This window comes from Elephas maximus, chromosome 7, assembly GCF_024166365.1.
Source record: "Elephas maximus indicus isolate mEleMax1 chromosome 7, mEleMax1 primary haplotype, whole genome shotgun sequence".
Lineage (NCBI taxonomy): Eukaryota > Metazoa > Chordata > Mammalia > Proboscidea > Elephantidae > Elephas > Elephas maximus.
Window position 1 is genome coordinate 130,189,608 of NC_064825.1, and position 276,878 is coordinate 130,466,485.

Genomic DNA, 276,878 nt, shown 5'->3' on the forward strand with positions numbered 1-276,878 from the left:
GAGATGTTTCAGTTTGCTTTGGCAGAGCCCTGGACTCCTCTCTGCTGGAGTAATTATGCAAGCTGCTTAACCTTTCCATACTTCAATCGTCTATCCTTAAAACGAGGATAATGCTACCAGCCACTTCAGCTCATCTCCCGAGGATGTTGTGAAACAAAGTAGAGAGTGTCTTTAAAACTCCCTAAGTTTGCATGTGGAAAAACCTCGTGTGGTAATCAATAATAATACCCTGGTTTTCATACAGTGCCTTTACCCTAGAGTTCAAACCTTGATAGAAATAGAAGGTATCATTATTTCAATTGTCTCTCTGGAATGTCTTTCTAAAAGAGTCCAAGGTTGTTTATAGAAGTTCTGTGATTCACTCCATGCCCTGACTCTCTTTCTCCTCTAGCCCCAGGTTCCAAGAATCAGAGGTTAAAAAGTGGGAAACCAAGGCAGGGAGGAAAAGATCGGTGTGACCTCACTCAGTACGCACGTAGTGAAGCCAATAGTGCCGACTCCGATGGGATTTATCATTTCAACGGGGCCCAAGGCACGAGATTGGCTGGGGAGCTGCCCCGCTCGCCATGGGGCTGCTCGCATGGCACAGCTCGGATCCCTCCGGCCGAGCTCCGTCGACGTCCCGAGCCCGGCGGCCCGTCGGGCAGCTGTCGAGCCGCGGGAGCCCGTTCGTGGGCAGGGCCGGCGCGGCTCGGGCGGCCGCTGCCCCGTCGCTGACCCTCGCGCGAAGCTGCGCGCACCGAGAGGAGACATCTTCCCGGCCGGGCCTCCTGCGCCTGCTGCGGCCCGGGGCGGCGGGGTCGGCCCGGAGCCGGGGGCAGCCCGCGCACCCCTCCGTGGGGGGCGCCCCACTCGCCGGGGGCGGGGTCACCTCCCACTCGGGCCGCCGGGGGCACCGGCGCCGCGGAAACCTGAGCGTGGCCGAGGAGCGGGGGCTTCCCTGGCCACCTCCCCGGGCGCCTGCGGGCCGCGGGGGGCGCGCCGGCCGCCGCCGCCGCCCCCGGGCCGTCGCGGAGACCACTCCCGCGCCCGGTGCCTGTGGACGCCCCTGTTACACGCCTGAGCTCCCCGGGGGAGCCGAGCCAGGACAGACATGCTACTCCCGTTTCCTGCCCCTTCGGAGCGGCGAGGAGTGGGTGAGGCGGGGCCGGGCCGCTGCACAGAGGAGCCCCCGGGCCGGGGGCGAACGGGCCCCACGGCGGGGGCGCCAGGGCCTGCCCCGGGACGGCGGGCAGGCGGGCCTCGGCCCACCGGCCGGCGTGCGAGGGGAGGGCGGCCGGCGGGAAGGCGCCTCCGGCCTGCGCCCCCTCAGTCTGGGCAGGCCCGAGCGGGGCGCCCGGGTGCGGCCGGCGCGGCCAGGCGGCCTGACCCCGGGAGACCCCGCTCTGAGGCGGGCAACGGCCGTCCTGGCCCAGGCGGCCCGGCCTTCAGGCTGTGTGACTGTGACGGGCCGAGCCGGGCCGAGAGCGGCTGAGGGGGACGGGGGCGCTGCCCCCACGGCTTGGGGGAGTTTGTTGTGCTTTGTGGGGGGTCGGGGGTCACCACCCTCCCAGGAGAGGTGGGGGAGGGCCGCGGTGCAGCTGGCCAGCGAGGGGCGGGGTCACAGAGGCAAAGTGTGTGTGTGCGTGTGTGTGTGCGCGCGTTCGAGCGAGGCTGTGGGGGGGAGGGCGCGCGGAGGAGGATCCAGGCCCTGCGCGCAGGCGCGAGGAGCGGCCGGGCCCGAGCCCTAGAAGGCCGGCGGGGAGCGGGGGCGGTAGGCCGGCGGGAGGGCGGGCGGGCGGGCTGACGCGAAGGGGGGCGGGGAGCCGCGTCGGCGTCGCGGGGCGCGGGCGATTCGAGGCCGACGCATTCGCGCGTGCGCGCGCCAGCGAAGTGTCCGCGTTAGAGGGGAGTGACGCGTGCGCGTTCACGTGCGCCCGGGAGAGCGGTAAGAAGCCGAGGGAGCCTTGGAGGGGGTGGGGGTGGAGAGGCGAGCCGGAGGAGGGGTGGAGAGGCGGCGCCTGCGCAGTGCGCCGCGGAGGAGCTGTGTGTATGTGAGAGTCTGACGGGTTCAAAATGGCGGCGGCTGCTTCAGCGGCTCCTCCTGTGTGAGGGAAACAACACCCCTCCCCGACAGCGGCGGCGGCGGCGGCGGCGGCTCGCAGAGCACCTTCCCAGCGGCTGGGCCTGTCGCCGCTCTGTCTATCCTGGGCAGGGGGCGCTCCGGGAGGAGGGGCAACGCCAGGGGGCCCATCCCCCGGAATCCCTCCTCTGCGACCGGGGAGTAGCCGGGGGCTCGTCCCGCAGCGCGGAGCCCCGGCTGAGGGGAGACGCGAGGGGAGCCCGGGCCCCCAGCCCGGCGCACCGCGCCGCTCCCGCCCTCTCCGCCCCCCGGGGCCGGGGCCCGCGTTCCGGGGGGCCGGGGCGGCGCGGGGAGCCTCGGGCCGGCCGGTCTCAGCTGATCGGCTGCGGCTCCCGGGCTCCGGAGGCGGCCGGGCGGCTGCTTGCCGAGGGCACGGCGAGGAGGGCGCTCCCCGCGGCCGGGGCTCGGGCTGGGGCTGCTGCCCGCCGGCCCGGGGGAGGTGGGGGCGCCCGGCTCGGCGCCGAGGGGCCGCGCTCCCCGCTCCTGACGCCGCCGATCCCCGGCTCCCGAGCCAGAAGAGGAGGTTTTATTCAGCAACTGTTTCCTCTGTTTTCCGGGTCGCTCTGACCCGCTCTGGATACTGGGTTGATCCTCGGGAAAAACCGAAGACGCCTTTCGGGATTTCATTTCTCCTCTCAGTTCTGGGAATCTTTCACTTCTCACTTGGACGAGAACTCGGCAGCGAACCCCCGGTGAGCCTCCCCCTCCCCCATGTGGAAGTTTGGCCCGAGGTGCTAGCTAAGGACTGAATGTAAAGTTTCTTCTTCCCGGGGGGGACCCCTCGAAGCGCCTTTCCCGGGGGGCCGGCTCCGGCTGCCGATTTTCCTGCCGGCCCGGGCGGGCCTCGCTCCGGGGGTGCAGGCACGGCTTCCCCCCGACTGGGGGCGAGGACTTGCCCCGGGAGGGCTCTGCCGCGAACTGCTCCCAAACTATGTCATCGGCTCCTCTGCTCTCGGAGCAGTTTGGAAAGGATGCTATTAACGTGGCCGTCGTGTAGTTACCGAAAAGGAGGAAAAAAAAAAAAAAAAAAGACAAAAAAACTCCATTACCTAGGGAAGCCATTATCCGTGAGAAATTTTAGCAAGAGGAAAACCCTTTTTTGGTGTTTTTAGATCGACCGTCGCGCCGACCGGTCTTTATTTCACGTTTGGGAAAGATGTATGTTTTGCTCGTACCCGTAGATCGAATCGTGTATTTTATGACTTTATACAAAAGGATCGGGTGGAATTTTGGGCCCTGAGTGGCAACTCTCCTACATGAGCTGCAGAGTTGGACGTGATCTTGGGCTGGGGTGGAGGGAAGGTTTGGGAGTGCGGAGGTCCAGGGAGTCCTGGAAGGCGGGCGACGACTGTGTGTGGCTTCATTGGAGAGCTGTGGGGATTGTTCTGGAGGCTTGCTTTAAACCGGATTTTTTTTTTTTTTTTTTACCTAATTAGTTTGGGCTTTTTCTTTCCCCTTAGTTTCTCCCTACCAGTGAGAACTAATTTGGTTGGGATCCAGACTAGTTCAGTCTTGTGCTCTACCTGGTCAGCTCCCTAGAGATAAAGGTCCTGGGTGGTAGTGGTGGTGGTGGTGGTGGTGGTTCGTTTTTTTTGTAATGCTGCCATGAAGGGGGGAGTCTTGCTCACTGCAATCCTGAGAGGAGAAACAAGTGGTGTTACTCGTCCACAAGGAACTGAAACCAGCATCTCGCTTTGCCTAGGCCTTGGACAGTTGTGATGTGGTGATTAATGTTGATGGTGACATGGAGCCACTTGCACAAGAGCAGAAAGGCCCTAGACTCCTGGAGAGGAACCTAAATTCCCAGAGAGCCTTTAATTTACACTTACCTTAAAGACTCCTTTTAGTGAAAAGATGAGTTTAAGGATGAGTTCTCACCTCTGCTCCTATCATTATTCTTTAGTGTTGCATTCTGGTTCCTAAGGAGGAAGAGGAAGGCAGCCCTGGAGTGGTTTCTTTACAGTAATTTCCACAGAAGAGTGAGAGATGGAACCCGAAGAAGAAAGGATTCGCTACAGCCAGAGATTGGTTAGTATTTTCCTCTCACTTTTTTATTTTCAAATTTGAAGCAGAATAATTATTTTGTTTCCATTTGTGAACATACTGTGATTAAAACTTTTCTGGAGGCTTTACCAGAGGAGGAAGGAAGGTATATAATCTCATTTGGTTTTTAGACCAAGCAATTAGAGCCTTAATATCCATCCTGTTTTGGAAGTGGAGTTGTATGCTGTCTTTAACTTCTTCAGAAACCATTGTAAATCAAAGGATTTTGTGGATTACAACGTGACAGGGACTCCTAATTTTGCAATACTGACATTGTAAATAAAAGCCTTGTAAGTCTGGAGGGTCAGAACTGTTTGAGGAAGGTTAGTTGGATGTAATTTTTTGATTATGTTGTGCCAGGGTTTGTGACTCTGGGGTGGAGGGTAGAAGACTGGACTATTTTATTTTGTAAAGTTAAGTTAACGCTTTGGTAGGTTCGGAGGGTCGTTGTTGGGGGAGGAACGTAGAGGACAGGTAGAATGCTGTAATGTTCTGTATTTTGGGAGGTGTATATGAAATCAATCTTGTTGAAATAAATTTTTACTTAGTAACGATTTGGAGGGAATTAGCTTCTATGCACATACGAATGTTTGTTCGTTCCAGGCCCCGCTTTGCTTTCAAGGTTTCCCTGTTGGAGTTTAAGAATTTGATTTTTGTTTTCCTTAGTCAAAGAGAGCTTTATTAATATTCTTACTATTTATTTCAAAAATTTGAATTTGTGTTTGTAGAGTGGGAAATGAGGAAAGCCACAGAACCGTATGTATTGCATGAAATTTGCTGAACTGAAAGGCCTACCTAGAAGATTACTGAAAGAATTTATGGCGGTTTTATTTGGCTCTGCATTTTAGACTGAGTATGGAGGAAAAAAAGAGTGGTTCTTAATTCTTCTATTTTCTGATGATTCTATTCCTTTTGAGAGAGATACTTATTATTTTTTAATCTTGCTATTAAAATGGTTTGGGCTATATTGGCAAAATATCCAGCAGGCATATATTCTGGCAAGCCTTATTTCAGAGATTGGCATTTTGTCTCTCAATCCACGTGTTGAGATTACATTTCTTTTCTAACTCTTAGAAATAAAGTATATCAGTGACAGAGTTTTTGTATGTTTACAATTTAGTTTTATTTTTGACATTTCTTGAATTAAACTTTTCTTTGGGAACAGAAAGAGAGAGGATGCTGTGACATGCCCTCCGCAGGTTGTCATTGCTAAATGGAATGCATTTTTGTCATGCAAGCTTGTAGAATTGTTAAGTTACTGCATAGATATCTAAGGGTTCTGGGATCCCATCTTTCCAAGGAATTGCCTTTTAGCACGCGAAAGTTTTCACATTTTTTACAAGGTAGAGAGTAAAACCAAAAAAAACCAAACCCATTGGTGTCAAGTCAATTCTGACTCATAGTGGCCCTATAGGAAGGAGTAGAGCTGCCCCACAGGGTTTCCAGGGAGCGCCTGGTGAATTTGAACTGCTGAACCTTTGGTTAGCAGCTGAACTCTAAACCACTAGGCCACCAGGTAGAGAGTAGTGGTAAGGAAACCCGAGGGATCTGTGACTTGTTAAGATTTGTTGTTGCTGTTAATTGACAAAGATGAGTGCTGCCTGTTGCACACATTAAACCTTCATCTAGCGTTATGTTTGTCTTTTGGTTAATGTGCTGTTGTAGAAGTGTTGTGTAGGAGGATACATCATATATTTTGGGGGATCTTTCTTACTTTGGACTTTGGGTTATAATCTTGGAGTTTAAGGTGACTGATACCTGTTTTCCCTACTAAGATTACGTGAAAAAATTCTACCTCGAGTGTAAATCCCTTTCCTAATGTACTTTTGATATAAGAGCATGTTGGTTGCTTACTGGGTGGCAGTCTATTTTGCAGACTTTTAATGTAAGCTCATTTTTGTCCATGTGGTGATTACTCATATTTGAGAATTCTCTGTTGATTAAGTTAGATCTTATTTGAGAAGTTTTAAGACTAGCATAAAGTCTGGATAAGGAACTTCTTAAATGAAAGTACTGTGAAGCTGTTTTCCATTTTTCTTGTCTTCAGAAGTTATACTTTACATTAACTTTAATAGTATTAACTACTTTTTAAATTTCTTTCTAACACTTGTCTGTTTTTAAAGTAGGTTAAAGTATAGAACTTTTTGTTTTGAAGTTATTGGCTGTGGAACATAAAGTTTGGAAGAGAGACAAAACGACAGATTAATTTGGCTTAGTGGTTAAAGTTCACGTGGTCCCATGCAATAAATATTTGTCAGGTTGAATTGAATCACCTACTACATTGCAGTGTGGTGTTATTGACTGTTACTTCCATTTTGTGTTGGGGGACAAAACCTTAATGGTTGTCCCCCTGTGGCATGCCTTCATAAGAGTCCCTTGGGTGAGAAAACAGCGCTAGTATTAAAAATCTGAGGCCAAACTTGTTTTGGAACGAGAATGACTTTTTTATATTCAGGATCCTTTACCTATCTTAAAAAAAAAAAAAAATGTTCTGGTCTTATTAATAAGAACTTTATGTTTGAATAGGTTCTTTTAGTGCTTTATGGTGATGCAGCTATTTCGGGTGTACAGGCTGAATTTGGTAAAGCAAATTTTGATATGTTTAGGTAAACTTTGTGACAAGCCGTTTTTTAAAAATTAGAAATAGAAAAAAAAAAAAAAAGTTGCTTGTCTTTGCCATACGTTATTATTTGCCTATTCATGTGGAAGAGGATTGAACTTTTGAAGGTGGTGTGTATGTGAAGATTGGGATAAAAAATTTTACTTCGTGGAACTACAGTACTTAATTTTGCATTGTTGGAGTTGAACTGAACAGCCAGGAAATGACAAGGGTTGGTAAACAATGTTTGGCTTTTCTTAAACAAGACATAGATTTTTTTTTTTTTTAATGAAAAGATTGGTACCTTTGGGTATGGATTCCTAGAACAGAGCCAGACCTTCGATGCAAGTTTATATACCTAGGAGATGCTCAGGTGGGATGTTTTTGTTGTTAGGTGCCCTCGAGTCAGTTTCGACTTTTAGTGACCGTATGTACAGCAGAATGAAAGAATGAACAGTCCTGCTCTGTCCTCACAATTGTTAAGCTTGAGCCCATTGTCTCCGTCACTGTGTCAGTCCATCTTATTGAGGGTCTTCCGCTTTTTCAAGTGGGATAGAAGCTTCATTTTGGCTATCAGGTGGATTTTTGGTTGTCCTGTGATAAAGATGATTTATTTCTATACATCTAGTAAATTTAGATGGAAGGCTTTATTCAGGAACTTGGATAGGTACTAGAGATGGAACTTTTATCAACATTTAGTTTCAGGAGCCAGAGTGTTACAGTCACTTTATATTTTTATTACTGCCCGTGTATTTCTTATGGGCAATGTCAGCATAATGTCTTAAAAACCCAGCATAATGTCTTAGGGTTTCTTAATCTAAAGTGTCAGGTGCATAGCAATTATATCCGGTGGTAACCTTTTAGATTTTTGAAAGGACACCAATCCCGAGTAATCCTTATTATTGTATAGAATATCAGAGGCAAAATAATGTATATCTAAAGAAGATGTATAAAGTTAAAATTTCCATACCATGCCGTAAGATCATCTTCAGTTTTAACGTTGGACTTTTGTCATTTTCACTGGAAAAGGTGTCTGTCCTTTATCATATTTTATCACATACTGGATTATAATGTCAATCCCCAACCTGTATAGTATATTGCACATGTATGTACACTTAGTATGGAAAAAATTTACTAGCCCCTGGCGGATGCAATTGTAGAAACTGATGAATTAGTCAAATCAGTGTAAAAGAAAGTGGAGACAATGTTTCGGGATGAAAGAAGCTGTGTAACCTGAATTTTTTTTTTTTTCAATCAAAGTCACCTAAACCTGGTGGTGTTACCTGAAGGGGGGGATGTTGATTTACTTGAGAATTCAGTTTGCTTGTCAATCTTGATGATGAGATTAAGAGATTTTCTGAAGGATGTTGCTATACTGTCGGACGTTCAGTTCTGTGAATAAGCCTAACGTATGATGCTCTCTGAAATAGCGAAATCACTTATCTGTTTCAAGGAACTGGTGACACTGAAGCCTTGGTGATAGTCCCACCTTTCTTTAGGTTTCCTTTGAAACTGTCTGCCCAGATTGAGCAGTTACCATGTTATCCCTTTTATAAGCAGCCCCATTTGGAAGGACCTCACTCTCAGGTCTTTCTGCCCGGAAATTAATTAGGCAATGTGGAATCCTGATTTTGAGCCATTTTATTTCTCCTAGCGTGAAAGTATATTGTTAGCAACTAGGAAGAAATTATAGGTGGCTATATTAACTTGTTCACTTTGCTTATTTATAATTACTTCCTTAGACTTGGTCTTCTATGTTGGTGGAGGAGTCCGCTGTTCTGATTGTTGTGGCCTCCTTCCTGATGATGTAGGAAAAACTTGTTGCCTATTTTCGGGCAATTCAAAATGCAGGTAATGAGGGAGCCAATTTTTTATTCTTCTGTGTCGCTCTTCCACAATAAGCTGTATTTTGGGGACTCAGAGTGAGGACTGTATTTAAGCCCGGTCACTTTCTCCTGTTTTATTTTGCTGAACACCAGTCACTACCTTGTGTTTGTTTGTGTGTGTATCTCCTCTAGAATGTAAGCTCCATGATAGTTGGGACAGTTTGCTTTTATGTTGTATACTAGATGCTTGAAGTAGTGCCTGGCACATAGAAAGTGCTCAATAAGTATCAAATACAATAAGTATTTGTTGATAATGTTGAAAGCCCTGACATATACTTCTTATGTCATATATATAAGATTAGGGCCCTAATATTGAGGACAGTTTGGTGTACAGGGATGAGCAGGAAATCTGGATATTGGGTCTTGCAGAGTGGATATAAACCAAAAGGTCTAAGCTATAATGAATCAAAACTTCTGCTCAGCACGCCTGCCCGATGAGTACAATTGCAGTGCTTGGGCTATTAGAACAAATAAATATCTCATTGACTTTTAAAAGCTAAGTCTGAATTTCAGGCTCTCCTACTTCTAATCCCTGTCCTCAGCCCTGTATATCAGGGTTTTGGCTGACCTTTAGACAACCTTCAAACTGTGAAGTTGCAAGTGGTGGTGTTTGTGTTATTCTCAGGGCTTGGTTTTGGCCATTAAGTCAGAGAATTAATAGATTTACTGTATTCTATGCATATGTGGATAACATTGCAAAGAATGGGAATTCCGGAACACTTAATTGTGCTCATGAGGAACCTTTACATAGGTCAAGAGGCAGTTGTTTGGACTGAACAAGGGGATACTGATTGGTTTAAAGTCAGGAAACGTGTGCGTCAGGGTTGTATTCTTTCACCATACCTATTCAATCTGTATGCTGAGCAAATAATCTGAGAAGCTGGACTATGTGAAGAAGAACGGGGCATCAGGGTTGGAGGAAGACTCATTAACAACCTGCGTTATGCAGATGACACAACCTTGCTTGCTGAAAGTGAAGAGGACTTGAAGCACTTACTAATGAAATTAAAGACCACAGCCTTCAGTATGGATTACACCTCAACATAAAGAAAACAAAAATCCTCACAATTGGACCAATGAGCAGCGTCGTGATAAACGGAGAAAAGATCAAAGTTTTCAAGCATTTCATTTTACTTGGATCCACGATCAACGGCCATGGAAGCAGCAGTCGAGAAATCAAAAGACGCGTTGCGTTGGATAAATCTTCTGCAAAGGACCTCTTTAAAGTGTTGAAGAGCAAAGATGTCACCCTGAAGACTAAGGTGCGCCTGACCCAAGCCATGGTATTTTCAGTAGCATCATATGCATGTGAAAGCTGGACAGTGAATATAGAAGACCAGAGAAGAGTTGATGCCTTTGAACTGTGGTGTTGGCGAAGAATATTGAATATACCATGGACTGTCAGAAGAACGAACAAATCATCTTAGAAGTAGTACAGCCAGAATGCTCCTTAGAGGCAAGGTTTGGTGAGACTGCATCTTACACACTTTGGACATGTTGTCAGGAGGGATCAGTTCCTGGAGAAGGACATCATGCTTAGCAGAGTACAGGGTCAGCGGAAAAGAGGAAGACCCTCAACGAGGTAGATTGACACAGTGGTTGCGACAGTGAGCTCAAGCATAACGACAGTTGTAAGGACGGCTCAGGACTGGGCAGTGTTTCGTTTTGTTGTACGTAGGGTCGCTATGAGTTGGAACTGACTCGACGGCACCTAACAACAACAGCAACAACAAATGCGTATATTCTCTATTTTATGTCCTTTTATACTTTTCTGCTTGGGAAATGGGCATCCTTAATCAGGTTTCATTAATCTTCTCTGTGTATCTTTTTTATGGATAGTATTTTATTTTTGCATTGTATTTTCACATCATCAAAGGTTAAAATTTAGTAAACATTTATTATGAACTAGGCTAGGCTCTTCTGTATACATTGCCTTATTTAATTCTCAAAACAACCCTGAGGTAGGTGGTATAGTTTGAAACCTTAAATTTTTTATAATGGAATGGAGGCTCTAGGAGGGGCCGTGACTTGTTCAAAGTCACAAAGGTGGCAGAGTGGAAACCAACCTTGAGCCCAGGTACCCTAACCCCAAATCCCATGTCTCTTCTCTCATGTCGCCCTGTCTCTTGTGTATTTTATACAGAAAACAAATGGTATCTACTACTTTTGTAGCAAGTTGTAGTCTGAGTACTTTCTTTTTTTTTTTTTTTGAGGCTACTTTTAAAATTTCTTCCTTAGCAGATGTCCGCTTAACATCCTAAACGAGATTGTTGTTGTGTGTCTTCGAGTTGATTCCAACTCAATAGCAACCCTATAGCACAGGCTAGAGCTGCTTCATAGGTTTCCCTAGGCTATAATTTTTATGGGAGCAGCTCCGCCAGGTCTTTTCTGCCACAGAGCCACTGGTAGTTCAACCTGCCGGCCTTTCAAGTTAGCAGCTTAACCATTGCGCCACCAGGACTCCTGAGATAGCTACAGATATTTGATAGCTGGTGTTTGGTATGTTTAAAAAAAGTTGGCACGATCTTTTTTTTTGTGAACTTTGAATTTATTACACTTAATATATTAAAACAACAGTATTTGTATGGTTTGTATGTCAGACCTTTTATTTACCCATGTCACTCATATCATTGCTTTCTGTTTTAAATTGTAGATTCTTGGGGGTTTTCTGTGTGAGTACTTGGTAAAAATTTAAAATCTGAAGATAAAAGATAGCAAATTAGGGATCAAACAAGTTGTTTTGGCAAGTTCGGTGGTGAAGGCCTCCTTTAATAGGTAGAGAGGAGCAGGAAGAAGGTGGCCTTCCAGGAGGTAAAGACAGTGTAAGCTTTCTGTGGAGTGGGAATCCTCTAAGGCCTATCCTGAGGACATTGTAGGTTAGCAGAACTAAAGTAGATTTGTTTGGGGAAACACTGTTGATAATGTTGGGAACAGATTTTAAACAACTTCGAAAGCCAGGTATGGACAATACAGAGCCATTAGAACTAGTTTGTTTTGGATAGAACAGTAATTTAATCAAAGTGGTATTTTAAGAGTAGCATTTCTGCAGTTTCAGAAAGGTGTCTGAAGAGTATCGAAGTAAGATTACTTTTGAGGCGATGTTGTTGCTTAGGTGCCATGGAATCTGTTTCCATTCGTACCGACCCTGTGTACAACAGAATGAAACACCGCCCAGCCCTGCGCTGTCCTCACAGTCATTGCTATGCTGGAGCCCCTTGTAGCCACTGTGTCAGCCCGTCTCGTTGAAGGTCTTTTTTGGTTTGAGGCAATAGATACTTGAATTCTAGGGCAGCGCTTCTCAAAGTGTGCTCCCCTTACCAGCAGCATCAGCATTATTTGGAAACATGTTAGAAATGTAAAATCTGGGGCCCTACCCCGAACTTACTAAATCAGAATCTCCGGGGTTAAGGCCTTGCAGTCTGTATCTTAACAAGTCAGGTGATTCTGATAGCATCTAAAAGTTTGAGAGCCGCCACTCTGCAGTATAAAAAAAAAAAATAGGTAGTGGAAATGGAAAGGAAGGGATAAAAACAGGACTCATTGGCAGTGAAGGACTAACAAAACTTGGTTACCGACTGCAGAGTAGGATGTCATGATGGAAAGAATGCTTGATTGGGGATCATGAGCCCTGAGTTCTAGTGTTAACTGACCTGTCATTGAGGGAATTGGACTAAGTGATTTCTGAAGATTTTGGAGGCAAAGACCGAAGAAGGATTAAGGTGGACTCTGGGATTATATCTGGGTTACCAGGAAGATCAGAGGGAGAGATTTTTTTTAAAGGGGGAGGAGAGAACTTGGGTGAATGTTTTGGATAGTTGGAGATGTTAGCAGATTCATTTAAAGCAGGGGTTCTCAACTGGGGGCAGTTTTGCCCTCCAGGGAATATTTGGCAATATCTGGGGACGTTTTAGATTGTCAGACTAGGGGAGTGCTACTGGTATTTAGTGGGTGGAGGCTAGGGATGCTGATGAAACATCCTATAATGTACATGACAGCTCTCTACCACAAAGAATTATCTTGTCCAAAATGTCAGTAGTGCTGAAGTTGAAAAGCCTTGATTTAAAGGGAAATATTCAGTAGATAGATTTCGGTCTGTGTTTCTGTCCTGTTCTACTGTTCATCTTAGAGTTTTAACTCTAACACAGAACATTTGAAAAGCAGTCTCAGATTGTGTTTCCCAGGGCTTTGCCCAAAGTGAGCATAAAGTGGGTTTTTTGTGTTTTGGTTGTTGTTGAATTTTCACAAAACTAACTTCATAGTCATGGCAGTTCTCAGCCCAACTGCAGATTTCTTTATTATTCCTTTTAACATCTCCTAAGATCAAGTTATTTGGGTAACTAAGTGAGAATTCGCTGTCTTGAGATCATGAATTAAGTTATAGTAACTAATTTCCTTTCGATATTCTCTTTGGAGGATGGAAAAGTGAGGAGGTAAAAGCTGTAGTGTTGATTTGAGTAAATATTAAAATATTATATATAGCCAGATACTCTGTGACCATTTCTCAGAGCTACCTCATGAGCTGGACATGGCCCTAAGCATGAATTCAGGTAGCCCCCAAACTTAATCCATCTCTTTACATCCATGGAGTACAGAAGTTAAGAACTCTTGTGTTAGGGCCGTAATCTCTCCAGTCCACTCTTGTCTCTGATAATGACCTCAAGAAAATGCACCTTCTTAAATATATCAATCATTTTATAGTACTTACACGGGGATGCAGTGGCTAACAGCTTGGCTGCTAACTACCAGCTGCTTCTTGGAAAACCTGTGGGGGAGTTCTCTTCTGTCCTGTAGGGTCTCTATGAGTTAGAATTGACTTGATGGCAACAGGTTAGGGTTTTTGTTTGTTTTATGTGGGACAGTGGTGGTTCAGTGGTAGACTTCTCTCCTTCCACAGGGGAGATGCGAGTTGGATTGCTGGCCGGTGCATCTCCTGTACAGCTGCCACCTGTCTGTCAGTGGAGGATTGCATGTTGCCCTGCTGCCGAACAGCCTTCCGTGGACTAAGATGGACTAGGAAAAAGGACTGGCAACCTACTTCTGAAAATCAGCCAATGAAAAATCCTGTGGGCCACATGGCTGATCATGGGGTGACATAGGACTGGCACTGTTTCTTCCTCTTGTGCATGGGTCACCAGGAGTCAGGGGCTGGCTCAATGGCAGCTAACAACAACGTACGTTTTCCAAAGCATTTTTGTGTCTCCTGTGTCTTTTGGTCATCTTAACACAATTCTGAAGGTTGCTAGAACTTGCGGACAGTGTTGCCATGTTGCACAGTTCCATTCACATATGTGAGAGATCCCCCTGGAGTTGTGCAGTGCATAGCCAGTGTGACCGTATATGGTGGGTGGGTAAAGTAAAGGAAACGTCATCTTGCGTATTTAAAACTAGAAAAAAAGCCCAATCTGATGGATAATAATAATAGCACACGTAAATCGAGTACATACTGTGTGCTTGGTATTGCTTCAAGCACTTATATTAACTAATTCTCAACAGCCCTTTAAGGTAGATTATATGATTCCTATTTTCCAGGCTTGAAAACTGAGGCAGTTAGGTAATTTGTACAAAGTTATCTGGCTAAGAAAGGACAGAGCCAGGATTCAAAGTAGGCAGCGTACACACTCATGTGCATTGCAGCATTATTCACAATAACAAAAAAATGGAAACAGCCTAAATGCGTATCAGTAAATGAATGGTTAAATAAATTGTGGTATATACATATAATGGAATACTATGCAGTGATAAAGAATAATGGTAAGTCTGTGAAACAGAACATGGATGAATCTGGAGGACATTATGCTGAGTAAAGTAAGTCAAGCGCAAAAGGATAAATATTGCATGGTACCACTTTTATTATAAAAAGTCAAGAGTAGGCGGCCATCTAAGGTACTCCAGTGGCCCGACCTCGCCTGGGGCAAGAGAGAATGAAGAAAACCAAAGACACAAGGGAAATATTAGTTCCAAAGGTCTAATGGACCACAACTACCGAGGCCTTTACCAGACTGAGTCCAGCACAACTAGATGGTGCCCAGCTACCACCATCAACTGCTCTGACAGGGGTCACAATAGAGGGTCCCGGACAGAGCTGGAGAAAAATGCAGAACAAAATTCTAACTCACAAAAAAAGACCAGACTTACTGGTCTGACAGAGACTGGAGAAACCCCAAGAGTATAGCCCCTGGGCACCTTTTTAACTCAGTACTGAAGTCACTCCTGAGGTTCACCCTTCAGCCAAAAGATTAGAGAGGCCTACAAAACAAAACGAGATTAAATGGACACACCAGCTCAGGAGCAAGGACGAGAAGGCACGAGGGGACAGGAAAGCTGGTAACAGGGAACCCAAGGCTGAGAAAGGGAGAGAGTTGACATGCCATGGGGTTGGCAACCAGTGTCACAAAACAATATGTGTATTGCTTAATGAGAAACTAATTTGCTCTGTAAACCTTCATCTAAGGTACAGTTAAAAAAAAAAAAAAAAAGCTAAGAATAGGTATATACACAGAAAGCAACTTTCTTTCACGATTATCAGGGATAGTAGGGGGAGGGAGAAGGAGTCACTTAGACGCGTGTTAATTTTGTTGATGGGAAGGGCATTCTACAATATGGGGGAAGTCAGCACAATATGACCAAGGTAAATGAACACTGATAGATAGGCAAGAATAAAGGACAACTGCAGTAAATACCAAACAACGCAGGAAGCATCAAAAGAAGAAAAGATGCATAGAGTCACTGTACCAAAAAGAATTGGTCGACGTTCAGCCGTTTCAGGAGGTAGCATATGATCAGGAACCGATGGTACTGAAGGAAGAGGTCCAAGCTGTGCTTAAGGCATTGGCGAAAAGGAAGGCTCAAAGAATTGATGGAATACCAATTGAGATGTTTCAGCAAATGGATGGAGTGCTAGAACTGCTCACTCATCTATGCCAGGAAATTTGGAAGATAGCTACCTGGCCAACCCTGGAAGAGATCCATATTTATGCCTATTTCAAAGAAAAGTGATCCAACTGAATGTGGAAATTATTGAACAATATCATTAATGTCAGATGCAAGTAAAATTTTGCTGAAGATCATTCAAAAGCAGTTGCAGCAGTATATCAACAGGGAACGACCAGAAATTCAAGCCGGATTCAGAAGAGAACGTGGAACTAAAGATATCGTGGCTGATGTCAGATGGATCCTGGCTGAAAGAGAATACCAGAAAGATGTTTATCGTGTTCTATTGACTATGCAAAGGCATAGAAAGGTGGGCGTCAAGGTTGTGACTGCTGCTTCCATGGGCATCGGTGGGGGACCCAAGTAAAATGAAATCCTTGACAACTTCAGTCTTTTCTCCTCTTACCATGATGTTGCTTATTGTCCAGTGGTGAGGATTTTTGTTTTCTTTATATTGAGGTGTAATCCATCCTGAATGCTGTAGTCTTTGATCTTCATCAGTAAGTGCTTCAAGTCCTCTTCACTTTCAGCAAACAAGCCTGGGTCATCTGCATATCGCAGGTTGTTAGAGTCTTCCTCTAGTCCTGACGCACTGTTCTTCTTCGTACAGCCCAACTTCTCGGATTATTTGCTCAGCATACAGATTCAACTAAGTATGGCCAAAGGATACAACCCTGACGCACACCTTTCCTGACTTTAAACCACGCAGTATCCCCTTGTTCTGTTCGAACTACTGCCTCTTGATCTATGTACAGGTTCCGCATGAGCAAAGTTAAGTGTTCTGGAATTCCCATTCTTCGCAATGTTATCCATAGTTTGTTAGGATCCACACAGTCGAATGCCTTTGCGTAGTCAAGAAGACACAAGGGAACATCCTTCTGGTGTCCTGTGCTTTCAGCCGGGATCCATCTGATAATCCTTCATTCAGGAGAATCATTCACTTAGGTTACTTGTTGATGGCTTACTCAATGCCAGGCACTTTACTTGAGCCTTACTTTTTTAGAACTTTCAAATAATGTGGTTTCAGATAGTGCAGGATGCTTGGAAGAAATTAGGAGGGTGATGAGATATTTATAAGGAGGGGATCACTCCTTGAGATTGGGTGCTCAGTGAAAGCCTCCCTGAGAAGACAGTGTTTATACTGAGACCTGAGTGATAGGGAGCCAGTCACATGAAGTTCAAGGCTCAAGGGAACAGGTTTTGTCAAGAGAAAGCTCTAGGAAGAGACATCAGCTAACGCAAAGCCCTGAGTTAGGAATGAGAAGGCATTATGAGGTGCTTAGCCGTGCATCAGACACCAGGCAAGGCTCTTGGTGATAACGATGATGAACAAGATCAGTGAGGTCCATCTGTCATGGAGTTTACAATCTGGTGGAGGAGCCAGTCCTTGAATACTTAAACTGGTGATGTCAACTATCGTTACACAAAGGGCCTCAAAGAAGAATACAGGATGCAATGAGAGTGTATGATAGGGTGAGCTAATCTAGGCTTTGGGAGTGGGAGGAAGCATCAGGGAACACTTTTTCTGAGAAGCCTTTAAAGCTGAAACCTGAGAGAGTAGGAGGTAACCAGGCAGGGGAGGGTCTGAGTTTTTCAGACAGTGATTAGCATATGGAAAGACCCTCAGGTTGGAAGGAATTTGACATATTTGAGGAGCCAGCCAACTACCCACACAAAAAACCAAAAGGCCAGTGTAACTACACAATGAGTGGGAGGGAGAGTTAAAATCTTGATGGGGTAGTCGAGTCAGGCCAAGTAGGGCTTTACCCGGAAAACATGGGAAGCTATTGACTTCAGCAGAAGAGTGATGTGATTGGACTAATAATACCAGTGGCTGCAGTATAGAGAAAGGATTAGGGAGAAGACAAGAATAGATCTGGAGAGACCAGTTAGGAGGCTACTCAGTGGTTTGAGTAGGATATGATGGTGTCATGGCAAGGATTCTGACAGTGGAATAAGAGAAGAGATTTGAGAAATATTCAAGAAATAGAATCGTAGGACTTTGGTTCATTGCATGTGCGGAAGGTGAGCATACAGGAGATACATATAAACGTGTGTGACTCCCAAGTTTTTCTTAAGTGAGTAGGTGTGGTTCAGTCCTTTTCTTGAGATAGGGCTCATTGAAGGACAAGCAGATTTGAGGATTGAGTAGAGGAGATTAAGTTCAGTTTTGGGAAAATTTGGACAGGTTGAATGTGAGGCACCTGTGAGACATCCCAGGAGAACTATTGAGTAGGTAACTGGGTATGATTCTGGACCTTAGGAAGAGCCTATTGGCATACAGCTGGGTCTCAGTAGCATATGTGGTAATTGACATTGGGTGGATATGGGTGGTCTGCAAAGGGGAGTGGGAAGGAGGGGCCGGCGAGGTAGGAGCAAAACCGGGAAAGTGGGACTATGTAGCACTTACTGAAGTCCCTGCGGTGCAGACAGTTAAGGTGCTTGCCCCAGAGGTGCTCTGAGAGAAGGGCTTGGTGATCTATGTCCAAAAAATCAGCCATCGAAAACCATTCGGAACGCAGTTCTGCTCTGACATACATGGGATTACTGTAAGTTGGAATCAGCTTGACAGGAACTGGTTTTACAGTGTATCAAGCACTGTTCTAAGCGTTTGTCTTTTACTCATTTAATGCTCATAACCCTATGAAGAACCCTATGAAGTAGGTGCTTTTATTATCTCTATTTTATAGATGAGGAAAATGAGACAAGAAGTGACTACATAACTTGCCCAAGATCAGGTAGTAACTGGAAAAGTTGGGTATTGAACCCAGGGCTGTCTGCCACCAGTTTGTACAGGCAGTTGCCAGGTTACGAGTGTCTGACTTAGGCACAACCCATAGTTACCAGCCAACCCCCATAAAAACAAAAACAAAAACAAAAAAAAAACCCATAAAGCCTATTATATTAGAAATTTGAGGTACATACAATGGTTCGTAATAAAAAACAGGTGCTACTTTGCTACATGCATCAAAACATTATTATTATTATGGTAGAGATATTTTCGTGCATTGGGAAGTGTTTCTTTTTTTTTTTTATGCATAGAAAGCTATGCCGTATCCTGCATACTAAGACATTTGACTGACTGACATGAGATATGAACTGTACCCAACTGTTCTGAGTTATGTACAAATTAGACTTAAAGACAGATGTAGGAACGGAACTCCTTTGTAATCCAGAGAAGGGTGGTTGTTTTTTTTCTGTTTTAAGATGGGAGAGACCACTGCATTATTTGTTAATGGCATTATCAATTATTACTCCTTTCTCTCTATTATCTCTCGTATTTAATCAGTTGCTAAGACCTGCTAGATTTCTAATATTCATCTCCTCATCGTTCCCATTGTAACTCCTAGTTCTGACCCTTAGTTAGATCTCTTAAAATTGCCTTTTTCTTAGTTTGTCTTTTGTGTTTGTGTGTGTGTGTATGTATGTAGGTATTAACTGTTTGATGTGAAACGAATTTGCTCTGTGAACTTTTTACCTAAAGCACACACACAAAAGAACTACCATATGGCCCAGGAACTGCAATCCCAGGGTATATACCCAGAAGTGAAGGCAGAAATGCAAACAGAAACCTGTATACCAATGTTCGTTGTAGCCCTTTTCACAAAAAGTGAAAATAACCCCAATGTCCATCAATAGATGAACGGGTAAACACAACATGGTCCATACATAAACTGGAGTACTACTCGGCCATAAATAGAAACGAAGTCCTGATGCATGCCACAAAGTGGATGAACCTTGAAAACATGCTGAGTGAAATAATTAGATTGTATTTTCAGGTATCGCTTCATTATGCCTTATGTTGTGCTTCGAAATTCTGATCATATTCCCTTCCTCTGTGACTTTCCCACTCTGTAGAGTCAGGGATAGCGTGGGACGAACACTGGCCTTTGGTTTCTGAGAACTGGCTTTGAATTTTATCGTATAAGTTGTGTAATCTTGGGCAAGTTGCTTAGCCTCAGTGAGTTTTAATTTTTCTTCTGTGGACTAATGAAAATAAAATTCACCTTTTGGAAATAGTTTATAAGTGCTTGGTTGACTTTAATGGTTTTGCCATTGTAGATACAAACTCCTTAGCCTGATATTCAGGCCCTGATTGTCTTCTACAGCCTTATTTCCTGCTCTGACCCTGTGTCCCAGTAAACCAAGCTACTCTTTTTCTCCCCTACACGCCCGTGATAGCCTGTTTCTCTGTCTGTGTCCTGGTTTTCATTCTCTAAAGCCCATTTGTAGTATTGTTTTCCTAATTCCATGTACTGATGGAAACCTCTCTTCTGAATCATAATTTTTCTCCCACCTCTCATGGTATCTAATTGGATACAGGATAGAAAATTTAATCCTGTCTAGATTATGTGCTCTTTGAGGGCAAGGCATGACTCTTTCATGGCACATAGAGGGCACAGTACTGTTCACGTCACTGAGACACTAATATTGCTGGTTGGTTAACTGAATGGACGATTTCACAAAGACAAAGTAGAATGTACTAAAATTAACTTGCTCCGTTCTGTGGTTGAGTGCTGAAAGTAATATAACTATCAGAAAGATAGTCAGAGAGAATGGGAGCCAAGAATTTGCCCCACTTTTTCCGGTCGTTAGAGAAAGGAGGGCCAGCGTATGTCCCGTGAGATGATCTACTTACCCTTGGTCTTGCACTCTGCTCACCAGCCTACTTTCATAATTAGTTTGGCTTCTCCTGGTTCCGTGATGCTGGGCGGTGGGGTCCTGGGGTGACGTGCAGGAGCGTTCTCAGGCACTGCAAGGCAACTGACAGTCCTTTTGTCCTGCAGTTAAGCGCTGGGCTGCCGAGATTCCTCCTTTTTTTTTTTTAAACATAGTTTTTCTAGCTATAACAACAACTTCGAAGAAGATGAGAATGTCCGATTAACAGCAATAGTATGTGCAAAGGGTCTCCAGCTTCTGTGAAGGACATTGGAACATTCCGTGGGGGATGCCCAGGTACCGTTTTTCAGCTCGGCCCCTTTCTCCGAGAAGCGTTTCTCTGACTAGGTCACATCTTCCTGGTTGGTACAGAATACCTCTTAAGCATCGCACTTAGCGAAACTGCATGTTTATATTTACTTGGCGCAGTGCCTGGTCCAGAAACCAGTTGCTGCGAGTCGATTTCAACTCATGGCCAGCCTCTGTGTATCAGAGTAGAACTGTGCTCCATAGGGGTTTCAGTGGCCAATTATTTGGAAGCAGATCACTGCGCCTTTTTCCTAGGTGCTCCTAGGTAGACTCCCACGTCTGACCTTCTGACTAGCAGCAGAACGTGCTAACCGCTGCAGCGCCCAGAGAGTCCTGCCGGTCCGGGGTGCTGTCAGCTGCTGTTGAGTGGCTCTGGCCCATGGCCTCCTTGTGTATAATAGAATGAAACACTGCCTGGTCCTATACGTGGTCCATCAAACCAAAACGCACTGCCATTGAGTCGATTCCGACTCATAGGGTCCCTATAGGACAGAGTAGAACTTCCCCAGAGGATTTCCATAAATTTTATGGAAACAGACCACCACATCTTTCTCCTACAGCCTGGTCTACAGCCTGGTCCGTAGTAAGTGCTTAATGGATTTTTTTTTTTTCTATGTAAGTCCGTATCTAAAATGCTGTCCCTCCCACCCCATTCTGTCTTCTTGGTAAACTCCTGATTATCCTCCACAGTCCCCAAAAGGTGTCCTTCACTTGAGCTTTCCTCAGTTACATTCCTAAGGCACCTACATGTATTTCTGTTGTAGGACTAGTCAAGTTCTATCATATCGTAGTTAACCACAAGTCTCTTTTCACCCAGCTAGAGTAAACTTCTTTAAGGCAAGAATCGTGTCTTATTCAAGTGTGAAGTTGAACAAAAATGTGTTACATACTTACTAAACATATATAAGGAGCCATGGTGGCACAGTGGTTAAAGCGCTTGCTGCTAACAGAAAGTATACTGGTTCACACCCACGAGCCACTCCATGGAAGAAAGATGTGTCAGTCTGCTCCCGTAAAGATCACAGCCTTGGAAACCCTATGGGGCAGTTCTACTCTGTCTTACAGGGTTACTATGAGTGGAATTGACAGCAGTGGATTTGGTTTTGGTTTGAAACGTACATAAAATATATGGAATGTAATAACTGAACCCTAATGATATAAAGAAACTTACATTTGTAATCAGGGAGCCTCGGTTAGCTAAGTCTTAGTTTATTCATCTGCAGAGTCCTTCTCAGTTCTAATAACTTCAGCCAGTTTTCCTCACAGTGTGGTCCCTTGACCAGCATCCTCTGTGAACTTGTTAGAAATCAGGTCTAATCTCAGACTTACAGAACCAGAAACTCTGGGAGTGGGACCCAGCAATCTGTGTTTTAATAAACCCTCCAGGTTTTAGTGGTCTGTCTATTTTTGTGTTTGAGCAAAACAAAAAAACTTGAGTCAGTACCTTAATTTCTTCCTGTGTCAAAAACCAAACCAGACTCACTGCCGTCGAGTCGATTTCGACTCATAGCAACCCTAGAGGACAGAGCAGAACTGCCCCCATAGAGTTTCCAAGGAGCGCCTGGTAGATTCGAACTGCTCACGTTTCGGTTAGCAGCTGTAGCACTTAATGACTATGCCTCCAGGGTTCCCTCTAACTGCATAACTTAAAGTTATTTTTTAAAAACTTTTTCTTCATATGTTTTTTCTACCAATCGAATTTGCTGACATTTTTTCTAAACCAATTCTGATAATAGGCAAAGTATCCTGGAATCAGAGGCATTAGATTCAGAAGTTTTTGGAAACTGCTTCTTAATGCTGCTTGCACAAAGCAAAATTGTGTGTGTGTGTGTGTGTGTGTGTGTGTAGCTACATATATACATATATGTGGTTTTCTCTCCTATCAGTGGAAACGTGTCAATGATGAGCTGTTAAGGGAAGGGAAAGGTAAAGTACAGGTCTTTGTTAGGCAGACTTGAATGAGTGATATGGCACAATAAGAAGTATCAGAAAGTGGAGGTTGCTTTTTGCAGCAGGAGATATACATACTTAATTACCTCCTATACTAGGGATCCAGGCAGTGTTTCGTTCTGTTGTACATAGGGTCGCTATGAGTCGGAGCCGACTCAACAGCACCTAACAACAACATACAGGTAAGTTTTCTTAGCGATAGGTGTTGCCTCAGTGTTTTGTTATCTGAGACATACCGGTGGTTTTTGCAGACTGAAAAGTGCTGATTAGTGTTGATACTTGTCTGCTTCCTGTAGAGGGCGTTGTACACTTCGTTGATGGAAGCCATAATAACAGTTAACGTACAGCAAGTGCTTGTTCTGTGCTTGGCACTCTGCCAAATGCTTTATATGTGATCCACTTCCACCATTGTTGTTTTGATTTAACATCTTGAGTTTAAATTTAATGTTTGTCAAGTAAAGTTAGCTTTACTTTGCGCATAGGTGGTACAAATGGTTAAGCACAAGTACTACCCGAAAGGTTGGCAGTTCGATTCCACCCAGAGGTGCCTCAGAAGATAGGCCTTGCAGTCTGCTTCTGTAAGGTCCCAGCCTTGAAAACCCTATGAAGCAATTGTACTGTGCACACATGGGGTCGCTATGAGTTAGGATTAACTTGACGGCAACTAACAGCAACAAGTAAAGGGAACCATTTGGAAATAGAGGTTCTATAAGAAACATTTAAGATCCAGTGATGCTGCATTTAGGATTTAGCAAACAATATCTTGTTTATTCCATTTACCTCTCATATCTTTAGAAGCCTATTTTCTTTAGCCTTTCCTTATATAGAAGCTGCCGCTGCTTTTTTCTTATTATTTTTGCTTTTCTCCAAACCTTTTCTAGCTATTAATGATTTCTTGGTGGGATTATCAAACTACAAGAATTATTGTAGATTCAGAAGCTTTGTTCCTTTTGATCTTTTGCTTATTCACTTATTCAGCAGTCTTTGTTGGGTGTACCATTGGTGTTTAATGAATTGCTGAGTATACAAAAGTAAATATCTTGTACCCTGTCCTCATAGTTTGATAAGAGAAACCATATAAACAAATAATTATGCTATTGGGTGATAAGTAAAATTTAGTAGGTACAAAGTACACAGGCAAGGAAAAGGAGGGAGTGATTGAGGAGTGAAGAAAGTCTTCAAAGCGGAGACAACTGTTAAGTTAAATATTGGAAGATTAGGGAGTTAGGGAGAAAATTCCCAGCAGAGGGACCAGCATGTCCAGACACAAGTATGAAAACCCCAAGGTCAAAACAGCATTGCCAGCAGCTCCGTGTTATTCTGACATAAGAATTGGAGGGGATCTGAGATGTGAAGAGTCTGAGTCATAATGAGTTGATTAAACTTTTCCAGTAGCTCATGGGGTGACACTGGAGGCACTGTAAACATAAAAAAAAAAAAAAAAACATGGTGGAGACTTAATCATATTCCCATCTCCCTTGGAGGTATTGTGGAAGATAAACTAGCGAAGGAAGACTCAAAGAGACCAGGAAATGAGATAAGAATTTATTGTACTAGTTTAGTTTAGAAAGAGGTGGTAACTGAAGCCATGGCGACAAGAATGGAGGTGAAGGAGAGACTGCGTCAGCAGGCGTTGGGACTCGGTGAACCCTGGGAGATGTCCTTGGAGAGGAGGATGACTCCTGTGTTCCTGACTTGAGTTCCCGGTTGGTGAGCGGTGCCACTAGTTAAGAAAGAATACCATGGTTTTATACAAAGCTAAGAAGATGCTTTTGATTTGTTTATATTAGCCTTTGTGCCTCAAGTAGCGTATTCAATCCTCCAATTATGTATTGAGTCTATCTTTAAGAACCCTGCTGGAGATTCTGGGCACACGTCATGAGGTGGCAACATTGATTTGGATGACTTTTTGGCAGATAGGCTACTTTATTTATCTCTAAGCCTTTTACCTTATGCTTGCCCAAGTCAAAAGTTAATATAGTAAAACCCGTGAGAGCCGGAACTCAACAAGACCGCCTTGTTTTTCCAGGTCTCACGAGTTTTCCGCCTTTGACAGGGTATGGTCTTACCACTTTTTTATTGCGTATTTTGGTAGAAAATATTAGAGCTTTCCTTCTGTGACAGGTTTCCACCTTACGCAGGTTCCAGCTTTGCAGGTTTTGTTGGCGTGTACTGCTGATTCACTTAGCTTTGTGAGCTCTTTCTGTAGTTTCGCCCCCTCTGTTTGGAATGTGGCTCTATATTGTCTTCTCAATCATTTATGAAAATATTAGGAACTGGCCAGAATACAACTTCCTGAGACATCTATTTACTTTTGTCCCTTTTTATTTGTTGCCATTTTTCATATGTGATGCAGAATTTTTTCAGATTCTTTATTTTAAAAATTCTATAGAGAAGCCTTATTAAAGGTTTTTATAATTCTAAGTAAGTTATATCCCTTTATGAAATCCCTGTGGCCAGTATAACAGTAGCACATTCAGGAAAGCCCCTGTTGATTTTTGTGCCCACCCTGGTGGTACAGTGGCTAAGAGCTGCAGCTGCTGACCAGGTCAGCAGTTCGAATCTACCAGGCGCCCCTTGGAAACTATGGGGCAGTTCTGTTCTGTTCTATAGGGTCATTATGAGTCGAAATCAACAGCAACAGGTTTGGTTTGTTTTTTTTAAGTGGGAACTTTGAGAGCTCTCAGTTACCAGCCATGAACCAAGGAACTAAGTAAAAGCGGAGTAGGAGTTTCCAGCACCGCAGTCAAGTGTCAAGTGGGAAGGCATCACACCTCTAGACGTCTCAGTCTTTGCTACATAAGAACAACCTTCTCTCTCATTTTTCATAGATTTGAGAGTTTTCTAATCATCTGGCTATACTCCTTTAACTGGTAAGACACTTAGTTTTAAGACCTATCCCGAAAGCAGAACTATTGGCTGAAATTTCTCAATCTTGTTTTATTAGAACAATCATCTGAGTGATTTATGTATGTCTACCCATGTTAATCCAATTCACTGGCTCCTGTAAAGCTCTGTTGGGAATAGAATGACAAGCTGACACATGTCCATTTGAAGCAAAATCTGTCTGTTCATTTCACAAGCATCTGATAGGTTCGTTGCCACAGGACTTTAAAAGTAGGAGCACTGGCTTTTGTGTGAAATAGTCTGTATTCAGTTTCCTTTGGGAATAATCCTTCTTTATATGCCATTAGATTCTAAAAATAGTTTATTGGCTAGTTATACTTTGGGATTGGTTTGATATTAAAAAGACTCCTATTGAAATTATAGTCAAGTAAAAGAATAATACAGAGGACTTGGGGAAAATTCAAGTAGCGTATTCTCACGGGTAGTTTTATTTACCTTTTTCAATACTGATCAGTCTTTTGGAATGTAATATTAATCACTCTTCTACAGTTTATTAGTGATTTTCCTTTCTCCCAACTTTGATAGAATCCGTATTTTGGGTAGTGAATGAGGAAGAACCTTAAATGATCCCCAGCGATACAAGTTGTATGTGCTGATTGTGAAAAATATAACAAGGTCCAAGAAAATAAGTCACTCATAATCCCAAATTTTAACTTTTTTTTTTATCCCATATTTAACCGTCACTACTATTTTAGCATATTTTCTTCATTTTTTTTTTTTCTATATATGCACTGGGTTTTTTTTTTATGTAGCTGAGGTTATGCTTGATATAATTTTATATCTTGCTTACCAAATCTATCATCAGCATTTTCCATGTCATTAAAAACTCTTCTAGAAGTAATTTTTAATGTTTGTGCTGTGATTTTCTATAGCTTACTTACCCACTTCTCTGTTATTGAGCATCAACGTATATCCACTTTTTGGGGCCATAATAAAAATGCAGTGAGCTCAATTGTGTATTTGTTTTTTTTCTGTGTTTCTGATTAAGGTTATGTACATTAAAAAAAAAAACTTTTCTTATGAAAAAATTTAAACATATACAAAATAAACAGAATAGTGTAATGAACCCGATATACCCATCACCAGCTTCATTTATCAACACGTGGACATCTTTCATCTAGTTCTCCCACTCCCTCTCCGTTATTTTGAGTTAAATCCCACATAGTTTTTATTTCATCCATAAATACTTCAATTATACATCTTAAGTTTTCAGTAAAATTTATTTTTGTAAAGTATAACATATAAGGAAAAGAGCGTAGAACGTAAATTTATAGTTCAGCAAATACCACAAAGCGAATACGAATGTGACCACCACTCAGTTAAGATTTGAGATTGCCAGCAAGCTTCCTCGTGCTCCACCCAATCATAGTTCCTTTTTCCTTCCTAGCGTAGACCTCTAACACTGTAGTTTAGTTTTACCTGATTTTGAACTTTTAAAAAAGTGGAATAATGCAGTGTATATTCTTTTGTGTCTGGTGTCTTTTACTCAGCATCGTGAGATTCATCCATGTTGCTCTGTAGTATAAAGACTTTTTAAAAGCATAACTGCGTTACTATTGTCAAAGTAAAACAGTGAATACCTTCTTAATATCTTTATTGTTCAAATTTTCCCAATTGTTTCCTTTTTTTAAGTGGTTAATCACGAGATGTAGAAGGTCCATCCGCACATCCACACACTGTGTTTGGTTGATGTGTGTATGATGTCTATCTTAATCTGTAGGCCCCCTCTTTTTCTTTTCTTGTGGAAACTATCTTCTTGTCATTCGTTCTGAAGAATTTCCCACTTTCTGGATTTTGCTGATGGCATACTCATGGTATCTTTTTTTTTTTTTTTAACTGAGTTATAGGCAACATACAATAATAACACACAGATCTTACTTGTTCAATTTGGTGAGTTTTGACAATGTAGTCTCCATTCAAAAAAATATTTAGATAGAGAACATTTCCATCCCCACAGAGAGCTCCCTTGGACCCCCTGCAGTTAGTGTCTCCTTCCATCCGCATATCTGACTTATCACCGGGAATAAGTTTGCCTGTTTTATTTGCATGTATTTGAATTACACAGTGTGTGCTCTGCTTTGGTGGTCTTTCACTTAACATTATATTTTGAGGCTTGTCCATGTGTTTCCACAGCTTGTTCCTTTTATTGCTGAATGCGTTCCATGGTGTGTATATACCACAATTTGTTTATCTGTTCTCCTTTTAATGGACATTTGGGTTTTGTTCAGTTTTTGGCTGTTATAAAAAAAAATTGGCTAGTGAAAACCTTATGAATAGCAGCAGAACATCGTCTGGTATAGTATTGGAAGGCACTCAAAATGCTGCTGGGAAAGATCTACCTCCTCAAAGTAGGGTCAACCTTAGTGACATGCATGAAGTAAAGCTTTTGGGACCTTTGTTTGCTGAGGTGGCATGACTCAAAATGAGAAGAAACAGCTGTAAACATCCATTAATAATCGGAATGTGGCATGTATGACGTATGAATTTAAGAAAATTGGAAGTTGTCACAAATGAAATGGAATGTATAAACATCGATATCCTAGGCATTAGTGAACTGAAATTGACTGGCTTTGACCATTTTGAATCGGGCAATCATATGGCCTACTATGCTGGGAACAAAAAATTGAAGAGGAATGGCATCACATTCATTATCAAAAGAACATTTCAAGATCTATCCTGAAGTTTAACACTGTAAGTGATAGAATAATATCTATACACCTACAAGGAAGACCAGTTAATACAACTATTATTAAAAATTTACACACCAACAACTAATGCCAAACATGAAGTAATTCAAGATTTTTACCAACTTAGGTGGTCTAAAATTGATCAAACATGCAATCCAGATGTGTTGATAATTACTGGTGATTGGAATGTGAACGCTGGAAACGAAGAAGGATCGGTAGTTGGAAAATACAGCCTTGGTGATAGAAACAACGCAAGAGATGGTGTTACAGAATTTTGCAAGACCAATAACTTATTTATTAGAAACACTTTTTTTCAACAACGTAAATGGCTACTGTACACATGGACCTCACCAGATGCAATACACAGGAATCAATCAACTACATCTGTGGGAAGAGACAGTGGAAAAGCTCAATATCATCAGTTACGACAAGGCCAGGGGCCGACTACGGAACAGACCGTGAATTGCTCATATGCAAGTTCAAGTTGAAGATGAAGAAAATTAGAACAAAGCCATGCAAGCCAAAATACAATCTTGAGTATACCCCACCTGAATTTAGAGACCATCTCAAGAAAAGATTTGATGCATTGAACACTAATAACTGAAAATCAGACGAGTTGTGGAATGACATCAAGGACACCATACATGAAGAAAGAAAAAGGTCATTAAAAAGACAAGGAAGACCCCCAAATTCTCATAAAAAGACCAGACTTAATGGTCTGACTGAGACTAGAAGGCCCCCAGTGGTCATGGCCCCCAGACCTTCTGTTGGCCCAGGACAGGAACCATTCCCGAAGCCAACTCTTCAGACATGGATTGGACTGGACAATGGGTTGGAGGGGGATGCAAGTGAGGAGTGAGCTTCTTGGCTCAGGTGGACACTTGAGACTATGTTGGCATCTCCTGCCTGGAGGGGAGATGAGCAGGTAGAGGGGGTTAGAAACTGGCGAAATGGACACGAAAAAAGAGAGTGGAGGGAGAGAGCGGGCTGTCTCGTTAGGGGGAGAGTAAGTGGGAGTATGTAGCAAGGTGTATGTCAGTTTTTGTGTGAGAGACTGACTTGATCTGTAAACTTTCACTTAAAGGACAATAAAAATTATAAAAAAAAAGATGGGAAAGATGAAAATGGATGTCAGAAGAGACTCTGAAACTTGCTGTTGAACGTTAAGTAGCTAAAGTGAATGGAAGAATGATGAAGTAAAAGAGCTGAGCAGAAGATTTCAAAGGGTGGCTCGAGAAGACAGAGTAAAGTATTGTAATGACATGTGTAAAGACCTGGAGATAGAAAACGCTCGACATTTCTCAGACTGAAAGAACTGAAGAAAAAATTCAAGCCTCGAGTAGCAATACTGAAGAATTCTATGAGGAAAACAGTGAACGATGCAGGGAGCATCAAAAGAAGGTGGAAAGAATATACAGAGTCACTGTACCAAAAAGAGTTGGTTGGTGCTCGCTTTGGCAGCACATGTACTAAAATTGGAATGATACAGTGAAGATTATAATGGCCTGTGTGTGACGATGACATGCAAATTCATGAAGCATTCCATATTTTTCCAAACGCAAAAAAATGAAACAAGACCCATACCTCAGCTGTAGGGACCATGGTCTCGGGGATCATCTAGCTCAATTGGTATAGCATAGTTCATAAAGAAAATGTTCTACATTCTGTGTCTAGGGTCTTAAAAACCTGTGAGTGGCTGTCTAGGATACTCCATTGGTCCCATCCCTTCGAGAGCAAGGAATAATGAAGAAAACTAAAGACACAAGGGAAAGATGAGTCCAAAGGACTAATGGACCACATCTACCATGGCCTCTACCAGACTGAGCCTGGCTACCACCACTGACTGCTCTGACAGGGATCACAATAGAGGGTCCTGAACAAAGCTGGAGAAAAATGTAGAACAAAATTCTAACTCAAAAAGAAAGACCAGATTTGTTTCCTGACAGAGACTGAGAATATGGCTCCCAGACACCCTTTCAGCTCAGTGATGAGGCCACTCCTAAAGTTTACCCTTCAGCTGAAGATTGAACAGGCCCATGGAACAAAACAAGACTAACGGGGCACACCAGCCCTGGGGCAGGGATGGGAAGGCAGGAGGGAACAGGAAAGCTGGTAATAGGGAACCCAGGGTTGAGAAAGAGTGTTGACATGTTGTGGGGTTGTTAACCAATATCATACAACAATGTGTATACTAACTGGTGAGAAACTAGTTCTGTAAACCTTCATCTGAAGTACAATTAAAAAAAAAAAAAGATCCATACTTCACACCATACACAAAAACTAAAAATGGATCAAAGACTTAAATATAAAACCTAAAATGATAAAGATCATGGAAGAAAAAATAAGGACAACACTAGGAGCCCTAATACATGGCATAAACAAAATACAAACCATAACTAACAATGCACAAACACCAGAAGAGACACTAGATAACTGGGAGCTCTTAAAAATCAAACACTTACGCTTATCCAAAGACCTCACCAAAAGAGTAAAAAAAGTACCTACAGACTGGGAAAAAAATTTTGGCTACGACAAATCAGATCAGGGTCTAATCTCTAAAATACACAAGATACTGCAAAACCTCAACAGCAAAAAGACAACCCAACTAAAAAATGGGCAAAGGATATGAACAGGCACCTCACCAAAGAAGACATTCAGGAGGCTAACATTCTTTATTTACGTGAAGAAATGCTCTCAATCATTAGCCATTGGAGAAATGCAAATCAAAACTACAATGAAATACCATCTCACCCCGACAAGGCTAGCGTGAATATACCAAACACAAAATAATAAGTGTTGGAGAGGCTATGGAGAGACCTATACACTGCTGGAAATGTAAAATGGTATAACCACTTTGGAAATCAATTTGACACTTCCTTAAAAAGCTAGAAATAGAAGTACTATACAATCCAGCAATCCCACTCCTTGGAATATATCCTAGAGAAATAAGAGCCCTCACACGAATAGACATATGCACACCCATGTTCACTGCAGCACTGTTCACAATGGCAAAAAGATGGAAACAACCTAAATGTCCATCAACGGATGAACAGATAAACAAATTATGGTATATTCACACAATGGAATATTAAGTGACGATAAAGAAAAGTGATTAATCCACGAAACATCTCTCGTAACAGCGATGAATCTGGAAGGCATTATACTGAGTGAAACTAGTCAGTCCCAAAAGGAAAAACACTGTGTAAGACCACTATTATAAGAACTCAAGAAAGGGTTTAAACACAGAAGAAAACATTCTTTGATGGTTACGAGGGTGGGGAGGGAGGAGAGGGTTGTTCACTAACTAGATAGTAGAAAAGAATTATCTTAGGTGAAGGGAAGGACAACACACAGTGCAGGAGAAGTCAGCACAACTGGACTAAACCAAAAGCTAAGAAGTTTCCTGAATACAACCAAACACTTGGAGGGGCAGAGTAGCAGGGGTGGAGGTCTGGGGACCATGGTGTCAGGGGATATCTAGGTCAATTGGCATAACAGAGTTTATTAAGAAAGTGTTCTGCTCCCCACTTTGGTGAGTGGCCATCTAAAATGCATCAATTGGTCCCCACCCACCTGGAGCAAAGGAGAATGAGGAACACCAAAGACACAAGGTAAATATGAGCCCGAGACAGAAAGGGCCATATAAACCAGAGACTCCATCAGCCTGAGACTGGAAGAACTAGATGGTGTCTAGCTACCACCAATGACTGCCCTGATGGAGCAGGAGGAAAGTGGGGTGCAGAACTCAAATTTAGTAAAAAGACCAGGCTAAGTGGTCTAGACTGGAGGGACCTTAGAAGACATGGCCCCCGGACTCTGTTAGCCTAAAACTAAAACCATTCCTGAAGCCAACTCTTCAGACCAAGATTAGACTGGACTATAAGACATAAAATGATAACTTGTAAGGAGTGTGCTTCTTAGCTCAAGTAGATACATGAGACTAAATAGGTAGCTGTCTGGAGGTAAGATGAGAAGGCAGAGGGGGACAGGAGCTGCTTGAATGGACACGGGAAATCCGGGATGGAAAGGAGGAGTGTGCTGTTACATAATAGCCAACGCAACTAGGGTCCCATAACAATGTGTGTATAAATTTTTGTATGAGAAACTAACTTGAACTGTAAACTTTCACTTAAAGCACAATGAAAAAAAGGGGCAGTGTTCAGCCATTTTAGGAGGTAGACTATGATTAAGAACTGATGGTACTGAAGGAAGATTTCCTAGCTGCACTGAAGGGAATGGTGAAAAACAAGGCTCCAGGAATTGATGGGATACTAATTGAGATTTTTCAACAAATGGATGCAGCACTGGAGGTACTCACTCATCTATATCAAGAAATTTGGAAGAGAGCTTCCTGGTTAACTGACTGGAAGAGATGCATATTTGTGCCCATTGCAAAGAAAGGCAATCCAACCAAATACAGAAATTATCGAACAATATCACACACAAGTAAAATTGTGCTGCAGATCATTCAAAAGCAGTTGCAGCAGTACCTCGACAGGGAATTGTCAGAAATTCAAGCTGGTTTCAGAAGAGGACGTGGAACCAGGGATAGCATTGCTGATGTCAGATGGGTTTTAGCTGAAAGCAGAGAATACCAGAAAGATGTTTACCTGTGTTTTATTGACTGTGCAAAGGCATTCGACTGTGTGAATCATAACAAATTATGGATAACATTGAGAAGAATGGGAATGAATTCCAGAACACTTCATTGTGTTCATGAAAAACCTGAGCATACGCCGAGAGGCAGTCATTCGAACAGAACAAGGGGATACTATGTGGTTAAAGTCAGGAAAGGTGTGTGTCAGGGTTGTATACTCCCACCATATTAATTCAGTATGTATGCTGAGCAAATAATCCATGAAGTTGGACTATATGAAGAAGAAGGGGGCATCGGGATCGGAGGGAGACTCATTAACAACCTGCAGTACGCAGATGACACAACCTTGCTCAAAGTGAAGAGGACTTGAAGCGCTTACTGATGAAAATCAAAGACTACAGTCTTCGATATGGATTGCATCTCAACATAAAACAGAAATCCTCGCAACTGGACCAATAAGCAACATCATGATAAACAGAGAAAAGATTGAAGTTGTCGAGGATTTTTTTTTTTATATATATATATATAATCAACATCCATGGAAGCAGCAGTCAAATCGAAAGGTGCATTGCATTGGGCAAATCTGCTGCAAAGGACCTCTTTAAAGTGCTGAAAAGCAAAGATGTCGTCTTGAAGACTAAGGTGCACCTGACCCAAGACATGATATTTTCAGTTGCCTTATATGCATGTGAAAGCTGGACAGTGAATAAGGAAGACCGAAGAACTGGCACTTTTGAGTTACTGTGTTGGCAAAGAATGTTGAATATACATACCATGGACTGTCAGAAGAATGAACAAATCAGTCTTGGAAGAAGTACAGCCAGAATGCTTTTTAGAAGCAAGGATGGCAAGACTTCGTCTCACGTACCTTGGACATGTTATAAGAAGGGACCAGTCCCTGGAGGAGGACTGCACGCTTGATAGAGGGTCAGCAAAAAAGCCGAAAACCCTCAGTGAGAGGGAGTGGCACAGTGGCTGCAACAATGGGCTCAAGCATAACAAAGATCATGAGGACGGCGCAGGACCGGGCAGTGTTTCGTTCTGTTGTACGTAGGGTCACCGTGAGTTGGAACCTACTGGACGGCACCTGACAACAACAGAATATTCTGGTACAAGTCTTGATGTGGAGATGTGTTTAGGGTGTAATTGCTGGGTCATACAGTAACGTATCCTTAACTTCAGGAGAGACTGCCACCCTGCGTGAATGGTTATACCATTTTATACCTGCCCCAGTGTTGTGTGATGGCTGCAGTTGCTCCACATCCTTGCCAACATTTCGTCTTTGATTTTAGCTATGTTTGTGCACGGAAAGTCGTGCCTCATCGTGATTTTAATTTACATTTCTCTGATGACTAATGGTGTGAAACATGTTTTCGTGTGTTTATTGGCCATTCTTGTATCTTTGGTTGAAGTGTCTGTTCAAGAGTTGCCCTTTTTTTTTTTTTTTTTTAAATAATTGCTTGGTTCTTCTTTTTATTGTTGGTGTGTAGTTCTTTATATATTCTGGATACAGGCTCTTCGTCAGGCATACGTACTGTAATTACTTTTTCCTAATGTGACTCATCTCTTTGCTTTCTTTTTTTTATGTTTTATTCTTGGTGAAAATATACACAGCAAAACATGTTCCCATTCGACAATTTCTATACATAATGTTCAGTGACATTGATTATATTCTTCACATTTTTCAACATTCTCATTATTCTGTTCTGGTTGTTTCTGGTAGTTGTATCATTGCCATAACTTAGACTCACTGCCCGTGAAACTTCTCATCTATGCTTTAGGGTAACTGTTGTCTATTTGGTCTCATATAGTTTTTTTAAGAGCGCAGTACTCAAGGGTAACATTCTTTACTTTTTAAGCTAAACTGCTCTTTAGTTCAAAGGTGATGTCAGGGGATAGTTTGCTTCAAGGTTTAAAGAGTATCTCAGGGCAATAGTCTTTCAGGCCTTTATTTTCTTATAGGTGTATTTCGATGAGCAGAAACTTTTTAAATCATTGTTTTCTTTTGTGGTTTGTTACATGCTTGTCAAAATTTGATCCTTGGGACATTCCTTTGAGGAAGAATATACAGGCAGTCCTCAGGTTACAGATGAGTTCCATTCCTAAGCCTCTTTAATTCAAATTTGTACATTATTCGAAACAGGTATGGTTTGTATCTAATGTCAGTCAAATGTTTGTCTTAGTATATAGTGTAAAAAACATTCAAGAAACATTTTCAAATACACTAAAACATCTTTAAGATAATAATAATACAGTAGTAATAATAATAATGTTTTGACGCATATCACAGAGTTTTGCCCAGTTATTATTACAACCCATTGTACGTACCTTGAATTTTTAATGTGGTAGTCTTTACGGGGATTGGTGCCTAACTACAAGGTGTTTGTCACTGGGGACTGCTTATGGTAGCAGTTCCATTTTGTTCATTAAGAAACAGGCATTCAAAGAGGTAAAATGATCTGCCCTAAAGCTATACATCTAGTAAGCAGTGTGGCAAAGACTAGAAACCAGGTCTTACTTCAGGTTGAGTTTCTTTTCATTGTACCATAATCGCCCTTTCTAGGAGGTACAGTGGTTCAGCGCTTGTCTGCGGACCAAAAGGTCAGTGGTTTAAACCCACCAGCAGCTCTGTAGGAGAAAGGTGTGGCCGTCTGCTTCGGTAAAGATTACGGCCTTGGAAACCTTACGGGACAGTTCTGCTCAGTCCTGTAGGGTCGCTGTGAGTCGGAATCGACTCAGTGGCAGTGGGTTTGGTTTTTTGGTTTCACCATAACCTCCCTTTCTCATTTCTCGTTACCTGAAAATGATACCTTATTCAGTTACTTTCTCTTTTCCTAAAGTTCATGCCCTCTTTTACCTTCAGACCTTCGCATATACAGTTTCATCTGAATTGAACACTTTCCCTCCTCCTCTTTTATCTCCGTTTATCCTTCAGGCTTCAGCTTAGAATATCGTATCCTCTGGGAAATCTTTCACGTCCTCCTTGCCTTGCTAGATAAGGTGATCATTCTTCGCATTTAGCATGTGATTTTTCTGCTGTCATAGTGGATTATGCCCTGTGGTACTGTCTTTCCACTTACTCCCTCTAGATTCTGAGGGCAGGGACCGTGGCAGTCTTATTTACCCAAGTATTGACAATGTCTGGCACGTGGTAGGTGCTAAAAAAAATATAATGGATTAAATAGAATAGAGTTCTCTCCCTGTCTACTTATGACAGATTTTCTGTACTGTATGCTGAAACCCCACAGTGTATTTAGTTTAGCATTTTTATTTTTCTGTAGCATCATTATGTTCCGTTTGTGGTTTCCGAATTCCTGAAGGAACTGTAACATTTTCAAATGGAGGTTATAAAAATTTATATAAAAAAAATATATATATATATATATATTTTTATGTACTTACCCTACATGCCTACTGGTGAAGAATATTGACGATATCATGGACTGCCAGAAGAACGAACAAATCTGTCTTGGAAGAAGTACAGTCAGAATGCTCCTTAGAGGTGATGATGGTGAGACTTAGTCTCATGTACTTTGGACATGTTATCAGGAGGGATCAGTCCCTGGAGAGAGACATCATGCTTTTGTAAAGTAGGGGCTCAAAGAAAGAAGACCATCAACGAGATGAGCTGACACAGTGGCTACAATGATGGGCTCAAGCATAGCAACGATCGTGAAGATGGCGCATGACCGAGCAGTGTTTTGTTCTTTGTACACAGGGTCGCGATGAGTCTGAACCTACTCGACGGCATGTAACAACAATATATGCCTACCAGAGGTCCCTGGTGCGTAAATAATTCGTGATGGTCTGCTAACCTAAAGTTTGGTGGTTCAGCCTCACCCAACGGCTTTGTGGAAGAAAGGCCTGGTGACCAGCTTTTGTAAAGACCACAGCCAAGAAAACCCTAAAAGCAGTTCTAGTCTGTAACACGTGGGATTGTCATGAGTTGAAATTGATTTGATGGCAGTAGGTTTGGTGTGTATATATGTGGAAACCCTGGTGATGTAGTGGTTAAGAGCTACAGCTGCTAACTGAAAGGTTGGCAGTTCAAATCCACCGAATGCTCCTTGGAAACCCTACGCGACAGTTCTCTTCTGTCCTATAGGGTCATTATGAGTCAGAATCAACTCAGTGGCAGTGGGTTTGGTTTCTTTGGTTTGGTGCATATATATACACACACATTTTTTTTCATACATATGTATATGCATATATGTATACATATATCTATCAAGTATTAAAAATTATTGAGATGAATATTTGATTACCTTGTAGAAAGTTTTCATTTACTTTCTTTTTATCTATTTTACTATTGACAGTGTCTTAAATTTCGAAGTTAAACTATATAATCGCCTGAGAGATACTACATTTGAAAAACTAATTTATTAATTTCACACAATAATTTCCCCCACATGCGTATGTAAGGCAGTCTTCTTTTTTGCATGGTGGCGTGGGACTGTAAAAATGACCTTGCAGTCTGCATCCGTGCAAAGTGGTCTTGATAATTGGTGGGATAATGGTGATGGTTCTGTGAACTCTGAACTTTTTTTATCAAACCGTGAAGTCTTTTATTGTTATAAATATATAAGGAAATGAGGAAATAGTCAAACTAGTATTTATTTAATACATTGTAATTTAAACCATTGGAAACATTGAATATTAAAGTGTTTTATGCTTTTGCAAAAAACTTAGCAAGAATTGTTTGAACAGTGCTGGTGTGCTTGCTGTCATATAACTTACGATATGGAGTGAATATCTTTTGGCTGTCTTTTGGAATGGTCATACTCCATTCTAGGTTTGGATCAGCTTCCGACATTTTATCCTTTGCACTTTCAGTGGCATGAAATCTCTTTGAGAGTTCCTTTAAATTTTTTGCTGATGTCACTTCCTCCGGGACATCTTCATCCCTTTCCACACAATCACTTTCCTCGTTTATGTTGACAAGTTCTTCTCCAAGTTCCTCTGGCTGCATGGAACTCCATTTTTGTTCCATTCGCATTTCACTTGGAGCATTAGCACTTTTTGTTTTGTTGCTGCACTTTGATCTTTGAAAATTAGCCAGCTCCCTCTTTTGGTTATTCATTTTTGTAAAATGGCACATGGGTTTATCGCTGGGAGACTCAGCTACCCCCTTTGGTGTCTGGATTGTCATCTGAACAATGTCCAGTGACCGGTCACAGACAGACTTTGGAAGAAGTGCTGTGACTGGTCACCAATCACGATGTGCATTTTGTTATTTACGTAGTGATTTGTGGACTGAAGAGCTAGTAGCAAAGTGTGTATTTCATGCATTTACAGTTCATACACTTAGATACCAAAATTCAAACTGTTGTTGGGGGACTGGTCTTATTTAACTAGTGGTAACTGAAATTTGTGCATACTGGAACCATGCAAAGCAAGGGACGCCTATACGGAGAATGCAGGATTGAGCGCAAATGCCTTAATTTTTATGTTAGAAGATTCACTCCTTGCAGGAGGATTTATGTCATTGTATTCATTTTTACTGATTGTAGCTATGGTCTACAGGGATGATCAGATGAGACCATGTAGAAGTTCTTTGTTAACCCTGGTAACGTTATAGAGAACAGCAGCCAACCATTGACTGTAACATGCCAGGCAGTATTTTAGATACTTTATGTGTATTAGGTATGCCATTTGATCCTCATAACAACCCTCTGAAGTTGTTGTGGTAGTCTCATTTCACAGATGAGGAAACTAAGGCTTATCTCAGTAGGTAGCAGAGCCAGGGTGCAAACCTAGGTCTGCCTGGCCCTAAAGCTGTACTACTCCATTTTTGATGGTGATTGTTGAGTGTCCTCCCCAAAGCCTTTGATAGTCGCTAAGTTGAAACTAAAATGTGAGAAAGGAGTATTTCAGGTATATTTTTAAGTTTATGGAGCTTTTGGTGATTGGATCTGGTTTAAACATTTTGGCAAAAATACTACAGGTGATGGATACTTATTTTTCATCTCGGGAGACTGTCACGTTGTCTCACTCTTGGTGGTGCTAGGTTTGATCACTTGGTGAAGAGTATGACTGCCACATCTTTCCTGTAAAAATATTCTCCTTTTTTGTATTTAGGAAATAATTTGTAGATACTTTGAGATTTTCCCTACAGCCTTTCACCAATCATCCAGCAATTGCCGTTGCTCTTGTGCACTTTTAAAGATAACTTCCTTATAATAAAATACATGTAAGAAATCATTTACCATTTTAACCATTTTTAAGTGTACAACTCAGTGACATTAATTACATTGCTATGGTGTACTCTGTTTAATGTAAAAGTTTTAGAAATTTTATTTTTTTAATATGTTTTATTGTGTTTAAGGGAAAGTTTACACAGCAAATTAAATCCCCGTTTAACAATTTTTACAGAAATTATTCAGTGATATTGGTTACACTTTTCACAGTGTATCATCATTCTCATTCATTCTGTTCTCCTTGTACCATTTTCAGTGTTCTAGTTTACTTGCCCCCTTACCTTCTCATCTTTGCTTTAGAGTAGTTTTTGACTGGTCTTGTATAGATGATTCTTTTTAAATTGTGTTTTAGATGAACGTTTACAGAGCAAATTAGTTTCTCATTCAACAGTTTATACACAAATTGTTTTGCCACATGTGTCAACAACACTCTCCTCTTTTCCACCCCAGGTTCCCTGTTTAAATGATTTTTTAAAGGAGCTAATAACTCATGCGTGATATTTATTTCATAAGCTAATCTGTTATTTTACTAAAGATGACCACCAGGGATCATAGTTTAAAGAGTATCTCAGAGTGTTAGTCTTGGGGAGTCCTCTAGTCTCAACCGGTCTAGTAAGTCTCGACTTTTTAAGAATTTGAGTTCTGTTCCACATTTTTCTCCTGTTGTATCAGGATTCATCTGTTGTGGCCCTGATCAGAATGATTAGTAGTGGTAGCTGGGAACCATCTAGTTCTTCTGGTCTCTGGGTAGATGAGGCTGTGGTTTGTGTAGACTGTTGGTCTTGTAAACTGCTTTCTTCTCTGAGTCTTTGGTTTCCTTCTTTCTCTCTCATTCAGGACTAGTAGAGACTAATAGTTGTATCTTAAATGGCCACCTAAGAGCTTTTAAGACCCCAGACACTACTCACCACACTGGGATGTAGAGCATATACTTTATGAACTCTAATTGTGCCACTTAACTGAGTTGACCCATGAGACTATGGTCCTGAGCCTTCAAACTCTGAAAACCAATCTTGCAAGGTATTTGGTTCTATCTAAGAAGTACCCGTGACTGTGTCCCCTGTATGGTTTATTATATATACAGATATACATGCATGCACACACATACCTGTGTATATATATATATGTAATGTATCTGTGCTCATACCATACTCATATATGGCTATATATTTATTTGTGTAACCGCACACATTTTTTGATTGTTGTTGATTCTGATGTACTTTTATCTTTAAAATTTATTATCAAGATTTTTAAAATTACACAAATAATGTTTTGGTTTTGTTTAAGCAAATAACGTTTTGTTTTTATTGCAGAAAAAAGAATAGGTAACCCCCCCCCCCAAAAAAAAAGATGTAAAGCTACCATTGAGCTTTTAGCCTTTTATAATAGAGGACTTCACACTTCTTAAATTAATTTAGAACTGTGTACTCTGCTGGAAACCCTGGTGGCGTAGTAGTTAAGAGCTACGGCTGCTAACCAAAAGATAGGCAGTTTGAATTTACCGGGTGTTCCTTGGAAACCCTATGGGGCAGTTCTGTTCTCTCCTGCAGGGTCACAATGAGCCGAAATGGACTCAGTGGCAGCAGGTTTTGTTTTTATGTACTCTGCCGTGCAAGGTTTGTCATGGCATTGTTCTATATTCTAATGAGTACAGAGTAATTACACTGTAATACAGCACGTACACACATTTGGCCTGTTAGACTTTTCTGAGTTTTCTTTTTAAATTGGTATCGGTTAGCAGAACGTAGCACTCAATTGCAGAGACTTTGAAGAGAAGCCAGAATTTGCGATCTCCTTGGTTGGTCTGGATGTAGTGGCAAAGGAAAGAGAAGAGTTATTTCATGGTTATAAGTAGATGGAACTGGGTGGTTCGTGATGCTGGGAATTCAGGAAGCAAGATTAAATAATGGCTTGTCTGGAAATGGGAGATGTCGAACGGTAAGGGATGTACCTCCTCTGTCTGCCATCTTCACCAATTCCAACACCAGCCGTACCTGCCGTGGCACTCTCTAGTCTGCTGAGTTCATTAATTCATTGCAGTGGCCACACAGAAGTCACAGACCATACTCAGTTCTGAAGTTCATGAGGGAAGTAACAGGTTACAGTTGCAGGTTCAGGAACAGTGAGGATATAGTTCTTAATCAGGACAGCGTCATCTCAACTGTGCCCATAGGCACACCCTCTCTCTGGCCTTCAGCCTCTGCTCTGCTCTGGCAAGTGTTACAAAGCTCTTTTAGCTCTGCCATAAGTGCCTGGAGGCACCCCACTCCACCAGTAAGCATCAGTCCCAAGGCACTCACTACTAGCTCCGTCAAGTGCCCAGAGACACCGTACTCTGCCAGCAAACTTGCTGCCCAAAATCACTCAGCTTTCTCACTCCGCAGGCCCGTAACAGGGCTCCCGCCTACTGCCGTTTCCCTGCCGCTGCTTCTCATTCTCTGTCTCCTGGTTCCAGGAGCTTCTCAGCGCAGGGATTTCGGGTCCAAAGGACATGCTCCGTTCCTGGCTTTCTCTCTTGATTGTGTTGAGACCTTTTCTTCCTGCCTCTGGGATGGCTCGTCTTAAGCCTAACAGGATGACAAAACTGACCAGCCCCCTTAGCTGGCCACAGTTACCTTATTTGGGTAGTTCCACACAGTCATTTGGGGGGTAGTTTCAAGACCATGGCGAGAAGGGTCATGTAAGAGCAATCCATTGCACCACAGTGGTAGAACTGGGGATGAAGTTTGGAAAAGGAACTCGAAACACCATGTGTGATTATGAACTTAGGCCACCGAACACAAAATGAGCAGAATCGAAGCAGTGCGTGGAAAATAGCCATTTGCTCTATTTGCCTTTTTTTTTTTGCTGTAGAAGAAAACTCCTTAGTTTAATATTGATAAGATATAAACTAATATGCCATGCTTTCTCCCTCATTTTGTGGCTTTTATCTATTTCTTAACTGGAGAATAAAAGTATTCTATAAAAGTTTAGCAAAGGTACATAGCTTTCTGCTCTCATTTGTGGTCATGTGAATATGTTTGAAACTCCCTCAGAACATGGCTGAGGACTAAGATTAATTTGTAGCAATAGCAATTAAGAGTCCCTGAACCCCACATAGAAGTAGCCAGAGATGCTGTCTACCGTGCAAGCTGAAGCAGAGTTAAGATTTATGAAGGTGTCTGCCATATTAGTCCAGAGTGTGTAATCAACTTAAAAACAAGCGCTGCTGTCGAAGGTTTGGTATAGGAACGTAGAAATAAGCCTTGTTTGTATTTCATTCAGGCATAATCAGATCTCTTGTGCCATCCTGGGATAGGTCAGGTTAAAAGGTGTGCCTTTCACTGGATTTCGAGAGTCAGTGAACCTTGCTAAACCTTACTAAGGTAGGAAGGAAAGAGAATTTCAAGGATCAGGGGCTCTCCCCAGAGGGACCACGCAGACCCTGTACATTAGAGATGCTTGCAGCAAGGTCTCTGTAGCTGATGTCTAGTGGTGGTGTGCACTGACTCGGTGTGTACGCATCGATTGGCTGACTTACGGTCTTTACTGGATCCCTTATAGTTGGTGCAAGTATTTGTCATTATCATTGTCCTTTAAGAAAATTAGGTTTTTGTTTGTAGATAGAACTTAAATCGTAGGTAACAATCATGTTTTGTCCCCCCATTAGAAACATATAAGCCATATCCTTACTGTATAGTTTATCTGAAATTGTCTACTGTACTTTGCCTAGAATTAACCAAAAGAGCAACCTGGAGTAGGCACTGGTGACGGGTGGCTCAGTACTACAAATCTACTTAAACATCTTATATTTTGTATGCATTCAGGACATTATAACCATGTTCAATGTAATAAGCCAATCGGGAGTTACTGCACTGTGTTCATTCTGATTCTTTACTAAGGCTAGAAGATAATAAACAAACAGTAACCCCCGCCTCCCCCCGCCGCCCCGGAGCTGTTCGACAGTGGCAGAAGGTAAAAGTGTTTCCTCTTTACTTCAGAGTGAGTTGAGTATCCCCTCACCCACCCCAGTGCCCCTCAGCAGGGCTGTAATCAATGTGTTAAACTCTCTGGGGCTTTGCTTCAGGATGACTTCGGAGTCCCTTCCAGGCCCCAGCACTTGTTCAACCTAGAACAGAGGACTGCTTGACCACTTAGTCTCCATTTACTCCTTTGGAAGTTGGGTAATAGTCATGATACCTACCTTTTTAGGTTTGTTTGAGGATTTAATGGGGTAATGAATGTAGACTGCTTTGCAGTCAGTCAACTTTCAGGAAACGGCATCTGTTATAATCCTCAAAGCTCAATAATTTATTTTATATAACCAACCATTTTTACAGTTTTAGATTAAAAATTCGACTGATTTTTTTCTAATTATACCAAAAACACATGAATGCGTTATTATAGGAAGGTAAAACATTGCAGATAAAGCTAAAGAGCCCCTTCATCTCTCTCAAGCCCCATTGCTTTCTTAGAGGTGAACATTTTGTCAGTTTTCACATCCTTCCATGTCTTTTTCTTTGCCTTTAAAAATACACACACATGCATATATGTATTTTCTACTTCATGGATTAAGAATTTTAAAAGCTAGTGATTTTTGTAAATATAATTATTAGTTAATTAGAATCTGTATTTTACAGACTCAGTAACCAAAGGATAGGAAAATTTAGCAATTGGTTACCCCCCGAAAAAAAACCCAATGGGTTATGTGGTAACAAATCTGGGGCCAAATGATAGAATTCTGTATAACTCTAAAAACAAAAAAACCAAACCCCTTGCCATCGAGTCAGTGTCCTATAGTGACCCTATAGGACAGAGTAGAATTGCCCTATACAGTTTCTAAGGAGCGCCTGGTGGATTTGAACTGCTGACCTTTTCGTTAGCAGCCATAGCACTTAACCACTGTGCCACCAGGGTTTCTGTATAACCCTAGAAAGGTTTAATCAAAGGGAAAAAAACTAGAAGAAATAATAAATAACTTCAGTCCTTTAGTTCAAAAATACACGTTTGCTTTTCTGGACAGTAAATAGATCAGAACTTAAGAAATTCGCAGTCTCTCAGTTTACCTTATATTCTACAACTAGAGGTCAGTGATAACATTTGTTAATCTGACAGTAAGAAAAGATGTTTTCTTTCTCAGAAACATGAAAATTTGCCACGACCTTTTTGGGATAAGGGAGGGATGGTGGTGTAGTAGGGAAGAATAGTATTTGAAACTACTGTTTACAAATCATTGATCCTCAAGTGTACTTAAATTACTTTTGTGGTTGTTGTTGTTAGGTGCCGTCGAGTTGGTTCCGACTCATAGTGACCCTGTGCACAACAGAATGAAACATTGCCCGGTCCTGCGCCATCCTTACAATCGTTGTTATGCTTCAGCTCATTGTTGCAGCCACTGTGTCAATCCACCTCGTTGAGGGTCTTCCTCTTTTTCGCTGACCCTGTACTCTGCTAAGCATGTTGTCGTTCTCCAGAGACTGATCCCTCCTGACAACATGTCCAAAGTACGTAAGATGCAGTCTCGCCATCCTTGCTTCTAAGGAGCATTCTGGCTGTACTTCTAAGACAGATTTGTTTGGTCTTTTGGCAGTCCATGGTGTATTCAATGTTCTTCGCCAACACCACAATTCAAAGGCATCAACTCTTCTTTGGTCTTCCTTATTCATTGTCCAGCTTTCACATGCATATGATGCGATTGAAAATACCATGGCTTGGGTCAGGCGCACCTTAGTCTTCAGGGTGACATCTTTGCTCTTCAACACTTTGAAGAGGTCCTTTGCAGCAGATTTGCCCAAAGCAGTGTGTCTTTTGATTTCTCGACTGCTGCTTCCATGGCTGCTGATTGTGGATCCAAGTAAAATGAAATCCTTGACAACGTCAGTCTTTTCTCCGTTTATCATGATGTTCCTCGTTGGTCCAGTTGTGAGGATTTTTGTTTTCTTTATGTTGAGGTGTAATCTATATTGAAGGCTGTGGTCTTTGATCTTCATTAGTAGGTGCTTCAGGTCCTCTTCACTTTCAGCAAGCAAGGTTGTGTCATCTGCATAACGCAGGTTGTTAATGAGTCTTCCTCCAATCCTGATGCCCCGTTCTTCTTCATATAGTCCAGCTTCTCGTATTATTTGTTCAGCATACAGATTGAATAGGTATGGTGAAAGGATACAACCGTGACGCACACGTTTCCTGACTTTAAACCAATCAGTATCCCCTCGTTCTGTCCGAACAACTGCCTCTTAATCTATGTAAAGGTTCCTCATGAGCACAATTAAGTGTTCTGGAATTCCCATTCTTCGCAGTGTTATCCATAGTTTGTTATGATCCACACAGTCGAATGCCTTTGCATAGTCAGTAAAACACAGGTAAACATCCTTCTGGGATTCTCTGCTTTCAGCCAGCATCCACCTGACATCAGCAATGATATCCCTGGTTCCACGTCCTCTTCTGAAACCGGCCTGAATTTCTGGCAGTTCCCCGTCAATATACTGCTGCAGCTGTTTTTGAATGATCTTCAGCAGAATTTTGCTTGCGTGTGATATTAATGATATTGTTCTGTAATTTCCACGTTCAGTTGGATCACCTTTCTTGGGAATAGGCATAAATATGGATCTCTTCCAGTCAGTTGGCCAGGAACCTGTCTTCCGTATTTCTTGGCATAGATGAGCGAGCACCTCCAGCACTGCATCTGTTTGTTGAAACATCTCAATTGATACTCCATCAATTCTTGGAGCCTTGTTTTTCGCCAGTGCCTTCAGAGCAGCTTGGATTTCTTCCTTTAGCACCATTGGTTCCTGATCCACATGCCACCTCTTGAAATGGTTGAATATTGACTAATTCTTTTTGGTATAATGACTCTGTATTCCTTCCATCTTCTTTTGATGCTTCCTGCATCATTTAATATTTTCCCCATGGAATCCTTCACTATTGCAACTCGAGGCTTGAATTTTTTCTTCAGTTCTTTCAGCTTGAGAAACGCCGAGCATGTTCTTCCCTTTTGGTTTTCCATCTCTAGCTCTTTGCACATGTCATTATAATACTTCACTTTGTCTTCTCGAGAGGCCCTTTGAAATCTTCAGTTCTTTTACTTCGTCAATTCTTCCTTTTGCTTTAGCTGCTCGACGCTCAAGAGCAAGTTTCAGAGTCTCCTCTGACATCCATCTTGGTCTTTTTTTTCTTTGCTGTCTTTTCAGTGACCTCTTGCTTTCTTCATGGATGATGTCCTTGATGTCATTCCACGACTCGAGTGGTCTTCAGTGAGTAGTGTTCAATGCGTCAAATCTATTCTTCAGATGTTCTCTAAATTCAGGTGGGATATACTCAAGGTCATATTTTGGCTCTCATGGACTTGCTATGATTTTTTTCGATTTCAGCTTGAACTTGCATATGAGCAGTTGATGGTCTGTTCCACAGTCGGCCCCTGGCCTTTTTCTGACTGATGATATTGAGCTTTTCCATCATCTCTTTCCACAAATGTAGTCAATTTGATTTCTGTGTGTTCCATCTGGTGAGGTCCATGTGTATAGTCGCCGTTTATGTTGGTGAAAGAAGGTATTTGCAATGAAGAAGTCATTGGTCTTGCAAAATTCTATCATTCGATCTCCGGCATTGTTTCTGTCACCAAGGCCATATTTTCCAACTACTGATCTTTCTTCTTTGTTTCCAACTTTCGCATTCCAATCACCAGTAATTATCAAGGCATCTTGATTGCATGTTCGATCAATTTCACACTGCAGCAGCTGATAAAAATCTTCTGTTTCTTCATCTTTGGCCCTAGTGGTTGGTGCATAAAGTTGGATAATAGTCATATTAACTGGCCTTCCTTGTAGGCGTATGGATATTATCCTATCGCTGACAGCGTTATACTTCAGGATACGTCTTGAAACGTTCTTTTTGACGATGAATGCAACACCATTCCTCTTCAAGTTGTCATTCCCAGCATAGTAGACTATATGATTGTCTGATTCAAAATGGCCAATACCAGTCCATTTCAGCTCACTAATGCCTAGGATATTGATGTTTATGTGTTCCATTTCATTTTTGACGATTTCCAATTTTCCTAGATTCATACTTCGTACATTCCAGGTTCCAATTATTAATGGATGTTTGCAGCTGTTTCTTCTCGTTTTGAGTTGTGCCACATCAACAAATGAAGGTCCCGAAAGCTTTACTCCATCCACGTCATTAAGGTCGACTCTACTTTGAGGAGGCAGCTCTTCCGCAGTCATCTTTTGAGTGCCTTCCAACCTGAGGGGTCATCTTCCAGCACTATATCAGACAAAGTTCCCCTGCTGTTCGTAAGGTTTTCACTGCCTAATGTTTTTCAGAAGCAGACTGCTGGGTCCTTCTTCATGGTCTGTCTTAGTCTGGAAGCTCAGCTGAAACCTGTCCTCCATGGGTGACCCTGCTGGTATCTGAATACTGGTGGCATAGCTTCCAGCATCACAACAACACACAAAGCCCCACAGTACAACAGACTGACAGACACTTGGGGGAAAACTGGAAGTTAGGTCTTGAATATTAGATTCAGGTAAAACATCTAGGCAAGAATAATCCTAGGTGATTGAGCACCTCAAATTGTTTCAGGTCTGGAAGTACGTAAAGCTAGGTTGTCCCTTTATTAGTGATGGCTAAGATTGGCTAAGGTGGCAACTAGTAGATTGGTCCATTGTAAAGGTACTTTTTTTTCTTTTGCAGTTAGAAAGTAATCTGTGGGTGATACTTGGGCCACATAGCAGGTAAATATTCGAGTATTTGTCAGGCATGTGCTAGGTACTGGGAGACAATGGAGAAGGATTCCTCTCACAGAACTTCCCTGTTTCTTTTTCCCTCCCAAGTGTGAGGACGATACAGTGGGACTGGGTCTGCCCTTGGAGGTAGGAGCATTTGCATTGCAGCTTTATGTTGATTTCAGAAAAAAAGGATCAGTGAAAAAGTATATGCCATTGTAATTTTTCACTGAATTTAGCTCTGCCTCACTGCCCTTTTCTTTATCTGATAATTTCCATGAGGCTTCCTGGGGGTATAATTGGGAGAGAAACTCTTCCTGAAATAAAATTCTGTAGTTTAGTTCTGGTAGAGAGGAAGAGGCAGTGATGTTCTATTTCAGCCACAGCCACCAGTAGAGTTTGTTGCGATGTCTTGGGTGTCCTGAAGTGTGCTCAGGCTGCGGGTGGAACTTCAGCTGTTGGTGAAGACAGGCTCTCCCTTTCACTGTGTGCTGTTTCCATTTGTTGCAATGTGCCAGATGTAGGCCTGCCTTTGCCAGGATACAGAGAGATCCACAACTTGAACCATTGTTTCAGTGCTGCAGTTTTGACCCTAGAAATCCTGTAGGGCCAGATTGAGAGCAGTAATTGTAATGCCAGCAGCAACATTGTTGTTGACCAGTTTGCTGGGAAGGCAGACCCTTCATTTAGGCAGTAGACCTTACCATTAACACCCAGAGTTCTGTTGAGAGGAAAGTAAAGAACCCTTTTATTTCTGGCTGATGGAGTTTGGATAACTTTTCTTGCCTGCCTTTTCCCAGAATTGACTGTGGAAGAGAAAGTAGTAGGAAGGGCTTCAGTGATGGCTGTGGCAATAGCATGCTGTTATGGGTAGCTGAAATACGACTTTCTTAAGCTGTATCCACCTGAAACCTTTAATTGCTTTCATGTCGTAGGGTGTCCACTTTATCTTAAATTCTCAGTTTTGAGTTTATTGATTATAGGTTGTGTGTGTGTCGCCTTTGCTTTGGCAGTAGGGAAATTAATATATCGAAGTACAACGTTTTCCACACTTCTTGACCTGCAGTAGAAAATACATTTTATATTATGACCCAGTATTCTCCTATACATGTATATACATAACTGTAACAAAAGTTTCAGGAAACGATAACTTACCCATACTGTGGTTTCTGATATTTTCCATTCTGTTCTATTGTTTAGCTTAAAAAAAAAGAAAAACAAAAAACCACATACTGAAACCTAAGTTGATTTTATGGCCCATGGTTTACAAAACATTGGTGTGGAACAATGGATCTCAAAAACGTGGCCCAGGGTCGTACTCAGAATCCTTGCATAGAGGTCTGTGACATCAAAACTATTTTCATAATACTAAGATGTTATTTATCCTTTTCTTTATCATCCTTTCCTGAGTGTACAGTAGAGTTTTCTCAACTATAGATGTGTAGTAACATTGCTCTCAGCGCTAATGGAATGTGTGCTTATTTATTCTTGTGTTTTCTAAGGAAGTAAGTTTAGAGTATAAATATGTTCTTTTTTAGAGATTAACTCAGTTCTCAGTACTCATATTGTGTCCCTAATAGCTATCTCCGGTTGTACCTGCTGTAATCTCTATAACCTCATTATGTGCCAGTGAATCATTACTTTGAAATCTCAAAGTTTTCCTTGAGCCTGTGTGGAAACACAATATGAAGTACAGTTTGTTTTGCAGTAATGTACTTAGAAAACCTCTCAGTTTTAATTTCTAATCCATAAATATTGATGGATATAACCCACTTAAACAAAAGTCGTTTGGGGTCTTCAGTAATTTTTAAAAAGGGGTCCTGTGGAGGCAGTGGTGGTTTAGTGGTAGAACCCTTGCCTTCCATGTGGGAGACCTGGGTTTAGTTCCTGGCCAGTGTACCTCAGGTACAGCCTGTACGTGACATGGCCATGAGTTGGGGGGCAACTCAACAACCGTTCATGTAGGGGTTAAGAATATAGACTTTTTATGACACAGTGGCTACAACAATGGGCTCGAACATAACCGTTGTGAGGGCGGGTGGCGCAGGACTGGGCAGTGTTTTATTCTGTTGTACATAGGGTTGCTTTGCATTATCACACGAGAGGATGGAAACTTGGTGAATTTGAATCTCAAATACCAGTAACCAGACCAGACGTACTTTTAACTCCAGTTCCTATGTTCTCTTTATGTGCTTTTGCTAAAGATAATAAACCAGGTCGTACCTGAAGCTAAATTTTTTATTTCATATATAAGAATTTTACCTTGGTAGAAGGTGATTTGGTAATTATTTAGATGTGATATTTACTTAAGTCAGGAGAAATTTAGCAAAAACATGATCGATCATAACTTCTGTTCTTATTTTCTCTGATGGCTAGAATATAACTGACTTATTAAATATTCCTTTTGCTAGTGAACTTTTTTAATGATACAGGTCAGTTTACCAGATAGAGTGAGTGACTGAAAGCTTAGGAGAAAAGAGGTCTTGCCAGGACTGTAGTGCATGGTGGTGGCAGTGGGAAGAGGGGGGAATGTGTGCATTTGTGGGCCCTAATTTAAAATGCCAACTCCTGATCTAATGCCTAATGCAAGGCCTTCTGCTTCTAGAGCTTCTACTGCTAGATGTGAGTTTCATGACCTCCTTTAAATCTTAAGTTTGACAGTTGGCCAAAGAGGTCATATGTTGGTTAAGAGGTTGACTTGCCTGTGAATAAAAACATTAATCACAACTCCGGAAAGAAGGGTCATAGAGGAACGCATCCTAATGGGAAGAATGTAGCGAAGCTGGAAATAGGTGCATTTATGTAATATCTTCTGGTTTCAAGTGATTACTTGCTATCTCTCTGAACTCACCTAAAGACTTAGAAGAAGCAGCATGTGTGACACAGTTCATGATTTTACCATCTACTGAGCAGATGTCTAGAATTTGTGTCTTTCAGGACAAGTTGTCCTTCAAGGTTCACAGTACCTTTCCCAGTGGCTAGGAGAAAGGAAAGTTTTTTGATTGGGTTAGGAGAAAGGAAGGTCATCCTTGAGATTTAAGTAAACTTTCAGGGCTTTGTTTGTTTGTTTGTTTTTTGGCTTTTTAACTTGTTCTTGCCTAACAAATATATTAATTATATTAATCTTTACCTTCTAGGAACAGAATAACCACGGCCTGTATCATCATGCATTAACATGCAGCTGTCATACTAATGGCTTACAGTTGCAGCAGCTACAGAAGGTGGTGAAAAAACTAGGCATTACGTTTGTGTCTGTGTTCGGTGTATCTGTTGCTGTAGAAACAAATCAGGCAGTAAACAGAAGTGTTCAAATCTAAATGGGTTTTTCATTGGCTCATGAAGATAAAGTTAAGAAATTCATTGAGTTGAGAAACGGAATATTTCTCAGTTATCATTTTTTCCATTTTTAGTGGGTGGTGTGTTTCGTTGTGCGGAGGTAATTTAAAGATTATTTATTAGTGATCAGGCCTCCCAAAGCTCCCCACTTTTCTGCTTTGGGGGTGAATAACTAGAAAAGGCAAACACTTTATTTTTCTTTTGGGCTGTGATTTCTTTTAAGTCAGACTGTTTTAAATGTCAGATATTAAGGGTGCTAGATTTTACTTTTTTTCTGAAGATACAAAAAGGAAGTGAAGATATGAAACAGTGGGACAGAGGGTGGAGTGAGGAATCACACGTCTTTACTTCTCACAGTGACTTGGATGTTGACAAATGCTGTTGCTTGTTTTGGTTTCTCTGATGGTTTTGTTAGGTTGCTAGCCAAATTCTATAGATGATGCCTTCCTTTTATGGATCGTACTGTCTTGTTTTTGTTGGAATTACCGTGATCTGCTAAACTTTTTTGTGTGTGGAAAGTGTTCTTTGTTATGTTGACCTCTGCAGAAGGTGATCTGACTTGGCCCAGAAGATATTTGAAGGCTATGACCCAGCTGAACTGTCAACAAAAGAAATGCACGGTTTTTTAGCCATTTCGATTGACCCATACTGTGTGCCGCCTTTGTAATGTCTTAAAACAGTGATGTTAAAACTAAGCACCTGTTCATCCTTTATCCCTGTGCTCAGGCCTCTTCTTTTATTACTTAGGGGCAATAAGTCAGAAGATCAGGAGATAAAAATTCAGGCACAGGGTTCAGTCGCTGTGAGGCTGTGATTTCCACTGTTTTTGCGGCACTTTAGGGTGTTCCCATTGAAATGTCTCAAGAGGCATAATGCAATTATCACAGTTTCTAAACGAAGTTTAATAACCTTTCATTTATGAAAAAAAATGTTTACTACATATACATGTGAGAAATCCAGTAGGGTGAAGAAAAATCCCCCCAAAAGTTTGAAGAGTTCACTGCTGTAGAGGAACAACATGAAAAGTAGAAGGAGCCCACCTGAATTCATAGTCCTTGGAACTTAATAAGTGCTCAGTAAAGTTATACTGACTAAGTAAACATTTTTTCTTATGTCATTTCTTATGTGGTGCCTTTGCCAGTCCCTCTTAAGTTATTCTGCTTCGTCTGTATGTTTTAATAATAAATTTCTGTTTACCTGTCTTAGTACACAGCACTGGAGCCCTGGTGGTGCAGTGGTTAAGAGCTGGGCTGCAAAGTGAAAGGTCAGCAGTTCGAATCCACCAGCCACTCACTGGAAACCCTGTGGGGTAGTTTTACTCTGTCCTACAGGGTCACTATGAGTCAGAATCAACTCAGTGGCAATGGGTAGTACATATCACATTGAATTGTAGTGCTAGACTTTTATTTACATGCCTGTCTCCCTCTACTGGCCAGCAGTTTCCTTGAGGGCAAGGACTGTGCCTTTTAGCCTTAGATGGTAGAATATATGGCTGTTATTCCATACTCAGTGTGTCCTTGTTATATGAATGAGTAAGTGTTCAAATAATTTTTTTACAGTAGGGAGAGAGGGAGGAGAGATGTCAGAGAAACAGGATCTATATATATATATCTGCTTCAAAATGTGTCTTTGCAGTAATGTTGGGTTTTCAAAAACTTAAAAAGAAAATAAGAACATTTTAAAGTGAAGTTGATTTTTGGGATATGCATACACTCATATGTTTGTGGAGGGGGTGTGGAGAGACTGAGCTTGCTTCTTTGAAGTGTGTATAAGTGCATAATAAGGCTGTGAAGTATGGACATGTGCGTTATAAGGCCGTGAAGTGTGGATATGTGCATTATAAGGCCGTCGAGTGTGGATATGTGCATTATAAAGCCGTGAAGTGTGGATGTGTGCGTTATAAGTCCGTGAAGTGTGGACGTGTGCGTTATAAGGCCGTGAAGTGTGGATGTGTGCGTTATAAGGCCGTGAAGGGTGCATATGTGCGTTATAAGGCCGTGAAGTATGCATATGTGCGTTATAAGGCCGTGAAGTGTGGATGTGTGCGTTATAAGGCCGTGAAGTGTGGATAAGTGCCTTATAAGGCCGTGAAATGTGAATGTGTGCATTATAACGCCGTGAAGTGTGGACGCGTGCATCGTAAGGCCGTGAAGTGTGGATACGTGCATTATAAGGCCATGAAATGCGAATGTGTGCATCGTAAGGCCGTGAAGTGTGGACACGTGCATTATAAGGCCGTGAAGTGTGGATGTGTGCATTATAAGGCCGTGAAGTGTGGATGTGTGCATTATAAGGCCGTGAAGTGTGGATGTGTGCATTATAAGGCTGTGAATTGTGGATATGTGCATTATAAGGCTGTGAAGTGTGGATGAGGCTGTGAAGTGTGGATAAGGCTGTGAAGTGTAGATACGTTGCAAGGATTGAGCTTTAACTCGTCAGTCCTATAAATTTTTCAGAAGATGCTCCATTTTTCTTTTTTTTAGCAGTATCACAATGTGAGGCATGAAAACCTGGTTGTTACTTGGCTCCTTATATCCTTGCCAGCAAGAGGCTCTGTAGTTAAAATTTTCTTCTCAGGCAGTAGGGTAAAATAAGTTAGAATCTCTAATTCTTTAGAGAAAATAGGAGATAAAGAAATTAATGTTGGAAATTATGGTATATTCACACAGTGGAGTACTGTGCATCTATAAAGAACAATGATGAATCCGCGAAACTTCTCACAACATGGATGAATCTGGAAGGCATTATCCTGAGTGTGATTAGTCAGTTGCAAAAGGACAAATTTTGTATAAGACCGCTATTAAAAGAATTCAAGAAAAGGTTTAAACACAGAAGAAATCATTCTTCGATGATTACGAGGGTGGGGAGGGAGGGAAAGGGGAATTCACTAACTGGCTAGAAGACAAGAATTATCTTAGGTGAAGGGAAGGACAACATATAATACAGGGGAAGTCAACACAACTGGACTAAAACCAAAAGCCCAGAAGTTTCCTGAACACACCAAACACTTCGAGGGACAGAGTAGCAGGGGTGGGGTCTGAGGACCATGGTTTCGGGGGACCTCTAGGTCAGTTGGCATAAAGAAAATTTACTAAGAAAATGTTCTGCATCCCACTTTGGTGAGTGGTGTCTGGGGTCTTAAAAGCTAGTGAATGGCCATGTAAGATGCATCAATTGGTCCCAACCCACCTGGAGCAAAGGAGAATGAAAAACACCAAAGACACAAGGAAAATATTAGCCCAAGAGAAAGAAAGGGCCATATAAACCAGAGACTCCATCAGCCTGAGACCAGAAGAACTAGATGGTGTCTGGCTACCACCAGTGACCACCCTGACAGGGAACACAACAGAGAGTCCCTGACAGAGCAGAAGAAAAGTGTGGTTCAGAACTCAAATTCAGATAAAAAGACCAGACAGTGGTCTGACTGAGGCTAGAGGAACCCCAGAAGACATGGCCCCTGGCCTCTCTGTTAACCTAGAACTAAAACCATTCCTGAAGCCAACTCTTCAGGCAAAGATTAGACTGGAGTATAAACATAAAATAATATTCGCGTAAAGTGTGCTTCTTAGTTCAAGTTGATAAAAAAAAAAAAAATTTTTTTTTTTTGAGGAGACTAAATGGGCAGCTCCTGTCCAGAGGCAAGATGAGAAGGCAGAAAAGGACAGGAGCTGGTTGAATGGACATGGGAAATATAGAGTGGAAAGGGGAGTGTGCTGTCAGGTTATAGGAAGAGCAACTAGGATTACATGACAATATGTGTATAAGTTTTTGTATGAGAAACGAACTTGAGCTGTAAACTTTCACCTGAAGCACAATTAAAAAAAAAATTAATGATATTTATATATACATGCATAAAAAATATGTATCTTTGCATATATGTATGTATGTATGTGAGGGCCCTGCTGGTGCAGTGGTTAAGAGCTTGGTTGCTAACCAAAAGGTTGGCAGTTCGAATCCACCAGCGGCTCCTTGGAAACCGTATGGGGAAGTTCTACTCTGACCTATAGGGTCGTCATGAGTCAACTCCATGGCAACAGGTTTGGTTTTTTGTTTTATATGTGTGTATATGTATGTATAGGCAATTTCATCTTGGCAGAAGGTACGCAGTAGTTGTCACTTTGACTGCAAATATAGAAAATGAGAACAGATTTTAACATCATACACATAATAAACATACTGAGTTCAAAGCACTTTGTGGTATAAAGGGTGTCTGGTTAGGAACAGCAGTATTTTTATTGAATGACCAGTATAAAAAATAATTGGTAAGTAAAAGCTGGAATTAAACAACAAAAAAAACTAAATCCATTGCTCTTGAGTCTATCCTGACTTACAGTGAATTGACCCTATAGGACAAAGTAGAACTGCCCCATAGGGTTTCCAAAGCTGTAATCTTTATGGCAACAGATTGCCAGGTCTTTTTCTCCCATGATGGGTTTGTACCACTGAACTTTAGGTTAGCTGCCGTGTGCTTAACCACTACACCACCAGGGCTCCTCTTTTAAAGCTAAAATTAGGAGTCAAGAGTTGTGGGATATTAAACAGTGACATAGCTAGAAATGTAGTGTCCCTTAGTACATGTCAGAAACCTCCCACCCTGGGGAAGATCCTTTGCTGATCCCTGTCTACCAAGCACCACTTTCTGATTTATAGATGCTCTCTTTTGTTGCCAAGTGGTCCTACCTCTCTGCCAGAGCCATTTCAGGTCTCTGAAGTGGCCCTCCTTTGACACGTACTTCCAGCTGCCTCAAGCTACCAGTCTAGCTCAAGTTTCATTTCAAATAGATTGCAGTAGTATAGAGCAGTGGTTAAAATTCTTGGCTCTTGAATCAAACTTTGTTGTTAGGAGCTGTCAAGTCAGTTCCGACTCATAGCAACCCTGTGTACAATAGAACGAAACACTGCCTGATCCTGCGCCATCCTCATAATTGTTATGCGTGAGCCCATTGTAGCAGCCACTGTGTCAGTTCATCTCATTGAGGATCTTCCTCTTCATCGCTGACCCTCTACCTTACCAAGCATGATGTCCTTCTCCAGGGACTCCTCCCTCCTGATCACATATCCAAAGCACGTGAGACGCAGTCTCACCATTCTTGCTTCTAAGGAGCATTCGGACTGTATTTCTTCCGAGACAGATTTGTTTGTTCTTCTGGCAGTCCATGGTATATTCAGTATTCTTCGCCAACACCATGATCCAAAGGCATCAGTTCTTCTTCAGGCTTCTTTATTAGTTGTCCAGCTTTCGCATGCGTTTGAGGTGATGGAAAACACCATGGCTTGGGTCAGACGCACCTTAGTCCATAAAGTGACATCTTTACTTTTAACACTTTAAAGAGGTCTTTTGCAGTAGATCGATCTGTTCAATACAATGCATTGTTTGATTTCCTGACTGCTCCTTCCATGGGCGTTGATTGTGGATCCAAGTAAAATGAAATCTTTGACAACTTCAGTCATCTCTCCATTTATCATGATGTTTATTGGTCTGGTTGTGAGGATTTTTGTTTTCTTTATGTTGTTGTAATCCATACTGAAGGCTGTAGTCTTTGACCTTTATCAATAAGTACTTCAAGTACTCTTCACTTTCACCAAGTAAGATTGTGTCATCTGCATATTACAAGCTGTTAATGAGTCTTCCTCCAATCTTGATGCCCCGTTCTTCTTCATATGGCCCGGCTTCTTGGGTTGGGTTATTTGCTCAGCATACTGATTGAATAAGTATGGTGGAAGAATATAACCCTGACGCACACCTTTCCTGACTTTAAACCTCTCGGTGTCCCCTTGTTCTGTTTGAAGGATGGCTTCTTTGGCCTATGTCCAGGGTTTTGCATGAGCACAATTAAGTATTAGGGAATTCCCATTCTTCATGTTACCCATAATTTGTTATGGTCTACACAGTCAAATGCCTTTGCATAGTAAATAAAACACAGGTGAACATCTTTCTGGTATTCTCTCCCTTCAGCCAAGACCCATCTGACATCAGGATTGATATCCCTTGTTCCACATCCTGTTTTGAATCTGGCTTGAGTTTCTGGCAGTTCTCTGTTGATGTACTGCTGCAACCGCTTTTGAATGATCTTTAGCAAAATTTTACTTGTGTGTGATATTAATGATATTGTTCAATTATTTCCACATTCTGTTGGATCACCTTTCTTTGAAACTCGGCACAACTTCCAGTCACTTGGCCAGGTCTTCCAAATTTCTTGGCATCGATGAGTAAGTGCTTCCAGTGCTGTATCCGTTTGTTGAAACATCTCAGTTGGTATTCTGTCAATTCCTGGAGCCTTGTCTTTCTTCAGTGCCTTCAGTGCAGCTTTGACTTCTTCCTTCAGTACCATCGATTCTTAATCATATACTACCTCCTGAAATGGTTAGATGTCAACCAGTCCCTATTTGGTACAGTGACTGTGTGTATCCCTTCCATCTTCTGTTGATGCTTCCTGTGCCATTTAATATTTTCCCTGTAGAATCCTTCAGTATTGCATCTCAAGGCTTGAGTTTTTGCTTTAGTTCTTTCAGCTTGAGAGATGCCAAGCGTGTTCTTCCCTTTTGGTTTTCTAACTCTAGGTCTTTGCACATTTCATTATAATACTTTGTCTTCTCAAGCTGGTCTTTGAAATCTTCTGTTCACCTCTTTTACTTCATCATTCTTCCATTTGCTTTAGCTACTCAACGTTCAAGAACAAGTTTCAGAGTCTCTTCTGACATCCATTTTGGTCTTTTCTTTCTTTCCTGTCTTTTTAGTGACCTCTTTCTTTCTTCATGTATGATGTTCTTGATGTCATTCCACAACTTGTCTGGTCTTCAGTCAAACTGCCTGGGTTCAAATTCCATCTCCACCAATTACTAGCTTTGTATTTAGGCTAGACAAGTTATTTCTGTCCTTCATTTTCATTGTGTGTAGGGAGGATGATAATGTCTCTTAGGGATGTTGAATTTAAATGTGTTAATATATGCAGAGTGCTTGTCACAGCACCTGGCACATGATAAGCTCTCCAACATTAGCTGCTGTTACTGTTATTATCTTGCCCTGGCCTTACAGGTTACCTTCAGAGCAGTAACCCATTCGGGTGTCATTAATAAAAACAGCAGCAACTTTTTTCATATTTTATACAACTTCTTCCTTCTCTGAAAGAAATCAGTAACATCGTAGTCCTTTATGAAAATCTTGCGGACTCCCTACAAGAGTCTCAGGGCCCTCCAGGGCTCCAGAACCACTTTACAATTCTACCATTTTATATTTTATATAAAATAATTTTTCTTGCCAAAGATTATCCAAAGCAGAACTCCTTGAGGAATGGCAGTTGCCTAAGCTCTCAACTGCCTCTGACATCTTGTTGATTGAAATACCTGGAGGTTTAACTTTGAGGGGGAGGGGTTCTGGAAGGATGGGAAGAAGCTGTGGAAGTCCTCAGGAGGGCTGCCCTGCCCAGTGCCTGTGCAAGGTGGGGTGGTGCCAGCCTACCACCAGGTCTCCCTCAGAGTTCCTGATCAGGACAGAGGGGCTGAGCAGCAATGTGATATTCTTTGAATACTGTCCAGGTGGACCTTGGGGACTGGTATGTAGCACATTTTCGATATGGTATAACATAAATGAGAATGAGACTGAGAAGATCTAAGTTGGAATCAGATTGTGGAGGACTTTATTTAGAACAGAGACAGACCTTAAATTATTTAACCCCACAGGGATAATTCGGATCTAAAGAGGTTAAATGATTCACTGCCCAAGCTCACGCAGCAAGGTAGTAATTGTAGAATTGATGGTATGTAAGTTCTCCGTTCAGACAGTCTTCCTTGCTTGTTTTCCTCCTGTTACCTTGAAAGACTCATTTAGATCAGCTTTACCTTTCTGTTCTTCATTTGTAAAATAATACTGTGATATGTCCTGACTCTCACAGGGTGATAATCTTAGGCAAGAAAAATTATTTTATATAAATTATAAAATGGTAGAATTGTAAAGTGGTTCTGAAGCCCTGGAGGGCCCTGAGACTCTTGTAGGGAGTCCGCAAGATTTTCATAAAGGCCTGCAATGTTATTGATCTCTTTCATGCTCGTTCTCTCATGAGTGTAGAGGGGTGTTTCCAGAGGTTACGTGATGTGTGGTGTCGCAACGGACGGAATGCAGACGCACATATGAGAGTTGAGCTGTTTTCTGTGAAGCCAGACTTTAAAGAGATTTGCAAATGTAAAGCAGTGCTACCTGTCTCACTGATATGTTTTGGAAAATAATTATTTTTTATTAAAAAAGTTATTTATGTTAAAATGTAATTTTTTAAGATTATATTTAAATAATAGATAAATGTTTTATTTTAAAAATAATTATAGGTATAACTCATATAAACAAAAGCTGCTTGGGATCGTCAAATTCTAAGAGTGTATAGGAGTCCTGAGACCAAAGCGTTAAGAGCCTTTGGGTGTCGTATAAACAGGAACGGAAAAGTTCATGATTGTTGGTAGTATTGTGTTGCTATTTAGATGTTTCTGTAACTTATTCTGGGGGCATCAGTGGTTCAGTGGTAGAATTCTCACCTTCTAGCAGGAGACTCAGGTTCTATTCCTGGCCAGTGTCCCTCACATGGAGGCTTGTGTGTTGCTATGATGCTGAACAGGTTTCAGTGGAACCTTCAGAATAAGACGGATTAGGAAGGAAGGCCTGGCAATCTACTTCTGAAAATTGACCAGTGAAAACCCTGTGGATCACAATGGTTCGATCCTCAACCATCATGGGGATAGTACTGTGCAGGTTAGCATTTCATTCCGTCGTACATGGTTACCATGAGTCTGGAGTTGCCTCCGTGGCAGCTAACAATAACTAATTCTTTATATAAAATTTAATATTTTAAGTCCATGGTATGTCAGTGGTCATTCAGGAGTGCAGTTCCTAGTACAGCACTTACTGGTAACCCTGGTGAGTGCAAATGGCCTTTGAGAGAAAAGCTGATTGGAATCGATTTCAGTGTTCAGTTTGTGCTGGCTGCTTACTGTAACACTGGGCGAGGTGAGGGCTGAAGTCTGTGCGAGGCCAGTAACTTCATTTAGGTTGCCTAAAATCACCTGCGTGAAAAGCAGCACTGATAAAAAGCACAGCAAGCTAGTAATCCAGTCTGAATTATTTGGTAATGTTGGTGGACTGGAGAGATTGACGGCAGCTTTCCTTGGTTTTAAAGTAGCCTTGTCTCTTGGGTTTCACCTTTAACAGAGATTGTGTTACTGCCTGCTGATCTCCAGAGTTATGAGAATTGAATATGTTTTTAAAGCACTTACGAGATATGCTGTAGATGTTTGCTTTCATCAGGGTTTACAACCCTACTCTTGACAGTGTTGAAACCGAGACAGTAATTTTCACATTATTGCTGACTTCCCAGTTGCAATAGTCAAAAAGAAAACAGGAATTCAGATTTGTTTGTCTGTTATCTTTAATAGGCATTGCTTAGAAGGAGCAGAAGCCTTACCTGTAGCCTTACCAATTCTGTATCCAAAAACCAAACCCATTGCCGTTGAGTTGATTCTGACTCACAGTGGACCCTTGTCCATCATTCTTCTGTTGCCATCGAGTCGATGCCGACTCATAGCGACTCTGTAGGACAGAGTAGAACTGTCCCATACAATTTCCAGAGAGCACCTGGTAGATTCGAACTGCTGACCCTTTGGTTTAACAGCTGTAGCACTTAACCACTGTGCCACCAGGGTTTCCTTCCCATGCGTATAGAAAGTGTGAATGGAAGAATTCTTGACATAGGCAGAAGAAAGACACGTAAAAAGAAAAGGACAGAGAAACTTTTTGCTGTTGTTGTTAGGTGCCATCAAGTTGATTTTTGACTCATAGGGACCCCATGTGACAGAGTAGAACTGTTTTCTGGGCTGTAATCTTTGCAGCCACAGATTGCTAGGTCTTTCTCCCGCAGAGCAGCTGGGTAGATTTGAACTGCTGACCTTGGTTAGCAGCTAGGGGCTTAACCATTGTGTGACCAGGGCTCCTTAACTTCTTGCTACCGTATTACAGATGTTGGGATAATGGCAACGCTTATTTTCTTCTGACTGAAGAAGGATCAGTAGTGCTAGATCTAGGAGAGGCTGAGTTTTGAGAACATGACGGGGGCTTTTTGACAAGTGTATTAGAGCTTTACCCTGCAAACAGATGCTTTCTGAAAGTCATTATTTTGGGGGACTGCACTCACTCTAATGCTGTTACTTTCGCTGTGTGAAGTACTTACTTGGAACTTGACTTCGGAGCCTCTTCAGAGACATGTACAAAGTAAGATGAAAGAGAACTGGGTGGTGTCTTTTTTTTTTTTTAGTCCGTGTGAGAAACTGTCAGTGAAAATATCCTCTGTGCCCCCCGCCCTCCAAAAAAAATCTAAAAGTATTTTGAGCAGTGATGGCATTATTAGAGTAAGTGAAAGATCTCCTAAAACTGGGTCTCCATTTTGGTCTCTGCACTGTGAGTTATGGCACCAAAGGTACTAGGTAAAAAGAGTGTTACCAGGCTTTTTGCCAAACATGGAAAAGATAGCTAGCACCCCTCGGCGCTCCTGCCTAAAACTGAAGGATGAGTTATATCTTGCCTTCTCTGATATGTAACAGCCAGATCTCTTTCCTATAATTTTTATTTTCTGTGGCTTATTTCTGTCCATTCCCTGACCCCCCTGCTCCCTAAGAGACCTTCTTCAGTGCTTCATTCTTTTAACGTGTTTCTGTAAATTGAGGTGCTGTGTATAATCCATTCTGAATCATCATACCTAGCTTTAAATTTCAGATTTAGTTGGTCTCAGCACATACTAGGGTAGGACTTCTTTACCCTTGTGTCGTAGTTACCTACTGCTGCTATAACAGAAATACCAAAAATGGATGGCTTTAACAAACAAAAATCGAGGAGGCTAGAAGTCCAAGTTCAGGGTGCCAACTCTAGGGAAAGGCTTTGCTCTCTCTCAGCTCTGGAGGAAGGTCCGAAGGTCCTTGTCTCTTCAGCTTCTCCCTCCTGGTTCCTTGGAGATCTCCCAGTCTTGGCATCTATTTTACCTCATCCTTCCTCTGCTCACTTATTTACAGTAATCTCTTTTGTATCTCAAAAGAGGTTGACTCAGGATACATCCTACACTAATCCTGCCTCATTAACACAACAAAGACTGCCCATTCCCAAATGGTATTATAACCACAGTCGTAGAGGTTACGATTTATAACACATATTTTGGTGAAAATAATGCAACCCATAACACCTTACCATCCACTGTTCCCACCCCCTGTTGCCGCATGGGTGTGTATTCGAGAAACTTCAGCAAATTTTAATACTGGCTAAAGTAAAATATATTAAAAGGTAAATTTGTATCATAAGCAACATTTTCTTAAACAATAGCTTACCCGAAAAACCTGTTGCTGTCTAGTCAATTCCGACTCAGAGCGACCCTATAGGACAAAGCAGAACTGCCCCATAGAGTTTCCTAGGAGCAGTTGGTAGATTCGAACTGCGGACCTTTTGGCTATCAGCGGAGCTCTTAACCACTACGCCACCAGGGCTCCAGTAATAACTTATTGAGATATAATTCATGTACCGTAAAATTCACCCATTTGCATTGTACAATCAGTGGTTTTTAGTAGATTCACAGAGTTTTGCAAGCATCATCACTGTCTGATTCTAGAATATCTTCATCCCCCCAGAAAGAAGCCCATATCATTAGCAGTCACTCCCCATGTCCCTCCCTCCCCGACTCCTGGAAACCACTAATCTGCTTTCTGTCTGTATGGATTGGCCTATTCTGGATATTTGATATAATGGAATCATACACCATGTGACCTTTTGCGTTTGGCTTCTTTTACTCGGTGTAATGTTTTCAGGGTTCTTCCACGTTGTAGCATGCAGCAGTACTTTATTCCTTTTTATGACCAAACAACATTACATTAGATGATATACCACATTTTGTTAATCCATTGGTTGATGAACATTTGGCTTGTTTCTGCCTTGTGCACTATGAATAATGTTGCTGTGAACAGCTGTGTACAGGTCTTTTATGGACAGACCTTTTCAGTTCTTTTGGGTGTATACCTAGGAGTGGAATTACTGGGCTGTGTAGCTCTGTTTAACTTTCTGAGGAACTGCCAGCTTATTCTCCAAAGGGGCTCAACCATTTTATATTCCCACCAGAAACGTCCAAAGGATCCTGTTTCTCCACACCCTCACTGATGTTTAAAATTATCTGAATTTTTTATGATAGTGGGTGTGAAGTAGTAGCTCATTGTGGTTTTGATTGGCGTTTCCGTAACGGTTAAATAATCAACTACTGTTGTCATTAGATGCCAAGTCAATTCGGATTCATAGTGACCCCGTGCGACAGGGTAGAACTGCCCCATAGGGTTTCCTAGGCTGAAATCTTTATGGGAGCAGATTATCAGGTCTTTTCTCCTTTGGAGGGGCTGGAAGATTTGAACCATTGACCTTTTGGTTAGCAGCCGAGCATTTAATTATTGTGCCATCGGGACTCCTAACTCAACTGCTAGCTTTCAGCTACTAGCCGAAAGGTTGATGGTTCAAACACATCCAGACGCAGCTCAGAAGACAGGCCTGGTAATCTGCTTCGAAAGGCCTTGAAAACCCTGTGGAGCAGTCCTGCTCTGCACACATGGGGTTGTCACAAGTGAGAATTGACTCAACAGCAACTCCTGATGTTGAGCATCTTTTCATGTGCTTATTGGCCACTTGTCTATCTCTTTGGAGAGACATGTTTTCTTTAAAGGTAAGTATTGATGGCCAGCTGTTTGGATTGCTGCTGTTGAGATCACCTTTCCTCCTTCAGCTGAGGTAAAAGAGGTTTTGACCCACTAAAAATGTTTTGGTGTATATTGAAAGTAGTTTTAGAAAACTGATCTAGTGGATTATAGCCTTCCCCTATATAAAAAAAAAATTATATATGTGTATATATATATACTTTTATCCCAGCTTGAATTGTCCATAAAGTAATTTTGTCCCCACTCTGATAGGTAATGATAGAGAAATAAAATGTTTACTAGACCCTATCTGGTCGTGTTTTTTATTGTGAACTTATGTCTCTAGGCTCAAAGAGCACAGGTAAAATTCACAAGGAGCCCAGTGGCTCACGAAAACTTTGTTAGACTATGAATTCTGAGAACATCAGCTTATCTTCAGCTGAGAGAAAGAAAAGGAGAATTGATGCTTGACACAGCCACTGACGCTGGGAGTAGCACTTCACACGTGTAGGGGACTGCGAGCACTTTCAGAGAGGCATGCAGAAGCCCGTGGTTTCAGCCTCATGTCTCTTCTCTCCCCAGCGTGGCACCATGAGGCGGCGCTATGAGGATGACGGCATTTCAGATGATGAGATTGAAGGGAAGAGAACCTTTGACTTGGAAGAGAAACTGCACACCAACAAATACAACGCAAATTTTGTTACTTTTATGGAGGGAAAAGGTCAGTATCACTTTGGTTCAGACCTGTAGCCCCCTGATTGGGAAGGGGTAGACTCTGGGAAGGAGCCCTGGTGGCGCAGTAGTTAAGCGCTTGGTACTAACTGAAAGGCTGATGGTTCGAGTCCACCAGCTGGTCCATAGGAGAAAAGACCTAGCAGTCTGCTCCCATAAGGATTACAGCCTAGAAAACCCTATGGGGCAGTTCTGTTCAGTCCAGTGGTATCACTATAAGTCAGAATCGACTCCATGGCACACAGCAACAACACACTGGGGACTGTAGGCTCAGTATGTATGCGGCTAAAATATTGCCTGTTGATGCTTGCAACCCCTCATACCCACCCTCCCGCAGTGAGTCACTCTCTGCTGTATTAGAACCGTAGTTCTGCTCTTTTACTAGAGTAGAGCAGTAGTGTTGAGAGGCAGTGGTGGTCAGTGGTGGAATTCTGCCCTTCCATGCAGTACACCTGGTTTTGATTCTCAGCCAGCGTACCCCATGCACAGCCACCACTGTCAGCGGAGGCATGTGTGTTGCTGTGATGCTGGGCAGGTTTCAGCAGAGCTTCTAGACTAAGACAGACTAGGAGGAAAGGCCAGGCCATCTACTTCTGGGAAGTAAGCCACTGAAAACTCCATGGGTCACAAAATCACAGCAGGCCAATCCACAACCGATCACGGGGGTGGCACAGAACCAGGCAGCATTTCATTCTGTTGTGCGTGGGGTCACCATGAGTCAGAGGCTGATTCAGTGGCAGCTAACAACAGTAGCAATGGTGTTTTGGAGTTTTTTTTTTTTTAAATGCTTCTTCCTTCTTCCAACCCTTAATTTGGGTTTATTTAAGAATAATGCAATAAAAGCTTTTTTGTATATATGACTTACTCCTCCACAACTGCAATGGGATCTTGTGTGAACCCTGCAGCTTTGCCCCTTGGCAGACTAACAAGAGTGCTGTGGTATACATTGTAATGGACAGAATGAATTTATTTACTTACTGATTCATTCATTCGTTCATTTTGGCTGCTAAGAAAGAGACAGAGGTGACTCACTGATAGTCCCACCCCTCCCCTTGTTAAGTTCCACGTTTCCTGTGGAAATATAGACCCAGCAAACTGGCCCCTCAGGTCCTGCTTCTCAGCTTACTCTGCCTGTATGGTAAGAGGTGCTTCTTAGTAACAAGCACGTATTGTCTAACAGAGCGTAATTCAGATTCACCAATACCATCTCTGTTTTATTACTTAGGGATCTTTTTATGGTCCTCTTACCTTTTTCCAGCTATACCTCTTGCCTTTCTAACAATTGTTTTCCTATGGTGACAGATTTTAATGTAGAATATATCCAGCGGGGTGGCTTGAGAGACCCTCTGATTTTCAAGAATTCTGATGGCCTTGGAATAAAGTAAGTGTTCTCAGCCTGGTTGGCCGTGGTTGGGAAATGACGGTGTTATACTCAGGGCTGTAGACAGTGGCAGTATTGATAGCCCAAAGCGGTAGATGATTGTAAATAATTTCCCATTTAGTTTAAAAAGTGTGTCTTTTTCTTCTTCTGTTAAATAAATGATTCATGTTTGTTATAGGAAGGCATCCTGGTGGTGCAGTGGCTAAGTGCTTAGCTGCTAACTGAAAGGTTGGCAGTTTGAATCCACCAGCCACTCCCCGGGAGAAAGATGTGGCAGTCTGCTTCCGTAAAGATTACAGCTTTGGAAACCCTATGGGGCAGTTCTACTCCGTTCTATAGGGTTGCTATGAGTTGGAACATAAATGAGAGAATATAGATGAGCTAAAAAGAAAACCAATTTACGTCTCCTGAAATCTACCGCTATGAATATTTTGTTGTGTGTTGTTACTTTTATTCAAAGTATATTTCTAATCAAAACGTGGAGATCAGTGTGTCTGATCAGGGGGGTTCTCGATATTTTAAGAAAAAACTCAGACTGACTAGAGAAGTTGTGCTTCCCGTTTATACTCCCTGGCGTTTGTCTCCTAGGATGCCAGATCCAGACTTCACTGTGAATGATGTCAAAATGTGTGTGGGTAAGTAGCCAGCTGTTGCCCTCTATATGTCTTTGAGGCAGTGACTTAGATTTAAGGCTTGGAAACATTGCGGTATATACTTGATTAGAAACTACTATTTCATGAGCAACTGAGAATTTTCTCAAAGGACGTTCCAAAAGTTGCCTCATTTTAGTACTTATTAGACTCAGAACATTTGAACCTTCATTTCTTTCCTACCTACCATTTTATTGCAGTATACCCCACTCTCTCTCCATGAAGGGGCATGCCTTCCAGGGCAGCCTACCCAGGAAAGTGAAAAATTATGTGTCTTAGCTAAGACTGATATTTCATTATATCTGTGATTCCCTTCCTTTCCCTAAAGGCAATAGAGAAATTTCCAGGAAATTCTCACCAGTGCTACATTTGGTAACTTGGCCAAGACTTGAAACTATATAAACTGTGAAGTGGATACATTAAAATTTCTCTTAATCAGTGAGTGGTTAACTTGAGTCTTTACCTAATCTGATTTGTATGTTATTATATTCAAAATTTAGGAAAGCAAAGCAAATCAGAACAACCTAATTAAAGAAGGGGGTCCCTGGGTGGCGCAAATGGTTGAGCACTCAACTACCCACCCAGAGGTTCCTCAGAAGACAGGCCTAGCGGTCTGCTTCTAAAAGGTCGCAGCCTTGAAAACCCCTTGTGGCAGTTCTACTCTGCACATGTGGGTCACCGTGAGTCGGAATCGACTTGACGGCAACCAACGATTAAAGAAGAAGGCTTTCTGGGGCCAGTAAAAGTTCAGCTTGATTTTCTACAGACCATTGATCTTCATCACGGCCCTGAGACGTTTCCGGATCCTGGTCCCTCTCCTGTGCACGATAAGGCAGTAAGGTGGAATAAGATCTTTTAGAAATGTTTCCAGCAGGACTTGAGACAAAGGAACTTTTCTGACTCTTTCCTCCTAATATTAAAACTTTTAATATTTTATATCATCTACCCTGAAGCTCCAGTGCCATCTTTTTGCTTTGGAAATTAAGTATTGCAGTACTATCTCTTGGCCACTCGAGGGCACTTTCTAGACAGTTGGAGACTTGTCTATTAATCTAAGGTGAAAGTCACAGGTAGCCCAAGTAGAGGAAATTTCTTTAATATCTCACTGTTTCTGTGTTAGATTCCAGCCATCTGCCTGTCGCCATTTATTTCCTAATGCCCTAGCACAGTTCCTAGAGTATAGTAGGTGCTCAGTAATCTGTGGGGTAATTAAAATATTTTCCCACTGCTCATAAGGCAGAGCTCTCTCTGGGCGCCTCAGCAAACTGACTTGAATATTTCCCGGTCCACGACTTCTTCCCTTAGCAGGCCTCCAGGACAGGGCAGTCTGGACCTATAGTTTATGACCACCACAGCCTTCCTCTGTCAGTCAGGCACTGTTACAGTGTTTGGTTTCTCAAAGTGTGTTCCCCAGACAGCCTGCTGCAGAATCGTGTGATGCTTGTTTAGAATGTAGATTCCTAGAACCCATCATAGACTTATGGTATCCAAATGCCTGAGCTATGCAAATATAAGGACTTAATTCAATCACAGATTTTTTTGATTTTTTTCCCACTTCCTTAACCATTTTCTCATTTCCTCAATAATCTGTTTACTGCTTAGTGATCTTTTGGAAGCCCTTCATAACCTTTTATTTTCCAAATAGACCTGTGATGAGTTGTCACAGCTGCAATTTAAAATAAAGCAATGATTATATTTAACTTAACACTAATCAAATTTTACCGGATGCCTAACTGTATGTCCAGGTTTTTTGAAGTCTAGATTTTTTGTTTGTTTCTTAGATAACTAATGATTGTCAAAATGTAACAAACAAAATATTGGCAATTATCAGAATCCATTACCACCACATGTACTTTTGCTAATCCATTCCTCTTTTAAACCTGAAGTAGAATGTTCATTTCCAGTGTGGGTTTATGTCCCCAAAAGAAGAAAACCATTTTGTCATGTAGATTGTATGCAGTGGGATATATTGGTTGAAAGTATGGATTCTGCCTGGGTTCAAACCCCAGTGCCACCAATTAGTAGCTGTGTAACCTTAGACAAGTTACTTAAATGAAGTTCTTAGAACTGTCTGGTATGTAGTAAGTACTCAATAAGTGTTAGCTCTCATTATGACTGTAGTTATTATTTTATCTGAATGTTCTGGTACCTAAACCCTTGATAATATCAGGAGCTTTAGAAGAGTGAAACATTGCTTTTGCTCAGCTCTGCGTTCTTGAAGGAAAGCATTCACTTAAAAAAATCACTGGAATCTTTTCTTTCTTTTTTTTTTTTTTTTTAACAATTCAGTGTCATAAAGTACATTCATAATGTGCAACTATCACCACTTTCTAGTTCCAGAACTTTTTCATCACTCCATACAGAAACCTGGTTCCTTGTTTCCCCCAGCCTGTGGCAGCCACTAATCTGCTCTCTGTCTCTGTGGATTTGCCTATTCTGGATATTTCGTATAAGTGGAGTCATACAGTACGTGGCCTTTTCTGTCTGGCTTCTTTAACTTAGCGTGATGTTTTCAAGGTTCATCCATGTTATAGCATGTATAAGAACTTCATTCCTTTTTATGGCTAAATAATACTCCATTGCAGTGATACAAACATGATCCTGTTTATCCATCTTTTGGTGGGCTTTTGGGTTGTTTCTACCCTTTGGTTATTATGAATAACGCTGCTGTGAACATTGATGTACAAGTTCTTGTTGGAACACCTGTTTTCAGGTCTTTGGAGTACACACTTAGCAATAGTATCTCTTGGTCAGATGATAACTCTTACGTTCCACTTGTCGAGGAGCTATCAGAGTTTTCCGAAGTGGCTGCGTCATTTTACATTCCCACCAGCAGTGATTGAAAGTTCCAATTTCCCCACATCCTTGCCAGCACTTAACTTTCTTTTTATTACTTTGGCCATCCTCATGAGTATGAAGTAGTTTCTCACTGTGGTTTTGATTTAGCATTCACTTATTTTAAAATATAAAGGGTAGATTCAGTCCACTGCCTTACATTATATTTTTATATGTATTCTGCCATATCCTACTTCACTGTGGCCGTATTCTTGCCCTCTTTTCTCTAATCAGACTGTAAACTCTTTGAAGGCGGAGGACCAGGTTCTCATACTACTTGGTATAGCGAACAAGGCAGGCATGTACTAGGTGTTCATTAGTTTCTTACAGGTTGAACAATAGTCTTAATGTTCCAATGGTAGCTTTTCCTTCTTTATCCTTTGACCACCATATTTTTAATATTTAGCTATACTGCCTCTCCATGTCTTCTCTTAAGCTGTTGCCTCTGCTTGCAATTCTCCCTGTCGAAATTCTCTCTCTCTTTTTTATTTTTGATGTAAACATACACAGCAAAACCCACTCATACGTTCCACAGTGTCTAGACGTAATGATCAGTGCCATTGGTTACGTTCTTCCCATTGTGGTCAATATTCTAGTTATTTCTGTTCTAGTTGTTTCACTTCCATTTACTTAATCTCCCTGCCCCCCCAACCTTGTCATCTATGCTTGTAAATACCTGTTGACCCTTTGGCTTTATACAGACTTTTTTTTTTTTTTTAAGTAACACAATACTCAAAGGTGATGATCTTTATTCTTTGGTCTAAGCTGTTAAAACTTAGCTTAAAGGTGACTTTAGGGGATAGTTTCAATCAAGGTTTGACAAGAAACTCAAGGCCATAGTCTCGGGGACTCCTCCAGACTCAGTAGGTATAGTAAGCCTGATATAAGAAATGAAAGTTTTGTTCCACATTTTTTCCCTTTTTATCAGGATTCCTCTATTATGTTCTTGATCAGAACATTCAATAATGGTAGCTGGGCACCATCTAGTTTTTCTAGTCTCAAGGTGGAGGAGGCAGTGGTTCATGTAGACAGTCAGTCCTGTAGTCCAGTTCCTTGTCTGATTATCGGGCTTCCTTCTCTTTTTGTTTCAGATGACTAAAGACCAGCAGTTGTATTCTAAATCTCTTTATTCTTCAAGGCCCAACTCAAATATCTCTTCTCCCTTTTTTCCCAGAACCTTCTCTGATCATTCTAGTAAAAAAATATTTCCACTGTTGTTTAATTGAGCACTTTTTTTTTACTGTGTACTAAGCATTCTGCTTTGTTAAATCTTCACAACAGGCCACAAGGTGGTATTATCCCCAATTTATAGAAGAAGATATTAAGGTTCAGATAAGTTAAATAACTTGCCCAGCTAGTATTGGAGCTGAGAATTAAACTTAGGTCTCTGATTCCAAAGCTGTTGTTTTTTCCCTCTACTGAGTTATGCTACCTCCATGGCTTTCTGCCCTTTGTTGTAGTTTTATCAGATTGAGAATCATGGTATCTTTATCATTCAGTAAGTATTTGTAGGATGAATGAAAAGGAGGTTTTATATTGTAAATACTTATTGACAGGTTTGAGAAATAGCCCTTTCTCACAAAAGAATGGACAGACTGAAAATCAGTCTAGTATAGCTTTGTGGATAAGAGCATTGACTCGAGCTGGGTTGCCTGGGGTATGTCCTCTTCTTTCCTGCAAGTAACATAACACCTGTTTCCTTTATGAGATGAGGATTAGTACTTAGCATTTAGGTTTGTTAGGATTAGGTAAGATACTGAATATAAAATTCATGCCTGACCATATGCTAGACATGTCATAGGGAGTGATTAATATTATTTGTTGTCTTTCCCATTCTCTGTGATTTGATTTTCTGTTGATGATACGTCTCTAGTAGGAACTATGTCCTTGTCTACTACTGAATACCTTAAGTAAGAAAGGATAATTGATTTCCTTCCACTAGTGTTTTACTTTGTTAATGTATTTAAGGATATTAGCGGCTCAGTAGAGATGATCGATGCATCTTTTGTGGCAGGGAGCCGTCGCATGGTGGATGTCATGGATGTGAACACACAGAAGGGCATTGAAATGACCATGGCTCAGTGGACACGCTACTATGAGACCCCAGAGGAGGAACGAGAGAAACTCTATAATGTCATCAGCCTGGAGTTTAGCCACACCAGGCTGGAGAACATGGTGCAGAGGCCCTCCACGGTTAGTCCGATCATTTTTCCACGTGGTTACTGTCACCAAGAAGGTTATTTATATACTGGAAGAATTTATAACTTTCTGTATACACTAAGATTAAGATGAGTAAAACAATTTGACAAGAATAACTGGTAGTTTTAGAGGGTTCCTCGTTTTTCAAAATCACTTAATTTTGTGTAGGGAGGAGTCATTCTGATTTGCACAGTCTCGCTGGCGATAACTTACTTCAGGAGCATTGGCCTTCGCGTGGTGCTCTGCTGGCGCAGGCGTTAAGAGCTCGGCTGCTAACCAAAAGATCAACAGTTCGAATCCACCATCGGCTCCTTGGAAACCCTGTGGGACAGCTCTGCTCTGTCCTGTAGGCTTGCTTTGAGTTGGAATCAACTCCACAGCAATGGGTTTGAGTTTTTTGATTTGGCCTTGGCATGTAATGGAGAAGACTCTCAAAATCCAGTCTTATAAGAGCTGTCAGTAGGAAGTTTGCCTAAGAAATTTCTATCCTGTAGTTTTGCAATTGTCAAGAAGCTTGGGCGAAAATCGGTTTAGAGCCAAGTGACCATTTTATGAGATGGTTGCTTGAGAAGGATGTTAGTGGATGACTACTAGCAATAGATTGTCGGCCCATCCTGAGGGAAAGTTAGTTGACTTTGGTTTTGATCCTTAGCTCTCCTGAAGGCAGATACTGGTTTAACTCATCTGATGGCAGAGCAGTGAGTGCCTACAGGATGCTGGGAATTCAAGTTCCTTGAAGGGGCTTGGTTTCACTTTTGGAATATACCTTGTCATATTTGCACCTATAATTTCCCTTTTCTTCATTCAATTCCTAACTCAGAACGACCTTAAGCCAAGTATTACACCTGGAACAGTGGAACATGGAATGGCCTTGTCATTTTATTAAAGTCAAGATCTCAGTGGTTTATCCCAGCTCCATTCAAATTTTTCTAATTATACCCTTTGACTTTCAAAGTTGAAATATGGTAGTTGCATATAACATCATTGCCTGCTAATATGTTGTGCTGTTATTATCACTAACACACTGATGTGTACAGACAGAAGGGGGAAACATTCTCAGTATCTCGCTGTCTGAAGAGACTGAATTTCTTGCTGTTGATTCTTGTTACTGGAGACGCTACAACTAAATGTAGAATTTCTCATTCAGCGGTCTCAAAATGACTAGAGCTCTTTCTAATATTATCATTGTTTGATCATGTAAAAGTATAAAAAGATAAAAAAAAAACCAAACCCGTTGCCGTTGAGTCAATTCCAACTCATAGCGACCCTATAGGACGGAGTAGAACTGCCCCATAGAGTTTCCAGGGAGCACCTGGTGGATTCGAACTGCCGACATTCTGGTTAGCAGCTGTAGCACTTAACCACTATGTCACCAGGGTTTCCATACAAAGATAGATGGTTAGCATTTAGCTTTCTTGTTAACCAAACATGGTCCACTTAAACTAATTACTTTAAAAATAAGGAATTCACTAAGAGATGGATACGAGAATTACAATAACATTGCTTATAAATTTATTTCCATAATATCTCTTGATTCTGCTGAAAGTCAGCCATCTGGGTTCTGATCTGCTGTAAAAGACAAAGATTTCCGTGACCTTAATTAACCGGTCCCGTGCCCCACCCTTGAGGAATACTTTCTGTAGTAGGCTGTGACTATGTTAGACTTCCTGGAACATGCCACTTACAAAAGACCTGATGTGTTCAGATAATCTGTGTGGGGCTGTGATTTATAGTTTAAACCTTAAAGTTATATTCTAAGGTAACCACAAATTAAATTAAACCAAGCTTGATTTCACCAAGTGGGAAAGGGAATGGGGAGGGGGGAATAATCTTGTTTCATTAGTCATTTTTTTGGTGAGGTAGTACTTTTTTTTATTGTGCTTTAAGTGAAAGTTTACAATTCAAGTCAGTTTCTCATACAAAAGCTTATACACACCTTATTGTGTGACCCTAGTTGCTCTCCCTACAATGTGACAGCACACTCCTCCTCTCCACCCTGTATTTCCCGTGTCCATTCAACCAGCTGCTGTCTCCATCTGCCTTCTCATCTTGCCTCAGGACAGGAACTGCCCATTTAGTCTCATGTATCTACTTCAGCCAAGAAGCACACTCTTCACCAGTATCATTTTATGTCTTACAATCCAGTCTAATCTTTATCGGAAGAGTTGGCTTCAGGAATGGTTTTAATTCTGGGCTAATAGAGAGTGCGGGGGCTGTGTCTTGTGGGGTCCTTCCAGTCTCAGTCAGACCATCAAGCCTGGTCTTTTTTATTGGAATTTGAGTTCTGCACCCCACTTTTCTCCCACTCCATCAGGGACTCTCTGTTATATTCCGTCAGGTCAGTCACTGGTGGCAGCCGGGCACCATCTGGTTCTTCTGGTCTCAGGCTGATGGAGCCTCTGGTTTATATGACCCTTTCTGTCTCTTGGGCTCATATTTTCCTTAGGTCTTTGGTGTTTTTCATTCTCCTTTGCTCCAGGTGGGTTGGGACCAATTGATGCATCTTAGGTGGCCACTTGCTAGCTTTTAAGACCCCAGATACCACTTATCAAAGGGGGTTGCCGAACATTTTCTTAATAAACTTTGTTATGCCAGTTGACCTATATGTCTCCTGAAACCATGGTCCGCAGCCCCCAACCCCTGCTACTCTGGGGAGTAGTACTTTTTCTATGTTCTACAATTTTTTTTTTTTTTTTTGCTTTGACTTGGAACAGGTTTTTTGACAGACCATATTATTTGGGTAAGCAACCCAAAGTATGCAGTAGGATTGTGAGGTGTTTCATGAATTTGCCAACCCCTAGAGTGGAACCAAAAAGCCTTTGATATAAAGGACAGTGGATGCTGGGGGGCTCTACTTCAGGTGCTGCTAAAGCCTCTACCCATTACCCATTGCTGTCGAGTCTATTTTGACTCATAGCGACCCTTTAGGACAGAGGAGAACTGCCCCATAGAGTTTCCAAGGCGCGCCTGGTAGATTCAAACTGCCAACCTTCTGGTTAGTAGCTGTAGCACTTAACCACTATGCCACTAGGGTTTCCCTAAAGTCTCTAGTCAGGTCTAAATTGTGTAGTAAATGGCAAGCTAAAGGATTCACTTACCTGTCCTTATAAATTCAAAGCAGTGTAAGCAGAACTTCACTGAAAACCCATTTAAGTTTCATGAATCTTGTGTGATCTTCTACAAGAATTCCAGATATCATACTTGTGCCCAACTTTTTAATGTTCTAGACAGTCTGTAGATGGAGTGATTGTCCCAGCTGACACTGTTATCAACCTTTTGGTGTGTCTTTATATTGTCCATTTGGGGAGTCAGAGGCAAAAGACAGGTGATGTAGCACTTCTGTTTTTAATGATTACAGCTTAAACTATCCAGTAATTTTTAGTCCTTAAAGGGACTTGAGGAAGCTACCCAGGCTTATTGAAAAGTTTCTTCCATCTAACAAGATATTCTGGTAATTTTCTAGTTTTGTCTTTTTGGTTCAATAGAAATATTTCAAAGTGGTATGTGACCGCTTGATGTAGAGCCTGGGTTTCTCTATAATAAATCCCTTCACCAAATGCAGGAGTTGCAGAATTGCTGTTGGCAAGGGTGAAGCAAATGGGCAAGTAAAACTATTCTGACAGGGAAACATTTTCCTATAGGAGTTCAGTCTTGATGAAAGTGCCAGTCAGATCTTCAGACCTGTTCTGCCCAGTTCAGTTATGGCTGAGGGACCTTCACTGGAACAGACCTGAATTTTGAAATTATAGTGAACCGGAAAAATAGCCTGAACAGGAAGAATTACGGGGCGAAGCCTTGCCAGAAACTTAATCTCTGTATTAGAGAACAAGGGCATCATACGCATTGCATAGCAACCAGATCTCTTGAGCACAGTCCAGAGCAGCCCTGGCCTGCTCAAAGATGGCAGCCAACCATGTCACTGTGAATGTGTGTCACTCCTCTCTTCTGAGTCTCCCTTTCCAGGGCTTCGACCTGTAATTTTTCCTGTTCTGGGTACTGTGCTGAATCTGCCACATTGTAAAACTTAGGATACTTCGGATCTGTTCCTATTTCACCTTGGCCATGACTGAACCGGTCTGAATCAGTTTGAAGCCCTGATGTCAGTGTAGGAATTGGACTCTTAGGAGGGTTACAGTATCTCCTGACAGGACTTCCCAGCCACTTCTGGGCAGTAACGTTGGCGTTATTTGAGGTAGCAGGCAGGATACATGCTCTCTGATGTATTTGGGTGAGTAGCCAAGCCGAGGGGAGTTGGATGATTCATAGAGAAACAAGGGATTCTTGGTTAAACTGAAGACTTCATTTGGGAACCAAAAACCTTAACGAATAATCTCTTGTACCTTGAGCCACAAATTTTCCCTGAGAAGTATGCATCTTTTCAAGCAAAATCTTACTGAGGGTTATGTTACATACTGGGGGTTATGTTATTGGGAATGAACTCAGATTAATATATAGACATGTTATTTAATGACATACTCTAGTAGAAATCTGAAGACTTCCAGCAGATTTAAAATTCCAATTATTGTTATAACTTTTTAAAAGATTGTGAAATTATGAAAATGCACATAAATCAGGTTTCATATACTGTATGATGGGTGGCCCCCACGTATCTGTCAGTTTCTCGTACTGTGGGGGTTTGCATGTTGCTGTGATGCTGGAAGCTACGCCACTGGTATTCAGATACCAGCAGGGTCACCCCTGGAGGACAGGTTTCAGCTGAGCTTCCAGACTAAGATTAGGAAGAAGGACCTGGCAGTCTACTTCTGAAAATAATTAGCCAGTGAAAACCTTACGAATAGCAGCAGAACATTGTCTGATATTGTGCTGGAAAATGAGCCCCCCAGGTTGGAAGGCACTCAGAAGATAACTGTGAAAAAGCTGCCTCCTCAAAGTAGCGTCTACCTTAATGATGTTGATGGAGTCAAGCTTTCAGTACTTCCATTTGCTGATGTGGCACGACTCAAAATGAGAAGAAACAGCTGCAAGCATCCATTAATAATCGGAACATGGAACATACAAAGTATGAATCTGGGAAAATTGGAAGTCTTTAAAAATGAAATGGAACACATAAACATCAATATCCTCGGCATTAGTGAGGAGCTGAAATGAACTGGTGTTGGCCATTTTGAATCGGATAATCATATGGCATACTATGCTGGAATGACAACTTGAAGAGGAATGGCGTTGCATTCATCATCAGAAAGAATATTTCAGGATCTGTCCTGAAGTACAATGCTGTCGGACATAGGATAATATCCATGCGCCTACAAGAAAGACCGGTTAATACAATTATTATTCAAATTTATGCACCAACTACTAAGGCCAAAGATGAAGAAATTGAAGATTGCCACCAGCTTCTGCAGTCTGAAATCAATCGTACATGCAGTCAAGGTGCATTGATAATTACTGGTGATTGGAATGCGAAAGCTGGAAATGAACAAGGATCGGTAGTTGGAGGGTATGGCCTTGGTGCTATAAACGATGCTGGAGATCGCATGATTGAATTTTGCAAGACCTATGACTTCTTCATTGCAAATGCCTTTTTTTGAACAGCATAAATGGTGACTGTACACGTGGACCTCGCCAGATGGCATACACAGGAATCAAATCAACTATATCTGTGGAAAGATGATGGAAAAGCTCGATATCATCAGTCAGAACAAGGCTAGGGGCCAACTGTAGAACAGACCATTAATTGCTCCTGCACAAGTTCAGGTTAACGCTGAAGAAAATTAGAACAAGTCCACAAGAGCCAAAATACGACCTTGAGTATATCCCACCTGAATTTAGAGACCATCTCAAGAATAGATTTGATGCGTTGAACGCTAATGGTCGAAAAGCAGATGACTTGTGCAAGGACATCATACATTAAGAAAGCCAGAGGTCATTAAAAAGTAAGAAAAGATCAAAATGGATGTCAGAAGAAACTGAAACTTGCACTTGAATATCGAGCAGCTAAAGCAAAAGGAGGAAATCATGAAGTAAAGAACTGAACAGAAGATTTCAAAGGATGGCTCTAAAACACAAGGTAGAATATTATAGTGACGTGCGAAAAGCTGGAGATAGAAAACAAAAAGGGAAGAACACGCTCGGCATTTCTCAAGCTGAAAGAACTGAAGGAAAAATTCATGCCTTGAGTTGCAATGGTGAAAGATTCTATGGGGAAAATATTAACGACACAGGAAGCATCAAAAAAAAGATGGAAAGAATATGCAGAGTTGTATTAAAAAGAATTGGTCGACATTCAGCCATTTCAAGAGGTAGGATGTGATCAGGAACCAATGGTACCAAAGGGAGAAGTCCAAGCTGCACTGAAGACATTGGCAAAAAACAAGGCTCCAGGAATTAATGAATTACCAATTGAGATGTTTCAACAAATGGATGAGGTGCTGGCAGTGCTCACTCATCTATGCCAAGAAATTTGGAAGATAGCTACCTGGCCAGCCGACTAGAAGAGATCCATATTTGTGCCTATACCAAAGAAAGGTGATCCAACTGAATGTGAAAATTATCGAACAATATCATTAATATCACACGCAAGCAAAATTTTGCTGAAGGTCATTCGGCTGCAGCAGTATATTGCAGCAGTATATTGACAGGGAACTGCCAGAAATTCAGGCCAGATTCCGAAGAGAACATGGAACCACAGAACACCAGAAAGATGTGTTTACCTGTGCTTTATTGACTGTGCAGTTGGCATTCGACTGTGTGGATCATAACAAATTATGGAAAATATTGAGAAGAATGGGAATTCCAGAACACTTAATTGTGCTCATGAGAAACCTGTACATAGATCAAGACGCAGTTGTTCAGACAGAACGGGGGGATAGTGTGTGGTTTAAAGTCGAGAAAGGTGTGCGTCAGGTTTGTATCCTTTCACCATACTTATTCAACCTGTATAATCCAAGAAGCTGGACTGTATGAAGAACAGGGCATCGGGATTGGTGGAAGAATTATTAATAACCTGTGATATGCAGTTGCTGAAAGCGAAGAGGACTTTGAAGCACTTACTGATGAAGATCAAAGGCCACAGCCTTCAGTATGGATTACACCTCAACATAAAGAAAACAAAAATCCCTACAGCTGGACCAATACGGAACATCGTGATAAACGAAGAAAAGATTGAAGTTCTTAAGGATTTCATTTTATGTGGATCCACAGTCAACACCCATGGAAGCAGGAGTCAAGAAATTAAAGCCACATTGCCTTGAGCAGATCTGCTGCAAAGAACCACTTTAAAGTGTCGAAAAGCAAAGATGTCACCTGACCCAAGCCAGGGTATTTTCAGTCACCTCGTGCCTACAAAAGCTGGATTAATGCCTTTGAATTGTGGTGTTGGCGAAGAATATTGAATATTCCATGAACTGCCAAAAGAACAAACAAATCTGTCTTGGAAGAACTACAACCAGAATGCTCCTTAGAAGCAAGGATGGCGAGACTGCGTCTTACATATTTTGGTCATGTTGTCAGGAAGGATCAGTCCCTGGAGAAGGACATCATGCTTGGTAAAGTACAGGGTCAACAGAAAAGAGGAAGACCCTTAACAAGATAGATTGACACAGTGACTGCAACAATGGGCTGAAGCATAGTAACAATTGTGAGCATTGTGCAGGATTGGGCCATATTTCGTTCTGTGGTACATAGGGTCACTATGAGTCAGAATCGACTCACTCGGCAGCACCTGACAACAGCAACATGATGGGTAGATGAGGGTGTTCATTGTACCATTTCTTTCTTTGGATTTTCAGTCTTGATTTTGGCAATGCGAGAACTCTGTAACAGTAACAAATTCAGTAAAAAGTAAATCTATGGAAAAATATGTATTTGTTGAATCTCAGTTTAAAAGTACAATGAACATAACTATAGAAGTAAAAAATGACCTGAATCATACTTATCCTTTCTTAAATTTTAGAAATACATGACGACTCACAACTTGCCTTCTTTGTAGCATCCTGAGTTTGTTCATTTTGCCCTTACTTTTAATGATAAAATGCTACATCGTTTTGTAAAATTATAAAAATCGAGCATCAGAACTTATGAAAGGGTCGGAAATAGAAAATTATCTAGGGGACAGAAACCACAGTGCGCTGGTATCTTTCAGGTTCCTAAACACATACAATAAGATTGAGTGAGCTATTGGCAAGGCTAGCTCCTGAAAGCAAGCAGGCTTTTTATGACCGTGCTATATAAGCAGTAACATGCTTATGGTACTGGTATTTTTTTCCCAAAGTGTATCTCTCCGTTTATCTAGGCCTTCTCTAATAGATCTCAGTAATGCTTTTATAGAAGTCAGCTTTATTGAGGTACCACTGACAATGCGATAAAGTGTGTCCATTTTAAGTGTATACTTCAGTGTATTATAACTAATGTATTCACTTATGTAACCACCACCACCATCAAGATATAGAAAATTTCCTATTGGTATTTCTCAAATCTAGATTGACTTATTTCTTATGATCCTCACCTTCCCCCCCACCCCCATAAGAGTTAGCTTATTAGTTCACTGAGTGTCTGCCAGATGCTAAGCACACTGCTAGGTGCTAAAGAGACAGTGGAAAACACAATCATCTTGTCTTCAAAACGCTTAGCATCTCGTGGGGAAAAAAGACAAGAAAATAAGTGTTTATATAAACTACAGTATGGTAAGTGCTTCAAAAGCGAATAAATAATACAGCATATTGTGAAGTACAGTGCTGTCAGTGATAGGATATTATCCATACACCTACAAGGAAGACCAGTTAATATGACTGTTATTAAAATTTACACACCAACCACTAATGCCAAAGATGAAGAAATTGAAGATTTTTACCAACTGCAGTCTGAAATTGATCAAACATGCACTCAAGATGCATTGATAATTACTAGTGATTGGAAAGGGAAAGTTGAAAAAAAAAGAAGGATCAGTACTTGGAAGATATGGCCTTGGTGATAGAAACGACAGCAGAGATCGTATGATATAATTTTGCAAGACCAATGACTTATTCATTGGAGACACCTTTTTTCAGCAACATAAACAGCGACAATACATGTGGACCTCACCAGATGGAATACACAGGAATGAAATCAACTACATCTGTGTAAAGAGTTGATGGAGAAACTCAGTATCATCAGTCAGAACAAGGCCATAGTCTGACTGCAGAACAGACCATCAGTTCCTGTTAAAGTTGAAACTGAAGAAAATTAAAACAAGTTGTTGTGACAGCCAAAGTACAACCTTGAGTATACCCCACCTGAATTTAAAGACCATTTCAAGAACAGATTTGATGCATTGAAAACTAATGACCGAAGACCAGACCAGTTGTGGAATGACATCAAGGACATCATACATGAAGAACGCTAAAGGTCATTAAAAAGACGGGAAAGAAGGAAAAGACCAAAATGGATGTCACAAGAGACTGAAATTTGCTCTTGGATGTAGAGTAGCTAAAGCAAGTGAAAGAAATGATGAAGTAAAAGAGCTGAACAGAAGATTTCAAAGGGCAACTTGAGAAGACAAAGTGAAGTATTATAATGAAATGTCCAAAGATCTAGACTTAGAAAATCAAGAGGGAAGAACATGCTTGGCATCCTTCAAGCTAAAAGAACTGGGGGCAAAAAAAAAAAAAAATCTAAGCCTCGAGTTGCAGTGTTGAAGAATTCCACAGGAAAGATATTGAACAACGCAGAAAGCAACAACAACAACAACAAAAAAAAAAAATGGAAGGAATACACAGTCACCGTACCAAAAAGAACTGGTCGACGTTCAACCATTTTAGGAGGTATGGTAAATGCTTCAAAAGTGAATAAATAATACAGCATATTGTGAAGTACAACGCTGTCAGTGATAGGGTATTATCCATACACCTACAAGGAAGACCAGTTAATATGACTGTTATTAAAATTTACACACCAACCACTAATGCCAAAGATGAAAAAATTGATCAAGAACCGACGGTATTGAAGGAAGAAGTCCAAGCGACGCTGAAAGCATTGGTGAAAAACAAGGCTTCAGGAATTGACGGAATACCAATTGAGATGTTTCAACAAATGGATGCGACGCTGGAAACGCTCACTTCCCTATGCCAAGAAATTTGGAAGACAGCTGCCTGGCCAACTGACTGGAAGAGATCCATATTCGTACCCATTCCAAAGAAAGGCAATCCAAAAGAATGCAGAAACCACCCAACAATGTCATTAATATCATGCACAAGTAAAATTTTGCTCAAGATAAATGAAAACCGGTTGTAGCCGTGCATCAACAGGGAACTGCCAGAAACTCAAGACAGATTCAGGGGAGGGTATGGAATGAGGAACATCATTGCTGATGTTAGATGGATCATGAATGAACGCAGAGAATACCTGTGTTTTATTGACTATGTAAAGGCATTCGACTGTGTGGATCATAATAAATTGTGGATAATATTCTGAAGAATAACAAATTGTGGATAACATTTCAAAGAATTGGAACTCCAGAACACTTAGTTGTACTCACAAGGAATCTGTACTTAGACCAAGAGGCAGTTGTTTGAACAGGACAAGGGAATACTGAGTGGTTTAAAATCAGAAAGGGTGTGTGTCAGGGTTGTATTCTTACTCAATCCGATGCTGAGCAAATAATCAAAGAAGCTGCACTATATGAAGAAGAACATGGCATGAGGATTGGAGGAAGAGTCATTGACAACCTGTGATAGATGACCCAACCTTGCTTGCAGAAAATGAAGAGGACTCACTGATGAAGATCAAAGACTACAGCCTTCAGTATGGATTAAACAAGGGAAAAAAAAAAAAAAAAAACCATTGCCATCGAGTCGATTCTAACTTACAGCGACCCTGTAGAACAGAGTAGGACTGCCCCATAGGGTTTCCACTGAGCGGTTGGTGGATTCAAACTGCCAGCCTTTTGGTTAGCAGCCTGAGCTCTTACCTACTGTGCCACCAGGGCTCCTCAGGATGGATTATACCTCACCATAAAGAAGAGAAAAATCCTCACAACTGGACCAATAAGCAACATAATGATAACTGGAGAAAATATTGAAGTTGTCATGGATTTCATTTTACTTGGATCCACAGTCAACGTGCATGGAAACAGAAGTCACAGAATCAAATGATGTATTGCATTGGGCAGATCTGGTGCAAAAAATCCTCCTTAAAGTGTTCGAAAGCAAAGATGTCGCTCTGAGGACTAAGGTGCATCTAGGCCATGGTATTTAATTGCCTCATAGGCATGCAAAAACTGGACAATGAATAAGGAAGACCAGAGAAGAATTGATGGCTTTGAATTATGCTGTTGGCAAAGAATGTTGACTATAACATCAATTGCCAAAACGAACAAATCTGTCTTGGAAGTACAGCCAGAAGAAGTACTTCGAAGTACAGCTCCTTAGAAGCGAGGATGGCAAGACTTCATCTCATGTATTTTGAACATATTATCAGGAGGGACCAGTCCCTGGAGAAGGACATCATGCTTGATAGGGTAGAGGGTCATCAATAAAGAGGAAGACCCTCAATGAGGTGAATTGACATGGTAGCTGCAACAGTGGGCCCAGACATTTCAACAATCGTCAAGATGGCCCAGGATCGGGCAGTGTTTTGTTGTGTTGTACTTAGGGTTGCTGTGAGTCGGAACCAAATCAATGGCACCTAACAACAAGAACAACAGTTGTGGGAGTGCATAGGAATTGTCCACCTAACCTAAACTGGAGGAGAATAGAGGAAGCTCTTTGGAGAAAATGGTACCTAAGTTTGACATAAGGAAATAAAGAGGCAAAGAGCATGGAGAATAGAACTCTCTAGGCAGAAGGAATAGCATGTATAAAAGTAGGTGCAGGGAAAGGAAGGTTGGCAACTTTTAATTGCTCATTATGGGTGGTAGCATAAAGTGGAGTTTCCTGGTGAGAGGCGAGATCATTTACTGTTATTCCAGCAGTACTAAAAGGGAGACGGAATATGGCAACAGATATAATATGCAAATTCATTTAGTGATGGGGAGAAATTAGTTCATAGAAGGCCATAAAATGTTTTTGCACAGTGTATGGGTATATTTTGTCAACAGAATGGGGAAATTATCCAACAATATCATTAATATCACACACAAGTAAAGTTTTGCTGAAGATCCTTCAAGAGGGGTTGCAGCAGTACATTGACAGGGAACTGCCATAAATTCAAGCCAGATTCAGAAGAGGACATGGAACAAGGGATATCATTGCTGATGTCAGCCGAATCCTGGTTGAAAGCAGAGAATACCAGGAAGATGTTTATCTGAGTTTTATTGACTGTGTAAAGGCATTTGACTATGTGGATCTTAACAAACTGTGGATAACATTGCGAAGGATGGGAATTCCAGGACACTTAGTTGTGCTCACAAGGAATCTGTGCTTAGACCAACAGGCAGTGGTTCAAATAGAACAAGGGGATACTGAGTGGCTTAAGTCAGGAAAGGTGTGCATCAGGGTTATATACGTTTTATATGCTGAGCAAATAATCTGAGAAGCTGGACTATGTGAAGAAGAACACAGCATCAGGATTGGAGGAAGACCATATACCTGCAATCTGCAGATGATACAACCTTGCTTGCTGAAAGTGAAGAGGACTTGTAGCATTTACTGATGAAGATCAAGGACTAGAGTCTTCGGTATGGGTTACATCTCAACATAAAGAAAACAGAAATCCTCCCAACCGGACCAGTAAGGAACATCGTGATAAACGGAGAAAAGATTGACGTTGTCAAGGATTTCATTTTGCTAGAGTCCACAAACAATGCCTATGGAAGCAGCAGTCAGGAAATCAAACGACGCATTGTCACTTTAAGGACTAAGGTGGGCCTGACCCAAGCTATGGTGTTTTCAGTAGCCTCATATGCATGTGAAGGTTGGACAGTGAATCAGGAAGACTGAAGAAGAGTAGATGCCTTTGAATTATGGTGTTGGAGAAGAAGACTGAATATACCATGGACTGCCAGAAGAACAAAGAAATGTGTCTTGGAAGAAGTACAGCCAGAATGCTCATTAGAACTGAGGATGGCAAGACTTCGTCTCACGTACTTTGGACATGTTATCAGGAGGGACCAGTCCCTTGAGAAGGACATCAGGCTTGGTAGACTAGCGGGCCAGTGAAGAAGAGGGAGATCTTCCGCAAGATGGATTGACGAGGTAGCTACAGCAATAGGCTCAAGCATGACAATTGTGAGGATGGCGCAGGACTGGGCAGTGTTTCATTCTGTTGTACATAGGGTCAGTATGAGTCGGAACGGACTGGACAGCACCTAACGACAACAACTTGGGTATATTGTTATAGTTCACGTGCTGTCAATTCCAACTCATAGCGACCATATAGGACAGAGTAGAACTGCCCCGTAGGGTTTCCTAGGCTGAAATCTTTACAGAAGCAGATCGCCAGGTCTTTTCTCTCGCAGAGCAGCTGGTGGATTCAAACTGCTGACCTTTTGGTTAACAGCTAAGTGCTCAACCATTGCACCACCAGGTCTCCTTATGGGTATATTAAGTCCAGGGTATTGAACTTCTTCCCAGTTTAGTCATGGTATTGGTGCAGAACAGGTAGAAACTGGTGATTATTCTTAGAGGAGACTAGCTTTCATATGGATCAGGCCATTTAGCAAAACAGGCTTATCCAAACACTAAAGTTTAACCTAAGAAGAAAAATATGAATGCATTACCATAATATTCTCTTTGTAGTCAGATGATACTGATAGTGTCAGATAGAGAGGCCAGAATGACTGGCTTGTTGCTACAGTTTAGAAATTCTAGCCAGATAAATTTCACTTTCTCTAAATGAATAACTTGGTAAAAAAAAATTTCTGTGTCCCCAACCCATCTTCTCCTTATACAGACACAGTGGGTCAGGTCCAGTGGATACTAGGTTAAAACTGTTGGCTCCCTGAGCAGAAATCCTTTGACATGAGGCAGCAGGTTAACCTTAGTAGTTAATCTTCGCCTTGCCTGCTTCTTCCAAGCCATTGGTGCTCCCTTCTGTACCTGCCCATGGTTAGCACCTGGGTGTCCCCTGGACTCCTGCATCATAGCATTTTGACCAGGTCATATGCATTTGTCTAGGTATGTGTTGTAAGGAATAATTGTTCAAATATATAAATTTTCTTGTAAAGCTCACCAGGTACATATTTCTTAAGGCCATAAGTTAGATATTTGCAACATCAACACTATACTGGATTCGTGGTATTTGGCTTGCACACTTTATCCACCTGAGACTGTCCCTTGGAGTTCAGTGATTGGGTACTGACATTGCACATACAGGACGTGTTACAATTCCGAGTAAAGCATTCACCTAAGTGGTTACTGTTTTTCCTTCTCATTTCTTTCAGCAAATACTGCTTAAAACAGTTTCCCAAGTACTGATAACATTATCTCAAATTTTTTTTTTACATATATTTACATCTCATTCTCCCAGCATCCGTTTGAGGTATTTGTCCTCATTGTACAGATGAGTTTCAGGGAACTGGATGATCGTGAGGAAACATTATAGACCTGGGGTATCTGATTCCTAACCTAGTAGTTTCTCTAGGCCAGTGCCCGTACCAAAAAACCCAACCCACTGCTGTCGAGTCAATTCTGACTCACAGCGACCCTATAAGGACAGAGTAGAACTGCCCCATAGGGTTTCCAAGGCTATAAATCTTCATGAAAGAAGACTGCCTCATTTTCCTCCCGCAGAACAACTGGTGGGTTTTAACCACCGACCTTTTAGTTAGTAGCTGAGTGCTTTAACCGCCATGCCACCAAGGCACTTTAACCACAGTGCCCCTAAGGCTTCTCCCATTGCCCCTACCAAACAAACAAACAACAAACAGCCCCATTGCTGTCCAGTTGATGCCAACTCACAGCTACCCTATAGGACAGAGTAGAACTGCTCCATAGGGTTTCCAAGGAGTGGCTAATGGTTTCGAACTGTTGAACTTCTCTCTCTCTCTCTCTTGCTCTTTCTTCTGCTCTCTCTACCTTGAGTTTCCTTAACTGCACTAACAGTGGTATGTCTTTTGGTAACTTTACAAGTACCTTTCAGACAGCACCTTTTACTGGATCAAAAAAGAAACAAATTATACTGATGTTGATAGAAAAGAGTGGCCTTGGTTGGACGTGACTGCATCATTTAATTACTCCATTTTGATTAATACTGTCTTTTTAATCATGTTGATGGAACCATTGGTCTGATCCTCATTCAATAATTATTTCTAGAACGTTTGACTATTAACACTAAGATTCACCAACAGATGTTTTAATTTGCTTATTATTGTAGTCTTTCAATATATATTTTGAGAGATTCTATTTTTCTTAACTTTAAATTCTCTGTAACTCTAACCCTTTCTTCGAACCCTAAATGCTTTCTCTTTCTTTCTAAAGGTGGATCTCATTGACTGGGTAGACAACATGTGGCCACGGCATTTGAAGGAAAGTCAGACTGAATCAACAAACGCCATTCTGGAGATGCAGTACCCAAAAGTACAGAAGTGAGTGACTCCCTGTGTCTCCGTAAGGTGCTCTGGGAGAGTGCAGTGACAGAGAGCACAGTGACAGCGAGGAGTGGCTGCTACCTCAGGAGCCTCTTTCCATGTACCAAATGATCAAAAGATGACTACTGAAAGAGTAGGCTTTACCTTCCAAAGGGAAGAGTGTATGTAAGAGCACCAGAATGAATCCTTCTGGCAATGGGATGACTCAAAACTGCATTCCTTTCACACACTGGGAAGTGACTGGGTTCAAGGTAGAGGAGGCGTCCACAGGGAGAGTATACGGCATTGTGGTGGGGCAGGACCTCTTTTTCTCATCAGTACACTAATGCTGCTGCTTTCTTTGGGTCAGGTACTGTCTAATGAGTGTTCGAGGCTGCTATACTGACTTCCACGTGGACTTTGGTGGTACCTCTGTTTGGTACCATATCCATCAAGGGGGAAAGGTACGGTCATAGTTGTAATGGGATTTGGACTCTGAAGCTGGTTTTATGGCTTGGCTTCAGTTCATGCATGCTTAATATACCCTGAAAATGAATCTGTTAGGAAATTGTCCCAACCCTTACTGGAGGATTATAGATGAAGTTCAGCTTCCTGGCTAGAGTTCAGTAGGCATTAATATTCATCTGGACTACTGTCGTGATACCAATATTGGCACAGTACTTAGTAAACCTCAATAGTCTATTTCTAGATTCCCAAAGCAGGGTTCTCCACATGAATGCAAGGAGCTGTTTTTAGGAGGACAAGATAATTTTTCTACATGGAAATATAATAAAATGGTGAAAGGAACACAAATTTTGGATAGATTCACAATGAAATCAACAAATGAGGTTCTTTGCCTTTTTAGAGGCATTGGTCTAAAATGCAGCCACAGGGAGCCTTTGTGTTCTCTCTGAGGGTGTCAGTGGACTTTGACAGATCATCCTCATCCGGAATGAATGTCAGAGTGTTTCTGGATGCTGGGTGAAAATGGAACTCCAGAATTAACAGCAGAGTTTTACAGTATTATACTCTATTGTTACCTTTTTTCCTTCCTAAAAGTGAATGCGTTTTTGTGCATCGAACTTTGAGAGAAAGTAGAAATTGAATGAAAGTAGATAATGCATTTAGAATGGGAGGTCCTAATCTAGTACAGCTGTACCTTTGAATACAAAAGTCATTTTGTTTACTTGGGATGCATTCAAGCGGTACCTTAAGAAGCTTTGTCCTAGTGGTCTCTATTACCACCTTGGAACAAAGCAACCCAGGGCAGTCTCTTGAAGATACTGTACTGAACTAACTGTGCCTCTTAGTAGGACTATAAAGGCCAGAGAGCCAAGGGCGTATAAGGTCCTGCCCAGGTAACAAGCCAAATGACCCTTTTTTCTCTGAATCCTGGGTGGGTTCTGGGTTCTACAAGTTAAACTGCAGGGAAGCCCTAATGCTGTTTGATCAAGTGGAAGACAAGAAATATCTTCTCTTTGTGTCCTCTAAAGTTTCTCAAATAGTCAAGGTCTGTAGGCTGGGAGAATTGCTTCCTTCTCTTCTACCTGGTGGTCTTAACTTTGTACCTATTTATCAGTTAAGGGAGACGACTGGGTCATGTCAATGGCTGTTAACAGACTGAAGTTTTTTAACTCACAGGTCTTCTGGCTCATCCCCCCTACAGCCCACAACCTGGAGCTGTACGAGAATTGGCTGCTGTCAGGGAAACAGGGAGACATCTTTCTGGGTGACCGGGTGTCAGATTGCCAGCGCATTGAGCTCAAGCAGGGCTATACCTTCGTCATTCCCTCAGGTAAGCAGGTTGGGGAAAAGTAGTTATCTACTCTAGCCACTGTCTTTTCTTAAACTTAAAGAAATTGGTAGATTACCACCAAGAATGGTTATGATGCTGGGATGGGCAGAAAAAACAATGGTATCCTCTCTTGTCTTTATGGAACAGATGCTGAGAACTTATTTAAAAACAAAAAACAAAGGCAGTGATTTTCCACGGAAGGTGTACATCAGAATTACCAATGGAGGCTTTTCAGATCTACACGTGTGGGCCCCACATTCGTCCTAGTAATTTAGAATCTCGAGGAATAGGGACAGTTAGTTCTACACGTGATACACACCCCGTTGTTAAGAACCACCTAACTAGCTAGGCTGCTAACCAAAAGGCCGGCAGTGCAAATCCACCAGCCGCTCCTTGGAAACCCTGTGGGGCAGTTCTACTTTGTCCTTTAGTGTTGCTGTGAGTCAGAACCGACTGAACGGCACTGAACAACAAAGGCATGGTTGTGAGAGCTAGCATGCTGAGTCAGTGATAATTTCGATCAAGTCACCGGTTACAAAAGAAACACTGTAAGGAGCCCCGGTTTTGGAGTCACAGACCTGTATTAGGATTCTGATTGTCTGTTCACCTGCTATAGACCATTTTGGTCAAATACTTAAATCTCTGTGTCTCGTTTTGTCGTGAAGAGAAAATAAGAGTGTGTGTAAACTGTCTTGCACAGTCTGGTAGATGCTCCAATTAATGGTAGCAGCACTTGTTAAAAGTTCATTACGTGCTAAGCACTTCATATGCGTTTTCTCATTTAATGCTCACCAGCAACCAGTTGAGATATAATTTATCCTGGTTTTATAGAGGCTTTGCAAGATTAAGTAACTTGACCAGCCAAAAAGAAGAGGCAGAATCAGAAGAGAGTGTGGTCCAGGAGTCTAGTACTGGTACTCTGAGGGAGCCGCCTTATAATGCGTACTTTCAGCCACCGCTCTCCATTCCCTTTCTTACAGGATGGATTCATGCTGTGTATACTCCTACAGATACATTAGTGTTTGGAGGCAATTTTCTGCATAGCTTCAATATCCCTATGCAATTAAAAATATACAACATTGAAGATCGGACTCGGGTAAGTAATTCTCTGTAACAATCGGTTGTGAAGAGGTTTACTCCATTTAAGACAGATGTGAAGAGATCCATTGATAGTTTATTAAAATGTCACTTTTTTCTGGGTTAAAATGCAATTTCGCATTTTGGGAACACTGAGAAAAATTTTAAATTTAGTGGGATCTACGTGGTTGGTTTTGGGGATTCCAGTTATTTGAGGTTCTTGGTAATCTCTTGAACCATGTATTTTTCATTCTTATGCTCTTAGAATAATTTGGTATAATGGGATTTATCAACTCAAGATTCACAACTTTAAATTCATATGTTTCTTTATTCTGATTACTATGTAACATTTGAACTGTCTTACTTTAATATATACATTTATATATACCTTTCTTAACTGGGGTTCCATGAGAAAATTAAGGCCTTCAGGAAATGACTTGCGTGTCTTTATTTTCTCTGTTTTCCCAAGGATGTGATATAATACAGCGCCTACCTTTCTAGGTGCAGAGAGGAGAACGTAATCCACTACAGACAATGGAGGCCTTAAGACAGTGATTGGCAGACTTTTTCTGTAAAGACCCAAATAGCAAATATTCTAGGCTTGGTGGGCCACACGGCATCTGTCACAACTGCTTAATGCTGCCTTGTACAAAGTACTTAAACGAATGGGCGTGGCTGTGTTCCAACAAAATTTATTTATGGACACAAATTCGAATTTCATGTTCTCAGGTGTCACAAACTATTCTTCTTTTAATTTTTTTTAACCGTTTAAAAATGTGAAAACCATTCTTAGTTCAGAGACCTTAGAAAAACAGGCAGCAGACCAAATCCACTAACTGTTGTTTGCTGAGCCATGGCTTAGGGAATTATAGCTTAATTATCTATCAGAATCCTGGTTGGTAAGGGCTAAATAACATACGATGAAAGTCTAGATGGTATTGACATTAAAACAACAATAGAGTATTTAGGAGTCCTGGTGTTTTCACTTACTGATAGTTCAAGAAAAAAGTAATAATACTATATTATGAATAGAGATTAGCAAATGGAGAGAAATGTTGGCAGCGAATCTAGGAACAGGGTATACAAGTGTTCATGATACTGTTCGTAAAACTTTTTGGTAAATTTGAGTTTTCAGAATTAAAAAACAGCAATTAGTGAGAATTCACAACTTTCAGAAGGAATGCTCGCTTACTCATATGCTGTGAACATGATCAGTTAACCATCTGGTGCCTTTCTTTGAAGCATCTTCTTAGTTTAGGAGCTAGCTAGCCCCTTATACACAGGCCGGTATTATTGGTGATGTTAGGGGGATTACCCCAGTAGTAGAGTTAGAGGAATCAGTGCTTCCGCAATAAATTCTATAAAAGTGCATTGCTGCTTGTTTGTTAGAGTAATGAAACTGCCAGAGATAATCAGTGGTTCCGTAAGTTCAAAGTGGTAGTAAAGGTGTATCTATAAAAAGAGTCAAAATGTTTCAGAAGAAAAAATATATAATTTTGTTGTTTAACTCAGAATCATTCTAAAAAGTAATATCACCTACCTGCAGTGAGATGTGGTCTGAAAATCAGTTTTTAGAAAGCATACCATTGTGGTTAAAGGTAATTGTTGTTCCTGTGGCTTAGTTGGCTGTTCAGTCTCAGGGACCAGGATACCCACTAGGCCTTACTGTAGGGTGTAGCTAAGCACTGCAGGGAGATACATGTCAGTGTCAGAGATAAGATGGGCATCTTACCTTTGCATGAAGCTTCCTGCAGGCTGGTAAACTGGTAAAAACACATCTTGATTTCTGTCATTTCTAGACTTTTTATATCAGAAAATGTCAAATTTCCGTATCTAACCACCATATTATTCTATTTTTCCTAAGTATGGCTTAATTCTTTTATTCCAAAAAAGGAATTCTTATGTTTTTCTAAAAAAATTTCATTGGATCCCCTACGTATATACACACACACAGCTTTTTTCTTTCTTTCTTTCTTTTTTATTGCTTTCCACACCAAGGAGCCCTGATGGCGCAATGGTTAAGAGCTACGGCTGCTAACCAAAAGGTCAGCAGTTCGAATCCACCAGCCACTCCTTGGAAACCCTGTGGGGCAGTTCTACTCTGCCCTGTAGGGTTGCTGTGAGTTGGAATTGACTCGACAGCAACGGGTTTGGTTTTTTAGAGGTTTTCCACCCTGAACTTTTATATGCCAAAACTGATACTAATATCTGTAAACTTACAGTTTAATTTAAAAGAAACTATATAGAGAATATCTTACAGAAGAAATATAAAAAGTTGTAAATTCAAGGCAGTGTTATGGTTTAGTCATACCAATGTAGAAATTTATTATTTTAACTTGAGTGTTGGTAATTATTCAACTGGTAATGTTTAACATCTCAAAGTTTTTGTATGAAGATTTAAAAAAAAAGTCAAGAAATTCTAACCCAGTTTTAGAAATTGATCTGCTCTGTGGTGTTTGACCAGTATAGGTAAACTGTAGTGGGAACAGATCGGGTGTGCAATATTTTGGCTGTTGTTAATACAGTCTGATGAGTTCGAAGTAAAAAAGTCAAGAGTTTAATGCCCTTATATATATATGGAAATCCTGGTGGTGTAGTGGTTAAGTGCTATGGCTGTTAACCAAGAGGTCGGCAGTTCAAATCTGCCAGGCGCTCCTTAGAAACCCTATAGGGCAGTTCTACTCCGTCCTATAGGGTCGCTACGAGTCAGAATCGACTTGACGGCAGTGGTTTTGTTATATATATATATGTATATATTTTTTTTTCCTTTCTATTACCAAGCTCTCAATAGAGTTCCAGAGGGCTTTAGAGATTGGAGTTGTCCTGAACTCCTAATAGAGATCCTTCTAGGAAAGTGCTGATATATTTAAAAGGCTAGTGGAGAGGCACAGTGTGTAATATATATATATATATTTTTTTTTTAACCAAATACCTATTAATTCTTGTCCCCACTTACCAGAAATAAATCAATTTGACTTTTAAAGTAAGGGAGGAGAAACTTAATTGTTACAGCTGTAGCCACGTAAGAGCCACAGACTCAGGGCCTGGCTACTCTGCATTGGAAAACTAACGAGGCTGATGATGAAAAGTATATACCTCTCCTGCCTCGCGATGAGGAAAGTGGTCTCCTCATTCCACAGTGTTGCCCTGTGACCTGGTGAAGGGTTCTGAAAAGGGACTCCCATCCAGTTCTCCTTGATTCAGGAAGACTACCTGACATGGGGCTTTGAGAAGGGGTAGGTGAAGTCATCTCTTCAAGATGGGAGGAGATGGGAATATTCTCAAGGGCTGCGTATTCAGAGCAATCTGAAATGAATTGTTTGGCTTCTCTCTAGAAGAAGACAGCACAATATGTTTAGGATAATCCCCATCACTGGTCTTCCTCATTGATGAGTCCAGCTGATTTTCCTTGTCGTTGACTGGCAGATCTAAAAGGCACTTGCTATTATTATTATTCAGCTGGAATAATCTCATGCTACTTTGGGGGAGAAGGAAAAGAGAACACTAAAGGCAGTGACTGACTAGGTCATATGTAACCCTAATCTGATTTGTGAACACACCGTCTTGGCAAACTACAAAGTACTAGGCAGACAAGCTGAGAGTCGATAGTGGGGAAAATAGTCTCGTGTCCTAGACTTGACCCATTTTGAGACAGAGTCTCTCATTGTATTTTCGTATATGTAAGGACATTGTAAGAACATAGAACTGCAACTCATGTCCTGTTTTTCTATTAGTTCCTGTGTTCCGCTGCCTTCTGATTCAGGGTAAAGCCATATAATAAAGGCAAGAGCGCATGTCCTGCCTTTGTGTCCTAAGAACTCTAAAACAATTTTCTCTATTAAGTATATTGTACCTTATTCCAATATTTTCCTCTGTCCAAAAACCCAGAATTTTCTTTTTAATGATTGCCCATTCAATCTAAACAACATCTTGGTGGCTTTGAATGGTCTTTCCAGGTACCTCTTACCTTTAGTGAACGTGTCCCAAGACCGACATTTTCTAAGGTGACCAATCCATGTAAATTCTTGCTTCAAATGCCAACAGGCTGACTAGACAAAAGTTCTTCCTGGGTTAATTATTGCAGTGGTTTAGTTTGTCTTACTCTCTTTCCTTGAAAATTGTCACCGGCTGACTTTTCTTACTCTTCTTTTCCTATGTAGGTTCCAAATAAGTTCCGCTACCCATTCTACTATGAGATGTGTTGGTACGTGTTGGAACGCTACGTGTACTGCATAACCAACCGCTCCCACCTCACTAAGGAGTTTCAGAAAGAGTCCCTTAGCATGGGTAAGTGCCCCGCCTGCCTGAACTTCCACACCAAGACACTGTTTACAACATTCAGGACTGAAGGTGAGACCGGGAATGTTGAGTGGGCCACATTGCTCGATGGCTTAGTTTTGTTTGTTTTCTATTGGTTTCTTTCTTTTTTTTTTTAATCTACTCAGAAGTGTCAAAATTCATTCATTTGAACTGAGCACTAGTCATAGCTGATCTCCTACCCAGATGTGAATTACTAGACTAAATTAAATTCTCTGGATCTTATCTCTGTCTGAGTTATCAGTACTTAGCTCCTCTAAAAAGATGATCATTTGTCTATAATGTGTTTTGTTGGATTAAGAATGGTATTTGGCACAATAAAAAGAGGGTTGTGTAATTATAGTAATAACTCTTATTACTATATTCCAGGCACTACACTAAGCAATTTACATACATTAAATTTGTATAATTACCTATGATGTAGGTGTTACTATCCCCATTTTACAGATGGGAATATTGAGGCTCAAGGAGGTTAAAAAACTTGTTCATAATCCTACTTTTAGTAAATGCCAAAGCCATAAATAACTTGAACCCAGGTTGGTCAGCCCCTTAAAATTTATGCTCTTAACCCTTGTTCTTTAATGTTTCCCCACGTTTATCAAGAAAAATATCCTATTGGATGACAGGATTGTTTCAACAACACTTTTTTACTTAGGCTGTTCCATGCCTTAAAAGGAGAGGAGCCAAAATTGTAATGTCCTGTAGTCACATATTTCGATGGAATCTTCAGCCCAAGCGATGTACTTTTTTGTCTTAGTATTTTCCTCTTACTACATAACTTTACTCATGTTTATGTTCTCATTTGTAAGTAAAAATGTTCACCCAACTATGTGAAAGCAATATACAGAATTGTGCATTTTGCATGATCCCAATCTTGTTTAAAAATGTCTAATCATAGCCATACACATATGCATAGAAAAAGATGGAAAGAAAATGCAGCACACTCTTTAATTCTCCCCCCAAGACGGGGGAGGGGAGGTGATAAGGGAGGATGTATTTACTTCTTTGCACCTCCCTCCATTTTCTGAATTGTTGATAGTGAACATGTATTACTTTCATCATTATCATCATAAAAAGTCGGTGAACATTTTCAAATTCTTTCATAAAACTTTTATTTTTACTTCTTTTGGATATCAAAATCTTCCTTTTCAAAAATATTCACTTGGTTTTGTTTTGTTACCTGTGTTGCCAAACTCCAAAGCTTAAGTTTTATGACCAAAACTTTGGACAGAGCTACTTTTTAAATCTGTGTGCTTCATACTGTCTACTCTTTTAAGAGATAATGAAATCATAATCCCAAATTTAAGCTTGAAAGTTATTTATAGCCACCTTCATAGGTAACTTGCTCCTAGTACACAGTTCAAAGAGTGAGCCCTTCCCAACCTTTGAAAAATCCAATTGACCACTACTTCAGTTGTCCTGCCAAGTCAGGAGCCCACTTCTTCCTTTCACTGTGATTTTCAGCACTGGACTAAACAGCACCTATGAATGCTTTAGGAATATGCAGAAGATATGTGAAACCAGGGAGAAAAAAGCCACCTAGGAAAATGGGTTGGAATAAGGAAGAGCGATTTTTTCAGTGGGACCACTTAGTCATTCATAAGGTCCAAGTTCCTTCTATGCCATCTATTTGTCTGGTTGGTCGTATGGCCAAGCAGCATGTTCTTACTGCATTTTCTCCTTCCCATTGCAGATTTGGAGTTAAATGGGTTGGAGTCCGGAAATGGGGATGAGGACGCTGCAGCGGATCGAGAACCCCGGCGCTTGAGCAGTAGGCGTTCTATTCTGACGAGCCCTGTAGCTAATGGGGTCAACCTGGATTATGACGGACTGGGCAAAGCCAGCCGAAGTCTTCCAAGCCTGAAGAAAACCTTGGCCGGTGACACATCCTCTGACTCTAGCCGGGGTTCCCACAATGGCCAGGTGTGGGACCCCCAGTGTAGCCCCCGAAAGGACAGGCAGGTGCATCTGACCCATTTTGAGCTTGAAGGGCTTCGCTGCCTTGTAGATAAGTTGGAGTCTCTGCCACTGCACAAGAAGTGTGTCCCCACGGGGATAGAAGATGAAGACGCCCTCATTGCGGATGTAAAGGTAAGGGCTTGTTGTACTGAGTGACAGTTCCCGACTCGCTAGGGTTTAGAGGGAGAAGGTACAGAAATTTAGATTATCTTTGATTCAACCAGAGAGAAGCTAATACATGCTTGTGTGTTAGTGTTGCTCAGTGTTTCAGTTCCTCATTGTGAAAATAATAACATTTGTATCTTCAGTTAGGAATTTTTCGTTCTAAAAACAGATTTCAGACTGACCTGCCAAATAAAGGAGAACCAGAGGAAGTGTTTGTAGTAAGAAATATTCATTTAAACTTAAGTTACCCGTAGATAAAGAGGCCTATTTCAGGGCAAAAGTAGCTGATAACAGTCTCTAGCTGTCTTACCCCAAGCAGACTGAGAGGAAAGATATTGTTCTATGCAGGCTTACATTAAGAGTAGGTTTAGCATCTTTTAGTTACAAATTTAGCTATTTTTAAGAGTTAAATACATGGGAATAACTTCTGAGAAAAGTATTTTAAGCATACTCCATCCTTTTACTTTAGGAAGTTTCTTCATATTGTATATTTTTCTCTTTCAAGAGGTCCCCCAGCATCTGTAATCATCACAGCCTAGCCCACTCCTCGTGTACTGCTCTCAAAGAAATGAGCTTATTTGTCAGAAATTCAGATATTTGAGCTGTCTGAATTGGAGGGAGTTCCTTTAAGTCTTTCCTCATTAAAAAAAAAAAAAAAATTTTTTTTTTCTTTTTTTTGAGGTTTCCTCATAAGGGAGGGACCATTAATGTGAACACCAAAAAACGTAAAGCTGGGAATAACAGTTTTCTTTTTAAATCAACTAGGTGTTTGGAACTGTGTCTTGGGTGCAGAACATGACTATGTGTATTAGAAGGCTAGTCTACAATTTGTAATTTGTATTATTTTAAAAACATGTCACATAGATTATTTTAAGTCCCAGAAGAATTTATGGGGAATAATTTTATGCGACCTCAAGGAAAACATACTAAATGTGTTATAGTTGGTCCCTTCCATCCCTCATTTCTGGTTCAGGTTTTCCTTGACCGTCACATAATCGTCTGAGGTGCACCCCAGCTTTTGCCAGCCAGCTCAGGAAAGAATTCCAAAGATTGGGGTGTGACTCGAACTTATTTAGCTACAGTTGACGTTTAAATTTTTTTATTTTTATAATTGACATTTTAATTTTATCTGATATTTATACATCATTGAAAAGCTAAAAAATTAAAGAGGCCAAAAAAAGTACTGGTAATCTGGTGAGGTTGGTCCGCTTCAGTAGTGATAGAAGCTGGACAGTTGATTTTATAGTTTGTTTTTATAAGGTTTGCTGTAGAAGAAGCATATGGTGGCACCATGGCTTGTTAGCATAGGGGAGGAAATGACAAAGTTCCAAGTAGGTGTGGTCCCATTTCTATAATGATTAATGGAGAACAAGACAAACTTAGCTGTACTTTTCTAGACTCACAGACTAGGTCCCAAACTCACTTCCTGCCCTTGAGTGAGCAAAGGATATTTATATTTTTTTCCTTTCCATGTGATAGGGCGTTTATAATTCTGGGAGTTTGGAAGGGTGTAAGGTCGTCTTTTCTGCAGAAGTCTTTATTTTTATGTAGCTGTTCCATTATGGATGCCTGTTTTAAAAAAAAAAAAGTTAATTTGTGACTTTGAGAATTTGTTAACTTGGGTAATCACCTTTAGGAACCCTAAAAGAAAAGAGTTCGAAGTTTATATCACACTAACATTGTTTTGGCCTGGATACCTGTATTTCTAATGCTTAACAAAGAAAAATATCTTTTTAGTCCTAAAGGGCATCTATAGATGGATTTGACTCCATAGCAGTTGTAGGAAGCAGAAGCCATATTACGGTCCACTAGAGCAAACCCTGGTGGCACAGTGGTTAAGTGCTACGGCTGCTAACCAAAAGGTTGGCAGTTCAAATCCACCAGGCGCTCCTCGGAAACTCTATGGGGCAGTTCTGCTCTGTCCTTTAGGGTCGCTGGGAGTCGGAATTGACTCAGTGGCAACAGGTTTGGTTTGGTTTAATCAGTTGTGCAGGGCCAAGTGTCATGATAGAAATACACAGACTCCCTTGAGTAAAGTCATGGAGGTGGTTCAACCAGCGTAATTAAGTAGGGGTTTCTGAAGAAGCAGAATTGTACAGTGGTATACTGGGCAGAAAAGGCAGACAAATGGGGATCCAATATTAAGCAGAGTAAAAAGAGGCAGTGAGAAAGGGAATGAGTTAAGAAACATATAAAGAGGATTCTAAGCGCTGTGAAGAACTCCCTGTGTTTATCTGAGATCACCAAAAAGGATGGCTGCCATCACTAAGCTATCACGGCACAGGAGCCTGGACCATGATGGACAAGCGGCCAGTGGGGTTAGATTGGGACTCTCCCTGCAGAGACTTGTCACACCTTCTTTTGTTCATCCCGTGCCCTAGTCAGAATACAGCCATGTGAGAAGACCAAGCTCTGCAAGTAGTTGCACTTCAGTGAATTCATTATTCCAACATTTGACTAGTCATGTTTAACCTGAGGTTCAGATACAGTGAGTTCAGAGCTTGAATACTTAGAGAATCTGAGGATCACTCAGAAGAAAAAAGCGTTGGATTGGGTAGGTGCCGAATCCTGGCACAGCTGGGGGCTCTGCAGTGCTGGAGGACTTGGAGCTGATGGCACTGAAGACGACACTGCCCTAGAAGAGGCAAGCAAGCACAGCCGCTTCTCTCCGGCAGAGAGAGGGATTGTTTCCTGTTGCAACCTGTATGGCTCTCAGAAATAGCTAGTAGAAGAGATGAAAGGAAGATCGGTGCAGTGGGATAACCATATTTACATACACCCTAGAAGAAATTTTAATAACCTGGTAAAAGGGCTTTGAAGATACTAAAATGTTAAGTTCTGCATTATTAAAGAAAGAACTGTGGAATACAGAATTGGAAAGGGATTAGATGAAACATGGGACGTTAAAAAGTATTGACTAATGGGTAAAGCTCAGAAGAAAGTAATCGGATGCGTAAAGTTCTGTTTGGGAGGGGCATGGGTGACCTTGTCTCCTAAAAGTGTACAGAAAGTAGAATGGGAGAGGTTGTGTCCTGGATGCCAGTTGAAGCAAGAGGCAGGGCATGGAGCAGGACGGATAGCGCAGTCCCGTTGACGGAAGGAAGGAAGCTGTGTTTGCCGTGCATTTCAGGGCGCCGTGCATTTCAGGGCGCCGGGAGCGGTGCACACTAGCTCTGACAGCAGTCGCAGCAGGGTGGCGGGTGGCACCTGGAAGACTTTGCGTTTTTGATCAGACTTTATTGTTTTGTTCGTGTTTATTTTGATAATAAAGAAGTCTTTCATATATATACATATATAAAAAGAAGCTTTTAATGTGTCAGTGTATCTGGCCACCCAGCTCACTTAATGAAACAAATTCACTGCTCCTGACTCCTTTACTACTTCCTGTTTTCTCTAGAACATTTGGAGGAGCCTGCTGGTGATACTGTGTTGCTGTCAAAGCTTATTTCCTCCTCTATAAAACAGTATCTGCCTCAGTGGAGTTAGTGTGAAAATTACTGATGATGTTAATAAGGTGCTTACTAAACGGTAACATTACTACAGAAAAAAGTTACAAATCTAAGAAATTCACTTCTCCGCCACTGCGATGCCTGTCTACTCTGTGCCAGAAGCTAGGCTTAGAGTTGATGGGAAATAGGCAACAAGGCTGTGGTCCCAGCCCTCAGGGGGCTCACAGTCCAGTGGGGGGAACAGGTATTGAAATAGCATCAGAGGTTTTCAGGTACTGTACGTGACATAGAGCGCCCAGGGAACACTCAGGGGAAGGTGGTCAGCTCTGTCCTGAGAGAGGGGACGCCAGCCTGCTTAATGCATCAGTTAATAAACTTACCGGTTAGATGACACAGTTGACGACTACAGCATTATGTAAATGGGAAAAGCTCTCAATTTATAAACTAGCAAATTGTTCTTTGTGGTACAATAGGCTACTGCTGCTTTTACCCAAAACTCTAACCATTTATTTTGTAACTGTGATCTAAAAATTTACACTGGGCTTCATCTCAGGAGTATGATGAGACTGAAGCAGTTATGGTAATAAGTATATACAGAAATACTAATCAGAAATTTTCTTCATCTGATACTTTAGGGGGTGAGTGTGGCATTAATAAAGGGAAGAACTAGCGGAAGACCCAGGATAAGAGCTCTTAATCCATTAAACCAGATGTTTTATAGAAAAAAAGTAGCCTGTATAAATAGAACTTCATTTATGGATTTTACTAACAAGGTAATAATTCACACATTTTTATTGAGTAGAAAGTTTTAAGTACTCTAACTCAACTGTGGGACATATAAGATTAGGTTAAAATATTTATAATTCTTTAAAATATTTTCTTTATATTCCTGTGTGATATTATGTCATGTTTTTGCTAATTCTGATCTTTTTTGCCTGTCTTTAATTCTAAATTAATAGGAAAAAAAGAGTTGTTGTTGTTAGGTGCCTGGGAGTCAGTTCTACCTCTTAGCAACCCTTTCTGTGTTCAACAGAAAGAAAACGCTCTGCCCAGTCCTAGGCCATCCTCACAATTGTTGTGTTTGAGCCCATTGTTGCAGCCACTGTGTCCGACCATCTGGTTGAGAGTCTTGGTCTTTTTTCACTGAGCCTCTCCTTTACCAAGCATAATGTCCCTCTCCAGGGACTAGTCCCTCCTGATAACAAGTGCATGAGACGTAGACTCGCAATCCTCACTTCTAAGAGGTGTTCTGGCAGTGCTTCCAAGAGAGATTTGTTCGTTCTTCTGGCAGTCCGTGGTAGATAAAATACTCTTGGCCAACACCATAATTCAGAGGTATCAATTCTTCTTTGGTCTTCTTTATTCATTGTCCAGCTTTCACATGCATATGAGGAAATTGAAAATGGCTTAGGTCATGTATGCGTTAGTCCTTAAAGTGACATCTTTCTTTTTAACACTTTATAGCAGATTTGTCCGTTTTAGTTCATCTTGTGATTTCTTGACTGCTGCTTCCATGGGCGTTATTGTGAATCCAAGTAAAATGGAACGGTTGATAATTTCAGTCTTTTCTCCATTAATCATGATGTTACTTATAGGTCCATTTGTGAGGATTTTTGTTTTCTTCATGTTGAGGTGCAGTCCATACTGAAGGCTGTGGTCTTTGATCTTCATCAGTAAGGGCCTCAAGTCCTCTTGGCTTTTAACAAGCAAGGTTGTGTCATCTGCATATCCCAGGTTGTTAATGAGTCTTCCTCCAGTCCTGATGACCCATTCTTCCTCGTATAGTCCAGCTTCTTGGATTATTTTCTCAGCATACAGATTGAACAAGTATGGTGAAAGGATGCAACCCTGACGCACACCTCTTCTGATTTTAAACCACGCGGTACCGCCTTGTTTTGTTTGAACGACTGCCTCTTGGTCTATGTACATGTTCCGCATGAGCACAATTAAGTGTTCTGGAATTCCCATTCTTCACAAAGTTATCCATAATTTGTTATGATCCACACAGTCGAATGCCTTTGCATAGTCAGTAAAACACAGGTAAATATCCTTCTGGTATTCTCTCCTTTCAGCCAGGATCCATCAGACTTCAGCAATGATATCCTTCATTCCACGTCCTCTTCTGAATCCAGCTGGAATTTCTGGCAGTTCCCTGTCAATGTACTGCTGCAACCATTTTCTAATTATCTTCACAAAATTTTACTTGTACGTGATATTAATGGTACTGTTCTATAATTTCCACATTCTGTTGGATCACCTTAATTTGGAATAGGCATACATATGGATCTCTTCCAGTCGGTTGGCCACATTTCTTGGCATAGACAAGTGAACTCTTCCAGCGTTGCATCCGTTTGTTGAAACCTCTCAATTGGTATTCCATCAATTCCTGGAGCCTTGTTTTTTGCCAGTGTCTTCAGTGCAGCTTAGACTTCTTCCTTTAGTACCATCATTCTTGATCATACGCTACATCCTGAAATGGTTGAACATTGACCAATTCTTTTTGGTACAGTGACTCTCTGTATTCCTACCATCTTTTGATGCTTCTTGGCATTGTTCAATATTTTGCCCACAGAGTCCTTCAGTATTGCCACTCAAGGCTCGAATTTTCTCTTCAGTTCTTTGAACTTGGGAAATGCTGGCTGTGTTTTTCCCTTTTGGTTTTCTAACTGCAGGTCTTTGCACTTGTCGTTATAATACTTTGTACATGTCATTACAATACTTTGTCTTCTTGAGCTGCCCTTTGAAATCTTCCGTTCAGCTCTTTCACTTTATTTCTTCCATTCACTTTAGCTATTCTACGTTCAAGAGCAGGTTTCAGTCTGACATCCACTTTGGTCTTTTCTTTCTTTCCTGTTTTTTTAATGACCTCTTGCTTTCTTCATGTATGATGTCCTTGGTGTCATCCCACAGCTACTCCGGTCTTCAGTCATTTGTGTTCAGTGCCTCGAATCTGTTCTTGAGATGGTCTCTAAATTCAGGTAGGGTGTACTGAAGGTCGTACCTTGGCTCTCATGGACTTGTTTAATTTTCTTCAGCTTCAACTTGAGCTTGTATATGAGCAACTGATTGTTTGGAAGTCGGCCCCTCACCTTGTTCTGCTGCATCATCTCTTTCGGTATGTTTAGTGGACTTGATTCCTGTGTATGCCATCTGGTGACGTCCACATGTATAGTTGCTGTTGATGTTGTTGAAAAAAGCTGTTCCCAGTCAATAAGTTGTTGGTCTGGCAAATTTCTAGTGCATGACCTCCGGCATGGTTTCCGTCACCAAAGCCATATCTGCCAGCTGCTGTTTCTTCTTTTTTTCCAGCTTTTGCATTCCAGTCACCAGCAACTACCAGTCCATCTTGATTACATGTTTGATCAGTTTCAGACTGCAGAAGTTGGTAAAAATACTTAGTTTCCTCATCTTTGGCATTAGTCATTGGTGGGTAAATTTGAATAATAGTCATATTAACTGGTCTTACTTGTAGGCGTATGAATATGATACCATCACTGACAGCGTTGTACCTCAGGATAGATCTTGAAATGTTCTTTTTGACAATTAATGTGGCGGTGGTTCTGCTTCAGTTCGTCACTCCCGGCGTAGTCGACCATACGATTGTTCGGTTCAAAATGGCCAATACCAGTCCATTTCAGCTCACTAATGCCTAGGATATTGGTGTTTATGCATTCCATTTCATTTTTGACGATTGCCAATTTTCTTAGATTTATACTTCATACATCCCATGTCCCAGTTATTAGTGGATATTTGCAGCTGTTTTATCTCGTTTTGAGTCATGCCACATCAGCCAACGAAGGTCCCAAAAGCTTGACTCCATCCACGTCATTAAGATCGACCCTACTTTGAGGAGACAGATCTTCCCCAGTCGTATTTTGAGTGCCTTCCAGTGTTCCGCTGCTGTTCATAAAGTTTACACTGGCCAGTTTTTAAGTAGATAGCCAGGTCCTTCTTCCTAGTCTGTCTTAGTCTGAAAGCTCCGCTGAAACCTGGCCATCATGGATGACCCTGCTGGTATTTGAAATACTGGTGGCATAGCTTCCAGCATCACAGCAGCTCACAAGCCAGTAGGACACACTGACAGAAAAGTGATGGAGTAAGGAATTAGGCCTTGTTACATTGTGATTCGAAAACCGAGAGCTTCTTAGTGCCCTACCTGGTTTTTGTTTCTTCCTGATGGCCTGTAGAATTTGCACTTGCTACAACTTGAACTTTTCTTGTGTCTTGGAGTGACGTTTCTCCTAAGTATTTGTACTTTATCATTGCTATGGATAGCACTGAGCGCCAAAACAAGCATTTTCCGAGAAGACCTATCAATACTAAGGTGAAAAATAAGTTTTTCAAGCATAGTAAGTAGGCTAATTGCACCTGGGTCTTTGCGCCTTAAGATAAAGTGCAAGGGAGAGGCTTAAGGTCACCCTATAAACATTTCCAGGAAGATCTCAGTGGAAAAGCACAGAAGTCACCCTTAACACTGGTAAACTACTGTAAAAATTAACAGCCCCTGCCTGGCGGAAGACCCCAGGCCCCAGAAAGCTTATTAGGCTTCTAAACTTGCCACCAGAAACTTGCTGAGACAACAAACTGCCTTGGAAATAAATAAGAACATTGCCAGTGGTAAAAGCTAGGCTCTTTGATGCTGGAGATTTATGTCAAAGCAGCATCTGTAATTTCCAGAAAAAACCAAGTTACTTTTGTGAGGGTCTAAAGATTACATAAACTTGGGGTCAAAATGCTGCTCCCAGAGTTCTGTTCCTGCTGAGCTTCTCCCATACTGACCGACATGACGCTGTAGATCGCAGCAGGTTATAACTCCATCTGAGGGGCACCTTCCTCTCTCGGTAGCCCAGACACAGTGCCAACCTCAGTGGACTCCGTCCTGGCTGTGAGCGCATGTCTGTCAAGTGGCTATCTGAAAGTGGTGTTGAGGGGCCTGACGGAATGCAGGGAATTCCTTGCCTGAGGGAAGAGAAATGCATTTGAATAGAACAGGAAATCCTGGGAGTCCTGTCCTGAAGGGCGGGATGATTTGGTGGGGAAAGTCAACATCTTACACTGTGGTCAGAGGAGGCTGACTGGGGAGTGCCTGTTCCCTGGCTTCCTGTGTCAGGGTCAGAGGGCACGTTCTTGAGCCAGCTAGACCTTACACGGTGCCCCAGCTCATCTGAATTTGTCATGATAGAACCTCGAGAGAAGAGCTCCATGTTGTTGTTAGGTGCCCAGTTGATTCCAACTCTTGGAGACCCCATGTGACAGAGTTAGAACTACCCCATAGGGTTTCCTGGGCTGTAATCTTTACGGGAGCAGATTGCCAGATCTTTCTCCCGCTGTTGGGTTCCAACCACCAGTGACCTTCCAGCCAGGAGCCAAGCGCTTAACCGCTACACGACCAGGGCTCCTTGAGCACTGCACAGGCATTTCTCTTTCCCAGGGAGGTCGAAGTCCTAGTCATAACCAGAGGCATCTGTTGTCGAGGTCGTTGATATTAAATAGACATTTTCTTTAATATGTCAATATTGGTTGAAATGTCATTTTTGAAGGTATTTCCGGAGGCATATATGCCAGTTCTGGAACAGTTTGGGCCGCGGCAAAGGGACGGAGTCAGTGTGGGCAGGCAAAGCCAGTGTGTGTGCCCGGGAAGAGAAGGCAGCTCAGGAGCTAGTTTACCCACGGGGGACCGGACTTGGGCGCCTAGTTCGCCCTCGGGAGCTGGACTTGGGCACCTCCAGGTGTGTGAGAAGAGAGGAGTGAGTGTGTACAGCCACCAGAAAGCTGTAGCTGTGACAGTAAGAGGTGGCCCTGAGGGGAAGTGTGTGGACGAGACAAGGACGAATGTGGGACGAGATGCGGAATGGGTTAAAGCCAGCCCTTTCCCCGCTGGCGCCTGGTGGAGTCGGCCAAGCCCGGCCGCCGGCTTCTCCGATTGCAGGGCGGCGGCGGGCGGGCCCCTCCCGTGGCTCCTCCAATGGCGAGGGGGCGCCCTGAGCACGCCGCCCTCCTCCTCCCCCTCCTCCCCCTCCTCCCCCTCCCGGCTGCAGCAGCCTGGGCCGCGGCTCGCTCGGCTCCCCGCCTGCCGCCTTCCGTTGCAAAGCATTTCTGGGAGCTGCATGTGGGTGACGCAGCAGCATTGTTCGCAGGCACAGGAAGCCGCGCGAGCTGAGGGCTGGCAGGGAGCTTGGGCTGCGCGCTGCTCTGCTGGGAGCCTGCAGGGCTTAAGCTGGGCTGCCCTGCCTTGGTGCTCCGGGAGGTTCCAGAATGTTCAAGTAAAGCAGGATTTTCCTGGAGGCAGACAGTCTAACTCCTCAGCACAACTTCCGATAACAGAAAACAAAACAAAGACGCTGGGGAAACTTCAACCAAGAGCCTCGGCAGCTCCGGAGTGACGAGACGCAAGGTCAGGCAGGCGGGCGGCAGCCCTTTCTGGTTCAGGGTGTTGTGTGTGACTGTGGGGGCTGTGTCTCGGCGAAGAGGCGGAAGAACTGCCTGCTGGGCTGGTCCAGGACAATGCTGTGTGACTTCTGGTGGTCGAGCCGTCATTGCACTTGTTCCTCACCTGGTGGAATGTGCTTTTGAATTGGGTTGCTCAGCTTTGGGGACTTTTCTCCCCCTCCCTGCCCAGACAGCCTCTGTCTCGTCCCCTTCCTGTGATCTGTGGGGTGTGAGCTTGGGTTCGAATGTTCTCCCAGATGCCGGGAGGCTAGACAGGCGGCTGCCTTTCCGCACTCCTCCCCCATGCCCCCACCCCAGGCCTCCTCTGGTGAGGGTGGTGGCTTCTTTATATGGTTCTGGAAGGGCCTCAGCTGGAGTCTGCCTTTTTTCCTGAGAGCAGGGCGTGCTTGGTTGAACGGCCCAGTGAAATCGGGCTTGGGAGGAAACCTGCATTCCCCTCCACACCCCGTCACTGAGTCGTGGGTGTGTGCACAGCTGCCCCCAGCAGACAGTTGTCCACCCACCGGCCCAATCCCCCGCCAGTTCTGCAGGTAAAGTTAGACCGCTCTTGGTGAGAACAGCGAAGTTCCTTCCCACTCTGTGCGGTCTGTTTTGCTGAGAGTGGAAAGTCCCTGTTTGTGGATAGCGCGGCTCTCGGGCAGAGGAAATGGGCAGGCGGAGGGGGAGGGGAGCTGGGCGCTCCCAGCACACATTTTGAATGGACCTGGATTTTCACCCTAGGGAGCTCGGGAGCCCATACCAGAGCCTTGTCCCACGTGGCACACACCCCACCTCTTCACCCCCACGCAGTGTGGTGCTAACGGGAGGCTCCAGAATAGGGGTGCCATAGCAACTCCAAGTAAATAAAAGGGCTGCAATTGAAATCCGTTTGGGGGAGGGCGAGGCATCTGGAGACTTGGCAAAGGAAGTCTTCGTGGAGGAGCTTCTTGCGTTTGAGTTAGAGGGTCTTTCCCAGTCCCGGCTTGGATTTGGGACCTGATCCTCAGGCTTTGGATGAAAGAGCTTGGTAGGGGAATACCTCCTGCTTCAGGAAGTCTTGGTCTCCAGGTGCAGAGCCCACAGGACTAGGAGAATGATTGTTAGAGATGGCCCAGGCATGCTGACCTGTCCAGGATCAAAGGGTAGTTTTCTCTGAAACAGTTAATATCCTGTACACACCCAAGGCAGCTGGGAAGGGGATGGTGTAACTCATCTCCTGGTCGGCGTTCTTTCGCTGTGGCAGATGCCGTTGCCTTAGGGCTCCCGAGGTCAGAGGACGAGGGATTTCAGTGGCTAGGAGGTTTAGGCTTCAGAAATTTCTGTCTAAAACATAAAAGGTTTGTTTCAAAATAACACTCAGCGAGTGTGATTCACTTAAGTGGCATTTCTTACTGTGGCGTTGCTCCTCAAGTCATTCGGACTAGATTGGCTGAAGCCGTGAGAACTGTTACCCCAAAGATCGTTCCTGCCCCACTTATAGGAATAAAGGTAAATAGCTGGGGGGGGGTGGTGTGGTGTGTGTGTGTGTGTTTGAGCGAGCGAGAGGCAAAGGAAGGAAGGGAACGAGGGAGGGAGGCAGAGAAAGGTTGCTTTGAGATTGAGATACCTGTAATCAGCCTTAGAGGAACAGGCCTGGGTTGAATCAGGATGTTAAGGCTCTGGTGTTCGTATCGTTAATTCTGTATTAGCCAATCATCTTTATGCCACTTTGCTTCCCTCTACAAAATGAGGGCACTACTTACTACCTGATAACATTCATTAAGTGATGTGGAAAAGTGAAGGGGTGATGCGGATGAAGGTTCATTGTCGGCTACAGAAGTAGCACTTTTCACCACAGTACCTGGTTGCTTGAGTGTAAGTGTATACAATATACAGTGAATGCACAAGTAAGGGGTTGGGAGCAAAGGGAAGTGCAGTCTTGGTAGAACCACACCAGTCTAAGTTTGTGTTTTCTATTTCACCTCTGATTTCCTTGTTTACAGTCAGTCTCTATATAGAGGGAAAATACAGCCTGCCCTCCTCTTGGTGCTTGGGGGACTGATGCTGTGTCACCTCTTGGGACTGTTGGCTCTTTGTTCACCATGGCCTGCTTTTCCCTCTTCTCTGCTATCCCACCCTTAGGTTTTGCTGGAGGAGCTTGCCAACAGTGATCCCAAGTTAGCCCTCACTGGAGTCCCCATAGTACAGTGGCCAAAAAGGGATAAGGTAAGAAACTATTCTGCTGGATCTTCAGGCTGCTTAAGTGTTTTGCTGGCCGACCAGTGCCATTCCAGAAAGAAAAAGAACAACTAGAGAGCAGACAGCATTTGGCGCATTAATAGAAACGGACAGAAAATCATTAAGCCGTTCAGCGATGACTCTTTGGTCAGGGTAATTGGCTATCTTTGGAGGTGACTGTCTTAACAAAACTATCACACTGGGAGGCCTCCTTCCAGATTCAGATGCCAAGGTGTGCATTTGGTCCCCACAATGGACCAGTTTCTGTCCTCTGACCCGGTGACTCAGTTATCCTTATAGATAGGGTTTAAAACGAGTTAATTCCTTATCTATTAAAAAGGCCAGGGTTTTTCTTTGTTGTGGTGAGTCCATGCTCTTGAGAGCCCCCAGAATTTGAACTTTTCAGCATGGAATTAAAAGAGAGAAGAAAGGAGTTAACCCATCAGCTGATAAATTGTCAGTTGTGAATTTTAAGGCCTCTTCAGGTCAGAGCCCTGGTAGCGTAGTAGTTAAGAGCTGTGGCTGCTAACCAAAAGGTCAGCAGATCGAATCCACCAGCCAGCCTCTTCTTGGAAACCCTACAAGGCCAGTTCTACTCTATCCTGTCGGGTCACCACGAGTCGGAACTGACTCGACAGCAATGAGTTTGGGGTTTTTTTTTTTTTTTGGTTTTCAGGTAGGGCCTGGGTAATATTTTCCCATGTTGTCCTCCATCAAGGTTATTTATTAAATGAAAGCAAGTGATAGCATTCTGATCCTGGCTGTGAGTCTGGCAAGTAAATTAGGCCACTCTTTGGTGTTCCGCAGCAGAAACTTGCAAAGCCATCACATTCCAAGGGGGTTTAGGCAGAATGTAAAGGTGTGTGGCTGAAAGATGTCTTTTTAGAACCACGTCGTCCTTCCTAGACGGAGGAGTCCCACCTGGCTTCTGCTTGGCCACATGGGACCTGCCTCAAAACAATTCAGTCACCTTTGGCTGTTTAGTATTTTGTGTCAGAAAAGTGTTTAAGACATGACTAGAAATAAAAGAACTCATAACAGACATGGTCCTTGTCCTTGAAAAGGGTAAATATAAGTGCTAAAATTGTTTTAAAAATAGTGGAGAGATTTATTCCACACTTCAGTGTTATTGGAGTGTCTGCTATGTTCAAGGTCATATGCTTGGGCTCAGAGAACTAAAGAGATGAACGAGACCAGTCTCACCTTCCAGTAGTTTACTGTCTCGTTTAGGAGTATGTTCGGAGTCGTCGTATTCAGAATAAGGAAATATTGGAGTGACAGTACATAGTGCTTATCCAGAAAGCTTCAGGGAGGGGCGACTCTTACAGCTTAGCAGAGTAAGAGGGATGGGACTGAAGTAGTAGACTGAAGGGGTAGGGCAGGGCTGGCAAACTTTTTCTGTGAAAGTCCAGATAGTAAATACTTTTAGGTTTTATAGGCCATGCAGTCTCTGTTGCCACATCTCGGTTCTGCCATTGTAGCATGAAAGCAACCATAGACAAGTATGTACACAAGCCTCTCTATGTGCCAATAAAATTTCATTTACAGAAACAGGTGGTTGGCCGAATTTGGCCCCTGGGTTGTAGTTTGCCTGCTCCTGAGCAAGGTATACTACCATGTAATCTACCCTCTCCAGTCTGTAAAGCCACCTGATACATTTGACCTCACTGTTTTCTCTTTCCAGCTTAAATTCCCCACCCGGCCAAAGGTGCGGGTTCCTACCATCCCCATCACAAAGCCTCACACTATGAAGCCAGCTCCGCGGTTAACACCTGTGAGGCCAGCTGCTGCCTCCCCCATTGTATCAGGAGCCAGACGGAGACGAGTGCGGTGTCGAAAATGCAAAGCCTGTGTGCAAGGAGAATGTGGCGTTTGCCACTACTGCAGGGACATGAAGAAGTTTGGGGGGCCTGGTCGCATGAAGCAGTCCTGTGTCCTCCGGCAATGCTTGGCAGTGAGTGATGTGCTGGGTAAAGAATCTGGGGGTGGGGTGGCAGTGCCAAGGGGGCTGAAAAGCACATAGTGTAGACTCTGACACATTCAGAATTGAAAAGGAAAGATTATGTTCTTTTGTTTTGTTTTGTTTTCTCTTTCTTCATTTTGCCCCTCAGCTCCCTGGGTTCAAAAGGGAGGTATCTAGCACTAAAGATGATCTAATCTTTTGGTCTTACTCACCCAGTTTTCAAACAAGAGGCCAGCATTTGAAGCGCAAACAGTGCCCTCTGTCCCCTCTTTAAATGGATTAGAAAGGACCTGCCAGACAAAGGACAGGTCAACTAAAACGACAGTTGAAAAATAAACTAGTCCCTGGTGGTCTCTAATTCCCAGGCAGCTGATTCTCCCCATCTTCTTCCTCATTTTTCCTACGAACAAAGTATTTACTGGAGTTTCTGGGTGACACAAAGAGTTAAGCACTTGGCTACTAACTGGAAAGTTGGCAGTTCAAATTCACCCAGAGGCACGTTTGAAGAAAGCCATGGCAATCTCCTTCCAAAAGATCCCAGCCACTGAAAAGCCTGTGGAGCACAGTTCTATGCTGACACACATCGGGTTGCCAGGAGTTGCTGTCAACGCAGCAGCACCTGGTTTGGTAGTTTGTTTTTTTTTTTTTTTGGTTACAGAATTACAAGAACTAATTCACTCACCTTCAGTTTAAAGGAAAACTTAAATGATAAGGATCTAAGTCTCCTCAGTTTCTATCTTTGTTCCTTTTTCAGCCTAGACTGCCTCACTCCGTCACGTGTTCCCTCTGTGGTGAGGTGGATCAGAATGAAGAGACACAGGACTTTGAGAAGAAACTCATGGAATGTTGTATCTGCAACGAGATAGTTCATCCTGGCTGCCTCCAGGTGAGCAGAGGCCTAAGAGGCCCCTGAAGTCTCTGCTGATGGACCGTCTAAAGATACTGAGTGGAGCAACAAAAGAGTGGGCCACCATTAATGAGAGGTTGCCAGCATCCCTCCTGTAGGAAGTAGGCTCTGTGATTCTGGAGAGGTCTAATATCAGCCCTTTATTCAGTTCTCTGTTATCCGTCATACACTGTGCTCAGCCCCAAGGACAGAACAGTAAAGCCCTCCTGGAGCTTATTGTCTGGCCTCTGGAGGGTGTGTTTGGAGCAGGGCCTCTAAACATTTCATTCTGCTTCCTGCCCCTGCTGAGAATTTGCATTCCCCACCCCACCCCCCAACCCCCCACCCCCCCCCACCCCCGCCGAGATATACTGGCTCAGAATCTCCATTTTAACAAGATTGCCAGGTGATCCTTATTTATACATAAGAATCACTCCCAGAACCATGTTAGAATGGAGATTCTGATTCATAGTATCTGGGTGGAAATGCAAATTCTCAGCGGGGGCGGTGGTGCAAAATGGAATGAAACCCTGGCTTGGAGTCCTCAGGCCATCATGGAACTGCCTAGTCTACTTGGGGATGTCTCAACCCTTTAGGTATCGCTGATCGCTGCTAACTTTAGCATAGCATACATCTGAATGATAGTTCCTGAAAGATGGTGAGGATAAAGATAAGAGCTAACGTTTAATGAGTGTTCAGTCTGTATCCAGCTTAGTGTACGCCTGAGGGGCTTAAAAACATGAGGCAGTTCAGACCTCAGCTTGAGATTGATTCAACTGGTCGGTGTTCTCCAAAAGTTCTCCTGGTGATCGTAATGTGCAGGCAGCGCGGAGAACCGCTCTTTTGCGTGGATTCTCTGGTTGAATCTTTCAGACGCCCTTATGAAGTTGAGCTACCTAATTTCTGCATGTTTATTTAAAGTGCATTGATGCTGGAGCTTTCTTGGCCTTCCCAGGAGGTGTCAACTGTGTCATGACTGCCACCTGACAGTGATATGAAATATTTACCGTGAGCCAGGCACTGCTCTAAACACTTTACATAATACATGATTGATTTCATCCTCATCACAACCGTATGAAGTAGATATTGTTATTTATCCCCATTTTACAGCTGACAACAGCAAGTCATAGACTAGGCCACTGGCCTCTGGACCCAAGCCATCATAACTCCCATGCCCCCTGTAGCTACTGTAAACCCTGGGTGTCCAGATTCTTTTGCAAAGTGACGTGAAAGCATCGGTTGACCTAGGCTCTTGGGATTCCCTTCATGGAGCCTAATTTTGATCGAGCAGCCAAGCATGAGGGTGACCAGTTTCCCAATGGCTGGGAATAGGTATTCATGCCCTTTGGGGCCCCTCCATGAGGCCCAACAGCTGACACACCCTGGAATGGCTCTCAGTTTTTCTCCCTTTATGGACCAGTGTGTTTAGAAATGGTTGTGGTTTTGTCATTGTGATTTGTGTTATCGTTTGATAAAGAAGGCTGAAAAAGCATACTGTTTTCTTAATGAGACGAGTTTTTTAACATTCCTCTTTTCCTACAGATGGATGGAGAGGGGTTGCTTAACGAGGAGTTGCCAAATTGCTGGGAGTGTCCGAAATGCTACCAGGAGGACAGCTCTGAGAAAGCCCAGGTGAGGGGACTTCGCCACCCCTGCCCTGTGAGAGAGGAAGTGGCAAGTGGAGGAGGCTGCTCTGCGTTTGCCTTTGCAGTGTCATGGACGTGGCTTCTCTGACGTGGGCAGATTGTTTTTTGTTTTGTTTCTTTATTCCCTGGTTAATTCATGTTTTTCTTTTGTTTGTGTTTTAATGGAAAACCCTGGTGGCATAGTGGTTAAGTGCTACAGCTACTAACCAAAGGGTCAGCGGTTCAAATCCGCCAGGCGCTCCTTGGAAACTCTATGGGGCAGTTCTACTCTGTCCTATAGGGTCACTATGAGTCGGAATCGACTGGACGGCACTGGGTTTGTTTTTTTTTTGTTTTGTTTTAATGTTTTTGTTTTTGATTTGTTTTGTTTTACTACTGAATATCACTCCACTTGGGATCTACAAATTCCTGGAGTCCTTTTATACTCTGGGACCCTAGAAAGAGACCCCAATTGGGCTGTTGAGGGACATTCAGCTTCTGAGGAATGAAACTTGAGGGGAGGCCATGGCCTAAGGCAGCTGGTAAATACAAGGGTGTACTGGAGTTTCCAGTTAAGCAGGTTCACGTTTTTGTCATCTTCACCTTAGTGGCCTTGCACAAAGCCCTGCACGTGTGCCTGGATAAGTCCTATGAGGGCAGCCCCTCCCCCAGAGGGGACCAATGCCATGACCTTGGCCCAGAGCAGCTGCTGTTGCTGGCCATAATGGCCACCAGTAAGATCAAAAGGCCAGAAAGACTCTGGTTACTTGGTCCTGTCAGGACAAGACCTGCTAAGGACACATGCAGAAAGGCAGGCTGACTAGTGTCAGTCACTGCACCGCAGGACTCCTCCAGGTGCATTGCGTGGGAGTGGACAAGGGGCTCGGGGACTTGCCCTGTGTTCCTGCCACTTCTTCCCACTTGGCAACTGAGGTGGTTGAATTTTCAGTCTAAATATGTTTCAGGGCAAGAATTTCTAGAGTCCACTAGTGCTCAAGGTCCCCTTACTCCAAGTTGTTATTCCAGTGGCTTTACACTTATCGTCACTGTTGGTGATGAGTGTTTGCTTCCTTGCTGTTCACAGGTGGGTTGGCAGGAGCTATGTTTTAGTATTGGCTTATAAAAGTCCATGGCTGACAGGTGATCCCTCTCCTCCCACCATAATGACCTCAAGAATATAAGCAGAAAGGAATAGAAACCAGGGTTGCCGGTTAGGGACATAAAGGCTCTCCTTAAGGAAAATCTGATCTACGATGTGGTCCATGGTGGAACACGGCGATGAGACTTTGTCACAACCTATCCAGGGTGGGCCCTGGGAAAAGAGGAGTTCTGGAGCGTGTGGGCCCCAAGCCAAGGTTGTGGTCCTTCATGGGAGTGCTGGCCTTAGTTCCTCATTCTCATCCTGAGTAGACGTCCTCTGGTGCCAGTGCGGTTTCTCACAGGTTCTCGTTCTCTGCTTTCTCTCTCACACGTGGGTGCTCTCTAGGGACAGGGTAGGTGCTGATGGCAAGAGTAGAGCTGAAAGTCAGCAGTGTTGACTGCTACCAGACTCGGCATCTTGGTTCACACGGTACATGTGGACTGCTGTTTTTCCGCCACCACTGAAATGAGACAGGATTGAAAATTGCCAGGTAACGTAGTAGTAGAGTTGCGGCCTCTTTAAAGAAGATTTTTACTCAGGAAATTAAAATTCAGAAGTTGGGACAAGAGGTGAATAAGATGGAATGGGTATGGAACCCAGTAGCCCCAAATCTGGGTCCCCATCCTGTGTAGTTGGACACGGGCCTTCCTTGTCACAGGTAGGTTTCCCAAATGACCCTCCTGGAGGTTTTTGTTCCATAATCAGCTTTCTCGAGCATCCGATGCCCCGCCCTGCTAGAGAACCAGTGGTCAGTCTTCTGTCGGGTGCCCTGAGTGCCACAGTGAGACTCACCCTGTCAATCTTGAGGGTTTGGAAGGGAGGAGGCCCTGATGTTGCTTTCTCGGGCCTGTTTTGCAGAAGCGGAAAATGGAAGAGAGTGACGATGAAGCCGTGCAAGCCAAAGTCCTGCGGCCTCTGCGGAGCTGCGATGAGCCCCTCACGCCCCCGCCTCACTCACCCACTTCCATGCTGCAGCTCATCCATGACCCGGTTTCTCCCCGGGGTATGGTGACTCGGTCATCACCTGGGGCTGGCCCCAGTGACCACCACAGTGCCAGCCGCGATGAGCGCTTCAAACGGCGGCAGTTGCTGCGACTGCAGGCCACAGAGCGCACCATGGTACGGGAAAAGGAGAACAATCCCAGTGGCAAAAAGGAGCTGTCTGAAGTTGAGAAAGCCAAGATCCGGGGATCGTACCTGACTGTCACGCTACAGAGGCCCACCAAAGAGCTCCATGGGACATCCATTGTGCCCAAGCTGCAGGCCATCACGGCTTCTTCTGCCAACCTTCGCCACTCCCCCCGTGTGCTGGTGCAGCACTGCCCAGCCCGAGCCCCCCAGCGTGGGGATGAGGAGGGGCTGGGGGGAGAGGAGGAGGACGAGGAGGAGGCGGAAGAGGATGAGGACAGTGCCGAGGAGGGGGGTGCGGCCAGGCTGAACGGCCGGGGCAGTTGGGCTCAGGACGGAGACGAGAGCTGGATGCAGCGGGAGGTCTGGATGTCTGTCTTCCGCTACCTCAGCCGCAGAGAACTTTGTGAATGTATGCGCGTGTGCAAGACGTGGTATAAATGGTGAGCAGGGATACGTGGGCTCAGGAGCGGGCACGGGAGCAGGTTGAAGGTTTTCCATAAGAGGACAGCATGCCCCTTGGCATCTGAAGACTTGCCAGGTCCTGTACGGAGGGAATCACCTCCATCTGTTTCCCAGACCATTTGTCCTGGTCCTGTTAAAGACGGGGCTGGTTGTACCTGCAGACATTGGGTCCTGTAAGGACGAGACCAGTTGTGCCTGCAGACAATGGGTCCTGTAAAGACAGGTCCGGTTTTGCCCGCAGACAGTGGGTCCTGTAAAGATGCCATCATTGGAGAAATTCAGCCTTTGCTCCTCTCCCTGCTTTGTACTTTACCTCTGTCATTATTGGGGGTGGGAAGCTTATTTGGGGGGATAGTGCCAAAACTGCAGAGCCTAAGGGCTGAAAGTTTTCTCCCAAGTCAGCTGGACTCGGCACATATTGTGAGAGCCTGTGATGTGCCCATCACGCTCCTGTGCTCGTGACACAGGTGTCTACGGTTAAGTCTCTACCTTCAGTTATCTCTTTTATCTAACAAGAGAAGTAAACGTGCTTTCCGAAATGAACATGTGAAGGTGCTCATGACTTTAATTCTCATCCCCCAAACCTGGATGGTCAGAGTCCCCTTCTCCAATAAGCAGAATCGAGTTTTGAAGCTTCCCAAGACTTAGATCTCCTTCTTACCGAGACCTGTCATTTTTCTCAGGTTCAGCAGAGACCTAGAGGGAAAAATTCCTAGTGATGATTCCCAGAGGTCTCCCTGGGGCATTGCTGGGCCGTTCCTTAATCTTCTGGGCCAGAAAATATACACCCTTTCTACTGGGGTAGCACCCTGTGGCAGTAGCTCTCACTGTGGTTCCCTAGCAGATTCTCGCGGGCTGCTCCAGGCCTCTGGAATCAGCATCTCCAGGGGTGGGGCCCAGCAATCTGTTCAGCAAGCTTTCAAGTGATTCTGATACATGCTAACATGTGAGAACCACTGCTCTTGTAAGCCGTTCATTTCTACCCTAGAATTTTCAGGTGTGATTGGTGACATTTTTGCAGTCTTTAAAGAAAAAACCTATTCTTTGCAACATGAATTTATATCCCAAATATGAATTAATGTGATCCACCCAAATTTTCTCAGTATTTCTCTTTGTAGGGCTAGTAGGCCTTGCTGTCCAGGCTGAAGCATGTAAGACTCCCATTATCTGCCCACTCCCTGTCCCTGCCAGCCAGCTTCCAAGCCCGGCCGAGGGCGGGGCAGTAAAGTCGTCAGCTGCAGCAGTAGGGCAGTGCTGTTTGTGGCCTGTGGACTTGTGTGCTGAAGCCAAAAGGCGGCCCCTCCCTTTCAGTTCTGGTGTGAACTGGCAAGGAGTTAGAGAGCACTGAGGCAGAAAGCCATGGTGGGTGAGGCTCTAGGCTGACGGCAAAGCCTCTCTAGGCCTGACCCAGGCTTGAACCCTGTCTCTGGAGCTCAAGGTAGGGTGAGTTGTGGTGTGCTGAGTAGCACCCTGTGTCTCAGGCAGCTGGGGGTGACTGACAAGGGAGAGATGGAGGCAAGCCTAGGAGCATAAGAAGTCAAGCAACTTTTAAATGCTTCCTTGTATACACTGTGAGCCTTCCCATTTTAGTGCAGATAAAGGGGCTGTGGTATGTTGTTTGTCGTGTTCTCCACAGTCAGTCAGGGTAAACTGGTCATGTTATACACTAACATATAGGGCTGCACGGTGTCTCATTGCTATAGGGGGCAAAAGATGACAGGACACAATCGTGGTAGAAGCCTGGTGTGTGGGATGCTCCAGGTGCTCTGCTTTTCCCAGAAGTTCCCAGCAATCTGTGATGGGAGCACCTTTGACAGGGCTATCAGGTTCGTGACAGCTAGCTCTCTTCCCCTGTGTTACAGGTGCTGCGACAAGAGACTTTGGACAAAAATTGACTTGAGCAGGTGTAAGGCTATTGTACCCCAGGCTCTCAGCGGCATCATCAAGAGGCAGCCGGTCAGCCTCGACCTCAGTTGGACCAACATCTCCAAAAAGCAACTGACGTGGCTTGTCAACAGGCTGCCAGGTGAGTAGCCCTACCCTTGTCCTGCCAGGGGCTCAGAGGAAGCAGGCCAGGAAAGCAGCAGCACTGGCACCTTTCTCAGAATTGCTTTAGGGCAATTCAGGTCTCAGGCGTTTGCCTTTCTGCTTAGAGGTTTACCTGGGGCCACCTTCACTGCCAGTCTACAAGGCGTCAGCACTAGACAACAAAAAGCATGGGACCCTGTGCTGCTGCCAGTCTGCAGGTCTTAGCAGAGCCCCTGGAGGGGATACTGAGGCACATGTTACCTTCATTAGCCCCTTGCAAGCCCTCGTTTCCTTCAGCGTTCTGATGTCTCAGAAAGATAGACAGTCACTCCCACTTGCGTTGCTCTGGTAGGAACTAAGCAACAAGGAATCAGCTTCAACACGGCAGCTGTGGGATGTAACGTAGAAACCCTGGGAATCTCCCATCAGGCTGGAAATCCATTTGCCTCTCAGGATCAGCTGGTTGTGGAGGCTTTGAACGTGTTGGTAGACAAAGTATGACAGAGTATGTGATTGTGTGTTGCTGTTTTCAACTGTGGCAGGACTGAAAGACCTCCTCCTGGCGGGCTGCTCCTGGTCTGCCGTCTCAGCCCTCAGCACGTCCAGCTGCCCCCTTCTCAGGACCCTGGATCTTCGGTGGGCAGTAGGAATCAAGGACCCTCAAATTCGGGACTTGCTGACTCCACCAGCTGATAAACCAGGTAGACTCTGGGCCTGACTTCTCTGTGCTGGTCTTGGGGTAGCTTTGTTTTTGGACAGACTTGGTCCTCAGAAGCTAAAGCAGTCTCAGAAAGGCACTGTGCAAGAATAGAACGCGAGCAGAGTGGTGGACTGTGTACAAGTACAGGTTAACTATTTACAAGCAAATAACTTTCTCCAAACAAGGGAGTGAGTCCATTTTGTGGGTCAGTGGAGTTTGGGGCCTGAGGAAGTCTGGGAAGGCTTCCTGGTTGACGTGGAGTGTCAAAAGCTGTTGGCAGGAAAGTCTGGAGCAGAGTAGGGGCCTGGGAAGGGATGGGACATGCCACACCTACCCTCTTGCCCTCTGAGTTGGGCATAATCTGGAGCAGAGTGGGGGCCTGGGAAGGGCCTGGGCATGCCACACCTACCCTTTTGGGGTCTGAGTGGGACATAACCTAGCAGCTGGGAAGAAGGAAAAGCTGCCTGGTTTCCTAGAAACTGCTAACGCCCTGAAGGCAGGGCTGGGTGTGGGCAGTTCTGCTCAACACTGGTGGCTTCAAGGGGATGAAGCTGAAGCTGCCCCAAGCTCTGGAGATGGATTAGAGAGCTAAGAGTTTTGATTCAGGCTCCTTTTCTTGCCCGTGCAGGCCAGGACAATCGCAGCAAGCTCCGGAACATGACCGACTTCCGGCTGGCAGGCCTTGACATCACGGATGCCACGCTTCGCCTCATCATCCGCCACATGCCCCTCCTGTCTCGACTCGACCTCAGTCACTGCAGCCACCTTACAGACCAGTCCTCCAATTTGCTCACCGCCGTCGGGTCTTCCACTCGTTACTCCCTCACTGAGCTCAACATGGCAGGTAAGCGGCCTGGGGCTGGCGTGATATGCACAGCCACCCTTCAGGTGCAGCTGGAGCAGCCATGTGGCCCTTGTGCTCTCTGTCACATGGTGCTAGGCGGCAGGGGGCAGTGGGGCCACAGTGTTGACAGCACTCTGGCCTAGGAGCCGGGTGGTTAGGGACAAGGAGGGCTTTTGTTGAGCATTTAGAGGGAAGGAGGCAGCAGTGGCGGCGAGGGGAAACGAGTGGCAGAGGAAGGCTTGTAGGGCTACGTTTTGAGCTCTCTTCTCATCCCTTTCTCCACAGGTTGCAATAAATTGACAGACCAGACCCTGATCTACCTACGGCGTATCGCCAATGTCACTTTGATTGACCTTCGAGGATGCAAGCAGATCACTCGGAAAGCCTGCGAGCACTTCATCTCAGACTTGTCCATCAACAGCCTCTACTGCCTGTCTGATGAGAAGCTGATCCAGAAAATCAGCTAAGACGCACCCGGCCCAGACTGAGCAGGAGCCGGCCTTCCCTGCCTCCCTGCCAGGAGGGCCTCTCGCCCGACCCAGCCCAGACTGAGCAGGAGCCGGCCTTCCCCGCCTCCCTGCCAGGAGGGCCTCTCGCCCGACTCTGCACGGGCTCTGACCCTGCACGGGCTCCAAGGCCAGCGTCGCACTCCCTCTCCGCTCGCCCGTCCCCTACAGGCGGGGCAGAGAGGGTGATGGACACCAGGCTCACCTGCCTGCTCCTCTCCCTCCTAAGGAAAAAGGAGGGCACATTGATCCAGTGGGAAAGAAAGCACAGGCTGTGTGCTGTCAAGGTGCCTGCGAGCCCGCCAGGAGGCCAGGGTCGCAGTTTGAGGGTGTTTGTGCAAGGTTCATCTGCACTGGGCCCTGGGCCCTTCCTCCCGTGGTCTCCAGGGAAGAAAGTGGCCCTGTCGCCGAGGACTGGCTCTCCTATGGTCTCCAGCGCGTGTCTCTCCTCCGTCACACTCTCCCGGCTTACGTAGGAGGGGCCAGCAGCCCCAGGAATGCCAGACCCATGCAGATCACACTGGTGCTGTTGAGATGTCTAGATCTCTTGTCCACGTCTGTGTGCGCCCTCCTCCTCTCCCGTTAGCTTGATGCTGTCAACGCTCGTGGTAATTCAAACAGTGAGGTTTCCCAAGCCCACTGTGCCCACCCCTAGACTTCCCCAGTAGTCTCTCTGAGGTCCGTGTTGCACTTATTGGGGCTGAGGCTCTTCAGAGGAGCTGGAACTGCCCGCCCCAGGGACACCCCCACTCTATTGCTTCCCAGGCAGATTCTGAGACAGGCACCATCTCCCTGTTTTGCCCCCCATGACCCCTTGCCAGTGTCCTTGGTTCTGCCTGTGTGGGGCTTTCCCAGGATGCAGATGCATGGCCTCAGGGAGCAGGGGACTGGGTGAGGCTACCTGCCTCCCAGCCAGGCCCCAGGCCTCCGATTTGGGGACTCCCAGGGCCCAGGCTGTGTTTTGCCCCAGTGGCTCACTGACCTGGCACCTCTGGGCAGGGTCCTGCTTACAAGCCAGTCACCTGCCCTCTGCCTGCAGCCAGGGAAGGGGGTGTGCATGTGCCTCTGTGTGTGTGTGTGTGTGTGTGTGTGTGTCTGGGGAGGGAGGGAACTTGTGTTTCCCGCTCCACCGCCCTGTGTGAGTCCCCATGGCTGCCCCCTTTTACTTTGCATTGAACGGCCTGTCCAAAGATCTTCTCTCTAGGGCAGCAGAGAGCTTTTTGCACTTTAAAAGAAAGAAAGAAAGAAAGGTCGGAATTTCTTCTGGGTCAATATTTAAGTGTGTGAGGAGATGCTCATAGCAGCAGCCTGTGGCAAGAGCTTAGAGACAATAGATGCCAATTTGCACTCTGCTCCCATCTGTGAGGGTATTGATAGCACAGCCCCCGCCTTCTCGTCCTGCAGCCCCAGCCCTTCCTCGCCTGTCCCGTAGCCCAGTGTCAGACTCTCCTCCCCTCTGAGCCCTGTGGGATGGGGAGCCAGGAGCCGCGTCAGAGGAGAGACGACCACACCCTTCCAGAAGTGAGAGCAGCAGAGTCCCCTCTGCCACCTCGCCCAGCTGTGACCCTGGCGTTGACCGGCTTCCTGAGAGAAAAATGGGTCAGGGGAGGGGGGCGCATTGTGTCCGTTCCTTCCGATCTGCTGAATCTCGGCTGCACCTTAAAAACACCAGTCTGCTCCCTCGACCCTCTGCCCCTTCCGTTGGTCTCCAGGCCCCAGCAATCTGGGGCTGTAACTCCGAGGAAATGCCAGTGACTTATTCCAGAGTGCCTCAGTTAGGGGGACTTCTCTGTAAAGAACCCTGGGTATTGAGCAAAAACCTTATTAATATTATTGTTAATGACCTATAATTGGAAGCTTCCTGCCTTGTTTTGGTTGCTCCTGTGGAAAATACTGAAAAGATGACCTTTTTTTTTTTTCATTTGCTTTTTTTGTCTTTTGATAAAAGGGGAGGTGGAGAGACCCCTTCAGAGCAGGGATTGTGCCGGGAGAGTGCCTCTGACTTTGGGACGTTTCATCCGCAGAAATTTCCAAGCTGATAGTTTGCTTTGAGTTTTGTTTGTTTTTTGGTTTGGAAAAACAAGCATTTTTCCGTGCACGTAAATTGGTCAGCAGAAAAGGGAGCCCGGGAGTGGCAGCTGGACCGATGCCCTGCTGGGTTGTACTTTTCTTTGGGACTGTGAGGGGAGAATGGTCTGGTCTGCGCAGAGAAGAGGAACCTGGGGAGCTCCGGGCATTTCTTGCGGTCTGCTCTTAGCTCCGTCCTTGCCAGGAGAGGTTGCCCTCCCAGCACAGGACCAGACACCCTGCCTCCATCTTTCCAAGCACCGGTGTGAAAAGCCACAGAGGAAAGGAAGAAAATTTATATATATATAATATAAAATCACTTGGTGATTAAAAAAATAACTGCTCCATAAATAAAACTCCTAAAGTCACTATGTTTAAAGGGTTTGGTTGTGTTTTTTTTGTTTGTTTTTCGGAGAAATTGTAAATATATATTTTTTGTTGCTGATTTAGAGTCCATCTCCAATGTTGTGCTAAAAATTTTAAATTAAATGTAAGCATTAAGGGGGTAAGTCTTACACTATCTCAGTTGACACATCGGGGTTATTTTGGGCCAGGGAAGGAGGGAAGCTTCTCCACTATTGGTTTTAGAAAGAGCAAGGACATCTTTCCTCTGACACGTGGGAATGGGAGATATTTGTGTAATAAAATTTTTTAAAAAGACAAAAAAAGAAATAGCTTCCAGTGGGAAATACTTTGATTTGGGTTTTTTTGTTTTGTTTTGTTTTTAATAAAAAGGCTTTAAAAACAAGAACAAAACTTCTTCTGCCTTGGTGTGTGCGTGCACGAGAACGTGAGTCAGAAGGTCACCCAGACTCTCCAGTGCTAGTGGCCATGGCCGAGGACACCCTGCGGTGGGGCTGCTGTGAACCTACAGTCTTTGTCTCTCTCTCTTTTTTTTTTTTTCCTTAACATCAAAAAGTAGCACTTACTTCTAGAAACTAAGTTTACTTCAATGCGGTGAACTTTTTAATGGATGTCTAGTGAGAATTTTAAAGTCTGAGGTTGCCTCATTCCTCCCCTTCCCACCACCGCAAAGAAAAAAACGGTGCTTGGAGACAGGGCTGAAGGGGCCTCTGCTCTCCTGAGAATGGGCCTGGGGATTTTGAATCTTCCATCCCCACTGTCCCCACTGAGGCCAACTTCTGTCTGCTAAAGCTGTGGAACAGACACCTCGTGCAGTCCTCAAGGGCACCAAGCAGGTTCTAGGCATATCGGGCTCCAGTCGGCATTTTCCCATCACATCGCACTTGTGTGTGTGTCACTCGGCATGTTGAGTACAACCTCAACCTCATCTGGCCAGGAAGCAGCGTGCCACCCAAGCACTCCCTCACCCGATCACAGCTGTCTCCAAAGACAAGTCCCACCTGGAAGGACCCGAGCAGGCTTTCATCGCTGCTTTCAGGGGGATCCAGGTTAATGCAGGACCCCTGCCCATCTTTTGGAAACCCTGGTGGCGTAGTGGTTAAGAGCTACGCCTTGGTGATGCGCTGACTTAATGTTGCTTTCTCGAGGATGGATGTGAATGTGGCCATGTTTAGAGGAAGAGTGTCAAATTTGCCTCTTAAATATCTCAGAAACCCATCTTCTTGGTAATTTCATCACTGCCACCCTAGTCTGAGTCACCATTGTTCAGAACCTAGACCGCATCGTCAGTCTACTGAGTGGCCTCCCAGTCCAACCCCTGTCCTCCATGTTGACCACCAGAACATTTAAAAGATGCATTTGACTGCCTCCCTCCCCTGCTTAAAACTCCTCAGCACCTTCATCTCCGAATAAAGTCTGAACATGCACTGTAACGTGGACCAGAGGCTGCCAAGTCCTCCTGCTTCATTGCTGGCCATGTCCCCTCTCCTGTTCTGTTACAAAGTCGCCAGGAGTCAGAGCTGACTGCTCTCCCCTCCCCTCTGGGCCTTTGCATACATAATTCCCTTTGCCTGGGACACCATCTCGCATTCTGCTCAAGACTGGATGGCATGCTCCCATAGTACCTGCTGGTTTTTAAAACTTCCTTAAAGCCTGTCTCCCCTGCTACCCAGACATCCATGAGGGCAGAGGTGGGTGTGTGTTGCTCACCATGTCATCCCCAGCAGCCCAGATACTAGAGGTCCCCCCCTCCCCCAGAGACCCAGCCTGTTACCAGGGTCTCCAAATCCACCTTTTCTTCCCCCTCATACATCTTTCTCCTCCTTTTTTGTGTCAATACCCCCAGGCTCTTTTTTCTGCTATGACTTCATCTTCCTCGGGCACACACAAAGTTCTTCAATAACCCTCCGTGGCCGTATCTAAACTCACAGCAAACTCCCACCACTGGCATCTGTACAATGAAAGGCACCGTGGTTGGCATGTAGTAGGTGCTTCTAGCTAACGGACACCCGTCTGGTCCCCAAGCTTGCTGTGCTTAGGCTGTGGCACCCCTGCTGCAGTCCGTGAAAATCTGTCCCTTATTCAAATACCTCTTCCTCTAGCAGCCTGTCCCGTTTCTCTTCCCTCAGAAGGGACTAACCTGGAGAGTCTGCTCCACATAGGCAACGACAATGTAGTCACAGGTGCCATCCACTGGGCCTTACTGTGTGTTGGCTGCTATTCTAAGCACTTTACCTGGAGTAACTCATTTCACCCTCACAACAGCCTTGCTAAGATCACTCCCATTTTACCAATGAGAAACTGAGTCCTGGGCATTCAATAATTTTCCCAAAGGATTTTGTCAGTAAAACCCTGACTCTGGCTCCGGAGTGCCCTAGCCATCCACTACCCAGCCTCTCTGATACATACCATCGCATGTCACACGTACACCCCCACCCTTGGGAAGCAGATGTCTTCCTTCTGGAGTGGACAAGCCCAGGCTCAGAGAGGTGAAAGTATGGTCCTAGTGCCCATGGCAGAGCTGGGATATCCCTGAACATTCGGCCTGTGACTCCGGAGCCCTTTTATGCTGCTGAGTGGCCCAGCCAGGTGCTTGCCCTGCACCATTGCTCCACGGCACTTGAAGCTCCTTGAGGTTGGAGCTGGCCGTAGCTAGCACTTCCACCCCCACTTCCCTGCCATCTGCCCCAGGAGTGGGGGTATGAGGAAATTCAGTGAGCGCGATGAAAGGTGGGTGTACGGGAGGTGAGGTGGTAAGCCAACTTCATGGACTCTGCACTCAGAGGGGCCTCATGCTTAATTTAATGCTCTGTCGTCTTGAAATTCTTAGTAATTTTTGACAAGGGCCCGCATTTTCATTTTGCACTGGGCCCTGCAAATTATGTAGCCAGTCCTGGGGAGTGGCACTCCCAGCTCCCCTACGGGCTCTGTGCCAAGCACATCTGGGTGGGGTGGCCAGCAGCAGAGCAGGCCTGGCACCTGCCAGCTGGGGAGACCCATCCTCCCACCACCTTTCCTAGCAGCAGCTCTCAGAGCCCAGGCCCGGAAGGAAACTTCAGCATCGACACCCAGACACCCACGTATGGACAGGAAACAGCGAGAGTAGGCGTGGTGGTGGGGGGGAGCACCTGGCTTTCCCCTCTGCCTGGCGCTGTCACCCAGCTTCTGTAGCCCCCTGCCAACCCCAATCCCGATATGCACAGGGGGCAGGAAGCGCCAGCTGCTGCCCCCTAGGGGTGTGCCATGAGGGTGCCAGCAACAGAAGGACAGCAACTGACAGAGACACAGGGAGACACAGAACAGAGATGCAGTGACAGAAAAACACCCAGAAAAGAAAAGGCAGAGAAAGAGGTAGAGAAAGGGAGAAGGGAGAAGAGAAATGAAGGAAGAGCCCGTGGAGGACGCCTAGGGAAGGCACACGGAGGCTCAGACACTCTCAGTGGGCGTGGCCCTCAGCCCAGCCCTTCACACACATCCTCAGTTCATCCTCAAAACAAACCAGTGTCCACATGAAAAGGCGAGGCTCAGAGAGGTTAAGGAGCTTGCCCAGCGCACTCAGCTGGGGCAGTAAGAGGTGGTGCTGGGATTCGAGCTCAAGGCTTTCCACCACCGCCACCCCCACATGGCAGATGCCAGGGGCCACAGTGTGGGTCTGGTAGGGGCTACGAGACCGTGACTCAGATACACTGGCCGGTTGGGGGCGTCAAGGCACAAACGCGCGCGCCGGGAGACACAGAAGGCTCCGGGCCAAGCTGACCTAGGGCGCCGAGTCGCATGCGCACTGGGTCGGCTCCGTGCGGGCGCCTGTGGGCGGGGCGCTGCCGTCTGCGGGGCGTGTCCCGGGGCGGGGCCTGGGCTGACGGGGCGGGGCTGGCCTGTGGTGGGGCCCGGAGAGGGGCGCGGACTGTGCGATCTTCCGGAAAGTTCCGGGGAGAGGCGCTGTTCCAGGACAGCGCTCGGGCGGAGCTACGGCCTTCGAAGCCCGATGCGAGTGGCGCCTGAGGGGTTAAGGGGCCGCTGAAAGTCCCTGGGCAGCGCAAAGGACGGCGTCCTGGCAATGCGGGGGAGCCCCCTAGATAACCAGGGCCCTCCCCTCCCTCAGGGTCTCCGCACTTGCTGTTCCACATGCCTGCAAAGCTCTTGGTCCTGCCCCAACAGCCTCTTCCCTTCCATCCTTCTGGTTCTGGCAGAAACGCCCTCCTCGAGGCTTCCCTGACTTCCCTGTGGGCGGAGGTGCCTGCTCATAGTAACTTGTCACTGCCTTATAGGGGTGTTTCCAGCACTCAGTGAGATTACCCAGGCTCCTGATAAATGTCAGTGGTTATTACTATTATGTGTAGTTTGTCCACAAGTTAGTTCACTGTCCAACTCTGCCCAGATTGGATCCCCAGCACCAAGCACAGTGGCCTGCCATGTAGTCGGTGCTCAACAAATACGGTCGAATGAATGAGTGAGCCTGTGAGGTGGTGATTCACCCTGCGCACCCTCATTTTACAGAGGAGAAAGAGAGTTATGGACGTCAAATAATTTGCCCAAAGTGAGTTGGTTAGTAACACCTAGACTCTGGCTCCAGAGTGGGCCCTATCCACTGCTCTACCCAGCCTCTCTGCGTACACACCATTGCATGTCACACATACACCCCGCCCTCCGGAGGCAGACACTTCCTTCTAGAGATGACAAGCCAAGGCTCACAGGCACACCCCCAAGCTCACCCTCCCAGATCTTCAAAGCCCAGGACAGGGATGGAGAGACAGACATGAGGCTCCAGCAGGCGGGAACACCCCCTCCTGGACCTTGGTGTGTGCTGGTCCTCATCCCAGACCTCATCTGTGCACACACAGTCAAGACCTCGCTCAGGCCTTCCCTGACCCTCCAGCTGACCACACTTTTCCCCTGAGTGTCCCACCTACCTGTATTATAGCTCTTGCCTGGTTAATTGGAGGTGTGCGTTTAAGGATCTTCTTCCCCACTGGACTGGGCTGACACTGAGTCCTGTTCTCTCTGTGGCCCCAGTTTTGTGCCAGGGGCCATGCTGGGTATGAAAGGTGCCATGGTGACCACCACAGAGAGAAGTTCCAAGGGAGAGCTTTGAGCAGGGGCCCACCATGCCGGAAGTGGGGGAAAAGGTGTTTGGGCATGGGGAGCCATAGAGGCAAGGCCCCAGAGGTGAACCTGAGCTCGGCTTGTCCTAGCGACAGAAAGACCAGGGAGGTCAGACACCAAGGAACAAGAGGAAGGGGGAAGGAGTTAAAGCAGTGGCCAGGGGCCAGGCCACACAGCTTTTACAGGTCCCAGAAAGGAGGGTGGGCTTTACCCTACATGCGGGGAGCAGCTATTGGAGGCAGGTCTGACTGTGGTCTGTGAAAACTCTGGCTGACTGCTGGGGGAGTGGACGGATGGGCTCGAGGACAAGAGGGAGACCTCAGGAGCAGGTGTGGGCATCTAGGAGGGAGGTGATGGGGACTCAGGCCCGGGTTTCACAGGCCACAGTGGAAGGATTCAGGGTATATTTTAGAGACAGACACACCAGGTAGCCGACAGGACAGGCTGGCTGACAGCGTGCGTGTATGTGAGGTGAAGCGGGAGATGAAGGAACCGTGAAATTGGGATGACTCCAGAGTTTCTGGAAGGTGAAGGAGCCATGACTGAGATGCGGAGGCAGGAGGAACAGGCTAGGCAAGAGCTGGGCAGCGGGAGTCAGAGCCCCGTGTGGGATGTGTTAAGTTTGCAAAACTTCATTAGTCATCGGTGCAGATACCAAGTAACCATGTGTCTACGAGTCTGCCAGCTGGGTGGAGTTGGGGTTCCTTTCCTCTTTGCACTCCCAGCATCCCAGCTAAAGCCTGGCACTTTCTGGGCACCAGCGAGGTTTGTTGAGAGAAGGAATGCCTGAAGCCTGTGAGATAAGGCAAGCTTAGCAACCGGCCTTCCCATACCACCAGAGGGCAGCACCATCCCAAAAATCAGCCTCCCTGGGGTCAGGTACTGGCACCACTTTATTCCTAACCCGGGCTTCCAGAACCCACTTTCCTGGGCCCCTGGACTCACTGAGGGGCACCCAGGAGACAGGCTCCCTCGAGGGCTTCCGGCCTAGCCCGGGATGTGGGTTGAGCTGTGGGCAGGCAGGAGGGGCCATCTGGGTTCTCAAGTGGTGGAGGAAGGCAGGGCTGCCTCCCAGAACCCACGTGCAGCCCCTGGTCTGATAAGTTCCTCAGGAAGAATTTCCTAAACGGAGCCTGTCCCAGAAAACCCAGGCCAGCACACGGCTGTACTCACAGTCCTCATGATTCGGGGCTGGGGTCAGGGAGAGGGTTCAGGGCCTCCTGTTGTGGTTTCCTGGTGTGCCCCTGGCCCTGTTCTGCCCCCAATTCCACACGACACCTTGGGTAGGGAGCTCATTTATTCATCAGATACTGACAAATGTCCTGTCTGTGTCAGTCCCTGTGCTGGGCCCTGTGCCAGACACCGGGGGCAAGAGATAAACCTGGAGCCTCGGTACCACGGGAGATGCAGTGTCTCCTTTTTTTTTTGAACTGAGCATTCCCAACATCACGATGCATTTTCCACTTGATGCAAACATTTGATAAAGCCCACCCCCATGGTCAAAAACGTGAAATGGTGCACCTTGCTATTGATGATTTCAAATCAAGGAAACTGGTTCTCATAAGTAAGTAAGGAGCCCTGGTGGTACAATAGCTAAGCACTTAACTGCTAACCCAAAGGTTGGCAGTTCAAACCCACCCAGCAGCTCTGCGGGAGAAAAATCTGGGGATCTACTTATGTAGTAATTACAGCCTAGAAAATTCTATGGAGCTCTTCTATTCTGTCACATGGGCTCACTATGAGTTGAAATGGACCCTAAGGCATCCAACAACAACAGGTGGTAAAAATGCAGAGTCAGAGATGTACCCAGTTCAGGTCACGGGGTCAGGGAAGGCTACCTGGAGGAGGTGGGTCTTAAAGGATGAGCAGGAGTTAGCCAAGGAAGAAGGCACAGGAAACAGCAAAGGCACGGAGGTGAGGAGTCATAGGTAGGCTGGTGGAGGGACCCCAGGTGCAGAGGATGGGGAAAAGGGGAGCAGGGCCCAGTCACCCAAGACCTTGACTTGCAGGTTCAAAAGCATCTTAACCTGGTCTGCTTTGAACAAAGTGGAGTGGGGGTCTGCAGTTTCCCTTGGGGTCCCCGACCCTCAGCAGCCCCAGAAGGCCTAGAAATCCACTTCTAGATGCTAAGCAGGTGGTGACCTGGTTAGATATAGATTTGGGAGAGGCAAGTCTGGTCAGGGCCTGCACCAGGGCAGTGGTCATGGGGATCCTGAGACACGAACAGCTTCAAGGAGATTCTCAGGGGGCCAGATAAGAGGGTATGGTGATTTAAAAAAATGGTGAAGTGAATCAAGGAATGATGCCTGGAGTCCTGACTTGGGTATCTAGGTGCATGGGGGTGTCACTCGTTGAGAACGGGACCTTGCCCTCTCTGAGGTGCTCTGGTTCTAGGCTCTGCTGGGGCTGATCTGAGAAAGTAGCTGTGGCCTCCTCCTTCCCTGAGAAGTCCCCGGGGAGGGGGTCCCTGTTTTGCAAGAGGGTCCTGATTGCTGAACTGGCCTGAAGATTGAGCTCCACATGTCCAGGACTGGGAGTGGGTCCTGTCACCTGAGAAAGACAGAGGGGCTCTGAAGAGGGGAACATTGAGATGGTGGTGCTACCTGGAGCCACACGGCTCCTCCCTACCTGGGAGTGGGCTCTCAGCGTGGTGGGTTTCCTTTGCCAGGCAGTGCTGAAGCCCCTGTGCCCTGTCTGTCTGATCCCACGTTGTGGAGTCATCTGAATGAACAGCAGCCTCTGGATGGGATGGGGTGCAGGGAAGGGGGCTGGGCTCATCCAGAGTGGGTGGAGCTGGGTGCAGGGTCCTTGATCCTGTCTGGGGGTCCTGAGGCCGGAATGGGGCTGGGAGAAGTCTGGAGTCTGGCTGTAGTTGTCAAGTCCCAGGTCCTTGGTCCTGGTGACCTGTTCAGGGTTCTGGGTCCGGGTTGAATGTCCTGTGTCCTGTGTGTCTAGAGTCCCGGGCATTGGGTCTTGGACCTTGGTCCGGTCTTGATGGTTCAAATCCAGGTCTGGGCCCTGACATCAAGTCCAGGAATCATGGTTACGGTAATGGTGTGGTTCTGGGGTTGAAATCAAGGTTGGGGTCAGTAACCAGATTGCGGTCATGGTCCAAAGTCTGGATCTGGGGGTCCTACTGGGGACTCTAGGGTCAGCGTGAAGGTCTGGGTGTGGAGTCGGCTGCCCAGGGTTGTCATCTCAGGTTGTGGTCAGTGTGTGAGGTCTTGGCCCAAGGTCTGGGTCTGGGGTTCCTGTTTTGGAGTCTGGGGTCAGGACTGCTATCCAGGTCATGGACTGAGTCCTGGGTCAGGGAGTCTGGGGCTACCGTCAGGGTCTGAGGCTGAAGTCCTGGAAATCATGTTCTGAAGTCTGGGTCTGAGGTCGTGGTCAGTGTCAGAGCCAAGCCTGGGGAGCCCAGTCTGGAGTTGGGATCTGAGGTTGTGGTCAAGGTTTGGGTCTGGGGTCCCATTCGGTCCCAGGCCCTTGTGGTGTTTGGGCCTGGAGCCAAGGTCACGGTCGGGGTCTGGGCTCCTGGTCCCAAGCCTGGCTCGGGGTCAGGCCAGGCGGCCCGCAGCCTCCAGGGGGCGCCCCGCCGCCGCCGGCTCGGCCCCTCGCGGCTCCTGGCGCTGTGCGCGGCAGGCGGGGCCGGAGGCGGCGGTGGCTCCGGCGGCTCCGGGGCGCGGGCGGCGGCGACGGCGGCGGCGGCGGCGGCTTCGGCGGCGGCGGCGGCGGCGCCCCGACTGCAGTCCCGGCGGGAGCGGAGTGCGAGCCGGCCGGGCCGAGCCGGCGCTATGGGGCGGCGCCGCCTGTGAGCGGGCGAGCGGGGCCGCGGGGCCGAGCGGGCGGCGGCGGCGGCCGAGCCGAGCGGAGCGGCCGGGCGGCCGAGCGCGCCGAGCAGCGAGGGAGCGGAGCGGCGGGAGGAGGCCGCCGCCGCCGCCAAGATGGCGGACCTGGAGGCGGTGCTGGCCGACGTGAGCTACCTGATGGCCATGGAGAAGAGCAAGGCCACGCCGGCCGCGCGCGCCAGCAAGAAGATCCTGCTGCCCGAGCCCAGGTGAGGCCGCGCGCGGGGCGCCCCTGCCTCGACCCCACCGCAGCCCCGTGCCCCGAGTCCCGACCCGGAGCCCCGACCCGCAGCCCCAGACCCCCAGCACTGGCCCTCGGGACCCCCTCTGCCCCGCCGCTGCTCGCGGGCCAGCAGCCCTGAGCGGCTCCGACTGGGTCCCGAGGCCCCGTGCACCTGAACCTGGGGCCCCCGGGCTCCCAGCTCAACTGTCTCCCAGGCGCTCCCAGCGTCCCGTGGCCCACTCCGGGCTCCCTCCCTCCCTGTCAGCCCCACACTGCTGCCTTCTCCCCTTCTTACTCCTCTGAGCAGCCCTTGGTCCCCGCGGGGTCTCCTCGGCCTGCCGTCATTTGCCTGGCCGGAGCTATCAGCTATCGCCCATGCTTGGGCTGCTCCTACCCCCAGCACCGCTTCCTCTCCCCCACCCCTGCCAGTTGTTGGAGGTTGGGGTGGGGGGCAACAAGTCTTGGGGCTGCTTCCTGGGGATATTTCCCACTCCTGTCATGGGACCACTGTCCGGGGGCTGAATCTGGGAGTGCTTTTTGGGCAGGTGTGTAGGGGGAGCCCGGTGGGATCTGTGCACGGTGTCCAGGTGGGCTGTGCTCGGGTGCTGGCTGGGCCGCCCACTGTGTCCTCTCCCCTTGGCATGCCTTCTCTGGTGGGCCCTGTGTGTGGTGTGCCCTGCTGAGTGCTGTTGACCAGGGGACATTCCAGCAGCCCTGCGGCAGCTGGGCCAGGGTTGCCACCTCTGTAAGACAGCTGATGTCACCATGCTTGGTATCAAAGTTTAAAACTTTTCAGGATGTAGCTGCAGGTATACAGGGTATGCAGAGGGCTCAGTCTGTCCAGCACTTTATGGCTTTCCCATTGTACGGGCCTCCTAGCAGCTCGTGGGGTGGGTAGGACAGGTGTGGATTCATTCCTGTGGAACAGGTGGGGAAACAGAAGCTCCAGAGGTGAGTGGCCTGCCCACTGATACACAGATAACACAGGGTGGAACCCGGCCACCACCTCAGGGATTCTAGCTTCTAGCTCTACGTTCCGTCTACTGCCTGGACACGCTGCATCTGTGAGGGCTGTGTGCCCACCGTGATTCCTTATGTCACGTGGCCAGTCCCAGCCATTCCTCCAATGCCTGGGAGCGGGCCTGCTGTGACTCTGGGCAAGTCCCTTCCCATGTCTGGGCCTCGGTTCTCTCATCTGTGAAATGTGGATGACGTGAAATGAGGGCTGTGGCTCTGTGGTGTCCTGAGGCCCCCGAGCAGGGCCGCAGCTGCCTCAGCCTGGAGCTGCAGGAGTCTCCCAATGGTGCCCTCCACCCTGCCCTTTTGCTGGGTTTCACGTTGACTGAACACCAAGCTTGGGAGAGAGAGGAAAATGGGCCTGCGCTTTGAAAAGGCCGTTAGGGCCCCTTTTTTTCTAAGACGTTTGCTATCAGATTTCTCAAAACAGGAACCAGAACTGACTGTCAGCTGGGGGCTGACCAGGGAGCTGAGACAGTTAGAACAAAATGAGTTCAGAAATGACAAAGCCACGAGAGAGGAAATGGGGGGAGCCAACCTCGAGGGCTCGCAATGGCTCTTCGCGGTGGCCGCGGCCTCAAGACCCTCCTGCAGGCTGGAGTTCTGCGAAGTGTGAGGTGGAGCCCTTTCTGGAACTCTCTGTGTTTGGGTAATCTAACCCCAGAATGCATTGCTCATGATGGGGCCCCGCCTTGGGTTGGCCGTGCAGGTGTTAGAACCCTGAGAAACAAGCCGTTCTTCTTTTCCTGTCTCCTTGGCCGTCCAGGGTGGTGATCGTCGTGGTGATAGGAATCAGGATGGAAATGATAATCAAGTTGTTACTGATTTTGACATCTGTCATCTCAGTTGGCTCTAAAAGAACCTGTGAAGTTGGCAAGGCCTGTGCCTTGCATGGAATAGTTGCTCAGGAAATCCCGGAGGGCTGTGTTCTGGCTGCCCTGTTCCTAAGTGGAGACCAGGCAGGCAGTGCTAAGGGAGCAGCTGGAGGCTGAGAGCCAGGTGCTGTGGCTTCTCATATAGGGTCACCATCTGGCAGCAGGATGTTGGGTACATCCCCCACACCCATGAGGTGGCCGGAGGCGCTAGCTCTGGATGGCAGGGCACCGACACCCAGGAGTCCAGGCCTAGGTGTGTGATGACACTGTAGCCAGTGGGTCCAGTGTCTCCTGGCCCTCAGCGGCGATGTGACTATAGCTCACATTTGCCTGGCACTTCCCAGTTTGCAAAGCGCTCTGACTCCATTTTATCCTTTCCACGACGGTGGGAAGCAAGCACATCAGGTGGTTTTCTCCCCATTTAATAGCTGAAGAAACTGAGACTCAGAGGGAGAGAGACTTGGTATCAGAGAAGAGCTGGAATTTGAACCGTGCTCTCTGGACCTCTGGCCAGTGCTGCTTTCCCGCTATGCTTCTCTGTCCACCCCGAACACCTCTGTTGTCACCTCGGCGCACGTTTGTTTGTTTATTTATTTGATTGTGCTTTAAGTGAAAGTTTACAAATCAAGTCAGTATCTCATACAAATCTTTATATACACCTTGCTATATACTCCTAGCCACCCTCCCCCAATGAGACAGCACACTCCTCTCCACCCTCTGTCTCCGCATCCATTCAGCCAACTCCTGACCCCCTCTGCCTTCTGTCTCCCCTCCAGACAGGAGCTGCCCGCATAGTCTCATGTGTCTACTTGAGCCAAGAAGCTCACTCCTCACCAGCATCACTTTCTGTCCTATAGTCCAGTCCAATCTCTGTCTGAAGAGTTGACTTTTGGAATGGTTCCAGTCTTGGGCAAACAGAAGGTCTGGGGGCCGTGACCACTGGGGTCCTTCTAGTCTCAGTCAGACCATTAAGTCTGGTCTTTTTACGAGAATTTGAGGTCTGCATCCCACTGCTCTCCTGCTCCATCAGGGATCCTCTGTTGTGTTCCCTGTCAGGGTTGTAGCCAGGCACCATCTAGACCTTCTGGTTTCAGGCTGATGTAGTCTCTGATTTATGTGGCCCTTTCTGTGGGTTTGTTTGGTTTTTTTGGTTCTGTCTCATGGGCTCATAATTACCTTGTGTCCTTGGTGTTCTTCATTCTCCTTTGCTCCAGGTGGGTTGAGACCAATTGCTGCATCTTAGATGGCCACTTGCTAGCATTTAAGACCCCAGATGCCACTCTCCAAAGTGGGATGCAGAATGTTTTCTTAATAGGTTTTATTATTCGGCCCACGTTTTATGCAGTGTGAGGCTGACAACTCTTGTCCTGAGAGCCGTGGGTCAGGGCGGGGGCCTGGAAGCAGCAGGGCAGCCCCCAGTGTCGTCAGCTGGCATGGTTTGTGGAGTCCAGCCCCCTCCCTGTCGGCCGGGGCTGAGAGCTAAGCTGCCCTGGCCAAGCTGGACATGGAGGAGGCAGCCCAGCACTGGGGGTCTCACAGACATGGGGTCCCCCCACCCCAAGGTCAGAGTCAGGGAGGAAGGCCGTGGCTTGTTTGCATCATGAGGTGCTGTTTGGAGTTGTGTCCACCTCAGGATGGTCCATCTTGGCAGCCTCTCTGTGGCTGGTGCCCGGGTTGTGGCTTGGCTGGGCCCTAAGCCTGGCTTCACAGCTCTCACTTCTCAGCCCTGGGGAGTGGGATCTGGTGGGCATGGTGTTACTTTCTATAGGGTGTCACCCTACAGAAGCCCAGGACAGGGACCCACTTCTCGACTGTCTCGTAAAGGAAGGCAGGGCTGCGTAGCTGCGAAACAGGAGACCTGGCTTGTAATCCCCCTGCAAGACCCTTACTCTCTCTCGGCCTGCCTCACTTTGCACCTCTGTAAAATGGGAGGAGGCTGCTCTTCCCCGTGACCTCTCAGTGCCCCTCTGCGCTCTGCGTGGGCTTTTGGAAGGAGCAGCGCTCTCCCTTTTTCCAGCAGCTGCGACAGTCCTGTAATTATCTCATTCGCTTAATATGACCACCGAGGCCTTGGGTAATTGCTCTCTGGGCTCCTGGCTGAGGAGGCCGCCCGGGGTGCCTCAGGAGAGGCCCTGCTCTCCCGGGGCAGTGGCAGCCCCAGAGACTGACTGGAGAGGGCCTCTTTGCAGCCCCATGTTCTTGGCTGTTTCCTGGTCCCTCCCCCACTGTGTGTTTCCTCCTTCCTGCCTCCCCAGACCTGCGGCTCTGGCTCTGGCTCTTCCTCTTCCTCGCTGCATCTTCATTCCTGTTAACCCTTTGCATCCAGGACTTCCTGTCCTTGGTTTGAGGCCCTAGGGGTGCAGGGTGCAGGGACTGGCTCCCTCCCTTCCCCCTCCCTTCCTTGTCCATCACAGCAGAACCCCTGCTGTCTGCAGCCTTCATCCTTCCACCCAGAACTTTCCACCCCAGTAGCAGCCTTGACTCCCCCCTCCTGCTCCCGAAAACCAAATTATCTCCTTGTCGGTAGTCACTCCCTCTGGACTGCTGAAGCCGCTGCTTCACCCCAGGAATGGGTCTCTGGGATGCCTTTTCCCATCTGCTCTCCCTTCCAGAGCTCCGCGGTTCATAGACGTGCCATTAAGTTGCTCACCGCCCACTGGCGGCTGTTCCCTTGGTAAATGGATTTGAAGGGAACAGAACCGTCAGGGTGGAATCCGTGCAAAGGAACCTGGGCTCTGTCAGCCCAGGAATAATGCGTCCTATTAATGCACGGTGAGCTTCGTAGTAAATTCCCAGTGACGTCAGGTGCCGGCACACTCCGCAGGCTGCCAGCGTTGCCTCCCCACCCGGGCCTGCTCTGCGGAGGGGTCTGGGGAGCTGGGCTCCGTGGCTGCGCATGGCTGGTGCTTCCATGTTGTTCCGCTCCTGCCTCTGAGAGAAGAGCACGTGATCTGCTTTGGGGAGCCACCGCCTCCGTCCCTCCTGCCCCTTCTGCCAGGCCCCCTCCCCATCTGCACGGCCCATGGGCACTCAAGTCGGTGCCCATCTGTTTTAAACCAGAGATGCCGAAAGCGAGATGTTGGGCTGCAGCGTCTTTCTAAAACAACAGCGTCCTTCTCCTCATCGCCACTTCCGCAGGGTAGAGTGTGCTGGCGAAGAGGAGGCTCTAAGAAGTGGTTTTTCAGGTGTCAGGTTGCTAGCAGCCCTGTTCACAGAGCGGGTTTTCTAACCCTGGAAGCCATCCTAGTGGAGGGGGGACAGACTCTTCCCCCCTCAGACTACAGGGCAAGGAGTTCTGGAAGTTTGTTCTTGGTACTTTCTAATGTGACGGCAACTGTGGCTTCCATGTCTGCACGGAGTCACAGGGCGGTGGTGCTCGTGGCATGTTCGTTCAGGAGCCCAGATACATGACAAGCCACTAAAGTGTCCCTTCCCATACACCCCCAGCGAGGGAGCTGCTGCAGCACACGTGGCCCTCAGGAACCGGTCGCTGCAGGCATTGTGGTGGCTCATGTGTGCAACGTGGGAGGGGCTGTCATTTTCTCTCCCACCCTCGCCTTGCTCTAGACTTGGTGGTTTGAGTCGGTCTTTGCCGTTGGTATGTGGCCCCGTCCTTGAGCCCTGAGGACATTGGCAACCCCAGGGAGAGTCATTGAGAAATATTAATATGAGGCCCCAGGGGACTTCCACCTGCAGCTGCCGTCTCCGTGCTAGGTTTCTCGGAAATGCCACAGAGGAACGTCTCAGCTGCAGCCACGGCTCTGCTCTGCTGGCCTCTTTAACTGTCACCTCCCGGAGTGTGGCGGTACCCAGCATGGCTGCCAGACCCAGCTCACAGTGTTCTGGGATTTGGCATTGCTGTCAAATGATGAGTGGGAAGCATGGCACTGGCCTGCTGGGTGCTGGCTGGTGGGCTCCCAGCCACTGGTGGGGGTGGGATGGGCCCGTGCAGGCACCCAGGGCAAAGGTTGGGCCTGAGCTTTCCCACACCCTGAGCCCCTGCCCTGGAGGGAGGCTGTTTTCTCAGGGAGGTTTGGGTATTTTCTTGGCCGCTAACCCATGGTGGGGTACTGGGCAGGCTGCTCAGCTTCTTCCTGCCTCCATTGCCTCACTATCCAAATGAGCATGTTTGCCTCTGACCCCTGAGTCCCCATTCTACCCACACCAGCTCCAGTCTCTGGCCTGAGTGGGGTCACCTGTGTGGGCCCAGACCAATGTGCCAAACTGCTGCACCACAGAGCGTGGGTCTTGGCTTTCCCTCCAGACCGCGTGGTACCAGAAGGTGCTAGAAGTTCTCCCCCTCAGCATTCACCTCCTCTCTGCCTGCCTACTCAACCTAGCCCTCACACCTCAGCTGCACACGGGGCCAGGTAGGAGGAAGCCTTCTCTCCCCAGGTGTCAGGCCTGTTCCACCGAGCCGGTGTGCTCAGCCCTCTGATGGCAGGGGTGCGAGGCCCCGGGTGGGTGGACCTCCCAGCACCAAGCACTTTCCAAGCTGCCCTCAATACTGTGGCAGGGCAAGTATAGGGCACTACCCACCAGGCCACTCTCGTTGAGCAACGCCATGCCTCAGGTGGGTCTGAGCAGAGTGGAGCTGCAGCTGCGTAGCCTGGCTCAGCGAGTGTCGTGGGTCAGCCCGGGACAGGCCCCATCCTGAGAAAGTGATGTGTGTGGAGCAGACATCTGACAAGCCTGCCTAGCACGTGACTGCGTTCTAGAAGGGTCGGTACAGCCATCAGCGAACTGCAGGATCACACTCAGGAGTGCCCCCTGCAGGAGTGGACGCCAGCTGAGGCCATCTCAGCAAAACAGGCATCTTAGGACCTTCCCTCTGCTTGTGGCCTCTCAGGCTTCTTAGATGGCCGGTGCACTTGGGGCAACTCAGCATTTTGTCAACATCCTCATTTTGCAAATGGGGAAACTAGGCATTTAAGGTTGGTGGCTCTGCCAGGCTTCCTGGGGAGAGAGGTGGGGAGAGGCCCACTGGAAGCCAGGCCTGAGCTCCTGGTACTGCAGGCCAGGGGGGTGAGGTCCTTCCCCAAAGGGCGGGGCTCTCAGGAGCCTCTGCTGGGAATATTCTGGCGTTTGTTTCTCGAAAATCCAGAGTGATATTCAAAGGCCATCCTCCCGCAGACCAGGGCTTGTCACCAGTGAGGGTGGGAATGTGGCCTCTAGGCCCCTTGCCATTCAGACTCTGCTGGTATTCGAGAGAGGGTGTTGAGATGAAGGTGACCCCACCGGGAGGCACCACTGCCTCCATGCCAGCCTGGACTTGCCACCCCGGCATCCTCCTTCCAATCTGCCAGCTCCCCTGGTCACCAGCCCCGAGGGAATAGACAGGAAACCCCAACATTGCTACTTTGGGGACCTCCCGTTACAGGACTCCACTTGGGCTTGACCTCGTGTTTGGTTTGGGGGCGGGGGAGTGTTTATTTTACTTAAAACACATTTTTTTCTTTTTAAGGAAGAAAGTGCAATGCTGTGGGCCGGGAAGAGCATGGAGGCCAGGCTGGTTTCTGAGGGTTGGGCCACAAGGCCACCTTGGAGCCAGCCTGGTGTCCTGCTGCTCCTGAGCAGAGTGGCCAGGAGGAAGAAGGCTCTGCCCAGCCTGCACAGGCAGGCTCTCTGGGAGCATTTGGGAACATTGCCCCTTTAGTGTGCCTGCTTCTCTGGGGTCCGCTGCACCATGTCGTGGTTGGTGGTAGAGCGGCTACTCCCTGGGTAGGCCCTCCTACTTCAAAGCCCTTCCCAAGCTGGCACTGGTCTAGCCTACCCCCAGGAAGGGAGTCTGGGGCTCATGGGCTTCACAGTGAGCGGGCCCAGCTACCTGGAGGGCTCACACCTGGTGGGTGACTCTCTTTGCCTGTCACTTGCACCTGCTTGTTTGTACCTTAGACCACGCACCTTCATGGGAGGTTGACACTTTGTGATATTTTCCCTCTTTATTGCTTTATTTTATCCCTGTCCAGGGGTCAAAATGCTCTTGAAAGGCAGAGTGCCAAGAGTTGAGCAGGGGGTGCGGGCCCAGCCACGGACCACCTCAGAGCTGGGTCCGGGCAATGGCCTTTAGGGTCCCTGGGCTCCACGCCCCACACACTGCACCCTGCTGCCTGGTCTTCGGTGGGAGCCACCAGGCCTTTGCTTGTGGCCAGGGCCTGCTCACAACCGGTCCACCCAGCCCAGCTGGCCTATCCCGGGTTCTGCCCAGCCTACGACTCTCATGGCTCAGCCAGGAGGTCCCAACCAGCGCTCACAGAGCCACAGAGCTGAAGGCGGGCCTTCTGGACCCAGGTCTCCAGTCTGTGGGCCCCAAGGCAGGACTGTGTCGGCCTCCATCTTGCGATTTCTCCAAGCTCCTGCCATGTGTGAACGGGATCTGTCCTCTGCCTCCCGTGTCCCCATGCATCCCATGAGGCCAGGGGAACGTGGCCTGGCCGTTGGACGTGAGCTGGTGTATGGCTCCAGCAGGCGAGGGTGTCCCAGAGTGGACAGGGCTGGTTTGTGGAGGGTCCTTCTGTCTCAGAGGGGCCGGCTCTGGAGCAGCCACATTGTGGACATGCACCTGGGCTGGGCTGGGCCTAGGCCAGGGCTTGTCGCTTGCTGGTGGGCAGGGCCTGGCCTGAAGGAATTGCAGGGTGGGAACACAGGGTTCACCAAGGGCTGTCCTTGTCATCAGCCGTCCGACTTCCTGTTGGACTCAGCTTTCCAAGGAGGTCACGCCATCTCCCAGGCCAGGGCCAAGCCTCTGGTGGGGCAGCAGTCGGGTCATGGCTTTAGGGCTGTGTTGACGACAGCTGTGCTTGCTCTCAGCCTATCTGTGTGGCCTTCCTGAGTAGTGCTCGAACCCAAGCAAGGACCTGGGAGGGCTGGGGCCTAGGATTTCACCCCAGACTTTCTCAGAAGGAAAGTGCCGAGCGGAAAGGGTAGGTCCCCCCCCGCCCCCCCGCCGCCTTGGAGCTCAAGGCCCCTTTCTGACCCTGGAACCACCATTCTTCCAGACTCCAGGGCCCAGAGCCTCTGAGACCTGGCCTTCCCAGTAGGCCTGGGGCTGCTTCCCCATCCATCTGCGCAGCTGACCCTCACCCTGCGCCCCCATCCCAACCCAGGTTCCTATCTGCCTGCTCTTCCTCCCATGGGTACTGCCAGTGGAGTCTGTCTGCTTGCCTCCCTGGCTCAGAGGCCCCATCCCTGGGCACTCCAGCCCTGCTCCCGTCCGCTGGCTCTCCTGCCGTGTCCTTGGCTGAGCCCTCTGGCCAGGCAGCCTCCTACTCGTCCCTGGTGGGCCTCCCTGGCCCTCCCATGCCCACCACCTGCCCAGAGCCCCACCACCTGTTGACACCTGTCTGTGCTGCAGCAACCAGGTGACACCCTGCCTGCTCCGCATAGCTCTCCGAAAGCCCAGACGCTTCCTCTTCCCATATCTCCTGTACATTCTCAGTCTTGCCCGTGGCTTGTCACAGCTTGTCTAACACCATAGAACCCCAGGGGCCTGCTTGGGGGACAGCATCCAGCCAGAGCCTGGCCCTGGAGGTGAGGGCAGGGATGTGAAGAGATGGGGCCTTGTGCGGAGCAGGGGGCACGGACTTCCGTACCCATATCCTGCCTCTGCCGGGGCAGGTCACTGACCACCAGCTGCCATCCCTTCCTGGGGGCCTGCTGGTGACCCCACAGGTGGGCAGCTGTGAGCCTCACGCCAGGAGTCCAGGCTAGCGAGGGCCAGATGTGCTGGTGGGATCTAAGGCCCAGAGTGTGCTTGTGGTGGGTGGGTGGGTGGGTGACGTAAGTGGGAGGCAGGGAGTTTGGGCCTCAATGGTCATATGACAAGCTGCTCCCCTGTGGTACCCCCACAACCCCGGGAGTCGGGTGGAGGAAGGGTATGTCATTAATCAATATTGACGCAAACAGTTTGCACTGGCTACTAACCTAAAGGTTGGCAGTTCAAACCCAGCAGTGCTGCTGAAGAACTGCCCGGCAATCTGCTTTCATATAGATTGTTATTGTCATTGTTAGGCACTGTCAGATCCATTCTGACTCATAGTAACCCCATGTACAACAGAACGAAACACGGCTTGGTCCTGTGCCATCCTCACAATCATTGCTATATTTGAGCCCATCGTTGCAGCCACTGTGTCAGTCCATCTCATCAAGGGTCTTCCTCTTTTTTGATGACCCTCTACCAAGCATGATGTCCTTTTCCGAGGACTGATCCCTCCTGATAATGTGCCCAAAGTAAGCAAGGAGAAGTTTCACTATTCTCACTTCTAAAGAGCATTCTGGCTTCACTTCTTCCAAGACAGATTTGTACGTTCTTCTGGCAGTCCACGGTATGTTCAATATTCTTTGCCAACACCATAATTCAAAGGCATCAGTTCTTCCTTGACCTTCTGTATTCACTATCCAGCTTTCACATGCTTTTGAGACAATTGAAAATACCATGGCTTATGTGGATCCACAATCATTGCCCATGGAGCAGCAGTCAAGAAATCATATACCAATATGATTTGGGCAATATATGTTGGGCAAATCTGCTGCAAGAGATCTCTTTAAAGTGTTAAAAAGCAAAGATGTCACATTGAGGACGTAAGGTGTACGTGACCCAAGCTATAAAGGTTACAGCCAAGAAAATGTTACGGTGTAGTTCTGCTCTGTGACAGGTGAGGTCGCCATGAGTTGGAATCGACTCAACACCAGTGGGTGTTAGGGACAAGAGAGCTGAGGCCTAGTCTTTTTTTTTTCATGATTCCATTTTTTATAATTGAGATGTGATTGACAACGTAAAGTTCACCATTTTAAAGTGTACAACTCAGTGATTTTAGTATAGTCACTACGTAGTGCGACCATCTCCACTATCTAATTCCAGAACATTCGTATTACCCCAGCAAGAATCCCCAAACCCATTAGCAGTCCCTCCCCATTCCCTCCTCCCTGCCCCTGACAACCCAGTCTTGTTCTGTCTCGATGGATTTGCCGTTCTAGATACTTCGTGTAATAGGACCATCCGATTTGTGATCTTTGGTAACTGGATTCTTTCACTTAGCGTAATGCTTTCGAAGTTCACCTGTGTTATGGTATATATCAGTGTTTCGTTCTCTCCTACGGCTGAATAAATATCCCATTGTATGGATGGGCTACACTGTGTTTATCCATTCACCAGTGGGCCTGGCTTTGGGGATTTGGCCAAGTTCCCAAAGCTGGCACGTGGCAGTGCTAGGACTAGACTTCTGTGGGTGGTGGGCTTCCGGGGACCTGGGCCCGATCCTGGCTGCTCTGGGCAGGACGTTGATGGCAGGTATCAGCTCTCTGGGTGCCACTGTGTGCCCTGCCTTCCTGGAGGGAGCGGTGACCCAGCAGGCCCCTCCAGCCTTCAGCTCCAGTCCCTGGGCAAGGTGTCAGCGGCCAGCCAAGGAGAGGACTGCAGCTGTGCCAGGCATAGGGGCTCCTGGGCTCCATTCACCTTGTCCCTCTCTGGCAGCATCCGCAGCGTCATGCAGAAGTACCTGGAGGACCGGGGCGAGGTGGCCTTTGAGAAGATCTTCTCCCAGAAGCTGGGTGAGTACAGAGGGTGGCTTTGCCAGCTCCAAAGACTTCCTGCTGCCCAGGCCAGGGAACCCCAGGCTGACCCTTGCCCCTACTCCAGCCGTGAGCTGTGCCCACTCTCCGAGGGCTCTGGTTGCCCAGCCCCATAAAGGAGGTCCTCCTCTAGCTCAGGGCCGTGACCCTCGCACCTCCCTGCCCCTGGCTGCAGGCCCTGGGAGCCCCATGCGGGGGTGGGGCCCAGCAGACTTCCAGGGCTGCAAGGGAAGTTCCTCGTTTGGGGTTTTGTTTTTGAGAGTTGCAGCTTCCCCTTGGCCCAGGCCACAGCTGCTTGGGCCGCTGGTGGAACTGACAGGAAGGGGCGGGGCCCTTCCTGTGGCGCCTGCTCGGAGCTGTGGTCGGCCTGCCCCGCCCTGCAGCCTGGGCCCTCCGTCCTACTCCTCCTGGTACCCCCTATCCTGGAAGTGTCCTGCCGCCCATGTTGTGGTCTCGGCCCGTGGGGCAGGGGCAGGCGGGTGGGCCTCAGGGGAGCAGGCTGTGGCCCACACCAGCTCAGACTTGGCCTTCCAGAGAAGGGCTCTGGCTGTGATGTGTTGCTCAGTGAAGGGGAGGGTCTGGCCTGGCCTGGCCTGGGGGGCTCAGGTGTTGGTGATCCGCCCTGGGAAGCCTGTGTGCCAGAGCGGGGAGCACAGTTTGGGTCGCGGGCACGTGCTGTGTGACCTTGGGCAAGTTGCCTCCCCTCTCTGAACCCTATGGTTTCTTTATGCGGGAAAAGCACTTGCTGCCCAGGACTGTAGGAGGGTCAGGTGAGGTGTTGTGAAAGCAGGTCATCTCATGGGAAGCCCTGTTCACAAGTTACTCAAGGTCCCCGTCCGTCCTTGTGTTGAAAGGTCAGGCCCCTCTTCCAGATATGATGGCCACCAACTCTGCCCAAAGTGCCAGGAATTGGAGGGCGTGCCCCGAGCAGTGCCTTAGGAGGCGCAGGACGCCACCCAGTGAGAGCCTGGTTGCCCCTTAGCTCTACTTGCCCTCCAGCAGTGGGCTGCTCTGGGCGGGCTTCTGGCGCCCCTCCCTGGGAGAGGGGTGCTTTGTCTGCCTATCAGGTCTGCCACAGAGCTCCAGGCCCTGCTTAGGGTGAAGGGTATCTCTGGGTGGAGGTGTGGCACCGTGTGACCTCCCCCCCCCAACCACCTACTTTCAGGGTACCTGCTCTTCCGAGACTTCTGCCTGAACCACTTAGAGGAAGCCAGGCCCCTGGTGGAGTTCTATGAGGAGGTAAGAGGGGACACCCTGGTGCTGGAGGGCTGTTGGGACATGGGGCTCACACTGTAGGGCCCAAGGCCACACCAGGGAATCCTGTCTTCTAGATCAAGAAATACGAGAAGCTGGAGACCGAGGAGGAGCGCCTGGCTCGGAGCCGGGAGATCTTTGATGTCTACATCATGAAGGAGCTGCTGGCCTGTTCGCACGTGAGTAGCCACCGGCTGGGTGGTCCCTAGGCCGGAACCTGAGGGTGGGCCTGGAGGGGATCGGGAGCTGGGAAGGGAAGAAGACCCAGCTGACAACTCACAGCCCCTCTGTCTTCCCCAGCCCTTCTCGAAAAGTGCCACTGAGCACGTCCAGGGCCACCTGGTGAAGAAGCAGGTGCCTCCGGACCTCTTCCAGGTGTGTACTGCACTCGTTCCCCACTGCTTTCTGCCCCCTCACAGCTTCCCCCTGCCCAGCCAGGGCCACCTGGGGGCAGCCCTGGGCAATGGGCTGGGCCACATGCCGGGCCACCTGGGGGCGGCCCTGGTCAAGGGGCTGGGCCACACGCCGGGGCCACCTGGGGGCAGCCCTGGGTGAGGGGCTGGGCCACATGCCAGGCCACCTGGGGGCATCCGTGGGCGAGGGGCTGGGCCACGCGCCGGGCTGGCCAACTTCCGGCTTTCTCCCTCAGCCCTATATTGAAGAGATCTGTCAGAACCTCCGTGGGGATGTGTTCCAAAAGTTCATTGAGAGGTGAGTGCTGGGCACAGGGCTCAGGGCAAGGGGAGGAGGAGGTGTTCTGAGCAAGGAGGGGCACAGATGGCATGGAGAAGGAGCGAAACCAGCCTGCTTTCGGCCTGGGGACAGACGGTACCTGGGCCCCGGGGCAGGTGGTATCTGGGCCCTGGGTTTGGCACTCTCTGGTCCCTGGGGCAGGGACTCCCGGGAGGACAGGAAGGCTCCCAGTCACCGCCTCCTCCACATGGCCCATCCCACCCTCGTCAGTACCAGGCATCTCAGAGTCTGTCCCGGGACCCCATATGTGCCTTTCCCTCCCACGGACAGTCTTCCCCTTTGCTAGACCCACATGGGCAGAGAAGCATCCAGATTGTGGTGGGTTGGGTGTAGGGTCCCAGGCAGAGCTGGTTGGCCAGGTGAGAGTTGCAGGCAGATTTCAGCTTGTTGTAGGAACGGCTGGCTTAGGGTCAGAGCCACTCAGCCTTGCAGCATGGCTTCATAGGGAGTGAGTGCTCTGTTGCTGGAGGCACACGAGCAGGGACGAGAAGGCACTTGTCGAGGACTTGGTATCAGGAACTCTGGGCTAGACTGGTCGGCCTACTCTTTAGTCTGTCTGATCCCAGCAGGAACCCAAAAGTAGGCGGCAGAGCATAAGCCGATGCTCCGGGTGGGCTGCCCAGTGCTCGAGCTCCCGGGCTGACCCAGAGCTGGGAGCCAGTCGATTTGCAGATGCAGAAACTCGGGCTTGGGTGTTGCCACATATGCCCCGACAGGGACCCCAGGCAGTGGCACTGGAGGGGGGACAGGCTTCCTGCAGCACAACTCTGCCCCCTTCCCGAGGCTTGTCTGAGCTGGCATTCTCTCTTACAGCGATAAATTCACACGGTTTTGTCAGTGGAAGAACGTGGAGCTCAACATCCATGTGAGTGTGGCGGGTGCGGGGAGCCAGCTCCCTGCTCGTCTTCTCCGGGAGCCGGGCATGGGGCTGGCCACGGGTGGGGCTGGCACCAGGGTCCCAGTAGGGGCAGCGTAGTCGGGTGGGTGTATGCAGGGGGCAGTCGTCGCTGACCAGGAAGGACCCACCGAGCTAGGATGGACCCCTAGCACAGGATCCTGCTTCCTGGATGCCTCTGCTCTGGGGCCAGGCCAAGAAAGCCTGCAGGGACCCCAGTGGTCACTGCTCCCCACCCCTCCCCCACAGCTAACCATGAACGACTTCAGTGTCCATCGCATTATCGGGCGCGGCGGCTTTGGCGAGGTCTATGGGTGCCGCAAGGCTGACACGGGCAAGATGTGAGCACCCCATTCCATGGCATTTGGTGGGGTGCCTGGGGGTGGGAGGATCCCCTGGGGGTGCTCAGAAGGCAGGAACATCCCATGGGAAGAGCTTTGAGGGGATCAGTGCTGCAGGATTAAGCCAGGTGGCAGGGCCAGGTCCTAAATGGGCAGGCTAGTGTCTCCCCGACACAGGCTCCTATGCTGTTCCCTAAGCTGTTGCCTACACTGTTCCCTCCCACCGCTGTCTCCCTCCCTCCTGTCCTTGCTTGTGCGGTACCCTTCCTGCAGGTCCCTCCTAGAGCTCCCAGCCTGCCGGTGCTCCCCACTCTCCCTGAGTCTCTGAGGTGTGTCACACATCTGTAGTGGAGTCTAGCTTCCCCCAAAGGGCCCCCAAGACAAGAGCTGAGCGCACTGCCTGCCTCCCAGCCTGGCCAGGCCTGGGCTCTGCGTGCCAAGCTGCTGGCCTGAGCACCTCCATCCCCCATGCAGGTATGCCATGAAGTGTCTGGACAAGAAGCGCATCAAGATGAAACAGGGGGAGACACTGGCCCTGAACGAGCGTATCATGCTGTCCCTCGTCAGCACCGGGGTGAGCCGGGTGGGGCCAGGCTGGTGGGGCAGCCTCCAGCCCCAGAGCCCGAGACCCACTCTGCTGACCCCTGCCCTCCTAGGACTGTCCCTTCATCGTCTGCATGTCATACGCATTCCACACGCCTGACAAACTCAGCTTCATCCTTGACCTCATGAACGGTGAGTGCCCCACCAGTGGCCCAGCCCGGGGCGGAGCCCAGGGGGCAGGGCCAGGAGCTGAGCACCTCCCCGGCTGCCTCCTCCCTCAGGTGGGGACCTGCACTACCACCTGTCCCAGCATGGGGTCTTCTCTGAGGCTGACATGCGCTTCTACGCGGCCGAGATCATCCTGGGCCTGGAGCACATGCACAACTGCTTCGTCGTTTACCGGGACCTGAAGGTCGGAGCCCACCCGCCTGCCCACCCCACTGGCCAGCCCCCCTCCAGGCCCTGGCCCACCAGGCCAGGCGAGCCTTGTTCTGGGACAGGGCCAACTGGACTGCTCCCCTCTTCACCCTCCCCTCTCACCCTGAGCCACCTTTGTGTTGAGGCTGGAATTGGGGGAAGGGAGACCCCCCCCGCAACGCCTGGCCCCCAGGCACCCATAATCCCCTGCAACAAAGACGCTGGCCTGGCTGCCGCTGGCCAGCTAGGGCTCCATCTGCGCTACCTGGGTGGCAGCTCATGGGCTCCCTCCACAGCCAGCCAACATCCTCCTGGACGAACATGGCCACGTGCGCATCTCGGACCTGGGCCTGGCCTGTGACTTCTCCAAGAAGAAGCCCCACGCCAGCGTGTGAGCACTGCCTCCCACCCCACGCTCCCACGTCCCCTCCCACAACCCCCACCCAGCTGCTTATGCCTCCTTACTCCACAGGGGCACCCACGGGTACATGGCCCCCGAGGTCCTGCAGAAGGGCGTGGCCTACGATAGCAGTGCCGACTGGTTCTCTCTGGGCTGCATGCTCTTCAAGCTGCTCCGGGGGTGAGTGGTCCCCAGGTGGGCAGAGGGCAGAGTGGGGCTGTCCTCCGATCCTGGGTATTAGGGCTGGCACCAGTCCTGGCTTTGGACAAGGCTCAGTCATGCTGCCTGTTCTCTGACCGTGGGCTCTGGCCTCTTGCAGGCACAGCCCCTTCCGGCAACACAAGACCAAAGACAAGCACGAGATCGATCGGATGACGTTGACAATGGTGAGTGTGGGGTCCCCATCCAGGGACACTGGATGGAGCCCTTGGGGGGCCACACTGGGGCTGGGATCCCCCTTCAGGTTCCAGGGTCACAGACTCTTGGATCTCAACCCACCAGCCAAGCTCTCAGGCACTGCTCCCCACTCTGGCCTTGGGAGCCTGAGCCCCTGCCCCGCATCTGTCTCCCTGTGTGGCTGGACACACTGGACGGGGTCAGAGGCCAGTGGGGAGCTAGGCCTGGGTGCCCCATGCTGGGAGCCTGGAGACCCCGGGCAGCCTCGGGGGCCCTGCCAACGGCCCACTCCTCCTCCCTGCAGGCTGTGGAGCTGCCTGACTCCTTTTCCCCCGAACTCCGCTCCTTGCTGGAGGGGCTGCTTCAGCGGGATGTCAACCGGAGACTGGGCTGCCTGGGCCGAGGGTGAGCACGCAGCCCACCACGGGCATGCAGAGGCTGCTGCGTCCAGCCCTCCACCTGTGCCCCCTGAGGACGAGGGCTGGCTCTGTCACCTGGAGCACCTTCTGTGGGCCCAGCTTACAGGAGGGGGCAGGGACAGCCCCACCGAGTGTTCTTAGGGTGGAGGGGAAGCCTGGGGTGGGGCTGCTCGAGCCAGCTGGTGGCTTGTAACAGAGGAGACAAAGTGATGATGACAAGGATGATAGGAGCTCTTTACGCATGTTGAGCGGGGCACTGTGTTGAAGGAGTTACAAGTATTGAAACTCACCCGACCCCAGGATGTAGGAATGACTGTTCACCCCATTTAGAGACAAGCAAACAGGTACAGGTCTAAGGAACTTGCCCGAGGTTGCAGAGCCAGAAAGCAGCCGAACCAGGATGGAGACCTGGGCCATCAGCCCTGTGGCCTAGACTTAGCCCCCATGACAGGCAGCGGCCAGCCCAGGTGACAGGCATCTCCCCACAGGGCTCAGGAGGTGAAGGAGAGCCCCTTCTTCCGCTCCTTGGACTGGCAGATGGTCTTCCTGCAGAAGGTAACTGAGCGGGCGGCAGTGCCAGGAAGGCAGCCTGCAGCCCCTCCCCAGCCTAATGCCAACCCCTGTTCTCTCAGTACCCACCCCCGCTGATCCCCCCACGGGGGGAGGTGAACGCGGCCGACGCCTTCGACATTGGCTCCTTTGATGAAGAGGACACAAAGGGGATCAAGGTACTGGGCCTTGCCTGAGCCCTGAGCCCAGCAGGGTCGGACCCCTCACCAGCCCCATTTGATGGCTGGGCCTCTGTCCCTCCTCCCCAAATGTCCCTGGGGTGGCTCTGGCCCAGACCTTCCCTGCCCCAGAGCCCTGGGCCGGGCTCCAGCCAGGCCTGCAGCTCATGGGTGTCCTGGGACCTTCCTGTGTGTGTGTGTCCCTGCCCTGCCCGTCTGGGTGAAGTTACTGGACAGTGACCAGGAGCTCTACCGCAACTTCCCCCTCACCATCTCGGAGCGGTGGCAGCAGGAGGTGGCGGAGACCGTGTTTGACACCATCAATGTGGAGACAGACCGGCTGGAGGCCCGCAAGAAAGCTAAAAACAAGCAGCTGGGCCACGAGGAGGGTGAGGGCTTGTCGCTGCTATGGGTGCACATGGCTCAGCAGCAGCCTACGGGACTGAGTTGTCTCTGCTCTGTCGGTCAGATTACGCCCTGGGCAAGGACTGCATCATGCATGGCTACATGTCTAAGATGGGCAACCCCTTCCTGACCCAGTGGCAGCGGCGGTACTTCTACCTGTTCCCCAACCGGCTGGAGTGGCGGGGCGAGGGCGAGGCCCCAGTAAGGAGTGGGGAGCCCAGGGGCGGCGGGGGGGGGGGAAGTACCTGGTACAGGGGGAGTTTGGGGACGGGGACCTGGGGACGTGGGGCATGGGGACAGTGGGGGGCCTGGGATGGTGGGGCCTGGAGATAGGGCAGCCAAGGGTCAGGGCAGCTGGTGGATGGGACGGCAGGGGACAGGGCAGCGGGCAGCTAGCTGGCGGCCCTGTTCTGCCCCTCACTGCCCTTTCTGCCCTGCAGCAGAGCCTGCTCACCATGGAGGAAATCCAGTCGGTGGAGGAGACGCAGATCAAGGAGCGCAAGTGCCTGCTCCTCAAGATCCGCGGCGGGAAGCAGTTTGTCCTGCAGTGTGACGTGAGTGGGCCCTGGGCTGGCAGGCAGGCGGGTGGGCACCTGCAGGGTCGCCCCATCTGACTACACGCGGCGCTGTGCAGAGCGACCCCGAGCTGGTGCAGTGGAAGAAGGAGCTACGGGACGCCTATCGCGAGGCCCAGCAGCTGGTGCAGCGGGTACCCAAGATGAAGAACAAGCCGCGCTCGCCGGTCGTGGAGCTGAGCAAGGTGCCGCTGATCCAGCGCGGCAGCGCCAATGGCCTCTGACCACCTGCCCACCACCCGCCCGCCTTTTATAAACCTCTAATTTATTTTGTTCAATTTTTATTATTTGTTTTCCCGCAAAGCGGAAAGGTTTTATTTTGTAATTATTGTGATTTCCTGTGGCCCCAACCTGGCCCAGCCCCCTGGGAGGGGTCCGCTTGCCTCAGCTCCTGCTGCCACCCACCCAGCCGCCCCCAGCCTGGCCCCTCCAGGGGTCGCCTGCTTCTAGTGTCTTCCTGTTGGGGGAGAGCAACGGCCCTGGGCAGCCTCCAGCCCCTTCCCTGGTGGTGATGTCCCACGAGCTCTGTGCCTCGGGTACGCTGGGAGGCGCAACCAGGGGAGGGCAAGGCACAGGGATGCTACTTGAATCAACCCCAGAGCGGTGGAGGCCCGCGCTATACTGCACACCGGCCAGCTGGAGGAAGGAAAAGGCCTGTGTCTCCCTGGTCCCAGGGCCACCCACAGTGACTTGGGCTCCATTGCCCTTGTTTGGAAAAAGCTCCTGTGTCCCTGGCCACCTCTGTTCCTGCCTCCTTGGACACTGTGGGCCTCGGCCAGGTGGTGGCATGGCAGTGGGTGCTGCTGCCCTCCCTGCAGGCCCGGGCTCAGGGACCAGAGAAAGGCCACTACGGAACGTGCCAAACATTGGGCTGGGCCGAAGCCTCCCCTGCCCAGGATGAGGGGCCAACCTGGGGCCAGGCAACAGCAGGGAGGGGACACGGTGGGACCAGCCCTCTCCCCATGGTCCATGTGCCTCCCCGGGCTGTCTACCCCCCTCCCCGTCCGTCAGTGCCACGCCCGCAGAGCGCCACCTCGCCGCATGCCCCCTCGTGCCAGTCGCGATACTTTGTGTGGTGCCGCCTCCCCCGGGGCTGGGGCGGCGCCCCTCCCCCATCTACTCCCCGGTGCGTCTCTTTGCGGATTTTTGAATGTGATTTTAAAGAGTGGAAAATGAGACTATGCGTTTTTATAAAAAATGGTGCCTGACTCCTTGGCTGTATCCGACTCTTACTGGGCCCAGTGACCCGCTCTTCGGCCTCCACTGAGCCGGGGCTTGAGGGAACAGGGTCTTCCAGCAGGCAGCCGGGAGGCCAGGTGGGCCCTCCACCGCATGGTGGGCATCCAGGGCCAGCCCGCGGGGGGCCAGGCCCTCCTTGGGCAGGGACCTCTCCCTCGGCGCCCCTCCACCATGCACCCAGCAGCCCCGTCCCCTCTTGGTGGTTGTGCAATACCCTTTCCCCCTCCTCCGGAGTGTCCTGCCCACTTCCCAGGGAAGCAGGAGGTGCCAACAGTCATGTCTGGGGCTGACCAGGACCCTCCTAGCCTGACCGAGCACCCCTGCATGCCAGGCCCTGTGCTGAGGACCCCTCCCCCATGGCCAGTTGTAACTGGGTCCTCTGGCCTCCAGGCCTCCCTGCAGACCCTGGACCCTTGGCCCCCACTGGCTTTGGCCTCCCCTATGGCCTCACTTAGCGCCTCACTTAGCGCCCCAGTCGGGGTCCCTGAGGTCTGAGGGGTCCGGAGCACCAGGCCTCTAAACCACCTGAGGATTTGCCGCACTCCCTCTCCCCCTGCCGCTGCCCTACGGGCTCCCCCACAGGCAATGGAGTGGGTGTGTGTGGCCGCCCACCCCATGCAGGGTTTCATCAGCTAGGCTGAGGGACCCATGGCCAGGGCACAGCATCCCGGTTGGAGAGGGAAGGCTGCTGGGGATGCTGCAGGCTCTAGAAGCAGTGGGGAGGGGCCAGGCGGTCAAGAGGGGCTCTGGTTGGCAGGAACACGGTGGGAGGAGCCATGGCATGGAGTCCCGAGTGCCAGAATCAATCAAGCTGAGCCTGGCGTGTAGTTAGTGATTACAGAAGGCAGACATGAGTGGACAAGGAGGCTGACCTCTATTTGATAGGCTCTGGGTCAGCCATGAAAGCTCCAAACAGGCTGGGGTGGTGAGAGCTGGCGCTAAAGCAAGTCACTGATGACTGTGCAGGACGTGTGGAGGGAGGCAGAGCCAGGAGGCAGGGAGACTGGGAGCCTACTCCTTCTGCCCAGGCCAGAGATGGCATCAAGATGGTGGTGGTGAAGGAAGAGACTAAAAGAGGTCAGATGGGAAGAACATGGCCCAGCAGGATGGGCAAGACTTGGGGAGGAGAGAGTGGGAGCCCAGGGTGGCACTCAGGGCTGGAGCTGGGTGATGAGGTCCATGTACCATTCTGAGGGAGAACAGCCAGGAAGCAGAGCTGATGTGAGGGGACGGGGTGAATATGGTTGGATTTGGTTCAGGACACACTGAGTGGGGTTACTCAGATAGGCCTGGCCACAGAGATGACCACCAGGATCTGAGATATGGGCCTGGAGGCCGCATGAGGGTGATGGGGGACAGAGAGGGTGTTGGGCAGGGAGCAAGAGGGGAGGGGGTTGAGAAGGTGATGTCATGGAATTAAGGCCGGCAGGGAGATGTATTTTTGATGGCAGAAATCAGAAGGTAGGCCTGAAAAAATCCGCTAGATTAGGGTTTGGGAAGGGTAAGAAAGCTGGAGGCTAGAGAGGGTGCGGTAGGGATGGCCAGCGGGGTCTGGCATGCTGGGCATTGAGGCCTTTGAGCTGCTGCAGACCCCAGGACAGCACAGGTGACCTGATGACACCACAGAGTGGGGTGGCAGTGACCCCAGATGGCACGGAAGCCACCTGCCCACAATGGGAATGCAGCCTCCTAGCCCAGTGACTCAGAAAGGAAGAAGACCTTGGGCAGGAGGTGACCTCAGGCCACAGTCCAACCACCTGAAGCCCTTCCAGATCAAACTATCCAGTCATTTCAGATAGGGAAAATGAGGCCAGAGGGTCAGCCTTGACCAAGCTCCTGCCTAGTGCTGACTCACCGCCTAACAGGACCACGGTTGGAGACCCCAGGCCAGGTCTGGGTGACCAAGGGCCAGGCAGGAAGTAAGCCGAAGGAGGCCTGCACTGGTTCCGGTGTGGGTGGAGGCCGCCCCGATTTCAAAACGCTCCTTCCTCTCCTGACACCAGCAGCAAAGTGCAGCCTCCGCAAAGGGCTGCGAGCGGTGAAAAGGTGGCTGTCACCGCGGACCCGCCTCCATCGGAGAGCTCAGGCCCTGGCCGGGTCTATCTCCCACCCAGTACTCCCATCCCCGATGACAGCGCCCTGGGCCGCCTCCCGCATCGCGGGGCCCAGCCCGGGGTGTGGCGGCCTCCAGACACAGCCCGGGTCCCTGGGGGAGGACGCTTCATGCCAGCATGTGGGGGCATCTGCGGGGCGCCCAGTTCTGAGCGAGACGCTCGGCGGGCTACCCGGGGGCGGCACGGGAGCCAGGGCCCCCGCCTCATCCGCACACACCTGCTAGGTGGAGAGGTCGGGCCCCGAAAGGGAGGGGCGAGAAGGCGCGCTGGGGCGTGAACTCCCGGACTGCCCGAGGCCGCAGGACCCCGACCCGCCCGCACGCACGCGCACTCGCCGCGCACTTCCCGGGGGAGGTGCGATCTCCGCCCCCGGCCCGCCGCCCCGCCCCCGGCCCGCCGCCCCGCCCCCGGCCCGCCGCCCCGCCCCCGGCCCGCCGCCCCGCCCCCGGCCCGCCGCCCCGCCCCCGGCCCGCCGCCCCGCCCGGCCCCCGCCTTCCCCTTCCCTACTCACTAGGAGGGGTCTGCACCGGGCCTGGGGCGCCCCCTGCAGGTCGCGGGCGGAGCTGCAGGCCAGCCCCGCCCCCGGCCCGCCTCCCTTCAGACCCCTGCTGGTCCGGGCGGCTCGGAGACCCAGATCCGGGCTTTTCTCCCGCGCGAGCCGTGGCCCCGGCGGCCCCGCAGCGCTGGTCTGCCCGGCAGCGGTTGCCATGGCTGCGGGGGGGCGAGAACGCGCGGCCCTCGGCCCCGCCCCGGCAGGCGCGGCCCCGCCCCCGGCCCCGCCTCGCCTCCCGCCGCCCGAGCCGCCGCTGCCGCTGTTGCCGGGGGGGGGGGGGGGGCGCGGGGCCGCTGGGGGCGCAGCTCCGCCGGCTCGGAGGAAGGCGAGGGGCCGCGGCAGGCCCGGAGCGAGGCGGGGCCGTCCCCGCCCACGATGCGGCGCTGAGGCCAGCATGGCCGGCCCGGGCCCCACCTTCCCGCTGCACCGGCTCGTCTGGGCAAACCGGCACCGCGAACTGGAGGCCGCGCTGCACAGCCGCCAGGTGAGGCCCGCCGGGCACCGGCCCGTCTTTTGGGCCCATGCCCCAAGCCGCGGCGCCCCTCCTGGAGGCCGCCGGCCCATGGAGTTCAGCAGCCGCAGCCGGGCTCCACTGCCGGCCTGATCCGAAACCTAGGCCACCTGCCCCGCGCGCGCCTCTGGCCTTGGCTCCCAGCTCGGCTCTCCCTCGGCTGGGCCTTCCCCGCCTCGCCTGCCCACCTCTCGCTGCATTAAGCCGCCGACTCGCATCGCCCCTGAGCTAGGCTGGGAACGAGAAACCCGGTCCTGGCCGGTCCCCAATCTGGTCCTGGTCCCCAGGCTGGTCCAAACTCCTAACACCCAGTACCTGCACCTTTGCCTGGCCAGCACCTCCACCCCTGGGAGAGGGCGGGAGCGGTGGGCAGGCCCTCCCCCTTCCCTGCCAGAACACTCCGGCCACCCTCTGCCATTTCCCTAGCCTGTCAGCTGTCCTTATTTCCTGTAGTTATCCCCAACCCTGTTCAGCCCAGTGCCCCCCTTGCCTCAGCCCCTCCTCTTTTACCTTGCTGAGTTTCCCATCACCCCCAGCATGACATTGAACAGGAGGACCCCCGGGGGCGGACCCCTCTGGAGCTGGCAGTGTCCCTGGGGAACCTGGAGTCTGTAAGAGTCCTCCTTCGACACAATGCCAACGTGGGCAAAGAGAGCCTCCAGGGCTGGGCAGGTACTGCAGAAGGCAAAGGGGCTCCCCAGGAAGCTGGCAGCAGGGTGGATGGGTAGGGGTGAGCTGGCAGGCCTGGGGCTGTCAAGACAGCCCCCCTCAGCAGCCTGGTGCCCCCAAGTCCTGCAGGAGGCCGTCAGCACAGGGGACCCTGAGATGGTGCAGCTGGTGCTCCAGTATCGTGACTACCAACGGGCCACACAGAGGCTAGCTGGCATTCCAGAATTGCTCAACAAACTCCGCCAGGTACAGTGGGCACAGAGGTGTAGGGGGCCACCCCGGTCATTTGTGCTGGGCCTGGTGTTCCCACCACTGTGGACGAGGTCTGGCTCTCTTGACCCCTAGCCCAGGGTCATGTAGGAGACCTGAGGATGAGACTGGACCCTTTGGAAGGAAAGCCTTTGCCAGTGTCAAGGGTCCCCGAGCTCTGGCACTTCGGGCCTTTGGCCTTCTGGCAAGTGCAGATTCCCTGGGGGGGGAGCGTCAGGTCAACTCGGCTGATGTGGCCTGCGCTCCTGGAAGGCCAGATCCTGTGCCAGACACTGGGGACCACTCATCTCAAAGTAGGCAGAGGGGCCCGACTGCTAGGGCACATGCTGACCCCCATGCTCCCCACCCCAGGGCCAGGCCCAGAGGAGGTCATTCTGCCCCCTTTGTAGAGAAAGACTCAGACCCAGAGGGGCAGCCCCCCAGGACCCCCAGCCAACTAGTGGCCATTGAGACTGACCCCCAGGCCACCAGTTGCTATAGCCTGATCCCCAAAGACCCTCTCGGGGCGCCATTTGGTCCCTCTTTTCCAGGCAGGGTTTGATCGGGGCGGGGGTGTCACATCAGGGCCAGGTGAAGGGCTTGGCTCCAGAAAGGGGGTATGGACAGGGAGCCCTCAGCCCACTGGCCACCGAGCACCAGGAGGGGCCCTGACGGCAGCTCTGGTCCATCTCAGGCCCCTGATTTCTACGTGGAGATGAAGTGGGAGTTCACCAGCTGGGGTGAGTGAGACCCGGCCCTGGGAGCTCGGGGTGGGCTTTGGGGCAGCAGCATAGTGACCCCGGTGCCCCACAGTGCCGCTCGTGTCTAAGATGTGCCCAAGCGACGTGTACCGCGTGTGGAAGCGAGGCCAGAGCCTGAGGGTGGATACCAGCCTCCTGGGTTTCGAGCACATGACCTGGCAGCGTGGCCGGAGGAGCTTCATCTTCAAGGGCCAGGGTGAGCCCAGGGCCACTGGGCTTTCCAGAATGATGCTGTCCTTTTTCTCCACTCCCCAGATGTGGAAACTGAGGCAGGGGTGGAGGGGGGCTGAGGGCACTGCAATGGCCCTCTCACCTCTGGTTGGGGCCTGGACTGACTGGTACCCCATCCCACCCATGCTGGCCGGCAGAGGCAGGAGCCCTGGTGATGGAGGTGGACCATGACCGGCAGGTGGTGCACACGGAGATGCTGGGGCTCACCCTTCACGACCCAGAAGTGCTGCTGGCAGCCATGCGGCCCAGTGAGGAGCATGTGGCCAGCCGCCTGACCTCTCCTATTGTCTCCACCCACCTGGACACTCGCAACGTGGCCTTCGAGAGGTCAGCTGGGCCTGGCCATCGTGGGTGGGACAGGGGGCAGGTGACAGTGGCCTCTAGGAATGACAGCAGGCCTCCAGGAGGCTGGGATGGTCACCAGAGGTGGCTCAGATGGGAGGGGTGACCAGAGGCCAGGGGTCTCACCCAGACTGCCTGTGGGTGATGGGGCCTCCTGGGCCCCTGTGATCCACCATGTGCCTGTCTATCCTAGCAGCTGTGCTCCTGGGTAGGGAGTTGGGCAGGGTAGCCCCAGTTTCTTGACCTCTGACCTCTCCTTCTTTCCCATAACAAGGATTTTGGCTGTGGCTTAGGGCAGCTGGCCCCCTAAGCACTGTTTGCACCAACGCTTGGCTTCCTGTCAGTAAGACGGTGTTTGGGGCAGAGTCCTTCTTGGACCTGGGAGCCTGACCTCTGGGAAAAGGGCCATTTCTCTGAGAACATACGCCCCCATCCAGTAACAGACTTGAGACACCTTTTTTTTTTTTTTTTGCTGTTGTTCTCCCCTATAGCTATTTTATTTATTTTAATCTCTCATACAAAAATTTACACACATATTGTTTTGTGGCATTAGTTGCAATCCCCACAATGTGACAGCACACTCCCCCTTTCCGCCCCGGGGTTCCCTGTGTCCATTCAGCCAGTTCCTGTCCCTTTCTGTCTTCTCATCCTGCTTCTGGACAGGAGCCACCCACTTGGTCTCATGTATCTGACTGAACTAAGAAGCACACTCCTCACGTGTATTATTTTTTTGTTTTGTAGTCTTGTATGGTCCGCACCATGGTTTCAGGGGACTTCTAGGTCAATTGGCATAACAAAGTTTATTAAGAAAATGTTCTCCATCCCACTTTGGTGAGTGGCATTTGGGGTCTTAAAAGCTAGCAAGCTGCCATCGAAGATGCATCAATTGGTCCCAGCCCACCTAGAGCAAAGGAGAATGAAGAACATCAAAAGACACAAGGAAAATATGAGCCCAAGAGACAGAAAGGGCCACATAAACCAGAGACTTCATCAGCTTGAGACCAGAAGAACTAGATGGTGCCCGGCTACCACCAATGACCGCCCTGGCAGGGAACACAACAGAGGGTCCCTGACGGAGTAGGCGTGCAGAACTCAAATTCTTGTAAAAAGACCAGACTTAATGGTCTGACTGAGACTGGAGGGACCCCAGAAAACATGGCCCCCGGACTCTCTGTTAACCCAGAGCTAAACCCATTCCCAAAGCCAACTCTTCAGACAAAGATTAGACTGGACTCTAAGACATAAAATGATACTTGTGAAGAGTGTGCTTCCTAGCTCAAGTAGATAAAAAAAAAAAAAAAAGTAGATACGTGAGGCTAAATGGGCAGCTCCTGTCTGGAGGCGAGATGAGAAGGCAGAAGGGATAGGAGCTGGTTGAATGGACATGGGAAATCCATGGAAAGGAGGAGTGTGTTGTCACGTTATAGGGAGAGCAACTAGGGTCGCATAACAATGTGTGTATAAATTTTTGTATGAGAAACTAACAAACTGTAAACATTCACTTAAAGCACAATTTAAAAAAACAAACAAACTATCGTCCCCCAGGCCCCAGCCCCAGCTACTCTCTCCCTCAAAGTGTTTGGATGTGTTCAGGAAACTTCTTAGCTTTTGCTTTGGTCCAGCTGTGCTGACATCCCCTGTATTACAGACACTTTTTTAAAAAAAACAGCTTTAATGAGATACCATTCACATACCATAGCATACAATTCATCCATTTGAAGTGTACAATTCACCAGTTTTTGGTATATTCACAGATATGTCCAGCCATCACTACGATTCTAGAACATTATCATCTCCTCCAAAAGGAACCCCGTACACTTTAGCTGTCACCCGCTTATCTCACCACGGCTCCCCAGCTCTGAGCAATCCCTAATCTACTTTTCTCTCTCTGTGGATTTCCCTGGTCTGAGCGTGTAAATGCAATCGTACGATACGTCACCTTTTGTGGCTGGCCTCTTTCACTGAGCGTGGTGTCTTCGAGATTCAGCTATGTTGTAGCATGAATCAGTACTTCATTTTTTTTATGACTGAGAACATCCTGCTGTATGAACAGCCCCCGTTTCGTGTATCCATTCGCCCTTTGGTGAACATTTGAGTTGGTTCTGCCTTTTGGCTGTTATGAATAACGCTGCCATAAATGTTTGTACGTAAGTTTTAGTGTGGACGTACGTTTTCATTTCTCTGGAGTAGATACCTAGGAGTAGAATTGTTGGGTAGTGTATAATCACTGGAGGAGCTGCCAGATGGCTTTTCAAAGTGGCTACACCGTTTTACGTTTCCAGCAACAGTGTAAAAGGGATCCTATTTCCCCGCATTCTCGCAAACACTTAAAATTATCTGACTTTAGTTCTAGCTGTCCAAGGCGGTGTGGGGTAGGACCTCATTGTGGTTTTCATCTGTATTTCCCTGATGACTCATGATGTTGAGCATCTTTTCATGTGCTTATTAGCCGTTTGCATATCTTCCTTGGAGAAATATCTGTTCAGATCCTTTGCACATTTTTTAAATGAGATTATTTGTCTTTTTATTGAGTTATAAGAGTTCTTTATATATTCTAAATGTAAGCACCTTATCAGATGTATGATTTGCGAATATTTTCTCCCATTCTGTGGGTTGTCTTTACTTCTTAATAATGTTCTTTGAAGCACAGAAGTTTTTAATTTTGATGAAGTCCAATTTATCTATTTTTTTCTTTTGTTGGTTGTACTTTTGGTGTCATATCTAACAATCCTTTGTCAAATCCCAGGTCATGAAGATTTGCCCCTGTGTGTTCTTCTAAGGTCTTTGATCCATTTTTTATATACTGTGAAGTATGGATCCCACTTCATTCTTTTACATGTGGAGGTCCAGTTGTTCCAGCGCCATTTGTTGAAAAGACTACTCTTTCTCCATTGAATGGTCTTGGGTAGCCTTGTCAAATATCAGTTGACCATAGATGTACGGGTTCATTCTGGACTCTCAGTTCTTCCATTGATGGGTATGTCTCTTCCTATGCCACTACCACATTGCCTGACTACCACTGCTTTGTAGTAAGTTTTGAAATCTGGGTTTGTGAGTCCTAATTTGTTCTTCTTTTTCAGGATTCTTTTGGCTATTCTAGGTATCATGCAATTCCATCTGAATTTTAGAATCAGCTTGTCAGTTTCTACAAAGAAGTTAGCTGAGATTCTGTTTAGGGTTGTATTGAATCGGAAGATCACTTTGGAAAATATGGTCATCTTAACAATGCTGAGTCTTCTGATCCATAAACATGGGATGTTTGTCCATTTATTTTATTTTTTTCAATAACATTGTGTTGTTTTCAGAATATTTGTTTTACACTTCCTGTGTTAAATTACAGAGCCCTGGTGGTACAGTGGTTAAGAGATTGCCTGCTAACCAAAAGGTCAGCAGTTCGAATCCACCAGCCACTCCTCAGAGACTCTGGGGGGCAGTTCTCCTCTGTCTTATAGGGTCACTATGAGTTGGACTCAATGGTAATGGGTTTTTACGATTTGTTAAATTTATTCCAATGTATTTTATTCTTTTTGATGGTATTGGGAATGGAATTGTGGGTTTATTTTATTTTATTTTGTATTCATTGCAAGCGTATAGAAATACAATTGATTTTTTATTTTTGTATATTGATCCTGAATACTGCAGCATTGCTGAACTTTTACTCTAATAGTTTTTTTAGTGGATTCCTTAGGATTTTTTATACATAAGATCTTATTGTCTGTGAATAGAGATAGTTTTACTTCTTCCTTTCCCATCTGGATGTCTTTTATTTCTTTTTCTTGCCTAATTGCCCTGACCAGAACCTCCCATACAATGTTGATTAGAAGTGGCAGAAGTGTACATCTTTGTCTTGTTCCTGATCATAGGGGGAAAGCATCCAGTCTTTCACCACTAAGTATGGTATTAGCTGTGGGTTTTTCATAGATGCCCTTCATTAGGTTAAGGAAGATCCTGCTATTCCTAGTTTGTTGAGTATTTTTTTTTATAAATCATGAAAGGGTGTTGGTTTTTGTCAAATGCTTTTTCAGTGTCTATTGAGATGACCATGTGATTTTTATATTTTATTCTGTTGATATGATGAAAAAGAAAAGTTTTTTTTTTTTTTTACATTAATTGATTTTTGGATGTTGAACCAACCTTGCATTCCAGGGATAAATCCCACTTGGTCATGGAGTAAAATTTTTTTTTTATTTGATGCTGGATTTGCTTTGCTAGGATTTGTTGAGGATTTTTATGTCCATGTTCATAACAGTGTGTCAGTGATAATATCCATACACCTACAAGGAAGACCAGTTAACACGACTATTATTCAAATTTACACACCAACCACTAAGGCCAGGGATGAAAAAATTGAAGATTTCTACCAACTTCTGCGGTCTGAAATTGGTTAAACACACAATCAGGATGTATTGATAATTACTGGTGATTGGAATATGAAAGTTGGAAATGAAGAAGGATCAGTAGTTGGAAAATATGGCCTTGGTGATAGAAATGATGCTGGAGCTCACATGGTAGAATTTTGCAAGACCAACAACTTCTTCACTGCAGATATCTTTTTTCACCAGCATAAACGGTGACTATACATGTGACCTCACCAGATGGAATACACAGAAATCAAATTAACTATATCTGTGGAAAGAGACAATGGAAAGGCTCAATGTCATCGGTCATAAAAGGCCAGGGGCCAACTGCAGAACAGACCGTCAGTTGCTCATATGCAAGTTCAAGCTGAAAATGAAGAAAATTAGAACAAGTCCATGAGAACCAAAGTACGACCTTGGGTATATCCCACCTGAATTTAGAGACCATCTCAAGAATAGATTTGATACGTTGAACACTGATTACCTAAGACCAGACGAGTTATGGAATGACATCAACGACATCATACATGAAGAAAACAAGAGGTCATTAAAAAAACAGGAAAGAAAGAAAAGACCAAAATGAATGTCAGAAGAGACTCTGAAACTTGCTCTTGAACATTGAGCAGCTAAAGTGAAAGGAGAAAATGATGAAGTAAAAGAGCTGAACAGAAGATTTCAAAGGGCAGCTTGAGAAGACAAAGTATTATAAAGGATGTGCAAAGACCTGGAGATAGAAAACCAAAAGGGAAGAACACGCTCAGCATTTCTCAAGTGGAATGAACTGAAGAAAAAATCCAAGCCTCAAGTTGCAATAGTGAAGGATTCTGTGGAAAAAAACATTAAACGATGCAGGAAACATCAAAAGAATGTGGAAGGAATACACAGAGTCACTATAACAGAAAGAATTGGTTGATGTACATCCATTTCAGGAGGTGGCGTATGATTGGGAACCGATGGCACTGAAGGAAGAAGTCCAAGCTTCACTGAAGATACTGGTGAAAAACAAGGCTCCAGCCACTGACAGAACACCAACTGAGATGTTTCAACAAACAGATGCAGCGCTGGAAGGGCTCACTCGTCTATGCCAAGAAATTTGGAAGACTGCTGCCTGGCCAACCAACTGGAAGAGATTCATATTTATGCCTATTCCCAAGAAAGGTGATCCCACCGAATGTGGAAATTATCGAACATCATCATTAATATCACACGCAAGCAAAATTTTGCCGAAGATATTCAGAAGAGGCTGCAGCAGTATCTCAACAGGGAACTGCCAGAAATTCAGGCTGGTTTCAGAAGAGGACGTGGAACCAGGAATATCATTGCTGATGTCAGATGGATCCTGGCTGAAAGCAGAGAATACCAGAAGGATGTTTACCTGTGTTTTATTGATTACACAAAGGCATTTGACTGTGTGGATCATAACAAATTATGGATGACATTACGAAGAATGGGAATTCCAGAAAACTTAATTGTGTTCATGGGGAACCTGTACATAGATCAAGAAGCAGTTCTTTGGAGAGAACAAGGGGACACTGTGTGGTTTACAGTCAGGAAAGGTGTGCGTCAGGGTTGTGTCCTTTCACCATACCTATTCAATCTGCGTGCTGAACAAATAATCCGAGAAGCTAGACTATCTGAAGAAGAATGGGGCATCAGGATTGGAGGAAGACTCATTAACAACCTGAGCTATGCAGATGACACAACCTTGCTTGCTGAAAGTGAAAAGGACTTGAAGCACTTCCTGATGAAGATCAAAGATCACAGCCTTCAGTCTGGATTACACCTCAGCATAAAAAAAACAAAAATCCTCACAACTGGACCAATAAGAAGCATCATAGTAAAAGAAGGAAAGATTGAAGTTGTCAAGGATTTCATTTTACTTGGATCCACAGTCGACACCCATGGAAGCAGCAGCCAAAAAATCAAACGACGCATTGCATTGGGCAAATCTGCTGCAAAAGATCTCTTTAAAGTGTTAAAAAGCAGAGATGTCATCTTGTAGACTAAGGTGCACCAGACCCAAGCCACGGTGTTTTCAATCACCTCATATGCATGTGAAAGCTGGACAATGCATAAGGAAGACCGAAGAAGAATCGATGCCTTTGAATTATGGTGTTGTCAAAGAATATTGAATATATCATGGGCTGCCAAAAGAATGAATAACTCTTTCTTGGAATAAGTACAGCCAGAATGCTCCGTAGAAGCAAGGATGGTGAGACTATGTCTCATATACTTTGGACATGTTATCAGAGGGATCAGTACCTGGAGAAGGGCATCATGTTTGGTAAAGTAAAGGGTCAGAGAAAAAGAGGAATACCCTCAGTGAGATGGGTTGACACCATGGCTGTAACAATGGGTTCAAGCATAACAACAATTGTAAGGATGGCACAGGAGCAGGCAGTGTTTCATTCTGTTGTTCGCTATGAGTCGGAACTAACTTGATGGCACCTAACAACATTGATTTCTAACTTCATTGCATTGTGGTCAGAGAACATACCTTGTATTATTTTCATCCTTTTAAATGTACTGAGTTTGTTTTATGGTCGAGCATATGGTCTATTCTGGAGAATGTTCCATGTATACTTGAGAAGAATATATGTCCTATTGTTGTTGGGTGGAGGGTTTTATAAATATCTGCTGGCTTATGAGTTGTTGCAGTCTTCTGTCTCCTTGTTGATCTTCCATCTAGTTGTTCTATCCATCATTGAAAGTGGGGTGTGGAAGACTAGCTATTACTGTTGAATCAGATACATTTTTATTTTTAACTTTTTATCGTGAAACATTTCAAACATATAGGAAAGAAGAGAGAATAGTATCATGAACCCATTCCCCAGCTTCAACACTTATCAATATTTTATGAATCTTGTTTAATCTAGCCTTGTGCATCTTTTTTTTTTTTCTTTTCTTTTCTGGAGTATTTTAAAGCACATGCCCGACACCGTATCATTTCAACACTAAATGCTCCTGCACATTACACTAACAGATAAGGACGCTTTTTAGCCCAGCCCTGGCACCATTATTACACCTGCCAAAATTATTGGTAAATTCCTCAACAGCCTCTAATCCGCAGTCCTTCTTCAGCTGTCCAGACACCCTTTTCAAGGCCTTTGCATGTTTCAGAATGGGAAGTGACCTCAGGGCTGGCATAGGGGTGGGGGAGCAGTCAGGGCAGGCTAATTGGAGTGGGGAGGGTGGCTTTGGCCAGAGGGTGAGGGGTATGGGTCCTCACGAGCTCCTGTTTGGTCTGTTTCAGGAACAAATGTGGTATCTGGGGCTGGCGGTCTGAGAAGATGGAAACCGTTAGCGGCTACGAGGCCAAGGCAGGAGAAACTAGCGGCAGGGACCTCAGGGTGGGAGACGTGAGGCTTGGGGACTCGTCTCCTTCCCCACATCCACTTCAGAGTGCAAGGGGAGAGACAGAAGAGCCGTTGGGCTTCCAGAAGCCCTGTGCGGCTGTGGGAACTCAATGGGGCCTGGATGCCCAGTCCCTGCTGAGCATGGCAGGATCACCCCCAACGTGGGCCCCCACCCAGGGCACCGGGAAGGGGCCAGGGACTGCAGCTCCTCGTTGGTGACCCCCAGGGTTCAGACCCTGCCACCTCCTTCATCATCAGAGCGAGAGTTCACCTGTCTCTGGGAATAAGAGGACTCAGATCCTGTGTCATTGAGGCTGAGTGTGGGTACAGGATCTGAGCCCCCAGCTTCCCCTGTGTCCCCCCACCCCAGGTGTACAGTGCCACCAATGTGGAGCTGGTGACACGCACCCGCACCGAGCACCTCTCCGATCAAGACAAGTCGAGGAGCAAAGGTAAACCCAGGTGCGCCTGCCTGCTGCCCAGTCATACCACGTGGTGGGGTCACCCTGGTCTGAGGTCAGGGGCCGGAGTATCCCAGGACAAGCTGGGAGGCCTACCCATTTCCGTCTGTCCCTCTCCCACCCAACAGGAGGCTCCCAGGCTCCATCTTGGCACCCTAGAGTGCCCATGGGAAGGGGGGTAGGGGCAGTCTGGGGACAGTGGCCCAAAGTCCCCTCATGGCTCACATCCCTTCTCCTCAGGAGGGAAGACTCCGTTCCAATCCTTCCTCGGGATGGCCCAGCAGCACTCCCACAATGGGGTGAGCCAGGACGGGGCTGGACTGGGGAGGGGAGCATCAGGCAGGACGGGCCAGGCTAGACATGTCCCCTCCTGAGTGCTCAGCTGGGTCCGGGGGTCCCCCCAGGCTTCTGTGCAGCAGGCAGCCAGCCCCACCAACCCCACAGCCATTTCCCCCGACGAGTACTTCGACCCCAACTTCAGTCTGGAGTCACGGAACATCGGCCGTCCCATCGAGATGTCCAGCAAAGTACAGAGGTGAGGCCTGGGGCTGGCTGGGGACTCACCTTAGCGATGGGGACCCCGCCCTGACCTCCTAAACCCCTCAGGCTCCTGTCACTCATGGGGCCCAGTGGAATGAGGGACCTGCTCATATAGGTGGCTTCCCCTAGATGCCACATCTGAGGGCAGGAGCCAGGTCTGGTTTATCCGTGACCCCAACACCAGCCTGGGCATGGCCGAGAGAACTAGCCACCCTTCCCTAATGAATGAACGAATGAGTAAATGAATGAATGAAAAACCCATGTTTAGTTTTCGAGTCAATTCAGTGTGTCTTTTTTAAGCTGCTATTGTGGGCCAGCACGTGGCAGAGGGGGACAGACACTGGGCTCGGTGCCGGGAGCCACAGCCCTGCCCAAGGAGACAGCCTCCCTTCTCCAGTCTGGTTTCCTCCTCAGTGAAGTGAGAACAGACTGGCCACCTGCCTCACGTGGGCATCGTGAGGGCCCACTGAGCTGTAACGGTGATGGCATCACCACACGTCGAGAGCTTACTGCGGGCCGAGCCCTGTCCTGGCAGCCTCACATGGGTTATCTCTGCTGCCCAGTGTGGAGCCGGGTAGGATTTGAACCCCAGCAGTCCTGGCCTCTGGGCTGTGCTGTCCATGAACCTACAGCAGAATGTGAGGCGCTGGTGGCTGCAGGCTGAGGAAGAGGCTGGAGGTGTGGACGAGGCCAGAGGGCAGCCCCCTGCCTGGCTCCTGCCCTCCTCACTCAGATGCATGGCACAAAACCATCATGAGCCTCAGTCCAGGCCCAGGTCTGGGGGCAGCTTGGGCTGGCGGGATGGAAGGACACTAGCTCTTGGGGGCGGTGAGGTGGCCGAACAGAGATGAGGGTGCCCCAGGCAGGGTGGGGCCTTCAGCAGAGGGGCCTCAATTTCACCTGGCGGTTGGCTGGGCAGGTTCAAGGCAACCCTTTGGCTAAGCGAGGAGCACCCACTGTCCCTGGGGGACCAGGTGACGCCCATCATCGATCTCATGGCCATCAGCAACGCCCACTTTGCCAAGCTGCGTGACTTCATCACCCTGCGCCTCCCACCTGGCTTCCCCGTCAAGATTGGTGAGAGGGCTAGCCAGAGGCAGGATGGCCGGGCAGCAGGAGGACCCCAGGCTTGGTACCCTCCCCTCAGGGTGGTTTCTGGCCAGGAGGGGTGGATGAGGGGCTTCAGGAGACCAGACCACTCGTGTCTGGGTCTCTTGGGGTGTGGATCAAGCTCATCTGTCTCCCACAGAGATCCCACTTTTCCACGTGCTTAATGCCCGCATCACCTTCAGCAATCTGTGTGGCTGTGATGAGCCCCTAAGCTCCGTGTGGGTGCCAGCCCCTGGCTCTGCAGCTTCAGGTACCCTGCCAGAAGGGGGCAGGAGACTCGGCTCAGTGGCCTCTGAGCCCCGGCCTAAGCCTGGCACCATCTGCCCAGGGAGCCCCTTCCCGTGCGAGGTGGACCCTGCCGTGTTTGAGGTGCCTGAGGGCTACAGCGTGCTGGGTGCAGAGCGCAATGAGCCCCTCCGAGATGAGGACGACGACCTGCTGCAGTTTGCCATCCAACAGAGCCTGCTGGAGGCTGGCACAGAGGCGGAGCAGGTGGGTGTGAGCAGGGGGCCCAGCCTCTGCAGCCACAGGGCACAGGTGGTAGTTCTGGGCTTCCGTTGCTGCAGGTGACTGTCTGGGAGGCCCTGACCAATGCCCGGCCCGGCACCCACCCTCCTCCCCAGTCCACAGTGTATGAGGAGCAGCTTCAGCTGGAGCGGTGAGGCCCCCTGAGGACCTTTCAGGCTGTGCTCGGCCCCACTGTGCCTGGAGGAGCCAGCAGCTGACAGGGTGGGTGGGGAGCAGGGAGGTGGTGGGCCCAGGACCCCACGCCCTCTCCAAGGCTGCCTTCGTCAGCAGTGCTGCCTTCCATCACAGGTAGCGTGAGGGATTGTCTGTTCCCTCCTCCAGCCAGCTACTGTGTCCTTGTACTTGTTCCCAGCCCCTTGGCCTGGCCCTAAGCCACCTCCCCCAGCCTTAGGCTCACCAGTTGCTCTCATTCTCCCTCCAAACCTGGAAGGGCCCTCCAGGAAAGCCTGCAACTGTGCACGGAGCCCGGGGGCCCAGGATCCCCGCACAGGACGCCCCCTTCCCCAGCACCCCCAAGCTTTGAGGAGCAGCTACGCCTGGCCCTGGAGTTGTCTTCGCGGGAGCAGGAGGAGCGGGAACGGCGGGGGCAGCAGGAGGAGGAAGACTTGCAGCGGATCCTGCAGCTGTCGCTCAGGGAGCACTGAGCACTGGGCCTGGGGGGCTGGACCGCTGTCCCTCTGCTTTTATAATTTATTTATTTATAAACTGTCTGCTGCTTGGCTTGGGGCCTGGAGCCCAGGCGGGTGCGTGATGGAGGCCAAGATGGAAATAAAGAGACCTTCAGCAGCAGGCTTGCTCTGCTCAATGGGCCTGAGCCCGGGGACAGCTGGGGGGCAGGTGCTGAGGGGACAGCCAGGGGCAGGCATGGGGGGGCCAGACCTGGGCTGGAATCCTGGCTTCACCCCTACTGGTCTCTCTGGGCCAGTTTCTTCAGCAGTAGAATGAGGAGGCCACCCCTCACCTCCCAGGGCTGCTGGGAGCCTGAGCTGAGCCCATGGGGACGTACCCCTAGAGAGCAAGTGCTCCACAGCGTCACCTCCTCTGAGCCCTGCCACCTACTCCAGGCCCAGGTTCCCGCTGCCACTCAGTCTGCTTTCCCAGAACCAGAGGAGGGCGGCTGGGCCTCCAGGTTCTACTCGCAGCCGGCTGGAAACCGCCCCCCAACCCCCCCGGCCCCCTCCCTCTCCCCCCCACCCCGCCAGCTCAGGCCTGGCTCCAGTATATTGCATCGGAGGGACTGGACGAGTCACCCCCTGCCGCTCCGTAAGGCGGCTCCGCCCTGCCCTGCCGACCTCCAGGGCGGTCCCGGGAATCCAGGGTGCGCTTCATGGGTGGTTTCTAAATCCCCGCCTGTTTTCGCCTGACGCTTCGAGGTTCCCCAGTGACAAATGCAGAGAGGAGACGCTGTGGGTATGAGGGTCCTCCGGCGCGGAGCAATCGGTTCTGGGCGGGCCCACCGACCCGCGGGATCTGATCCTCTCTGAGACCCACCATGCTCCGTAGCAGAACAGGGGAGTCGTGGAGCCGTGCCCGGGCGACCTAATGGCGGGTTAGGGAGGCCAGGGCAGGGCAATTCCTGGGCGCAGAGAAGGAACCAGGGAAGGACTGCAGGGCGGCGGGGACCTCCGGCGAGTCCCTCCCAGCCGCCGGCGCCGCTCCTTCGCCCCGGCCCGGACCCTGCCCAGACTCCGGCCCCGCCTCCGGCCCCGCACCTGCGCCCCGCCCCCAGCTCCGCACCTGTGCCGCGGCCCCGCCCCCGGCGTTGAAGTGGGGCGGGGCGCGGCGGCCGACCCGGCAGAGACGCGAAGGGAGGGGCCGCGGCCGCTCGGTGCCGGCTCCGCGGGCCGGCTGGGCAGGCGTCTGGCCCTTTAAGGGCCGCCCCCGGGGAGGTACCAGGCCCTGGTGGCTCCGGTCTCTCCTTCCTGGTCCTGCGGGGCACGGACTGTACGTGGGGCTGAGGGAGGTGGCCGCGCCCAACGCCAACCCAGGTGCCCCCGCCTGGCCCCATGGCCCTGGTCACAGTGAGTCGCTCGCCTCCCGCCAGCGGTCACTCTACGCCCGTGGGGCCCACGGTGAGTCTGGCGTTGCTGTGGTCCTGCCCATGCAGTTGGCTGCCAGCTGGGCCTGGGGAGCACGTCCTGTCTACGCGAAGCCTCTCCTCGAGCCTGGGGGTGGCTCGGAGGGAGACTCCAAACTCAGGCTGGAGGGGGCGGGGTTCCTGAGGCTCTCTGGAACTGGCACCGAGGCAGGATCCGGAGCCCTGAGCCAGTCTGGCCTGCGGAGCCCGCCCTCTTTCTGGGCCCAGAATCTGGGCCAGCCCCACGGACCCCTCCCTGTCTCCCTCCCTGGACCTGGACTTGGGCCGGGCGCCCCCAGCTCCTCCGGGAGCCGTGTGAACTGGGGCTGGAAGAGGAGCGGCGTCGGACACATTTTCTAGCCAATGGCCCCTGATGAGAAGCCTCGCCCCCTGTAGGAAGGGCGGGAGAATCCCCATAGCCCCCCATCCCCCAGTACCACTGAGAGAGAGAGGGGAAAAGAGCCCTCCTGCCTTTCTCACTCTTTCTTGGGCACTCCTTTCTCAGCAGGACCGGGCATCCAAACGGAGAAGCCGGCTGCAGCGACGGTAAGCTCCCACACACAGAGACACCCCTATCCAGCCCCAGGCCTGGCCATTGCCATCTTGGACTCCAGGTGTCAGGGCCAGAAGGCCCCCTGAAGGACTTGCAGCCAAAGTCAGTCCTGGTGGGCATGGCTGACTGCCTTTGATTCTACCCTCCCCCTGGTCAGCTGGGGCTCCTTCACTCACCAAGCTGGACGTGGCTCAGGCCAATGGTCACAAGCCAAACAGCATAATGCGAAGACAGAGCCTGAGGACTCCTGGGTCCCTCACCAAGTTACAGCATCTCCTGACTTAGGAAGGAAGGAAAAGGCGCAGCACCTCCTCCCTACCAGACAAGTGAGACTAGATGGGCTGGCAGCTTTGAGAGCCTCTAAAGCAGCAATTTTTTTTTTTTTTTTTAAAGCAGCAGTTCTCAAAAAGTGTGGTCAGTTCTCAAAGTGTGGTCAGTTCTCAAAGTGTGGTTGCAACATCTGCTGGGGACCAGTTAGACATGAGAATTCTCAGGTCTCCACTACAGACCTCTTGAATCTCTGTGTGTGGGCCCAGAAGTCTGTTTTTCAAGACCTCTAGGCGGTTCTGTCTTGTTTGAGAACCCCTGCTCTAGAAGGTTGGAGTGGCCATCCTGGTTTTCCTACCACCCTTCCAGGCAGAGCTTTGCAGTGCTCCGGGGGGCTGTCCTGGGACTGCAGGACGCAGGGGATGATGGAGATGCAGCCGAGACCAGCCCTGAGCCCTCGGAGGAGCCCCCAGGCGTGGAGCAAGCCCATGGGGACCAGACGGATGACGGGCACGGGGCCCAGAGTCCCCAGAAGCAGGAGCAGAGGCAGCACCTGCACCTCATGGTGGAGCTGCTGAGGCCACAGGACAACATCCGCCTGGTGAGGGGCCCCAGAGAGGAGAGCCACCATGAGGGGGCGGGGGAGCACAGGGAGTGTGTGCGCGTGAGTATTTGGGGAACAACGGGTGAGGCCGGGCACACCCTGGGGAGCATAGGAGTTGCTTAAACCCCGATGGACCCTGCTCTTTCAGCCAGAGAAGCGTTAACAGGGCGAGCTCATGGCTTCAGGTGTCTGGGGGCTGTAGAAGGACAGGGAGGTTTGTTCTTTGTGAGCCCACAGGGCCAAGCTAGGTCCAGAGTTGGGAATTACACAGAGGTCAATTTCTGTTCAACCAACAGAAGACCTTTTTGGTCGTGTGAGTCGTCCATAAACTGACCAGAGCTTAGGGAAGGCTCAGCAGGCCCCCACTGGGAGCTGATGTGCTGGGGGTCGGGGACAGAAGGAAGGGAGAGTCCCACATCCGGGATGGTGGTTCCCAAACGCCTGTGCAGACTTCTCGCTGTCTGCAGCAAAATGTGGAAATAAGATGCAACAAGTCTTTCCTAAAGCTGAACCCACTCAACGGAAGTATTGGCCTTTGTTTTGAGATTATGTCCTTACTGTTTCGCTGGTGACAAAACATTTCTTTAATGAAATGACGATAGCAAGAGTTAGGGTAGTTTGTGTGTGTGTGTTTTTTAACCTTTTTACTAGGCAGAAATAAAAAATGGGGATTCTATGTCAGTCCCACTGTCCCTTTTTACCATATACCCTCCTCTTTAAGAAAAAATCTTAAACATTATGTTTGTGGGGCCATGAGATCCAAAGGCTGGGAACCACTGGATTCGAGGATCTTGTATCTGGGAAGAGCAGAAATGGATGGAGGGGGTACAGCCAGGTCTGAGAGTTTAGCTGTTAGATGTCTGTTCTACGCCTGGGTGTATGTCCAGGGGTTTGGGGACAGCAGGGTGCTCTGGACCACTGTGACTCTGGGCTTCTCCCTCCCCATCTCCCCCAGGCGGTCCAGCTGGAGGCAGCCCGGCCGCCCCGGCTCCGCTACCTGCTGGTAGTGTCCACAAGAGAAGAGCTGAGCCAGGAGGAGACAGTCCTCCTGGGGGTAGACTTCCCTGACAGCAGGTGGGAACAGGGAGAAGAAGGGAGGGGGCAAGGCACTGAGGTGCTGGGGGATGATGGCTTTCCTCTGTCCCCTGCCAGCTCCCTCAGCTGCACCCTGGGCCTGGTCTTGCCCCTCTGGAGTGACACCCAGGTGTATCTGGATGGGGACGGGTAAGAGGTGGTAACTGGAGGGAGGAGCAAGGGGAGAGGAGGGGCCAAGAGGGTGTAATAACCAAGTGTGACCAGTGCAATGGTGGTGGGGCACTGGGGAGCAGCAGACCCCTAGGCCAGGAGTCTGGGGCCCACTCCACCCTACCTCAGATTTGCTCTGTGATCCTGGGCAGGCCAGCTCACTCCCCATAGCTGGCAAATGCTGTGGCCATTATTCTGAGAGCAGGCTCATGAGGTGGCAGTGGGTGGGCCTCTGGCCTCTGACTTCCTTGCCGCTGGTCTTTGCAGGGGCTTCAGTGTGACGTCTGGCGGACAGAGCCGGATCTTCAAGCCCATCTCCATCCAAACCATGTGGTAAGGATGAGCTGGGAGGGGGTTCGCCCAGACTTGGGCCGGCTTTGTCTTGGGAGATGTCAGCGTGCCTGGGGAGGGGCAGCAGGGAGGACAGTGGAGCCCAGCCCCTCCTCCTGTCCCCAGGGCCACGCTCCAAGTATTGCACCAGGCATGTGAGGCAGCTCTAGGCAGCGGCCTGGTGCCAGGGGGCATTGCCCTCACCTGGGCTGCCCACTACCAGGAGAGAGTGAGCTCTGACCAGAGCTGCCTCAACGAGTGGATGGCCATGACTGACCTGGAGTCTCTGCGGCCTCCCAGCACCGAGCCTGGCCGGTCAGTGTGGGTGGGGAGGGCGGCAGGTGGGGGCCGTGCTTGGCCGGGAGTAAGTCCTAACTGACAGGCCCGGCCCCCAGGTCTTTGGAGCAGGAGCAGATGGAGCAGGCGATCCGGGCAGAGCTGTGGGAGGTGTTGGACACCAGTGACCTGGAGAGCATCACTTCCAAGGAGGTGGGCGGGGCTTCCCACCCATCTCCTCCTGGCCTGGGCCCAACCCAGATGTCCTGGCTTTGGCCCAGTCCTGGTCTCGGCTCCTCTGCCTCCACGGGACAGGGTGCTGAGGCCCACAGGGAAGGATAGGGAGTCAGGATCCTTGAAAGCCACCTGAACCCTCCCCGCTTCTGCTCTGTCTGCAGATCCGCCAGGCCCTGGAGCTGCGCCTGGGCCGCCCGCTGCAGCAGTACCGCGACTTCATTGACAACCAGATGCTGCTGCTCATGGCTCAGCAAGACCGGGCCTCCCGCATCTTCCCCCACCTCTACCTGGTGAGTGGCCAGCCAGGCAGGGGGGAACTGAGTGGTGCTGAGGGCACGGGCTGGAGGGAGGGGAACGGTGCCTCTCCTTCCCCATCTCCACAGGGCTCCGAGTGGAATGCAGCCAACCTGGAGGAGCTGCAGAGGAACAGGTAGCGTAGTACCCCCTCAGGACTGCCCTTCTGTGCCCCGCTTCTCTTGGCCTCCCCCCAGTAGGTAGCCTGGACCCATCTCAGCCCAGGGCTGTTCTCTTGCATGGAGACCAAGAGCAAATAAAACAGCCTCCTCCATGCAGAAATGAGGCGCTGCATTGCCAGGGATGTCTTTTCCAATCAAAAAGGGCCCCATTCTACCGATCCTGTTTCAGGAGAAGGGGCTGCTCCCCTCCCAGTAGGGACCCGGCTGCCTGCCCTGATAGGACCTGTTGTTGGTGCTTCTGGGAAACCCGTATGACCCTTTCACCCGGTGCCTACAGATCCAGCTCAAAAACTGTTCTCTAACGAATGTCAGAGATGAACACAAGGCTTAGTGGGCTAGGCGGGAAACAAGCCCATTGAGCAAAAGGGTTTGCTCACGGTCACAGTCACCTGAGATCTAGCTCCACCTCCTCCCACTCTACCTGCATGGCCTCCACCTGACACTCTTAACCAAGAACCAAACAGAAAAGCCCAGTGGCCACCAGCTCCGGTGGCCACTGGGCCTAGTGGCCCTGCCCACGTCAGCCTGGCCCTTCTGCTACAGGGTCAGCCACATCCTAAACATGGCCCGGGAGATCGACAACTTCTACCCTGAGCGCTTCACCTACCACAATGTACGCGTCTGGGACGAGGAGTCGGCCCAGCTGCTGCCCCACTGGAAGGAGACCCACCGCTTCATTGAGGCCGCCAGGTCAGGGCCACCTGCTCCAGCTGCCCACCCCACCTGGGCTTTGGGTGGTCCCGGCACCCTCCTCCTGCCCACTCCGCCATCAGTTCTGTCCTGACACTGGGTGGGAAGGGCTGAGCTGACTCTGTCCTGCCTCAACAGAGCCCAGGGTACCCGGGTGCTAGTCCACTGCAAGATGGGCGTCAGCCGCTCAGCTGCTACGGTGATGGCCTACGCCATGAAGCAGTACGGCTGGGGCCTGGAGCAGGCCCTACGGCATGTACAGGAGCTCCGGCCCATCGCCCGCCCCAACCCCGGCTTCCTGCGCCAGCTGCAAACCTACCAGGGCATCCTGACTGCCAGGTACGGGGCAGGGAGACAAGGAGAAAAGGTGTGTGGGCACATGCCCGGGGGGTGGCTGCTGGGTCACTCAAGTTGACTCAGAGCCACCCTCTACAGCCGGCAGAGCCAGGTCTGGGAGCAGAAAGTGGGTGGGGTCTCCTCAGAGGAGCCCCTGGCCCCAGAAGTCTCTACGCTGTTCCCAGCTCTTCCGCAAGAACCTGGGGGCAGTGGGGAGGTAAAGGCTATAGGGCTGGAGGAGAACCAGGCAGCCCCAAAAGAAGAGCTTGGGCCCCGGGCCCGTATCAACCTCCGCGGGGTCATGAGGTCCATCAGTCTTCTGGAGCCTCCCTCGGAGCTGGAAAGCACCTCAGGGTCTGGTGACCTGTCAGAGGTGAGACTGAGCCCGGGGAAGAAGCCCCATCTGAGGTGGATGGGGTGGAGGTGGGGGCAAAAGGAGGACAGCAGGGAGGATGGAGAAAGACCAGAACTGGGGCTCGACTTTAGTCCTTGAGCAGGGGGATATCTGGACCCAACCTGGCTCCCCTCCTGGTCTCCTGAGAGATCGGGGCCCCTGGGGGCTGGTCCTGCCTCCTCCTCCCCGTCCATCCACACCTTGCAGCACCAGGCCTCTCAAGTATGTCCTGTGTGTCTCTAAAGAGACAGGGTCACATCCTGGGCAGGGGTGGCAGGCACCTCACCATCTCAGGGCAGAAGCGTGGTCAGGGGTCAGGGAAGAGAGGCAGTGTTCTGAGTGGGCTCCTCAAGCCAACCCATCCAGGGCTGGAGAGGCAGCAGATTTCAGTGTGACCAAAGGACCCGCCCTCTAAAGCCAGCTAACTCTCCAAGCTGAGTGCCGCAGGGCCCAAGTATAAGACCTCAGAAGCTGACACCTGCCTCAGGACACCTGCCTCACACATGACTCTCAGCCAAGGTGGCTGACCCACAGGGAGGAGTGGGGAGCTCAAGGAGGATGGGAAGATTGGAAGGGGCTTCCTGGTGGAGGGAGCACTGTGTGTGGAAGGATAGGTTGGATGGATGGGTGTGGATGTTCCCAAAGGCAGGGTGTCTTCACTCATCACCCAGCCAGACACACACGCAGCCCAGTTAAGGGCCTGGTACCCAAAAGGCATATCATATGTGGTTCACTGGACCAAGTACAAAGGTGCGGGGGAGGGCAAGAGAAGGAGCAGAGGGGCAGGGAGGCAGATATAGGAGGAACTGAGGAGAGCTGGGGGCCAGCAGAAAGTGATAGGCAGGTAAGGAGCAGGACCAGTAGGGCTGGGTGCTGCCTTCCCTCTAAGCACGTGGGACCCACAAGTAGCTCAGTTTTTCTGCATTCATTCAACAAACATTATGTACCTCCCCTTTACCAGGCTCTGTGCTCCATGTTCAGGCAAAACAATAAATAGGATAGGCCCTGCCTTTGAGAGATGTCCCCATGACTTTTCCCTGTCCTCTCACCATCTAGGTTTTTTCTTCCAGTGAGTCTTCAGATGAAGACCCTCCGCAGCCCTTCCCTCAGCCCTCAAGGGCCAAGGGGGTCTGGGGGCGTCAGAGGGCCCAGAAGGGGCCGTGGCCTGCCCTGAAGTCCCGCCAGTCTGTGGTTGCCCTCCATAGCGCTGCCTTGGTAGCCAGCAGGACCCAGGCCTTCCAGAAGCAGGAGCAGGAGCAGGAGCAGGGGGAGGCTGGCTGTCCCTCCACCCCTAGGGTCCGGAAGATAGTGAGGCAGGCCAGTGTGGATGGCAGCAGCGAGGAGGGTGAGGCCTGAGCCCCCCACATGCCCACACTCCCTAGACACTAAACAGAGACAACTGAAGCACGGCTTCTCAACCAACATTCTTCACTCCTGTCAGCCCGTACATGCTTCTCTTAGTCGCCCCCCAGGGTCCCTAGGCCTCTGTCCCCACAGCCTCACCACCTATAGCCTTAAATTTCAGATCCATGTCCACCTGTCCAAGGGCTCAAGACTTTTCTCTATGATTGGGATGTGGTAGAGAGCCTGAAGGTGCCTTTGGGGGCAACAGCACCCTAGTTTCACTCTCAACCCCTGCCCTAAACACTCACTTGCAGCCATAGGAATTAAAAGAAAGTTTTCCTGTGTGGGAAGGCTCATGTCTCCCTCCCCGCCCCAGTCCTATCTACCCACCCCCTGCTCCCTTAGTTCCTGGGGACCCCAGAGGCAGACGGTACCTCAGTCCCCAATCCAGGGAGGCTCTAGGGTGCCAAGAGCTGGGCCCCTTTGGGGAGCTGGCAGGTTGGCCTCCCTGTACACCTCACAACTGGCCGAGTCTTCTGCTGTGGCCCCAGCCCCAGCCCACAGCACTGCACAGGGTCACAGAGCACCGGGCCAAACAGTCTTCTTTTTGTTCTTCACAGCCTCTGGCCAGTTTTTCATAGTCTTGATAGCATCTGCCTTTGTACTTAGAAATAAAAATCATTTTCATATTAAATTGTTTCAATTTGATGACAGAGCCATGATTTGTCAGTCAGGTCCTTCTCCAGTTACAGGAAAAGGTTGGCCTCTCCTGGCCCTCGAAGGAAGACTCCTCAGAGTAAAGACTCCTCAGAGTTCCTGGGTGTCTCAGACAGACCTGTTTTTAGGGAGTGGCTGTCTTGGGGAGGGGATGGAAGGGAGAAGGGAAGACAAGAGAGGAGCCTGGGCGCCATCTCCCTCATCTCCTAGGGCAGGGCCTGAGCAAACAGTGAGCTGCCCACACAGCCCCAGGCACCAGGTAGCAGGTGTGTTTGGCTGAGGGGAGATACCCAGGAGGAAGGGGAAGCTGCCACTGCCACTGCCGCCTGCCTGGACAGGACCAAGCCTGTTCCAGAAACGAAGACACTTGGACACTTGACCCTAGTTCTTTGGTTCCTGAGAATCAACTACCTCCTGCTATAGGCAAGAGAGCCTGACCTTCTAAGCCAGCCCACTGCTGCCAGGGAAGAAGGCCCCTCTGTGAGCCCCACCCCTTCTGCCTGGGGGGTCCTTCTGCTGAATTTTAGTGTTGGAGAGTTAAGTGGCTCCCTCTTTGTCACTTCTGTCCCCTCTTTCCAGGATCATACCCTCTGCCCTATAACACACTACACGGGTTGTGTGTATGGAGGGAGAGGGGGCTGTACTGCTCCAAGCCGACTCAGAGGTACAAGCTGGCATCAAACCTCCTCACTGGTCGAGGCCACATACACAGTTTTAAGAATGATTCTCTCATCGACCCTGGTGTGCCTCCAGCATTAACCCTGAAGTCCTGGGGGACAGAAGACTTGGCTTCTAGTCCTGGCTTTACCAGTAATTCACCTTGAGTCTCTTTCTGTAAAACAAAGGGATTAGACCAGGAAATCCCTACTGCCCCTCCAACTTTGATATTTTTTAACAATGCATGTCACCTACAAGGAGCCCTGGTGGAGCACTGGTTAAAGTGCCCAGCGTCAACTCAATGGCAGTACGTTTGTGTCACCAACGCCTGCTAGAATTCAGCCTCTGCGTGCTCCCTAGAACAGGAATCATTTGCACCTGTCTGTGGGCAGCATAGGAGCTCTGGTGGCGCAGTGGTTTAGTACTCAGCTGCTAACCACAAGAGAAAGATGCGGCAGTCTGCTTCTGTAAAGATTACAGCCTTGGAAACTCTACGAGGCAGTTCTACACTGCCCTATAGGGTCCTACAAGTTGGAATCAACTAGAAGTCAAGGGGCTTATGGGCAGCATGCCTAGAGTCACTAGGTGGGCCCAGAGAAGCTAGTTCTGATTTTTTATCCACTTGGCCGGCCCACCCTGCTGGATAAACACTGGGGACTGCTTGCTACCCTACAGCCAGCTGGGACTCTTGCTCAGCCTGCCATTTTAGGAGTCCTCGGCTGGGGCTGGGACTGCTGGAGGTGGGGGTGTCAGGAGAGAAGCCAAGGCCAGGTCCTGCCCTCCTGCAGACTGTATAGCTCAGAAGGCAGGGTCCAATCTGTCTGCCAAGGAGAATCCACAGAGGACTTGGAGAAGAATTCAGTACCCTGGGAAACGAGCACTCCAGGGGAAACTACTCGCACCAAAAATGCAGGCAAACAACACGAAAAATGTAATCAATGTCACTGACTTGTACATGTGGACACTGCTGGGCTGGAGGATGTTTTGGTATGTGTTTTCACTATAATAGAAAACAAGTAATAAAAAAGGGCAAGCAAATGACTAAGAACTCTACATGTATACAAAGCTCACAAACTGCTAAAGGGACAAAAAAAAAAAAAAGAGTATAAAATGCAAAGTAAGCTTCCCTTCCCATTCTCCACTCCTTCACTTCCACCCCTCACAGGCAGCAACTATTACCAGCTTCTTTTCAGTCCCTCCAAAGACGCTCTGGGGCACTGGTGGCGCAGTGGTTAAGAGCGGCGACTGGGAACCAAAAGGTCAGCAGTTCAAAACCATCAGTGGTTCCTTGGGAACCTTATGGGGCAGTTCTACTCCATCCTATGGGGTCGCTATGAGTCAGAATCGACTTGAGGGCAACAGGTTTGGGCTTTTTTTTGTTTGTTTCAAAACACTCCATACTTATGTAATCAAATAGTTGTGTGTGTAATCTTTTTTTTTTTAAATATAAATGAGAGTATATGAACATACTATTGTACGCTTTGAAAATTTCTTCATAACCTGAAGCGTTCCACATCAGTACATAAAGGTCTGCCTCATTTAAAAAATAACAGCACATATTCCGTTTTATGGAGGTTCTGTCATTTATTTAAGTGGTCATTCGTCAATAAACATTTAGGTTGTTGACAAGTTGGATTTTTCTCCCCCATTTCAAATAATGGATCATGAAATAACCCTTGTATATACTTTCTTAGGCACACATGACCACTAAAGCCGTAGGGCATGTTTCTAGAATTGCTGAATCATCTTTTATTTTGAAAGGCATTGCTTCATTTCCTTCCAAAGAAGTTGCCCCAAACTGACAGCGAATGGAATGTGTGTTTATGTCTTTAAAGGACTGCTGGGCCTCCCCGTCAATGACATCTCATAAGAACCCGGTAAGACTCCCAGAAGGAGAGAGGGCAGACGTCATACTCACCTCCCTGCTAGAAATGAGAAATAACTGAGTCTCTAACAGGGTCTGAACTAGATCCTAGGTTTCTAGGTTCTCAGTCCAGGGGCCTAGCTCTGAAAGTGGAGACGCTGGTTCCGGGGAAGTCAGCTCGCTGACACTACAGCTCGGCCCCCCATGGCGGGCCCCGGATCGGGAACAGACCCCAAGTTCCCGGAGGGAGTGTCAGGGTGACAGGGCTTCGAAATCAACCCCCACGCGACGCGACAGCTCTGCGGGACGGGAGAGGTCGCCCAGGCCCTACTTGAACGCCAGCTGCGACGAGGAGCTCCCGTCCGTCGGGCAGTCGGTCCATCCCGGGGCAGCTCCCGCCGTTCTAACTTTCCCTCCGCCGAACTCGCCGCGGCCGCCCCCCGCGCCGCACGAGGGCAGCCCCTCGTTAGGACGAGTTTCCCAAGGGCCCTTCACCTCGCATTCCAGGCGTCTCAGAGCCGCGGCTGCCGCGAGAAACTACCTTCCAGGCCTCCGCGGCCTGTCCTTCGGCGGCAGCAGCGCCCGCAAAAGCCCGGGGCGGGGAGGCCGGCAGGTCGGATCCCACCGCGACGCTCGGGCGCCATCTTGCGTCGGTTCCTCCGGCCTCCGGTAACAGCTCGGAAACCACACTTCCCGGCGTACCCAGCGCGTCGACGCAGGCGCAGAAGGCTTCCTCCCGTTTCCATGGGAACCTCGCCCCCGGAGTCGGGGCAGTTTGACTCCGGGGCGCGCCGGAGCTGCTCGGCTTGAGGTGTGCTGGAGCTACGGCGGGGTCTGCAGACGGTTGGGGGCCGAAATAGGGGGCTCGAGGGCACGAGGCCAGGCCGGCCTGCCTCCCGGGCCCAGCGCTCCCCGGTTCTCCTTGGCGTCCCGGCGTCCGCGCCCTCTGGGGGCCTCAGCGTTCTGAGGCAGAGCGGCCTGGAGGCCCGAGGTGGCGGGGCCGGTGTCCGGCTCAGCGCCAGCGCCTGGTCGCCCCCAGCCGAGGGCCTGCGCCGCCGACAGGTACTCCCGGGGCGCGGGCCGGGCGGGCCGCCTGCGGGGTGGTTCGCGCTGCAGGTGAACGTGGAGGCCGCGGCGGGCAGGCCCACGAGTGTGGCCGGGGTTCCCTCCGGCCTCGAACGGATTCGGGGCCTGGGCAGGTCCCAGCCCCTCTGGGCTTCAGGGGCCCCCATGTAAAATGAGGGCTTGTCTGGAATTGTAGCGCACGTGGCGACTCCGCTGCAGAGCAGCCCTAGCTCTGTGTGACCTGGGGGACGTGTCCTTTCATCGCTAGGAGCCCAGGTTTCCTTCTCGGTAAGTGGGTGATCCTCAAGGTCCCTTCCAGCGCTGTGTTTTACATACGGCTAGGGTCGCTATGAGTTGGAGTCGACTTGACGGCCCTGCAAGAAAAAAGAAAGGGGACTGGGAATGTTGGACCAAGAATCTCAGCTGAGGATCTAGAGTCAGCGAAAGCCAGATTTGTGACTTTGGGCATAGTTACTGCATCTCTTGAACCTCAGTTTCTTCGTTTGCAAAATGGGAGGCAATGCTACTATTACCTCGGGTTTTTGAGGATTAAATGAGAGGATGCATGGCAAGTTTTTAGCACAGAGCCTGCACATAGTTGCTGCTCCAAGTCTCAGCCGTCGTTTCTGGGATGAAGGCCTGGGATAAGGGTACTCTTGAGGAGGGCACAAGCAGGGAAGATTGGAAGGAGAATGGCTTGAGAACAGGGCAGAGCTTCCCAAGCCCTGTGGGACTCACCAAAGGCCTAGGCTTCCCCTGGGACCCCCTGTTGTTCATAGAGGGTGCAGCCACCCTGAGAACAAGGAAGTGAGGAGAAGTTAAGTGAGTGCAGCCAGGGGAAGGATGGGACACAACTGACTGCCTTTTGCATCCCTAGGCGTGGAGCCCTGCAGGACTTCTGGGGGCCATAAAAGTCCCTTTTCCTGGAGACATGACCCAAAGTGAGCTGTTGTACCCAACCTTCTGGCAGCGCACACTCCCACCCCCGAACCTCTTCCTCTCCATCTTGCCTCTCCAGTTCGCTCCCACTTCACTGGCTACAGGTAAGTGCCATCTGGGTGTCCCAGATTCCTTTTTAGCTAAGTGCTGTGCGAGGGCCTAAGAACTCCAGAGCTGACACTTGAGAGGAGATTACAGCCGTTCACTGCCTACATTGGGGGGATTGCCATCATTTACAATTGACAGAACACTTTCACTTGCAGGAGATCTCATTTTATCTTTGCAACAGCTGGAAGCTCTTTTATCACAACTTTACTTTTCTCGATGTGGGGTCCGAGTTATTAGGTTATAGGCCAAAGAGCTGAATGGTGGCATTGAGACCAGTGACCTTTCCACTGCCTCAGTTATCATGGAAGGAGTACCATCTGCCAACTAGTGAAGGCTCATCCTCTGCTAACTTGAAGCTAGGCCCAGACTCTCCCTTTTTCCCATTTCAGCCAGAATTTCCTGCCTGTTTTCCATTCCAGCCCACCTTCTCTCTGTCATCAGACGTATTTGACAGTCTCTTGCTCTCATGCCCCCACTAGACTGACTGCTGAGACTGACTTGTTCTCATGGCAGCAGGTTCCCTTCAGAGTACTAGTGCTCCTCCCCTTGACCCTGCCAGTCTGGCGGCTCCAGGCAGGCACCTGGAGAGCTGGGATACTTAGGGGATTCTGTCTCTAGGTGAGAGGACCAAGCAGAGGAAAGCTGATGCACTGGTAGGGAGGGAAGTTGGCGAAACTTTGCCCAGTGGTATTCCCTGCCCTAGGTAGTAATGCCACACCCCACCCCACTGGCACCCCTGGCAGCAGCTCAGTGAGACTCAACGGTGAGGGTGGGGAGGTAGGTGTGGCAGGGAGAGGCAACAAGGAGCAAGCCCAGGCTAAAACTAGGCCCCAAGTGCTGGCCTAACTCAAGCCAGAGATCATTGTTGGGGTGGAGGATAGGCCCGGATGAAGGAGGATGCTCCTGGAGGCTGGGGTGGGGAGAGGGAGCTGATGGTACATATCCTACATGATTTGTCTTTACATGGGCCTGAGAAGGCTCGGAGCTGGGCAGGTGTGCCCTGGTCTTCCCAGGCAGCACAGCACTGCCGCACAGCTCAGCGCTTGGTGGACTGGCTCTCCTCCTCTGAAGGTCCTCAGGGGACCTTCTCTACCCTCCACCCTCACTGAAGCTCAGCCAGATGCTTCCCCCAGCCCTCTCCACAATCCAGTTATCTCAGTGTCCCAAATGTCCCTCTGCTAGGCTGAACTCTGCCCCCTTAGAATTCCCATACTCTGCCAGCCTAAAGGTTTTATTTTCTGTACAGAAATGGGCACTGGGGAGGGGGAGGCTAAGTGCCATGAGGATAGAGTAAGTGGTTTGGGGTCAGTAGGATGCCCTGTTGGTAAGCTGAGACCGCCCCGACCTTGGGTACCGTGGTGTATCCTGTGTGGTGGGTGGGACAGGCACAGAGCATGGCCTCCGCTATCTGATCGCAGCAAGATGTGCCCACAGTTGCAGGCTGAGATCGAGGAGCAGTAGGCATCTGTCTGCCCCATGCCTGCCCCACCCCAGCGTCCTGCCGCAGCCCCACCCTCCACCTCAGCCCTGTTCTTTCATGTCTTCCCTCTCCTCCTCCTGCTCTCCCTCTAAGGAGGGCCAGCAACAGCTGCTGACCATAGGGGCATATCTCCGCCTGTCCCACCACACATGAGCTTCTTAGGAGTGCCCATCTGACCTGCAGCCAGCAAGACTGGTACTCCTGGGCAGATATCTCTAATTCTTCTCCTTTTATGAAGGAAGAAGGACTCAGATAAGAGAGAGAGGTCAGGACAAGGAGGCTAGGAACTACATGGAGGCTACGTGGGAAGGAAATGGGTTGAAGGGATGCTCCAGAGAAGAGCTGTAGATATCAGGCACCTGTGATAGCTGTCCGGCCTGCTGGTCCCTGGAATGGATGCAGGTCAGGTGAGGCTGTAGGAGGAGCTGTCCTTGAAAGGAGAGCTGCTTGTGGTTGGACCCCCGTTTGACAGCCTAAGGGACTGAAGGAGCCATTTGACAGGAAGGCTATGATGAAATGAAACTCATTCTTTTTTCTCACAGTTCATCTTTCTGAGTCCTGAGCCCCTCCTGCTGACTTTCCCATTTCCTTTAATGGTACCTCTATCCTCCTACACCCAGGTGAAAGCCTTGGGGTGATAACGCTCACTTTCCACATTTAATCAACGGTCAAATTCTGATGATCTCTCACAAAACTGCCTTTCTCTCCCACTTCCTGCACCTAGCCAAGTTCCTGGTCTCCATGCCTGGACTATTGTAATAGCCTCCTGCCTGGTTACCCTCACTGTCCAGGACAGCATGACTAGATTAATCTGCCAGAAGGATTACATCACTTCACACATGGGACTCCCGTGGTACATGCCATTGGTGGTGCTCCCCATTGCCTGCCAAGTACAGTACAAACTCTGTTCTTGTGCTCATGGCCTTTCCCCATCTGGCATCAGCCTACCTTTCTGGCTTTATCTCCCAGAACATCCTAATATATACCTTTCACTCTAATTAATTAGGCTACTAACTGTTCCCCCAAAGCACCCCTTGTTTTTCCATTTCTTTACCTTCGCTCATGCTGTTCTCTCTACCTGGGAGGGTCCCTTTGCATTCATTCACTTAAAAATATTTATTAAGTATCTTTTGTTTACCAGGCACTTTGCTATGTGCCAGGGATATAGAACTGAACAAACAAAAACCCTCACGGACCTTACTGAGAGGAAATAGATGGCGATAAGTGGCGTGGAGAAAAATCAGGAAGGGACGATGGGAGTGTTGTCAAGGGAGTTTAGGTGGCCCCAGTTGTACATAGTAAAATCCTAGCCATTCTTCAACACCCTGATTAAGTACCGTATCATCCACTAAATTATTCCTAGTTGCTTCCTCTAGGGAAAATACATACCGTTTTCCTCTGGGGAAACTACACATTAATATTAAAATTTAATAAAGGACTAGTCTTTTTTTTTGAAACTTTAATATTAATATGTATTTTCCTTTTATAGGCAAACATTTATACCATGCAGTTGGTTTCTACCTCATATAAGACAATGTAGAAAACTCAGCGTTACTGCATTTATTAGTAGTCTCTTAATGATTAAACTAGATTGGTGGAAGTACTCTTAAGATTTTCCACGTAGTGATTTGTACTGAAGCCGTACTGTAATGCCCTTATGGGGTCTGTTAGGCTGTAAGCTCTTTTTCTCCCCAACTTTTTGTTTTGAAAAATTGCAGACCTATTGGAAAGTTGAAAGGATAGTATAATGAGCACCCATGTACTCTACCTCTAGCTCCACCAGTTGTGAATCTCTTGCCATATTTCTTTGTCTTGTATTTTTTTTGAACCAATTGAAAATCAGATGCACATGTTATAATGCTTCACCCCTAAACATTTCAGCACATATCTCCTGAATGTGGGACATTCTGCTACATCATCACAATATCCTTATTATATGCAGAAGGTTTCACAACGATGCAGTGGTATTATTGAGACTACGACCGTAATTAACTTTCCCCAAATTTTCCATTATAGCTTTAAAAAAAAAAAAAATTGACCCAGGATCCAGTCAGCAATCACAGATTGCATTCGGTTGTCATGTCTCTTTTTCTTTAATCTAGAATAGTCCTCCTGCGTTTTTGTTCTGTTTTTCATGACATCGGCATTTTTCATGACACTGAGTCTAAGCTAGTTGTCTTGCAGAATATCCCTCAGTTTGTTTCAGTGTTTCTTCACAATTAGATTCAGATTAAACTTTTTTGCATGAATACTACATAAATGACATTTCTTGCTGTTGCATTACTTCCATAGTCATATAATGTTTTATCCGATTATTGGTGATAACTAAGTTTGATTACTTGGTTAAGATGGTATCTGCTAGATCTCTCCATTGTCAAAGAACCCTTAAGTAATCTGCTGGGTAGTGAGTTGAGATCATGTGAATATCCTATTCCCCAACAACATTGATTTCAGCATCAATTGATGATCTTTGCCTAAATTACTTCATTGTGTTTTTTTTTTTAATTATGTCATTCCTTCTACATGTATTTGTACATTTAGTATAATAAGCTATTATTCTTCAGTAAAGAGTTTTCCTCTCCCCCTTTTAGATTCATGTGTTCTTTTTTTAATCCAATGTGTTATAAGCCATTACTGTCATTATTCTTTCTCATCCTTGAATTTTCTCATATTTGGCCAGCAGGAGCGCCTTCAAGCCGGTCCCAAGTCTTTTTGTCATGTTCCTATTAGTCTTTGAGCATTTCGTTGCTTTCTAGCACAACATAGTTTTCCAAATGCACCTGGAACCGGCCACTTGTCCAGTGAGCCCTAGTTTCTTCAAGTGGAGAAAGATATTTAGAAACTAAAATCAGGGTTCTAGCTGTGCTCATTGCTACTAGGGTTTTATTGCTTCCAGGCCTTTTCAGTGGAAAAAAATGGATTATTTTATTTGTTTGTCTTTACTCATTGATTTCCAGGACTTCTGCTTCTAACTGTGTTGGAATTGTCTCATTGTAAACAACTATGAAACTGGATAAAAAAGATAAGGCAGCTATTATTAGGCTTTGAACAATAGGCAGGACTGTGCTTCCTTAGAGAAGGAGAACACTTCAGGTGAACCCCACATTAACTCTGGCCCCTGACCTCCTACCTGGGGACAGTTTGCTGTCCACAGCACAGAAGTGGAGCCCAAGCAGAGCACAGCAGTTCTGCTGAGCTGATAAAGCAGAGATCAGAATTGAGGGCTGCTGAAACAGCTGGAAATTGTAGGGCAGGAAACTGGAGAGGAGGCAGCTGTACACAGTGGGTATGCCTAGAAGTCTGTATGTGGGTTCTCTGGTCCTAAGCTGAGCTCTGGGCTATAGATGTGCAAGGTGAGACTTTGCAAGACCTAGCAGAGAGTTGCTGCTATGGGCTAGGGAGTAGAACAGACATACTAAAAGTTAGACAGTGAGACTTTGAATTCTGGCCTAACCAGAGTGAAAATACTTCGTTAAGATCCAGACATAGTGCTGAGATATCAGAAAGGCCATGCCTTAGGAGTAATGATCATGCCCTGCAGGCCAAATCTTACCCATCATAGGCCAAACAGTGCTGTTCCTGTTTGTTTACATATTGTCTATGTCCGATATCATACTACAGTAGCTGAGCTGAGTTGTGACAGAGACCATATGGCCTGCAAAGCTGAAAACATTTACAATCTAGCTCTTTACAAAGTCAGCTCTTTGACGACCTCTTCCTTAGAGTAAGGGCTACTCTACCCATTGCCATTGAGCTGATTGCAACTCAGAGCACTCTAAAAAAAAAAAAAATTTTTTTTTTTTTTTTTTTTTTTACCTGGCCTAATAAAGTCTAAAACCAAGTCTCAGAAAGATTAAGGAGAATTGCCAGAAATGAATTGCCTGCTAGAGCAAAACTCAATGTTCTTTAAAGGAAGACGTTATCATCCAGACAATTCCATCAAACCCCATGTGCCTGTCAATTTGTCGTACTGTGGGGGATTGTGTATTGCTGTGATGCTGGAAGCTATGCCACTAGTATTCAAATACCAGTAGGGTCACTCATGGCAGACAGATTTCAGCTGAGCTTCCAGACTAAGACAGACCATGAAGAAGGACCTGGCGGTCTACTTCTGAAAAGAATTTGCCAGTGAAAACCTTACAAACAGCAGCAGAACATTTTCTGATACAGTGCTGGCAGATGGGCCCCTCAGGTTGGAAGGCACTCAAAATACGACTGGGGAAGAGCCTCCTCAAAGTATAGCCTTTCTTAATGATATGAATGGAGTCAAGCTTTCAGAACCTTCAATTGCTGACGTGGTACGATTCGAAATGAGAAGAAACAGCAGCAAACATCCATTAATAATCATAACATGGAATGTATGAAGTATGAATCTGGGAAAATTGGAAATCATCAAAAATGAAATAGAACGCATGAAGATCAATATCCTAGGCATTAGTGAACTGAAGTGGACTGGTATTAGTCATTTTGAATTGGACAATCATATGGTCTACTCTGCCAGGAACAAAAACTTGGAAGAGGAATGGCGTTGAATTCATCGTCAAAAAGAACATTTCAAGATCAATCCTGAAGTACAATGCTGTCAGTGATAGGATAATATCCATACGCCTACAAGGAAGACCAGTTAATATGACTGTTATTCAAACTTACATACCAACCACCACTAAGGCCAAAGATGAAGAAATTGATGATTTTTACCAACTTCTGCATTTGATCAAACTACAGGCTGAAATTGATCGAACATGCAATCAGTATGCATTGATAATCACTGGAGATTGGAATGCAAAAATTGGAAACAAAGAAGAAGGATCAGTAGTTGGAAAATACGGCCTCGGTGATAGAAATGATGCCAGAGATCGCATGATTGAATTTTGTGAGGCCAACGACTTCATTGCAAATACCTTTTTTCACCAACATAAATGGCGACTACACTCATGGACCTTGTCAGATGGAATATACAGGAATCAAATTGACTGTATCTGTGGAAAGAGACAATGGAAAAGCTCCATATCATCACTAAGAACAAGGCCAGGGGCCAAACGCAGAACAGACCATCAATTGCTCATATACAAGTTCAAGTTGAAAATGAAGAAAATTAGAACAAGTCCAGGAGAGCCAAAGTACAACCTTGAGTACTTTGAGTACCATCTCAAGAATAGATTTGATGCGTTAAACACTAATGACCAAAGACCAGACGAGTTGTGGAATGACATCAAGGACATCATATATGAAGAAAGCAAGAGATCATTAAAAAGACAAGAGAGAAACAAAAGACCAAAATGGATGTCAGAAGAGACTCTGAAACTTCCTCTTTGACGTCGAGCAGCTAAAACAAAAGGAAAAAATGATGAAGTAAAAGAGCTGAACAGAAGATTTCAAAGGGTGACTTGAGAAGACAAAATAAAATATTATGATGACATATGCAAAGACCTGGATATAGAAAACCAAAAGGGAAGAACATGCTCAGCATTTCTAAAGCTGAAAGAACTGAAGAAAAAATTCAAGCCTCAAGTTGTAGTACTGAAGGATTCTACGGGGAAAATATTAAACAACGCAGGCAGCATCAAAAGAAGATGGAAGGAATACACAGAGTCACTATACCAAAAAAAAATTGGTCAACATTCAACCATTTCAAGAGGTAACATATAATCAGGAACCGATAATACTGAAGGAAGAAGACCAAGCTGCACTGAAGGCGCTGGCAAAAAACAAGGCTCTGGGAATTGACGGAATACCAATTCAGATGTTTCAGCAAATGGATGCAGTGCTGGAAGTGCTCACTCATGTATACCAAGAAATTTGGAAGACGGCTACCTGGCAAATTGACTGGAAGAGATCCATATTTATGCCTGTTCCCAAGAAAAGTGATCCAACCAAATGCGGAAATTAGCAAAGAATATCATTTTTATATCATTAATATCACATGGAAACAAAATTTTGCTGAAGATCATTCAAAAGCGGCTGCAGCAGTATGTCAGTAGGGAACTGCCAGACATTCAAGTGAAATTTAGAAGAGGACATGGAACCAGGGATATCATTGCTGATGTAAGATGGATCCTGGCTGAAAACAGAGAATACCAGAAAGATGTTTACCTGTGTTTTATTGACTATGCAAAGGCATTCAACTGTGTGGATCATAACAAATTATGGATAACATTGCAGAGAATGGGAATTCCAGAACACTTAATTGTGCTCATGAGGAACCTGTATATGGATCAAGAGGCAGCTTTTCAAACAGAACAAGGGGATAACTCATGGTTTAAAGTCAGGAAAGGTGTGCGTCAAGGTTGTATCCTTTAACCACACCTGTTCAATCTGTATGCTGAGCAAATAATCCCAGGAGCTGGACTGTATGAAGAAGAACGGGGCATCAGGATTGGAGGAAGACTCATTAACAACTTGTGTTATGCAGATGACACAACCTTGCTTGCTGAAAGTGAAGAGGACTTGAAGTACTTACTGATGAAGATCAAAGACCACAGCCTACAGTATAGATTACACTTCAACATAAAGAAAACAAAAATCCTCACAGCTAGACTAATAAGCAACATCATGATGAATGGACAAAAGATTGAGGTTGTCAAGGATTTCATTTTACATGGATTCACAATCAACACCCATGGAAGCAGCAGTCAAGAAATCAAAAGACGCGTTGCATTGGGCAGATCAACTGCAAAAGACGTCTGCGAAGTGTTGAAAAGCAAAGATGTCACCTTGAGGACTAAGGTGCACCTGACCAAGCCATGGTATTTTCAATCACCTCATATCCATGTGAAAGCTGGACAATGAATAGGGAAGACCAAAGAAGAATTGATGCCTTTGAATTGTGGTGTTCGTGAAGAATATTGAATAAACGATGGACTCCCAAAAGAACATACAAGTCTGTCTTGGAAAAAGTGCAGTCAGAATGCTCCTTAGAAACAAGAATGATAAGACTATGTCTCACATACTTTGAACACATTATCAGAAGGGATTAATCCCTGGAGAAGGACATCATGCTTGGTAAAATAGAGGGTCAGTGAGAAAGAGGAAGACCCTAAATACACAGTGGCTGCAATGACAGGCTCAAGCATAGCAACAGTTGTGAGAATGGCACAGGACTGGGCAGTGTTTTATTCTGTTATGCATAGGGTTACTATAAGTCGGAACTGACTCCACAGCCCCTAACAACAACAACATGTCCATCAAACAGTAAAAAATTGCTAGACATTCAAGGGAGCAGGAAAGACCCAAAAACCAAACCCGTTGCTGTTGAGTCATTACAACTCATGGTGACCTCACATGTTATAGAGTAGAACTGAACTGTATAGGGTTTTCTTGGTGGTAATCTTTACAGAAGCAGATCACTAGGCCTTTCTTCTGTGGCATTGCTGAGTGGGTCTGAACTGCCAACCTTTCGGTTAGTAGTTGAATGCAAACTGTGCGCCACCTGGCCCATAATCAAGGGGAAAAGAAGAGCAAATTGAGAAAATAATATATAATATTAAAAAACATTAAATTACTCAAAGTCAGGAAAAGAGGAACAGGCCCAAAAGCCATATGGTATAAATCTGATAAGCCTTAAGCCCAACCATATCAGTAATTCCATTAAATATAAATGAATTTAACACTGCAATTGAAAGGCAGAGATTGTCAAGATAAAAAATCAAGATCCAGCTGTATAATATCTAAAAGAGATATACTTCCAATATACAGACACAGATAGATAGAAAGTAAAAGGATTAAAAAAAAGATACATTATGCAAATGAAAAGCACAAAAAACCTGGTATGGCTATATTAATATCGGACAAAGTAAACTTCAAGACAAGGGGTATTCAGAGAGGTAGAGACATTTCATAATCAGAAAAGGGTCAATCAAGCAGGAAGATGCCATCCTAAATCTATATGCTACAAAAAATAATGTAAAAAATGACAGTTAAAAGGAGAGACAGACAAATGCACGATCACATTTAGAAATTTGGAAACCTCTGTATTGATAAATGATAAAACATTAAGACAAAAGAGCAGTAGGAGTATAAAAATTTTTAACTATATCATCAACCACTTTGATATATTTGACGTTAAAGAAACTTCACATACTAACTGTAGAATGCACACTCTTTTTCAAGCGTACTTGGAACATTCACCAAGATAGATTATACCCTGAACCATAAAATAAATCTCAATAGATTTCAAAAGATTTATTGAGACTGCCTCATTACAGTGGAATTAAATTAGGAGTAAATAATAATGACATACCTAGAAAATCACCAAATATTTGCAAATTAAACGATATGTTTCTATATAACTGAGTTAAAGAAGAAAGCACAAATGGAGTTAGAAAATAGAGTAAAGTCTGTATAAGCCGCAAACCTGACAGAAGGAAAATGCAAATATTTTCCACTAATAGCGATAGAAAAGTGCTAAGACTGCACGCTGTCAAAGGCGGAAAACTTGAAAGACCTGGAAAAACAAGGCAGTCCCGTTAAGTTCAGCTTTCATAGTTTTCACTGTATTTTTAACTGAGTGATAACGAAAACACGGTCTATCAAAATTTGTGTGGTACTGGAATGCAGACTTCAAATTCTCGTAAAAAGACCAGACTTAATGGTCTGACTTAGACTAGAAGGACCCCAGGGGTCATGGTCCCCAGACCTTCTGTTAGCCCAAGACAGGAACCATTCCCAAAGCCAACTCTTCAAACAGAGATTGGGCTGAACTATGAGATAGAAAATGATACTAGTAAAGAGTGAGCTTCTTGAATCAAGTAGACACCTGAGACTATGTGGGCAGCTCCTATCTGGAGGGGAGATGAGAGGGCAGAGGGGGTCAGAAGCGGGCCGAATGGACACAAAAATGGAGAGTGGAGGGAAGGAGTGTGCTGTCTCATTAGGGGGAGAGCAACTAGGAGTATATACCAAGTTGTATATAAATTTTTGTATGAGAGACTGACTTGATTTGTAAACTTTCACTTAAAGCACAATAAAATTTTTTTAAAAATTTGTGTGGTGCAGTCAAAGAAGTACTTAAAGGAAAGTGTGTAGCTTTAAATGTGTATATCAGAAAAAAGAGAAAAGCTAAAAATCAATATTCTATGTTTCTGCCTTAAGAAACTAGAAAAAGTTTGGCAATTCCTCAAAAAGTTGAATGTAGAATTACCATAGGATACAACAGTTCTGCTCCTAGGTACATACCCAAGAGAATACAAAACATATTTCTACAAAAACTTTTACATAAATGTTCACAGCATCATTATTCATAGTAGCCCTAAAGTGGCAACAACTCAAACGTCCACCAGCTGATGAATGGATAAACAAAATATGGTTTATCCATTCAATGGAATATTATTCAGCCATAAAAAAGAATGAAGTAGTTACATATTAAACATGGATGAACCTCGAAAATGTTATGCTTAGTAAAAGAAGCTAAACACAAAAGGCCACATATTGTTTGATTCCACTTATATGAAATGTTCAGAAGAGGCAAACCCAAAGAGACAGAAAGTGGATTCATAGTTGCCAGAGAGCAAGGGGAAGGGAATTGGAACTGACTGCTGATAGGTGCAGGATTTCTTTCTAGGATGATGGAAATATTCTGGAATTAAATAGTGGTGATGATGGCACAACATGGTCAATATACTAAAAAAAAAAATCACTGAATTGTGTACTGTAGAATGATGAATTTTATGTTATGTGCATAGTATCTCAATGAAAGAATAAAAATAAGCTAGAAAAAGAACAAGTTAAACCCAAAGGACGGAAGTAAGGAAGAGCAGAAATTAATGAAACAAAAAACAGACAAAAAAATAGGAAAAATCAGCAAAACCAGAAGTTGATTCTTGGAAAAAATTAATAAAATTTATAAAACACTAGCCAGACTGATTCAGAAGAAGAAAATACAATTTACCAAATATCAGGAATGAGAGAGTAGATACCACTGTAGATAGTTAGCCACTAAAAAGTTAATGACCAGGAGGTGGAGGCAAGATGGCGGAATAGACAGACGCTTCCTTCGAGCCCTCTTTACAACAAAGACCCAAAAACACAAGTGAAACAAATATATTTGTGACAAGCTGGGAGCCCTGAGCATCAAAGGCAAGCTTAGAAAATGAACTGAGGGGCAGGGGAAGGAAGAGACTGTTCAGAAGCGGAGAGGAGTTACTGGACCTGAATCACGGGGAGCCCTCAGGCACCATTTCCGGAGCGGTGGCCGCGGGCTGGTACTAGCGTTCTGCCGCAGTTTCCTCAGGGAGAAGCAGCAAGCCACACAGCCTGCTCACACCTCCGGAACCTGAGAAGAATGGCGCTCTTGATAAAAGCTAAGGACTTGCGTGTATTTTACTGCCCCCCCCACCCCCGAGCCGGCTTCAGCAGCTGAATTCCCTGGGCCTGAGATAGGCACTGTTAAGCACCTAGAGCCATCCTCCCAGCCTTGGGAAGGAAAAAATTTGCAATTGGGGGAAAAGGTAATTTGCCAGCTCCACTAACTGGGGGAGCTCAGGACAGAAGCAGCTCCTGTCCAGGTATAAACGGTCTGTGGATTTTGAGCACCTTTTCCCTCTGCATGGACCTATGTGGGCCTATTTCAGGAGAATAGGCCCTTGTTGGCAGACTCCATCTCAGCTGTGCAGTGAAGAGGTGGGTGTTTGACATTGCTTTGCCTATTAAACAAGGTCGTCACCTACCCACATCAGGGGTCCAAGGGCTGATAGCTTCACTCAGGTCACCCAGCCACCCCTGACAGGGGTCCAAGGATAACTGGTACCTCCCAGTCCTTACAACCAAAAACATTGGGTGCTCATGGTCCATCTGCAGATCCCACCCACCTGCACACTCTAGGGAACAGGGACGCACTTCCCTCAGAGACACTCGCGGGTTGGTTCTCAGCCCCCTGCCTTGTTCAGAGCATGACCCCCTGCTGCAATCAGATACCGGTACATACACCAATCACTCCTGCCCCTCTAAGACTGTAGGACAGAGCCTGTACCACATACTTGATGATCAGCTACCTGGACACCTGAGCTGAATTCATACAAGAAAAGTGAATGGACTCCTAGACTGTTAAAACTGATAACAGCTCTAGCCAGCTGGGGACAGGATGTCAGAGTTCCAAAGGTGAAAATAATCAAGCTAGCTCACTCAAGCAACCCATTTGGGCATATCAAAACAAAACAAAGCAAGAAGCTATGACACAGTAAGCAAGCGTAAACTAATACAGTAACTTATAGATGGCTCGGAGATAGCAGTCAATATCAAGTCACATAAAGAAACAGACCGTGATTGCCTCAACAAGCTCTCAAAACAAAGAATCCAGGGATCTTCTAGATGAAAGTTCATTCCTGGAATTACCAGAGGCAGCATACAAAAGATTAATACACAGAACCCTTCAAGACATCAGGAAGGAAATGAGGCAATATTCAGAACAAGCCAAGGAACACACAGATAAAGCAATTGAAGAAATTAGAAAGATTATTCAGGAACATAATGAAAAGTTTAATAAGCTGGAAAAATCCATAGACAGCAATCAGAAACTCAGATTAACAATAAAATTACAGAAGTAGACAACTCAATAGAAGGTCAGAGGAGCAGAATTGAGCAAGTAGAAGCCAGAATTTCTGAACTTGAAGATAAATCACCTGGCACTAATATATTTGAAGAAAAGTCAGATAAAAGAATTAACAAAACAAAACAAAACAAAAAAATGAAGAAACCTTAAGAATCATGTGGGACTCTCAAAAGAAATAACCTATGAGTGATTGAAGTACCAGAATAGGGAGGGGTAACAGAAAATACAGAGAGAATTGTTAAAGATTTGTTGGCAGAAAACTTCCCTGATATCATGAAAGATGAGAAGATATCTATTCAAGATGCTCATCGAACTCCACATAAGGTAGATGTTAAAGTAACCAAGACATATTATAGTCAAACTTGCCTAAACCAAAGATAGAGAATTTTAAGAGCAGCTAGGGATAAACGAAAAGTCATCTACAAAGGAGAGCCAATAAGAATAAGCTCAGACTACTCAGCAGAAACCATGCAGGCAAGAAGGCAATGGGATGACATATTTAAAAAATTGAACGAAAAAAATTGCCAGCCAAGAATCATATATCCAGCAAAACTGTCTCTTAAATATGAAGGTGAAATTAGGACATTTTCAGATAAACAGAAGTTTAGGGAATTCGTAAAAACCAAACAAAAACTACAAGGAATACTAAAGGAAGCTCTTTGGTTAGAAAATCAATAATATCAGGTATCAACCCAAGACTAGAACACTGGGCAGAGCAATCAGAAGTCAACCCAGACAGAGGAATCAAAAAAACAAAGCAAGATTAAAAAAGAGTTAATGACCAAAAAAACCAAACCCGTTGCCTTCGAGTCGAATCTGACTAATAGCAACCCTGTAGGACAGAGTAGAACTGCCTCATAGAGTTTCCAAGGAGCGCCTGGCGGATTCGAACTGCCGACCTTTTGGTTAGCAGCCGTAGCACTTCACCACTACTCCACCAGGGTTTCCAAAAAGTTAATAAAAGAATATCATTAACAACTTTGTGCCAATAAATTTGACAACTTAGATGAATGGACAAATTTTTGAAAAACAGTTTGCCAGTACTGACACAAAAAGATATAAAAATCTAAATATCTCTTAAACTATTAAATAAATTGGATTTCTATTTTAAAAAACTCCTCCCACAAAGAAAATTCCAGGCCCAGATAATGTCACTAGTTACTTATATATTTAAGGAATAAAATACTAAACTTACACAAACTCCTTTGGAAAATAGAGGGGGAGGAAACACTTCCCAACTCAGTGTATGACGCTAGCAAACCCTGATATCAAAACCTAAAATATAGACATTTCAAGAAAAACTTATAGACCAGCATCTCTTATGAACATAGGTGTAAAATCTTCAACAAAATATTAGCAAATAAAATACAATGATAGAATAAAAGTTTATGACCAAGTGTTGTTTCCCCCAGGAATGCAAAGTTTGTTCATTTTTCAGAAATCAGTGAATGAATTGATATATTACATTAACAGAATAAAGGAGACAATTCATTTTATTATCTCATAGATGAAGGAAAACCATTTAATGATAAGCCACATCCAGTCATAAGAAAAACTCAGCAAACCAGGAATAGAAGGAGCTTCCTTAATTTGATAAAGGGCATCTATGAAAAACAGCTAACATCATATTAAATCATGATATGTTGAATGAAAGGATAGCCACTGTCAGCACTTCTGTTCAACATTGTACTGGGTTGTTGAGGTAAGAAAAAGATATAAAAGGAATACAGATTGGAAAGGAAGAAGTAAAATAATTTACAGATGACATGATTGTTTACACAGAAAACCCCAGAGAATCTATTAAGAAAACTATTAGAATAAATGTCATAAGATACAAGGTCAACATAATAAAAACTAATTGTTTCTATATTCTAGGAGCGAATAATGGGAGGATGAATTTTTAAAAATCCATTTACAGTAGTACAAAAATTAAATTCTTAGGAATAAATTTAACCAAAGACAGGTAAGATCTCTACCCTTAAAACTACAAAACATTGCTGAGGAAATTAAAGAAGCCAAAGAAGGCTAAATACATGTAGAAGTATACCATGTTCATGGTTTGGAAGAATCAATGTTGTTAAGATGGGAGTTATCCCCAAATTGATCTATAGATTCTATGTAATTTCAATGAAAATGCAAGGAGGATTTTTGTTGTTGTTGAAGTTAACAAGCAGATTCTAAAATTTATAGGAAATAAAAAGAATCTAGAAGAGCAAAAACAATTTTTAAAAAGACAAAAAGTTGGAGGACTAATGCTACCTAATTTAAAGATGTATCATGAAGCTACACTAACCCAGGCAGTATGACATTGTGATAAGGATGGACAATCACCAGTGGAACACAACAGAGTTTAGCAGTAGACCTATACGTATTTGGTCAGTTGGAGTTGTACCAGTTTACACTCCAGCAATATAGGACTTTTATAGTAGGATTCTGACCAGCCATCCTGAGAACATGTAGAAAAGTGGGCCAGATGATTGCTGAACTCTTGATATGATGATCTGTTCTGCTTTGGAGAAGGCCTCAGCTGGGCGCTCAGGGGGCTAGTCCAACAGAGACACAGGCTTCAGAACAGGAAATGAAAAGGACCTGCATCTGAAGTGGACAGCTTTGATGCCTTGCCGAGAGGCTCTAGGAAAAGACAGCTCTACCACCCAGGCCACACCCCTAAGAGAAGTGACAGAGAGAGCCCAAAGTTCACTGGAGTTTAGGACTGGCCTTCACACCAGGTACATAAATGATGTCCATAGGCTGGACAGGACCAAAGACCCAAAACAGAGGTGCAAATGAAGTGGGAAGGTTGTCAGCTTTGCATGCTTACTGTGTAGCCTGCTCTGTGCTAGGTAGACATTGACAAGATGAAAATACTTGTAAAGGAGACAGTGAAGCTTCTTGTTGTAGCAATGTGACCCGATATAATAAACTGTAAACAAGCTATCATGGGGAACAGAAGAGGAACCCTTAACTCCCCTTAGGGAAGGTTCTGCAGAGAGACTCCACATCATGCAATCACGGGGAGGACTTCCAGGACTAGGAACCACGGGAACCTCGAGGTGAGATGGTCAGTACGAGAAGGCTCGCACCCCAAACGAGTTTCTAGGAAATGCCTTTTCCGTCAAGAGACAAAGGGCCAGAGTAGGGCTCAAGAAGGATCCATGACCCACGCCTCCCCAACACCTAATCCGCAGTCACTTGTCTACCTTGGGAACCCAGTGCTGTCGAGTCGACCCTATAGGAAGACCCCTAAAAATAAAACCTGGTTCCCATCAAGTCAGTTCCCACTCACACTGACCCCATGTGTGAAAAGCCCTACTTTAAACACTCAGTTAAAGAACCATCTTCTGGAAGCCGCTGAGTCCCCATGGTGTCATTGTGTCAAGCTCACGCCCGTCTCATGGTGTTGGGAATTTATTTCCACGTCTTCCCTCTCTCTCCCACTACAGCCGACCGACCAGTCAGGGTTAGAGACTGGGCTTCGAGTCGTTGGCACCTGCAATGACTAGCACAAGTTGTTTTCTAGTTTAGGACTCAGGTGGATGAACCAGAGACCTGCCTGCAAAGAAAACCAGGAATCATTTTGAGGATCCTATACGTCCTTGAGGTGGTGTTACCCCACGTCTGCCTCAAGCTGGCACTGTTGTAGCTTTGTTCGGCTTCTAGACCAATTCAGAAACTTATTCTTTTTCCACGTTTACTTTAGTTTCTTGGTAAATTAGCTTCGTAAACCTTCAAGCTACTAGTGAGTTTGTCTGAGGCTGGATAAATGTTGCCACACCAGAGTCAATAAAGCATGAATCAGTGTGGCCCTCACTGATGGGTGTGGCACTGGTAGTTGCTATGACAGCTGGGGAGCCCAGGGAGAACTGAACAGCTGGAAGAGGGGGAAGTAGAAAACCCAGGGACAGAATCAGGGTGAGCCATCCTCTGCCTGTGAGGCCCTTGACTTCCCTCCTCGTTTCTCCTCGCAATCTCGGCAGCACCACAGCACCACGCGGAGGCCTCCCCCCGCCGTCCATTTGGCACTGCTCAACCTTGAGTCTCCTGCCCTCTGACAGCCCTGAGCTCTCTTGCTGGACCTTCTTCCACCTTCTTTTTTTAATCTTTTTTCTCTCAATATGAAAAGTCCATTTATCGTAAGTTTTTTAGTGTACGTATCATTAACCTTTTCATTTTCTTCTTTTTTTTACTGTGGTAAATGTATATGTAACAAAACATTTGCCTTTTCAACATTCTTCACACGTACAGTCCAGTGACATTGATTGTGTTTGGAAACCATTATCTGTTTCCAAATTTTGAACAGAAGCTCAGCGTCCCCAAGCAACAAGTCCCCCTTTTCCATTCCACCCACCTTTGGTAACCAACAGTAGACTTTGGTCTCTATGTACTTGCCAGTTCTAGATATTTCACATAAGTGGGATCATACAGTATTTGTCCTTTTGCGTCTACCTTTCACCTTCTTCTAGAGAGAATTTTCCAAAGTGCCATCATTGGTCCTCTCTGTGCACCCTCTGCCTGTCTCTTACTCTCCAAGAACTCATCCATGATCGTAGATTCAAGAGTCAGTTCTATGCCAGTGATTCCCTCAGCCCCGGGTACCACACTCCCCTTGACCTCTCTGCTGGACTTGAGCTCTATGTCTCATTGCCTACTAGGTGTTTCCACTTGGGTGTCCTGCCATCACCTCACACTAAACATGTAGAAAACTGAACTGTCTTTCCCCTCCCAATTTCCATTTTTCTCCCCCATGGCATCATTCTCTCACCCACCCAAGTTCAAACCTTGAGTCATATATGGCGCCTCCTCCCCATTCGTCCTTCCCAAGCGTAAGTCTTGCGAACTTCCTTTATAATGTCTCTTACAGCTCTGTTGTTTCCATTCTGTTTGCTAAGCCAGGGTCTCAACACCCATGCCGTGAATGTGAAATAGCTTTCCTTCTAGTCTTTCTTTCATACCTGGCCAGACTGATTTTCCAGAATCATTATTTTAATCCTGTCTCCCCTGTTCAAAAACCTTCAGGAGCTCTGCATCACCACAGATAAAGTCCATATTCCCTGGCTTAGGCCCAAGACCCTTTGATGCCTGCGTGCCTCACTGACATTGTTTCACGTGATTAAGAGTGTAGGCTCTGGAGCCAGACTCTCTGGGACCAAATCCTATCCCCGAGACCCTGGCTTAGCAGATAGAATGGAAAGGATAGAGCAGCAAGAGATGTTACGAAGGAAGCTGACAAGACTTGTGCTTGGAAAGGATGAATGGGGAGAAGACGTCATATATGACTCAGGTTTTGAGTTTGGGTGGGTGAGAGAATGATGATGCCACGGGGAGAAAGATGCTGTGTGACCCTGGGCACGTATTTAACCTCTATGTGCTTGAGTGTCCTCTTCTTAAAAATGGGGACAATAATCATTTCTAGGGTAGCTGACTCGACGGCACTGGGGTGGGGTAAGGTAGCCATGAGGTCAAAAGGCACTTAGAACAGTGCTGGATACATAGTAAGCACTCAAATGTTAGCTTTTTATGATGTACAGTGATTTTCAGAGAGGGAGTGCTCTGTCCACTGCCCACCTCTCTGCACACTGTCCCTCCATCTCTCCACACACCTGTCCCCCAGCTCTCTGCTCACCTGTCCCCCCACCTCTCTGCGCACTTGCCCCCTGGGTGCATTCGTTGTTCCCCTCCTCCTTGTCTTTGCTGAGCCCATTCCCTTGGTCTAGAATGCTGACTCTTAGTCATCCTTCACGGGACAGTTACCTCCCATTTCCTTCTGAGAGAAGCCAGCCGCAGGCCATACATGGAAGGCTAATTTTATTTGTTACTAAGTAATTTTCCCTATTTTTATGTTAAAACAACTACTCCAGACAGCTCATGGAGTAGAGTACAGAACGGACGAAAGATTTTTAGAATAAAATGCAAAAACTACTAAAAATTTTCAGAGTGGTGGCATCTTGGGCCACCCCCACCCCAGTGGGGTCTGCAGGGAAAGGCCTGAGAAGCCCAGTCATCGTCAGCACCAGGGCCAAGCATGTGTGAGGGTGGCCAGGGATGGTGCCAGTCCTGGACTCAGCCCCCTGCATCTGCTGGGAGGGTCCCTTTAGCCCATGGCACCCTCTCCTTCCCAAGGACTCAGAGGGCTCTGTGTCTACCCCACTCGTCAGTTGCCTCTTGTAGGTTCCAAGTCCAGTTGCTGTCGAGTTGACTTCAGTACATGGCAACCCCTTGCATGTCAGCGTAGACCTGTGCTCCATAGGGTTTTCGGTGGCTGGCTTTTTTAATTAGATCGCCAGATGGTTCTTCAGAGGCGCCTCTGGGTGAACTCAAACTGCCAACCGTTCATTCAGCAGCCAAGCATGTTGACCACTTGCACCACCCAGGAGCTCCTCTTGCAGGTAGCAATTGTATTACCTTGTCTTTTAATTTCCCATGTAAGTAGGGCTTATCGCTTCAATAAAATTATAAGCACCTGGAGCACAGAATGGGCGGGGCTATAATACAGTGGAAGATAGACTTGGGGTTGAATTCAGGCCCTGGTGTTTACTCATTGAGCAAGTCACTTTACCTCTCAGCCTTGGTCCTTATCTCTAAACTGTGGATAATACTTCCCTAATGAGATGGTTTTAAGGATTCAACTAGATATCGTATGTGCCACATTCAGCCCAGCAGATGGCATTGGCAAGCACTTAGTAGACATGAGATCTCTCCCCAGCAGCCCCAGGCACTCAGTAAACATGTACCTCAGGATGTCCCACCTCCAGGTACCTCCTAGACCTGGCATCTGCACCCACATGCTCTGCCTTCCTTCCTGTTCCAGGGGGTGTGGGGGACACCCTCTTCCCTGTGGGCTAGTCCCTGGCCCTTCTTACCTTCCCAAGGCCCCACTCATGCAGTTGCCTCCACACTATCCCGCACAGTCCGTCTTCCTCCCTTCAGCGTGTAATTATGCTGTAATATCGCTCTACTTGAACAACAAGCCCTCCCTTGATCCCACCTTCCTTCTAGTTACCACTCTATTTCTCTGCTCCCTTTACAGTGAAAAAAGTCCCTGAGAGAATTAGCATATGCACTGCGCCCACTTGTACTGCTCTTCCCTCTTGAGCCCTCTCCACTCAGGCTTTGATCCCTGTCACTCCGCTGAAATGTCTCCAGTGGGCTCCCCATTGCCAAGTCCAGCGTGCCGTCCTCAGGCTACATATCGCTGAGCCTCTCAGCAGCACCTGAGACCATTGATGAGTCCTGCCTCCTTAAAGCACCTTCTGCCCAGACCCCCCTGACCCGCACTGTCCTGGATTTCCTCCAGTCCTACCACCGGCTAGTCCTCCGTTTCCTGTGCTGGACAACCCTGCTCCTCCTTCTCCCTCACCTCTGAGAGTCGAGGGCCCAGGGCTGTCCTCCCAGCTTCTCATTTCCATCTACATTAGAGCACAGGTGATCTCCTCCACTGTCGTGGCTTTAAATGCTATCTAAAAAATGCCCACATTTATGTCTCAAATCCAGACCTTCCCCAGCATTCCAGACTCATCGGTCCAGCTCCTGCCCTTCCCACCACTTTCTCATCTTAGTATTGGGTACTATCTCTCCTTCCAATTGCTCAAGCCAAAACCCCGGGAGTGTCCTTGTCTCCTCTCTTTCTTAAACCTCAGAGCTGAACAGATTGGCGAATCCTGTCAGTCAATTCCACCTTCAGAACAGGAAATGAGGCCACTTCTTACCACCTCCACCTGCCACGGTTCAGACCACTATCACCTCCCACGTGGCAACCCCAGTGCTTCCTGAGTGGGTTCACTGCCTCCTTCTTCCCCCACCCCTGCAATCTATTCTCCACCCACAGGCAGAGTCATGTTTTCAGAGTTTGATTATGTTATTCTTTGGCTTAAAACCCTCCAACGTCTTCTCCTTTCCCTCAGAATAAAATCCAAATTTCTTGCTGTGACCAGCCCTGTTTACCTCTGGCCACGTTTCCCACTGCGCTCTCCTTGCTCACTCTGCCTAGCCACACTGGCCTCTGCTTTGTTCCATGAGCAGGACGAAAGCACTCCTGCCCTGGGCTTTTTGTATTTGCTCTTCCTTCTGCCTGGAGGGCTCAAGTAGGTGTAGCCTCACTCCCTTACTTCCTCCAGGTCTGCTCAAATGCCACCTTACCAGAGAGGCCATCTCAACCACTCTGAAATGGTACCCTGGCACCCTCTGTCCCTAGCCCTTATTTTTCCTACCACTAACTGCCACTGGCCTGATATTTACATGTTTGTTTTTGTTCACTTCCTCATAACTAATAATAACACAGGGGACCTTTGGTGCCTGGCACATAGGAGGTATTCAGTAGATGGGCCGAGGACATGGTATGTAGCCTGGAAGAGCCTGAGTGAAGACCCTAGTCTCTGCCCTGCCACTTCGCTGCTATGTGATATTGGACTTTACTTAACCTTTCTGATCTCCAGTTCCCCTCTCTGTAAAATCTACTGTAAAGGTTTTTTAGGAGGATTAGAGGTAATACGTTTTAAGTACCACAGACATAGTCAACACTCAGTGAAATGGAGGCTACAGAGGCCACATAGCTTCTCTGTAGGCCTGTTTCCAAGGAGTTAATAATCTCATCTCTCTCTGCCCCAGGATGGAGGGCAGATGTGTCAAACGAAGGAAGCACTATATAAGGGATATTGATTCATTCTCCTTGTCAGACCCTGTCCTAGGGCCCCCTAATCATTGTTTCTGGCTCTAGCCAGTTTCTTACCATAGCCCCCTCAGATGGTGGCCACCTCTGAGCAGGTCCTGCAGGTTGAGACCCTCCCCCACCCCTGCTTTGGATCCAGGTAGGCCCCAACGTGGGAAGCAGAGGTGCATGCTGGGAATGTGTAGATCTGTCTGGACGTGTGAGCCATGGGTCCATGGATCTTTCTCTGTCAAAGGAGCTACCTACCTCTGGAGTGGGCAACACTGGGCAGGGCTAGGTAGTTCACAAGTCAGGTTTCCCCTGGCTGGTCAATGAAATGACTAAAGAAGAGTACTTTCCCTATGCACCACTAGGGGGTGCCAGAGGCTGCTTAGCTCTGGCTTGGACCATGTCTCCTAAAGCACTCTTCCTTCCCTCTAAGCCCTGGGGCTTCGGCAGCATAGAGGTATAGGCACCCAGGAGACTTGGAGAAAAAGAGGAGGCCTGGTATGGGCCTGCTCTCACCTACCCACTTGCTGGGAACTGCCAGCCAAAGCAAGGTCACATTAAGGGACTGGAGGTCAGGATTCCAGGTTCTTTATTGATAAGCATTAGTGAACTCCTTGCCCTGTGAACTCAGCCAGTCTCTGCCCTTAGATGCCAACCTTATCAGGAAGTGCATCTTTGCCTCAGCCGCCCAAGTCTGCTTCCGCCAAGGCTGTGCCTAATTTGCCACACTGTCCCCAGGAGCCCTAGTGTTTAGGGTGACATGTGGCAGGCTCAGGAGGGTCATGGCCAGGTCCTTGTCCAGACAGACCAGTCTCCATCTAGGAGAGGTGCAGCTTCTTCTGCATAGTCTCTGAGGGGGGCTCCTGGAGCCTGATGGTTACATGGAGGGGCTGGGCCGTGGAGACCTCCAGGTTCAGCATGTTGCCTTCCCCGTGAGGCTTTTCCTGCCACAAGTTCCTCCACAGCAGCGCTGAGCCGAGGGCAGCAACTGCCTCTTCCATCTGTCCCAAAGTTCTCCATGGCTGCAGGATTGCCAAGGGCAGGAGGTCCTGGGCGGGCGGTCCTGAGCAGGCGGTGCCTCAAAGGGGATAGAGATGCCAGAGGCTGGGCAAGGTGCGTGGGAGGGAGGGGAATTGAAGAGAGAGTCAGTTAAGTCCCTTGGTGATCTGACCTTACCAGTTCCAGTCCTTGACCGTTGGCTATTGCCCTTGACCAGCCCCTCAGTCCTAAACAGTCCTTGGGCCCTGGGTGTACCCTTTCCCCCAGCATCAGCTCAACCTTTTGCCCTCCTGAGCCACGACCTCAGGGCCTTCTTGTATGCTCAGCAACAACTGGAGGGTCCTGTCCCTTGGCCTGCATCCCCTTCTCCTGAGGCCAGGCAGCCCCACCCAGGCCAACAGGGCAGTGGGCCTGGAGAAGGTCCTGGCTCCCTTGGGTGTCCCCCACCACCTGTCTCTGACCTGCATTGGAAGCGGGGGTCTCCGGGGTGGGTCTGTAGCACCTGATGCACCTTTGGGGGAGGGTCCAAGCCCAACTGTTCTGCCCGATGCCAGCGCTGCAGCCGTGTGATCCCTGCCAATGGGAAGAAGACACAGGGACTTCACGGGGCAGGGGAGAGTCAGGGCTAGAGAATGTGTGTTGGGGTGTGTCCAGAGCCTCACACCCTAGTCCCAGGAAGCAGTGCCCCAGAGAGGCAGGCATGGCTCGGGTGGCTTCAGGGCTGGCTCAGGAGGGCCCCTCGAGGGGCCTGAGTGGGTGCTCACCTGTGCAGGGCCCGTACTGCCAGGCCAGATCAAACTGCCTCAGCAGCTCCAGCTCCTCTTCGTCCACATCCCCGCTGGGGGACTGGGGCTCCTCGCCTGCAAGGCGAAACCGTACTCAGGCCAGGCCGCCCCTGCCTCCCGGCCATCTGCTGCCCCAGGCCTCTCCAGCCCGTTGCCCCCGCCATCCTGCAGCCAGACCGGGAGTGGGGAGTGGACCACACTCTACACCCTCCCTCCCTCCCGTTCCCCCTCCTCCGCCGCCCCACACCTCAGAGACCTGGCTCGGGTGCTAGCTCCCCCTTGCTGTGCCCGGCGGGCCCCTCCCGCCTCTTCACTACGGGGTAGGAGTCAGTGATGAGCCGCTTCCGGCCCATGGCGGCCACCCAGGCAGGCGGAGAAGGAGGCGACTGCGGGGAAGGGGCGAGACAGGCCAGGGCGAGAGAGACAGCTGCGGAGAGGGAGAAGCGGCCAGCGACGGGCAGACACGGTGACCCAGACGAGCGGAGGGAGGAAGTCCGGCAGGTTCCAGGGATGACGCCCCTCACCACCCCCACAGGCACGCAAACAGGAAAAGCCTGAGCCAATGGCAGGCCGCCTCTGCAGGGCGGAGCCCTGGCTCCAGCCAATGGCGGGCGGCGCGGGAGGGGGCACGTTGGCTGGGCCAAAGGAACTGTCAGATGCCCCAGACTTCCCCACCTCGGCCTGCCCCCCTTGTCCCCGCTTGTCCGCAGCGGGGTCTCCAGGGACTTGCGGAGCGTTATCCTCGGCCTCTCACTTCCCGTTTGTCCTTCCTAGGCAAATCTTTTCAGCCTCAGTAATCCCCGTGGCCGTTTTGTAACTCCCCAGAGCCCCACGCGAGGCTTCCGCCCGGCCTCTTGGCCCAGGCGCGTTGTGGGGGCAGTTCTGGAGGTCCGAGGAGAGTCCGCGCTAATCCAGCCCCTTCTCTGCTCCCACCCCGTTCCCATGGGCCCAGGAGACCTGGCTGGAAGAGCCCGCGGGTTCTGGAGCTCCTTTCTCACAGTCTGAACCCAGAGACTGCCCACCCTCAGTCCAGTCCAGCGCCTGTCTTGTCAGCCCTCCTGGGGCCCCCAGCCCGCCCGCCCCACTAGTCAGGACAATGGCATACTGCGCAGGAGGCAGAGCTGAGGTGCTAGTCCTCTCCTAACTTGCCTGGGTCCCCAGGCCTTCATTGGGGAAAGCTGCCACGTCTCTCGCAGTCAGGTGAGGAAGCGAGCAGAAAATACAACAGTCCTAACAATGTGCCAAGTCCCATTCCAAGCACTTTCCCACGTATTAATTAAATAGATGTAAGAATGTTTTCCAAAGTAGGAAGTGTGGATACGTTATGGTCACTGCTGTTAACCACGGGCCTTCATGCCCTCCAGGAGCTCACAGGCCGTCAGGGCGATCAAAGCATGCAAATCATCAAGGCCAGGATATGATTCCTAACAGACAAAAAAAGGAGGAGAAAAGGAGTGTCAGAGACTGTAGAATCCAGGGCTGGGCTAGCATCCGAAGACCTCCTGGAGGATGCGAGCTGCTGTAAACAGTGTCTCCCAATTCTCCACCCATGACCTTTGTCCCTCGGTCTCCTGTCATCGCTGACTCACCCCTACTCCCGCCTCCCCCTCACCAACTTCCTGGCAGCGGGTGAAAGTGCTAACCAGTGGGAGTCTGGGAATTTGCAGCAGGCCCAGCACAGCTCTAATCACCCTGGGGGGATCCCATGGGCCCTTCTTTCCACTCCCCAGAAAGGGCTGGAGGGTGAGGCCAGCTCAGAGGACTCTGGTTCTGCTTTCCCAGGCTCTGGGTTCTGGGTGCACTGTGTTAGGAAGAGAGCTGGGCCCTGGGGGACCTGTGGCCAGTGGTCTTTGTAGAAGTAGGAGAAGTGAATGCTCTGGAGGGAACACCAGAAAGGGGGGGGGAGGAGCAGGCCATCCTTCAGGGGCCTCCTCCTTCCTGGCTCCCCATCAGCTTCCCTAAGGGGGGCTGAGCGGGGAGTGAGCACTGTGGGTGCACTGCACCGGGGTGGAGGCCCTTCCCTCCTTTATTGTCTGGGCTGGGCCATCTAATCCCCCCATCTGCCTCATGGACTAAGTGGGGCCCACATCCAGGGAGACAGGGGCCCGGCAGAGTTGGGGCGGGAGCAGGGAAGCCCATTCCACGGGGCTGGGAAGGGCTCAGGTGTTGTGTCCAGCTGCGCATTGAGTGCCCTGTGGAGGGACAGTGCTAGGCTCTGGGGGACTGGCCACCCCTTCTTGGGGGCCTCAGAAAGAACCTCCTGGACTGCTCCCAGAGGTACACTTGCACGCAGGGTCCCAGCTGTTGCCACCACCCACCTCCTGAGTCCACAAAGCCCTGAGGGAGTAGGGAGCCATGGGTGGGGCAGACCCCTCCTCATTCCTGATCCCTCCCACCCCTGAAAGCTGATAGCCGTGGGGCCCTGCCACCGCCCAGGGAGCGTGAAATGGGGTGTGCCGCTGGGCAGCCACAGCGACTCCTCCTGCAGCCTGGGCCTATGCCTTCCTCTCCGTCTGCAGCCTCTGGCTCTCTAGCCTGCTCTGTGGGCATTGTCTGGGCTGTCCCTGCCAGCAGCCTCCAGCTCTGCCTGGCTCAGACCCTGCCGGCCTGTTGCACCCAGCCAGAAGATGTCTCCCTTGGGTTTCACCCCCGCCCCCCAGCCACAAGAATGAGAATCAGAGTGGTCAGCTTGAGCACAGGACTCTGAGGCCCGGCTTTCTGGCCAGAGTGAGGGAACTCTCCACAGGCAGCAGCGGCCTCTCCTCCCATCAGACAGCAGGATAAGCCACAAGGGGAGGGGGCACCCAGGACCAGAGCCATCCTTGTCCCTTGGCCTTGCTCCATCAATCAGTGGGATAGCCCCGAGGCAAGGTGTACTCATGACTGGAGTCATCCTTGTCCCTTGGGCCTACTCCCTGACTCGGCATCTGGACCCCAAGGTGCGCTGGCAACTAGGCCAGCCCTCAGCTGCCACCTCCGTCTTTTCCTCCTTGCCCCCTACCTGTCTGCCTCATATCACCTACCTGCCTGAATTCCTGTCCTAACCAGGCAGCGTCCTAGGCCCATCCCCGAAACTGCTGGCCTGGGGCTTCTCACAGTGGCAGCTTCAGGCTGAAGGGCCAGCTGAGGTCTGAGTTGAGGACTAAGTTCTCTCTCTTTTGAGGCATGTCCTGAGACTCAAGCTCAGGTTCCTTGGCTCACCCTGACACCCAGAGGCTGGTGATGGGACTGACGGGAGTGACCGCTGATTCTCGGCTGGGAACCCTCAAGGGGAGCCCAGGAGAGAAAAGAGCTGGAGCGTGAAGGGGCCCAGTACCTTCCTGAGAGCCGAATCCTGCGGCTGGCTGCTCTGAGGGGAAGGGGATTAGGCCTGACTTAGCTCAGACAATGTGGCAGGACAGGAGGGGGAGCTCAGCACTGCGCCTGCGCCTGGTAAGCTCCCTCCCTGCCCCCAGCTCACGATGGGGCTTGTGGGCAACTCCAGGTAGAGCTGGGAAGGTGGGGGCAGGTGAGGGAAGAAAGCAGCTGCCTGTGGCCCAGAGGCTGTGGGGCGTACCCTGCTCTTCCCTCTCCCGCAGCAGCCCCTGCTCAGGCCCCCAGGCCCTGCCACCCACTCTGAGCTCAGGGGATTCTGGGCAGCCAGACTGATATCTCAGCCCCCAACATACTCACATGCCTGAGGCCCCATTCCTCGCCCTGTGGGCCAGCATTCTTCCTGGCAGTTCCTCCTAGTTCCTCACTGCACTCCCAGACACCCCTCCTCCGAGTCGAGTGGGCTTAAGGGCCAGTGGGAGCCTGCTCGAGGTAAAGGTTCCTCAGGGTCTCTCTGCCACAGGATGTCTATTCTGTCCCATACCAACTACCACCCTCCATACCTCCTCCAGTCCCCTCCCGGTTTACCTTGACCATCCTGCTCTGGAGAAGTCCTGGGGCCCTTCTGGCCATTCTTCACCTTGGCCACCAGGTGTCAGACTTGGTCTAGCTGGAAGGAAGGTCCTCCTTAACTGTTTCCACCCCATCAGCCAGGTCTTGGAGATCAGATATAGTTGGAGAGGGGCCTAGGGGTGACCTCTGACCTGGCGAGGCTGAGGGACCCAACAATAGTTGTGACTGAGAAAGGGCTGGACCTGAAGTTTTCTCACAGTCCCTCCATTGCCGCCCCACCCCACTGACAAGGGCTTTGTCCACTGCTCGTAAAGGGGGGACCCAGACTGAGTCAGGGAACTCAAGGACTGAAGGGACAAAGGCAGGGACAGTTGTGGCTCCAGAGAAGAAGGGGGGCTGAGAGGGGGCCGCCTGTTGGAGTGCTCGGGGGCCTGAATCACTGCCCTTGCCCTCTAGGTTAAGGGGAACAGACACCTTGCTTTGCTCTTCCCCATTTGGGGTAGATGAGAGAGAGAGAGAGTGTGTGTGTGTGTGTGTGTGTAAAATGAATGCTTGAATTAATCCCCTCACATACCGAGGAGATCCCTGAGTCCTGGGTGTTGGGCCAAGTGCCAGCAAACCTTGTTCCCACCATCACCGAACCCTCTTCCATATCCACTCCTACCCCACCCCAGCAGAGCTACTGCCCTCAGGGAACCAACCCCCATCTTGTTCATCCTCTTGAGCACAGGTGCACTTCTGGGCTCCCTAGATGATAGTGCAACTAATCCCCAGTGCATGGCATCTGGAGAGGACAGTGAGGAGGGCCGGCTCTCCCTCGCGCCATTCTCCCAAGCCTTCCTGGGAACATAGACTTCTAGAGATAACATCCCCCAGGACTCTGCAGGGTACCAGGTAGCCAAGGTTCTTAGGATACCTGGGCCCCTGACTGTAAGGCCATACTTGTGTGGTGGAACCTCAGATAACCAAGGGAAGCTCACTCGGCCCCTCACTGCATCTCCTAAGACAGCTGTGGACAGAGAACTAAGGACAAACTCACTCACAGAAAAGACTGATGAGCCATCCCTGGCCAGCAGACCTGTGCCAAAGAGCTAGCATCTTCACAGAAGGCCCAGGGGACACAGTGGCAGAACTCAAAGGAGGGTTCATACCCCCAACAGCTCATTAGGGAGCTGTCTGGGGGAGACTTCGAATGAAAACTCAGAAATGCCCTCTCAAGTGGCACTCTCCTCTGCGGCCCTCCCTCCGGCCGTCCCCTCCCTCCCCCTGGAGCACCCTTATCTGCCACAGTTTTCCCTCACTGCCACCTGCCAGCACTCTGTGGCTCACAGCCAGCCAGCAATCCAGCACCCTAGAACCCCTCACCCCTGATGGTTCTCTGTCTTTCCTGCCCTGCGAGTAACTCAGGCCTTGTATGATGCCTTATCTTTACCTGTCCCTTCTCTGCTACTGGAGAATGTCACCTTCCATGCTGACTGGCAGCCCTCTGTAATCTCCTCCAGTAGTCTCCTTATTCTAGTCCCGAGGCCTCTCTATTCTTCCCCACCCACCACCCTGCACTTAGCCAGTGGCATGTTTGTTGTTGTTGTTAGGTGCCGTTGAGGCGGTTCCGACTCATAGCGACCCTACGCACAACAGAATGAAACACTGCCCGGTCCTGCGCCATCCTTACAATCGTTGTTATGCTTCAGCTGATTGTTGCAGCCACTGTGTCAATCCACCTCGTTGAGGGTCTTCCTCTTTTCTGCTGACCCTGTACTCTGCCAAGCATGATGTCCTTCTCCAGGGACTGATCCCTCCTGACAACATGTCCAAAGTATGTAAGACACAGTCTCGCCATCCTTGCCTCTAAGGAGCATTCCGGCCACAGTTCTTCCAAGACAGATTTGTTTGTTCTTTTGGCAGTCCATGGTATATTCAATATTCTTCGCCAACACCACAATTCAAAACCGTCAATTCTTCTTTGGTCTTCCTTATTCACTGTCCAGCTTTCAGAGGCATATGATGTGATTGAAAATACCATGGCTTGGGTCAGGCGCACCTTAGTCTTCAGGGTGACATCTTCGCTCTTCAACACTTTGAAGAGGTCCTTTGCAGTAGATTTGCCCAGTGCAGTGCGTGTTTTGATTTCTTGACTGCTGCTTCCATGGCTGTTGATTGTGGATCCAAGTAAAATCAAATTCTTGGCAACTTCAATCTTTTCTCCGTTTATCATGATGTTGTTCATTGGTCCAGTTGTGAGGATTTTTGTTTTCTTTATGTTGAGGTGCAATCCATACTGAAGGCTGTGGTCTTTGATCTTCATTAGTAAGTGCTTCAAGTCGTCTTCACTTTCAGCAAGCAAGGTTGTGTCATCGGCATAACACAGGTTGTTAATGAGTCTTCCTCCAATCCTGATGCCCTGTTCTTCTTCATACAGTCCAGCTTCTTGGATTAAAAACAACACAAAACAAAAAAAAAAACTCTTCCTTGGTCCTGCTAGATATTCCTTTTACCCCAAACTCTTGAGTGAATACAGTGACCCCCTTCCTTTTCCACCGTACCGTTTAATCTCATAATTGTGTCTGCCTCACAACTGCTTTCAAAGGTCACCTGTGACTGCCTAATGACCAAAGCCAATGGATTTCTCTTAGTATTCTCTCAGTTTCTCGGGGACAGCTGAGACTGTTGATCAGACAGCTCCTTAAAACTCTCTTCTCCTGACTTCTACTACACTGTTACCTGGATACTTGTTCAAACCAAAACCAACCCATTGCCGACAAGTTGGTTCCTATTCATGGCAACCCCATGTGGTACAGAATAGAATTGCTCCATAGGGTTTTCTTAGCTGTAATCTTTATGGATGCAGATTGCCAGGCCTCCTTCCACAGGGCCCCTGGGTGGGTTCAAACTGCCAACCATAGTCGAGCACAAACTGTTTGTGCCATCCAAGGACCTTGATACTCTTTAAATTACTTTAATTCAGCAAACTACCAAGTCTTTTACTGTGTGCCAGTTATTGTGCCCACTGCTGGGGGGGTGCAGAGATGAGTAAGTCCTGGCTGGCCCCTGCCCTCTGACACTGTCTGCTTGACTGGGAGGCAGACTGAGCTAGCCATGATCCTGTCCCATCTCTCAAAATTCTGCCCACCCTCCAAGACCAGTGTCTAATCCCACCTCATGCATTTATGCAAAAGGTGATTATTGGGTACCTGCTATGAGCTAGGTTCTGGAAACATGAAGACTGGAGACCTCCTCCCCTCTGGCAGACCAGCAGGGCCTTCACTCAGCCAGCTGGGGTCACACCTTCTCGATGCCCATAGTACTTTCCTGCATCTTTCTTTCTGCACTTAATCAAATTCTGCTGTGTGTTTCAGCACTGGATGGCCGGAGAGTGACCTGTTCCCTTTAGATTATTTTGTCCAACACACATTTATTGAGCGCCTTCTTTGGGTAGGGCCTTAGCTGGGTGCTGCAGATAGGGAGATGGAGGAGGACTCAGAATCTGCCCTCAAGAAGCTCACTGTTGGGTGAGGGGGTGAGCATTTCTCTCCATATTCCTCGTGACCCTTGTATTGTGCCTTACATATGACAGATATTTTGCTCATGCATGGAGAGAGTTCCAGATGCCCCTCTTTTGTCGTTAGGCAGGACGCAGGGCCTGAGGGTCCCCCTGGCCATGGCCAGCAGATGTCTCTGCCTCAGGAGCCTGGACCCCTCAGGGCAGGAAGGTGCCCTCCACCTTGGGCCAGGTGACCCAGGGACATTCAGCAGAGCCTGATATGCTCTGCCTACAAGCAGGTCCAGCCCCTCCTGCGCCCTCTCCACCCCGGCCTCCTCTTCCCAATGGGGTGTACACATGTTGGTTCCTCCCAGGCCATCTGACATGGGTATGCTTTTCCCTCTTAGTGTCTCAGGAAAGCTGGTCTTTTCTTCCCAAGTAGATGGAAAGCGCTGTAAGGGCAGGAACCAAGCTCAGTTTTGGGCTCCTGGCTTTCCTATTCTAGTTAGCACAGTGATGGGCAGGTCCTTAAGGCTTTAAAATAGCTGTCAACTGACATTACCATCATTTGTTGCTCCCTTGACTTAAGGCACTGTCGCAGGAGGCCCTTGTAAAACATCCAGGGACTACCCGGGGGGCAGGTAACCCATTCATTTACCCAGTGGTTCTTAACTAGAGTGTCATGACACACTATGTCCCACATCATCTGTAAGTGCCACAGCTGCTGTTGCTGCAGCCTAGCACTTGCCTTCACTGTTTCTGGTTTCCGTCCCAGCGATCTTGTCAGGGTACTACCCTTACTTCGCAGATGGGGAAACTGAAGCTCAGAGAGAGTAAGTAATGTCTGAGGTTATTCAGCTAAAAGGTTATGAAGCTGCAGTTTGGGCTTAAGTCATCCCTTGAATCAATCCATCTCACTCCCTTCCAGCCCAGAAGGAGGTCTCCCACCCTCCTACCCGCCCCATACTTCCTTACACTAGAGAGAGAATGGAGCCACAGCTGAGAACTGTGACTTAGCTGCTGTCTGTCACTCTCCCTAGAAAATGAAGGTATAGAGGAGAAGGTGAGGAGCACTGCTCTGGGGTCCCAAGTGGATGGCAGCAGATGGGGGTCCTGGAGAAACTGGGACCTAGTGCTCAGGGGCTGACCACTTAGGAGAGGGCCCCAGAGGAGCAAGTAAACAGCTCTGATGTGGAGGGTGGGCTGGAAAGGAGAATTTCATAGCGGGGAGCCAAACCTGTAAAACCATTAAGTGACCCGGAGGGGTGAGGAGGACAGAGCAAAAGCAGGGAGGAAGAAAGGAAGGGACAGACAGAGATATGTGGGAGGACTACCTGACAGGGTTGGTAGAGGGAGCAGAGGGACCAGGAGGGGAGTTGGGGGAGCAGGAAGAGGGTAAGGGGAGCAGGAGGAAGGTAGGGGGCGCAGGAGGAGGGTAGGGGGCACAGGAAGAGGGTGGGGGAGCAGGAGGAGGGTTGCGGGAGCAGGAGCAGAGATGCGTTTGCTCGTCTCTCCTTGGGGAGGGAGGGTGAGAGGAGAGTCTCTCCCCGCCAGCTCTGTGTTTCCTGGGTGAGCCCCTGGGGCTCTGGGCCCTCCACTCATGGCAATGGGAGCCAGGGGCTGGGGAGGGCCAGGAGAACCAAGAAATAAGAAACAGGAGGAGGGGCGAGGCCACCAAAGAGCATAAGTTCTGGGGAAAGCATTTTATTCGTTAATACAAGAATAGAAATTCTGTAATAAATATCATCTAATAAATAACATCTCCAAATAAATAAATATTAATACAACAAACTTAGAGTCATGAGTGGGTGGGGCTGAGGGCCCAGGCCAGGGGGAGCTGCCCCCCACACCCCAAAATGCTACTGCAATGTAAACTTTCAGGAAATCCTGTGGCTGTGTCTGTAGTTGCCCTCCCAAGCCTGGGCAACCCACAGATACCCTGGGGAAGGGCTGAGAGGAGGCATGGTGATGCCGGCAAATACCACAAGGCAAGGTGCCGATGCTCACCATGGCTTCGTTTGCCACCCTGGACCACTGACTGCCTTGGTGGCCCCTGGGTCACGTCTGTCCCCACCCCTCCGCTTTCGGTATTACCTGTCTGGTTTACAGGCCACCTCCAATGCAGAGCCCACCTCTTCTATTTTTAATCCCGTTTTCTTCCTGCTTAGTTGCGCCACCATGTTTGTTTCCTGAACTGGACATAGAGAGTTATTTGGGGGTAGGGAAACAACACACATCCAAGGAGAGTGGGCCAGCCAAAGGGCTTCACCCGAGAAAGGCACTTGCTGTGGTGGCCCCAATCCCTGACCTACTGTCACGCTTCCTGGAAGTGCACTTGAGAGGCTGGGAGGCACTGGCAGTGGTGGGCCGGCAACAGGAGATGGTGAGACCTTTGCGAGCCAACTTAGACCACCTGGGGCTCCCTTGAGCAGTACTTCTTGTAGAAATGGGATAGGGCCTATTGCACCTCTTCCCCAGACCTGTAGGACTTGGGGAGGCGGGGAGGAGACGGGGCTACTGCATCACACCCCGTCTCATCCAGGGGAGGGCCAGAAGCTCATGGCTTCTGTCTCCTGGCTCAACAGATGTTGGCATACAGGTTTCTCTCTCCCAGAAGGGAGCACGGTTTCAGTGGGGAGGGGTAGGAGGAGGGTGGTAAGGCAGAGATCAGAAGCCGTGGGCCTCCAAGCGCAGGGTGACCGCAGCAGCTGGAGGCTGTATCTTCTTCTTGAGCCTGTTGAAGTCCTTGGCTGAGCGCCACAGCCAGGTCTGCAGCTCCTTCAGCAGCCAGAAGTCGTCCATCTTCTGGAGGAAGTCGCTGTGGGCAGGACCAGGGGCCCAGGTGGGCTCTGTCCCAGGCAAGGGCTGGGGCAATGGGTAGCCCAGAGCTGCCATGACGCCAGCAATGCTGCCGAGCAGGCCCTGGAGACTGGTGCAGAAGTGGGCCAGGCTGCGGCGCAGCTCGGCCGTTGCAGCCTGGCGGTTGAGGCCGCGCAGGTAGCACAGAAGGTGGCTGTAGGCCTCGTAGTTCTGGGTCAGCCGCAGTTTGTCATTGAGGCTCCGCCACACATCAAGGTCAACGGTGGCTCTGGGCAGAGTGTCTGCCCCCAGCCGAGGTGGGTTGAAGTCAGGCTCATTGAAAGGGGGGCCCAGGTAGTTCAGCTGTGGAAAGGAGAGGGCGATGGGGAGGGAGGGCGGAGCAGCGGCTCCGTGAGTGGCCACCTGCCCCAAAGTGTCTACTTCGCATCTGCTCTGACTGGCCCCGGCAACGCTATGCTTCTCTGTTCAGGCCTCCCTAAGTCTCTCCGACCAGGATGTCATTTGTAGGGAGGTGACAGTTGAAGCAGCGGGGATGATGAGCTCTACAGAGAGGTACAGAAAGAGAAAGCCCGCAGTGGATGCTCAGTCAGGACACACTGACTGCTGGGTGTGTGGGGGCCCCCCGTCAGGGCAGGCTAGAGAGGAAGAGGAGCCACCACCGAAGGCGCCAGGTGGTGAGGCTGGAGAGGCAGAGGCCAGGGAAGAGGACCTAAGAAGGGAGCAGAGCGCAACAGTGTGGCTGCAAAACAGAGTGAGAATGAGGAGAGGAGGCGGGAGAAGGCCTGACTGAAGACCTTGGAGAGGGCCACCGTGGTAGCCTGGAAGCCAGACTGCAGGGGGTTAAGGAGTGAGTGGGTGGAGAGGAAGTGGAGGCAGAGGGTGTAGACCACTCCTTGGAGAAATTTGGCAGGGGAAACCAGGAGAGAAACAGGGTCGGCTACTAGAGGGGGTAGTAGAAGCAAGCAGAGGTTTCCTGGCCAGGGAGACATCGCGCAGCCTCACTCAGCGTGGACGTGCAGGTCCCACTCACCTGCAGGGACAGGGGACAGATGGGTACTCACTGACACTGCAAGGAGGGGCTTGGCTAATAGGAACAGGGCTGCAGAAGGAAGAAACTCCAAGAGTGGGGCAGGAGGAAGGGTCTGGAAGGCATATAGGGAGGAGGGCAGGGCCCTTGCCAGTCCTCAGGGAGAGGCCTGGGGCCCAAGCAAAGGGCCGAGGGCCCTGTCAGCAGAGAGAAAGGGAGAGAAGAGAGGGGCGAGGCCTGGGATAGGCGAGGGCCCAGGGGGAGGTTCACACGCTGACAAGCACAGAGACAAACTAATTTCCTCGGTGTATCCTGGGGCTGGAGCCAGCTCCCCCGCCACCCTCCTCCCCTTCCTTCCCTGGCTCCAGAGTAGGGTCTGGGATTGGAAGAGGAACTCGGGAAGAGGGGCCAGCTCCCCACGGTCCTTGGCTTCTCTGACCTCTTCCTTCCCTCCTGGGCTGTCTGAACACCTCTGGACCATCCCCAAGCACTTCCAGCACAGCCTCCATCCCCACCCTACGCCCCTGCCAACACCAGCCTGGGTCCCTGCAGCCCCCCCTCCCCCAGGACCCCTGTAGAAGCCCAGCCAGGATGGAAGAAGCAAACAGAAGGGAGGCCCAGGGGTCCCGAGCAGCAGGGGCCCAGGACTGGGGGCAGGGGCGAGCTGGAACACAGGCCTGGGAGGTGGGGCCCCTTCATCCCCACCCAGCCCCGCCCGTGTGAGAGACACCACAACACGGTGTAAACAGAGGAGACTTCCCCAGCCCCCAGGGGGAGGTGGGTGGCTGGGCTGGCAGCCAGTGGGGCAATGGGCCAAGGCGGGTGCGAGGCCTGCCCACATGCCTAGTCCTGGGGCCAGGGATAGGGAGGAGGGGGGCACCAAGAGGGAAGGGCAGGAGATAGGCCAGACAGGGAGACTGCTTGGAGCCAAAGGGCCCCTCCTCAGCACCCCATCACTCACCAGGCCCCTCATCACCTCTTTTCCCCCCAGCTCCTCTTCTCATTCTTGCCCAGCACCCAGACCCCTAAAAAAAAAAGACCCCTAAGCTGCCCTGATACTCACGTAAGTCCCAGCCAAGCTGCGGAGTTGGTGCTCCAGGTAGCGGGTGAGGTCGTAGGTTTTCTGGATGGACGGGCCGGGCCCTGGGTCCCCTGTACGGTTGAGGGCTGGCACCGCAGGGAGATGCCAGAGCACAGTGCACAGGCAAGCTAGCAGCCCCCACGAGTCCCCTGTGGGCAGGAGGGCAGGGGCATGAGGTGGCCAGGCCCAGCGAGGAGGCAGCTGGCAGCCCCTCAAGTGTCGGTCCCCACCTTGGGCTGGGGTGAGAGGGAGGGGGGACGCCAGATGGGAGGCGGAGGGGATGGAGGAGGTGGACTGTTCCTGGCCTGAGAAAGTGTGTGTGTGGAGGCATGTATGTGTTTGAGGATGGGGCTTGGTGTGTGTGTGTGTCCGTGTCTGTGTGTGTGTATCTGTGTGTATCAACAGATATTTAAGAGTATGTTTGTGTGGCAACTAAGAAAGATTCTTTGGCATGTCTGCCACGGCATGTGTGCCAACATGTATGTGTGTGTACAAGGCGGGCTGGGACCATTCCTGGGTTCCCTGTGTACCTCAGCCTCCTCTCCCAGTCTCACCATCCCATGGCAGCATGAGGGGATCCAAGCAGAGGGGAAACAGCACCTTTCAGAGCTGGCAAGGGAGGCGTCCACCCTGAGGCTGAGGGTGGGGGTGCGGCAGGGAGGGCCGCAGGCTGAGAACAGAACAGAGGGGCTGCAGATTTAGGGAGAGACCACTGGGGCTGGCTTCTGGAGTTGGTGGCGGGTATACTCTAGAATGTGATTCCTGGGCGTGGGAAGTGTAGGCAGTGTTAGATTGAAGAATCTTCCGTGTGCACTCTCAGGGATTAGCTGCAGTGTGGAGGTTTGCCCCATTCTTACCTAGGGTTTTGGATGGAGGAAAGTTCGACCTGAGTGAGGCCTTTCGATCAGCCTGCAGTGGGGACTGAGAGAGACAGAGGGGGTGGGGAGAGAGGGAACAGAGACAGATGCATTCGATGAACTGGGCTTGTCAGCTGATGGTGCTGGAGAGCGTGGACATCCAGGATGCAGAGGCCAGAGGTCAGGGGTCAGTGCAGGGGGCCAGGGGTCAATGCAGGGGGCCAGAGGTTAGAGGTCTTTGAAAGGGGCCAGAGGCTAGGGATGTAGGCAGCTGGGAAACATGCACTTCTAGGCTTTTAGGTGAGGTCCAAGGTCAAGAGCACTAGGCCCGGATTCAGTGGGCATTGAGATTGGGTAAAGGCAGTTAGGGATAGGATAGGGTAGGGATAAAATTGGCATTGGCTAGGTTAGGTTTAAGGACTGGGTTACTTTTTAAAGTTTCAGGGTTTTAGACTTGGGCTTTGGTTGATTGAGTTTGGTTGAGGTTTGAGTCCAGCAGGGGATGTGGTTAGGTTAGAGGGCAGGCAGAGGGTTACCCGGGGCTAAGTCTTTGCCTTGGCATGTCATTACAAGGGCTAGCTGGGGTTTTAAGCTTGGATAGGTGTGAAGTTCTGGGTGATTTCTTTCCTCTAGTTTATATTTTGTACTTTCAAATATTTCTGCAATGACAGAGATTGCTTTGATAATTAAAAAATCAGTTTGGTAGGTTTGCAATTTGACTACACTAGAGTTAGGACAAGGAGCCCTGGTGGCGCAACGGTTAAGCGCTTGGCTATTAACTGAAGGGTCAGCGGTTTGAACCTACCCGGCAGCTCCGTGGGAGAAATGACCTGGCGATCGGCTCCCATAAAGATTAAAAACTCATTGCCATTGAGTCAATTCTGACCCATAGTGACCCTATAAGTCAGAGGAGAACTACCCTGTAAATCTTGACGGAAGCAGACTGCCACATCTTTCTCCTGTGGAGCGGCTAGTGGTTTTGAACTGCCAGCCTTTCGGTCAGCAGCCAAGTCTTTAACCACTGTGCCACCAGGACTCCATCCTGTAAAGATTACAGCCTAGGAAACCCTAGGCAATTGGGGCAGTTCTGCTTTATTATATAGGGTCGCTATGAGTCAGAATCGACTCGATGGCACACAACAATAACAACAGAGTTAGGATAGGGTTTGGAGTTAAGAAAGAATTAAGACTAGTTGGACTTTAGGTTAGTCATAGTGCTGGCTTAAGGTTTTAGTTATGGTCACAAACTAGGAGAGGTTTAGGACTCAAACTGTATAACGATGTCCCTTATAAATAGAGTATAGGGGTCAGGTGGAGGCTTTTGCAGTGGGCCAACTGGGCCAAGTTGACTCTTTCAGATGCTTGACTAGCTGACTTTATTGACGCAGTGTGGGAGTAGGGGTTCCCAGTCACAGGGACACTGCTCTCTAGGTGAAGCATTCTTGGTTTGAGGGTGTGTGTGTGTGTGAGAGAGAGAGAGTAGGTTTGTGTGTGTATATTTAGGAGAGAGACCAGGGCCAGGCACATAACTGCCCTGCTTTCTTCCTTCCTATCTGCAACCTGTGGTTTCCTTCTTGAATGTTCCTCTCATCCTTCCTTTCCATGCCTAGCTCTTGTCTGAGTTCCTTTCTTCTCCCTGTTCTTCACATCTCAAGACCAGCTCTAGATCCTCCTATGCAAGAAGCCTCGGGCCCTCCTCAGCCCAGCTCCATTGGGGACCTGGCTGGGTTAACTCCAAGATCCTGTGGGTACCACGTGGGATTAGTTTTGTAGGGTGGAGACCTGCTAAGGGAGGAAGCAGCCCTGCCAGCCTTGAGGTAGTTCTCAGGACCGAGTCTGGCCTAGCTCACCATTAGTGGCAATGTTGGGGGCTTGGTGAAGCAGAAGCTGGGAGCTGGGCTCCCCTGTGTCCCCACCCTGCCTTGGGACAGCCCTGCCAGCCAGGGTTCAGGAATGCTCTGCCTCTCTCACAGAGGAGTGGTGGTCAGCAACTTCTCTGGCCCCTCTTGCCCCCTCCCTTTCTGGGCCCTGTGGGACATCCTGGGGGGACCAGCTCCCTACATGGGACAGCAGGGGGAGAGGCCTTTGGATAAACAAGAGCTAAGTCATCTGGGCAGAAAAACGGCTCATGAAATTAACCAGACGAGGCCGGTGTTTCCAGGAATATTTCAGTTCTGAGGTAACTGTGTCACTGCAGGCTTGTTGGGGGGGGGGGGCAGGGCAGAGAGCAGAGGAGCCGACTGACTGTCCCACGGAGCACCAGAGAGAAAGAAGTCTAAGAAGCCAGAGGGAGAAGAAGCAGGAGAGTGGGAAGTCAAGGACAGGCGCTGCCTCCACCCCCCTACCGAGCTCCCACTTTAGGGCCAGGAGGCATCCCAGTCCCTGTCCCCCTAGCTGGAGGCGGGGGGGAGGGGCTGGGCACGCTATAGTCTTTGGGCAGCAAACACCTGGGGTGTAGCCTGGAGCCAGACAGGAGGGAGTGTGCCTGCAGGGAGTATGTGGTGGGCAGACTCCTCTCCAGGGCACACACAGGTGGACCTCGCAGGTGGCCTGCGGGGCCTGTCACAGCCCCCTCCCCCAATACTGGCCCCCAGCCCGCCCACCCCGGCCCTGCTCTGGCTGCTGCCCACCGATTGTTTACATCCGTCTTCTCCCTGTGTTTATAAATCTGCTGAGCACGTGAGAAGCTAATGAGTGCAGCTCACGTTTCCTGCTGCAGCCCCCCCATCCCCATCCTGGCCCCCGCCCAGCCAGCCCCTAATTCCATCCAGATCCCTGGGCCCTGGGAACCTTGGCCCCTCTCATGAACATACACACTCGGCCCACAAAAGCACACAGCCACTGACCCTGCTGCCCAGGCAGGCGCACTCGCCCTCAGTGCCTGGCCTGCGTACCGCCCCCGACCCAGGCAGCCTCACTTGGTGGGGTGGGGGCTCAGCAATGCAGACATGCCAGGGTGCATCAGACAGGCAGCTAAGCCAGGGAGGCCCCAGAGAGAGAGTTCCAGAGGTGTGGGTGCGGTGGCTACAGACTGGGCTAAAGATGGGGCCAGCCAGGACTAGCATGTGGGTGACCTTGGAGAGGTGTATTGAGGGGAAGTGGGGGAGAGTGGGTTAGGGGTGCTATGTACCCTGTGGTGTAGATCCAGGCACTTTGCCTTCTCAGGGAAGGCCCAAGAGGGGCAGAGGGGAAGGGCCCACAGAAAACACCCACCTATCCTGCTCCTCTGGGCTGGCTGCTCTCCCCCTCACTTCTTCTCTCCCTTCCACCCTCTTCTTGGTTCCCTTTTCCCCAGACTGCTGAGCAGTGGCTTAGAGGCTAGTGGGGAAACAAGGGCCTGGAGGCTGGAGACAGCTGATGCTACCAAACCCGGGGAACGCTGGACTTGTGCGCCAAAGTTCCTCCCAGCTGAGACATGTGGAGCTCCATCTCCTCAGCATCCCCCCTGCCCTGCTCTTCCAGACTAAACAGAAGAAGAAACTGAGGCCCAGCGGAAGAAGCAGAGGGCGGGCCAAGCTCCTGCCCTGGGAAGTCAGTAACTGAGACAGGAGTGGGCTTTGATTTGAATGAGAGTGTCCTCTGTTGGGCCTGGGAGGAACCCTGGGTGGCCCAGGACAAGCAGCGTGAAGCCAGCGCAGGGGAGTGAAGTGAAGCAGTGGAAGTGTGTGGGGGCATGTGAAAGGGTGTTGTTATCAAGACTGTGCAGGAGGCTGTGGGAGGGGCTCAGAGGGACAAGGTCAGAGCCAGATGGGAATAGGCAGGTGGGATTGTGGGGCGGAATGTGAAGTGTGGTAACTGAGGAGCTGGGGCAGAGGTGTGCACATGTGGGACGGGACAGGCGAGTGGGGCTGTGTGTGTGGAGGGGAGAGGGGCCATCACACCAGTCTGAGGTGGCGGGGGTGGGGGGGGGACAGCTGCCGTCATGTCCGCCTGGTGCCTGGTTAGCTGTGTGGCTGAAGGCTGCGAGTATGAGCCAGTGGGAGGAGTGGGGATGGCCTGTTAGGTACACAGGGCCATGTCCCTGTGTCATGTTTGGTCAGGGGTCAGGGCAGTGAAAGCCCGCAAATGACATCTGCTTGGGTCTGGGTCAGAGTGACCACGATAGAGAAGTCTGTCTAGTACCCCTCCAAGACTCAGTCAGCTGCTGCCCACTAAGTCCAATCCCTTCCTCTCCTGGCAGCCCCTTCCTACCACAGGGGACGGCCAGGCGGGGCCCCTGAGGAAACAGGGCAGTGGCCCCTGGGGTTAGGGGTCTGCAGGGAAGGCTCCAGGAGCTCAGTGTTGCGTTGCCTGTTAGGAAGGGAGGGCAAGCAGAAATGGGGAGGACCTGGCAACCCGGGCTTCCTCGAAGGGTGCCCTCTCTGTGGTGACCTCTCGCTCCCGGCCCCCACCCCGGGGGGCGGCGGCGGCGCCTTCTCCCTGTGTGGCCCCAGCACCCCCGGCCCGCTCCCGCCTGGTCGCTCCCTTCCCGGCGGCGGGGGCGGCTCCGGGGCTCCCGGGCCCGGCCCGGCCCGGTCGCTGCCCTTTCCCGCGCGCCAGCTCCCTGCCCGGCCCGCCCTCCGCTCCCCGCCCGGCCCGTGCCGCGTAAGGGCTCCGGCGCCGGCGCTGCTGCCGCTCCCCGGCCGGTGACGGACTTTTTCCTGCCAGTCCAGCCGGGCTGCGCCCGCCCCCCGCACTAATCACTCCCAGGCCCCCGCGGCCGCCCACCGCCCGGACCCTACCTGCCGCCGGCTGCTCGCCGGCCACGGGCTGCACGGTGGGCTCGGGCGGCTTGTGCGAGTCCCGCGGCTCGGCCCGCCCGGCCCGGCCCGCTCTGCCCTCCGCCCTCCGCCCTCTCCCCCCCCCCCCGCCGGCTTCGCTCCGCAGCCCGAGGTGTCGGCCTCTGCCGCCGCCACCGCCACCGCCACCGCCGCGTCCCCTCCCCCGCCGTGCCCTCGCCCTGCGCGGTCCCCGCCGAGCCCTCGCCCGCCGGACCCGCTCGCGCCTCTGCGTGGGGCTCAGTCCGCCGGCCTCCCCGGGACCCCGCCGCGCCGGGGCTCCAGGTTGCCGCCTCTCGCTCTGCGGCTCGCGGGCTTCCCCGCGCCCGGAGCCACCTCCTGCCCCGCCGAGCGGACTCTCGGAATGCCGCGTCCCCGCCCGGCCCCTCTCAGGGGTGCCCGGCCGCGCCTCCCCGGCCCGAGCCCGGCTGGCGGGCAGCTCCGGCCCGGCCCCGACCCGGCTCCCGGGGGAGGACGGACCCGGATCTCGGCGCGGGGCGGGGGCGGCGGCCGGGGTTCGCCCGGGCTCCTACCTGCTCGGAGGTCCATGGGGCTGGGGGCGGCCGGCGGGCGCGGCTCCTCTCCCGAGGCTGACGGAGTGGGAGGGCGAGCCGCGGCTCCGGCGAGGCTTTAATAATCCCATCCGCCAGGCCCACTCGCAGGTTTTTTTCGCTCGGTTTCGGATTTTTTTTTCGGTGTGGGACATTCTGCAAACTTTTTTTTTTTTTTTTTCTGACGTGTAAAGCTGTAACCACAAATTGTAGCGGCCCTCCCCGGGGTGGGGGGAGGAGGGGAGGAGGAAAGGGAGGGCTTCTGGGGCTTCTCTCCCTCCCACAGCACCGAGGGGGGGTGAGGTGAGGCGAGGCGGCGGCGGTACCACCCTGGGCCTCCTGGGGGAGGGGGCGGGGAGGACATCAGTCCGTCTGCAAACTCCGGCAGCGAGCCAAGGGGGTGCGCCGGTCCCCTGCTTTTCTTCTCCCTCGGTGTCGGCCGAGGGCCGCCTGCCCCCCGGCCATGGCCCGGTGCTGTCCCCTGCTCCCACCCTACCTCGCCCTCTTCATCGCCAACCTTCCCTCCCCTCCCCCTGAGTAAATGTAATGACACATTTTCCCAAATGCCAGCGAGCTGGCCTCGCAGCAAGTGATGGTGTTTTTCCTGCTGCCCTTTGTCTGGGCCGACCGCCCCCCTTGCCTATTGTCCCGCCGCTTGTCCCATTTCCAGAAACTGGGCTAAGTGAGGCGCTGGGGCTGGGGCAGGTGACTAACCGGCCCACAGTGCCCCCTGGGGGGAAGGCCAAAGGCCCTGCAGGCCCACTGCCCATCTCGGGGTGGGGGAGGAAAGAGGGCACTTGGCGAGGCTTTCCTCTCCAGTGCACAAGGTTCTTCATTCTTCTTCTCAGTGACCAGGGCGATGGAGTGCACACGGGGCGGGGGATTTGTAATTCATTAATCAGCACGAGGCACCGGACCAGTTTCAACACCAGAGGCTTCGAGGGTGACTCAGCGAGGACTCTCCCGATTCCAGCGATGGATGGCCCAGAGCCCCGTCCCCCAACCTTTGTGAACTGCCTCCCTGCAAAGCCATTTGGCATTCTCCTTCGTTTGGGGTTTCGGGTTGTGGCTTTTTCCGGTGGTGGGCTAGGGGTGGTCTGGCTGTGGAGTGCCCTCCCCGCTCCCTTCCCTCAGGCCTGGGCTGGGCCTTTGGGCTGGATACCTAAGGGACCAATAAACCTGGACCTTCCCTGGAGGGTCTCCTTCCCTTCTCCGGCCCTGCCTCCATAAAGGGCTGCCAGGGAAATGAGAGGAAGCAGCTCTCCTACTCTGGGGTTGTAGACAAAGCCACTTCATGACTTTTCTTGGGGAGAGACACTGGGTCTCCAAGGCTTGGGTGCTGTAGAGTCAGGCCACCAATTAAATCATTCGGTAAGAAGTTGCATTTGTTGTTGATTTGTTGTTCCGAATGGCAAGCGGTGGGTGGTGGACCAGACCTGGAAGGTGAGACCTCTGTCTGTCCCCCATTCCTGCCCAGGAGAGGGAAGTGTCGTTCCAGTGCCCCCCAAGAAAGGGGGTGCCTTGCCAGCCTGATGGCAGCCCCTTCAGCCCCTGGGTCAGAGCTGGGCCTGGGCCCCTGGGGCAGCGCTTCCCTCTTCTGCACTTCAAGAACAGGGTGGGGGGGTGGGGGGGTGGGGAAGAAGTTTGTTTTCAATTACCTCACTGGAGTGGGACAGCCTTTGTTGTTGGTTTTTCTTTTTTTTTCCCTCTCTTCTTCTTTTTTTTTTTTTTTTTCCCTAAACAAGGAGAAAAAGGGCTGGGAAAGGAGAGCTGGCCTGGGGTTGGGGACAGGGGTTTCCTGGGACACCAGTAGCATCTCTGATGAAACCTACACTGGAGGGCCTTTTAGAGAAGGGCTCTGGGCCTCCTTCCCGCTCCCCCACCCAATAAACCAGGGCTCTGGGTTTCAGTGACACTAGGCCTGTGAGCCTGACCAACTCTTGATGCCCATGCCAAGGTCAAGAAGGCAGATGTCCAGTGGGCGACAGGCACTGAGGCTGGCCAGGAGAGCCCTGCAGCCGTCCTTTGGGAGAGAGGGAGCCGGGAAGGGGAGAGGAAGCAGGGGGGTGGCCCCAGCCTTCTCTTCTCTGGTTTGCAGCCGCTGCGCCTTATAGAGACAGCCTACACAGACAATGTGGTTTGGATTTGGCTGAGCCCCTCAGCACCTTATAAAGCACCTTGCTGAGTCAGGGAGAAAGCAGCCCCCACACAGGAGGGGGAGAAGGAGGGGGCTGGGAGAGCAAAGGGAAAGAGGGGAGAGGGGGAGCTGAAGAAAGAGGGTGGGGGGACTGGGAAGAGAAGTGAGAAGGAGAGGGGATCAGGGAGGGGAAAAGGAGACAAAAAGAGGCAACAGGGTGGGAGTGGGAGGACAGGGGAGCAAGGGTGAAGAGGGAGGAAGGGGAGAAGCAGCTGAGGAAGAGGAAGGGGCTCTGAAGCAGAAGGGGGAAGTTTGACAATGCTGCCCCCACCCCCTGCAAACGTTCACTTTGGGAGTATAGAAAGCGTGAGTTTGCAGGATCTGGGGGCTGCAGTTCTGAAAGGGGACCCAGGCCAGGTGAGTATGGGCACCAGTGGCTGTACACACAGCTCCAGACCCCCAGGTTGTCTTGGAACCTTGGTGTTGTGACCCTACAAACTGGGAACGTCGTCTTCTCCCTCTGCCTCTTGTCTGGACTTGCCTCCCTGCCCTCTCCCCTCACCTAGTGGGGGCCCAGCCTCTCCCCTCCCCCACCTGCCACCCTGCCAAGGGGAAAATCAACTCCATTTCCAAGCTGCCAGTGCCCCTCTGCCATGTCTGGGCAAAGACAGCGGGCTGGGAGCTGCCAATTGGGTTGGGGTGGGGGCAGGAATAAAGACTGTGCTTTTATTCTGCCAAATCCCCAAATAGGGGTGGGCTGTTGGAATCCAGAGAAGGAAGAAAGGAGAGGCAGAGCAGGACTCCCACCTCCAGGGTCTGTGCAGGGTGGGCTGGGACAGGTGGCTCCCCTCTGGGCCTTGGAAATGGATTCTTATTAGGGGCCCTTCCAGCTCTAACAGTTTGGGGTTACTGGCGGGGAGCGAGCAGAGGTTCGAGGAGATACCACCCCACTTAGCTAGCTCCAGAAAAGCATCCTCAGGAGGAGGACACCCATCTGTTCCTCGGTACGTTTTGCAGGCCTTTGCCAAGTCCCTCCTGGGTGAAAGGTCCCGCACAGGGCAGAGAGGCCAAGGAAAACCCCACCCTGCCTTCAAGAGTTTCCATCTGGAAAGGCATTAAACTGTCTGAGCCCAGCCCTAGGTGGCAGCATGTGTTTAGGGTCAAGAGGGTGGTGAGGTAGGAGAGCTTCCAAGAGGAGGACTGGTAGTTGAAGGCAGAGATGCTCAGAGACGACCAGGCAGAGCTCCTGTGGCTCCCTGCAGTGGGAGTCACTGAGGATGGCCTTGGGACACTCCCCCTCACCCCTCAGTGGACCACCTAGCCCTCAGGATAGTGAGAGTACTCAGCAAGCTGAGGAGGAGGGAATGAATTTTCAGCCGCCACTTCTGGCCTTCCAGGTGCTGGCTGACAAGCCACAGGCGCCAGAGCTTTTGTAGGTGGCAGGTGCCCCCAAGGAGTGTGGCCAGGTGGGGGCAGGGCTGGTACCAGGTGATGACTGAGCTGCCCTCCTAGGGGGTGGGGGGGAGTCAGTGTCAGCTCAGGGAGGGGCTGGTGGCCACCCACCCTCCCTCCTCCCCTCTGTCCCCCACAGCTGGCATCCCCAGGAAAGGCTTCCCAGATGCCCAGGACTCCTGGTCCTTTGCAGCTGCAGAATTGTTGCTGTGGGGCCCAGGCCCAGGGCCTCCTGGATTTCTGAACATGGGGAGCCTCTAGTCTGGTCTCCTCCCAACGGATGAGCAGAGGCCTGGCATTGGACGTTGGAGCTGAGTAAGCACACTTGCTAGTTCATTCATTCGTTCACCGAACATTCCCCTAGTGCCTATTCCATGCCAGGGGCCTGTCGGTGCCCGCATTTCGCATGGGAGTTTTGCCCTTTTGGACCTGAAAGGCTTAAAGAGCAATGGCAGCTTAAATGTATTGAGCTCTAGGACTGTAGCAGGCACTGTGCTAAGCTTTCCATGTTCTCTTTCATTGAACTCTTCCAATGACCCTGAGACCGGGAACGACTATTTCCGGATTTCACACGTGAGGAAGCTGAGGCCTGGGAAGATGAAGTCACTGGCCTAAGGTCCCACAGGCAAGTGACCAGGACTCAGCCTCAGGGCTGTTTGACTTCAGCCCTTTAAACTACATTATGTGGCGGCAGGCCTGGGGGTGGGGCGTGGAGGCAGGGGGCTCCTGGGCAGCGAAGAGGCTGGGTGTAGAGAGCAGACTTCAGTGAAAGCCTGGGCACAGTGGGTCTCTTCAGGACACTTGGTCCTTTCTTGGGACTCAAAGAGGGTCCTGTTTGCCTGGAGTGGAGCACTGGGCTCTCCTGCCACCCACCACTGACAGGACCTGGCTGTATGATGCTGGCCAGCTGCCCACATCACCCCCTCCAAGCTTGGTGGGGGCAAGACTATGAGCGCTGAGTCCCCTCAGCTGGAATTATAGATTCCACTAGCAGGGAGTTTGGAATCCCGGAATGAGCGGTGACCCTGGAGTTAGAGGCCACCCTCCAGCCCCCCCAGGGATTCCCTCTACTTTTGGCTGTGTGTCTGTAGAGAGAGGATCTAGGTGGGCTCAGAGGCCCCCCCAAGGTTGGAGGCATGAACCTAGGATACCCCTGGACTCCATATCCCTAGGAGGCCGCCTCCTCTCTGCCAGTGTGTGCGCTCCAGGGTGCAGTGGGCAGACACCAGGCGGAGCATCGGCGGGGAAGGAAGGCAGCAGGCGTGCACTTTCCCTTTTCTTTCAGTGGGCAGGAGCCCAGAGGGCCCTGGCTCACCCTGAGCTGGCTGTGATGTCAGCGGAAACCCCAGGGCAGAAAGGCCTGCCCTGCCCTGGGTCCCCCACCCACACCTGAACCAGCTCAGGCCCTCCCAGAGGACACCCCTCTGCCTTCCTATGAAGTGAGAGAGGAGCCGAGAGGAGCCAAGGCCTGCTGTGCCTCTCGCCTGCCCAACCTGGGCTCTATCTCCCCATCTGCAAGGATGTCTGGGTGATGGGTGTGTGGGGAGGGCAGAGGCAGAAGGGATACCCCCAGGTGCTCAGCTCCACCCTGGCCCGCCAGGAGCCCTACCGCTATTCTCCAGGATGTTCCATTGCCCTGGCCAACCCATGCCCCGGGCCCCGTGACTCCGTATCCCCTGGCAGAGGAGTGGGGTTACCTCTCCCTGGGCTTCAAGATCCTTATCCTGCCCTGCTGAGTCACTGCCGGTTCCTCCCGCCTTCTCCCCTCTCTCCCCACCAGCCTCCCTCCCTCAGGCTTCTCACAGCCTCCTCCAGACTGTCTGGGCTCCTCCACAGGGGCAGGGGGGCAGGGCAAAGGACCAATGTCACCTTCCCTGGGGCCATCCCAAGATGCCATCCGACCCCACGTGCCTGCCATTGCAGCGCTGTTGGGAGAGTGGGGTGGGGGGACTCAAGGATAAGGACAGGGCCTGCTGGCTCTGTGCTCACTAGCTGTGGGGCCTTGGGTAAGTCACTTAACCCCTGTCTACAAAAGGAGGTGATGATACTAGCACCTTCCTCCACGTGGGGGACAACTGAGTCAGCACAGGTCAAGTCCCTGGCACTTGGAAGCACTCCGTCATGCTGAATATAATTGCCACCTGCCATCATGCCCTGTCCCCCTGTCTTTGCTAATGTTGTCCCCTCTCTCTGGAGTGCCATTCTCCCCTTCCCACCAGAACCCCTCTGCCTACACATCTAAACTGTTCTCCCTATTCTGCCTTCTTCTGGAGCCTGTCTCATCACCCCCAGGGACTCCCCACCACAGGACACAGACAGATCTCCTAGGGTCCTTACCACCGTCCCCTTGTATTATGAGCGCCATCCTCCAGCCATAAACACCCTTGAGGATTTGACTTTGCATCCCAGACAGCATCCTCGTGGGAGCTGGAGTCCAGGGTGTGGAAGGAGGGCTGGAGGGGGCGGGCAGGTCCTCAGGGCACAGTCAGCTCTGAGATGAGAAGAGGGTCCAAAAATCCCCACCGTCCTTCTTGCTAGCCCCCATCCAGGCTTCCTGTTGTCTGAAGACACGATGGTCTGGACCTGAAGAGCTTGGCCACTCGCCACACCCCCAGGCGTCTTCTTAGGCCCGTCGCCTGGGCTTTGCCAGAGCAGCTTGTATGGATCTCAGTTCTGGCGGTTGACCACTGCTGATGTGTTTAGGCGAAACGGGCACTTTAGAAGGGATACAGAGGGCTGTGGCACCGAGAGAGAGGAGGGCAGCGCAAGAAGGTAGAAGATGTTAGAGAAGGCTTTCCCAGCGGCTGGAGAGAATGTGAGTGGCAGAAGGGAGAGCCTCCCTGGCCTGGGCTGGGGCTGGGAGAGGCTGCACTCAGGCTGTGGGGCAAGTCAAGTCCTAAAAGCTTTAGGCAGCACCTGCTGTGTACAGACGAGGCTGCTGCATCGTGTGGACTGACAGAGATGCAGGCCCTGCCTACCAGGAGCTTGGTTGGAGTCCAGTGAGACATCAGTACTGACCAGAGGTGTGGGCGGCCTGCGGGGAGGCTCACTGAAGACCAGGGCACCAGAGGCAACTATCTCCACCTCCACTTAGCAGGAAACTCTAGAAAGATCCTTGGCCTCAGAATTACCTATAAGTGAGGTTCTTAGCCTCGCCACCCCTCCAGGCTCGTTGGGAGACTCAGATGAGGCAAAGGACTAAAAGGGCTTTGCAAGCTGCAAAGCTCTGAGTTGCCCAGAGAAATTTCTGGTCTCTCTTCCAGGTCCTACAGCTGCTATTTACTAAAAAAAAAAAAAAAAAAAAAAGATTTTTTTTTTTTTTTTAATTCACTAAGTACTTACTAATTGCCTGGCTCTGCATTGACATACTTCACAAAGACAATCCCACAGTTCTCCTGCTGCTGTAGTTGTGATTTTGCCATGGGGAAACTGAGGCACAGAGTTAAGTAACTTACTTGCCCAAGGTCACACTAGTGAATGATGGAGCCAGCAGTCCTGGTTCAGAGCTACCCTGCTTTTAATTGGTACCTGCCCATCCCTGAAATCTCTGTACCCTGACACGACTAGTCACCCCATTTCAACTGGGGGGATGCGGCCATCCCCATTGCGGGCCCCTAGCCTAGCGTGGGACACAAAGCTGGCACCCACAGAGACTGACTGAACCCTACCACCTGAGGGGGAGCAGCCAGGGCTCAGTCCTGGGAGCCGGGACTGGACGCGGTGTCTGTCTCCCTCTGCTGGTCCCTGAGGGGACAGCCTGGCCAGGATGCTTTCCCACAGCTGGTGGTGCCCACGTCACCCCCAAACAGTACATGCGGAAGTTGGGTATGAGGACAGGGCCCAGGGACTCAGGCCAAGCTCCAGTGACAGGAACAGCAGCACTGCCTCTCAGGGTCCCTGCAGCCAGAGCCTGCCTCTGACAGGGGTACCAAGGGCTAGTCTGAGGGAGGCCAGGTCGCCTCTCTGATGCCATCCCCAGGGAACAACAGGCCTCAAACAGCCCCCTTCCCTGTGGAGCCCATGAATGGAGCTGTCATCCTTGGATTTATCTAAACCTTTTGTGAAGCAGTTTCTATTGCCAGCCAAGCCCACATCTTGGGGTAATGAGTTCCATCGGTGTCCTCCCCTGCTGGGTGAAGTGCACTGCCTTTGATTTGTCCTAAACTTACCTCACTTGTGCTCTGAGGGGGCCCTATAACTCCAGCATGCCAGGTTCTGGTGAACAAGCCTGAGCTTCCCTCTCCCATTCCAGTTGTGGATTTAAAAATTCCATCCCTGTTCCCTCCATCCTGCAGATTGAAGAGGCCTGTTCTCTCAGCTTTTCGCAGTGCTCAGCCACGAGTGCACTTACCAGCTCAGGCAAGGAAAGCCAGAGCTTATGTCCTCCTCCCCTGGACTCTTTATCTTCCTCATCATTTACAGGAAGGGCCCAGCACGGTGCCAGGCACTCAGATGAGGATACTGAAGGCCAGAATGGCAGAGCTGGCTCATGGTGGGGCTCACAGCAGCCTTCTCCCCCATGCCACTTCCTCCTCTTGGGCTGGCTCTTCTGCCCCCACCCAAGAGTCCTTTCAGTCTTTTCTAGGTTCTGGGTAGGGTCACTATGGGTCTGAATCGACTCAACGGCAGGGCGTTTGGTTTTGGTTAGACTCTGTCACATTTCCAGGCCTCATCTCTCACATTTCTCTGGGTGGCCTTTCCTCCAGGCCCCTCATGTAGACTTGCCGGGCTTGGTCCAAGCTGATGGTTTCTTCTGTCCCCAGTACTGACCCTGGGATACTGTGGGAGCCCTTCCAGAAGGAGGAGGACCCAGCAGTAATAACAGCGACAATAACTGTGTGTTCTTAGAGCCGTATACATTAGGTATCATCCTCACAGCAGTCCTCTGAGGTGGGGACTGCTACTATTACCCACAATTTACAGACGAGGAGACTCAGGCTCAGAGAACATACTCAGCGTCTCCAGTTTTCATACAACTTTTAAGTGATGGAGGCAGAATTCTGACCCAGGCAGGCTGGGCCGAGGGCCCCTTGCCATCTTATCAGATAATCCTGGGTTCAAATCTGCTAGCCTCTCTGAGTCCCATTTTCCTCAGTCATTCAACACATATTTATTAAAGCATTACTATGGCCAAGCACAATGGGCTCAAACATAGCAATGATTGTGAGGATGGTGCAGGACTGGGCAGTGTTTCATTCTATTGTACATGGGGTCGCTATGAGTCAGAACTGACTCGATGGCACTGGCACCTAACAACGCCAATAACAACAATGGCCAAGCCTTGTTCTGGTCGTGGGGATAAACGCTGGGGAACAAGAAAGATGTGGGCAGAGCTTGCCAATAGGAAGCCAGCGGCACCCCCATGTGCCACAAAGGCAACACAAGGGGTCAGCGAGTGCCCCCCAGCAAGTACCATTTCCTGTGCGTGCAGTGTCTTGGGAAGGCAGGGAGGTGCTGCCTTAGGGACCAGATCAGGACAAACCAGAGTGATCTCCCAAACCCCAGACTCCTCTACTCTTCTGCTTTTCAGTTACTCCAACTTGGCAAAACCCCAGCTGTGAGTAATCCCACCTCTGCTCTAGTATCTACAGGGAGGGCAGCAGAGGGTGCCCAGGCAGGACAGATGGTACCTGCTGAATTATCCTCACCGCCACCAATGGCTCCTCAGTGCATACGCTCTCCTCGCCAACAAACTCTCCATGCCACACCTCCCTTGGCTGGCTCCCTCCTCCAGGAAGCCATCCCCAATGCCAAGACCAGGTCTGTCTACCTAATGACAAGCTCTCATAGCCCAGGCCTTCGTTGTTCCTGGTCCTTCTCAAAGATGTAATTTTATATTTACCTTGGTGATTCTTTGACTAATGTGTTTCCTCACTAGATTGTACCCCCTGAGCTCAGGAGCCTCAATTCTTTTTTTTCTTTTTTTGCGCCCTCCCCATTTTACCAGAAGGGCCTAGCATGGCACCTGCCACCAGGGGTACGGGTCCTTACGCAGCCAGGCCAGCTCTCTGCACAGCCTTGGCGTCAGCTGTTCCCTGTGCTGGAATGCGCTTGCCCAAGAGCCTGCGGGGCTCACTCCCTGCCTTCCTTTCTTCCTTCCTTCCGGCCTTTGCTCAAATGGGGACTTCTCAGTAAGCATCTGGCTGCAGCCCTCTCTCTCCACACTCCTGTCTCCCTCCCTCCCAGCCATGTTTTGCCCTATACCATTTATCACCTTCTAACATACATTTTCTATCCCTCATGTGCATGTGAAAGCTGGACAGTGAGTAAGGAAGACCGAAGAAGAATTAAAACCTTTGAATTGTGGTGTTGGCAAAGAATGTTGAGTGTACCATGGACTGCCAGAAGACCGAACAAATCTGTCTTGGAAGAAGTACAGCCAGAATGTTCGTTAGAAACAAGGATGGCAAAACTTCATCTCGCATATTTTAGACCTGTTATCAGGAAGATTGGTCCCTGGAGAAGGACGTCATGCTTGGTAAAGCAGAGGGTCAGCGAAGAAAAGGAAGACCCTCAACAAGAAGGGCTGACAGTGGTTGCAACAATGGGCTCAAGCATAACAACAATTGGGAGCGTGGTGCAGGACCAGGTAGTGCTTTGTTTTGTTGTCACTGTGAGTCAGAACCAACTCGAGGGCACCTAACAACAACAACAACAACATACATTTATTTGTGTCTTTGGTTGTCTTTCTTTCTCCACTCAGTAGAAGCCACTTGAGAGCAGGATTTTCTATTCTGTACTCTATTTCCTGTGCTTAGAAAAGTGCACGAAACACGCATGGAATGAATGAATTACTGAGTTCCAACGTCCCCATCGGGAACACTGGTGGCATAGTGGTTAAGGGCTACGGCTGCTAACCAAAAGGTCGGCAGTTCAAATCCACCAGGCATTCCTTGGAAACTCTATGGGGCAGTTTCTACTCTATCCAATAGGGTCTCTATGAGTCAGAATCGACTCGACGGCAGTGGGGTTTGTTGTTGTTAACATCCCCAGCAGTGGTGATTGCTGTGACTTCAAACCTAACTAGTTGGGCGGTGGCTTTAAGAAGTGGTGGTTGAAGGGAAGAAATTTCCCAACAGATAATTACTTTAAAAGCTTGAAATAGTAACTACTGTCACCTTCCTCCATTAGTGTCTACCACGGCTCCCCCCTCCCACTTACCTACTGATAGGTGGCCACCTCTAACGTAGGGGTGGCAAAGAGTATACAAACTTTGGGTTTTAAAGAGTCCTAAGAGAGCATCTCATGCAGCCCTTCATTTTGAGGAAACTGAGGCCCAGAGTAGGGCTGGAGCTCCCACCCACAGGCTTCCCGTCTTCCAGTGCAGACCCGACATCCACTTTGGGTCCCTATACCCGTCCCCTGCCCAGCCCTCCCCTTGCTCTCAAAGGGGCCCTGGTCGCTCCATGTCTCTCATCCCTCTCTGTGCCCTCCTCCCTCTGGACCTGCAATGCTTCATTGCCTCTGGCAAGTGCAAGCCTAGAGAGGCTCCGTAGCCTTCCAGCACGGGAGAGGACTGTTCCACATTCCCCCCTTTTGATCAGGATCCAGCTGTTGAGTCCTTGATCAAAATGTTCAGTAACGGTAGCCAGGCACCATTCACTTCTCCTGGTCTCATGGTAACAGAGGTAGTAGTTGATGGAGACAGTTAAACCTGCAGTCCATTTCCTTTTCCTATTCCTGAATCTCCTTTCTTTTCTGTTGTTTCAGGCAAATAGGGACCGATTGTGGTATTCTGGGTGGCTGCTTACAAGCTTTTAAGACCCTAGGTGCTACTCACCAAATTAGGAGGTGGAACAGAAACTCTGAAAACAATGTTAGGCCAATTGACTGGATGGACCCACAAAGCCACCACCCGAAACTTTTGAACCAAGAGAATTAATGAAGTTTTTCATTGTACCTAAGTAGTATCAACAGGAAGGAACCCTCAGCAAGGTTAAGCACTTGGCTGCTAACCGAAACGTCAGCAGTTTGAACCCACCAGCTGCTCCGTGTGAGAAAGATGTGTAGCCCGCTTCTGTAAAGATTTACACCCTTGGAAACCCTATGGGGCAGTTCCACTCTGTCCTACAGGATTGTTAAGTCAGAACCAAGTCTATGGCAGTGGATAGCATCAACAGGCACAGCTCCCCTCCCCCGTTTTGTTTTGGCTGCTGTTGTAGTTATAAATTATATAAAATGCTTTATTTGCCATTTTGCCCCCCCCCCTTCTTTTCCTGTTGTGCAGCTTAATGGTAATAGCTACATTAGTTTGGTGAGACTAGCCAATGGCAGCTCCTCTCCAGTGCTGTGGACAGATGAGGGGCACAGGGAACCTCAGTGTGTCAGGGTTGGAAGGGTCTCCGAGGGCATCTCACCCCGCATCAAACACATCATAAACCTGATGCTGTGGATTCCGACTCACAGTGACCCTCCACGACAGAGTAGAACTGCCCCATAGGGTTTCCGAGGCTGCAGTCTTTACAGAAGCAGACTGCCACATCCTTCTCCCTGGAGAGGCTGTGGGTCTGAACTGCTGACCTTTTGGTTAGTAGCCCAGTGCTTAACCGTTGTGCCAGCAGCGCTCCGTCATCACCTTGACTAGACGAGGGAACAGCTCCAGAGACGGGGAAGGACTTGCACAAAGTCACACAGCAAATCAGCGCTGAAGCCCAGACAGAGACCCAGCCTCCTGGTGCCTAGCTCCATGTCCTTGAGAGCTTTCCAGTGATTCCTGACTTTGGGGGGAGGGTGAATGAAGACTCATTAAAGAGTCCTACAGAGAAGGTAATCAATGCCACTAGATTGTAAATGGAGAAATTGTTGGTGTGTTCAACAACAAAAATTAATTATTTAAAAAAACAGCCCTAGAGAGCTTGTGTTTCTCTCTCCCTTGGGCCTTGATGCAAAACCCCAAGGCCACAGGGCCCTACAGACCCACAGGGGTCAGGGAAATTAACCTGACCATGGGAATATCCACAGCTGTCCCCTCTTTGGCCTTCCAGACAGGAGCACTGGGATGCTCTCCTACTCCAGGTAATAGGTCTTCAGTGGTAACAGGGTGGAGGTGGAGAAGCCCTGAGGCTGTGCCGATTTACCTTAGGGGTGGGGGGAGGGGGTGGTAAGAAAGAGAATAGCTGGTGCTGGGTTTTGTTTTGTTGCTAGAGAGTGGAGATGGGAAGAGAAGAATTAGGCAGGTCAGGTTGGCCTGCTGCTTTTACCCTAGCACCATGCTAAGGGCAACTCACAGGCAGCGCCATTTTATCTGGATGGCATATTCACTAACACCTATTTCCTGACCATCCACTGAGGCCCTGTGTGAGAGACAGGGCAACAGCAATGAACAAAACCGACAAGGTCCCTGCCCTTGTGGAGCTCATGTACTAGTGAGGAAGACAGACGTTAAATAAGTAAACACATGTACAAGACTTGTGATAACTGCTATGACCAAAACACACGTGCAAAGATCCCGAGGGGAAAAGGATGTGGCCCTTTCAGAGAACCAACAGGGCCTGTGGGGCAAGGCAGGGTGACTGAGAGAAAGGCAGGAGATAGGTGGAGAGATGCTGGGCCGGCTCCTACAGGCTGGGTAAGGATTTGGGATCTTACGCTAAGTATAGTAGTTGGCAACCACTGCAGGATCTAAACAGGGAGTGGCATGATTCCATGGACATTTTAGAAAGGTCACTTTAACTGCTGTATGGAGGGTGGATGGGGGCGGGGGACAGTGTGGAGGCAGAAGACCACTCAGCTGTTAACAGCCATCCAGGGAGAGTGGATGGTGGCCCAAACCAGGACGGTGGCAGCAGGGACAGAACCGGGGCAGGGGAGGGGGGCAAATTTGCCATCTGATTGGGAGCTAGGACTGTCAAGACTTGCTGCAGGATTGGCGCATCTGGGAAGAGGGTGGTGTCCACAGGGACTCCGTTTACTGGCCTGTATGCCCAGGTGGAGGTAGTGTCATTGACACTGATCCCCGGGAAGGAGAAAGGGAATTACAATCTCCTGCCCCGTTGCTCTAGGGAGGGGGTGAGGGCTGGTGAGGCAGGGGAGCTGAGGGCAAGGAGAGCGGGTGCAGAAGTGCAGCGCCAGGAGACAAAAGAGCCGCGTCCCTACAGACAGGGCCAAGGGGGGCAAGCACTGGCTGACCCTAAAGGGAAGCAGAAGACCCTTCGAACGGCCAAACTTCGGTGCTGCCGGGAGCTAGAGGTCAGGGCTCCCACCCTGGCCTGCCTTCCACTCCATACACGTGGGACTGAGGTGCAGGGCAAGGGGAGGACCTCCGGCTGATGAACGCCTCCTTTCGCACAATGCTGGGTTTTAAAAAAATAGTCTCAAAACCACGACTCTACCCTCGTCAACCTTTTCCTGTGTTTCCCAGCAGCGGCCTCATCGTCTGGTGGCGCCCCTTCCCTCTCCCCGGTGCCAATCCCCACGCGCTTCGCTCTTGCTCTTCTACCCCTTTGTCAGGAGAATCTTTTCTCTTCCTGAATCAATGAGGTGCCACCCCTTGAAACCAGAATGAGCAGCCACCGCCCACCCCTGGCTCCTGCAGCGCGTCGCGTTAACATCTTTTGAGAGGTGGTGGTTGCTGCGTGTGTCCGAGTCCTCAGCCCATACTGGGTGCGGACGGTCTGCTTTCCACCCAGTATCCCCAGACACGCCCGAAAGTCTGTACTAAATAAGGGCCCCGGCGGGCTCGTCCCCGGGCTCTGGCCTGCGAGCCCGGGGCTCGCTCCACTGCGCCATGCACCTCCCGCCCTGGAGCAGTGTCCCCGCGCTCGTGCGCCCCGCCAAGTGGCCTAGCACCCAACGGCACGGAGGGGCCGGGAGGGCTACAAGGAGCGAGCACCGCAAGCGCCGCCGCGCTCCGGCCCACGTGATAGGGGCCTGCGCCTGAGAACGGCTGCGTCACGTGACGGAGGGGCCGGGAGCGTTTCTCACGTGACGGCGGCGCGCGCTCGCAGGCCAATGAGGCAGCGGGGGCGGGGCCGGCGGGGCGGCGGCTGGAAGGGCGCCCAGGCTTCCGTGGAGGCGGGGGGGCCCCGAGCCGGGCCGGTTGCGGGGGCTCCGCGGGTGGGTTTGCAGGATCAGCCCGGTGCGGTACTGGGGCAGCATGAAGTGTCTGGTGACAGGCGGCAACGTAAAGGGTGAGTCTGGGCGGCGGGGACACGTAGGACAGGCCAAGACACCTACCTAACCCTTCTCTGCTCTCCTGCAGTGCTTGGCAAGGCGGTCCACTCCCTGTCCCGCATCGGAGACGAGCTCTACCTGGAGCCCCTGGAGGACGGGGTGAGGGGCTGGGGCGTGGGGAGGATCCCGCCTCCCCGGGCACGGTGGCCGCGGGTGGGCTTGTCAGCTCTTTCAGTTTCGGCCCCATTGCTGGAGCTCGTCTTGGGCCCTGTCAACCTCCCAGCCTGGTGTGTGAGCGGAGAGCAGCTGCCCTCCCTGGAGTGGCCGGTGACGGGTTGGGGGCGACTTAGCCTTAGAGATAAGCAGGGAGAAAGGCAGAGTGTGGGGACAGCGCTGAAGGTGGGAGCAGGGTCGAGAAAGGGTCAGGGAAGGCTTCCCAAGGAAGGACCCATTGAGACTGTCCTTGAAGGAGAGGGAAGATCTAACAGGTGATGGTGGAGGTGGTAGGTTCCTGGGTGGTGCAAATGGTTTGCGCTTGAGGAGCCCTGGTGGTGCAATGCGTAAGAGCTGGGCTGCTAACTGAAAGGTTGGAAGTTCCAATCCACCAGCAGCTCCTTGGAAACCCTATATGGGGCAGTTCTGCTCTGTGAGTCAGAATCAACTCGATGGCACATAACAACATCACAACAACAATTAATCTAAAGGTTGGCAGTTCAGACCCACCCAGTGGTACCAAGGAAGAAAGGCCTGGCAATCTCCCTCTGTAAAGGTTACAGCCAAGAAAACACTGTAACATATGGGGTTGCCATGAGTTGGCATTGACTCCACAGCAGTAGGTTTGGTTGGTTTGGCGGCGGGGGTGGTGGTGGTGGAGGACATCAGGGCAGTTCTGTAAGCAGAGGCAGGCCATGGGGCCAGCCTGTCACTGCCCCTGACCTTGTCCCCCGTCCCCCTCACCCTGCTTCACCTGGCCCAGCTCTCCCTCCGGACGGTGAACTCTTCCCGCTCTGCCTATGCCTGCTTCCTCTTCGCCCCGCTCTTCTTCCAGCAGTACCAGGCAGCCACCCAAGCCCAGGAACCCGTGCGCTGTAAGATCCTGATGAAGGTGAGGCCCCCTCTTGGTAGGAACCCCCACCTGCAGGGCCTCCACTCTGGGCACTCAGTAGCTGCTAACGGGGTAGAGAAAGGGGCTCAGTAAAGACCTTCTCGGAGAGTAGTGGGGGCATATGGAACAGCAGCAGACTGATGGGGAATCCAAGTGAGCCTGCAGGGTGGGGCCACTCCAGACAGGGCGAACAGCCAGAACCAAGGCCTGGACGCGTGTGAACATACGCACATTGTGGCGGTCCCTGTCCTGGCTGATGGGCTGGGCTGGGGCTCACAAGCTGGAGGCATAGCGCTGGCTTACGTTTCCCCTTAGTCGTTCCTGTCAGTCTTTCGCTCGCTGGCATTGCTGGAGAAGACAGTGGAGAAGTGCTACATCTCCCTGAATGGCAGGAGCAGCCGCCTAGTGGTCCAGCTGCACTGCAAGTATGGTGAGTGGGCAGTGCCGACTCGGGGGCCCTGGGGTGTGGCATGGGGGGTTGAGAAGCCCCCCTGAGACCCTGTCTGCCCACACAGGGGTGAGGAAGATTCACAACCTGTCCTTCCAGGACTGCGAGTCCCTACAGGCCGTCTTCGACCCAGCTTCATGCCCCCATGTGCTCCGTGCCCCGGCCAAGTGAGCACACCCCCTCCCCCTCACCTCGAGCACAGTCCCCCATCTGGATTCTTTGAGAGGCACCTTCTCCATTTCCGTAAAGGGTTTCTGTGGATCCCAGCCCTGTGTGCTCTCCAGCCCTTGTCTGACTCTTCGAAGGTAGGGGCTGAGCAAAGGGGGTGCATGGGTGTCCCTTCCTCCATTTCCTTACTATTTCTACACCCCTGTGTTTTCCACACCTCAGGCCTGACTTGGCTCTCTGGGAGCCTCAGACCTAGCCTGATGTCTCTTCTAGCAGTCACTTTCTCTAGCCTGAGCAGCTGAAGGGCCATCCCTAACCTTGGTGGCTCAGGGTTTCAGCTCCCTGCAGGGCCCAGTCGTACTTTGGGGGTCTTCCCCCTTTCAGCGTGGGCACTGACTATCGCCTGCCCTGGCGCTGGCTCGTGGAGTCCCCAGGCCCAGGCAGAAGGCCAGACGGGGAGGTTGTGGTCCAGGAGAGTGGAGTATTCTGGGCACTGCAGGGTGAGGGAGGTGGGGATGCCAGGGAAGGCAGGGGTCCCTGACAAGTACCACCTCAGAGAGGAGTGGCCCCTGGGCACTGCTTGCATCCAAGTGGCCGAGTTCCCATTCATTCTCTTGGTAGCCTTAGGACATGGTTGTGTGAGGTTCCCTTTGGGTCTGAGAGTCTGTTTCCCTGAGTTCTGTCGAGAGAGCTCCGCTCAGGGCTCCTTTGGATAGAGAAAGGGGGAAGGCCGTCCCTTTTGGTCTGAGTTTTGTGACAATTTAAATCACTCCTTTTAATGAACATTTGTCTTATGGACAGTCTGAAACACGTAAAAAAGTAGAACATAGTATGCTGACTCCTTGTACCATCACCCCCAGCTTGTGTCCCGTTGTTCTGAGGCGGACTCCAGGTGTTATTTCATTTATCACACGTATTGGTCAAAGACAAGAAGTTAGGGAGGGGCTCTTTCTGAAGGCCGGTTGGTTGGGACGGTATGGGTGTGGCTTCCCACCTCCGGACCCCATTCTTCCTTCCCCGCGGGAGAGCCCTCTCCCATCCTGTATGCTGGTGCTGCCCGCCCTGTGTGGGCCTTTGTCTGTCCCGCCGCCCCCCACCCCCCCGACCCCGTCCTGCTTTCAGTGGACTTGGGCTGTGGCAGGGAAGGACCAGGCCTGCTCATCCTGCCCTCTCCTTCCCAGGGTGCTGGCCTGGCCCAGGTGTAGTTCTCCTTAGATGCCAGTGTGTGTGTGTAGCCCCCCGTCCTCTAGTCCTCTGAGAGCAAGGCTGCCGGGCAGGGCTGGCCTGGCCTGGGGATAACACTGCCTGTCCTCACAGGGTCCTGGGGGAGGCTGTTCTGCCATTCCCCCCTGCGCTGGCTGAAGTGACGCTGGGTGTTAGCCATGGCCGCAGGGTCATCCTGCGAAGCTACCAGGAGGAGGAGGCAGGTAAGGGAGCCAGTCTGGGAGGGACACATCCTGGGCTGGGAGCAGAGCTGGGCAGGCAAGGGCAGGGGCCGGGACCCAGGTTCCTCCTGTTCCTTCCCACCCCAGACAGCACTGTCAGAGCCATGGTGACAGAAATGAGCATCGCGGAGGAAGACTTCCAGCAGCTGCAGGCCCAGGAAGGGGTGGCCGTCACTTTCTGCCTCAAGGAATTCCGGGTAGGTGTCCCCGATGCACGCGTTGTCCCGACCTCCCTGCCCAGCCCAGCACAGGGCCTGACCCTCCTTCTTCCCTCCCAGGGGCTTCTGAGCTTTGCTGAGTCAGCAAATCTGTCTCTCAGTATTCACTTTGACACTCCGGGCAGGTAGGTCCTACGTCTGGACAGGGGACAGGGGACAGGGGATGTCGGGCCTACAGGTTCTGACTGTCCTTGGGCTGGTCCCCTGCCCAGGCCAGCCATCTTCACTATCGAGGACTCCCTGCTTGACGGCCACTTTGTCTTGGCCACGCTGTCAGAGCCAGACCTGCAGTCCCAGGACCTGAGCTCCCAGCAGGCCCGCCAGCCAGAGCCTCCACTCCAGGCTCACAGGTGAGGGCTCCGCTACGCTTGCCTTCTTCTCCCCTGCGCTGTGCACCCTGGCCTGGCCGAGCCTTGTTGCCAGCCCTGCTCCTCCCCCACACATACTTCCTGTCAGGCCCCACGGAGCTCCTAGCTTCCAGCCCTGCAGACTCATCATGGTCAGCTGTGCTCAGAGACCCCTCCCACCCAGGGACCGTCCCCAAGGCCCAGCTGCTTCCTTCTTTGGCTGAGGCCTCCCGGTGAACCTCCTCCCAGGCCGAGGAGGGAGCTGGCTGCTGGGAGGCAGGGCGCCGCCCGGGGTGGAGAGGCAGGTGGCTGGACTGGCAGGTGGGCTGGGAGGCTGGGCCCAGTGCAGCAAAAGCAGAGGAAGTCTGGCCTGGCCGCCCGCCCAGCATGTCCACTGGGCCCCAGCGAGCTCCAGCTCTGTCCCCTGGGAAAGGGGTAGGGGCGGGCTCTGGCCCCAGGTGGCCTAGCTAGCAAGGCTTGCTGTTCCCCTCCCCCAGCTAGGCCAGACCAGCCCCAGACCACCTCTCCCCAGACCCCTACCTAAACTCTGATCAAACAGATTCCAGGCCTACTCCCTCCAGGAAGCCACCACTTAACCCCCGTTTCCTCTCCCCTCCAAATGAATCAGGAAGTCATAAAACCAAAAGAGGTCCCAGCCCACAGCCCCTTCGGAGCCTCAAGGTGGGGCCCTGCCTCTGTAGTTCTTCTCTGCTTCTTCGTAATGCCCCATCTCTGCCTATAGCACGCCCAACCTGGACGACTTCACCAACGATGACATTGACTCTTACATGATCGCCATGGAAACCACCCTGGCCAGTGAGGGCTCTCGGGCACTGCCCTCCTTCTCCATCTCACCAGGCCCCCAGCCCCCCTGTAGCCCTGGCCCAAACTCAGAGGACGATGAGGCTGAGCCCAGCACAGTTCCTGGGACCCCCCCACCGAAGAAGGTATGGTGGGGGAGGAGAGGGTCAGGGGAGGGGGAGCAGCTTCCAGAACTCACTGGGGCCTTCTCTGTTCTTCCAGTTCCGCTCGCTGTTTTTTGGCTCCATCCTGGCCCCCGTACACTCCCCCCAGGCCCCCAGCCCTGTGCTGGCTGAAGACAGTGAGGGTGAGGGCTGAGCCGGGACCAGGCTGCGTCCAGGTTCCCTGGACTAGATGAAGCACAGCCACCCCCCACCCCAGCCCAGTGGCTAGGCCACCTGGAGAGCCACTCAGAGTCCAGGCCCAGGCGGGGGGTGGTGACAGGCTGTGCTGGGGCTGCACCTACCATCCGCTATCGAGTGCTGGGTCCTGTCTTCTCCCCCTGCCCCAGCCAATCACACCTGCTCCCAGGCCTGGTGCTGAGCTGCCACCTGAGTGGAGGTCCCACATCTCAGTCACCACAGGCCTCAGGCGGACTCCACCATCTGGCCAGGGCTGGAGGCAGCCTCAGGCCCACCTCCACAAAGAGTCCCAGAAGGGCTGTTGGCCCTGGGACCCTGAAAGCCGATCATGACTCAACTGCTCTCATCCTGGACACACTGGCAACCCCTGTGGTCCACACAGACTGCTGTTCTTGGTTTTCCAGTACTCTCGGGCCCTCGTTAGGAATTCCAACCGCCTCCGTGGGGCTGGTGCCCAGCAAGGCTTCCCTCCCAGTGGCTCTGGGCAGAAGGGCTGCCAGGCCCAGCGTTGGGACAAGGGAGACAGAGGCCGTGGCAAGAATCCAGCTTTGACCTTTATTCAAGAGACCAGAAGGGTTGCCCCAGGATCCGGCTGCCAGCCCGGAGGCCCAGCACGGCTGGAGACCCACAACCTGGCCTGCCTTTGCCCTGAGCTGCAGCCTCAGCCCCAGGATCCAGCTTGCAGCCCCTGTGGGCGCACGCAGGAGGGAACCCTGGGGATCAGACACTGCTGTTGATTCATTAAAAAAAGGAAAAAAGACCAAGGCTCCGTGTTCCCGTGATGGGTGGGCCCAAGAGGCTGGTCTGGCCCCTCGTGGCAGCGTGGCTTCTGTACAATCAATCCAACATCTGGGGGCAGAGGGGTGGGCACAGGGAGGCTATTTCTTGGCTTTGGCAGAATTGCGGGGTGGGGTGATGGGCCGGCCTCCAGGATTCAGGCCGCTGAACTGCCCGTATTTCCCCTTGTTCTTGTCGGCGGGTTTGAGGATCTACAAGAGACGGAACTAGTCAGACTCTCGGGCTGGGCCACAGGGCCTAGTGCTCACCCCTACAGCCACCTGGAAGACGCACCTGAGAGCCCATCACTCCCCGCCCCCCCGGGAGAAGCACATGAGGTCACCCCCCCTCCCTACAGCCACCTGGAAGGAGCACATAAGAGTCTCATCCACACTCATCATGGCACCAGCGTTGTCAAACTCGCCACAGTAGTTAGGAGCTGAGAAAAGTGTCACCAGCTGCCGCTTGGCAAAGAACTCGTAGCCGTCTTCCACCACCTGGGCAAGGGCAGGGATAAGGAGTTTGGTGCGGAAATGCCCTGCCCGTCCCCACCCCCTGCGGACCCAGCACTGTCCGCCCACCTGATGCGCCCGGCAAATGAGGTCCAAGTCATGTTTGTGCAGGAACTTGGCCACCACCTCGGCCCCGAAGGTAAAGGAGACACCGCGGTCGTTCTCGCCCCAGCCCTGCACGTCCTTGTCGGGGTCGGACCACAGCAGGTCGCACAGCAGGCCCTGGTCAGGCACATCGGTGGGCCGCATGATCCGCCGGATCTGCTCCATGGATTGCAGGTCTGGGGATAGGCCTGGGAGACACACGCGGCTCGATGCCTCAACAAGCCTCCACCAGGGAGCCCACCTCCAGGCAGCTGCACCAACCACCTCACCTTCCCCACCACCACCACCACCACCGCCAGGCCCAGGCAGGCCTCTTCATCCTCCCCTCAGCATTTACCAATCGCTGAGCACAGGGGCAAACAAACAAGAATTCCCTGCCCTCAAGGAATGCCCACAGCTCTCTGGAAAAAGGAGATAAGCAAATTCCACCACAGTGCACCCTAACAGAGGGTGGTGAGGCAACTTCTTGGAAAAAGTGACATCTAAGACAACACGCAAGCCGTTCCAGGCGACAGGACACTCGCCCTCCAGCGAACCATGCTTCATCCCAAGGCGGTGTGGCTGGCCCTGCCTTCGCAGGCATTCACTCCCTCAGCAGCACGACGCCGGCTGTAAGAAGGCGCTCGCCAGCCCCCAGGCCCGCACCTCCATGGCAGCAGAAAATCTTCTCATCCACAATGGCCGCGATGGGCAGGCAGTTGAAGCAGTCGGTGAAGGTTTTCCACAGCTTGATGTTGTAGCGTCTCTTGCCTGCTTGGAGGAAAGGGCTGGCTCTGAGAAGGCTGTTCACTGACCCCACCCCACCCCAGCCTGGGTCTCTGGGCCCCCCAGGGTGCTGCGTGGGCCATCCAGACCCAGCTGGGAGAAGAGAGTGAAAGGCAAGGGGGCTAACATTCCCCACGCTGCCTACCACTCCTCCAGGATGGAGTTCTAAAGCAGCAGAGTCCACAGGAACGCCCAAGTTCCAATCCAGAACCTCAGGGTTGGTACATCCTCCGCCTAACACACACCCACCCACCCCAACCCCATGAGCAGGGCCAGGCAAGACCTGATCTGGTTTAGCTCAGCTTCTGGCCAGCAGAGTCCAAGCCAGTTAGACGTCCTGAGTATTTAAGTAATGGGTGCACTGGAGGTGGGAGTGTCACCAGGCAGAGCCTCCAAGAAAAGCAGTACGAATTCAAATTGCCAGCAACCATTCACCAAGCCCCTCCTGAGTGTATCCCCTCCAGGGAGGGCGGGCCAGGCAGACATGCCCTGAACCAGACCCTGCCTTTGCGGAGCTCAGTCTAGCGGGAATCTGGCAGGCAGTATGGCTAACGCCAAGCCAATATGAGGGTTCCGCTGAACAGAGAGGAGGGCATTTGAGCTGGGCAGTGCCCAGACCCCGGACCACTCACACTCGTCATAGAAGCCGTAGATGCGGTTGATGCTGGCACACTCGTGGTTCCCACGGAGCAGGAAAAAGTTCTCGGGGTACTTGATCTTATAGGCCAGCAGCAGACAGATGGTCTCCAGAGACTGCTTGCCCCGGTCCACGTAGTCCCCCAGGAAGAGGTAGTTGCTCTCCGGAGGAAAGCCGCCGTACTCAAACAACCGCAGAAGGTCATAGTACTGGCCGTGGATGTCACCTGTGACCCCGGGAATCGCGTCAGTGCCAGGTGCAGGGTTTGCAAGTGAAGCGGGGTCAGGTTAGGCTCCAGAGAGGAGGGACCCAGACACTTGAGGGGCCTATGCCACTTTCAGGGGGCTCACCGCATATCTTGAGGGGCGCCTCCAGCTCCAGAAGAATGGGCTGGCTCAGGAAGATCTCCCTGGACTTGAGACACAGACCACGGATCTCGTTCTCTGTCAGCTGGACATTCTTCCCAGGCCGTGAGCCTTGCACTGGGGGAGAAAAGGGCGTCAGGACTCTGGGTCTTCAGGCAGGAGGGTGGGCGACACGGGGTCCCACGGTACCCCTCCTGGCCCAGGGACAGATGTTGCTGTCGCCTGGGACCTCGGCCTCAAGCCCCCCAAGACAGGACCCCACTACCCTCAGGGCCCTGTACATGGGGTTGCTGTGCGCCAGGCCCGCCGCCCCACACCTCAGAGCGCGGGACCCCACCCCGGTCTAGGCGCCTCAGGTCCCGCACGCACCCGAGACCCCCGGCCCTGGAGAGGGGGCTGCTCCGCGAGCCGGAGCGGGCCTCGGACCCCCCAGGCGTGCCCGCGCGTGGGGGAGCGGCGGTGGGCCGGGACCTCGGGGCGTCCCCGCCCAGGCTACGCAGGCCCGGGAGGGGCAGGCTCGCCGCGCGCCACTTCCGGGCCGGGCGGGGGGCCAAGGCGGGGCGGGCGCGACCCTGCCCGGCCCCCGCTCACCTTCCAGAAGGCGCCCGATGATGGAGTCCAAGTTGAGCTTCTCGGTGTCGGACATGGCGGCGCCGCCGCTCCGACCCTGCCGCTCCGGGCCCGCTCCTGCCGCCCGCCCTCCTGCTGCCTCCTTCCGGCCTGGCGCTCTTTCCGCCCGCCCGGGCCGCCCCCGCGCGCCTCCCGCCCCGCCTCGGCCGCCGCCCGGCCCGCGCCCGCGCCCGCGCCCGCGCCCGCGCCCGCGCCCGCGCCCCGCGCTCTAGCGCCCCCTCCGGACGGGAGGCGCGGCGCCGCCACGGCCTTGGAGGCCGGGCCTCGGCGGTGGGCGGGCTTTGGCGGGGTGGGGTGGAGCCTGGCTGTGGCTTGGGGGCGTGGTTTGTGGGGCGTGGCCACGTCTGGTCCCGCCCCCCGAGGAGTCACGGAGCCCGGTTCTGAGGTCTCTCACCAGAAGTCCTATGGAAGTTGTTTTTCCCTTTTAGACTGAACAGCCCTTTTTCCACCGCTGCCCTGTGGTGGTTTGGCCCTGGGGCGAGGGTGGTGCGAGCGCATTAATAACCGCGACAAACCCAGCCCTGTCCGTCTCCCCAAACGTGGCGGGTTGAGTCCTAGAAGTTCAGAAAAGGAAACTGAGGCTTCGAGATAGCAAAGGGCTGACCTGAGACAGTGATCTCACATTCACGGAGGGTCTCATTCTCCTAAGTCTCCCTGGCAACCCCCGGGCGGCCGACCAAGCCCGAAGACCACCTGTCACTGACCTTCAAACCCATTCTTGTCCACACCGAACCAGAGTAGTGCTGGCTAAATGAAAGTCCTGTAATTACCTTGTGAGTAATTACCTTGTGAGTAGCACAGTTAAACAATGTGCACGCATTATGTACGTGTTAAAAGCGTAACTTTGTAAAGAGCAAACAGTAAATAAGCCCTAATTCTCATTGGAGCCCCACCTTGGACGTCTTACATGCCAGGAATCTAAATCGGAGGCGACACCTCCTCTCTACCTCTCTACCTAGCAGACCCGCGCCACACAGAAGGCATAGAAACCCACATCTGCGGCCCCGTGGGAGGTTGGGAGGGGCCGTGGCTCACAGGGCACCAGGGCAGGCAGGAAGAGCCTCAGAGAGGAAGGGGTGACCTCCCTACTTGGGAGGGGCCCCTCAGCGCGCTGCTGAAGCTAGGGTTGAGGAGGAAGTGAGAGGAGGAGGTGAGGTGCAGCCCAGAGGTGAGCTGGGCTGGTGGGGGCAGCAGCTGGGCCTGGGTCTGGATCTTTGTACAGAGGTCTGGCCTTGCTGCCATTTCAGGGCCTAGTCACCAGCCCCTGACTCCGAAAAAGAGGGAACCCAGGGGCCTTGGTGAGATACCCTGAAACCTACCCCTCCGACTCAACATCTAGGCCCTGGGGCTGGGGCCTGGCTGGCTGTGAGCCCCGAACCCAGACGGGTCGGGAACTGCCCTTTACCCTGGCTCTCCCCGCATCTTGCAGCCGGTGGCATCTGGGGTCGGGGGCAGCATGGCCCAGGCCCTAGGGGAGGACCTGGTGCAGCCTACCGAGCTGCAGGATGACTCCAGCTCCTTGGGGTCCGACTCAGAGCTGAGTGGGCCCGGCCCATATCGCCAGGCTGACCGCTATGGCTTCATCGGCGGAGGCTCAGCAGAGCCATGGTAAGTGGGGGGGGGGGGGGGGGGAGGTATAGAGTGCCGGGGCTGAGGATGGGGCCTGAGGGCTGGATTCTGGAATGACGTCCAACTTTGAGCATCCTGGGAGGGTCTGGCAGTAGGGAATGGGACTCAGTCGGTATCACCTCTTTTCAAGCTCCAGGTAGAACCCTGAGGCAGGAATGGCTGGGAGGAAATCCCTATATGTCTCTTGTACCCTCCCAAATCTCTGAGGGTTGACACCCACCACTGGGGCTGAACATCCTTCTGCTTTTAACCTCTGGCACAAGAATCCCAGATCCAAACCAAAGAACCCACAATATCTCCTTCCTCCTTCCCCTAAACGTACAGACAGGAAAACCAGTCCAGAGACAGGTACTTGCCTGAGGTCACACAGTAGATTAGAGACCTAAACTCTCCAACTCAGGACTCCTGGCATCCAGTCCAGGGCTCTGTCCAACTCACCTCCCCTGTGACTTATCTGTCCCTGTCCTGGGGGGAAAGCTAGACAACCCTTCCCCCAACAGGCACTCCCACACCCCTTCAGTCTCTCCTGTTTCCGCCCACATCAGAGCCACATCCTTTCCTATCCCCATGACAACCATTGGCAACTCCTGGGTCACAGGTCACTCCCTGGGGCTCCTGAGAGATCCCAGGCCCAGGAGCTGGGCTTGCCCAGGTAGCATAGAGGGTGGCAGGTGGTGTGGGCTCCTGGGAACAGCTGTCCAGCGTCTGGATACTGTGCCATGTGCCCCCAGGCCAGGCCAACCCCCTGCAGACCTTATCCGCCAGCGGGAGATGAAGTGGGTGGAGATGACCTCGCACTGGGAGAAGACCATGTCCCGGCGGTACAAGAAGGTGAGGGGGACAGTGGGTCCACCCAGGCCTCCTTATCCGACCCCCTATGCTTCACTTGCCCCCACCCCCACAAAAGGTACCCATCCTGTGACCCAGCGTCTCCTATCTTTGCTCCCAACCACCCAAAGTGGCCCCTTTCCAACAACAAGTCATGTGGCCTCATGGAACCCCAGGCCTCTCCCACAGGAGGGGACGGATTACCCAATAAAAAGATACACACGGGCTTACTGGTGCTCATTTACTAATCTGTAGTGTTCAGTTTCTCATGAGGCTGGGTCTCTGTCCAGAGCACTGGCCTTTCTGCCACTTCACATGTGAAACCTGTGTGAGATTGTGCACTAAAGATTAGTAAGTAAACACAATTAAGGCAGGGGATACCTTGCTTACTGTAAGCCAGCGTGTACCTTGCTTACTGGTTAATCAGCCTCTGCCCACAGGTGAAGATACAGTGCCGGAAAGGCATCCCCTCAGCCCTGAGGGCCAGGTGCTGGCCCCTGCTGTGCGGGGCCCACATCTGTCAGGAGAACAGCCCTGGAACCTATCAGGTGAGGGACTTGGCTGAGCTCCTGCCTCCCCTTCCCAGAGCTCCTTTGAGCCCTCACACCCACCTGCCTGCTTGCCCACCACAGGAGCTGGCCTCGGCCCCTGGAGACCCCCAGTGGATGGAGACCATCGGTAGGGACCTGCACCGCCAGTTCCCTCTGCACGAGATGTTTGTCTCACCCCAGGGTCATGGGTACGAACCAGTGATGTCCAGGAACCCCACCCCAGCCCCCTGCCCCTGCATCTCAGGGGAGCTGGCAAGGCCCAGGAAGGCTGAGGCCCGGGGAGAGGCTACCTGGGGGGAAGGGTGTCTGGGGACTGGCCCTAACGAGGTCTCCTGGCACAGGCAGCAGGGGCTCCTGCAGGTCCTCAAGGCCTACACCTTGTATCGGCCAGAACAGGGCTACTGCCAGGCCCAGGGCCCTGTGGCGGCCGTCCTGCTCATGCACCTGCCTCCGGAGGTGAGTGGCCCTGGGCCCTGCTCCAGGGACCTGAGACCCTGACCCCAAATCTAGTGATCCAGGCCCCCCGTGGTCCTGAGCCCTGGACCTATGACCACCAACCCCGGGGCCTCTGGCTTCAGGTACCTGGATCTTTGACTCCCAGACCCTGTCTGCGTGGCCCAGGCATCATGACTACCAACATTAGGGACCTTCAACCCCAATGACCTTGACTCCAGGAACCTGGGATCCTTGAGCCCTAACCCTTACCCCAGTGATCCAGGAGTCTGGGCCTTATCGCCTTGACCTCATGACTCCTGTGACCCTGTGACCATGATCCCTGACCCCAGGAACCCAGGACTTGAACTTTGGGACCCTTCCAACCACGGTACCCTCAAATTCAACACCCTGAGCCCTATGACTTCCAACCCCTTAAAGCTATCATCAGGCCCCTAGCTTAGGCACAGGGGGAGGCTTTGGGAAAGAGCCTACCAGGCACTGAGCAGGGTAAGGGCAGCCCTGAGTCCCTCAGTCCTAGGTTTCTAGGCCCCATTCCCCTTCCTCCTGCCCTGTGTTCCTCTTGAGGCGGACACTTATGGCTGGCCCTCCTCCTCAGGAGGCCTTCTGGTGCCTGGTGCAGATCTGTGAGGTCTACCTCCCCGGCTACTATGGGCCGCACATGGTGAGAGGTGGGATGGGGGCCCCCGAGGCTGGGGAGGGTGCGATGGGGAGCCAGCATGGCTAGGAGGGGCCGGGCAGGCAGGGGGAGGGCCTGGGGGCAGAGGAGGCCTGGGCTGGGGTGGGGGACTGATGGCTGGCTGACAACGGGGCTGCAGGAGGCAGTGCAGCTGGATGCTGAGGTGTTTGCGGCTCTGCTGCGGAAGCTTCTCCCGAGGGTGCACAAGCACCTACAGCAGGTGGGCGTCGGGCCCCTGCTCTACCTGCCCGAGTGGTTCCTGTGCCTCTTCGCCCGCTCCCTGCCCTTCCCCACGGTGCTGCGCATCTGGGACGCCTTCCTCAGCGAGGGTGAGTGGGGTCGGCGTTCGCTGGCCGGGGAAGCCTTGGCGGGGCACACAGGGAGTGAGCGGCCCAGCTCGGGGTCCGGCAGCTCTGCTGCTGCCAACCCTGGTCCTCGTGGGCCCTGAAACCCAGGGGCCAGCTGGGATGATGGCGGTGGCAGTGCAGGTGCCGCAGCCCATCTGTTGGACTCATTTATTCCGCCTTCACTGCCCCTGTGCCTGGTCCCGCGGGGAGGCAATGGCAGTGTAATGACGCGTACCCCTCCCCCCGACCATGGGAGGCTGGGCCAGGGAAGCTTCCACAGGCAGCCGATGGGGCAGGAGCCTACGAGTGCCAAGGCGTGAGGCATGGCTGGCTCCAGGATGGGGGCAGGCGGCGGGCTCAGCAGACCAATGAGGCCCTCACCTCAGAGCCCATGGCGTTGCTGAGGCTCTCTGGGGTCAGGCCCTGCTCTGGGAGCTGGGACCACCTTTGGGAGCAAGGCCTACATTCTAGTGGGGGTGGGAGGCGCCAAGAACCACATTACCAAGATATTTATAGGTCGTCCTCAGCGCCAGGAAGAGAATAAAACAAGGGGACAGGACAGAGTGTCATGGGAGCAGTGGCGACCATGCTGCTTTAGAGGCATTTCTGACCACTCTGGGGAGGCCGGGGAGGAGGGTGTGTGCCGGGCCTAGGCACCAGATGACAGAGAACAAGGGGGGTGGAGAGATGTGAAGCCAGAGGTGAACGTCGGGGACTGGGACAGAATGGGGGGAGTCGGGCAGCTGAGCTGGACCCTCTGCCACCCCCTCAGTAGCCCCCTGCGTGTAAACCTCACTCTGATCTGTATGGAATGTCCAGTGGATACACCTCAAAAAGGGTAGAAATCAATCAGCACACTCACTGAATCCAGGCCTTTCCCCAGGGAGAGACTTTCGAGCTGGCTTAGAGCTGTGCCGTGTCCAAGTCGCCATCTACAAGTCATCTGCAGCCTTAGGCCCTGAGGGCCGGGCAAGTGGGGCCTGATCAGTGTGGCTGAACTGATTGATCCCTGACACCTTCTCATCGCAGTGACAAGGAGGGGCTGGAGCCAAACCTTGCCACAAACTCCCTTTAATAACAACAGCACTAGTACTCACGTCTCTCTGGTCACAAGCTGCTGTCGTCATTAGGCCTCTCTGTTTCCCGGGTTGCTCTTCCCAGCAGACCTGATGCCGCCAGAAGGGGTTCTGAGGCTCCAAGAGGGGCACTGGCCCAGGGTCACACACACCCATGTGTGTACATGAGTGCTTATGTGTGCACGTACATCTGTGCGCATGCGTGCATGTGTGCAGACACGTATGCGTGTGTAGGCACATGCACACACACCCACTATGCCCTTGATCTAGGGGTAAGGAGCTCCACCTAGACTCTGGCTAGAATCAGGGTCATAGGCCCAAGCTGGAAAGGCCTTAAAGGCACCCACTTGAACTTTTCTTGTAGAGACGAGGAAACTGAGGCCCAGATAGAGAAGGCTTGAAGTTTCTCAGTAGCTTCTGGTTCTTGGTAGGCAATTCTGCCGATAAGTGTCTGGGGCTGTTGAAACTGCTCAGCCAGTGCGGAGGCCTGTGACCCCCAAATTGCAGTCCAATTCAGCACTTTCTCCTGGTCTGAGTTGGGCGGGCCAAGCTGCAGGCAGGTGGGAGGAGTCTGTCTGAGGGTGGGCTCAGGTACAGCAGGAGGAGCCGGGCTGGCCTCCTGCTGATGGAGCCCCTGGCCTGCAGGTGCAAAGGTGCTGTTCCGTGTGGGACTAACGCTGGTGCGCTTGGCGCTGGGTACTGCTGAGCAGCGCCTGGCCTGCCCGGGGCTCCTGGAGACGCTCGGTGCCCTTCGGACCATTCCCCCCACCCAGCTTCAGGAAGAGGTCTTCATGTCCCAGGTGGGTGCTCCCTGGCCACCCTGTTCAACAGCCCAGCCCTTGTCACACAACTGGAGAAACTGAGCCACAGAGCAGGAAACCAAAGTGAAGACCGGGGCTCAGTTTCTGTCCTCTGAGCTGCAGAAAACGTGAAAGCCCCAGGCCTCAAGTGGCTTTCTGTGGCTCCCTGTGCAAGGGTGTCTGTCAGCCCCTCAGCCCTCAGCCACTTCCTGGAGCTGTGTCCTGCCTACCCGAGGGGGCCTCCTGGTTTCCTGCCCCCACCCCACAGCCTGGGCGAACTCAGCACCAGCCTCTCCCATAGGTACACAGCGTGGCCCTGTCTGAGCGTGACCTGCAGCGTGAGATTCGGGCTCAGCTGGGCCAGCTGCCCAAGTCGGCTCCTGGTCCCCCACCTCGGCCACAGGCCCGCCTCGCGGGAGCCCCAGCCATCTTCGAGGCCCAGCAGCTGGCAGGGGCACGGGGAGGTACCAGGCCTGGCCCTCAGGTGCCCCGCATCGTGGTGCAGCCCCCGGAGGAGCCCAGGACACCTCGGCGCAAGCCCCAGACCCGTGGCAAGACGTTTCATGGGCTCCTGACTCGGGCCCGGGGCCCGCCCCTTGAGGGCCCCTCCAGGGCTCACCGGGGCTCAGCCTCCTTCCTGGACACTCGCTTCTGAGGGCTCTGTGAACTCTGTGCCCAGCTGGAGGCCCTTGAATGGCGGTCCCCAAAGGTGGGGACTGCATTTTACATGGTAGTCAGCTTTCCCTCAGCTCCCTACCCAACAGGGCAGGGGCTTCCCATTTCACAGATTCATTCCTGACCCCACACCGGGCACAAGGGTGAAGGAAGGTAACAGAGTGGGACTTGCTGGGACCAGCGCCATTTGCCCACGGAGCTGTCTTGGTGCCTGGGCTCCTACATCCATGGAAGGTGGGGTGAGGGCAGCTGGTTGGGCAACCGGGAGGCCTGGAATAAAGTCTGACTGAGCAGAAGCCTAGGTTGAATCAAATGCCCCCTGTGCTGCCCCCTCCCCCCTTGTAGCCTCGCCCCACCCTAGCCCAGACCTGGTCCCCACCCAGGAGTGCCAGGAGACTGCCCAGTGGCTGACAGGAAGGTGTTTACCAGAGCCTGCGGTAGGCCGCCTTGCCCAGCCTCTGGGGGCAGGTAGGGCTGTCAAACCTGTTGTGGGAGAGTGCCCCAGGTGGATGCTGGGCCCAGAAGTGGGGCCCCATCCCCTACTCTGCCTCTCCTTCTCTTCCCCAGGCCAGTCAGGGCCCCTAGGGGTGGGGGGCTGTAACTCAAGTACACACCCCCCTACCCATGGGCCTGGTCCCGCCTCTCCAAGGGAGTGAGGCAGGAACAAAGGCCCAGTGTGCCCAGGACAAAGGAGAAAGGCCCCGCCGGCCCTTGCCCCTCCCTCAGGCCTAGCTGCACCCCCCTGGGACTGCCACCATGGAAACCCCCTCCCACACTCTCTAATTGCCCCCGCAGGGCCCTGGGGTGCCTGGGACGTGAGCCATTGCCAGGACAACGCTGGTTCTGCTGCAGGCTGCATCCCTGCAGTGCCCATTCCCAGGTGCCCAGTGTCCCTGCCTCCCAAGGCCACCTTCTCCGGCAGGTGTGGGGGCACATGGCAGGACTCTAGAGTACCACCAGAAAGCATGTAGAGTCCCACGCTTCAGTGGCAGACCATTAGGTGGAGTGTTCATCCCAAATGTCCCGATGACGGAGCTGGAACATTGGCATGGCCGCCTGTCAAATCCTGGAAGGCAGTGAGCCCAGATCTGGAATGTTCTAACGACAGGGCCACAGGCTTCCAGAATACACTCACTCTACACGAGTTCTCTGGTACCCGCTAAGTGCCAGGCCAAGCCCTGGGCCCGGAGAAGAACGGTCCCACTCCCAAGTAGCCTGCGGTCTAGAGTAGGGAATCACGGGTATTTCCCGACCCATATCTGCAGAGAGCCAGCCCTGAGGGAAACCAAGGCTCAGGAGGGGAAGGACTTGGCCAAGGCCTCACGTCCCTTAACAGACCCAAAGTTTTCCTCTGACCCTCACCATCAGCAGTTCCCGCTATACCTTGGCCTTCCCTGCTGGGGCTTTCTCCTTCCTGCCCCCCACTCTGCAGCCCTGCATCACCTCCCCTGAATGTGGGCAGCAGCTGAGGCCCCTGAGGGCTCCAAAGCCCTCCCTTGCACCTCCACATCCACTGGGGTACCTGCCACTTAAAAACTCGCTTCTCTGCAGCTCACTAAATCCTTTCTCAAACGACTCCCCACGGCACCCTTTCTCTGTGGCTGGCCCTGAGAGCCGTAGTAGAGGAAGGCGGAATGGAGGCTCAGAGAGGTTGGGTGCCAGCCCAGGAGCATGGTGAGAGGCATAGCTGGCCACGAAGCAGACCTTCTGTGCCTTCTAGAGACAAAGCCTCAGCTCTAGAGGGGGACTAGGGGTGGGATTCCAGGCACAATCGCAGCTAGGGGGAGACTTGCCCCTGGAGTCTGCCATAAGCGCCCTGCCCCCCAGCACTCAGCCCCTGTGCCACTCCTGCCTGGCTGGAGAGTAGGGGACAGAGAATACAGCCATGTGGCTGGAAGGGAGGCCCTGGTGGCAGTAGGTCACCTGGGTACAGACCCTAGGGGCAGGTGGTCTCCAGCAGGGCCCTGCATTTGGGCCCATCTAGGGCTGGGACTCTGCCTTCTGGAAGCATTTTCTGGGCAGCCCTCTGCCAGTTCCATTCTCAGCCATCTCCATGGGGGGCCTGAGCTGAGGGGTCCACAGGGCAACCACCAGCATGCCAGTGCCCAGCCAGGGCGACCTGGGAGTGGGCACAAACCCCACTGTCCTCTCTGCACAGTGTGTGTGCACAGGGGAGAGAGTGGGGCGGGTGGGGGCACCCAGGGCCCAGCCAGCAGACACACTCGGCCTCCTGGCCTGCACTGGATGCTGTGCGGGGCAGGAGCCTGGAGGCGGACAGACCCAGCACTTCACAGGCTCTGGCAGAGGGAAGACCTCAGTTCTGGCTCTCCCCAGCTATGTGACCTTGGGTAAGTCACACCACCTCTCTGAGCCTTAATTTCCTCACCTGTAAAAGGCAGAGGGAGCTCTGGTGCCCAGTGGTTAAGAGGTTGGCTGCTAACCAAAAAGTTGGCAGTTCAAATGCACCAGCCACTCCTTGGAAACACTTTAAGGTAGTTCTACTCTATAGGATCACTGAGTCGGAACTGACTCGATGACAAGAGGTAAAAGGTAGAGGAGAATAACTGCTACTCAGGGGGCCACATGCCACACTCCCATAGAGTCCTCTGCACAGGGCCTGGAACAAGCTCAAGCAGCAGCTGCTGATACTACCACTGAGCGCCCACCTGCCAGGCGCCCTGCCCACCTGAGCCTGGGCTGAAGTAGGCATTGTAATCCCCATTTCAAAGATGAGAAAACTGAGGTCCCCAGAGGCTGCATAGCTTGTTAGATGTCAAAGTTCATGCTCTTTGGGTGCAGCTGGGCAACGACCCTGCCCCCCTCCCCCGTGAGATCAACTAGAGCTCAGGCCACCCAGACAGCAGGCCATGGATCTTTTGGGGGGCTGGGAGTGGATCTCCAGGGGGCTGCACCTCAATCCAGGAGCCAGGCCCCCTACAAAGAAGGCTGTGTATGGATCTGGGGCCGGGAGGGCCCTCGATTTGTCTCAGTGGTGGCAGGGGTGGGTCTTCAGAAGCTAATCTGTATATAGCTGCAGAAAGCACCCAAACCTGGCCCCTCTCCTGCACCCCACAAGTGCCACAGGTGCCCCTGGGCTGGCTGGCTTTGTCCCCAGCCCCTCAGTCCTCTCCCCTAGCCCAGGAGGCTCACAGAGGACAGGCCAAGGGGATCCAAGTCCGAAACGGTCAGGGAGAGTGGGAGCTGTGGGTGTGTGGTGGGGAAGCTGCGACCACTCACATGTGGGGTGCCAGACCCTGTGAGACAAGAAAGTGTGGTTTAGATCTGGAAGGGAGGTGCCCCGGCCCCCAGACAGAGCTAGGATTGGAACCCAGCTGGCGTGACACACTCCAGGAGAAGGTGGGCATCTCCGGGTGTGTTTATTTGGGTGAATTGGTGGCTGTGAGCCAGGTCTCTGGGGTGTGCTTCTGTGTATACGGGTGGGTGTAACTGGGTGGAAGTGTCGTGTCTTGTGGCGACTGTGGGTGTGACTGCGGCATGCAGCTGACCTGTGTGTTCCTGGGCAGGTGATCATGCAGACACCCCCTTCTCTGCTCAGACCCACTGGGATCCCTGTGAGCCTGGCCAGTCCCTCGCCTGGCCCCCTGCAAGGCAGAGGGTGTCCCTGGGACCTGGAACTGCCCTCATGCCGGACTGAACTGAGACACCCCCACTCTGGCAAGGGGACCCCACAGACTTAGAGGACCTGGAGAGGGGGGTCTTTCCTGGAGCAGCTACAATGGGGCCAAGTGCTCATTGGTCAGACAGCTGTGGTCCAAGAGCAGGCTTGACTGTGTGCCCTGGTCACCCGCTCCTAGGGCCACCTCACCCCCAAGGGCGGGTTCTAGTACCAGTCTCTGCCCGCGCCAGCCTCTGACTCTCCCTGTCCCCTCCCTCCACCCTCCCGCTTCCATCCCTCCCACCTCTGTCTCCCATAAACTGTCCTTGGCCCTAGCCCTGTCTTTTCCATCCCCAGACCTGTGTCTGTGATCCTCTCGGACAGTCCTTGCTCATTGTACCTGGTCCCGCATCTCCCCTCACTGTTGCTGAACATCCCTGCCTGTCCCTCCAAGTTTGTCTCTCGCAGTGGCGCCCTGCCCCTGGCCTATCCGAGGTCCCCCAGCCCCCCAGTGCCCCAGGTCTCAGGACTGGCTGAGAAGGTTTTGGCGGGAGGGATCTGAGCTGGCCCGGGCGTGGTCCCTTTGTCCAGCCGGCGGCAGGGCTGAACTTGACCCCACCAGCCCGCTCCGCCCACGGCGCACTGGGCATGCCCCAGGGGCTGCTATAAAAGGTGGCACCGCCCCAGCTCGGTGCTGTGCCGCCGCTGCTGTCACCCAGCCACCCGCTGCCTGCCTGCCCGCCGAGCCCTGCTGCCCACCGAGCCGCTGCACCCGCAGGTACCCCAGCTCCGGCCCCCAGCACGGGTGAGCCAGGAAGGGGGGCTGCTGGGGCAGGGGCTGTGGGGACAGGGACCCCGAGCATCCGGCCCCAGAAGGGTCCTCAGCCCTGCCCCCAGCACAGAGGGACGGGGTGCCCCCACTCGAGGGGCTCAGCTGGGTCGGGACCCCTGTGCTGCCCTGTGTAGCCCTGGCTCTGTGAGCTCAGGGGTGCAGAACCCTTGGGGTGCAGGACCTTGGGGTCCTGGCACAGAAATCTCTGCCTCCTTAGGGTGGGGGTAGGGCAGCCTTGGAACCCTCCTGGCTGGGACAGGACAGAGGCATGGTGGCAGCCACCTGTCTACCCCCAAACTCTTTGGGACAGGGTGGTGGGGTAAGGACTCAGATGCCCTGACCCCCTCCTTTGTCTCTCTGTCCCTCTGTCTCTGCCATCAGTCTCTCAGCCTCTCCACCTGCGAGATGGTGAGTCCCCTCTGGTCCCTCCCCCCAAGACCCAAGACCATGGACAGAGGGAGGGCCCAGAGGGCAGCGGTTGACACCCAGAGCCTAACCCTGCGGCTGCCCTGTCATTCCTCGCTCTGCCTCCCATAGGAGCAGCAGCCTTCATTTCTCTCCACTAGCCCTGGGAGGTGGGCACCGTTAGTCTCCCTGCATACCCATTCATCCAGCAACACGTCCTGAGCACCTACTGTGCACCCAGCAGCATTCTAGGTTTGGGGGCACAGCAGGGAGCCCACTTTCTGAGCAGGGTGGAGGCTCAGAGGTTTGCTCTGGCAAGCTGAGATTCAAGCCTAGGCCTGAGGTCCAGACCTCTGTCCTCCCAGCCACAGCAACCAAGGTGATCTTGGTCCAAGCCACAGCACCCCACGATTGGACAGGGCAGGCGCCAGGTACCCACCTCTCAACATGCCCAAGGTGGCAACGTGCCCGGCTGCCAGGCCTCCTGTTCCAGGCTGGGGGACAGCAAGGAATACGTGTCCCCACCTGTGTTCGCACTAAGCCTCCAGCAGTCCTGTGAGGTTGTCAGCCAGGGAACAGCCACCCCATATCTCAGAGAGGGGCAAGGGGCTAAGACCTCACTGACATAAAGTGTTCCCTTGACTTGAACCATCTTAAAACAGGGGCACCCGCCTTTGTCCTCCCCATGCCTTGCACCAGGCTGGGTGTGCAGTGGGGCTTCCGGGGATACTTGGTCCCACAGAACTCCATGATGCCAGATGGGCCACTGAGGCCCCAAGAACAGTGAGCGGCCCAGGGTCATTAAATTGGTGTATGTTTATTTAGTTTTCACTCAACAAACATTTCTGGAATAGCTCCTGTGTGCCAGGCACGGTTTGAGGTGCTGAGGCTGCCTCAGTGAACAAAACAGACAAAAAGCTCCACCTGTGAGCCAAGCCAGGGCAGCGCCTGTGTGTGGGGAGGGACCCAGTGGTCCACACAGCAGGACACGGCTGTCCTCCCCTGACCCAGGGCACTGCAGGCAACAGTTTACAAAGCACTCCCACACGCATGACCTAGTGACAAGCCTCCACTCCCCCAATCCACTCCATCCTGGCCCACTGGGCAGTGTCTGTCCCCAATATAACTCGAGGTTGAGGGGCAGGGGGAGGATCTGGGCTCTGGGGTGACTTGATGTGCCCCCTGGCCCTGCCCACCCAAGGCCCACTCGTTCTGCCCCCTCAGCTCTCCCTGGATCCACTGTGTCCCGGTTGGGACAGCCCCCTGGGCTCCAAGGACCTGGAGGACGAGGAGGGCCCGTGGAGAGGGGCCTCTGGTCTGCCGCCCACAGGCTGCCTCCCTGGTCCCTGGTGCCAGGACGTGGGCCTGGACTGTAAGGGCTCCCCTGAGGGGGCCGAGGCCCAGGCCTGGACGGCCTACTACTACAGCCTCCTACAGACCTGCCTGCAGCACGCTGGCTTCCCAGAGACCCAGGACCGCAGCCAGGTGCCCCGCACAGGTGCCCAAGGGCTCCACGGAGGGGGGCACTCTGGGGAGGAGGGAGGTGCCCTCAACCCACCTTGCTTCCCATTCCAGAGGGGCAGAGGGGTGCCTGCCAAGAGTGGCCTCTCCCCTGCTCTGGGTCTGTCTGAAGCCAGGGCAGCAAGGCCATTCACCCTGGGCAGGCAGGCCATGTTTCCAAGAACACCGGGCACCAGTAAAGGCAGTGACTGAGGTCCCCCATCCACCCCAGAAGATCCAGCCCTGTGATTTGCCAGCCAGGTTCTGGGGGAGCTGAAGCTTCTAGCAGCTGTGAAGTTAGGACCCCAGGCTCCTCCCATTTCATCTGCTTGCTATAGCCGATGGCCACAAAAGAGTTTGCTTGGACAGAGGGTTCACAGCTAGAACACATGAGAATCCCAGTTAGTCCCATTGTATAGACCGGGAAACTGAGACCCAGACAGGAACAGTGGCTCCTCCAAGGTTACACAGAAAGTATTGGCAGAGCCCAGGCTAGAATCCAGGTCTCCTGACACCCAGTCTCCAGAGCCGTCCAGATGGGCAGCAGAGAAGGAACCCAGCCTTCCAGGTGTGGAGGGCTCCCCCTTCCCTATCCAGTCTCCTTTCTGTCCCCCATATGCCTCTCATCCGATCCCAGGAAGGACCAGAGGCCCAAGGGTGAGAGCAGAGGGATGGAGGGGGGAGGCGGGCAGAAAGACAGCAAGGAGAGCCCCTGGTGAGCTGGGCCCTATTCTCTTCCCCCGAGGCTGCCCAGGGGCAGAGGTGACCCTGTGCGTTCTGGGATCCCCCAGCACCTTCCTGTCTGTGCTGCTGGGCGGTGGGGTCCAGAGCCCGGGTGAGTGTGTGCCCGAGCTCCCCCACCCCCTCCTACAGAAAGGGCAGCCCTGCCCTGGCCCGGCCGCATCCCAAAATACCCTCCGACCCTGGCAACGGCCTGCATTCCAGCAGACAGCTGCCCGGCTCTGGGTGGGGGTGGGTTCTGAGAGCAGCTGCCCCCCAACTCCTCGGGCCTGGGCTGGAGGTGGAGGACCTGGGGGCATTAGGCCTCTCCTGGCCAGCTGCCTGCCCCCTCTGCCCACAGGAAACATGCTCCTTTGCCTGTCCCCTGCTTGGCTGACGAAGGTGCCAGTGCCCGGGCAGCCGGGAGAGGCGGCCCTGCTGGTCTCCAAAGCTGTGAGCTTCCACCAGGGGGGCCTGACATTCCTGGACGACTTTGTGCCCCCACGCCGGGTCACCTACTTTCTGGCAGACCTGGGGCCAGGGCCTGGCCGGAGTCGAGAGGCAGCAGAGCTGGCCCGTGACCTGGCCTGCCCCACAGGCACTTCGGCCGAGATGGCCCGGCTGCTGGAGGACCGGCTGCTGACCAGGGGGTTGCTGAGCCGGCAGGGGGGTGTGGCTGTGCCAGCTACCCTGGCCTTCACCTACAAGCCACTGGGGTTGCTGTGGGGTGGGGAGGCCAGCCCAGGACTGCGGCTGGTAGAGCTGAGCGGCAAAGAGGGCCAGGAGGTCCTAGTGAAGGAGGAAGTGGAGGCCTTTCTGCACTCGGAGGCCCTGGGGGACACCCTGCAGGTAACAGGTCTCCGCCCACCCTAAAGCCTGGGCAGATACGGGCCCTAGGGATGGTTTCCAAGTCCTCCTGGGAAGGTGGCCCCATCTTGCTGTGGCAACCCCTGTCTTTTTAGCCGTTTACTCCTGGCTCCTGGGGTCTGAGCATCCCACCTGCAAGCACACGGGTGGTGGTGAGGCAGCCCCTCTGCCCTCCCTGCTGCAGGTGGCCGTGAAGCTCAGTGGCTGGCGCTGGCGGGGGCAGCAGGCGTTGCGTCTGCACCCAAGGGTGGAGCTGGGTGCAGTAGTGAATACAGTGCTGGCGTTACTGGAGAAGCTGGAGGAGGAGGAGAGTGTCCTGGTGGAGGCTGTGTGCCCACCTGTCCGGCTGCCCAGCCCAGGTGAGAGCCTCGCGGGCTTCTGGGGTGAGGGCTGGGCCCAGCCTCCTGGCCGCTCTGGGCTGGGCTCAGGCCTCCTGTCTTCCCCCAGGCAGCACCCTGCCAGGCCCTGAGCTGGCTGTTCGCATCTGTGCTGTGGTATGTCGCACACAGGGGGACAGGCCCCTGCTGAGCAAGGTGAGCAAGGCCTGGGCTAGGTGGGGGCCCTACCTGACACATCACAGCCCAGCCCTACTCACCTGATGAAGGCCCTGGGCAGTCTCTGGGCAGAGAGGGGAGGGCAGAATCTTGGGGGCTCCTGGTTGCCTGCAGGGGGGCCTCCTGGGTCTGACACTTTCTCCCTCTCCTGCAACCCTTCCTGCACTTCTCCTGTATCGGGATCCCCTGCCCCTGTGCTCAGCCCTAAGCTGAGGCCCAGGGCCCAGGGGAAGCCTCTTCCCAGGGAGCTCCTGCCCTCATGGGAGGCCGACCCAGCGTCCCCAACCAACTCCAGTGCCCGGAGCCCGGTAGGAGGGTCTCCAAGCCAGGAGCTCCAGGAAGGCTTGGGGGACTCTCCAAACCGAGGGGGCTTTGTACTTGCTCTGAGGGAGCTCCAAGCCAGAGTCAGGGAGAGGGTTCCCGGGGCGATGCTAAGGCTGGGGCACAGCAGGGTGGTTTCAGGCCCCCAGGGCTGCAGGAGCTAGGAGCAGGAACCCCAGCTGGGCCTGGAAGCCTGGGTAGAACCCTGAAGAGGTCTGGGGCGCAACAAGGGTGGGTGGTTTGTGTAGCTTAAGTCGCATTGGGGGATGGGAATTTTGGAATGTCTGGTGAAGGATCTGGCCTGGGTCTTGGCGTTAGGGGAGGTGTGTGTGTGCAGGGGGAGGAGGGTCCTCGGAGGGTCCCTCTCGGGTCAATGCCCCAGAGCCGTGCCCTGCCCAGGTGGTGTGCGCCGTGGGTCGTGGAGACCGGCCGCTGCGGCACCACAGCTCCCTGCCGCGGACGCTGGAGGTGGCGCTGGCCCAGTGCGGCCTGGGCGAGGCGGCACAGGTGGAGGCCGTGCAGCAGAGCGTCAAGGCGGCGGCCGAGGCCGCGCTGGCCGCCGTGCTGGCCCTGGAGGCCGGCCTGAGCGCCGAGCAGCGCGGAGGGCGCCAGGTCCGCACCGACGTGCTGGGTGAGTGCGGGCGCAGGCGTACGGGGCCGGGGCCGGGGCCGGGGCCGGGGCCGAGCCGCGGCCGCCGCGCTGAGCCCGCTTCCGCCCGCCAGGCGTGGACTTCGCGCTAACCGTGACCGGCCGCGCGCTGACCCCCGTGGCCCTGGAGCTGAACGGCGCCCTGTGTCTGGAGGCGTGCGGCGCGCTCGAGGGGCTGTGGGCCGCGCCGCGCATGGGGCCTGCGGCCGAGGCGACGGCGGCGGCGCCGCTCGTGGAAACCATGCTCCGGCGCTCGGCGCGCTGCCTCATGGAGGGAAAGCAGCTGCTGCTGGTCGGCGCCGGCGGCGTCAGCAAGAAATTCGTGTGGGACGCTGCGCGCGACTACGGGCTCAAGGTGGGCGGGGGCGGGCGAGGGGCGGGGCGGGACGAAGGGCGTGGCGAGGGCGGACAGGGGCGGGAGGGGGCGGGGTCTGTCCAGGGGGTGGGGCAGGGCCTTGGCGAGAGGCCTTCGCTGGTAATGGTGGGGCCTGCGCTGGTAGGGGCGGGGTCTGCGCAGGAATGTCCTGGAAAGAACGCGAGCCTGGGGTGGGAGCCAGGTCCTCTACCCTAAAGGGAGTGGGGGGCTAAACTCACCCTGGCCTCTCAATGAATTCTGTCCCCGCTAGATGTGAGAGACCCCTTCGGGAGAGAAGAGGAGCCCGGGGTGGACGAGCTGGGGAGGCGGTGACAGCATTTAGGTTTAGCCCCAGAGCCGAAGCCTGAAACGCCAGGCTAAGGATCCTAGCTCCATCCTGGGGAAAGGGTGGATCCTTGAGGTTGAATTCCTGACCCTTGTCACCCAGTTTCACAGCAGTGGCCTCACATTGCAGAATCTTTAGCCATGCAGATGGGGTAGACATTCTTGTTCCCATTGAACAGATGAGAAAACTGAGGCCAAATGTCTACACTCTTCTCAGACCAGCCCTAATTGCCCACAGTGGCCTCCTCTCCCCTCCCACAGTACAACACCCCTCGGTAAACCCTACCCTCCAGCCCTTCCTGCTCCCCTTTGCTGCCTGCCTGAGACCTTATGTTCTCCCCTAGAACATCACTCCACTCCTCAGCTGCCAAGCATTATAGTCCCAATGCAGTCAGTCACCCTACCCTCCCTCCTCAGGGGCTGCCTCTGCCCTGGGCACCTGCCTCTTTGTGTCTGGGACTCCATGGGATTCCTCTGCAGACACCTCCCAGTGTCCGTGCATGGCGAGTGGATGACCACCAAGGGCATGATGCTTAAAGAGACCAACTGGTTTCTCTGCACGCCCAGGCCAGGGAGAGGCTGGCTGTGGGCATGGGCTCCATTCCTCTGCACTTTGGCCACTCCACCCAGGTCCCGCCCTCTCCCTCTGGCGCCTTTCAGATCACTGCTCCTGGCCTTTGCTCAGGCTGACTCTGATGCTTCAGCTCCCAGCTTAAGCCTTGCCTCCTCACAGATGCCTTCCCTCCCCTCCAGCTGGGTTAGTTGTCCCACCTCTGCACCTTCCGTTTATTCATTGGTACCTATTGTGTACCAGGTGGTGTACTAGGCATGAGGAATGCTGCGGAGAACAAGGCAGGAAAGGTCCCAGGCCAAGTCCTAGGCCCCTTTCCCTCCTGCCGGCACCCGACATGGGCTGACCTGGGTGTGTCCCTGGCACCCCCTCCTGTGCTTTCTGCAGCTGCACCTGGTGGAGTCAGATCCCAACCACTTCGCCTCCCAGTTGGTGCATACCTTCATCCACTTCGATATGACAGAACACCGCAGGGATGAGGAGAATGCACGGCTGCTAGCAGAGCTGGTGCGGGCGCGCGGCCTGCAACTTGACGGCTGCTTCTCCTACTGGGACGACTGCCTAGTGCTCACGGCCCTGCTTTGCCAGGAGCTGGGGTTGCCCTGCAGCCCGCCGGCCGCCATGCGCCTGGCCAAACAGAAGAGCCGCACCCAGCTGCACCTGTTGTGCCGCCGAGGCCCACCCTGGCCAGCGCCCTCTCTGCATGCAGTGCCCTGCTGCCCACTGGAGAGTGAGGCAGACGTGGAGCGAGCTGTTCGCCAGGTACCTCTGCCCGGCGTCATGAAGCTGGAGTTTGGGGCAGGCGCGGTGGGCGTGCGGCTGGTGGAGGATGCGTCGCAGTGCCGTGAGCACTTTTCCCGGATCGCCCGCGACCTGCAGGGCGAAGCTGACCACCCAGGCATCGGGCTGGGCTGGGGCAACGCCATGCTGCTAATGGAGTTTGTGGAGGGCACGGAGCACGATGTAGACCTGGTGCTATTTCGTGGGCAGCTCTTGGCAGCTTTCGTCTCCGACAATGGCCCCACGCGGCTGCCCGGCTTTACCGAGACCGCAGCCTGTATGCCCACTGGGCTGGTCCCCGAGCAGGAGGCGCAGCTGGTGCAGGCAGCTTTCCGCTGCTGCCTGGGCTGTGGGCTGCTGGATGGGGTCTTCAATGTCGAGCTCAAGCTGACTGGGGCTGGGCCGCGGCTCATCGAGATCAACCCCCGCATGGGCGGCTTCTACCTGCGGGACTGGATCCTGGAGCTCTATGGCGTGGACCTGCTGCTGGCTGCCGCCATGGTGGCCTGTGGCCTCCGGCCTGCCCTGCCTGCTCACCCGCGCGCCCGAGGTCATCTGGTGGGAGTCATGTGCCTGGTATCCCAGCACCTGCAGGCGCTGAGCTCCACCGCCAGCCGCGAGGCCCTGCAGGCGCTGCACGACCGGGGTGTGCTGCGCTTCAACATGCTGGAGGAGTCCCTGATGTCCGGCGAGTACGAGGAGCCCTACTGCAGTGTGGCCTGTGCTGGGCCCCGCCCCGCTGAGGCCCGCCTCCGCCTGCTGGGCCTCTGCCAGGGCCTGGGCATCGATGGACCCCATTACCCCATCGCCCATTTCCTGTCCCACTTCAAATAGCGCTGGGGTAAGGGGGCAGGGGGCAGAGTGCCTAGGGGGAGGGGGCTGTGGTGCTCTCTGCTCCTGAGGTTCTCCCTGCCTATCTCCCCATTGCCCTGCCCCACCCGGCCTGGTCCACTGCAAGGCCTCAGGTCAGTGCCAGGTCAGCAGAGCCATTTCAACACCAAGATTTCATCTGCCTCAGAAGAAAGGATCTGGGGTGGGGACACCGCAGGGCCCTCTTGCCCTCCCAAAGCCTCCAGCCCAGCCCACAGTGGCCCCAGAACTCAGGCCTGGGAGAAGTAACAACAGCTGTACCCCCTAACCCCTGGGAAGTGGGAGTGGGCCCCAACCCAGACCCTCCCCTAACCCCTCCAGGTCTCTCTCTCTTCCTGCCACCTACCTGACTGGGTCCCTGGCCTTGGACAAATCCCAAGAAAGCCCTCGACTAAACCTCCTGCCCTTTTACCCTGACTCCCTCATTTAACAAGTTCCAGGATAGCTCTAGAACCCGCTGCCAATGCCCTTTGGCAGTGCCCCGCCTGGCTCATTTGGCCTGAGCAATAGAAGGCGGTGGCCTGGGGTCAGCAGTCACACCTCTATGCAGACACTGTTGTCCCCATTTAACAGATGAGGAAACAGGCTCAGAGAGGAGAAATGACTGCCCCAAGGTCACACCACAGTGGGTGGAGGGCCGAGGGGTACAATGCAAGGTCCAGGATTCTGCTTTAATTAAGTCTTACATGCCCACTGAGCTTCTAGGCTCCCTTGCCTTTCTCCCCACCCTGCCCTGAGACACGTGAACACTCCTCCCATGCACCATCCCCATGAAGCTTTGGTGCTTTGGCCTCTGGCACACCTAACTAGCATTGAAGAAGCAGCAGCTGGCAGCAGAGTCTACACACCCTTCCAGATTCAGGGAGGCTGCTGTGAGAACTCCCGTCTCCATGCAGCACAGGAGCTGTGGACAGCTCCATGGGCATTCTCCACGCACCCCCCACCCCCAATAAAGCTTATAGACTAGTGATGTGTCTCGAGTCTGGGGTAGGTTCTCTTGACTGGGACAATGCCTCCAGGCTCAGCTAGGTGGTGGAGGTGCTGAGATGCGGGCAGCGTGCGCTTATAGCATCTGGAGCCAAGAACAAACCACTCTGCCAGCCAACCCTCTGGGCTGATCTTCAGCTGGGGCTGCCCTACACCTGTACCAGGAATTACATCCTAAGGGCCATACTCAACCAGGTAACCCTCTGCAAGCCTGGATACCCCAAGCTCCATCCACTCACACCCAGCCTCCCACATCCACTTGGAATGTACATGCAGACAGCTCCAACAATCAAAACTCACACTCAGAGCCTGGTCTGGCCCAAATTCACCCCTAGAGAGCTTCATTCAACAAGAATCCACTCCCAAATCTAAAGTCACAGACCACTGTTGGTGTGCTCATACCCTCCTTCTGTCCACAAAGTTTTACTAAGAGTCTATTGTGTATTAGCAGCCCTGGTGGCGCAGTGGTTAAGAGCTACAGCTGCTAACCAAAAGGTCACCAGATTGAATCCACCAGCCACTCCTTGGAAAGCCTATGGGACAGTTCTACACTATCCTATAGGGTTGTTATAGTCAGAATTAAATGGATGGCACTGGGTTTGATTCCTTTTTTTTTTAAATTTTTATTGTGCTTTAAGTGAAAGTTTACAAATCAAGCCAGTCTCTCTTACAAAAATTTATATACACTTTGCTGTATACTCCTACTTGCTCTCTCCATAATGAGACAGCACACTCCTTCTCTCCAACCTGTATCTCTGTGTCCATTCAGCCAGCTTCTGTCCGCCTCTGCCTTCTCATCTCCCTCCAGACAGGAGCTGTCCACACAGTCTCATGTGTCTACGTGATCCAAAAAGCTCACTCCTAACCATTATCGTTTTCTATCCCATAGTCTAGTCCAATCCCAGTCTGAAAAGTTGGCTTTGGGAATGATTCCTGTCTTGGGCTAACAGAAGATCTGGGAACCTTGACCTCCGGGGTCTTTCTAGTCTCAGTCAGACCATTAAGTCTGGTCTTGTTACGAGAGTTTGAGGTCTGCATCCCACTGCTCTCCTGTTCCCTCAGGGGTTCTCTGTTGTGTTCCTTGTCAGGGCAGTCATCGGTTGTAACCGGGCACCATCCAGTTCCTCTGGTCTCAGGCTGATGTAGTCTCTGATTTATGTGGCTCTTTCTGTCTCTTAGGCTCATAATTACCTTGTGTCTTGTGTGTTCTTCATTCTCCTTTGCTCTAGGTGAGTTGAGACCAACTGATGCATCTTAGATGGCTCCTTGCTAGTGTTTAAAACCCCAGATGCCACTCTCCAAAGTGGGATGCAGAATATTTTCTTAATAGATTTTATTATTCCAGTTGACCTAGATGTCACCTGAAACCATGGTCCCCAAGCCCCCGCCCCTACTACGCTGGCCTTCGAAGCATTCAGTTTATTCAAGAAGCTTCTTTGCTTTTGGTTTAGTCCAGTTGTGCCTACGTCTCCTATGTGTGTTGTCTTTCCCTTCACCTAAAATAGTTCTTGTCTACTATCTAATTCGTGAATACCCCTCTCTTCCCTCCATCCCCACTCTGGTAACCATCAAAGAGTATTTTCTTCCCTAAACTATTTCTTGAGTTCTCATAATAGTGGTCTCATACAATATTTGTCCTATTGCACCTGACTAATTTAACTCAGCATAATCCCTTCCAGGTTCCTCCATGTTATGAAATGTTTCAAGGATTCATCATTGTTCTGTATTAATGCATAGTATTCCATCGTGTGAATATACCACAATTTATCCATTCATCCATTCACGGGCACCTTGGTTGCTTCCATCTTTTTGCTATTGTAAGCAGTGCTGCAATGAACATGGGTGTGCATGTATCTGTTCATGTAAAGGCTCTTATTTTTCTAGGATATATTCCAAGGAGTGGGATTGCTGGATCGTATGGTAGTTCTATTTCTAGTTTTTTAAGGAAGTGCCAAATCGATTTCCAAAGTGGTTGCACCATTTTATAATCCCATCAGCAGTGTATAAGTGTTCCAGTCTCTCCACAGCCTCTCCAACATTTATTATTGTGTGTGTTTTGGATTAATGCCAGCCTTGTTGGAGTGAGATGGAATCTCACCGTAGTTTTGATCTGCATTTCTCTAATGGCTAATGATCCTGAGCACTTCCTCATTTATCTATTAGTTACCTGAATGTCATCTTTAGTGAAGTGCCTGTTCATATCCTTTGCCCATTTTTTAATTGGGTTATTTGTCTTTTTGAAGTTGAGTTTTTGCAGTATCATGTAGATTTTAGAGATCAGATGCTGATCGGAAATGTCATAGCTAAAAACTTTTCCCAGTCTGTAGGTAATCTTTTTACTGTTTTGGTGAAGTCTTTGGATAGGTGTTTGATTTTTAGGAGCTCCCAGTTATCTAGTTTTTCTGGTGTTTGTGGATTGTTAGTAATGTTTTGTATACTGTTTATGCCATGTATTAGGGCTCCTAACGTTGTCCCTAATTTTCTTCCATGATCTTTATCGTTTTAGATTTTATATTTAGGTCTTTCATCCATTTCGAGTCCATTTTTGTGCATGGTGTGAGGTATGGGTCTTGTTTCATTTTTTTGCAGGTGGATACCCAATTATGCCAGCAGCATTTGTTAAAGAGATTGTCTTTTCCCTATTTAACTGATTTTGGGCCTTTGTCAAATATCAGCTGCTCGTATATGGATGGATTTATGTCTGGATTCTCAATTCTGTTCTATTGGTCTAGGTATGTGTTGCACCAGTACCAGGCTGTTTGACTACTGTGGTGGTATAATAGGTTCTAAAATCAGGTAGTGTGAGGCCTCCCACTTTTTTCTTCTTTTTCAGTAATGCTTTACTTATCCAGGGCCTCTTTCCCTTCTATATGAGGTTAGTGATTTGTTTCTTCATCTCATTAAAAAATGTCATTGGAATTTGGATCGGAATTGCCTTGTATCTACAGATCACTTTTGGTAGAATAGACATTTTTACAATGTTAAGTCTTCCTATCCATGACCAAGGTATGTTTTTCCACTTAGGTGGGTCTCTCTTGGTTTCCTGCAGAAGCGTTTTTTTTGTTTTTGTATAAGTCTTATACATCTCTGGGAAAATTTATTCCTAAGTATTTTATCTTCTTGGGGCTACTGTAAATGATATTGATTTGGTGATTTCCTCTTTGATGTTCTCCTTGTTGGTGTAGAGGAATCCAACTGATTTTTGTATGTTTTTCTTGTATCCTGATACTCTGCTGAACTCTTCTATTAGTTTCTGTAGTTTTCTTGACGAATTCTTCAGGGTGTTCTGTGTATAAGATCATGTCATCTGCAAATAGAGATAATTTTACTTCTTCCTTATCAATCTGAATGCCCTTTATTTCTTTATCTAGCCTATTTGCTCCGTCTAGGACCTCCAGCACAATGTTGAATAAGAGTGGTGACAAAGAGCATCCTTGTCTGGTTCCTGTCTCAATGGGAACGCTTTCAGGCTCTCTCCATTTAGGATGTTGTTGGCTGTTGGCTTTGTAGAAATGCCCTTTATTATGCTGAGGAATTTTCCTTTTATTCTTCTTTTGCTGAGAGTTTTTATCATGAATGGGTGTTGGACTTTGTCAAATGCCTTTTCTGCATCGATTGATAAGATCATGTGGTTCTTGTCTTTTGTTTTATTTATATGATGGATTACATTCATTGTTTTCCTAATGTTGAACCATCCCTGCATACCTGGTATGAATCTCACTTGGTCCTGGTGAATTATTTTTTTGATATGTTGTTGAATTCTATTGGCTAGAATTTTGTTGAGGATATTTACATCTACATTCATGACGTATATAAGTCTATAATTTTCTTTTTTTGTGGTGTCTTTACCTGGTTTTGGTATCAGGGATATGGTGGCTTCATAAAATGAGTTTGGGAGTATTCCATCCTTTTCTATGCTCTGAAATACCTTTAGTAGTAGTGGTGTTAACTCTTCTCCAAAAGTTTGGTAGAACTCTACAGTGACGCTGTCTGGGCAGGGCTTCTTTTGTTGGGAGTTTTTAAATTGCCTTTTCGATCTCTTCTTTTGATATGAGTTTATTTAGTTGTTCTACCTCTGTTTGTGTTAGTTTAGGCAGGTAGTGTGTTTCTAGAAATTTGTCCATTTCTTCTAGGTTTTCAAATTTGTTAGAGTACAATTTCTCATGGTAGTCTGATATGATTTTTTTAATTTCAGTTGTGTCTTACTCAGGTTATTTGCTTCCTCTCTGGTTTTTCTTTTGTCAGTTTGGCCAGTGGTTTATCAACTTGGTTAATTTTTTCAAAGAACCAGCTTTTGGTCTTGTTAACTCTTCCAATTGTTTTTCTGTTCTCTATTTAATTCTGCTCTAATTTTTATTATTTGCTTTCTTCTGATGCCTGAGGGTTTCTTTTGTTGCTCTCTTTCTATTTGTTCAAGTTGCAGGGACAATTCTTTGATTTTGGCCCTTTTGTTCTTTTTGTATGTGTGCATTTTTTTTTTAATTTATTGATATAAATCGACCTCTGAGCAGTGTTTTAGTTGTGTCTCAAAGGTTCTGATAGGAAGTGTTTCCATTCTCATTGGGTTCTATGAATTTCTGTATTCCACACTTGATGTCTTCTATAACCCAGTCGTTTTTCTGTTATTTATTTCTACTTTTATGGCCTTATGGTCAGAGATGATGCTTTGTAATATTTTGATGTTTTGGATTCTGCTAAGGCTTGCTTTATGACCTAATATGTGGTCTATTCTAGAGAAAGTTCCATGTGTGCTGGAAAAGAAAGTATACTAGGCTGCTGTTGAGGATAGTGTTCTGTATATGCCTATAAGGTCAAGTTGGTTGATTGTGCCATTTAGCTCTTCGTATCTTTACTGAGCTTCTTTCTGTTCTGTCCTTCACTGAAAGTGGTGTGTTGAAGTCTCCTACTGTAATTGTGGAGCTGTCTATCTCACTTTTCAATGCTGTTAAAGTTTGTTTTATGTATCTTGGGGCCCTGTCATTGGGTGCATAAATATTTAATATGGTTATATCCTCCTGGAATATTGTCTCTTTAATCATTATGTAGTGTCCTTCCTTATCCTTTGTGGTGGATTTAGCTTTAAAGTCTATTTTGTCAGAAATTGATATTGCCACTCCTGCTCTTTTTTGATTGTTGTTTGCTTGCTATATTTTTTTCCATCCTTTGAGTTTTAGTTTGTCTGTGTCTCTAAGTCAAAGATGTGTCTCTTGTAGGAAGCATGTAGACGGATTGTGTTTTTTTTAATCCATTCTGCCACTCTCTGTCTCTTTATTGATGCACTGAGTCTATTTAATTCAGTGTAATTATGGATAGGTTTGAGTTTAGTGCTGTCATTTTGATGTCTTTCTTTGTGTGTTGTTGACAGTTTCATTTTCCCACTTAATTTTATGTGCTGAGTTTATATTGTCTTTTCCTTTTAATCGTTGTTGTTGATTTTGTTTTTGCTGAGTCTTTATTTTTTTCTTGTATTTTATTTTGATGAGTAGGATTGTTAGTCTCCTTTGTGGTTACCTTAATATTTACCCCTATTTTTCTAAGTTTAAACCTAACTTTTATTTCTTTACATCACCTTGTCTTCCTCTCCACATGAAAGATCTGTGACTACATTTTTCTTCATCCCTCTTTATTGTTTTAAGGTTGTCTTCGTTTTACAGAATGACATTGCTGTTTCCCTGTTTTGAACATTTTTTTTTTTTAATCTTGATTTATTTTTGTGATTTCCCTATCTGGGTTGACAGCTGGTTGCTCTGTCTTGTGTTCTAGTCTTGGGTTGATATCTGATATTATTGATTTTCTAACCAGAGAACTCCTTTTTTTTCCTTCAATGCTTTATACAAGTCATCCCATCGCCTTCTTGCATGGGTTATGCTGAGTAGTCCGATCTTATTCTTATTGTCGCTCCCTTGTAGGTGACTTCTTCTTTATCCCTAGCCACTCTTAATATTCTGTCTTTAGCTTAGGTTTTGGCATGTTTGATTATGTCTTGGTGACTTTCCTTTGAGATCTACCTTATGTGGAGTTTGATGAGCATATTAGATAGATATCTTCTTGTCTTTCACGATATCAGGGCAGTTTTCTGCCAACAAATTTTCAACAATTCTCTCTGTATTTTCTGTTATCCCTCCCTGTTCTTATACTCCAGTTGCTTATAGGTTATTTCTCTTGATAGAGTCCCACATGATTCTTAGTGTTTCTTCATTTTTTTCATTCTTTTATCTGATTTTCTTCAAATATATTGGTGCCAAGTGTTTTATCTTTAATCTCACTAATTCTGCCTTCCACTTCCTCAATTCTGCTCCTCTGACTTCCTATTGAGTTGTCTAATTTTGTAATTTTATTGTTAATCTTCTGAATTTCTGAGTGCTGTCTCTCTATGGATTCTTGCAGCTTATTAAATTTTTCATTATGTCCCTGAATAACCTTTTTAACTTCTTCAACTGTTTTATCTGTGTGTTCCTTGGCTTGTTATGCATAATGCCTGATCTCCTTCCTGATGTCTTGAAGGGTTCTGTATATTAATTGTATTCTGCACCTGGTAATTTCAGAAATATACCTTCATCTGGAAGATTCCTTGAGTCTTTGTTTTGAGAGCTTGTTGAAGCGATCATGGTCTGCTTCTTTATGTGATTTGATATTGACTGTTGTTTCTGAGCCCTTTATAAGTGATTGTATTAGTTTACTTTGTGTTTGCTTACTGTATCCTAGCTTCTTGCTTATTTTGTTTTGATATGCCCCCCCCCAAAAAGTAAAGTATTATAAAGACATGGGCAAAGAGCTGGAGATAGAAAACCAAAAGGGAAGAACATGCTTAGTGTTTCTCAAGCTGAAAGAACTGAGGAAAAAATTCAAGCCCCGAGTTGCAATAGTGAAGGATTCTATGGGGAAAATATTAAAGGACGCAGGAAGCATCAAAAGAAGATGGAAGGAATACACAGAGTTGTTATACCAACAAGAATTAGTTGATGTCCAACCCTTTCAAGAGGTGGCATATGATCAGGAACTGATGGTACTACAGGAAGAAATCTAAGCTGCTCTGAAGGTGCTGGCAAAAAACAAGGCTCCAGGAATTGACGGAATATCAGCTGAGATGTTTCAACAAATGGATGCAGTGCTGGAGGTGCTCACTCGTCTGTGACAAGAAATATGGAAGACAGCTTCCTGGCCAACTGATTGGAAGAGATCCATATTTATACCTATTCTCAAGAAACCTGATCCAACCGAATGTGGAAATTGTAGAAAAATATCATTAATATCATACGCGAACAAAATTTTGCTGAAGATCATTCAAAAATGGCTGCAACACTATATTGAGAGGGAACTGCCAGAAATTCACGCCGGTTTCAGAAGAGGATGTGGAACCAGGCTATCATTGCCGATGTCAGATGGATCCTGACTGAAAGTCGAGAATACCAGAAGGATATTTTCCTGTGTTTTATAGACTAAGCAAAGGCATTTGACTGTGTGAAACTTAACAGATTATGGATAACATTGTGAAGAATGGGAATTCCAGGATGCTTAATTGTGCTCATGAGGAACCTCTACATAGATCAAGAGGCAGTTGTTCAGACAGAACAAGGGGATACTGATTGATTTAAAGTCAGGAAAGGTGTGCATCAGGGTTGTATCCTTTTGCCATACCTGTTCCATCTGTATGCTGAGCAAAAAATCTGAGAAGCTGGACTATATGAAGAAGAATGGGGCATTAGGATTGGAGGAAGACTCATTAACAACCTGCATTATGCAGATGACACAACCTTGCTTGCTGAAAGTTAAGACGACTTGAAGCACTTACTAATGAAGATCAAAGACCACAGCCTTCAGTATGGATTGCACCTCAACATAAAGAAAACAAAAATCCTCACAACTGGACCAATAAGCAACATCATGATAAATGGAGAAAAGATTGAAGTTGTCAAGGATTTCATTTTACTTGGATCCACAATCAACAGCCATGGAAGTAGCAGTCAGGAAATCAAAAGACTCATTGCATTGGGCAAATCTGCTGCAAAGGACCTCTTCAAAGCGTTGAAGAGCAAAGATGTCACCTTGAAGACTAAGGTGTGCCTGACCCCAGCTGTGGTATTTTCAATCACATCATATGCATGTGAAAGCTGGACAATGAATAAGGAAGATTGAAGAAGAGCTGACACCTTCGAATTGTGGTGTTGGTGAAGAATATTGAACATACCATGGACTGCCAAAAGAACGAACAAATCTGTCTTGGAGGAACTGTGGCCAGAATGCTCCTTAGAGGCAAGGATGGCGAGACTGCGTCTTACATACTTTGTACATGTTGTCAGGAGGGATCAGTCCCTGGAGAAGGACATCATGCTTCGCAAATACAGGATCAGCTGAAAAGAGGAAGCCCCTCAACAAGGTGGATTGACACAGTGGATGCAACAATGAGCTGAAGCATAACAACAATTGCAAGGATCGTGCAGAACTTGGCAGTGTTTCATTCTGTTGTGCATAGGGTCACTATGAGCCAGAACTGCCTCGATGGCACCTAACAACAACATGCTCAATTAGGCTGCTCGAGTAAGCTAGCTTGATCATTTTTGCCTTTGAAGCTCTAATGTCCTGTCACCAGATGGCTAGAGCTGTAACGAGGTATATGAACCTAGGAGTCCTTTCAGTTTTCTTGTAATGGATTCAGCTCATGTGTCCAGGTAGTTGGTCATCAAGTGTTTGGTACAGGTTCTGTCCTACAGTCTTAGAGGGACAGGAGTGATTGGTGTAGGTACACGTATCTGATTGCAGCAGGGGGTCATGCTCTGAACAAGGCAAGGGGCTGACAACCATCCCCTGAGTGTCTGTGAGGAAAGCATGTCCCTGTGCCCTAGAGCACACAGGCGGGTGGCTTCTGCAGCTGGACCATGGTCACCCAATGCTTTTGGTTGCAAGGACCAGAAGGTACCCCTTATCCTTGGACCCCTGTCGCGGGTGGCTAGGTGACGTGGATGGAGCCACCAGTCCTTAGGCCCCTGATGTGGGTAGGTGAGGACCTTGTTTAATAGGCAAAGCAGTGTCAAACATCAAACACCCACCTCTCGACCGCACCCCTGAAACACTTGTAGTCTGCCAACAAGGGCCTATTCTCCTGAAATGGACCCACATGGGTCCATGCAAGGGGGAAGGGTATTCAAAGTCCATGGACCGTCTGTGCCTGGACAGGAGCCACTTCTGTTCTGAGCTCCCCAGCTTAGTGAAGCTGGCAGATTATCTTTTCCTCCAATTGTGAATTTATCTTCTCCAAGGCTGGGAGAATGGCTCAGGACATGCAGCAGAACCTATCTCAGGACCAGGGAAATCAACAGCCACTGAAGCCAGCTTGGGGGCTAGGGACATGGTAATATAAACACAAGTACTTAGCTTTTGCTGAGAGTGCTGTTCTCTGGTTCTGGAGGTGTGAGTAGGCTGTGTGGCTGGCTGTCTCTCCCTGAGGAAACTGTGCCCATAATGCCCCACCATGGTTGCTCCGGGGAATGGTGCCTGAGGGTTCCTGGAGGTTTAGGTTTAGCAACTCCTCTTCTCTTCTGAACCGTCTCTCCCTGCCCCCTGCTACTCAGTCTGTTTCCTAACTTCGTGTTTGATCTTCAGAGCTCCTAGCTTGTCATAAATATAATCGTTTCACTTGTTTTTTGGGGTCTTTGATGTAAGAGGGATCACCAGAAGTGTGTGACTACTCCGCCATCTTGGCCCTGCCTCCTAGTTACTTTTTTTTAAATTATGTATTATGTCTTGGAAGAAGTACAGCTGGAATACTCCTTAGAAGCAAGGATGGTGAGGCTTCATTTCAGGAACTTTGGACATGTTATCAGGAGGGATCTGTCCCTGGAGAAGGAGGTAATGCTTGGTAAAATAGAGGGTCGGTGAAAAAGAGGAGGATTATCAACAAAATGGATTGACATACTGGCTGAAACAATGGGCTCAAACATAGCAATGATTGTGAGGATGGCACAGGACTGGGAGTGTTTCATTCTGCTGTACATAGGGTCACTGTCTTAGTCATTTAGTGCTGCCGTAACAGAAATACCACAAGTGGATGGCTTTAACAAAGAGAAATTTATTTCCTCACAGTAAAGTAGGCAAAAGTCCAAATTCAGGGCGTCAGCTCCAGGGGAAGCCTTTCTGTCTCTGTCAGTTCTGGAGGAAGGTCCTTGTCCTCAATCTTCCCATGGTCGAGAAGCTTCTCAGGTGCAGGGACCCTGGGTTCAAAGGATG

The 276,878-nt window shown here is 49.7% G+C and overlaps 11 protein-coding genes, 1 non-coding gene and 1 pseudogene across 31 annotated transcripts; 9 read left to right on the forward strand and 4 right to left on the reverse strand.

Annotated features, from left to right (window-relative positions):
* The first annotated feature begins 1,969 nt into the window (after window positions 1-1,969).
* LOC126081111 (lysine-specific demethylase 2A) lies at window positions 1,970-122,345 on the forward strand. Of its 3 annotated transcripts, XM_049892620.1 has the most exons (22): window positions 1,970-2,814; window positions 4,026-4,150; window positions 64,200-64,338; window positions 65,652-65,730; window positions 66,319-66,365; window positions 71,230-71,408; window positions 86,765-86,871; window positions 87,224-87,317; window positions 88,495-88,648; window positions 89,629-89,744; window positions 93,886-94,012; window positions 95,736-96,133; window positions 108,166-108,249; window positions 109,946-110,215; window positions 110,979-111,110; window positions 112,653-112,742; window positions 114,735-115,447; window positions 117,332-117,495; window positions 118,040-118,198; window positions 118,826-119,041; window positions 119,327-119,550; window positions 119,615-122,345. In XM_049892620.1, the coding sequence occupies exons 2-21, from the start codon at window positions 4,109-4,111 to the stop codon at window positions 119,506-119,508; spliced, it is 3,492 nt and encodes a 1,163-aa protein (XP_049748577.1). In that variant the 5' UTR covers window positions 1,970-2,814; window positions 4,026-4,108; the 3' UTR covers window positions 119,509-119,550; window positions 119,615-122,345. The 3 variants fall into 3 exon arrangements, with proteins under 3 accessions (XP_049748577.1, XP_049748575.1, XP_049748578.1); XM_049892618.1 differs by having other exon boundaries at window positions 119,327-122,345; XM_049892621.1 differs by having other exon boundaries at window positions 4,047-4,150; window positions 119,327-122,345.
* LOC126080686 (translation initiation factor IF-2-like) lies at window positions 2,051-2,749 on the reverse strand. Its single transcript, XM_049891865.1, has one exon. The coding sequence runs from the start codon at window positions 2,747-2,749 to the stop codon at window positions 2,051-2,053; it is 699 nt and encodes a 232-aa protein (XP_049747822.1).
* On the forward strand, window positions 29,538-29,644 carry LOC126081327 (U6 spliceosomal RNA). Its single transcript, XR_007518372.1, has one exon. It is a non-coding gene; the product is annotated as a U6 spliceosomal RNA (small nuclear RNA).
* Window positions 100,481-108,170, forward strand: LOC126081112 (uncharacterized; annotated as a pseudogene).
* Window positions 122,346-130,793: 8,448 nt separating the features above from the next.
* Window positions 130,794-149,960, forward strand: GRK2 (G protein-coupled receptor kinase 2). Of its 2 annotated transcripts, none has more exons than XM_049892622.1 (21): window positions 130,794-131,134; window positions 142,513-142,589; window positions 143,776-143,849; window positions 143,942-144,043; window positions 144,165-144,239; window positions 144,514-144,575; window positions 145,431-145,482; window positions 145,762-145,853; window positions 146,328-146,427; window positions 146,510-146,588; window positions 146,678-146,808; window positions 147,110-147,204; window positions 147,286-147,393; window positions 147,533-147,599; window positions 147,914-148,014; window positions 148,517-148,583; window positions 148,661-148,756; window positions 148,983-149,145; window positions 149,226-149,362; window positions 149,602-149,715; window positions 149,796-149,960. In XM_049892622.1, exons 1-21 carry the CDS (start codon window positions 131,022-131,024, stop codon window positions 149,958-149,960), a joined length of 2,070 nt encoding a protein of 689 aa, XP_049748579.1. In that variant the 5' UTR covers window positions 130,794-131,021. The 2 variants fall into 2 exon arrangements, with proteins under 2 accessions (XP_049748579.1, XP_049748580.1); XM_049892623.1 differs by having other exon boundaries at window positions 149,605-149,715.
* A 3,981-nt stretch (window positions 149,961-153,941) lies between these two features.
* On the forward strand, window positions 153,942-167,541 carry ANKRD13D (ankyrin repeat domain 13D). 3 transcript variants are annotated; one of them, XM_049892625.1, is made up of 15 exons: window positions 153,942-154,126; window positions 154,690-154,825; window positions 154,944-155,068; window positions 155,766-155,811; window positions 155,885-156,028; window positions 156,201-156,390; window positions 164,017-164,083; window positions 164,490-164,571; window positions 164,821-164,879; window positions 164,985-165,115; window positions 166,040-166,197; window positions 166,370-166,480; window positions 166,559-166,722; window positions 166,797-166,888; window positions 167,189-167,541. In XM_049892625.1, exons 1-15 carry the CDS (start codon window positions 154,037-154,039, stop codon window positions 167,400-167,402), a joined length of 1,809 nt encoding a protein of 602 aa, XP_049748582.1. In that variant the 5' UTR covers window positions 153,942-154,036; the 3' UTR covers window positions 167,403-167,541. The 3 variants fall into 3 exon arrangements, with proteins under 3 accessions (XP_049748582.1, XP_049748581.1, XP_049748584.1); XM_049892624.1 differs by having other exon boundaries at window positions 166,370-166,722; XM_049892627.1 differs by lacking the exon at window positions 153,942-154,126 and having other exon boundaries at window positions 154,696-154,825; window positions 154,952-155,068; window positions 166,370-166,722.
* A 1,079-nt stretch (window positions 167,542-168,620) lies between these two features.
* SSH3 (slingshot protein phosphatase 3) lies at window positions 168,621-176,295 on the forward strand. Of its 2 annotated transcripts, none has more exons than XM_049892628.1 (14): window positions 168,621-168,830; window positions 169,341-169,381; window positions 170,025-170,256; window positions 171,215-171,333; window positions 171,412-171,483; window positions 171,772-171,837; window positions 171,961-172,149; window positions 172,230-172,323; window positions 172,509-172,637; window positions 172,731-172,777; window positions 173,367-173,513; window positions 173,652-173,852; window positions 173,949-174,222; window positions 175,300-176,295. In XM_049892628.1, exons 1-14 carry the CDS (start codon window positions 168,765-168,767, stop codon window positions 175,597-175,599), a joined length of 1,977 nt encoding a protein of 658 aa, XP_049748585.1. In that variant the 5' UTR covers window positions 168,621-168,764; the 3' UTR covers window positions 175,600-176,295. The 2 variants fall into 2 exon arrangements, with proteins under 2 accessions (XP_049748585.1, XP_049748586.1); XM_049892629.1 differs by having other exon boundaries at window positions 169,344-169,381.
* A 26,892-nt stretch (window positions 176,296-203,187) lies between these two features.
* POLD4 (DNA polymerase delta 4, accessory subunit) lies at window positions 203,188-204,941 on the reverse strand. 2 transcript variants are annotated; one of them, XM_049892632.1, is made up of 4 exons: window positions 204,656-204,940; window positions 204,379-204,474; window positions 204,076-204,187; window positions 203,188-203,719 (listed from the first exon to the last, which is right to left on the reverse strand). In XM_049892632.1, the coding sequence occupies exons 1-4, from the start codon at window positions 204,750-204,752 to the stop codon at window positions 203,695-203,697; spliced, it is 330 nt and encodes a 109-aa protein (XP_049748589.1). In that variant the 5' UTR covers window positions 204,753-204,940; the 3' UTR covers window positions 203,188-203,694. The 2 variants fall into 2 exon arrangements, with proteins under 2 accessions (XP_049748589.1, XP_049748588.1); XM_049892631.1 differs by having other exon boundaries at window positions 203,188-204,187; window positions 204,656-204,941.
* Window positions 204,942-205,492: 551 nt separating this feature from the next.
* CLCF1 (cardiotrophin like cytokine factor 1) lies at window positions 205,493-223,095 on the reverse strand. 4 transcript variants are annotated; one of them, XR_007518288.1, is made up of 7 exons: window positions 222,841-223,095; window positions 216,676-216,842; window positions 214,078-214,927; window positions 213,860-213,959; window positions 208,300-208,484; window positions 208,072-208,194; window positions 205,493-205,823 (listed from the first exon to the last, which is right to left on the reverse strand). XR_007518288.1 is itself a non-coding variant. In XM_049892630.1 (3 exons), the coding sequence occupies exons 1-3, from the start codon at window positions 222,854-222,856 to the stop codon at window positions 214,433-214,435; spliced, it is 678 nt and encodes a 225-aa protein (XP_049748587.1). In that variant the 5' UTR covers window positions 222,857-223,095; the 3' UTR covers window positions 212,788-214,432. The 4 variants fall into 4 exon arrangements, 1 of the variants encoding a protein (XP_049748587.1); XR_007518287.1 differs by having other exon boundaries at window positions 213,860-214,927; XR_007518289.1 differs by lacking the exons at window positions 205,493-205,823; window positions 208,072-208,194 and having other exon boundaries at window positions 208,372-208,381; window positions 213,860-214,927.
* A 14,345-nt stretch (window positions 223,096-237,440) lies between these two features.
* On the forward strand, window positions 237,441-243,172 carry RAD9A (RAD9 checkpoint clamp component A). 3 transcript variants are annotated; one of them, XM_049892634.1, is made up of 11 exons: window positions 237,441-237,576; window positions 237,648-237,718; window positions 238,536-238,664; window positions 238,980-239,094; window positions 239,180-239,279; window positions 240,598-240,707; window positions 240,813-240,922; window positions 241,004-241,068; window positions 241,156-241,293; window positions 242,033-242,237; window positions 242,314-243,172. In XM_049892634.1, the coding sequence occupies exons 1-11, from the start codon at window positions 237,543-237,545 to the stop codon at window positions 242,407-242,409; spliced, it is 1,173 nt and encodes a 390-aa protein (XP_049748591.1). In that variant the 5' UTR covers window positions 237,441-237,542; the 3' UTR covers window positions 242,410-243,172. The 3 variants fall into 3 exon arrangements, with proteins under 3 accessions (XP_049748591.1, XP_049748590.1, XP_049748592.1); XM_049892633.1 differs by having other exon boundaries at window positions 240,813-241,068; XM_049892635.1 differs by lacking the exons at window positions 237,441-237,576; window positions 237,648-237,718 and adding an exon at window positions 237,725-237,846.
* Window positions 242,990-246,355, reverse strand: PPP1CA (protein phosphatase 1 catalytic subunit alpha). Its single transcript, XM_049892636.1, has 7 exons — window positions 246,206-246,355; window positions 245,600-245,731; window positions 245,245-245,475; window positions 244,493-244,597; window positions 243,812-244,035; window positions 243,593-243,727; window positions 242,990-243,442 (listed from the first exon to the last, which is right to left on the reverse strand). Exons 1-7 carry the CDS (start codon window positions 246,258-246,260, stop codon window positions 243,332-243,334), a joined length of 993 nt encoding a protein of 330 aa, XP_049748593.1. The 5' UTR covers window positions 246,261-246,355; the 3' UTR covers window positions 242,990-243,331.
* Window positions 246,356-246,549: 194 nt separating this feature from the next.
* TBC1D10C (TBC1 domain family member 10C) lies at window positions 246,550-253,605 on the forward strand. 5 transcript variants are annotated; one of them, XM_049892640.1, is made up of 9 exons: window positions 246,550-247,394; window positions 247,674-247,852; window positions 248,605-248,704; window positions 249,142-249,249; window positions 249,334-249,708; window positions 250,304-250,369; window positions 250,524-250,713; window positions 252,453-252,607; window positions 252,909-253,605. In XM_049892640.1, exons 2-9 carry the CDS (start codon window positions 247,701-247,703, stop codon window positions 253,260-253,262), a joined length of 1,500 nt encoding a protein of 499 aa, XP_049748597.1. In that variant the 5' UTR covers window positions 246,550-247,394; window positions 247,674-247,700; the 3' UTR covers window positions 253,263-253,605. The 5 variants fall into 5 exon arrangements, with proteins under 5 accessions (XP_049748597.1, XP_049748596.1, XP_049748598.1 ...); XM_049892639.1 differs by having other exon boundaries at window positions 246,550-247,412; window positions 252,909-253,604; XM_049892641.1 differs by lacking the exon at window positions 246,550-247,394 and having other exon boundaries at window positions 247,419-247,852; window positions 249,334-249,440; window positions 249,594-249,708; window positions 252,909-253,604.
* Window positions 253,606-257,604: 3,999 nt separating this feature from the next.
* On the forward strand, window positions 257,605-265,632 carry CARNS1 (carnosine synthase 1). 4 transcript variants are annotated; one of them, XM_049892645.1, is made up of 10 exons: window positions 257,605-257,676; window positions 258,112-258,138; window positions 259,360-259,633; window positions 260,381-260,470; window positions 260,717-261,204; window positions 261,407-261,581; window positions 261,670-261,755; window positions 262,497-262,728; window positions 262,821-263,101; window positions 264,405-265,632. In XM_049892645.1, exons 2-10 carry the CDS (start codon window positions 258,136-258,138, stop codon window positions 265,629-265,631), a joined length of 2,856 nt encoding a protein of 951 aa, XP_049748602.1. In that variant the 5' UTR covers window positions 257,605-257,676; window positions 258,112-258,135; the 3' UTR covers window position 265,632. The 4 variants fall into 4 exon arrangements, with proteins under 4 accessions (XP_049748602.1, XP_049748601.1, XP_049748603.1 ...); XM_049892644.1 differs by having other exon boundaries at window positions 260,381-261,204; XM_049892646.1 differs by having other exon boundaries at window positions 257,610-257,703; window positions 260,381-261,204.
* Window positions 265,633-276,878: the final 11,246 nt, after the last annotated feature.

Excerpts from the sequence above, each read along its gene's own strand:
- LOC126080686 (XM_049891865.1), bottom strand. The coding sequence starts at position 2,749 with ATGAAATCCCGAAAGGCGTCTTCGGTTTTTCCCGAGGATCAACCCAGT.
- LOC126081111 (XM_049892618.1), top strand. The coding sequence starts at position 4,109 with ATGGAACCCGAAGAAGAAAGGATTCGCTACAGCCAGAGATTG. Across the intron at positions 86,872-87,223 it reads CAGTACCCAAAAGTACAGAA|GTACTGTCTAATGAGTGTTC; the intron begins GTGAGTGACTCC and ends TCTTTGGGTCAG. Across the intron at positions 96,134-108,165 it reads CCCTCATTGCGGATGTAAAG|GTTTTGCTGGAGGAGCTTGC; the intron begins GTAAGGGCTTGT and ends TCCCACCCTTAG.
- GRK2 (XM_049892622.1), top strand. The coding sequence starts at position 131,022 with ATGGCGGACCTGGAGGCGGTGCTGGCCGACGTGAGCTACCTGATGGCC. Across the intron at positions 131,135-142,512 it reads ATCCTGCTGCCCGAGCCCAG|CATCCGCAGCGTCATGCAGA; the intron begins GTGAGGCCGCGC and ends CCTCTCTGGCAG. Across the intron at positions 147,394-147,532 it reads CTCTTCAAGCTGCTCCGGGG|GCACAGCCCCTTCCGGCAAC; the intron begins GTGAGTGGTCCC and ends GGCCTCTTGCAG.
- ANKRD13D (XM_049892624.1), top strand. The coding sequence starts at position 154,037 with ATGGCCGGCCCGGGCCCCACCTTCCCGCTGCACCGGCTCGTCTGGGCA. Across the intron at positions 155,069-155,765 it reads TGCTCAACAAACTCCGCCAG|GCCCCTGATTTCTACGTGGA; the intron begins GTACAGTGGGCA and ends GGTCCATCTCAG. Across the intron at positions 164,880-164,984 it reads AGCAGCACTCCCACAATGGG|GCTTCTGTGCAGCAGGCAGC; the intron begins GTGAGCCAGGAC and ends GGGTCCCCCCAG.
- SSH3 (XM_049892628.1), top strand. The coding sequence starts at position 168,765 with ATGGCCCTGGTCACAGTGAGTCGCTCGCCTCCCGCCAGCGGTCACTCT. Across the intron at positions 172,324-172,508 it reads AGAGCATCACTTCCAAGGAG|ATCCGCCAGGCCCTGGAGCT; the intron begins GTGGGCGGGGCT and ends CTCTGTCTGCAG. Across the intron at positions 173,514-173,651 it reads CGCTTCATTGAGGCCGCCAG|AGCCCAGGGTACCCGGGTGC; the intron begins GTCAGGGCCACC and ends CTGCCTCAACAG.
- POLD4 (XM_049892631.1), bottom strand. The coding sequence starts at position 204,752 with ATGGGCCGGAAGCGGCTCATCACTGACTCCTACCCCGTAGTGAAGAGG. Across the intron at positions 204,475-204,655 it reads GGAGCTAGCACCCGAGCCAG|GCGAGGAGCCCCAGTCCCCC; the intron begins GTCTCTGAGGTG and ends TTCGCCTTGCAG. Across the intron at positions 204,188-204,378 it reads GCAGTACGGGCCCTGCACAG|GGATCACACGGCTGCAGCGC; the intron begins GTGAGCACCCAC and ends TCCCATTGGCAG.
- CLCF1 (XM_049892630.1), bottom strand. Across the intron at positions 214,928-216,675 it reads GCAGCTTGGCTGGGACTTAC|CTGAACTACCTGGGCCCCCC; the intron begins GTGAGTATCAGG and ends TCCTTTCCACAG.
- RAD9A (XM_049892633.1), top strand. The coding sequence starts at position 237,543 with ATGAAGTGTCTGGTGACAGGCGGCAACGTAAAGG. Across the intron at positions 239,280-240,597 it reads GTGCTCCGTGCCCCGGCCAA|GGTCCTGGGGGAGGCTGTTC; the intron begins GTGAGCACACCC and ends CTGTCCTCACAG. Across the intron at positions 241,069-241,155 it reads CACTTTGACACTCCGGGCAG|GCCAGCCATCTTCACTATCG; the intron begins GTAGGTCCTACG and ends TCCCCTGCCCAG.
- PPP1CA (XM_049892636.1), bottom strand. The coding sequence starts at position 246,260 with ATGTCCGACACCGAGAAGCTCAACTTGGACTCCATCATCGGGCGCCTT. Across the intron at positions 245,732-246,205 it reads CATCGGGCGCCTTCTGGAAG|TGCAAGGCTCACGGCCTGGG; the intron begins GTGAGCGGGGGC and ends TTTCTCCCCCAG. Across the intron at positions 244,036-244,492 it reads GATTTTCTGCTGCCATGGAG|GCCTATCCCCAGACCTGCAA; the intron begins GTGCGGGCCTGG and ends TGTGTCTCCCAG.
- TBC1D10C (XM_049892640.1), top strand. The coding sequence starts at position 247,701 with ATGGCCCAGGCCCTAGGGGAGGACCTGGTGCAGCCTACCGAGCTGCAG. Across the intron at positions 249,709-250,303 it reads TCATGCACCTGCCTCCGGAG|GAGGCCTTCTGGTGCCTGGT; the intron begins GTGAGTGGCCCT and ends CCTCCTCCTCAG. Across the intron at positions 252,608-252,908 it reads AAGAGGTCTTCATGTCCCAG|GTACACAGCGTGGCCCTGTC; the intron begins GTGGGTGCTCCC and ends CCTCTCCCATAG.
- CARNS1 (XM_049892644.1), top strand. Across the intron at positions 261,205-261,406 it reads CCCTGGGGGACACCCTGCAG|GTGGCCGTGAAGCTCAGTGG; the intron begins GTAACAGGTCTC and ends TCCCTGCTGCAG. Across the intron at positions 261,582-261,669 it reads TGTCCGGCTGCCCAGCCCAG|GCAGCACCCTGCCAGGCCCT; the intron begins GTGAGAGCCTCG and ends GTCTTCCCCCAG.